We start from the raw sequence: 206,672 nt of genomic DNA on the forward strand, positions 1-206,672 counted from the left end.
CCCACATGGAGAATCTGGAAGAAGCTCCTGACTCCTAGCTTCAGATCAGATCAGCTCTGGCTATTGCAGCCATTTGAACTAGCGGATGGAAGATCTTTGTCTCTCTGCTCCTTAAATCAGAGCTGCCTTCCCAATACAAATAAATCTTTTTTAAAAAAAGATGATTAACTCAAGGATGGCAAAAAGACATACAATCTTGAGTCTAGAAGGGTTGAATATTCTAGGCTTCTAGAGATCTCCATTAGGGACATCTGAATAAGGGTGATGGACTGTATTTGTGCATTTATTACAATGTGAAGATTCTCAGCAGCATACAGCAACATCACTTTGACTCATATTTGACTTGGCAACTGCGGGTCTATTTAAATATTGGCAAAGATGTGGCCTAGAGCCCATACGCTGAGCCATCTGGCAGAAGTTGTGATGAGAGCTGCAGCCAGTGAACTAGTTCCACAGTACTGGGCATATGGATGTTTCATTAATTTTTGGTTAATGAGGTTGATAGACTTCAAGATATAAAAATTCATCATATCCTTTCTTCTCTATATTCTGAGTACAGTGTCCAAGTCCTGGACCTCTAAAGTCAAAGGACCTGCCTAACTGGCCATGTTCACTCTTCTCAACTTGCCAAACTCATGACACTACTTGTAAATCACACTTGTTCTCCAAATTCACTGCTTCCTGGCAGATAAAATATTCCTCCCCCAAGTTGCATTTCTCCATGATGGCCATGGTGGTGACACAGCATCACAGCAGTGACACATAACTCTCCTGCTCTGTTTTTAATTGCATCAGGCTTGAATGGACTTTGGACAGAAGATGACGAATAACCCAGCCTCTCCTCCCTCGGTGTAGCATGAATGAATCAGAAACTAGGAAGCAATAAAAATAGAACCAAACTGTGAATCAGGAGATGTGGGTCTTAGTTAAAATTCTGTATCTAACTAGCGATGGAATCTTATGAAACTCTCTCGAGATGCTTATCTCCTAGTTAAATGTGTCCCCATTAAACTTTAGAATTTTCTAACATTTGACTATCCCCATCCCATTAAAAAACTAGCTGAATTGTTTATTATGAAGTAGGTCTCATTTTTTCACTATCTAAATATTTTTGGAGACTCGTGTCATTGCATCCAATCATTTGGAAACCTGCTGAAAATGAAAGAACCCAGTTTATAAATATATGACTTGTCTCCATGGCAACAATTTAAAACAAAGGTCTTTGTTATCAATTCCTCTAGAACTTTTACAAACTGCTTTACACAAGGACAGCTACTTGGTAGATGGACTTTTTTGGGGGGCTTGTGTATACAACTGAAAAAGGTGGAACCAAAACAGGCTGGGAATAAAATCCATGGCACACATTTGGTCATTTCTCCTCCAAAAGTCAAAGAATTCATTCATCAATATCAGGTTATAAGAATCCAGAATGAAATAAATGCAGTCACTTCCTCCCTGAGAGATATCAAGCTTTTTGATCTTGTAAAGTAGTGCAAATGTTTTTTCCAATGTTATTCATATTTTCTATGCATACCATATAAGAAAAAGGCAAATTCACTACCTTCAGCCAGAAATTCATTTCAATCCCCTTTCCTTGGCACTCACTCTCTTCAGTGGTCTTAGGTCATTTATTGTTCAGTAGGCAAAAAAATATTATCACTCCCTTATGGAGAACTTAATAAAGAGAAAACATAGAATCTAAAAGGAAGATACCTTGGAGCCTCAGAAAATAGAAATAAGTTGGATAACGATAGTATTGAGCAATGGACTTCCCTAGGATTCCTGAAATTACAGTAGTCTTGCAAGCAGGCCAATTTTGTATCTTGTCACACAGAATCTCCTCCAACAAGCTTGATGCCAGGCTTGATGGGTCACAGTGACTTTTAACATGAATGAAGAAATCACTCCTAAGTTCAAATCCTACCAGACTTTTGTATTGTGCAAAATTAAACACTTAAATTAAAAATTATTTTAGAAGCTGCCTAAGGCTATAAGAAATAAGTGTGAGACATGGACCCCTTGCCCAAGTTATCCTTCATCATAAATCAGAAAGCTCAGCAGGCAAAGTTTTTGGTGAACAAAGGGAATTCATGCTTCTCTTTCATCCACCAAGCAGAAGAGCAGAAGGACATGCAGGCTGAGGCTCCAAAATGACAGCCTAAAATCCATTTCCTCATCAGATTTCACTTACAAAATGGAATACAAGGAGAAAATTAGGAAGAACTTCAAAAGGGCAACCAAAGTCCCCAAGTGTCACGCCAGCTTCGCGGCACAAGGACTGTGTAACTGCAGTGATTGTAAACCCATGATGCTGCACTGGAAGTGCTCAGAAAGCCATGGCAGTTAGGTGGAAGTTAGGAGTTAATGTTGGAGCAAGTCACATAGAACTGGCCAGGGGAGATGTAATTTATACAAATACCAAAAGTCATATCTTCGGACACCAAATATAATTGCTATATCCCATCCATCAGCTACTTTGGGGCACTAAACAAAAGCAACCGATGAAAATTGTCTCCCCCCAGAAGTTGACTTCTCAGAAGCACTCTGGAAATGGACTGATCTGAGACCCTAGGGCAGCTTATCAGGCGTTGGATCTACCTTTCCTCTCTGGCCTCATCTTGTTCTCTTCCCATCCTTATTCATCCATTATTCTGTTGCAAGAATGGTTCTGGTTGACACTTTCACTAATAACTGAAGCAGTGGTCAATTCTCTTTTCCAACACAACAGAAACTGCTTCCTATGCAAGCATTCTCTTGTAGAGTTTCAAGATCAACAAGGTCCTGGGCACAGTCGTGTAGAATGAACACAGAGGATCACACACACACACACACACACATATATGTGAAGACCACACTACTGTCAGCTACTCAATGTCAACAAGGCAAAGTTCTACTACCACTCTGGCCTTCCCACCTTCTGTTCACACTAATCTGCCAAGCAAAGATTCCCTGCAAACAGGAGGCTGGGCCTCAGGACTGGCCAAGCAGCATTCCTCAGCCACAGCATTTCAGTGAATGTGAAATTGGATCTTGATCGCCGGGAACTTGCCATCATCATTAAGCAGAAGAAAACAGACAGACATCTGTTCTGTCCCGGAACACAGGCAGCATACTAATCACGAGCCACTGCCTGGCACAGAGCATGGTGACCTTGGTGTCAGCCGACCAGGCCACAGCCTCCCAGGAGCAAGAGAGACCAACATCAAAGTGCCTAACAGCTGGAAGCATGGCCTCTCATCCGCTGAGTGAAGGTACTAAACAAACTCTTGCTTGCTGTCCCAGCTTCCTCCTCCAGGGCCAGCATTCTAGGACCAGGCCCTGGAGCTGAGCCTGCAAGAGGACTCCAGGCCTGTCAAACGTTCTATTCTCTCCTCCTTTTATCCACATCTTACGTACCTATCAAGGCCCATTTCCAGACCCACATCACCCATTTGCTAATTTATTCATTTATCAGCAATGAATACTTGAATACTTTGTACAAAGCAATGAGCTAATCATTGTGCAGAATATAAAGTGAATGGTGGCTAAATCCTTCCGGTGTGATGCCTAAGCTGAACAGAGCAGATTCAATAGATTCAAAATACACCACAAGTGGGGAAAGAAACCTATCGGTGTGAGAGGAATCAGACTGGGTAGTAGGCAGTTAGGAGACTCTGGGTCCCTGAGTCATTTTTTTCTCAAATATAAAGTGGTATTTTCTCCACCATGTCTTGTATTCACCCGAGCACATTTCTCTCAAGAGACAAGTGCGTATTTCACATACCAAGAACACACTTCCCCAAGAGACAGGGGCGACAGTAACATATCAGTTTCCCACCTAATGTACCCACCTAAAGCACCCACCCGGGCCATTGCCAAGGGGGATAGTGTCAAACTGGCCTCTTTATCATTAAAAAAGAGACTGAGGACGTTTTGGGGGTCTTTTGTCTCAAAGCTAGGTACCATGGAAACCAGAAATTTTCCTTTGTTTTTCGAGAAACTCATTTGAAGTGAACTTTTAAAAGACACTAACCTCACCATTAACTTGGGGTTTCTCTCTCTTCCTCCTACCACTGTGGCAGGAGATATGAGCCTCTTCTCTCTTGAAGCCCCCTTCTGTCACTAGGATGGGATCCTCTTTTCTCAGCTTCTCTAACAAATCTTGCTTTAAAACTAAACTGTGTCTGCATGAAAATTCTTTACTGCGAGACAAAAATTGAGGTTACTGCCATATTCTGGGTCGAAAATCCTACAACTACAGGACAAGTACAAATGATGTTATAGAGACTCAAAGAAGAGTGCTCAAGCACATCAAAACACCTGCATTGAAAAGGTTGGAAGAAGAGACAGCACTTGGAAATTCAGCCACAGGGGAAATGCATAGCCAATCACTGAAGTAAATCAAGGAAATGCAAGGAGTGAATGAAGAACACCAAGTATGCCCAGTGTGGTGAGAAATGGACTTGGAAAGTGAATCTTGAGACACTGCAAGAGTAGAAGCGCAGTCTGTAGCCAAACACAGCGTCCCTCCGGAAAACAACCCAGAAAATTATCACCTCCTGCACCTGTCTTCCCTGTGAATTTCCATTATGTTTTTGTTTGTACCTTGCCCTTTGCGCTCTAAATGGCAGACATTCAACAAATGCGTATTGAATAATGAATTAATAAGCTATTCACTGTTAGATGCTCCCATGGAGTATACCGGGGAAAATTGTGTGGTGTGTTCTCAGACAAAACATGGTTGCTCTCAAGTCTTAATCGTTGCTTCTTGTTCCTAATAAGAAGAAAACCAGGATAGTGAGACTGGTTCAGATATTAAGGGCATTTGGAGGTATGTGAACCAAATTCAACCTTGTCTCACTAATTCAGGTTACTTCAGACACAGAGAGAACCAAAAACCAAGACGTTATGACATCTGCCAGGTGTCTATGGCTTCCAGCATCTGTGTAGGCAGATCCACCCAGGACCAAGACTTTGGGAATTTCAGTACAAGTAGAGGTGGCACAAGGTGGTAATGCATCTGGCCAAAGAGAAAAAAAGGCAAACAAATAAAACCACCTAGAAAATTTGAAGGGCTTGAGGCTATCTAAGCTGAAAACAGTCACAGATTCCTCAAGTATTTAGCTAAATAATAGTCAAATAATAGCATGATAAAATAGTTATAACATACTGAGTACTTACAATGGCTAGGCATTGTGGCTAAAGCCTTATCAATACAATTTCATTTAATTTCTATGATTCTACAAAGTAAGTACCATGATAATGATTTTATAGACAAGGAAACTTGGATATAGAGTAGTGAAGGAACTTGATGAGAGTTAAATAACCAAGAAATAGTGGGCCCAAGATTGAAATCATGTCTTCTAAACAGAATAGAACATTATTTAGCCTTGGAAAAAGAATTAGATATTGTCATTTACAGCTGCATGGTTGAGCTGGAGAACACTGGGTTAGGTGAAATGACGTAAGCATGGGAAGGCTAATGGCTACATGTTCTAGTCCACATGTGAAGGCCAGCTGAGTTAACCTCATGCCAGTGGCTGCATGTTCTAGTCCACATGTGAAGGCCAGCTGAGTTAACCTCATGGCAGTGGCTGCATGTTCTAGTCCGTATGTGAAGACCAGCTGAGTTAACCTCATGGAAGCAGAAAGTTGAGTGAGGATTCCTAGAGGCTGGAAAATAAGGCAGCAAAGAGGAACCAGTATATTCAAACATACAAGTAGCCAGGAAGAACTTCCACAGCAGGGTGACTAATTAACAGTTATCTATTGCGCATTTCCGAAAGTCTAGAAAAAAAAATTTTGAATATTTTGAATTTAAAAAGAAAAGCAAAATGTTCAAAATAATGGATAATTGCCCTGACCTGGTCACTACACATTATTGTACACATATTTTGAAATATCATAGTGCAATCCATAAATAAATATATAATTTCTAAATGGTAAAAACAATGTAATAAAAAAGACCCACTCAATTCTTAGTCCTAATTGGAGTACCTACCTAATTAACAGATGCACTAATGTAAGATACAGTTGAGAGTATTTACCACAGGGAGCAACAAGGAAGACCTGAGAAGTCAGTCACAACAGACCCAAAGCCTAAACCTCTGACACAACATCGCCAACACCTCAGACCCCTGGCTCGCTGCCTATGCACCAGTGTTGATGGAATTCCAGGGCTGGCAGAACACCTACCGCCACGAAACGCTTTGAGAATACACCAATGTTGACCAGATCCACCTGCAGACAATATGAGCAAAGCAACATGTCCTAACTCGTCTAAGCTGCATTTCTTAGGCAGACCGGGTGGTGCTGAGGCCGACTGGAGCTTGGTGCGAACGCCAGGAACACAGCGCACAAAGCCATCGTAGCCTCCCTGGCCTAACCAGGACCAAACCACTTCTCCGTATCCGTAGGCATTCCCAAACCCTTTTGGACATTGGGAAACAGGGACAAAATATCCTTGAAATCCAAAACCCTCCTCAGGGGTGCATCTGCCAGATTGTGGTTCACCTCCCATTCCAGGAGTATGTGATCTGAAAGAAGCAGTGGGGAGTCCGCACGGCCAGGGACCCACTCTGTCCCTCACAGTCTTCCTCTGCGACACTGCGATGGAGGGAGCCTACCCCACAGGCAGAGTGAGGAGTAAAAGATTTCCCGAGTACAAAATTAATGTGTATGTCTTGTACTTAAAGCAATGCCCGGCGCCTACTAAGCTCTGTGTTCCGTGCAGCAAGGTCTTGCAAATCTTAACGACTTTCAGTCTTCACGTTCAATGCCACCTGCTAGTAATCTGCAGAAAGTCCGCTAAGGCAGGGGTTACTGTATTGATATACTAACTTGCCCAAACTCACAGAGTTTCAGGTGTGTTCCTGCGTGTGTATAGGTGTGGCTGGTTTGAGTCTCTCATTCGTGCTTTTCTTTCTTGCATCTCACCTTTAGACTTCCTGATCCAGGTCAGCAGGAGGGAGGCAGTGGAGCTACCCGAGGCTGGAAGTCTGAGCTGCTGGTCAGTCAGGCAGCTCTGAGAACAAAGTGTGCGTCGAGCCCCTTCCGGATTCAGAAAGAGGGAAGAGGACGCACGGGTAGCAAGGTGCCCGTCTCCATTCAGCCTAAAAATAAAAGTCTGTGAAGTCAGACTTCTCCTGGGCAGTGGACAAGGCAGACAGATTAAAAAAAAAAAAAAAAAAAAAAGCACCCGCCATGACAGCGGGGAGGGTCCACTAGGCCCCAGAGCCCAGGGGTCAGCCAGCACCCCACGAAAGGAGACAACAGGCCTGGGATGCGTCAGGAATTCCCCCAGGAGCCCAGAGGCCTTGCACACTGAGATGGACAGCGACGGCCCCGGGGTGCAGCGTGGCGAGTCCTCGTTCCCACCAAGAGTCTGAGGCCTGAAGGCGCCAGGCCTGGGGTACCTCAGGATCCGGGAGGAAGGGGCCGGCCGCCGGCGCCGAGCCCCGCCTCCCGGCCTCCCCGCCTCCCGGCCGCCCGCCGGCCCGCGCAGCGCGCCCCAGCGCCCGGCTGCGCGAGCGCGCGGCTGCCCGGCTGCATCACGCGCGGGCCGAGCGCGCGGCAGCGGCGGCGGCGGCGGCGGCGGCGGTGGCGGCGGTGGCGGCGGCGATGGGACCCCGGCGAGAGATCTGCGGCTAGGCTGCTGCACTTGCTCCACGGGTCCGGCCTCGGAGGGCAGGTAAAGCCCAGGCCGCGGGTGCGGCTCCCTTGAGCTCCCGCTCTCCCTCCAGTTTCCAGCATCCCACTCCTCCCTTCCTCTTTTCTCTTCCTCCTCCTTACGCGCAATTATTCGTGTGTGTTTATCTCGCTCTCTTCTCATCCGTAATGCATTCTATGTGAACAAATTCCTACAAAAATCCTCGCGTATTACAATATGTGGAAACATGCAAACCTACAAATAAGGGGTAGCACACTCGATGCTCTGGTGGTCTGTGGTGGGCATTATGTAAGAATTTTTGTGGGTATATAGCAAAAACTTAAGAGTTTTCTTCCAGGGAGACAAGAAAAGTTATGTGTTAGGTAAGAGTAAAATATATGCTTCTGGAGTTGCAAGCCTAGTTTGAACTATTTTCCTGGCGTAACTGAATCCCTACATGCCCTCCGATTCTTTTGCCACATCTGAAGATGTCTGAATGTTTTGACGTGGTCCCCAGACCCAAGGGACATTTTTGTGTTGTGAGAAATGGACTTTGGGGTGGGGGTTTTGGGGAGGATCAGACCAAGGCTGAAGACCTCAAAGAAAACAGAATGGACAGCAGTTTGCTTGATTGGTTCCTGGCTCTATAGCAGAAGTGTTTTCAGGACTGTGGAGAGCGCCTGGCTGCTGCCCAGGCCAGTGTTTGGTGAAGGGCATATGTGCAGTATCTTCAGAGAAGACCGAGAAGTGGACAGATTATAAAGACCAAGAGACAGAGACAGGCAGACAGCAAGAGAGGCAAAAAGGATGACGGGGAATATGGGAGGAGGATTTAAAGACCGAAGGTGAGGGAAGAGAAGGCCAAGAGAATATAGCAAACATTGTGGCTTGTTTTCTTCTGATTATTCGGATCCAAGATACTAATATTACATTTGCTTCTTGCCTCACAATTTGCTCTCAGACCACACGCCAACTTTGGAGCCGACAAGGAAATGAGTCCTGAAGGATGTCAGACTGTGGTCCATGCAGCCTAACCCTGAAAAGCTAAAGACAACTTGTCAGGCCTCCCCCATCCACCACCTGCCTCACCTCGAATCTTGGAGTTCAGAATCCCTATAAGGGAAGGAGGATATGTTCGACAGAAAGATTTCTTAACGATCTCTGGGCAAACACGGTCCCAGTAATCTTATCTCATGTAACTAGAATGATGTAGGAAACCAATAGTTCTATAACTGGCAATGACTCTTTAATTAGATTTTGCAAAGGCACCTGCTTTTCTTAGGCAGATGGAAAGTAAAATGATCATGATAGGACATAAAAATTGACATAGAAATAAAATTCAGCCTAATGAGTACATCCTCCAAGCAGCCTTACTAAGTGTAAGACACAAGCAAACACATCATCAGTGCAATGACTGCAAGGCTCATTTATAATACATTGTGAAAGAAAAGCACCAGGAAAGATCAATTCTGGAGTATTTAGGAAACAAGCAACCTCCTTCTTAGAATTTGTAAAATATAAATGGATGTTTGGTTGATACTATTAACTATATGGAATACGTGTGTATTAAAATAAGAATAGCTCTCCTGTAACATTTTGTAATTCATAAAGTAAGTTGATGAATGTCATCTCATATACTGTATACTTTAACATGGCACCCATTAGGAAGTTATAAAGTATAAGTTAGATTTTTGATTTTTGGAAAAAAAAAAACTCAACCAGAAAGTTTTTGCTCAATGTTGCTGATGTTAAATGCTTCTTTGTAAGGAATGTGGATGGCTTATAAAATTTAGATTTCAATATGGATCACACTCTACAGAATCTGGTTTTCTCAAATAGGACTGAAGAATGCGCTGCTGAAAAAGGTCAAAGAATCAACAAGAGAAAGAGAAGGACTTCCAAGGTAAGACTCAAATTTTCGCACAGGTAGAGTGCTAAACACCTGTGGTGTGCATACAGATTAAGAAGGGATTGAATGAGAACTTGAGTCTTCTTTCTCTTCTCATGTTGGTTTTGGACTTTTTATGCACCTTCCTAACCAAACAGGCCTTGAAGGAATAAAGTAATTGGTAATGAGTAGGATGACCCCACATCATGACTCCTCTCTTAAAATTATAAGATTGAGTTCATATCCACTTACCTAAAGGGAATAAGAAATTCTCATCATATGGAGCCAGAACCTCTATCAGAAAAATAAAATCTCTCTGATATAATCCATTGGTAGAAATACATTCTGAGTTTTAAGGCCATGCTTCTATAGTTCCAGAATGACTGATTTTAACAGCAAGAAGGCTGTTAGCAGGCTTTTATGCTTCCCTGCTTCCACTGTGGGTCTCGCTGAGTCTCCCAAGTGCATTGACCTTTTGTTGTGGTTTGGAATAAGTGGACTGCATCATCTGGTGCCTGCCTACACCTTGTCTCCTGCACTGCTGGTCCTGTGAAAGGGTGGCTATAATAGGAACTTCACTCTCATTATTGCAGAATTATTTTGTAGGAGAAAAAAAGTACTATAAAATCAAATGATATTTCTAAAAGAATAAATAGAATGAGGTCTGTGCCTGGCCTCGTGGCTGACTCACACACATAGCCTTGGGAAAACACTCATGCTTTTTGGTGCCTCAATTTGCTGCCTCTCTTCTCTCAAGGAGACCATGAAGATGAATAATGCAATGTCTGTGGTGTTCTTAGAGTTTCATGAGGCATAAAGACTTATTTCTGTCTCCGTGGCTATGAACATTTTTAAAATAGAATAAAAACTAACTGCATATATTAAACTGAGATTCGAATTTCCAGCAAATTGATACTACTGTGTATCTGTGCACTTAATGATGGCAGTGGCATATGCCTGAGTTTATTTGCCTAATAAAGGAGACGCTCATGGTCTGTACTTCCTCCCACTGTAAAGGACTGTGACACCTGTTTTGTTGCATCTGTTGCTTCATGAATGTGTCTCCAATCCAACAGTTTCTGCCTCATTCATCTTAGTAGCCAATACCTCGCAGGTGCCTGGGACATAGGCAGTGCTTTAAAATCTTTGGAGGAATGGAGGATTGAAAAATGAGGGATTACTCAGATCATATACTCACTGACCCATGTAGAACTCTAGACCAGGAAGGTGCAAAGTGGTAAACAGGATGGAAGTGTCCCTCCTGGAGTGTACAAGCAAATAAACCACACGTTGGATAACAGGCAGTAGAGTACTGTGATGGGAAGTGAGGCTGGACGGTGGGAATAGAGTGACAGTAGGCTGGTGTTTAGATGTGATGATTGCAGAAATCTGCTCAGAAGAATAGAAGCGGAGCTATGGTGTGATATTCTCCTGTCATTGCCCTTCAGGCCCTCATTGGTGTTTTGTGTTGCTAATACTTGACTATTCATGTACTGTATCACTGTGTGTGCCATGGAGATGGTTTCTCTAAACAGACTGAAAAGAGAAAACTATGAACAGATCCTCACATATCAGCACCTGGTCTGTCCTTGTAACCCTTCTCCAGAGTTGACCAAACGGCCACACACCCATGTTGCTTCTTTTCACCTGTGTCAGCCATGCTGGCAGATCAGTTGCAACAGGCTCCACTAGAGTGTTTATAACATGGATGCCGACGTACACTAAACACAATACTGAACGCTGTTTTACTCACAGCTCTGTTCATGTGCCTCCTGGGGTGACAAAGCTTGCTGTAGAGAAAGGAACCCTCCACTTCATGACACTTACAGATTTAATGTTACCATTTTCCGTGATGCTACAGTCATTAAAATTCAAGCATTGGAATTCTCATGAAACCTGGCTCCTTAAGTAAAATGCCTTCAAACAGACCTTCCATTTCTGTCTCAATCCTGATTTATTGTATATAGTTTAATAATTGTCCTGCTTTTGAAATGACTTTATGGCATGACCTCACATTTCCTTTTTATAATAGTAGAGGTATCCACCAAACAAGCAGGTCCCAAATGATTGTAACCAACTGTATCTATAATGAGGTTAAAACATCACTGACTTCCTGCAATACACATGACTGCTGAGATTTTCTAGGTCCAACACTCTCCAGACTAGTGTGTTTCATTTATAACTCAAGTTCTTCTGAGTCATCCTTCTCTTGGAGCTGTGAATCCCAGCTCATCGTATCTCTGGGAGGATGTAAGAAGTCTCTCAGACCCCCCAGGGATTAGTATTTTAGATAAGATATGAGGTGCTAAAGCAACTTGTTAAATAAACATTATATAAGCATTCAGTCTACTTTAATAGCCAGTAACTGGTCTATCTAGTAGTTTAAATGCCTCTTCAAAAGGAAGCTGCAAACACTCCAGAATAAAGTAGAAATCTGCAGACAACAATGAATGAGGACAAAGAAGATGGGAAATCATTAAGCCCAGTCATTTGGCCCACAAAAATTAATTGACTCATTTGTAGCTTCATAGCCCTTCCGTAAAAAAAATCCTGAAAGAAACTACATTGAGAAGGTATGAGAAGCTACTCTGGTCCCACCATCTTAGAGATGAAGAAATCATAGCCCAGACAGGAGCATGAGCCTAGAACCTCACAGCCAGGGTATGGCAGATAACAGCTGCCATTGGAATCCATTCTGTGGCTGCCACAAGAAAGCTCTGTTCCCAGCCACGCTCACTGAGTCTTTTTCTGGAATGTCTCTAACACTGAAAATCCAATTTTAGAGTGCAGCTTTCCATCATCAGGCTTGGGAAGTACTTCCTCTTTTATGATCTCATCTTTTTTGAAAATAAGGTTGTACTACTGAGTCTTCTCTGTACATCGGAAATGTTTAACCTGGTGTGCCAGAAATGAGCCATCCAAGCCTGGTCCTGCCTGGTGTCTTAGGCTCAAATGGGAAAAAATGACTTTAAGTGTCTAAGGAAAGAACTCTCCCAGTTGCCATGAGGGAACTTTTTATTCCTATCATACCTATTTTCTTTCTCCTTTTCCTGTGACGTATATTGTCGATTTGTTGTTAACCTAGAATATACGTATGCAGATGACTTGACTGTGACTATGCAAGTAAGTGATTCAGTTCCTGATGCTGCTTAGTGTCCCAGTTGTCATCTTTGTTCCTGACTCACGGTGCAACCTTAAGTCCTCAATGACAAGTCAGAGTTAGTAACACTAATCCCTTTCTCCTTGGCCAGAATTCTTATTAGGATGACTTAAGAAAGTGCCTTTCAGATAATTCTCTTTCCATGTCACTGGTGATAGGCTCCTCTTAGTCATCTCAGTGGATAAGCATTAAGTAGGTCTTAAAGGGATCATCCTAGCACTTTAGATATGGAAACCAGGTTGACACTTTCCTAATCAGTCGGACTGTGCTACATTAAGCAGGCAGAGTACATTCTAGAATCTTAAGATTTACTAAAACAATAGTCTTCTCAAAGTTTAAAAATAAAAACATGAAAAATAAAAACCATGCTTCTCTGTCCCTTGAGCGCTCCTCTGAGTGATTTCTTGAGGTGGTCACTGTACCTGAAATGAAAGCACGGTCAGTAAGAATGAGGTTGGCCAGCACTTAAATTGTGTACCATCAGCACTACCAGCTCGCATTATTTTTCTCAGATCGGGGCCATTTTTTTCTGAGTTTGACCACATTTTCTTTTTCTTTTTCTTTTTTTTTTAAGATTTATTTATTTATTGCAAAGTCAGATATACAGAGAGGAGGAGAGACAGAGAGGAAGATCTTCTGTACAATCATTTACTCCCCAAGTGAGCACAACGGCAGATGCTATGCCATCCGAAGCCAGGATACAGAAACTTCTTCTGGGTCTCCCACATGGGTGCAGGGTCCCAAAGCTTTGGGCCATCCTCAGCTGCTTTCCCAGACCACAAGCAGGGAGCTGGATGAGAAGTGGGGCTGCCGGGATTAGAATCGGCGCCCGTATGGGATCCTGGCGTGTTCAAGGCGAGGACTTTAGCCTCTAGGCCACACCGCCAGGCCCTGATCACATTTTCTAACCAAAACCTACTTGTGGAGAAGGGCACAAGTTTACAAGATGTTTTTGTTAGTTCACTGAAGCCCATAGGATGGAATGATGATAAGCGAACTTGACTTATCCCTGAATCTGCCCTAATCCAGTCACATGACCACACATGCACACTTGGTATATCTTTAGATTCATGCTTTGCTGTTATACATCTGCATTACTAGTGTGGATTTTTTTGATAAGCAATTGGAAACATGGAATATGCTTTTGTTGGCCTGGCATATAACACAATAGAAAGCTTGCTCAGTTGAAAGATGACCTTGTATGCTGTTTTTCATTTTGTTGTGCATGGACTATGATCATTAAAAAAAAAAAAAACAACAATCCAGAGCATAAGTGAAAAAACCCAAATGGAGTATATTTTATGTCCAGCTACACGTTTAGATACTTATGTGCAGATCAGAAGAGATGAAAATTGAGAATTCTCTTGCTCATCATGCTTACTATTCCCTGTTAATTCCTTTTTTAAAAAAGTGTGAATTAATAACCCAATCTTCTCTCCATGGGTATTAATTAATAAAGATCAAATCCAACGCAAACTTCAATCTTTACAAGGCAGAGCTCCAGTCCATCCAGATCATAGTTTAATTTAGCAACCCAATGAATTTTTATTTATTGCAGACACTTCATAGAGAATAATAAAAGGCTGAGTTTACCCTGCAGACTATATTCTAGCCACCCACATGGACAGATGTATCCACAAATAATGACAAATATATGGATCCAGAGTTAGTGAGGTGTGAATTATTACTTTAGCCATTTGTGATTAATAAAGCATGAAGCTAAGTTGCTCGACAGCTCTTTAATAAAGCTGCTGAACAAGTTGACAATTGGTTAAAATGTTACTGGAAGATTCATGAGATCTGAAGACAACATTCCATTTACTAAGAGGAACACCGTGGGTATTACACAAAGGAATGTGGTTAAAAATTGGAGAAGACAGCCCAAGACAAATTTCATCTGTAACAAATGAGATTGTCTGCCTAATTCTTTAGCATGTAACTATGTAGACTACTAGATTCTGAGAGATGAAAGATTTCTTGTCAAGGCCATGAAAATCTCAGCTTCTCCATTGCCATTTCTCATGTACCTCCTGCTTAAATGTTTGCATAACTAAAGTGACCTGTGCTGTAGTGTCTCATTTCATTTATGGAAAGCCAGTGCTAGTCGTTATGTATTTATGGGATAATTTTACATTCAACAGACAAGAAGGCTAGCTTATTAGGAAGACACATCTGTAGAAGTGTCTTTTCTCATAAGATCGTTGTTCAAATGGTCTGTGTATTCAGCCTGCTTCTCACCTTTCAGTTTGTCTTTTGAGCTTGCGACCGATATGCTAGGGCTGATGCAAGTGGACTTTGTCATTGTAGCTGGGAAGAATGACTTCTTGCAGCAATGTCTGCGGGTCTAAGCAGACACAGGCTGCTCCCGAGGGCGGGTACCAGCGCTACGGAGTCCGGTCCTACCTGCACCAGTTTTATGAGGACTGTACTGCTTCCATCTGGGAGTATGAGGATGATTTCCAGATCCAGAGGTCACCTAACCGATGGAGCTCAGTGTTCTGGAAGGTAAGGAACAAACATGGGCTTAACTCAGGACATGGGAAAAATATAAGCAACTATGCTAAACATTCAACTACAGAGAACTGAAAGCATCACTCTCTCTAAATGCATTTTCCCACCCTCAGAAAAGGACAATCAAAACCTTGGGCCAAAAAAGCCTCTAAATACAGCGTAATTGTTCAAGAGCACTTTAAACATAAGTTGGCACAATTGCCATAGTAATTGTTATTATTGTTCCTGTTATTAATGTGCTGCTACATTCACTATCTGTGAAGTTATGCACAGGCAAAACATTATCCCATTTCAGCCTCCCTGACAGGCTTGGAAAGTGCAATTTGATAAATTCCAACAGCAATTAAAGAGAAATAAGTAGGTATTTAGAGAGAGCTGATGCTGATATTCAGCGCAGCGTTCAGAGTACCAGTTCTATCTCTACGATATACAACATCATGAGGCCCTCCAAGACTCAGCTTCTGCCAATGCAGGAGCCTCATTAGACAATGTACCTAGTCATCCAACAGATAGTTAATGAACACCTATGCTATGCCAAGAGGGTCAAAGCTATGGAGACCAGAGTGGCAAGCAAGAAAAGAAAAATCTTCCTGCCCTCATGGTACTTACAGTCTTGCATGGCAAATGGATCATAAAGAGCTTAAAGTCCATAATGTGAAGTCAGTTGGCAACAAGTGCTGTGAAGTGCAATGAATCAGGGAAGATGACTGGGAGTAATGGTGACTTGGGTTTGCAGATGAAAGAAAGCCTTTGCAAGGAGATAACACTGGATCAAAAACTCACATTCACAGAGGGAGCATACCATGAAATTATGTGCTACCATATCCAAAAGCTCTAAAATGGGGATAATCCTGTTGTTTGAAAAGGAGCAGGAGATCCAGTGGAGTTGGAGTGAAATGTGGAACGTGCAGGCAATGAACTCAGAAAAATAATGGGTTGTAGATGATATATAGAGCTTTGTAAGCAATACTGATGACCTAGGTTCTCATCCTGAGAGTCAGAAGAAGCCATCTGAAGATGTTGAACAAGAGTGACCCAATCCAGCTGACACCTTAACACCTTATGCTCTGACCTCAGGCTATGTGAATTCAAATCCCAGGTCTTACATAATATAGCCCTAAAATTTTGGGTGAGTTAGTTGACCTTAATGAGCCTTTGATACTTCCAATACATGGACCAAAAAAGATTGGCTAGTGGGAAAGAGCATCATGATGCTGTTGTGATAATCTGGGTGGGTTGAGTCCTGGTGTGTACCCTTAGAGTTGCTGTGATGCTGGAGAGGAGAAAAGAGAGGAGGGTTTTTGCTAGTTGTCAAGAGACTGAAGTATCTATTGACTCTGAATCTTTGGAGGGACTATGTGAGGAAGAACACTAGAGGAACCAAAAGAAGCTGGGAAGGAACTTCGAGGTGCCATTTTGAATATTTGAAGACTTTTTCTTTCATAGATTCTCTATTGGTTGTCAGACACATGGTTGACAGATCACAAGAGATATCCAGGCTGGAAATCGGGATTTGAAAACTCTGGCAGCAGTTGGGAGTTGGAAACTGCGACCTCTGATTTAAGCATCCAGGAAGAGCAGATGGGGATCAAAGGTGGCGTGCTAGAAATACTTGTCCCTTGTGATGAAGGTCTGACAAAGCAGGTTGAGTGAGTTCCTCCGAGGTAGAGCCGTAACAGGAGAGTTGTATCACAGGCAACCCTAGGCGAGAGCTTCAAGAAAGCTAAGGGTCTCACATCCACAGTCAAGTGAGATAAGGAAGAAAAAAAAATCACATTGGCTTTGGCATTTAGAAGGCCATTCATGTTTTAAGGAAATTGTGGTGAACTAAGCATGGCTGTCCAGGACAGGAATGATCAGAGCAGCAGGTAGACATGGACGCAGGGATATGGGGTGGCTTTTGAAGGTGAAAGCAGTTGAACGTGGCTGTGAGCTGAGAAGAAAGGGGTCTGAAGTGTGGAGGAGCTAGGAGTAGGCTGTGTGGCAGGACAACAGGAAGGGCTAGACCTGCCATTGGTTCCTTTGTGTCCCCCTGCGGCAAGCACAGATGGCACGAGTCACAGCTCAGGGCAAAGAAGAGTACAGCAGCCCTTAGACAGATGAAGGCAAATCCAGCGTGCACTCCTGACTGAGCACTTCCCCTGAAGCACCTGCAGTCCCCACAGCTTATCTCACCTCTAACTTCACGGAGCAAATCCTCAACTCTTCCCTGCTAAGCTTGTTGTTGCTATCTTCCAACAGCTCTTGCTGCCTCCGCTCTGCCAAAACAGCTGCTGGCGACTGCTAGTAGAATAAATTGCATTGCTGGGACACAAGGACTGGGATGTTTAGTCAACAGAGCAGCCTTCATAGCTTATAGCTCTTACAGCAGGACTTCTGGAATCCAAGAACTGTTTTTATCCATTTTCCTTTGCAAGAGTGGAACCTGGGATTTTCATAGTCCTCCCTGCAGCTCAGAATCACCCACAGTCACCGAACAGAGCCCAGCTGGTTTGCCATGCCTGTTGCAGTCCTTCAGAATCATGGTGTAGCCCCCTCTTCTTGAATGACAGGCCTGTCTGTGATACTCAAATGAAATTAAAAGGCCAGCCATATCCTTGTTCTTAAAGCTAGTAGGAGTTCTTCCATCTGCAAGCATGGTTTGCCTTTTAGTTTCTGCGTACTCTTCCAAGAGTGGATTTCCAGCTAATGCACTGCTCAGTTGAAGAGCAGGCTGCTCTGGGAATCAGTCAGCTGGCCCTGTGTTTAGCAGCTTGGTGCTTAGAGTCAGTCAGCCAAGGAGATCTCTTTGGCATCAGGCTGGAGTAAGAGCAGCAGAAAAGCAAGACAGAACACATCGGCCTTGCCTGCTCTTCAGAATCTCAGAACCAAGATGGATGCATTTTTTGCTGTCATGTTTTTGAGAGTTACTAACAGTTCTTGAGGAAGGAGGTAATTTAATGACATAGGAAGCATGTTACCATGGATATTTACGTTAATTTACTCGGTGCATTCAGAACGTTCGGATGTGAGTCATCATTTAAATTATAAATAATGGTTCATCTTTGAGGGTGAATTTACTCCACCCCTCTTAGAGAAAAATGTGAAAAGAGATTCAAAATGTTGTCATTTTCCTGTAGTTCTTACATATTTTGTTTAATAGATTTTACATTCTTCAGAAAGTGTCTTATTGATTCTATTTATAAAATTACAAAAAGGGTATTTGTTTGTATATGTGTCAAAACTCTTTGAAACCTCAAGTAAAAATAACAGAGGGAAATATGCAAAGTAGCAGTTGATGATGCATTATGGGAAGAAGGAAAGTAGGGGTGGGAAGGGACACACAGACCTGGGTTAGAATCCAGTTATATCACCTAGTAACTGTGGAATCTTCTTTGATCTAAATTTCCATTCTATAAACCTCAGTTTTTCATATAAGAAATGGAAATACAGCATAAGCATTAGATGCTTCTGAGAGTTCAATAATACAACTCCTGTACTGTACTCGGGTCTCGCGAGATCCTCACTAACACCATTCTGCTTTCCTTGTATTTTGCTAGGGTGAAGGATGTATGGAATATGTTTTTTCCTCCATCATCTAATCCTCCTGATTAGTGAGAACTTTAAACTTCCTTCCTAAATTAATTAAATCCACCTTTTCTATTGCAGAGTAAATGTTGCTATGCATTTGGATATTTTTCCAATCTTGTTATTCCAGCTAAAAGCAGTTGGAAACAGGAGGAAGTGAAAAAAGAAAGTAAATAACTCTAATTAGCTGCTGCAGATCCTGACCCCCGTCATAGTTCTGTTGCTCAAGCAGCACAACTGTTTTATCAGAAGTGTATCTCCAAGTAGCAGTAGTAACAACAGTTACTTATTATAGTTTATTACACAGCCAGATACAAGGCTAAGTGCTTTCATGCACAATTTCATTCGATCTTCACATCAACTCTCTGAGCACTGCTATCATTTTTCAGTGGTGAGATTGTCAATAAGGGCATCTACATAACCTGTAACCTTCCTTCTCTGACTCAAGTCCTAGGTGGCAGTGCTCACATCCAAACCTGGATATGTCTGTCCCTTCCAAACCTGTGAGCTCTAACCACTTTCCATTTCTACTGAATTGCATTTTATTAGAATTTGGACTAAAACAATTTAACTTCCATCTGCGGCTCCCACACATCAAATCATCTACAGAGCATAGTTCAAATAGCTGCTGGCTGGAGGTGGAAGGGCACAGGTCTAGAGTCACTTCTGGGCTGGCAACTTGCCTGCTGTGAGGTTACCTGTGTGCTAGCAATTATGGTCTCTTCCCTACTCATTTGTCAAAAGGATGGGAGTTATAAGTCCTATCAATGTCCCTCAGCCAAAGTCACCAGGAACATACTTACATATTGAAGAACACCACGAGGTTCCAAGAAGAATGTGTGAAGGGATACGTTAAGCACCTGGGCTTTGGTTGGGTGCTTTGAGACATCTCTAAGGAAGTGTGACTTTACCCTGGATTGCCAAGGATAATAGACTAGGTGTTTAATAAACCTCATCTGTAAGACAGACAAAACAGGGCTAGTCTGAAGCAATAACGGGCAGAGAAGTGGCCATCACTCATATCAGCCTGAAGAGGTGGCTTATCCGGCATTTTGAGACTTGCAGAATGATCTTGCTTTAGTCTCTGCTCAAATCAAATTATTTTGTATCATTCCATCGTGGTGGCAGGATTATTTTGTCTAATGTTGATGTTCTGTAACAGAGTGTCCAAAAAGGGGACAATATGGCCTCACTGTGACTCCCAACCAGTTCCTGCCATCTGGGTCAGGGCGCAGAGCCAGGCTGGTTCCTGCTGTTCTCTTCCCTGAGACCCAAGGAGATAACCTGCTCCCCTGCAAAGCACTTGACAAACGGAAAATGATCACAGCTTGGCACTGGGTCTCTGGTTGAAGTCACAGTTTTCTTCCTTCCCTTTTCTGTTTTAATGAGAGAATTAAGTAGGTTCTCCATGCAAATCAGGGTAACCAGAATATGTGGTTCTCTCAAGAAACAAGCCCTGCCCTTGAGGGCTCGGAGGGGAAGATGGAGCACCTGCTCACACCTCTTGCTTTCCTTGTTGTCTTTCTGCAGGTGGGACTCATCTCGGGCACAGTCTTCGTGGTTCTTGGATTGACTGTTCTGGCAGTGGGCTTTCTCGTGCCCCCCAAAATCGAAGCTTTCGGCGAAGCCGATTTTGTGGTGGTCGACTCACATGCGGTCCGGTTTAACAGTGCCCTTGACATGTGCAAACTGGCAGGAGCCATTCTCTTCTGCCTTGGGGGCACATCCATGGCAGGGTGCCTGCTGATGTCAGTGTTTGCAAAAGGATACTCCAAAGAAGAAAAATTCCTTCAGCAAAAGTTTAAAGAGCGAATTGCAGACATCAAAGCCCACACCCAGCCCATTACAAAAGCTCCAGGCCCAGGGGAGACAAAGATTCCAGTCACTTTGTCCAAGGTTCAAAATGTGCAGCCCCTCTTAGCAACCTGAAGCTTTTCCCACTCCAGCGCTCCCCTCTCAGAGTTAGGCACAGTGTGAAAAGGAGTAGGCCAGTTTTGGAGGTGACAAGGATTTGTTGTTGAACCTCCCCAGGGCTGTGTTGGAGCTGGCAGCAGGATGCACACATGCTCACAGCATGACAGTGAAGGCCACACACCCACCTGTGTACAAGCATCTAGCTGTTTACCATTGGTGGTCTGTGTGCCCCCCAGGAACCTTGCGGAACTCCTCTTTCAGATATTGTGGCGTTGTGTTATTTGTGTTTGGAAGTGCTAAATGGTTTAGACCAGCCTACCATGGTCCGTTTTATTTTCTGATATTGGTTTTTCTAATCTTTCCTGTGTGGTGTTGTCTTCCATTCCTGTCTCACTGTGTAAGATATCGTCATGTGTATTCACAGAAGCCAGGAACTTTCTGATGTTCGACCCAAACCTTAACCTTTTCATTGTATCTTAAAGTTCCTGAAATCAGATAAAAATTATCGTTGTTCTCCATAAATCTGTTGTCTTCTCCAGCTTCTCTCTTCTTTCGTTCAAAAAGCTAAAATTGCCAATTTTAGAAGGTTGGTTTTTTTAAAAATGTATTTTTGGAGTACAAATATATGCAGAGAATCCAAAAGAACTGAATTAGAAGCCGGTGTGTCTCCTTGGGGATATCACGTGACCATGCACATCTGTGTCCTGGGGTCCAGAGGACCCTCCCCACTGAGTCTGCCCTCATCATGTCCTAGTGGTTCTCACCATGGTGAGATTCATCCAGTCAGCCCCCTGCGACATCAGTGAATCGGTCAACTAATCCCGTCATAAAACCCAGCCACCACCATGGATACAGTGCTGTCCTATTTTTATAAAGACAAAAGCAAGCCATCATAGAAGAAATCCCTGGGTTGTTTTAATCTTTAAAAAAAAAAAAACAACAAAGCTTTCTTCCTCAAATCTGATGTCTTATTCACCAGAAAAAAAAATAAAATGTTGTTCTCTTTCCTTGTACTTTTATGTAATCTGTGGATTTAAATTAGATCCAGAAAAATGGAAGCTGTGATGTTGGTGTACTCTCAGAATTTGTGCCACCTTAGAATTCTGATTTTTTTTCTCTCCTCATCTTTCACTGGATAAATAAAATATGTGAATGAGCCAAACCTGAATTGCATTGTCATTCCTTCAACATGGCTATTTTCATGCCAACATGTGATTTTTTCATTCAGAAGCTGAATAAACGCTAATGTTTTCCTGGCTAAACAGAAGAAAAATGAGGCCATTAGTGCTTTTCATGCGCAGTGTTTATTTTGTCCAGCCTAAAAGCAGAGGGTAGATCCGCTTCCCCAGCCAGGGTGGCCTGCTGGGTTTTGGCGAGATGGTTCCAGATGCCTCATATTGTCTGTATTCCTGTTGAGCTGCCATTTCAATTTTATTCTTTGATGCCAAATACCAGTCCCCAGGTGTCTGTGCAAGGCAACACCATCTGAAGCTTTCTATTCTGGCTCTGTCTTCTGAACTATTGAATCTGCAAGGTTGAGAAACAACTCCAGATTTAAAAGGATGGTTGGGGGTGGGGGGGCTTGGGCTCTGTTAGGGAAAGATGTCTTAAGGACCCTCCTGTCCCTCAGGAATGGGGATTATGGTGTTAGGATATACAGCCTGCTCTTTGGAAAGAAGGCTGGCCGTGGTGGTGAGACGGTGGGAAACAGCGGACTATTGAGCTCCTAAATCTAATTTCTGGCTGCTGATTATACCTTGATAATAGGATACTAGACTATCACCACTGTCTGTAACTACACTGCCGTGATACACTAAATAGCAGAATGTTGGACCTGTGATTGTTGTTGAAGGACTATCCTACGTAACAATATTGGAGAAAACAGTGAGGGGGTGGGAGAGATCCCTGTGCCTATGGAACCATATTATGGAAATAAATAAATAAATAACTCCAGTTTCTGACCTGGATAAGGTAGACCTAGGCAGACTGGCATGGCCCCAGCCTGATTGCTGACACAGGCTCATAGCAGGGGAGGGTGCAATGGAGGGAAGATGGTGCTGAGGTAACACCTGGGGAAACCTAAATACAGGTTCAGGCTCTAGGAGTGCTAGAAAGCCCAGGCAGCAGGAGGCCCAGCCAGATAGAGGTTCTCATGTTGACCGTGTCAACGCTGACCCACGGATGGGTCACCTCCATGTGCATGGGCACTTCTATGCATGAGACAAACTGCTGTAACTCAGGAGTCTGTACATGGATAGAAACCTCATGCTCATGTCTTTCCAGAATCTATTTATCTAAACTTTCTTCACACATCCAAAATCCAAATTACCAAATTACCCCTTAGATTTGGAGATCACACATGCACACACACACTCTGCCCCTTGCTCCAGGTGCTGCAGTGTTTCATTCAAGCACTTTGAAGCCTGCTCCCTCCTTGATCATCTGTCTCAGGAGCACACATGTGCATGTTTCCAGTATACCTTGTCTGCTCATTCAGGAACAGCTCCCTGGGTCTGGTTCCGCTGCTTCCGGTGTCAACCTAGCACAAGCCCCAGAATCCCTATATACATGGAATTTTCAAACTCCTTTCTTTTTCTAAATTTTTTAAATATTATTTTTGATGATGTTTACATAGTGATCAGGGTGGGAATGATCAAGGAAAAGTAGATGAGACTATTGTTTGCACATTTTTTTTCCTTCTACCTGTATCTGGGGGACGATACAATAGGACAGATCCCACTCAGCCTCCCCAGTAGTCAATGCCATCCCAGGGTCCTCATTGTGGAGCAGGTTCTGAGCATTCTGTTCAAGAGGTTTCGATAGTTCTGAGATGCTGTTGATATTGCCACTCCAAGAATGAGGAAATCCTTCCTCAGAGTCTCCATTCGCCCAGAAGTTTCACTGGGGTAGTTGATCAATTTGTTCTGCCCTCCTTCCTCCGTAAACCAATGTGTGCTATGGCTCAGCCCAGCTCTGACCACCACACACTTGGCCCTCACATACACCAAGCGGAGCTGCAGCCCAGTCAGAGCGACCCGCAGTAATTCCCACTGGACCTGCTCCAGCTCTGGTTCCTGCCCCTACCAGCATGTGCAGTGGACTGGTCTGGTCTGTCCCACATCCCATTTAGCTCTCGTACACATCATTGGGCATAGAAGCCTAACTCAACCCAACCATCTCCACACTCCAGCCCGCACTTGTGCAGATGGGTGCCACTGCCTTGTCCAGCCAGGCCCACCCCCCAGTTCCAGTTCTCATACTCGCCAGTTGCAGCCCATCAAGGGTGCCCACAGCCTACCCATTGAAACCACTCCCTGCCCTGGATCTCCAGGGACAGAAACACTTTCCAGGTGGTTCTGCAGTGTAGCTAGACAGAACTTGCCCCCAGGCCTAGAACTTGCCAGCTGATGCTGTGGCAAAGCCCAACCGGCCTTCCTTTACTCCAGCTCATGCCTGTACCAATACACACGACTGGATAGCCCAGATTGGCTCTCCCCCAAACCAGTTCACATATAGACCAACGTGTATTGTAGCCTTGCCCAGCCTGGTCTACTCCCATTCCCAGATCTCATGCTCACCAGCAGGAGCAATGACCCAGCAGGGGAAACTCCACTGCTCCCCTTGGGCTTGCACACCTTGCCCCATCTCACATGTGCTGGTGGATGCTGCAGCTCAGTCTGGCATGGCCCATCTCACCTCAGCACTGGCCTGACCCAGTCTGCCCCCATTTCAGCTTGCACTGGTGGGTGCTGCAGCACAACCCAGCATAGTCAGCCCTAAGTCCCAGTCCTAATGTGAACTGGCTGGTGCTGCAGCCAGACCCAGACTGTCCTGCACCCCATCCTCGTTCTCAGATCTGCCAGTGGACATTATGAACTGGCCCAGCCTGGCCTGCCCCCAGACCTAAGTCACACTTATGCTGACAAGTACTGTAACCCGGTCTGGTCTGAGCTGCTCCTTGCCTTGGATCTTGCACTCACCTGCAGGGACTAAGTCATGATAAAGGAGTTCCCCAAGTTCCTTATTGGGTCTCCTTCCAGTGGCAGATTTCACACACCAGTGGGTCCTTGGTCCAGCCTGATTAGGCCACCTCCTGTCCTGTGAGAAACAGTAGCCTTGCCCAACTGGCCCTTACCCAATCTTGTTCTTACTGTTGTTTGTTACAACCCAGCCACACCTAGTCCACTCTCTGATGCAGCTTTCATGTGGCTCAGTGGGAGCAGAAACCTAGCCCAGCCCATCCTAAACCCACTCTGGCTTTCATGAGCACCAGTGGGTGCTGAAGTCTAGCCCAGTCTGATGCACCCCAGACCCAGGCCACATCTATGCCAAGGGACCCTGCAGCCATGTCCAGCCCAAACCACTACCCCTACTCCAGCTCTCACACTAACCAGTGGGAACAACAACCTAGCCAGGGTGTCCCCTTAGCTCCACAATCAGGCCTTTTCCTAGTCCCAGATTTTGCACATTCCAGTGGTTGTTCTGACCCAGCTCATCATAGCCCATCCTGTCTTGATCTTCACCATTGGATACTGAAGTCTACCTGACCCGGCCTGCTCTGAGTCCCAGCTCTCGCTGGTGAGTGCTACAGCCTGGCCCTGGCCAGTCGACTCCCATCCCTGACTCACGCAAGCTGGTAGGAGTGATACCTTAGCTCTGCATGCCCCACATTACAGCCCAGCTCCTTTCACTTGCAAATAAGCTAAAGTTAACCTGGCCCTGTCTAGTCTACCCACTTCTAAAACCAACTCAGGTCAGACCTGCAGCTACCCTGTCAGGTTTGACCAACACCCAGGCCTGAATTACATGTTCACCAATAAGAGCTATGGCCCACCAGCAGCATTTCCTAAATGCCCCCTCCAGACCTACTTTCAGACCCAGATCTCACAAACGCCAGCAAGTGCTAAGCCCTTACCAGTCACAGACTACCCCCTCCATCCCAGCCTATGTATGAGCAGTGGATGTTGCGGCTTGGCCTTCCCCACACTGTATTCTTGGGTGTGCCTGTGGGTACTGCAGCCTGAGCCAACCCAGCCTGTATGCAATCTCAGTACCCATGAGTGTCAGAGGGCTCCGTGATCATGCCTGGCTCAGCCTGTCACCACCCCAGCTCCTAATCAGACCAACTGAAATTACAGATCACAGGGGTGAGCCTTTTTAAGATTTATTTATTTTTATTGGAAAGGCAGATTTTACAGAGAGAAGAGGAAACAGAGAGAAAAATCCTCCATCTACTAGTTCACTCCCCAAATGACCACAACGGCAGAGGTTGAGCCAATCTGAAGCCAGGAATCAGGAACTTCTTCTGAGGGCAGGGTCCCAAGGCCTTGGGCCATCCTCCACTGCTTTCCCAGGATACAAGCAGGGAATTGGTTAGGAAATGGAGCAGGACCTGACATGGCACTCATATGGGATCTTGGTGCATACAAGGCAATCATTTGGCCATTAGGCCATTATATTGGGCCCCACACTGCTTTCTAAATGTGCCTATACTATGCCAGGGATTCCACTCACTGTGCCACTTTCCCAACAATATCCTCCACTCATTCTCTGCCTATTGAACTCACTGTTCAAGGCTGAGCCAAGTAATAACAGCAATAATAATAGCAGCCAAGATGTATTGAGTGAGAGGTACCTCTGAAAAGTGTTATGCATATTCATTCACTGAAGCCTCACAAAAACTCTTCAAGGCTATTTTGTAGGAAAAAGACAACTCAGCTAAGGCTAACCAGTAAGTGTCAAAGGCAAGACTCGAATCCCAACAGTCTGGCCTCAGTGGCTATACTTCCAGTCAATATGTTCCTCTGGTCTCTGCAGCAAGATGAAGTTAAGTAGCATGCTACTGAATAACCAATGTGTCATTGAAGAAATGAAAAAGAATATTAAGAACCTTCCTGTAGAAAACAATGCTACTATGTGACCCATCAGTCAGTGAGGACATTAATCAAAACAATTTTTTGGAATGAATGAAAATAAAAAGAAAAAAATCAAAACCCTTGAGATAGCATTGAAAGGACTATTGAGCTTGTATTTGTATGGAAGCTTGCCTTATATCAGAGAGAACATATGATATTTGTCCTTTGGGGTTGACTTATTTCCCTGAGCATACTGGTTTCTCATTGGGACCATTTGGTTGCACATGGTAGAATTTCTTGTTTTTTTTTAAGTGGTTAAGTAGTAGTACGTGGAGTAGATGCACCAGTTTCTTAATCCACTCCTCTATCGATGGGCATCTGGGTTGTTTCCATGTCCAAGGCCAAGTGCCAGATTAGGTGTCCGATTCAGCCTCTGGGTCACAAACTTTGCCTTCTAGCTGTGTCCTTGCGAGATGAGAAGGGAGAATGCTGGTTCCCTCAGCCCCTAACAAAGTCACTAACCCCACATGAGAGGATCCCAGCTCCACGCCCTGATCAACTCCCAAGGGCCTCACCTTCTGCAGCCACCACGCAGGGCTTCTGAGGAATATAAACATTCAATTCATAGCAGTAACTCTAAACTTTTTAGCAACAATGCATTCAGTTTTGTAAAGATAATTTGATGAAAGAAGTAAAAATAAAGCAACTAACAAAAGAGGAAATAAAGTGAAATAGAAATTAAAACCCTCATCTTTTAATTATGGGAAACCAATGATTATTATCTCAGTAAATAAAGAAATAACAAGTATGCTATTTCGAGTTACGGAAGAAACTACTAGAGGAATTTCCAACAGGAAGTGTTCAGAGGGGTTGCCTCTGAGAGACTCAGGGGAGCTGGGGTAAACTCTTTTTATTCACATGCTATTGAAAATGAAAAAAAAAAAAATCCTACTTAGAGTCCCTGCCGCTCTAACACAAATAGACATTAAGTTAATCATTGTTCGTTTAGTGCTACAAAAAGAAAACTGAAAATGCTGTGGGATCCTTCAACAGGAAGTTATCATAGCTTATAGCTTAAGGTCCTGAGAGCGCCTCAAAATTAGCAGTGTTTAATCAGTGCCATGAAGCATGATGAAGCATCCACCAGAATGATTCTGCCTGAGGAGGGATATTTTGGGTATGTAGTGTTGTATTTTATCAAAAAGAATGGGTGTGGCCAATGGGAAGAAAAAAGGTTTCTTAACCTTTCAAAACTATTCATTCAAAAGTTAGAGAGAGGAAGAGACAAAGAGATGAGAGAGACACAGAGAGAGAGAGAGAAATCTTTTAAAGATTTATTTTTATTGTTTTTTCATTGGAAAGGCGGATATACAGAGAGGAGAGACAGAGAGGAAGATCTTCCGTCCGATGATTCACTCCCCAAGTGAGCGCAACGGGCCGATACTATGCCGATCCGAAGCCAGGAGCCTCTTCCGGGTCTCCCACGCGGGTGCAGGTTCCCAAAGCTTTGGGCTGTCCTCGACTGCTTTCCCAGGCCACAGGCAGGGAGCTGGAAGGGAAGCGGGGCTGCCGGGATTAGAACCGGCGCCCATATGGGATCCCGGGCGTGCAAGGCGAGGACCTTTAACCACTTGCGCCACCGCGCCGGGCCCGAGAGAGAAATCTTAAATCTGCTAGTTTACATCACAAATAACAACAGCTGGGGCTGGGCCAGGCCAGAGCCAGGAGACAGGAACTTCTTCCAGGTCCAGGTGGGTAGCACGGGCCAGGAACTTGGGCTATGTTCCACTGCTTTCCCAGGCACATGAGCAGAGAGCGGCTGGAACACAAACTAGCATCCTTATGAGATGCCAAGGGGGAAAGCAACTATTTTTGAGATTTATTTAGTTTTATTAAAAGGCAGATTTTACAGAAAAAGAAGGGGAGAGAGAGGTCCCCCATTCACTGGTTCACTCCACAAATAGCCAAGATGGCCAGAGCTGAGCTGCTCCAAAGCTAGGAACTAGGAACCAGGAGCACACTAGAAATGGACAACAAATGCTACATGCTTGTAACAGATGGGAATCAAGTCTCAAACTTGCAGGTAATAAAAGTAACACTTCACTGAAAACTTGAGTGCTGAGAAAATGAACAGTTGATCCAGGCTGCTATTGTGCTTTTCACCAAATTTTACTAAGGCAAATCTGCTTATCTGAGAGTTCTCTGAAAATGGGTAGCAGAGGCCGGCATACCAACATGGTGACAGCATAGCCACCTAATCCACCTGCTAGTACTAGCATCCCATAGGGGCACTGGTTCATGTCCCAGCTGCTCCACTTTCCATCCAATTCCCTGCTGATGTCCTGGAAAAGCAGCAGAGGATGACCCAAGTTCTTGGGATACTGTACCCATGTGAGAGATCAGGAAGAAGCTGTTGGTTCCCAGTTATAGATTAACTCAGCTCAGGCCATTGCTCCTATTCAGGCAGTAAACCAGTGAATTTCTCCTAACAAAACAGCACAGTATCTGATTCTCAATGGAATTTGTCTGCTGAATCAGTGTCTGAATTCAGGAACTGCAGTAACTGTTCTTACCAGCCGGGTCAGCTGGGAAGCTTCCCCAGTTCAAATGATCCTGGTAAGGATCGCATTTCCCAAGCAGCACTCAAGTGCCTTACACAATTCCACCCATCAACAAGTGTGTCCACTAGAATTTCTGGAAGACTTCAGTGTCATAAACCCATGAGAAGATGATGCCATTTTTTAAGTAAGTTAAAAACAACACAGCCATAAGATCCTGGACTCCATGCTTGCAATGAAAGAATCTTAACTGAACTTGAACTGTAATAATACAACAAGGTGGAGGAATCCACCAGGGGGTGAAGGTATGGGGAGGGGTTGGGGGAATCCCAGAGCCTATGAGACAGTGTCACATAATGCAATGTAATCAATAAAAAATAATATAACAACAACAACAACAAAATGCAGCTCCTTTCTAAGGAAGGAAATCAGCATCAGAGTTAAGCTTTGGCTCAGGAGCCACATTTCAAGCAATCACATCTTGCCTCAATTGCCTTACAGACCTGTGGCCAAAGGATTGCAAGTCTCATGCCTCCTTTTCCTTGTTTCACAAGAATGATGACAGCATGTCCTTGCTGTGGTTGCTGGTGAAGATGAAATGAGTGAACACATTGAAGCCCTGGGGACCATGATTCACATGAAGCTAGCACTTAATGTTACCTGGTATTAGCTGGGACAAGACCCATTTGCAATGCACCTGTCTGAGGCTCCATGCTTCCATTTGCTTTCACCCTGAAAGCCACTCCTACTGTCAAACCTGCAGTAATTTGGAACTGGCCAGCCAGGGCACTGACCTTTTCAATATCAAGTTTAATTGAGGCTGGTGAGTAGCTAAAGTGTGATGCTTCATGTCTTTCCATGTGACTTGGATTTATTAACTCATTAAAATGTCTCGGCTATTTTCAGCTACTCAGAATAAGCATGAGTTAAAGCCAGTACTTGGCCAGACAGACCCAGAACACAATCTGATGTCATTGGCTTCACAGCTTGACATTTCGTTCCTGGGCCATCTGGCAGAGATTTGGGGATATAAAGTACAAACACCTGTCTCTGGTGACAGGCAAAGGGCTGTTGATGGCAAAGTGAGGTTATGCCAGACTTGTGACAGATTCTGATTGTTCTTTCTTCATACTGGAGCTTGCTAAGGCCACTGGGAAGTCAGATTCCAGGAGCCAATCTCTATGATGCACCGATTGTCCTGGCTTCCTGCAGTCAGACTGCTGGGGGTCATCAGCCTAAAGGTTAACTGCCTCATTTTCCATGAGGACCACTTCACTGTTTCCATTTATAAACTCTAATTTGAATTGTTTCTCCTTATCCTAAAGCCTTATATTGGCCCACTGTCCTGCATTCTAACTAAGTACCTGAGGCAGGCTACTTATGAGAAGTTTATTTAGCTCATAAATTTGGAGGCTGAAAGTCCTTGATTGAGCTACCTCATTGGTCTGCCCTTGCCTAACAGTGGACAGCATCATGGCAGGAATGTGTACCACAGGGAAAGATCACATCACAAAACAGGAAGCCAGAGGGCGACTCAAGGGTTAGGCGTAACCTTTTGTAACAATTGCTCCTCAACAGAACACACTTCGGGAGGTCAGTCTTTCCTTCTGAAGGATCCAGAAGAGAAGCTGATATCATTGGCTTCCTACATTGACATGTGCATTCCTGGACCACGTGGCAGACATGTTAGGACACAAGGTGCAGACACCTGCCTCCGGTGACATACAAAGGGCTGTCGATGGCATGCTGAGGTCTGACCTCTTAAACATCTCCTCTCTCATTGCTACACTGAGGACCAGGCCTTCAACACATGAACTCTTGGGAGACAAATCACACCCAAACCATAGCACCCTTCACTCAAGGAACAAATATGCAGACTCCACAGAGGTGGTTCACTTTTCAGAAACAGATTAGAAATTTAGTATACACTGCTGAAATTTACTACCCACATCTGACTTGGAAACTGTCCTGAATCCTGGTATATTATAATGAATCTATATTTACACTGCTGGCCTGTAACCACATACTGTTTTCTTCATGGTATTTTGGGGGATAGCATAGAGGCAGTAGAGGCTCATGATGAGAGCTGGAGAGGATTGAATCCAAACTCTGTAATTTACTAGCTGGGTGATTTTAAGCAAATTTCTTGCATACTTTGTCAACAAAATGAAAGTAATAATGCCTCTGAATAAGAATCTGGTGGGAGTGTTTTTTGAAAATCCGTGTAAGCACTTGCAGTACTCTGCAAGATATAGGCATTGGTAAAGACTCATTAGAAAAGTCACCAAAAGTGCAGGCAGTCAAAGCCAAAGTTTAAAAATGGGACTACATCAAACTAAAAAGCAAAGGAAACAACCAACAAAGTGAAGAGGCAACCAACAGAATGGAAGAAATCTTTGCACGTTACACTACAGATAGAGGACTGATATCCAGGATTCACAAAGAGCTTCAAAAACTCAACAACAGCAAAACAAACAACCCGTGAAGGAACGGGTAAAGGAAATGAACAGATATTTTTCAAAAGAACAAATTACAATGGCTAATAGACATATGAAAAATGCACATGCCCCGGCTTTTAGGAAAATACAAATAAAAACCACACTGTGGTTTCACTTAATTCCAGTGAGGTTGGCCTACATTCAGAAATCTACTGCTGGCATGAATGTGGGGTAGAGGTGCCCTGCTCTGTTGTTGGTGGGAGTGTAGGCTAGTATGGAAAGTGTTAAGACAGCTGAAAATTGATGTACTGCATGATTCGGCTCACTCACTCCCAGGAATATATACAAAGGAAGTGAAATTTGTATATGAGAAAGTGACTTGCAACCCTATATTTTTAGCAACACAATGCACAATAGACATAGAAACAACCCATCAAAAGAGGGATGGATACAGAGACTGTGGTACATCTACTCTGTGGAATACTACTCAGCCAGTAAGAAGAGTGAAATTCTACCATTTGCACCAAAAAGGTCCCAACCGGAGACCGTTACACTCAGTGAAATAGATCAATCCCAAAAGGATATTGTATAAGCAGCATTCATACAAAATATAAAACAGATAGGTGAAAAATATGTATGTTTTCATAGAACTGTAAAATAGAGGCTAGCATATCTGGAAATAAAGACACCTTATGGTATTAATTTTACTCCTGTATAATGGGAGGACTCCCAGTGAAACAGTGAAATATACCTCAATAATATGATACTAGATTTTCTGTATTTGTCTATACCTAAATGACAAGGTGGGTAGCAAAATAATTGACTTATAACTGTTGCTGGAGGACTATATTGCTATAATAATATGAGGGGGTGGGAATAAAGAGGGGAAAGTGAGAAGGGGGGCAGAAGGGTGGAAATCCCTGTATGTACAAGACTGTATCATGTAAAATAATTTTTTAAAAAGATTATCTACAAGTAGCTAATGCACGAGAGCTAACACACTGTTGTGTAGATTAGGCTGCTGCTTGGGATGCCTGCATCTGATGTCAGTTATTTCCTCTGCTTCCAATCTAGCTCCCTGCTAATGTGCCTGGGAGGCAGCTGACAATGACGGTGCAAATAGTTGGGCTCCTTGCCACCCACGTGAGAGATCACAAAGGAGTTCCTGGCTCCTGGACTCAGTTCCGGATGTTGTGTTTGGCAAGTGAACCAGCAGTTAGAAGATCTCTTTGTTTTTATGTCTCTTCCTATATCTTTGTAACCCACCTTTCAAATAAATACATCTTTAAAAAATGATCACATCAACACTGTCTTTTTTTGTTGTTCTTGGCAATTATTTGTCATTATTACAGTTAGTTGGTGGTGATATTATTACAGACTTTCAGTAAGTGGGGACCTGGCTCTCAGATTGCCAAATACTGATACATGAAGTTCCTTTCACAATGGCTAATGATGACAATGAGAGTGATGGGAGAAAAACATTGTGAATCTTCTTAATAAATTAATGAGGCAAAGATTATTTCCCCAGGAACCACATTTCCAATCAAATGTGTTCATTAGCAACACATTGCCACCACCATTTTCAAGTTTCTTATTTGTGAGAATTTCCTGCTTTCAAATAAGCAGTCCATTAGTTGGAGGATGGTGGTCTCCCACTAGAGTTGAAGCTGATTCCTTCTGTGGCAGTCACCACTCTTTCTAGGATGAATGATGGAATGAGCATGACCTTGTAGGCTTAGAATTTCCACATCTAGGAAGAAGCTGCGCAGTTGTACTTTGTAATCAGAGTAACTCAACCCCATCCCAACTATGCTTTATTTTGTAACTGGAGGCAGCTTGTCAGAACCATAAAGAAAGTCGGGACAGCACAATAACTCGCAAGCTCTGCCCTTCGGTGTCAGCCACCCATGTGGGCAATGGTAACTGTCCAGGTTGTTCCACTGTGACCCAGATGCATGCCAATAGCAGTGGAGGATGACCCAGGTCCTTGGGACCTTGCACCTGGATAACAGAAGCCACATCCACAGAGTCCAGTAATGTGACTTCAGGAGACTCCCTGGCTGCCCTTCTCTGCTGTAACGCCTCTAATAGCCTTCTAAGGAAGGGTACTCAGGGGTCTTCACTGTGTTTTAGTGGATTAAGCCTCTGCCTGTATTGCTGGCATCCGACATGGGTGCAAATTCAAGTCCTGGCTGCTCTACCTCCAATCCAGCTCCCTGGAAGGCAACAGAAGACTGTTCAGGCCCTTTGGCCTCTGCACCCATTTGGGAGATCCAAAAGAAACTCCTGGCTCCTGGCTTCAGTCAAGCCCAGCTCCAGCTGTTAAGGTCATTTGGGGAATGAACGAGCAGCTGGAAGACGTTTGTATGTGTGTGCCTTTCTTCTCTATCTATAACTCTGCCTTTCAAAAAGAATAAATCTTTTAAAAATGAAACACATAAAAATAAATCCCGTAGGGCACAGCATGATAGCCTAGTGTTAAATCCTGACTTTGCACGTGCTGGGATCCCATATGGGAACTAGTTTGTATCCCAGCTGCTCCACTTCCCATCCAGCTCCCTGTTTGTGGCCTGGGATGCAGTAGAGGACAACCCAGAGCCTTCGGACACTGCAACCACATGAGAGACCTGGAAGAAGCTCCCGGCTCCTGGCTTTGGATCAGCTCAGCTCTGGCTGTTGCAATCAAACCAGCTGATGTCAGATCCTTCTGTTTCTTCCTTCTCTCTGTAATCTGACTTCCCAATAAAAATAAATCTATTAAAATAAATAAATAGAACTCATAAAACAAACTACAAGAAAAATACTGAAGTCAACTGTATTAATATTACAAACTTCTCTAGAGTGATAGCACATCTTTATAAAAAAAAAACCTGAAGAGATATTGTAACATAGAATAGGTTATGAAGACAAGACTGTCCCAGGAGTCTTCAAAGAGTTCAAGGACATATTCATTGTCTTAATTCATTTTCCACAAACTTTTTGAAGCATTTTCATATAAAGCCTTTATAAACAAAAGCCCACAACGCAGTGGAAACTGTGAAACAAGCATAGAAATCAGTGAGGAGGGCTATTCATGGCCAACATACAAAATCAGAAAAATGCCTATTAGTAAACAAGAAACAAATGTTTCTCCAGCGTAAGATCACCAAACAAGTGGAATGAAATGGCTGACTTTAAGTAGAAAGGGGGGAAATGGTAGTAACCAAAGATGACTCCCAGATGTCTAGGTTGGGTGGTGACTGGCATCATTAACTAGAGCGAGCAATGTAGAAACAGAAATGTGTTTGTGTAAGAACAGACGGAACCTCTGGGCTCAAGGCAACAGCAGGAGATGCAGCTGAGAGACCTGGAGCTGCCAGGAAGAAAATCAGCTCTGGGGTTACAAACTTGGGAGTTGCAAATACGTAGCAGTTGTTAAGATCATGACTGTGACTGGGCAGCTCCGGAGACTTCAAGTAGTGGAAGAGAGGCCAACAGATCATCAGAGAGAATCAGGGCAATCCTAGCAGCCATCCTTACCCAAGAGGGTAGAGCCACGCTGTTTCATCCAGTGTCAAAATGAACTGCCTCTTTTTCTTTTTTTTTTCACTTTAAAATCGCTTCTGTTGCTACTAAACCAGTGGATTTGTTAAATCACCAGAAAATAAAACACAGGACATCCCTGAATCATTTGTCTTTTTAATGGAAGACTGAGCTCATCTGTGCGGGCACTTGAGAGACCTGCACAATGATTTAATAGACTGAAGTCCCATTACAGAAAGAAAAATCACTTAGAAATCTGCAGGAAAGCTGTCTGTTTATTTTCACAAATAAGAATTCTCTAGCACACGCATGTTGGCAGTTTGATAGTACCTTGCAGAAATTACACTCGGGACTAGTTGTGGGAGGCTTCTAATGCCAATTAACCATGGGGTGTGAAAAGACTGGACACAGGCAATCCAGGCACCCCCTTGGTTGCGGCGGTTTGCTTTGCAACTCTTCAGGAATAACAAAGATGAACTGGGAGTGTGCACAAAGAGTACATTCATGGACTCTCCCCCCAGGCAGGGAACCTAAATCACACCTATTCTGTTATTTTCAAAAAGTCAAAATGCTTATAGTTAGCTCTTTTTGTTTACTCCAAGAGGGAAAGTAAAACTATTTAAAATCAATAGAACAGAAACAGTAATTGTCCCACAGACTGGAGAATGTTAGCCAAATTCTTTGAAAGGTTATAAATTTATTCCTGTGGAAAAGTATACACAACATGTGCACGATGCGTGAAATCTAGTCCCTGCTTTTACCATAAAAAATTTGGACCTGACTTCCTGTAAGTTCATTTAAAAAGAGAAAAAAAAAGAGTTTTAAAAATATATTCAAAACCTTTTATCAAATAAACAATAGACACATAAACTGCAAAAATTTCTTTACATGAGGAAGTCTAGTATTTATGCCAAACAGAAAAGTCTTTAAATGTGCTGGATTTCTACATGATTAAAGTCAAAATGTTTAAGTTGTATTTGTGAAAAACTCCTTCAAAACTATTAATAAAACAAATACTAGTACTACAATATCACATGCAAATAATAAACCAGCAAACACACTTTAATCGTATAAAACATAGATCTGCTTAAAAGATAACAGATGTTTACATTTTAGAGTGCACAAATACAGAGGGAAAAAAATCTAAAATGCCCCCTAATGATTAAATACAAATAGTGGTCTTTACAGATATATTCTAATCAAACCAATCATAGAAAAGTGATAACCTCAATATAATCTTTTCTAAACATCAATAGTTACTTATTATCATTATACATTAAATATTTAAGAGAAAAACATCAGGCCAAAACAAAGCAAAAAACAACAACCCCCTCTTTACACCATTGCATATATGACAAATGAAATACACATACTGTATGGTCAAAGTAATGAAGCTACAAGAAATTCCTTTGGTCCCAACTGACTAAAATATGTATGGAGCTCAGATGTTTATGGCTATTCAGATTTTTCAATTCTTTCTTAACTCCCTAGAGGATATTATGCCTCATCAAAAATGGTATTATTTCTTCCTCATCAATAATTGGAGACCCTCATTCTTCTTTTGTATCACTTGAACTTCAAGGGAGGAAAGACACAAATTTCATAACAAAAACAAAAGTATGCCCTCATATGTACCAGCACGTTTTAGAAAAGGAAGATCTTATAATTTTCAGATCAATTCTATTTAACAGCAAACAACTAGAGTTTAATCTAACTTTAAAAAATAGTTCCATTCTAGGGTGACCTTTTGTTCATACATCAATGCTAACATCTTTCTGCTCTCAGCATGAACATGGTGTAAACTTCCAGACTGTTATGTCAATCTTTCATTCTGTTTTCCTATACCTAACCGAAGATTCCTCAATACACGTGCTCACTCTCTCCCACTCTCTGCATCCCTCTCTCTCTCTCTCTCTCTCTTTCTCTCTCTGTCACACACACACACACACACACACACAGAGTGATAACTTCTGACAGTGCCTGGTCTGAAATAGTCTGCCCCTAAAGCATGTGGTGCTTAAAACTGATTGAAGAAAAAAAGTACGTACTGTTAGTTCCTTTATGCCAACAGGACATATGCTATATTAGTTTTTTCCTTTTTTTAAATTTGATATAGTTCACAATTAAAAAACAACCCCCACCAAAAAAAAAACAAGGCCCAACACAGTAGCCTAGTGGCTAAACTCCTCTCCATGCACTCACCGGGATCCTATATGGGCACCAGTTCTAATCCCGGTGCCCCTGTTTCCCATCCAGCTTTCCACTTGCAGCCTGGGAAAGCAGTTGGGACAGTCTAAGGACTTGGGACCCTGTACCCACGTGGGAGACCTGGAAGAGGCTCCAGGTTCCTGGCTTTGGATCAGCTCAGCTCCGCTCCAGCTGTTGCAACCGTTTGGGGAATGAATCAATGGAAAGATGATCTTCCTCTCTGCTTCCCCTCTATGTACATCCGACTTTCCAATAATATTAATAATAATAAAATTTCACCAACTGCTCCAATAATACATTAAAACAAAAGCAAAAACAAAAACGGGGCTCAGCACTGTGGCCTAGCAGCTAAAGTTCTTGCCTTGAATGTGCCAGGATCCCTTATGGGCGCCGGTTCTCATTCCGGCAGCCCTGCTTCCCATCCAGCTCCCTGCCTGTGGCCTGGGAAACCACTGGAGAATGGCCCAAAGCCTTAGGACCCAGCACCCAAGCGGGAGACCAGGAAGAAGCTTCTGGCTTTGGATCAACTCAGCTGTGAACACTGCAGTCACTTGGGCAGTGAATCAGCAGATGAGAGACCTCTCTCTCTCCTTTTCTCTGCGTTGAAAACTTCCTTTCCATACTCCTACGCAGACTAGATTTTTTTTTTTCATTAGGATTATGGTAGCTTTATTATTTTAGGGAGAAAAAAGCTTTTAAAGTACCAGAGAACTAATATTTTAAAGAACATGGTACCTATTGCTTCCTATTATTTCCTCTCAATGTTGTCACACGTTGCTTCTCTCAACATCCATCAAAAGAACTTTATTCTGTTAGTAATGCTGTGCCTGAAAAAAAACCTTTTTTAAAGTGTGCGAGTGCTTTGATAAGAGCATTTTATTTATATCTATACATTTCATTTATATACATTTCTGCTCCAACTGGCAACAGTTGGGATGTGATGCTTTCTGTTCAACATTGTCTGTCTTTTAAACTGTTTAAAATGAAAGGGGGGGATCTAATTCTTTATAGGAGTTTGTAAAACAAGATAAAGAAGGTTTCCTAGGGGGAAGAAACTCAAGCCTGTAAAAATCCCGTCAAAGTAGACACCAGCTCGCAGTCCAGTCTAAGACCTCCACCTGGCCCACCAGCTGTGCGAGAGTCTGTCTCGTTTTTCTTTCAATAAAACTTTGCTTGGAGGAAATACACATAAACTTCATCCTCTGTGTGTACCTTGAAAATTTTTTTGTGAAAACTTTGCGTATTTGTGAGCTACAGACTAGAAAAATTAGCATGAATAACTCCTGTTAGTGTGACTTCACCATTGAGAACCTGCGATATTTGACTGAGTCTGGGTCAGGAATCTATTAAATGGTTCTTTCTTTACACACCATGGCAAGAATGAACACTTTCAGAATGAAACCAAAGCATGACACTAACACACTCTTCCCGTAAGTCAGGTGTTCTAATATTATCAAAAAGAAGCAAGATCTTAATAAGAAAAAGATCATCATGTGTTCACAGAGAAAAATAATGAATACAAACTTATTCTACAGGCATAGTATCATTTTATAGCAAGAAGGCATTGGGCACTCAAGAACTATTTCAACAGGAGCTAAGTCTGGTAGGAAGTCCTTAGCCTAAACATGATGTTTAACAAGAAATCTTCTTCATCGGTTCAGCAGAATTCTTAATGTTCCAGTTTCACTAATAAATCAGCTACGTGCAAGGATCTTGAAATACAGCTAAGTTTAAGCAACTAGCTTCCTAAAGTTAAAAGTATGAAATCTGTGCACACAGCATCATAAGGAACTAACATCTCAAAACATTATTCTTGCTATCACATAGAGAAGCAACCTAAGTTTCTCAAAGCACCCTGTCTATACAAAATAGAACACGAAGTCTAACCAAGAGCTCTCCCATTTACTCCCATTAATGGACGCCAAACCTGCAGTAAGCCTCGTTCAATTTGTGGAACTAGTCAGCCATGCAGACCACCACCCCTATAGAAGATATTGCTATACCTGGGAGGTGCAGTTTCATCATTATATTCAAGTTATTTCCAAAGTCATGCCTACAATTTTATTTCTCTGTGAATGATTCCTTTCTTGGTTAGACAACACATTTGTCTTTTTTTTTTCCTCTTAGTAATATGTATTTTTCAGGTGTTTTACTGCAGTAAGTTATCATCCTTCCCCCCGAGGCAGATCACAATTATGTCTTGTCAACAATTATATCTCGTACAACAAATGTGTACACAAGACAATGTCCCCATTAAAACAAACCAAAAAAAAAAAAAACCCTTTTGGTACAAATATTATGCCTTATTAGCTTCTTGAGGTATGCTTAAAATACAAATCTTTATTTTTCATGTAAAATTTCAATCCTGTACATCATTAAAATGATGATGAGGTTTTTCCCTAAACTTTATAACATAATGAAGAAAAAAAAAGGAAGAAAAATACAGAAATATCTTTATTAAAGAAGAAAAGCTCTTTACTGAAAATGAAAAGGAGAGTCACCTTGATGATGTATCTATAAATTATTTAGTTTTGTATTTGTAAAAACTACTTTAAATCATTTATCCCAGACCCAGTAAGAGTTCGAGAATTTAACATGAGGAGAGCAGCAGGTATGCCCCCAGGGCACAGAGGATGGTGGCTTGGAGTCTACTCTGCCCTTCACTGCCCCATTGGGAAGCGTGAGCGCCCGAGGGGAAGAGCACCTGCTGGGATTTACACCAGAAACACAGCACCCCGTTCACAGGTGCTCCTCCCAGACCTGCTTCATTATCCTCTATCATTATCGCTTTCAATACTGTTATAATCTCTGCTTACACCTCCTACTTACAGGAAACACTAAAATAGCTGTTAAGGAAAACACACCTGACTTTTATAGCATTATTAAGTGCTTTATATAACTGCCAAATATCTTTATTCCAAATGGTTGGTCATGAAACATTCAGGGGGGAAATATCTTTTAAACATATGATTAATAAGCAGTTGTATAAAAGTACTAGAAGCTAAACTTCCAATTCACAAGTTCTATGTAATTAAAAATATACTTTTTCATCATAAAATATATTATTTGCATATTTAAAGAACAGCAGCATCATCTGAGAATTCAATTATGCTTTTTCCCACATGCACCTCATGGGGTGACTAAATTAATTTAATCAGCCCACAAAGTAGTAATCAGGCACTGGTTTCATTACAATTTTAAGTTTTTTTTCTATAATTTCCATCTGATGGTTTATAATTATACAGAAAGGTATCTGCCTGTGTCTAAATACAGCCATCCAGGAAAGATAAATATTTGGTGAGATCCTCAGGGGTGAAAATATTATAAGACAGTCCTAATAGAAATAAGGTAGAATCACAAGCAAAAATGAGCAGTCACAAACTTTTCATATAGCTTAGTTTTTTCTTCTTATTATAACTGTCTTCTTTTAATTAAAAAACCAAAAATGTAGAAACAACAACAACAAAAAACTCGGAAAAATCAAAAATCTTTAAAACACCCAGGTTTCCTGACATAATAACACGAGGAACAGAAAGGGATAGCACTGATGAAGACAAATTGGGTCAGTAAAAATTCAGAGGATTTCCAGAATTTGCTGTTCAGCCGGCCAGACTTAGTAACTCAACAGAATATTCCTTATAATTCCTTCCTGAGCATGGGTATTAAGAGCCACAATCCTCAAAACCTGGAAGCATGACCATATTAAACACAAGTGCTCAGAAAAAAATGCTTCTTCCTTCCAAATCGAACACCTTGGACTGTTTAGTCTGATGAAGGCAGAGCTTGGCTGAGGAAGAAAAGAGGAAGCAATGACAATGGGTTGGGGAAATATTTTAATCTATCTGCTATCTCCAAATTACCTCTGAAGCTAAACTGGAATTTGTCCATCTGAGAGTTGACTCAGTACATTCTTTCCTATTCTCAACCCTTTAAGATTCTATGCCTTACATAAGTGCTTCTGAATAACCTACTATCTAATAATTTCATCTATAAACTTATAGTAAAATACATGAAAAATTGATTCTATTTTTTTTATCCTTCTCAAAGACAAGTGGTCGATAATCTTCCAGTACAAACTCTCCTCTGTCCATCCTATTTCATTTTTCTTATTTTTAAAAATGCATGCCATAAAAGTAAGCCATTTCTCCTTTCATAGCCACTAAAGTTTATCTAGTCTTTCAAGTAGGCCTGTAATTTCAAAATGCAGTAGGTAGTATTTAACCATATTGTCACATCACATTTAGCAATAACTATGCACTTATTATTCAAGTATTGCAATCCTTCACTTTTCTTGCAATCCATATATTTTTTAAAAAATCATCTATGCCACGACAGCATAGTCCTTGCTTTGTTCGTTGCTTTCGTTTTCTTGTGGACTTGTGATCTTTACTTCTGGCCTTGGTGGTCTTTGAGGATCTATATTAGCCTAAAAGGAAAGAGATCAAAGCAAAGGCATTTAGTTCTTTAGAAGAAAAATCTACTGAGAAACATATTACTGAATATTTGATTTGACCGTATGAATGTTCAGCTGAAACACTCCTCCGGTTCCCTTGGCTGAGTCCACCATGACCAGGGACATATTCTAGTCTCAACACGGTATTTGACGGAAGCCCCTTCTGAGCCCGTGACCCACCCTGTGCTCTGCAGGCACACTCTATCTCCCATGCCACAGGCGTCACTGCTCTCCCTGGTTGTCTTATTGCTCTTGGGAATTTTTCTTTGAACATTTATCCTTTCCAGCTTAGCAGTTTCAGAGGCAAAGGACAGAATTTGCTGTTGTTCCAACTTTCCTGTCCCATTAATCCAGTCCCAGTCCTGAGGGTTTTGGTGTCTTGGTTTCCCCCTAGTGTCGCAGATTTCACTGCCCCTGTGATATGGAATGCTATCAAGTATTAGGAAAAGAGGAGCAGGACAGAAAAAAAAAGTGCATGGGCAGCTTTCCTCCAACAGCGACCACTGTTCAGGCCGCTTGGCCTTCTCATGCGTTGCTGATGATGCTGTCTGCTTGGCAGCTGGTCTTTAAAACCCTCACTATCTGGAGAAGTAAGGAGGATGCACTGGGCTTCAAACTCTGCTCTGGTAAAATCCTGGAAGCTCCATGGCCCCCACAGTGGCCCCAGTGGGAACAAGGAGAGCAGTTCCAATTCCCACAAACAATCATAATCCATGATGCGTGCATTCAAGGAGAAAAAAAAAATACATCCCTGGGACTATGTCTTACTTCGTAGTGTTACCTTGTGGAACATCTCTAATAGTGTCTTGAACACAGGCTCAATACATGTCAACTGATTACTATTTTCTGTGTTTACAGCTGTTCAACAAACATATCACTTCGTACAAAAACTGCTACATGGGACAAATGCCACATGATAAACTTGTAGCCACACTATAAGAAAAGCATTCTTTTTAAAAGCTTATGAATATATAATAGTTCATTTCATTAAAAATCTGGATCTTCATATATTTGAGAGGCTTAAAGTGCAGGAGTACTTCAAAAAGTTCAAAGGAAATGCAGTTAAAACTCAGGTTTACTTTGGCATACCAAAAGATTTGAAACTCACACACATAGGAAAGTCCTCAAAAAAGATCACAGAAAACACATATCATCAAAAACACTACGCATGACTCTCAGTCATTTTGTACAAACATACACTTATCTTAACCTCACCTTTCCACAGATCACGGAAAGTGGAATAAAATCCATCAGTACAGGAGTCAAATTTCTTTATGAACAACTTGTCTTAAGGCATTTGCATAATCCCTAAAATGTTTAACTAGTCACATATCAGGCATGTTCATTTACATCCCTGCAAATTTGGACTCAATATTTTCCACAGATACTGGCACTTCAGGCTCTTACCCAATTATATAACTTTGATCTTAACTGATGCCAGATTCCATCAAAAATCTATTTTTCTGCCCTATTTTTAATTCATTTTAGTGGACATAAGAATTACATATATTCATGGTATAATCAAAATATACACAGACACACACAAATCATAATGGCTAAATCAGTCTAATTAGCCTAGATATTATTTAGCATATTTCCTATTGAGAGAAAATTAAAAAGTTACTCAGGGATTTCAACATACAAAGCACACTGTCACTACCTGGAATCCCTGGGCTGTACAATAGAGCCCTCACAATGTCACCCCTTACCTAAGTTAAACTGTGTGTCTCTTGGCCAACAGCTCCAAATCCCCATCCACTGCCATTTGTAATTACCTTTTGACTCTCTGCTTCTACACGGTCAACCTTTGTAGATTCCACACATAAGTGAGATTATGCATTATTTATTTTTCTGCACCTGGTTTATTTCACTTAACATGATGTCTTCCAGGTCCACTCATGTTGTTGGAAACTATAGGATTATATTTAAAGTTGTATTTATGGAAAACGGAAGGACAAGCAGTCCATTCATTTGTTAAATCTTATTTAGGTCATACATTGAATTAAGCTAGGCCACCGAACAAAATGCATGCTAGGATATTATATCTGCTCCCAAATAGAACTGTGCTTGTATTTCATGCTACAAACTTTCACCAAAGGCTAGTACAACAAAGGTCTTTTCTTTGATACTTACTGCTGAGTTTGCTAAGTAAATGATACCAGGGACCACACAGATCCATATAAAAGGAAATTCTTATAGAATAAACCAGAGAAAAACTGAAATTAAAGTCACTTTGAGAAAAGATGAAACTGCAGACACCCTGGTTGTGTTCACTGAAATGTTAGGAATATTCTGTATATGTTCTACAGTTGATTACATACATCTTTGCGCTAGGCATGGAGTTCTAGCCATGAGAGTATTTTTTAAAGAATGATTTATTCTATTTGAAAAGGAGATTTCGAGACAGTGGGAAAGAAAGAGGAAGGGAGGAGACAGAGCGTAAGAGGCAAAAGTTGTCCATCTTCCATCCAGTGGCTCTCTCTCCAAATGGCCTCAGCAACTGGTAGGTCCAGGGGTTTCATCTAGGTCTCCCATGTACTCGGGGACTCAGGTACTTGGGTCCCCTTTGGCTGCTTGCAAAGAAATTCAGCAGGGAACTGGATGAGAAATGGAGCAGGCTACTCAGAGCAGCAGCTATATGGTCTGCTGGCATCAGAGACAGTGGTTTTCTCTGTTAAGCCATAATGCCGGCTCTCATGAGACCATCCTGTGCTTTGCCATTGCTCCACTTGTTCTCTTGTATTCAGCCATTGTTAAATACACAAGTGCTTTATGCAGTGAATGCTTAAATCAACTACTCCATTTTAGGTGAACTAAATAAACTAGAAACTAGGTTATCACGCATCTAGAAAGCCAAGAAGTCCCCTGGGCCATTTGGGGAATGGGCTAGCAGATGGAGGACCTCTGTCTCTCCCTCTGTAACTTGCCTTTCAAGTACAATTAAAAAATCTTTTAAAAAAAGAAATCTTGGGCCCGGCGCCATGGCGCAGTGGTTAAGGTCCTCGCCTCGCACGCCCGGGATCCCATATGGGTGCCGGTTCTATCCCAGCAGCCCCGCTTCCCTTCCAGCTCCCTGCCTGTGGCCCGGGAAAGCAGTCGAGGATGGCCCAAAGCCTTGGGACCCTGCACCCACGTGGGAGACCCGGAAGAGGCTCCTGGCTTCAGACCGGCATAGTATCGGCCGTTGTGCTCACTTGGGGAGTGAATCATCAGACGGAAGATCTTCCTCTCTGTCTCTCCTCTCTGTATATCCGCCTTTCCAATAAAAATAAAAATAAATCTTTAAAAAAATTAAAAAAAAAGAAATCTTTAGAAAATTTTTTTGAAACATGAGATAGGAGATAGATGGGTGGACAACAGAAAAATAAACATGGACTGTCAGAGAGGGAACCGGCTTTAAGGGGTCAATGAAACGATTAAATGGTGTTAGAGCTCTCCATTCAAGCCTGAGTGGTTTCAGCACAAGTCATATGTGTTTGAGTAACTCCTGAAGTGCACACACACACACATATTCCTGTGGGCACACAAGTAGGCACAAGAACAGAAATACCTCCTCGTGTCCATTTCCAGCTCCTTGAGCCTTTCCTTCTTCACCAGCTGCCGGCTGAGGCTCGCTGCTGACCGGCTCCAGCTCCTCCCCATTTTCTTCGTCAGTGCCTCCGCTCACCCGCGCAGGAGCTGCCTGCTCCTCACTGGTGTCTGGGATCTCCTCAACCTGCCCAGGGACATCTGTCGCCTGTTTCTCACCATCACCTTCCACATCACCATTCATTCCCGCAAAGTCTTCCTTCTGTCCCTCTTCCTTGGTCATTTTCTCTCCATCTTCTTCCTCATCTACTATTTCTGCTGGCCTCTGACAGATGAAAAGAAATAATGAATACAAAAAGAAAGGGTAACAGAGACTTTCTAGTGTACATTACCAGCAATATAATAATTACCAGAGTCAGGTAAAATTCAAATTTGCATGTTTGGCAATACATACGTGCTTCAGTTGACTGAGTACCCACAGAATGACACACCTCAAAAATATCTCCTCATTTAATCCCCACAACAATCCTGTGACAGGGGTGTTATTCCCACTTTACAGATGAGAAAACTAGGGCACAGACAGCCAAGTGTTGAACTCTGGGTTGCAGAAGAGCCAGAATTTGAACATCAGTCAGTTGGAAACGGACAGGTCGGGATGTTAACATGGACAAATCCTTCCACCCTCATTGTTGTTTTATTGATGGCAGGGAAGAAATATGCTTTGGAGAAGAATGGATCATAACAAATGAGAAAGATATTTCTTTGTTTATTTAAGGATCTATGATATGCCATATGATGGCACTTTTTGCAACTTATTTAGCCCTCCATTGAGGTCTTATTATTATATTTCCATTTTACAAATTAAGGATCTGAATTTCACAAAAGTTAGGGAGCATGCCTGGTCAAGATTGGAACCTAAATTGTTTTTCTCTCCAAGGTATTTATTTTGGAACTCAAACTCATGCTACCTTTAAAAAATAATTTTCTTGTGTCTTTTTTAATGTTTTATTTTAAAGGTATAAATTTTTAAGATATTTATTTTTATTGCAAAGGCAGGTTTCAGGGAGAAGAAGAGACAGTGGGAAAAATCTTCCATCTGCTGTTTCATTTCCCAAATGGATGCAGTGGCTGGAGTTGATCGATCTAAAACCAGAACTCAGGAGCTGCCTCTGGGTCTCCCACATGGGTGCAGAGTCCCAACGAATTGGGCTATCCTCTGCTGCTTTCCCAGGCCATAACAAGAGAGCTGGATGGAAAGTGGAGAAGCTGGGATGTGATCTGGCACCTCTATGGGATCCTGGCACTTGCAAGGGAAGGATTAACTGATCAGTCATGCTAGGCATAAAAGGTAGATTTTACAGAGAGAGAGAGAGATGGAAAGAGAAGTCTTCTATCCATTGGTTTATCCCCACAAATGGCTATAATGGCTGGAGCTGAGCTGATCCACACTTAGCAGCCAGGAGCTTCTCCGGGTCAGCATTACTTCCATATCAATTCGAAAAACACAGCACAAAGGGAAAACTATAGACCCACATCTCTCATGAACACTATAGAAAAAAATTCTCAACAAGATACTAGCAAACTGAATCTGAAATCATATAAAAATATCATATATCACAATAGAGTTGAATCTATCCCAGAAATCTAAGGGTGGACATTCACAAATCAATAAACCTCATAAATCAAACATCAAGAGAATAAAGAAACAAAAGCCACAATCATCTCAACAGATGCAGAGAAAGCATTCAGCAAGACTGAAAGCCTCTTTATGATAAAAAAAATAAAAACCCCATAAATTAGGTATAGAATGAACATTTATCAAAATTATAAAGGCCGATATCATATTGACTGAGGAAAACCTGAAAGTATTTCCCCTCAGATCTGGCACAAGATAAAGATGTCCACTTTTGCCACTCAGTATAGTACTGAAAGTTTTAGCAAGAGAGAGCGCAATTAGAGAGGAGAGAGAACTAAACGGCATCAAAAGTGGAACAGAGGATGGTCCATGTACCCAGATGACATGATGTTATCCACAGGAAAACTTAAGCACTTCACCAAAAAGCTACTAGAATTTGTAAACTAATTCAGTAAAGTTGCAGGTGTCAAAATAGATCCCCAAAAGTAGCATTTTTGCATGCTAGTGATGAACTTACAAAAGAATAAATCAAGAAACAAATCCCATTCACAACAGTCACAAAAAATCAAATATTTATGAATAAATTTACGCAGAGAAGTTCAAGATCTCTACAATGAAAATTATCAAACATTGATGAGAGAAATCATTGAAAGACACAAAAAATGGAGACTTTTCATTGCTCACAGAGTGAGTCAATCAATATCATTAAAGCCTATACTACCTAAACAAATCTACAGATTCTGTGCAATCCCTGTCAAAACACCAATAACAGTTTTTACAGAATTAGAAAAAAAATTCTAAAATGCGTATTGAGTTACAAGACACAGAATATTCCAAATGTCTTGAATAAGAAAAATCAAGCTGAAGGCATCACATACATTATCTTAACAGCACAGCACACTACTGGGCATGTCAGCTGTCTCTTCTCACGACCACAGGGAGCTGTGCTCACTGTGGCTGCCGAGCATAACCACACAAGACCAATGCATGGTTCCACCCAGAAAAAAACACAAGGTCACAATTCTAAGTACAGTTTCTACTGACTGTACATGGATTTACACTATCCTAAAGTTAAAGCTTGTTGATCCTACCAGCACGAGCCATGAAGTGTCCATTAGGGTTGTACCTGGAACAGTACATCACAAACTCTCAGAAACACTATGGCACCAATGGCCAGTGAGACAATAAATTTCTCTAGATGACAGCCATCTTCCCTTTGCTAATTTGTTACCTGGATGGCCACAGCAACCAGGGCTGGACCAGGCTGAAGCCAGGAGCCTGGAGCCCCACAGGGGCTCCCACAGGGTAGCAGGGTCTCAAGCCATGTTTCTTTGCCCTCTTAGGAGGACTTACATGGAGAGATGGGAAATGCAGCAGCCAGGACTTGAGCTGGTATTCCAATATGTCTGGCATTGCAAGCAGTGGCTCAATCCACTGCACAGTTCCTTCACCAGATTTCTTTTTAAATTATCTCTGAAAATTGGACCACTGTTTTGATCGTTACTGCGTCTTAACTTGCTTATTCAGAGCAACTTTTCATTTTATGCAGCATTTCTTAATTAAAGTGAAAGACTCATAACAAAAATGGAAAACCTAACTGTAATTGCTCAAGAATCTAGATATGATTATTACAAGTACTTGCCAAAGGCTATTAAAATGACTATGTCTAAGCAAGAAAAAAAAAGCTTTTCTTTCTTGACATCTGCATTTATGAATTCCTAAGAACCATTAAGGTAATATTGTCGCTTTTTTTTTTAGTTTTATACGTATGTTAATCTTACCTCTCTCTAATTTCCAAACACATATTCTTGTTTATTGTACTTTCAATGCAAAGAGTTGGTATGCAGCCTAATCTCTTTTTAAGAAAAAGGACACCAGGCCCTAAGGCAGAGTTCTGCGATCAGCACCATCACCAACACTACTAACAAGCAGTGCTATGCTTTCATCCCATTACTGCTATTAAGCTTTCCAATACAGTTATTTTAGGATTCATAAAGTGAAGCCACAACTTGCTACCTCAAAGAAATACAAGATTATGGTAATCAAGTATCAATTTGATCAGTTTAAATAAGATAGCAACAGTTAAAAGATTTATGATTCTTTAAAATACCCTGATTTAGAATGAAAATTATTATTACTACAGTACTACAATTCGGGGCAAAACAAACGCTGCTATGACAGATCTGTAATGAATAAATGAAAAGCAATGTGCTTTTTGGTATAATCTCCTTTGAAGTAGGCATTCAATTATTAAAGATGTTTCCAGTGTAGACATCAATCACATCGTCCCCACAAGGATCACTGGATTCTACACCCACACACAGAAATAAAATCCATATCATGGTGAGAATCTGCTAGGGAGGAGGGCCTCCTGCCTCCAGCGGGCAGGTGTCCACACAAGTAAGGAGCTATTCCTTGACAGAAACACGGAGTAGGCTCCACACTTGCTGAACTCCCATATCTGCTCTCACTGCAGACACACCACTCAGAACCAACAGCAGCCCTGGCAGGGGGACTCACACAGGAGAACTGACTAGGTGTCAAGGCTGACTCTGCCTCCCTCCTTGCAGACGCCAATTTTCATACAGTTCTGGAGATGGTTTCATGCCCAGGGATGGTGCTGGGGAGGGCCAGGATAACACTGGAGTCTGCTGGTAGCTGTGATAGTAAAGATTAATCCTCAATGCTAAGTGCACTATGCAGAATGAAGTCAGTCCAGAGGAAAGATGGGCCACTTCAGCCCCAGGACAGTGGACCTGCCTCGCCTTGCTTCAGAGTGCCCCAGAGGATCTGGGGATGCTAAGGACCCAATGAAGTTATGTGTTAAAAACTGAGCTGACTCCACACACATGAGTTATAATCACTATTTCACAGGCCACTGAATGGACAGAGGTGAGAAGGGGTCTGATGGAAACTCTGGCACAGATTTGCACTATTGGACTTATTATCCAGTCAGATACATAGAGCAGTATTCCTTCCTAATCTCATTTATATGGGGCAAAAGAAAAAAGTGATGCCAAGATACACAGTGACTGTTGCCCTGATCAGTTAACACAGCAAAAATGCAGCCTGATGCCCAACTTCTGGTCTACAGTGATGGTTAATCTGATTTACATAAGCTAATCGCATTCAGTCCTAGTTACATTTGCTCTTTGCTTCTAAGATTGCTAGCATACATTTTTCACACTAGATTTATCATACAATCAATAGCTTCAGTTTGTCTGCTTTTGAACTGCTATCTAGTTTTAAGAATGACACAAATATGCTCCCAAGATCCTAAACAAAGATGACTTCTCAAATTAGCACACACACCTGGCTGACACAGGACTCTGCCTTTAGTTGGGATGACAGGTTGGCAGGAACCAGTAAGGGGTCTAATCATGGCAGACATGGAGAGGGCATATTGCACTTCCCAAAGCACTTTCAGATACATCTTCTCATTTCATCTTCTCATCCTGTTGGCAGGTGTAACTATCTCTGTCGCAGAGAATGCGAACGTGTATCAGGAAAACCAATCAGCTGGCCATGATTTATATGGATGGTAAGACACAACGTCTATCTATATCACACAAACATACATACATACATACATAAATGTCCACACTGAAGGTCATTGGTCCTGGAGAGTTGAAAATCTGGTCACCACAGTAACCAGGAACCTGGATAAGGCCAGCTCCTATCCATGACTAATAGGTGAACATGGCAGGAGAACTGGGCTGGGAGGGCCCCGTGCCTACTTCCTCACACAATCTTGTTTGTTTCTTTCTAGCAGACACGGACTCTGAAGGCTCATTCTGTTCCCCGCATAGTGTCCTTCTGATCTGTTCGGATTGATTTACCAGTACTGAATCAACTACAAATCCCACTTTCTCAGTTTAGGGCTCAAATCTAATCCCCTCCCACACCACTGAAGTCTTAGCTCAGTACTTCAGAATGTGACTGTTTGGAAACACGGTCTTTAAAGAGGCAATAAAGTCAAGATGAGATTATTGGGGTGGTCCTCATCAGAAATGGTTGCTTTCATCACTGGGGAAGAGGACATCCAGACACTGACTCACACAGGATGCCTCGGGAGACACTCTGCCAACTGCTGGATCTCAGACTCCCATCCTCGAAGACTGTGAGGACAAGGACCGGCAAACAAAGGCAGTCCCCAAGCACCACCACCCCTGCCCCCATATCACCCCATCTTTATGTTCCCTCGCACTCACTCTACCATCCCCTTCATTTCCAAAAGACAAAGGCAAGTTCATTCCTTAACAGAGAAGAGGACTGGCTGGATGTCGCAGTGATAGGAGACCCAGCCTAGCCTGAGTCCCCCAGCCATGTAACACCCTTATTTATAATATTTGGGCATCTTCACACAGAGTGATTGTGCCCCTACTATCAGAGCCACTCCTATCCACCACCACCACTGTCACTACCATCACATCATGAAACTATCCTGGCTCCCTCAAACCGCTCTCTACCTGTGACTACATTTAACATTTTAATCAGAAATGCAATGGTGGATCTCTTTTTACATAGAATATGAATATGGTGAACATAAGTTTCCGTTTCATAGATGTCTCAAAAAATTCTCGGGGTAACTATGGGAAGGAGCAAACATCAGTGTTGGTTCCATAGAGCATGCAAGATGGCTCTTAAAGCGAAGGAGCAGCAATGTGAGGACACAGCAGGAAGAACCCAGACACATGTGCTTCCTTAAACTGTGCACTTTCTCAAAACCACAGACAAGAGGGTAGGCTCCTGTCACTCAGCACGCTCCAGGCCGCTGGTACTAGGGTCCACACGCCTCAAGTATCTGACTGTATTTACATTAACCTCACCATGATTACTTAGAAAAAAAAAAACCCAAAAACTACTACTAGCATTCCCATTGACAGAAAAGGAAACTGCAGCAGGGATAGTTAGGTGGACTTGTCCCAAACTTCGTAAGATTTGAATTCCTTTTTAACACTTGAACTACATTAAGTATTGCCCCAAATAACGAGTGTGTGGAACAAAGGAATAGCTCAATACTAACCCAGTGACAGTTGTGTTCAGCCTAGTGTCCTCTGCACCAGGACTCGCTCATCACCTGGAGAGAGCATTTAGTGCAGATCCTGGAGATGATAAAGCTTATGAGCTCCAGGTAATATTCAAGTATCACACAGTAGGATCACGATTGTTCGCTTCATAAAAAAAAATAATTTTGGTTAAAAGTTCTCATTGTAATAATGCCATAGGGGAAAATGCCTTTTTAAATGAAGGCTACACTCAATCTTTAAACCTATGAATTTATTAAAAGTTTAGAAGAAAATAAAAGGTCCAACTGTCAACTTGGCCCTCAAGATAGTTTTACAGGATTGACTGCAGTTACATCATCATGCCACTGATTATTAATCAATGTCATAAAAAAAGAAACACACTACTTGAGAAGCAGTAAATGACATTTTTTTTTTTTTTACTATTTGTGCAGTCCTTTCCTGTAACATTGAGGTCAAACTTCAGTTGATCTGTGACTACGATTTTAAGAGAAACAGAGAAGACATGTTTCCTGAAACTTCAGGAGTCCCTACCTAAGAGTTATAATAGTGTAGCACCAGTCTTTACAATGCATATTCAGGTTTATCTGGAGTCAAAAGGGGCTATTCATTCTGCTTGACTTGAAACACCCATTGAATTCATGTGCGTAAGAATATAAGAGGACCAGCGCTTTAGCACAGTGCAATGAGCTGCTTCCTGCAATGTAGCATCCCATATCTGAGGGGCAGTTCAAGTCCCAACTGCTCCATTTCTAATATAACTTCTTGCTTATGTGCCAGGGGCAGCAGCAGAGCATGGCTGAAGTATCTGGTCCTTGCTACCTATACAGCAGACCAGGATGGAGTTCCTGGCTCCTGGTTTCAGCCTTGCCTAGCCCCAGCCACTGCAGTCATTCAAAGAGTGAACCATTAGATGGAAATTAATCAATTGATCTCTTTGTGTCACACACACACACACATGCATACATACACCACTCCCTCTGTTTCTCCCTCTATCATTGTACCTTTCAAACAATAATATTTTTTACAAAAGAAGGAGGAGGAGGAGAAGAGTATAATATGGATTTCACAAGTCAGTTGAACTTCAATGATCCCAGGCTCACAGACTCTCTGGTGTAAGGCCAGGGTGCAGCCATACTAATGGATATATCACACATATGTATTATAACATTTATGTCCTTAAACAGAAAGCTTTTCTAAGACAATTCTGAGTTTGACCTTTTGAGAAAGCACTTTTATCATAGGAAAGTACTTTAAATACTTACTAGGAAACCTATATCATATTTTCTTCCTAACCCAATACCAGTATTGTCATTTTGTATGCATTTTGCCTGAATCTGCCTACATGCATTTCTTGCTACTGATTCTATAGCTGGCAATTTCAGAAAATGGCAGATATCTATGGCAAAATGAAAGAGGTCTGCTAGCTGTTACCCTGGCTTCATCCGAGCAGGAACAACACCAGTATTCAAGTTTTCTAGAGAATATGCATGCCATTACTGAGGTTAACCAGGGATTCTCAAGTGTTAAGGGGAAAGAAGGTGGAATATGGAAATCACATGAAAATAAGCCACAGAATATCAAAAGCATCTATTACTCGGAATGTGTTTCCACAGACAGATGGGACTGCCCAGATGAATTGCCCTTTTAGGCTCATATCATGCCTCTGACAGTAACAGAAACACTGCAATCCAGAAGCAAGGAATAACACGTGCACAGACACAAAAGCTAATGCCCAGCCCGCCCCGGAATCCCAAAAGTAAATGCTGGTATTTCTTATGTTGACATCAGAATTCCTGAAGGATACATTTTTATGTTTAAGACCTTTTCCATCTGAAATAATAACCCAAGTTAAAAAGATTGTATAGTCAAGGGCCTCTAATTAACCTTTCCATCCCTCCTCATTCCCACCTACTCCCCATTCTCTCACCAAAATATAGTGGATGGAGAAACTTGAGATCAGAACCAATAAAAATGAAAAGGTTCTCTGGCATGCCCATTCCTGCACCAGGAGTTTGGGAAAATGTGTGAATCTGTTACAGGTTGGGGGACAGAAGATGTTCCGCGCATTTTGTGTTCAAGAACAGGCTGGGAGGTTGAAAATACAGAAGTTATCACACCCATTTTTATTTCTGTTCCCATGGAAACTAAAATCATCTCCTACCCAAGTTGAATGAGGTGTTTTGAAATAATCAGTTTCAATTTTTTATAATAGCTAAGTACTGCTTTTTGTTTTCAGCTTTCAGAGGCTTATTTTCACAAAGAAAGAAGGGTTTATATGTGCTTTGAAGGCACAAAAACCTACAAAGAGTGATTATATTCAGAGATCTGATCCTATACAAAAAGAAGTGGCATGGAGTTTTAGTCAAACTCTGCTAGAAGCTGGCTCACATGGGCCCTTTTAAGTCCTACACGTTCCCAGGCATGGCATTCACACGGGAACCTGAAAACCTCCGCTTTTGGCATGGGGCTACTGAGCCATCATCCTCCACTGATTTGCTCACTGTGGAAGTCATAGTCAGGGCAGGCATTTGGGGCAGCAGTCAGGATGCCACCTGGGATGCCTAAATTAGAGCATGGTCTAGAGTCCCAGTTCCCCTCCTGACTCTGTCTTCCGAATAATGCGCATCCATGAGACACCAAGTGATGACTCAAATGCGTGGGTTCCTTCTACACACTTGGAAGAAGCTCTTGGTTTTAGCCTAAACCATTTCCAAAGAGTGCAGACATTTGGATAACGAACCGGAGGATTCAAGAGGTGTCTTTCTTTCTCCCCCCTCTCTCTCTTTCTGTTTCCTCTCAGACTCCTCCTTAATCCCTTCCCCCTTCCTTTTCCTCTTATTTTGTCTCCTCCTGCCTCTAAGACAGAAAAAGCATTACTTTTTAAATTTACTTTATTCTTATTGGAAAGGCAGATTGACAGAGAGAAGAAAAGACATAGAAAAAGATCTTTCATCCATTGGTTCAATCCTCAAGTGGCCACAAGGGTCAGAGCTGAGCTGATCCAGAGCCAGGACCAGGAGCTTCCTCCAGGTCTCTCACATGGCTGTTGGGTCCCAAGGCTTTAGACCATCCTCTACTGCTTTCCTGGGCTACAAGCAGGAAGCTGGGTGGGAAGCAAAATAGCCAAATCACAAACTGGTGCCCATATTAGACCCTGGCACAGCGAAGCTGATGAACTTAGCCACTGAGCCACCACGCTGGGACCCCCCCACCCCCAGAAAAACATCATTTTAAAAAGTATCATAGTACACTCAAACCCCATGCCAAGAAAATAGATGTGTTCTGGCCTCTTCAACTGTAAATGAGAATGTGAAAATTCTTTATTGGTCCCACAGGTTTGGAAGCAGCACTAGGTCCATCATCAGCAACATCTCCAACTAATGAAAAGAATGTGTACTTCATGACATAGTCTTCTTTCTCAGCTGGAATTAGTCCATAATGTCCCATCACCCACACATGCAAATATACACACATACACAAACACACATGCTGAATGGTTGAATCGGGGCTATCAAGGATTATGAAGGACCTGAAATTTACCCTACTTGCAAGCAACCCTAACATGTTAGCTTGCCCCAGCTTATTGGATGCTGGCAGAAGACATGAATCATGGGGTCAAAAGCAAAGGACTTCATCACTCATGGTAACAGCAGTGGCCAGAATATCACCATTTACACCTAAGGCCCAATCCCTGTAAGACAAGAACATAAAGACTGCGTAATACACATGTGGTTTGCATTTCCCAGGACTTAGGGAACTCCAATCTCTTTTACAGAAATATCTATATTTTGGTAAAAGATACTTTAAGTCAAGGTGAATCATTTAAACCTGTCTTTGGTGTGCACTTCTTTGGCATCAAATAGTTTACAACGAGTAGTAAGCCAGCCTGAGCTTTGTAGGAGATGGTATAGTTACTATCCTGGAGAGTAAGCACGCCTGGTCTTCACCCCAGAGCGTGGTGTCAGCCTCAGCCCTGTTGATACTTGGGACTGGGTAACTTCACTACAAGGGTAGGCATGTGAATCTCAAGACAGAAGCATCCCCACCAGTCCCACGAGATGCCAATCACCCTCTCCTGTTGCAACAACCAAAGTGTCCCCAGAAATTGCCAACCCTTCCCTTGGAGGCAGACTCACTCCCAGGGAGCAATTGTCTTTTTCAGTGTTAAGGTAGTCAGGGGCTCTGATCCCGAGATGTGCAGAAGCACAGGAGCCAGTCTCCAATGATGGGGGCTCAGACAGGGCAATCTTTGCAAGAAGGATGAACAACCTAGACAAACAAAACATAGCATTTAAACACACACACACACACACACCCTTCATGTCCCTTTGACTAAAACCAAAACAAGGGACATTTATGACAAGAAGTTATGACTCTCAGCCAACAGCCCAGGAGTCAGCCAAACAGTGTATAATGATAACACTTCCTGTCTCATGCGGGGATTTTTCCTTCCCTGGTTCATAACTGGCTTTATTTTCCCACTGGCCACTCTCCCCTGCTTTGAAGTTAGACCTACTTTCAAATCTCATGCAAGGGTTGGGAATGCCCAGCCCACGGGACGTACAATGCCCACAGAATCATCTGGTCCGGTCCTGCCAAGGTAACACAGGCAGGACTTAATATTCAATAAATCTCTAGCATGCTAATTTTTAAGCTGATACTTTTGCATGGTCCACAGATGCGGCTATCCAAATGGCTCATGGAAGAAAAATAAAGGATCCCCACCCCTGAGAGAGGACAGCAATGCAATGCAAATTATCCCACCTACAGGAGCTTACTTCCGCTTGACATTTAAATATAAAATGAGGATGATCAAATCTACCTTATGGGATTATAGATACTTAATAAATGATAGCTATCGGTTGCTACAGGTATTGACTGGGTTGTGATCCAGGGACACCCTTCCTATAATGAACCTAAGATGGACGGGTTTGATTCTGTCTCCTCCCCACAATCACTCAGTTTCTTGCTATGCTTAATGTCACCAGACCATAAGGAGAATGCTCTAAGATGTGACCACTTAAACACCATGGGCCAAACATACCAGGCAGTCCCAATCCCATGAACAAAAGAGTCAAGCAAGGAGGCACCTCTGCTCCTCTCCTGCTTGGCTTTCTTTCTTCTGAGCTGACATCAGCTGGCTGGCATGGGCTAGCTTCTGCCAGTCTATTTCTCAGCCACTCTTGTGGGCTTGTGTTTTGATAAGCTAGCACTCACAAGTCGAACAGGGTACCATGTTCTGCAGACATGAAGCAAAGCTGTTCCAGTATTATCAGTTCTCCCTGCCTTAGCAACATAAAAGCTGATTTAAAAAATACCTGTCACACACCTGTCACAGATGCTACAAGTTGTTAATAAGTGATTAATACAGAAATGTCTCTTTTTGTTAATAATGCTATGATTTTTCTCTTGCTATCTGGCATTTTGACTTTGGAATATAAATTAGTCTTGGTTTTTGCAGCTATTAGATATTGCATATAAGTGATGACTACTCTTTTTGTTTTAAAATGTAATATTTAATTATAGCTTTAACAGAAGACTTAAAATTTCATTTTCCCTCAGGAAAAAATAATAACCATAACTGGAATTTATGAAAAGCTATTAGTTATAGCTAATCCTTGATAACAAATAGGATTTTTTGAAATTGGTGTGATTTTTAGCACCTTGGGTTCATCAGGAAGACAATGCTTGCAGAAAACGCTTGTGGAATGATCAAACAGCAATGGCCCTGCCACATTGTTAAAGGCAAATACAGTCGAGAAGATCATCTGTACAATTCTCTGGATTGTGAAATTTGCTTTTAGAAAAGGAAATATCACATGATGGGCAGAGGACAAGTGGCAATTCCCAGTGCCTCCTTGTGGTTCCCCTGAGTGTGAGATTAGTGTTTCCCTACTCACACAGACTCCAATCCTCCACCAAGAATTGGGAGAATGCCTATTAAATTACATGTCAGAAGTTGACTTCTATCTGTTGCATCACCTAGCCAGAAGTAACATGACTCAATCACTTCTGTAAGTGCACGTGTGTCCACAAGAACAGTGTTCCACAAGGGACAGTGTCCCACTGACCCAAGATAGAACATCAACACTCACATAACAAATATTTAAATTGTACTTAAATAAGCAATCCCATTATGAAAAACAAATGCAAACCACAATAATTTCCAGGACTCTAAAGGAGAAAATGCCATGACACTTAAAAAAAATATAATGTTTTTCTAAATGAAGGCTTTTTTTTTTCTTGACAAAAACCTCAAGCCAATCTCAAACCTCAAATACTCTAGTGTCAGACTTCCTGCTTCCTTGCACCTCATTCTAACTTCACCCCATCTTGCTCTTCTGTGTCACACTGAAGACATGCCATTTCCCATATTGACAAGACTCGGTCCTGATGCTGGTTCCTATGGGGATATTAGGAAGAACTAAAGGATGCTCTACTTTTTGTGTTTGAAAGACCATGATGGGTGGGGGCAGGGAGTTCCAACCACAGGCTCATCATGCCAATGCCTGCAATGGCTGAGGCTGAGTCAGGCAGAAGACAGAATCCAAGAACTCAACATGGGTTCCACATGTCGGTGGCAGGGACCTACCTACGTGAGCTGTCAACTGCTGTCTCCCAGAGTCTGTGCTAGCAGGAAGTTCACATTGAGAGCCAGCACTGGGACTCATACCTAGCTACTCTGATGTTCAATATGGGGCTCAGGCATCTTAACCATAAGGCTAAATGCCTACCCTAGTTTTCTTCTTTATAAGGTGTAGTCACACGGCACCTGAGAGGGTTTCACTAATACAAATACAGAAACAGTTGATAGCACAGAACCTGAAAGAATTCAGTTTACGTTTATGCTTGACGGTAAGATTACCTGGTCAACTGGAACCTCCACCTGAGTATCCTCATCCTCTTGAACTTCTGCTGCCCCCCTCATTTCGGACCGCTCAGCTCCAGCTTTGAAAATGCCTTCATCTATTATTGGGAGACAAAGCACATGGTGAAAATCAAAATCCAATTGCGACATCGTGTGGCTTAAGCTTCACATTACAGTCAAACGACTGGTAAGGTAATTCTGACAGGATTAGGGTAGTCCCACCCTCCATACAGAGGTCTGCAGTTCTTCTTACATTGGCATGGATCAAATCAAGGCTGACCCAGAGGAACAGGTCTTTGTCCCAAACTGCCAATCACCCTATTAGTTCCAACTTAACAGCATTGCCTACTCCAGCACTGAGAGGGGGAATAACTTCACAGCTAACATCTGGGTTCTCCCCTGCTGTCCACGAAACAGCAGTGTCACATGGTGCCTTCCCTGAGAATGACACACAACTGAGGAATTCTAACTGGACTCAGATCAAAGTTAACTTTCTACATCAGAACCTTGAAGCTGACATCCTCATCTCACACACATGCAAAAATCGATGTCACTTATTTTACAGATTTCCACAAGATCTTCACAATCCCTGATGCCGAGTCCTTAACTATAAAATGTGACCCACAGCTCCAAGCAACGAAGCTCTCAGGAAATGCTTTTTTCCACACTTGGAGCAGTTTTAATGTCTCCCCTCAGCTTTCTCTCTGTAGGCCACAGAATCATTTATCATTCTGTCTATCTGCTTGCCTCGAGACAGGTTTTACACTTCAGCCATCCTCACAGACGTTTCCTCTGTCCACATTTTAAGGTTCCCCAGGTCTGGAGACTGTACCTCCTTCCTTGGTAATCTGCTGTAGTGTTTGATTAGCCTTGCAATGTGAAAATTTTTTTTAATTCTTTTGTTTTAAAGTCTTTCTCTAACAGGAGCTTGCTTCTCGGAGTCGTTATTTAATGCATTTCACAGAATACTGCTTCATATTGCCAAAGTTATGAAGGAGCTCTTAATTAAATCAAAATATCTTTGGATGCTTTTGAAGGATCGATCATACATTATAGATGATGGGGACCAACGGGGCAGCCTAAGGCATTAATGCACTGACGGCTGTTCCCTCAAGTTGCTCTCAGTCCAGTGAAGAGACAGATAAATACATCATCAATAAGGTGTGCTCAGGTGATGCCAAAACTGGCAGGATCTACAGCACAATGTAGTGGATGCTGAGAAGGAATAGTAAGGTAAGGAAAGACAGGAAGGACAGAGGGGAAAGCTGGACGTGTCTAACATTCACATTCACTTCTATCTTCTGAAATTGCCTTAAAAGATAACAATCATACTTAGATGCAAGCCTCAATAGAATACAACCTATACACATGACTTTTCAGATGACATTTTGCTCTTGCTTAATACAGACACTACAAAGAGAAATATAGAGATACCCAGGGAATAATACACTCTTCAAACTAACATCCAAATGAAACGTTGAGCAGTATCTGAGCAGAGCTATAAATAACCAGATATGTATTAGAAACATCACAAAATGACTACAGTCAGTCATAGCACATCCAAAAAAAAAAAAAACTGAAAGAGTAGAGGAATGAAAAGTGGCACCCATAAGGACAGAGAGAGCACAGAGACCAATGAGCAGTGCTCAGCCCCAGGAGCACGGACACAGAATACACAAAAACCAGTGTGTGGGCAGATCTGAGGAGCGTGCCGTACGTCAATGAACTGGGCTGTGTGGGACACCTCCTGAGCAGCACAGAGGGAAGGATGCCCTGAAAGGAATTCTTAGGAATGGACAGCACCTTCCAGACAGGCGAGAACAGCTGGAAAGTTGCTGTGTGACAACAAAAAGCCCAGTAGGACTTAAATTACAAATGTCAGATAAAATCAAGGAGTAGGAGATCCCTCCAACTGAACTGCAGAGCTCAGAACCCCAACCATGACGTCTGTCAGCCAGTGGATTCTGAAGAGATTTCATCATGCTTGGAACGTGGAGATTGGCCGCAATTCAGAACTGTTGAACTATCAAAACTGCTTGAGCAGGACCCTCGGAGCATGCCCCACATCGGGGACCTGGGATGGGTGGGAGGCTGGGTGGGGCTTCTCTCTCTGATTCTCCCCTGACCCCACATACAGGAGAAAAATTACAATATTAGTGTGGAAACAATGGTCTTACCCACTTTCCTGTAGCCCTTGACCCTTTGTACCCTAATCAACTATGTAAGCTTATCAAAAATAAATAAATAAAACACTTCTCTTATTATATTTATATAATACATAACAACTGCAAAAAATCTGTGACATGAAGAAAATAAACATTCTGCTAACCTTCAATAATTCAGCAGTAGCCATGGCTAACATGGTGATGATTCTTCATCCTACCCCAACATACACACACATACAAATTCATAAAACTGGGATCTTGTTACATGCATAATTTCTAAATCAAATTTAACTTTAAAATTACATCATGAGCTTTTCCTAAGTCATCAAATGTTACTTAAAAATATAACAAATCGGCCCAGTGCCATAGCCTAGTAGCTAAAGTCCTCACCTTGCACATGCCAGGATCCCATATGGGCACCAGTTTGTATTCCAGCTGCCCCACTTCCCATCCAGCTCCCTGCTTGTAGCCTGGGAAAGCAGCTGGGGACAGCCCAATGCCTTGGGATCCTGCACCCACATAGGAGACCCATAGAGGCTCTGTCTTCTGGCTTCAGATCAGATCAGATCAGCTCCAGCCATTGCGGCCACTTGGGAAGTGAACCAGTGGATGGAAGATCTTTTTCTCTGTCTCTCCTTCTCTCTGTAAATATGACTTTCCAATCTTAAAAATTAAATAAATCTTCAAAAGAAATAACAAATTGATACAGGTGATGATGTTTTCATTGCTGTAATGAAAGGAAAACAATGAATAATGAAAATGGGAGTTTTTAAGTGAAGAGGGTAGATTGTGTTGTTGGGTGGACTGGTAAACACAAGCATGTATTCAGATCTACTGCACTACAGTCACTCTGGGAATTACCATGGCCACTCTTTGGGGGCTGGGCCTCTCGAGGACAGAGACCACAAAGACATGGAATGCTTCTCTCCATGTACAAATGCAGACACAGTGCACTCACTGCACACAAGAGGTCTTCATGAGCCTTCACTGATGGGCAAGACAAAAGACAAATCCCAGGCCGAACCTCTCACATATGTGTGGATGGTCCCATTCTACGGCCTCTCCACTCTCACCCCTCACGCCAGCCACCCAGGTTTAATTCCTTCTTCCTTCACAATCTCTGGGCCTGCTGGCATTCTAGTTTCCATACAATTAACTCATTCTTATCCTCAGCTTCTTCGATTGCTCACTTTAAAGGAAACATCACTAACCCCAGCCTCTGTCCATGCTGTCTTATATCTCAGTAATTTTAACAGCCATGTGTTGAGACATGCAGGCATGAATGTGCTGCCTCTTCAATCCCCTTGACATTCCCTCAGCCACATCTTAATCACACACAAAGCCTCCCCATCACAAGAATGGCTTCAATCACGGTCCATGTGCAATCATGTGACAGAACCACTGTGTTATTTTATGCCCCATTCCTCTGCTCCACACTGCTCCTGTGGACTGCCTGTTGGAGTCTTACTTGTGCTTCAAATCCTAGTCAATTATCAAGGTCTCTCACCCCAACCTCACAATCAACAACACTAACTCCTTTGCACTACTCCTTTATCTCATAAACTTCCTTTATCCTGGAATCAAGCTTATGTTTTATCAACTTCCTTTTACTAGCTCTGCATCCTCCCATGAAATCACAGACTGAGGGACAGCATAAGACAACAACTCCTGTGTTAGCGAATCCTGCTTCTAGCATAACGTCAGCCACACTGAAAACAAGGCAAAGCATTATACAAACACCAAGCTTTGCGCATTGCCTACAAACTATCATTTGTAATAGAATTCACATGTGTATAGCTTTCCATCAGGGAACCTACAGATCAGTGGAACAATGTGAATGTTGAAAAGTACATCAAGCCTTATGTCAGAACATTAAAATCACATGACATAAAAGGATTGACAAAAGAGCCACACTACAATGCGGGAGGATTTGAGTGACACAGCAGGAACGCATTTCCCTTCCATCGGGGCCATAGTAAAAAGGCAACTGAAGATGTGATCCATGCAAGAAAACTTAAAACACCTGCTTGCTAAAGTAGATTCCCAGGATAAACTGGCAAAAAGCAAATTTCATCAAAGGCACTATGATTCAAGAACTTTAAAACCTCACCACTTCCCTTTTCTATTTTTACTGTTCATTTAAATTTGCACAGTGAACTGGTAAGTCTAGAACAAAATAATTATTACATGTAATGATTATGAAACTACTGCTATGCAACATCAAACATCCCAACCACAAATCGCTGAGGAGAGATGCCACCTATAGGCATGACAGGTGCCATTACAGATACACCATATAGGTGTTTAGCCTCCAATAAGAGTCCAATTAGTTTTAATGCCATTTGGGATTATCATAAAAATAAGAATTCTTAATCTTAACCCACTATCATTGTCAACTAAGTGACTTTTTTTCCATAGACTTCACATCTCCAAACTTTTGTTGTGTCACAGTTCTAGCCACTTTTAAGACTTCTTCAAAGTAATATTTTTTAAGATTTATTTATTTTTATTGCAAAGTCAGATATATGAGAGGAGGAGAGACAGAGAAGATCTTCCATCCTATGATTCACTCCTCAAGTGACCACATTGGCTGGAGTTGAGCCAATCTGAAACCAGGAGCCTGGAACCTCCTTCGGGACTCCCAAGAGAGTGCAGGATCCCAAGGCTTCGGGCCGTCCTTGACTGCTTTTCCAGGCCACAAATAGAGAGCTGGATGGGAAGTGGGGCTACAGGGATTAGATCCGGCACCCATATGGGATCCCAGCACATTCAAGGTGAGGACTTTAGCTGCTAGGCCACTGTGCCAGGCCCCAAAGTAACATTTTTAATAAGCACTAGTATAATTTTTGACTGCTCATGAAATTCTTTCTTATTTTAACTCCAGCAATTTCGATTCTTCCAAAATTGTACACAGTAAGTCTAATAACAGAACGATGTAAATAATCAAAATAAAGCTTTCCTCTCCACATAGAAAAGGCGAGTTCCTAGATAGACTGATAATGGTCTGACACATCATCACCTTGGAATGCCAAACTTCACAGACAACTGAGTACTTAGCAGACTCAAGCCCATCTTGTCCCTCATTCGCCATACCTCCCTCCATTTTTTTTTAATTTTATTTTTGATAGTGTTCACATAGTTGAGAACAATACACGCCAAGGGGACCACTAGTTAGGGTGGGAAGGGTTGAGGAATAGGGGAAAGTAGATGAGAGCACTGTTTCTAATTTTATCTTCTTCCTGCATCTGGAGGAAAGAGGGCAGAGAATGGGACATGCCTCACCCAGCATCCTAACCGCATCACTGCCTGGGGATGGGGAACGGCCACCTGATGTCACACCAGAGTCCCTAATAATCCCTGCAGCAACATCCCATAGCAACTGCTATTGTCAAAACTATGGTCACCTTCCTCATTTACTCCGTGTACTAGCAGCTTTCAAGGCAGGCGATGTTTTTCCACCTTCCACATTTCACTTCACTGGCATCAGCAGCAGCTTTTTCTCAGTTCCTTAACAATCATCCATTTTCTTGGATTGTCAAGACATTGAGAAGAAATCAGACCACCCTAGAGCAACACGGTGGGACTACTTCTGTCTCTGCACATTAAGATCATGTTTTGAACACGATGAATATGTCAATGATGGTAAACAGACATACAGATAGAATATTCAGTCCCAACCTCATCACAGATCTCAAAACATACACATCTACCCAACTGCCTCCCATGACATCTCACCTTGGACATTTAATAGTCATCTCAACCTTTACATGGTCTAAACAGAACTTCGGTTCCCCCACCCTGCACTGCTTCTATATCCCCTCATCACTACTACTTGTTGAATGTACCACTCCAATACCCTACAATCAGTCTCCCTCTGTTCTTGTTACGCCTAATATGTCCTCTACACAACAGCCAAACCATCTCAGTTAATAAAAATTATTTTATTTATTCCACAGCCTCAAAACACTCTAATGTCAATCACACAAGGAATCCAAGTTCCCTGCCACGTGGCAAAATTAACCACATTTTGTATCACTTTCTCTTCATCCACTGATATAAAGTTGTACTGATTTCCACTCTGCTTCCCAACAAAAACTCATTTCTATCTTGTCACTTTGGACTACTTACACCTTTTGCCTGGAATGTTCTTTCCCCTTTTTCATACATGGTTGGCCACTCCGTGTCACATCTCAAGAACATTTCCTCATCTCAACTCCAGAAGCCACCCAGTCATTTTTACTATTCTGTTTCAGTTCTCACCTAGCACTCATCATTAATTGATTCGGTGGTGATGTTCATTTGGTGATATGTTATTTGTCATTCACCACCCAATAATAATCTCTAGGAGAAGATGCAGCTGGTCCACACTGCTTACTTTGCTCCATGCCCAGAACTTGCCAGAGCCAATACCTAGAAGGCATTCAATAAAGAATGGGAACTCAAAAACATTTGCTGGATGTATATGGAATGTAAGGTACCAATAATTTAAAAGTCATTAGCCCAGTACATTAATTCCTTCGTGTTTTTACAGGGATTTTGCCTCAATCTGGTCACTTTGGGCAATATAGCATTTGGATAGAGGTTGGAGTGGGACAAGGGGATTCGAAGAAAAAGACTGGAATACAACCGACATAGGGATCAACAAATTTTGTTTCGTGTGGTAAGCCAAACAATGGATCTTCCATGAAGTCCACAATCTGATCCTTAGAAACCCTGACTGTGTCACAATATATTGAAGAGCATATTTGACACTACAGGTGGAATCAGGATTGCTAATCATCTAACCTTGAGATAGAGACATAAACCTGTGTGATTCCTACGGATCCACTCTAACCAACAAGGTCTTCTGTAAGTGGAAGAGAAAGGTGGGGGAAACAAAGAGTAACACAGCCAAAGGAGGATTACTGCCTCTGGAGATATAAGGGGCCACTAGCAGCTGCCTCCAGAAGCTAGAAAATGCAATGGCACAAATTCTGCAGCACTGCAGCCTTCAGAAGGAACGTTGCCCTGCTGGCAGCTTGATTTGGTGGCAGCTCAAGAGTTCATTTGGAATCCTGGACTCCAGAACTGTCGGACACTACATTTATACTGTCTGAAGGAATAAAGTTTGCTGCAAGTTGTTACAGGCATCAGAATAAAACAGCGTACCATGGCCACATACTTGGTGCCATGTGGTTTCAAGAGCATACAGTGGCAGCAGCCACAGCAAATCCCTTTTCAACTCCTTCAAACGCTTGCTTGGTGGACATATACCTCAGATCCCCTCCGCCCTTCCCATCAGGGCAGATTTAGAAATCATGAGAGCCCTCTGCCCTTGCTTCTTCTTCTCAACCAATTATTTTCTGTCTTACTCCCCTACTACCCTCAGCCCCCAAACACCCACACATCTGCCAGAATAAAGGAGATTAGATTTCTCAGTTTTGCCCTGCCCTAGAATCTTTTTAAGAAAAAAGCTATTTGCTAACAAACTAAAGAGCAAGGATAAATTTGATACACAGCACTGCTCTCATTCAATTACTATGCGAAGGATAAAATTCAATGCTTGGCTGCACACTACACCCAAATTCAGCTCTAATCTTTTTCTCTTGAGTCATGAATAGACATTTTAGTGTATATTACACAGTAAAGCAATAACAAACACTCTAGTAAAAATAAACATGCTCCTCAATTATTTTCCACTTATCCTTTATGAATTTTATTGCCTAGAAAATGAAAGCAGAGCTGCAGCGCTGGAGAGTCGTATCTTCACCATGCTGTCCCTAATAAGCAAAAATCTTTCCTCTCCCAATATGGGAACAAACTGGTGCTCTTCGCCTTTCTAGAATCACACAAACTGGAATGAAACATCCCCTGGTTCCTGTACATCAGGATTTCAGTTTAGTGACATTATAATTCTTAATGCTCTCAAATTACAAAATAATTCACAAAGGTCACGACTCATGTAATTAACAATCATCAGTAAGTAGTTAAGGCAAAAAATTTTGCTTTCTCACCAGAATTATTAAAAGCTATTCTTAAAGAATATTGTACAATATTATTTTAGTTCAAGGGTACTTCAAAAAGTTTGTGAGGAAATGTAATTTAAAAGTGGTTTATGGGCCTGGCACGGTGGCGCACTGGTTAAGGTCCTCGCCTTGCATGCCCAGGATCCCATTTGGGCGCCGGTTCTATCCCGGCAGCCCCGCTTCCCTTCCAGCTCCCTGCCTGTGGCCCAGGAAGGCAGTCGAGGACGGCCCAAAGCTTTGGGACCCTGCACCCGCATGGGAGACCCGGAAGAGGCTCCTGGCTTCGGGCTGACATAGCATCGACCGTTGTGCTCACTTGGGGAGTGAATCATCAGACAGAAGATCTTCCTCTCTGTTTCTCCTCTCTGTATATCCGCCTTTCCAATAAGAAAATAATAAAAATAAATCTTTTTTTTAAAAAAGTGGTTTACTTCAGCACCAAAAATCTTTGAAAAAAATTCAAAAAGTTCATTTTAAAATGTGCTATAAGAAATTACACATTGATTTCAAAAACTTTTGCACCAAAATAAACATCTTTTAATTTTATCTCCACAAACTTTATGGAGTACTCTCTTATGTATGTATTATTAAACATTTTCCTATGATTCATTTCTGAGATTACCAAATAAAACCGTCAGATCAGGGGTTGGCATCGCAGTGCAGCGGGTTAAACCACAAGCTGCATCGCTGACATCTCATAGCAGATTGCAGGATCAGGTCTTAGCTGTTCCATTTCTGATCCAGTATCCTGCTAATGCACCTGCGTAAGTACAGACGTGGCCTAAACACTTGCTTCTGACACACAGGAGACCCACATGGGAGACCCACATGGGAGACCCCATGGGAGACCCACATGGGAGACCCACATGGGAGACCCCATGGGAGACCCCATGGGAGACCCACATGGGAGACCCCATGGGAGACACACGTAGGAGACCCCATGGGAGACCCACATGGGAGACACACATGGGAGACCCCATGGGAGACACACATAGGAGACCCCATGGGGGACCCACATGGGAGACACACATGGAGACCCACATGGAGACCCACATGGGAGACCCACATGGAGACCCCATGGGAGACACACATGGAGTTCCCAGGTCCCAGTTCCTGGCTTCTGCCTGGCCCTGGCTCATGCAACCAACCCTCTGGAGAATGAGCCAGTGAATGGAAGTTCATTTTCTCTCCTCTCTTCTTGCCCCTCTCTCACACTCCTCCCTTCCATTTCTTTCTTTCTATCTCTTTCAAATAAATCTTTTTATTAAAAAAAAGAAAACATTAAATCAAATCTAACATGAAATGTTAGTCTTCAAAGCACATCAGGGCATCACGGCACATTTCAAACCACCACTTGAGATACCCATATTCCACTCAGAAATGCTTAGTTTATCATCCCTGCTTCCAATCCAACTTCCTGCTAATGTGCAGCCTGGGAAGGAGCAAGTGACGGACTTCTCTGTTCCACATGTGGGAGAACTGGATGGAGGCTTTGGCTTCCCCATTCAGTCTGGACCCAACTCTGGTTATTGCTAGCATTTGAAAATGAACCAGTGCGGCCCAGCGCAATAGTGTAGTGGATAAAGTCCTCACCTTGCATGTGCCAGGTTCCCATATGGTCACCGATTCTAGTCCTGGTGGCCCTGCTTCCCATCCAGCTCCCTGCTTGTAGCCTGGGAAAGTAGGAAATCCTTGAGACCCTGCACCCGCATGGGAGATGCAGAAGAAGCTCCTGGCTCCTGGCTTTGGATTGGCTCAGCTCCAACCACTGTGACCATTTGGGGAGTGCACCATCAGATGGAAGATTTCTTCTCTGTCTCTCCTTCTCTCTGTATATCTGACTTTCCAATAAAAATAATAAATCTTAAAAAAAAAAAAAAGAAAATGAACCAGTGGAAGAATTCTGCTCACTCGCACACTCCTTTGCTATTATTCTGCTTTTCAAATAAATTAAAAGTAATAAACGGTCTTGAAAGCAGATCATTAAGTCCAACAGATTGTTGGGTAAAATGTGTATAATAAGGAGGTTGTGATTTTTAAAAAAAAATTTTTTTAAACACTCAAAGTGGACCAATTTACAAGAAAACATACTGACACATTATTCACTAGTGGCACAATTAAAGCTAATACAATACTTTTTACTATCTTAATGTCAATATGAGCCACATTAATCTCTGATAACATACTGACATTTTTAATACTTTTTCCTATTTTAATTTTATTTAAAATCAGTATGACAGAGAAAACACAGTAGAGAGAGACGTTCCACCTGCTAGTTTACACCCCAAATGCCCACAACAGCTGGAGCTGGGCCAGGCTGAAATGAGGCACCTGGGATTCAATGTAGGTCTCTCAAGCAGCAAGGACCCGAGTACTTGAGCCGACACCTGCTGCCTTCCAGGGTGTGTGTCAGCAGGAAGCTGGAGCTGGAAACAGACCCAGGACTCAAGTCCAGGCAGTCTGATACAAGATGCAAGAGGTATCTTGATTACTGCACATGCCCACTCTTGAATTGTTTCATAACTCTTCACAGACATAGATTATTCTCATCACATCATTTTACTGGAATGAAAAGAAAGCACTTCCCAAAGGTGACCCAGAAGGAAGCAGTGTGAGTGAACTTTAACAAACTGCCTTATGAAAGGGAAATGGCTGACCCTCCCTGGATCCTTATTATAACATGTGCAATATCCCTCCTCTCCTGGACCCTCTGGGTGAGACTGGATCATCATAAGGAAAACTGAAAACCAATAAATGGAGCTAATGTTCTGAGTGCACCTAATTTACTACAGCAATAGAACCTGAATATGTTTCAAATACTAATCTTCCCCATCCGTTTCATCCTGTCCTATAGGCTCAAGTGGAAACTCTTCACAGAAACGAGAATATCTTGAGTCACATTTTCCTTTGAATTTTATATTACCAGAGAATAAACTTATGCACACTTCCAGGACCCATTTTCACAACTGAGGTTTAACTATCATCTGGTAAAAAAAAAAAATACATACAAAAATAAAAATAAAATGATTATCATCTGGTTTATTTCTATTTCCCAACTCCTACTATAGGGTATTAATATACTCTGTTAAATGATTGGAATACAAATTTGATAATCATGCACATAGCAGATATTTTGCCTTAACTCTAAATAGTGTAACAAAATAAAGAGTATAAACAGAAACCAAAAGTATGGTTAAAATCATTCATTTCTCCAGATCTTAAGTAGTCTTGTTCTTATGCCCACATTTCCAACCTATTCTTTTTAGATAGCTTTTCTTACATTTTAACAAAGTCAGATATGTTCAGAGTGTAAATATTAAAGCACATATTTATAACATGTATAACTCATGACCCTTATTTTATAATTACATAAATGTTGACATAATTTCTATAGTTGACATCAGATTATGGAACTGAGAAAAATACAATGCCCATGAGTAGGTTTACCTAAACCAACAAGTATATACAGCTTCATTTTTTTTATGTCATAGTTTTATAAAAATTATGCTGCAAATTAGTTTTAATTCATCAAAATAATTGAATTGTTCCTCTTTCCACCCCAGTGACTTGAAATCACTTAAGAAATGCCCTAAAATTCTCTCTGTTCTTGCTCTTGTGTGTTGTTAGACCAAGCACCTCCAAATCACTGTGTACGAAAGTACAAGATGCCTTCACACCACTTCTGTACTGCAGGGAACTTGTCATGTAGAAATATAGAAACACAGAGCAGTCTTTTTAACTTCCCTAGATAGTGGGGCATCCATTTATTATGCAAACATTCTATGAGCCTCTCCATCCCCAGACATGTCCAGCAACATCCCCAGCAACAGAAAGAGGAGCAAGACATGGGCTCCAAGATGCCTATTCTCTACTGAAGGAGTTAAATTGACAAACTCCACAGCACAGAAAGATGGGTATAGAGAGTGCTGCATGAGCTGTTCAGACACAGCAGAAGTCCAAGATAAGAATGAGGTGAGGGGAGACAGAAAAGGTTATGAAAAGAAGTTGCAAATGGAGAGCCAAGTAGCATTTACAACACCTAGGGCTCACCAAGGCTGGAGGCACTGTAGGTTCTCTTCCAGGAACTGTAGGCAGGTCACATGGCTGGCTATAGCAGGAACATGATATAAGGCCAGCAAGTGAGAATGGGGAAAGACCTGAAAAATGTGTCAGACACGATAAGAAGTCTGAAGTCAACCCTTACACTGATGAAGACCAGGATGAGTGGGACACTCCCAGTGCTCCAGCATGCCTTTTGGGTCCCAGCACCGAGCTGGACACTTTGAATGAAGGCAAGGGCAGGAGGACTTACAGAGGGGCCTACTGCGAAGACTCTGTGTTCTAAGTTAAACATCTGGCAGAAGTCAACATTTTCATGGACATGTGGGGGCTGAGGGAAAGAGGGGTCAAAGGCTGACTCTGAGATGCGAGGCTGGGGTGTGTGAATGCATGGTTGGTAATGCTGTTCATCAAGATGATGCAGAGAAAGGAAACGAATGAGGCGAGATCTGCATATAATACATAGACACTCCTCTGCTTATTATGGGTCATGTCCCAAGAATCCTCTCAATCACTGAAAATACACTGAGTACTTCTGACCTCATGCATAAACCCAGTGGCACAAACCACCACAGAGCAGCAGAAATCCACCCTGCCCCCAGGACTGCAGGGTGGATCTGGAGCCATACTTGATGCATGAGAAAAACATCTGGCAGAATTCAAGAATTTCATTGACAAGCTGCCACCTGAGACACCAGCATCCCATATCAGCATGGGGAGCAAGTCATGGCTGTTTCACTTCCAATCAAGCTCCCTACGTAATGACCTGGAAAAAGCAAAGGAAGAGGGCCCACATGTTTGGGCCCTCTGGTGTCACCCATCTGTAAGATCCAGAAGAAACTCCTGGATCCTGACTTCACCCTGACCAATACCACCATCACAGGAGAGGACCAAACTCCCAGGAACAGTCCAGGAAAGCCTCAAATTCCCAATTGTGGGCACAGTTTTTATTGGATATAGATGGCTTTCACTCTATGTTAAAGCCAAAGAATCCATTCATCTTAAATCAGCAACTTTACATGTCCAGCTTATCATCCTGGTGGAGATGTCTAGTAAGTGGCTGGAAACTGGAGTCTATCAATTAGATTAAAGTTCTAAGATAAAGATACAGATTTGGGAACTGTCAAAATACAATCATGGGTCTAGCTCAGAAGTTGGGATGAGAATAGCATGTAGTTGGGACCAATTCCTTAAACAACATTTAAGGAATTGACAGAAGAGAAATTCACAGAGGTTGAAAAGAAACAGCAGAGAAAAGAGGGGGAGACAGATGGGCTGTGAAGGAAGCCATGGAAAGAGTAAAGACCAGTGACAAAGGAGTGACCAGCATTGAAATATCCCCCATGCTCTGGTCACCCAGGTGAGGGTGATGTTAGGATTACCTTCGGGATGTAATATTTTTAAAATAAAAGAGAGAAAGGGAAGTCAGGACAGGCCATAGAAACTATGCTCTGGATGAGGGAAAGAAAGGCTACCGCCCTATGAATCTTAACTCAAAGCCTGGAGGCCTTGGGGATATCAGGTACAAATGGGGATTTCACCCCACCTCTTCCCACTCCTACCTTCTAATGAATTTATCTCAGATGTCAGTAACATAAACCTGTTGCTAAACTGATGTCCCTAATGCACAAGCCCTTCACCTCAAATCCCAGCACTCCTGCAGAGAACCAAAATTCTCGTTCATTCATGGCCAAATTAAACCAAAAAAAGATGGTCATCCTTTTGGAAACACTCATGTAACTTAGGAACTGTCTTTCATGAATACACTGGTCATTTTGCTAGTCAAACATCTATTGAAATGCCACCCTGAGCTGAAGTGCCCCAGGGAATTACAAATCTGCCAAGTGGGGAAGTGAGGTACAGCAAGGAGAGAAAGTTTTCAGGGCCCCGAGGTAACGTCTACCTCACACCTGAGGGAAAGCATTCTAACTTGTATTATCACTAACAATCAATCTGCACAGAGAAATGCAAAACCTCCTTAGATGAAGCATTCATACAAGGAATCAAAAGGGGAAAAAAGATCATTAATATCATTAATTTTTAAAATCTATCTGCAGTTAGTCAACTGAATATGAAAAAGAAACAATTTTCTAAGTATATTCCCAAATTACATATACAGTATATGCTTAAGGGTTTAAATACCTAGCTCAAATACAAAAATTAAAACACTAAATATATGTTTTTAAAGTTATTAGAGACCAATTATTATTGCATTACAGCATTAATAGTCACCTAAGGCTCCAACATGCCCTTTCAACAACCAACAATCGCATGGTTTAAAACAGTTTTTTGGGACCAGTATTCACAGTACCACTGGTTAAACCAATCCTGCAATGCACAGCATATCATTTCAAGTCCCAGCTGATCCACTTTCTTTTTTTTTTTTTTTGAAAAATTTATTTATTTTTATTGCAAAGTCAGATACATATATATATATATATAGAGAGAGAGAGAGAGAGAGAGAGGGAGGGAGGAAGGGAGAGAGGGAGGGAGAGAGAGAGAAAGATTGAAGAGAGACAGAGAGGAAGAGTTTCTGTCCAGTGATTCACTCCCCAAGTAATCACAATGGCTGGTGCTATGCCAATCCGAAGCCAGGGCCAGGAACTTCCTTCAGATCCTCCATGCAGGTGCAGGGTCCCATGGCTTTGGGCTTTCCTCGACCGCTTTCCCAGGCCATAAGCAGGGAGCTGGGTGGGAAGTGGAGCTGCCAGAATTAGAACTGGTGCCCATATGGGATCCCAGTGCATTCAAGGAGAGGACGTTAGCTGCTAGGTCACAGTACCAGGCCTGCTGGTCCACTTTCAATCCAGTTTCCTGCTTTCCCAGAAAAGGAACAGAACATGGCCCAGGTGCTTGAGTCCCTGCTACCAACATAAGAGGCAAGGATAGAACTGTAGGCTGTTGCCTTTGACCTAGCCCAGTCCCAGGCTGTTGCAGCCTTTTGGAGAATATTGCACCATGATGCAAGACCTCTTCTCTCTCTATTTCTCTGTCACTCCATCTTTTAAATAAATAAAATCTTTTAAAATAAAATAGTATGTTGAATGCCAATGCTACTGTAGGTATAAAGCAAGCATCAGCTAAAGTTAATCTAACTTGGAGACGACTGATAGTAATTCTAGGAACTGCAGCCCTCACTCAAGATAATACAAAAGTTCAAATCAGTGCAAATTGGCCATCCCAATGAGAGTACTTGATAACGTGATCTCACCTAATTGACACGAGTAACACGCCTGAGTTGCTCATTAAATCTAAGTGAGGGACTTTTCAGCATAACTGTTTCATCTCCACAGATTAACACACTTGCACTTACATTAAAGCATCAAAGTGAAGTCTCTTGAATCTTAGCATTTCAGGTGCTTATATCGGCTCCAAAGTAATTTGAAGAGGATGCTACATTTTCATCAGAGTCAATGCCTTCTAAAGCTACAACCTGACTTTGGTGGTGAATCTTCCCTCTCAATGTAAAATGAGTGACAAAGTACCCAGCTTAGGCTATTTTGCTTGGTAATGCATAAGTTGTGCAAGTCAAGGAACTTTATGGACTGCAAGTCTAATAAATGGCAGATAAAACCAAATTAGCCCAGAAGATGTCTTTCCCTGCATTATCTACCATATTCCAAATTTTACTTAAAGGAGTCTATGATAAGTCCATGTAAACAATTCTACTGAATTTCATTTTAAGATGATTACCTAACCACCTAAATGTACCCATGTCAGCAGGTAATACTTTCAAAAATAGTTACTACATATTAAGTTAGTACCAGACTTTTAGAGAAACAATTAAACAAAAATGTTTATGGAAAAAGAGAACTCAACAGTCTCGATTAGTGATCAGCATATGCAACAGAAATACAACATAATGCTACTTACAAAACCATGAAAGAGAAAAAAAAAATTGTCTTGAGTTGGCCAGTGTCTCTATCACTTTCATCTAATTTTGCTCCAGCCACAGGTATTGATTTTGCGTCCACCAGATTCTCTGCCCATGTCCTGCCTGGCTCTGACTTGGAGGTCTGTATCCACAACACAAACGGACATGTGTTGTATTTTAGAAAAGACAAGAAACATTCTGCTCCAGCATTTAAACCTGCGATTGGAGCTCATCGTGTAATAATTCCATCCCAAAACAAAATATCCTGGATTCTTCGGTCCAAGCAGATAAATCTCTTTCAGATATTTAACAAATGATTGAGAAAGACTACTGACCTATTTGCTTTCATCTTTTTTTTTTTTTTTTTTTTTTTGCTGAGAAGTTTTATTTGCGAAGTGACCAGGTGAGCAGGGAAGGAAGAGGAGAGGAAACAGCACATCCCAGGAGAGAGCGGGGAGGTGGGGAGCCTCTCGAAAGTGGGAGGGAAAGACAGCATCTGCTTTCATCTTGAAGCAAAAGAAATAAGAGAACTTTTCACTGGATTTTTTTTTCATATAAGATCTATTTATTCTTATTTGCAAGAAGAAGGAGAGACACTAGAGAGATCTTCCATCCACTGATTCATTCCCCAAATGGCCGCAACAGCCAGAGCTAGACCAATCTGAAGCCAGGAACCAGGAGCTTCTTCCAGGTCTACAGGGTGCCAAGGACTTCAGGCCATTCTCCAGACCTTTCCCAGGCCAAAAGCAGGGAACTGTTCCAGAAGAGGAGCAGTAGGACATGAACTGGTGATTGTATGGGATGCCAGCACTTTCAGGTGGAGGATTAGCCTATTGAGCCATAGTGCCAGCCCACCCATTTTGATTTATTAAACTATATATTTTAAAGTATTTCCATTGCATTAAGTATGATATAAATTAATTTTTATTTTGTTAGTACAATATTTCACATACTTCTGGTATCCTAAGAAATATCTGAGGATAAGTGGATGTTCTGATATAAATAAGGCACATTTTTCTTCAACAATGAACTTCAGAAAAATGTAAACTAATTATATTACAGTGATGTGTATATGATAAACACAATTCTAAGTATATTATGTGTACATACTTAGCTTCGATAACAAGTTTATGAAGCAACTTTTATGACTACCTGAATTTTATGTATAAAATACAGATACACTCTCAAGGTCACAGACACAAGAGATGGAGAGAGGGTTCATATACAACAATCTGACAAGAAAGGCCACATTTTTAATGGCTTCAACAGTGTTTTATAGCCTTCCAACTGTGATCCACTAATGGATTATGACATCATCCTAATGGGTTGCAACTAACAAGGTTTTTGGGTTTTGTTGTTGTTGTTGTTATTTTTAGGTAGAAAGATAAAAAAAAAAGATTATATCAGCAAGGTTGACTTTGTGTCATAAAACCTGCACAGTCACACAGAATCCCCATCTAGGAAGAGTCCACCAAATGGTTTAGTGCTTTGCTGTCACCATCTTGAAGGTCTTAATCCTTGAACTTAAGTTTTGAAAGTTAATTCCAACGGAAAGGTGACACTTACCCCCTGGAAGAGGACAGATAGATGCATGACAGACACACTTGCAGTTCTTCAGTTTGTGAGGTCTGCAGCTGAGTGAGGGGAGACAGGTTGCAGAGGGCACTGACAATCCCCCAAAACCACACTTGGCACTAAAACAAGAACTCCAATCCAAGGAAGAAATGAGGCAACAGCACTCTAGAAAACAAGAGCAGCCCAGGATAATCCTATCCTATTCACTGTATTAGCGAACCACTCACGTGCAGAATGACACAAGAAGAAAGAGAAATGTATGCGAGCCATGGTTCTTTTTCTTCAGTCCTCCCTCGTTCACCAATGAGCCGCAGGCAGAGAATGTCTGCACTGTTGAGCGCATATCCAAAGTGAAATAGATGTAGTTCAATAAGTTTTTCTAACAAAAACAGAGTGTGTATGCAAGTACAAAACAAGAGATAGAAGTAATGGCTAGGTGTATGAGTAAATGCTTTCACATTCTGCACTTAAGATTGCCACTGCCCAATATGAAGACAAAGTATAAAATTCATGTTAATAACTTGAGTTTTTAATTTTTCTTAGGATAAGTATAAAAATGAATTAAAATAGCTCAAAAAAGAAAAAAAGAAAATATTTCAGTACTTTTACAGCATTTTTTCCTCTGCTGTCTGAGCGTCTTCATTCTGCCCCACATCCTGCCGATTGCGTGGTGAACCCCACACATGAGACATGTAAGCATTGTCTCACAAGACTTATTTCTTGAAACAGCTTCCCCCAGATCCATGGAGTGTATACTAGGTCAGGTTGTAAAATTTTGGCATTCTATGGGTCACAGTCATAAAACTTCAAACCAATTTCACTAACCTGCAGGAAATGAATAGGGAAGCGCACTACCTTGGCAAGACCACAGGAAAGAGGGTAACACAACTACCTGACCTTTAGTCCTCACAAAATTTCAGTTCTTCGGAGCAGTTAAACTCCTCCCCCAACTTCTGAAACCACTGTTGTCTAGCCTCATGTGAGCCCAGCCTTTCCAGCTGCCCCCTCCCTGTGCTATTTCTCCAGAATCTTCTACCTCTTCTCTCTGGGATGTTTTGCTTGACCTTCACAGTACACAGACTGCTCCAGGAAGGCGGTGGGTACCTTTCATGTTTCTGTTCTCTTGATACAGAACAGGTCAGGCTAGACACAGCACTCAACATGAAACGGGAATGGTAAAGGATCTTGCAGTTTTATTTTGGTTTGCTATTTGGGAATGCCCACTATGTGCTAAGCACTCTCAATAGCTCAGTGAAGATGGTGTTTTTATTCCATTTGAACTTGCTTGAGGCTCCACAAACAGAAGGAGGCAGAGTCAATACGATGGCACAAGCTTCTCTCATCACGAAGCTACGTGTCATGCCCACCATCACCTGAGAAACTTGCAAGAAAAACACCTGCTATTAAGGGAACCAACAACACAGTATGCCAGTTGGACCAAATCTAAACCAATGTCTTTTATCACAGGGAAAAACTGCTTCACTATTGTGGGAAGAATGATCAAACTTGGACTTGGCAAGGCTGAATGGGGTGCTGCAGGCCATGCAGGAGCCAGGTGGACAGTGAGCAGTTTGGGGTTTGTGTTGGGAAAACAAATGAGAAAGAGCAAGAGAGAAAAAAAAATATCCTTGAAAAAAAGTCACATTGTAGGGCAAAGCAGCTAATTAAACCTTGGAGGAACAAGCGAGAACAGCTATCAATTAAAACATTTTGGCAACTCAGACATTGAGTGCTAGCCTGGTGTGAGCCTTGGAGGAAGATGGAGAAAGACAAGTTTCATCTGTTTTTTGCTTAAGGGACAGAAAATTGAAAACTCTGCCTGTGAGTTTTACTTTAAAAATATTAACCTGTCGCTGAATCTCCTAATCATCTTTTAGGATAATTATTCTTCCAGAAGAAGGAAAACCGTATTTTTTTCTTAACTGAAGGTTTAACTATTTGGCCTAGTTGCCAAAATAACCACAGGTTTAATACCTGATTATATCAGAAATCCCAGAGGAAATAAAAATGTTAATGTGGGATGTGAGTGTAACATGCACTAATACACAGTGTGAGAACATTCATCATAATTTTATTCTTAGCTCAAAAGTGAAAAGTAAGAGGTTTAATTTCAGGGTAAAGTAATTCTGCAAGACCATCTGTTTTCCTAAGATGTTCCTAGCTTAGGAATTTTCCTTTTCATCGAAAGAAGAGTTAAAAGTGCAGAGAGAATAACAAGGAGAGCTATAAGTTTAATAACAGTGCATTTATAAGGCAGTGGAACCAAATAGAGGGCAAAATGTAAAAATCAACAATCGAGTAACTGTCACATGGTTCTAACATAACGACAGCCATTTTTATTTTAAGTTCTATTTGCTTCGCTTGTTTGGATACATCTTCCTTTTTAGAGCAAAAGCTGAACTTGCATGGAAAAACACGGTTCAAAGTACACGTGTATTTTCATATATGAGTACGTGTGCACTAAAAAATCTATTTTGTCCTTTTCAGAAAATCAGCAGTCAAATGAGTTTAGCACACATTAATGAGTTCCACAGCTGGGTTTAAATGGACTCTGCCAAACCTGTCTCAGAAAACTTTTGGAAAAAGCTTTTAAGCAAGAAAGAGCTCATAATATCATTGAAACCATGTCTAAACTAATCAACCTCATTCTGAATGCAATTCTAAGACTATTAGCACAGTTCAAATTTCTATTTAAAGGTGCCATGCATTATTCTTAAGTACACATTAAGCTGTATATTTTGAAACCAGATGATGGGCCCGAAGCGATAGTCTAGTGAATGAAGTCTTTGCCTTTCATGCACCAGAATCCCATATGTGTGCTGGTTCCTATCCTGGCTGCTCTACTTCCCATCCAGCTCCCTGCTTGTGGCCTGGGAAAACAGTAGAGGATGGCCCAAAGTCTTGGGACCCTGGGCCCACATGGGAGATCTCAGGGGCGTTCCTCACTCCTGGCTTTGTATCAGCTCTGGCCATTGTAGCCACTTGGGGAGTGAATCAACAAATAGAAGATCTTCCTCTCTGTATCTCCTTCTCTCTGTATATCTGCCTTTCCAATGGAAAAAAAATAAACTTAAAAAAAAAACTTGATATAGCTACATGTAATGACCTGTCCCATGCGGTCACAGGGGAAATGCAACAGAGGCTGGCCTCGGGCTTACTGCACAGACACAGAAGACTCTGGGTAACAGAGCATCCTCTCTCACTTTCCCAAGTCATCTACTTTGTGAGACTCATGTGTGTTGCATTAGTTTTGCCTTAACTTTGGAATGGTCTAAGAATGATCAGAGGTGGTGCAAAACTGGCAAACAGGGAACTGAATAAATGCATGAGTGACAGATAATCCCCAAAAGAAAAAGTCTATGTGAAATAAACAATCCATGCAAATGTTTTGCACATCTGACTGACTTCCCTGAATTTATTAGCTTGCAAACATAAGCCATAAATTGCACTGCAAAGGGATTGTGCAAACCAGGCCATTTATAAATGATCATGTGCCTAAGGATTTCCAGCAAGTATTAGTTGCCACACTTGCCTACGCATCACCAAAATGACCCTTAAAAAAGAAAAAGGAAAAAGAAAACACAGCAGAACTGACTGATTTAAAAAAAAAAAAAAGGCTATGACATCTATTCATTTGAAAAGGTTTAGGAGTAAAAACTGCTCTAAAGCTTCACTGCTCTGGACTCCGCAGTTTCTTTTTTAATTTACCAAGTGACCTCGGCCTCACTCGTGATCTTCCTATCACAGAACTGCAACAATCAGATCATGTGCAGATTCCACTGGACAGATTCATACCAATTCTCTCCGGAAGGAAAACCAGGAAGAACTGAGGAATGCTGCCTCCCTGTGGGCCCCTGGCAGCAGGTGTACACAAAGCTCATGGTGGTCCAAGGACAGAGCAGTCCTTTCCGACTGAGGGATGATGAAACTCTCATAGAGACACTGGATTCAGAGCACAGCCTTGAGAAGGAGGCAGAAGTGCACTGATGAGGCCACCTGTGTTCAGTGCGAGCAACAGAGACCACAGAAAACCATGGCACGCAGCAGAAACAGGCTCTACTCTTAGGAATGAGAAAGATGGATCGGGGGCAATTTATTTGGTTTAAGTTGTCACTCTGTTTCTAATCACCTTTCTGCTAACCAGCATTCTGGTAGATAGCAGAAGATGGTTCAAGTATTTGAGTCCCTGTGACCCACATACAACACTCGGGTCAACTTCCAGGCTCCCGGATTCAACCTAACTCAGCCCTGGCTTTGCAGGCATTTGGGGAGTGAACCAACTGAAAGATCTCTGACACTATGATTTCAAACAAAAAGAAGGAAAACAAGAAGAAATGAATACATTTTTTAAATAAAGATTCTAAAAGCAACAGCAACAAATAATTAGGAGATGGGATCATGTTTGTGCTTCACAACAATAATTTATGACAATCTTAGGAATAGTGAAGGGGAACGAGGCTGGAGACCAGGAAGTGTACACAATCTAGGCAACAGCAGGGGGGTCCCTAGAGGAGACTAATTCAGAGATACATTAGAAACAGTCCTAACAACATGGTATGAGGAAACACGAGCTGTGAGATGACGCTTATGTTCCCCTCTTAGGCATATGGGTAGAAGGTACACGAACACATCACCCGAAAGGATCCACAGAGAATGAGTTTGATTTAGAATCTCTTTGAGAATCGGAGACATCAGGTCGCTTCTACGGGAGGCAGCAGGAGCGTCAGACTGGTACTCCGCAGAGGTGTGGAGGCCGGAGGTACTGAAGGAGAGAGCGAGCACTTGGGATGGAGCTCCACGGAACACTCCAAGTTCAGAAATGACAGAAAGGGGACTGTTCTTTCTTGAGAGAGGAAGAGAATAGCAGCAGACAGAAGTATCACAAAAACACAGGAGAAGAAGAGCCTTTCAGAATATTCCAGGTACCCAGGAAAGATCAGTCCATTGCACTGATCAAAGAAGATACTAAGTTGTATGGACGCCTTTGGTAGAACAAAGCTGTATACTACCTAAGCACAAGTGAAAGGTTGAGATTAGTAAGGTGAACATTGTTAAAGTCTTCTCAAGGTCATCTATAATCCCTCCAGGCCATCAGAGTGATAGTGGGAGTGAGCAAGGAAGATTAAACAGAAGGGCAAGGGTCACCAATGGATGGAGCTAAAAAGACCACTCTGGGACCAATGTAGAGGATAGAGACAGAGCCGGACCAGTTTGAGGGCTGCACTGTGGAGTGCCTAGAAAGTTAAACATGGGCCATTCCAGGTCACAGCCATACCCACAGTGCAGTGTGCTGGGAGTTCCTTGCCTCTTATTAGAAAACCACAACAGCTCCAGATTATTGTTGGCAACTCATTCTGTGCCAGGCTAAGGAAGCAGGAATGACAGAATCAACCTGCTGATTTTGCTATCAGCACTGGCCACAAACGTCACCCACCTAGCCTCCATGCATCTGACAAACTTGAAGAGGCTTCTTTTGGTTTCCAAGACATCTGGGACTGTCCTCTCAGAAGTTCTGAAAAACCTGACCAATACGACGGGAAGAAAAATAGTAAAGATTCAAATTTACTGACAGGTGGCAATCTGCATACCGGCAGATTCTCTCGTAAAGGGGTCTGCCATCCTCTCTTTCCCTTCTGTGCTTTGTGAAAAATCACCCTTGCAACTCATAGGTGGAATGCTGGTAAGCTTCGATAACCTTCCTTCACAATTTCTGCTAAACACACGTAACTGATTATATTTGAACTATCAGGATTTTAAATAACTGAATCTAATGAACAGAAAGGGGTTTAGCACTTAAATAATTAGATAGGAATTGGTTCTGGCTCCCTTTTGGAATCCGCAAGGCTCTTCCTGTGGCAGATAGGAGCAAAAGGTTACAGTAACTTCAAAGAAATGTCTGCACCCAGGGTGGAGAAATTTACACATTGGCTTTTTAAATGGAGGCTTTTTTTTTTTTTACAATGTTAATTGGAGATTTTTAAGCAGCAGGTGGTAGGATTTCATTTTATTTTGTAAGGAAAAGTCTAACCATTGTCAAATGGCCTGGGTGGAAGTGAATTATTTTCCATTTTTTTCTTATCACGCCATCTGAAATGAAGCTTTTACTGCCTGCCGCTTAATGGCCTTCTTTTGCCATGTAAATGTGGGATCAATCTAGTTTTAAACAGAAAGATTTTTCTAATGCGTTTTTGGTATTTTTCAAGCTGTGATACAGCTGATCCGAGTTCTTATAAAAATGTGAATTATGAGAAATTCATATTTATAAGCTTCTGCAAGTAATTTTTGAGCGCTGGTTTTTAAACATCTGCTAATGAAGAATTCCAAGAGCAGAAAAGTGCACTCACTTTCACCATCCCCACTGCCCCTATTCTCATGCCGGGCTATGCGTGGAGCCCTGGCACCACATCAGCCCACTTGTGAATCTGGGTCACTGTCCCGAGTGGAGACACAGTGGACACGGGAAGCGAGCCCTGCTCACAACTTCTTGAGAGAAGTCAGCTTCCTTTACAGTCCTGTTACAGCCACCAGCCACGGCCTAGTCGGACAGCGATGGGCTTTTCCCTCAGAGAACACTGGAAATCACAGCATTATGAAGTAAATGCATGGTGAAAACACGTAGACACGTTTTCCTTTGCAGCTGGTGTAACAGATCACCAACACCATCATGGTTTAAAACGCCACGGGTCCCTTACCTTGCCATAGATCCAGAGGCCAGTGTGTGAAATGCATCTCACTGGATGACATGGAGGTGTCACAGGGCTGTGCTCCTGGCAGATCTGGAAGTCACCTATGTCCTGTGGCTGGGCCACTCCCACCCTCCAGGCCAGCAATGGGCCGTGGTTATGATGTAATCTCCCTGGTTCTGACTCTTCCTCTCCCTCTTTCACATGTAAAGTCCCTCCTCCCTCATCATAATGTTGGACCCACTGAAGTCATTTAGGATCATCTGCCTGCTTTAAGGCCAGCTGTTAATCCCAAATTCCCCTTGCCATACAACATTTCAGGTCCTGATTTGGAGATGGTCTTTGAGGTTACTGTGACATATACCACATCCCCATTAAATCTTTCAGAAAAAAAAAGGAGACTGCACTAAAGATCTTCACAGCACAGGAGGCATTTTTAAAGCAATCAGCCAAACACAAAAGTTGGTTGGTCCGTGGGCTGTGTGCTTTCAAAATGCCCAAATTCTATTAACATTTTAAAAATCCCAAATGCCTATGACCAAGTCTTCATATAGCCTGTAAATGGAGGTAACTGTACATGTTTCCTGCTTGTATCAGTCTACAGTAGTGTTCAGAGGGACAGGATTGATTCCATAGCTGAGTGACTCCAAGACTGCAGGAGTCAGTGAAGCTGTTAAACCAAGCCTATGCTGGCCAGTCCCAGTCACAAGGTTCTTTTTCCAAGCAGACTACCGGCTTTGCTCCCTACCACACTCGCCCTCTTTCCTGCAGCAGAGCAGGGAGTGTTAGCACTTCTCACTGGAACCCCTGTACCTAAAAGCAAACAGTGCTCCTGAGAGGCTTCCATGGAATTTTACTATTAGGAACATTTGAGATTAAAATAAAATCTTTCATTAATCCAGCAATATCATTGAATATCTATTACACGTCAGGCACTAGTGAAAGTACTGGTAATCAGAAATCACCAGCCTCTAAGAGCTCACCCAGAGGACCCTGACCAACGCAGGCCCTGGGTTCTATCCTGTAAGGCTGTTCTTTCAGAACTCCAGGCCAGAGCTCTGAATGTACAAGCAGACCCATAAAGAAGGGGAAAGACGTGAGGCCAGAAGTTGATTCTCTGTCTGGAAAATGTACTGAAATTTCTACTCACAGGAAGTTGACCTTTAAAAGAACATGCACCTGTTTCTTGACAGCCAGTTCACAACTGGGTGGTGTTGGGACACAGGCACAGCTCATTGTCTCCACCACTTTACCAAGGGTCTGAGTGTGTGGGTGCTTGGGGAAACCTTTATCCAAGGCACATGTTGTTCTCTTCATTCCAACAGAGGGTAGTGGAGGGGTGGAGGAAAGTGATGGCAGGAGACATAAAAAAAATACAGAACTATAATTATTTATGTAATAAAAAGATAGTTCTCTGGATGCTGTACAGGGACACAATGTGATGGAACTATTCCCAACCCATTAATAATAATAATAAAAAGGCTTTCACCTCCCATGACAAGAAACTGCAAATCTAAATAATTTTATCTTCTCCTCTGAATATTTCCCAAGACACAACAACAGCTCTCAGGCAGAGAGAAATTATTCACTGAGCACATTAAAATACTCCCTTTCAAAAATGACTTCAAGATAATATTTGTTACATGCCTTCTGTAATTTTATATATACATATATACACACACACATACACACGTATGGCTCAATTTTGTTGATGGAGCAGTTTAAACTTCATACAGCAATTTAATCCACTGTAACAGATATAAAAAGATATATGGATATGCCATGTCTGAAACATCAGTAATATCCATGCATTCAAGCAGGAATTAAAAGATTTATTCAGATAAAATGCCATAAAATCAAAGCAGCACATCTCAATTAACCAGGCACAGAAATATTTAAGCTGTTCTCCCATTGCATAATAAATATTAGTTCACCAAGCTTTCAAACTTGTAGGGAATCCAAGTATATGCACCCTGTACCAAGAGAAGCACACTGTGTTGTTTCAGCAAGTACACTGCTGCCACTGTCCTCCAGAACCTTGTCTTATCCATGTCCTCATTAAGTCAATCCATCGGCATGTTCAGGCACTGAGCAAACTGAAAAGTACCAAGTTGTAAGCCAAAGGGCTGACAAATGTAATTAACTAGATCATTATATTTTAGGGCCTTAACAGAAGCTAGAAAGTAAATGGTTAATCCTATCATTTTATAGTTGAAAACAAAATTGTAGAATAGTTTGCCTAAACCCATGACCAAACCCATATCCCTCACTTACAAGGGCAGTGCTCTTTAATTTACAGTAGGATTACACTAGGTTATATCTGGTGGATATGTGTAATATTATTTTATGGGAGAATCTGAGCAAGAAAAATCAAATTCATAATGTTACTCTAGCAATTATAAGCTTCCTTTATCACTTAACACAGTGCTTTCCAGAGAATCTGTGTCCAGCAAACAGTTGAAAAACATGAATAAATGAGGTTCTCAAAAAAAATTTTGCATTAAATTATATTCTGTACTAGCCAAGGAAAAACCTACCCAAATTTCCCCACTTTCCTGGCAACTTGAAAGAACAAGAGCAACAACAAAACATAGAACATTCGCATTTCAACATAATAGCATGTGCATAATTGTGCATAAGATGGTAAAATGTGGGCTGAGAATTGCAATGACTATTCACTCATCCATTACCTTACTTAATGTGTATTTACCACCTACTAAGCACCAGACATAAAGTAAATTATAGCAAAATCAGCATGTCTGTCAACCCTGCTTTTAATTGGCTCATCATGTAGTAAGGAATAAAGCTAAAATGTGGGTACACTAACACACAAATAAATACAGATAAAGACCACCAGACTTGGATAAAAGCAGGAGACAGGTTAGAGAGAAAGCTTGAAGGGATAGCCCAACAGGTCACACAAACAAGCAATATTTTACCAAAAAAAAAAAATGGGTCTGCAATACAAATGGGGAGAATTTCAGATGAGACCGTGCCCCCCCCCCAAAATTCATGTAGGGCATACAAGAAATTAGAGACCAATTAATGTGAAACATCATGCAGTTCAGGAACACCGAAAGATGGTAGAAGAGGGTGAGATCATAAATTTGAGGGCCATTTTTAAGACCTGGGTGGGGCCCTGTTACATGGGTGACAGGAATTATTGAAGGGCACGAGGCATGGGACCCTCATAGTTAGATTTTGTTGTAGACATATGAGGCCACAAGTAAAAGCAGAATACAACTCTGGGAAAAGTCCTTAAGAAAGGACACCTATCGGGAGGTTCTGTAGCAATAGAGAGGAAGGGAACATCCCAGGAAGGGCTGACAGAGAGAAACAATAAGTCGGAATCTTTCCTTATGGTCCACAAATAAAACTACCAGGACTTGGCAAAGAATCAGGACCACATATTAAGGGGAGGACAAAATCAAGATTGTGTCTACATTCCAAGTAGCATGGAACAGTGATGATGCCAAGGAAAGTTCTGAGGCAGAAAGTGGTTAGCTGAGTCTAAGGAATGTTGGGTGCAAGGTCTGTAACCCTCTAACAATGTGCATCAATACCCAGGGGTGAGTTTGAGGAAGGCACTCTCTCTCTCTCTCTATCTCTCTCTCTCTCTCTCTCTCTCACACACACACACTGATCCCCTATTTATTTCAATAAACATATGGATAGAACACCTACCAAACATCCAGATCATAGCAGACAAAAAGGATAACAAATAAAAACATAACATAATAAGACCCACAGGGATCCTGACAGGCTGCAGAATGGATCAACAAGATTAAAGTCAATAAGAGTACATGAAAAACTCTGCATTATGGAATTAGAAGATATGACTTGACAACAGTTCATGAGGAAATAAATGAGAGACTCAGTAGCACTTAAATCTAACACAAACCAAGCCTGAAAACTTCAACTTCATAAGACCCATTCTTTAACAAGAAGTTTCACCCTTTTTTTTTCAGATTGAGGTAAACCACACAAATCCTTAGAGTTCCCTCAAAATGCTTCCATGGCTAGTAAAGTAGGTGGGTACACAAAACACAGTTGAGCCTCCTTGCCTCACCACCAAACCTTCCAGTCAAGGAAGATGCTGTGTTTATTATACAAACTGGAATTTGCATAAAATATCCTTTAAGCAAATGGTTGGATTTTCAGAATCACTGACAAGGTACTGAAGGTCAATCCAACTAGACTGTCATTCTGTCCCTTAAATCTGGGATGGAAAGCTACACTCTGATCATTCAAGAAGTGTTGAGCATTTGCTCCACAGCATGAATATTTGCAAACACAAATGAGGCATAATCTCAGTCTTCAAGTAGCTCATATTTGGGTGGGGGGGGCAGTTTTGTGAACAAACTTACATCACATGTGATGAGTACAGTGGAGGTGAGCACAAACGCCACCTTATCAACCCAGGGGAGGGATAACAGGGATGATATTTCCTATGTACCCAAGGAAGAGGGGCAGGACACATTGGAACACTAGCCCTCTGTTGCTAGACCCAAATCCTAACAGAAATCCTGTTTTTCTAAGCACCATTACCTTAGTTTTAACCTCATTCTACTGTATTATGTCTAACTGCTCTCACTGTGATAGCTGTGACATTCCAATTCACAGACATCCCAAATTACTGCAAAGGCCCTGTTACCAACACAGCCCGCCTTGTAAGTCACTACCCCTAAACCATGGGAAAGTAGCTCATGCCATTAAGCTGGGCCAATCAGGACCTTTCCCTGTGATTTTTTTTTTTCTTATCAAAAGTTTAAACAAAATTCTCCCAAGTCTCCTGTTCTTGGATAAAATACACATATGTAAGTCATATAAACGAATACACAGAGAAGACTAGAATCTGCATATAGAATTCCCATCATGGGAGGGAAGTATGTAGAAAGATGCAAATAGAATGTGGTAGCTGCCTGTGGGCCTTCCTTACAGCTCCTGAGATCTCTGGTTATTTGTTTGTTTGTTTGTTTGTTTGTTTTTAAGTTTGCAGAGTTCAAAGTTATTCTGAACAAAAATCAAAATATAACAATCACTCTACAAACCAAAAATTAACAAAACAATATGCCAATCCAACCTGGTGTGAGACGTACAGTAGCCAGAAAGAAACCTGATCATGTGGTTCCACTTGTCCAATGAAGAACAATCGTAGATCAATGTGGTAGGTAGTACAATCCAGTTAAAATATCTGGGAAATTACAGATGCATTTTCAGAGTAAAAAAAAGGCAGATTAGTTTACAAGCAAGGAACACTGAGACTCTGACTGTTGGACATTTTGTGAGGTTCTACCTGAAACTCAGACTTGATTAGGTGCAAGACTACTTGAGTTATTCTTAAAAAAGAACCGTTTTGATTCTTCAGTGATTTTAAAGAGATAAATCAGAAAGCAGAATGAGCTTAGAGGTAACAACTGGACATCAAGTTGATGTCAGATCTTCTGATTACAATAATTGTGCTATTTATCTCCCAATAATTGAACTTTACAGGGTTTTTTTTTTCCTACAAAGGGATAGGGCTAAATTTTAAACTGAAGAACTTTCATGAAATTTAGTCAGCAAGGTAAAGAGGGTACCTATTCATTCACACTGCTACTCAAGGCTATGAGTATTTCTACCAGTTAATTCAACATGGGTCCAAGTAGTGGGATATCTTAAATGCTATTATTTTGATTAGTAGGCATGTTGGAATAAATGATTCACAATCTAAATGACTGGTAGACTTCAAAATCAAAGTAATCTCAAAGGGATAATCAGGCTTTATTCTCACCTTCTGGATTCATAGGAGACATATAATAGCACCATGCTGTGGGGTAACAGCCACAGGAGAAGCAGCATAACCAGGAAGAAGCAGATAAAGCCAGCTATAACAGGGGACCCATTGCGGTATAACAGACTAAGCTTCTACCTGTGTGGCCAGCATCCCATGTGGGAATCAATTTGTTTCCTGGATGATCCACTTTTTTTTTTTCAAGATTTATTTCTTTTTATTGGAAAGGCAGATTCACAAAGAGAAGGAGAGACAGAGCAAAGTCTTGTGTCTGCTGGTTCACTCCCCAAATGGCCATAAGGCTGGAGCTCAGCTGATCCAAGGCCAGGAGCAAGATGCTTCTTCCAGGTCTCCCACATGGCTGCAGGGTCCCAAGACTTTGGGCCATCCTCTACTGCTTTCCCAGGCCACAAGCTGGGAGCTAGATGGGAAGTGGAACAGACAGAACACAAACCAGCAAAACATGGGATTCCAGTGCACACAAGACAAAGATTTCGCTACTAGACTACCTCAGCAGGCCCTAGCTGATCCACTTCTGACCCAGTTCTTTATAGCCTGGGAAAGCAGTGGAGGATGGCTCAAATCCTCAGCACCCACGTAGGACACCCAGAGGAAACTCCTGGCCTCAGATCAACTCCACTGAGGCCATGACAGCTACTTGGAGCGTGAACCCGTTGATAGGTCTCGCTCTGTCTCCTCTCCTCTCTGTAACTCTACCTTTCAAATAAAAATGAACAATCAATCTTACCTAAAAACAAAGCAAAACAAAATACCTAGCTATGACAAAGAGTCAATCTTAATATCAATTAGGGAAGTATTATAACAAGATAACATGCTTCTGGCTGTGCACAACTACTATGCAAAGTCATAATGTGTGTTCACAAAGGCCTTGATAACCAAAACCAAAACAGTCAGATACAAGTGACAAGTAATTTGTGCATGCCTCCTCTAGTGAAAACATTGGGTGTTGGTTGGAAGATCCAAGAACTTGTCACTCCCAGACAGCCGGCTGAAATTTTCTGATTGGTTTATAAAACCCATGACCTTCAGCCAGCTGGGGTTGAAAATGGAGCTGGTAAGTTATTATAGCTTTGCATGATATATTAATAACTGAGATAAATGTACAGTAAACAGGGGAGAAATGACTCTTACATTTTCCTCTCGAGTGTTCCAAGACCATGGCCATAAAAGGCAGAAAGAACTAAGTTTTACACTTTTACAATACAAGCATTTTCCACACAGTGCCTCTGGGAACACAGGACATTTTACTTAAATATATTTCATATAATCAGGCACAACTAAATGTTGGCTATATTTCAAGACCAAGACTCATTTATGTGTCACAATAAAAGGTCTAATCTCTAGCATTCTTGGCATTTTTATGGGACAGCTTCAATGAAATGAAGGACTAAAAATATTTGGAGAAAACTAAGCAGTGAATCACATTTTAATACATAAGACAATATATACATACATCTCCCCTGAAATTATTAAAGCATTTCTAAAATATTCCCTATCTACCAAAACAGTAAAGCAGCGGGGAAAAAAAAACATCTCTTTTTCTATATTCATGAAATGTTCACCAGGGAAAATATTTAAGTGTCTTCTGGCAGTGTTTATACTCACAAAGCACGGAGTAATCTCAAAAGAACTTATTTAAATGGGCCATCCTCCCCAAAGTTATTCAAAACTATGATGGTTTGCTTTACATCTTCCTACTTTTTAAAAAATGTTTTCTTCTTTTTAACTTTTATTATTTATTTTTACTTTATTTGAAAGGCAGAGACAAAAACAGCCAGAGAACAATCTTCTGTAATGCTGGTTCAATCCCAAGATGCCTGTAACAGCCAAGGTTGAACCAAGCCAAAGCTGGGAGCTGGCTCCTCAAGGCAAGGAGGCAGGGTCCAACTGTTCAAGCCATCACCTCCTGCCTCCCACAGTGAGCATTAGCAGGAAACCAGAAGAAGCAGAGCCAAGACTCACCCCCAGGCACTCCAGCAAGAGATGCAGGTGCTTGAACCAGCATTTTATCCACTCCACCAAACATCTGTCCCTTGTTCTGTAGTTTAGCCTTTTATGTCCAAAAGACAGAATATCAAAGTGTATCTCGTATTCGACTGGCTTTTCAACAAAAAAAAAAAAAAGATTTTTTTCAAAAATAAAAAATCCAGAGCTGGCATTGAGGAAAACAGGGTTAAGTTGCCAGCTACAACAAAGGCATCCCATACGAATGCCAGTTCAAAATCTACTTGCTCTGCTTCCGGATACAGCTCTCTCCTAGTACACCTGGGAAAAGCAGTAGACTATGGCCCTAGTCCTGGTGCTGCCACTGTTCCATAGGAGACCTGAATGAAGCTCCTGGCTTAGGTGTGGCCCAGCCCTGACCCTTGCTTGCAGCCATTTAGGGAATGAATTAGCAGATGGAAATGCACTCTGTAATGTTGCCATTCAAATTTTAAAAAAAAAAAGGATAAATTACTCAAGTAGAAAATTAATAATTTGTCCTTTGCAAAATAAAACCCAGACTGCTCAGCAAAGTCCTCAGGTTCCTTTGGGTTCCATGTGTGGCCTCCTTTGCCAGCTTTCTACTATCCTGTAAGGCAGCAAGACGGATGAGCCCATGTGAGAGGGAGAGGAAGAAGGAGGAGGAGGAAAAAGGAAGCAGAAAATGGAAAGTTTGTTCCACTAAATGAAAGTAAGGACCTGGATGTTATCAAAGCTGTCTGCCATTTTTCAAATCAAAAAGTCTCGACTCAGTAACACTGTGGAGGACATCTTTGATAATACTGTAGGGGAAATCCCATGCCCGGGAAGTTATCCATCTAGTAACACTGCAGTGACAGGGAGAAGAGAAAAACCAGTGGGAGGAAGGTTATCTCCTACCGGTAAGAACCCCAATCACCTGTGCTGTCAGATGCACTTCATTAAATTCTGCTGGGTTGCTTTCCTCTCATCTCCGTTGTCAGTCCGAATCCTCTCTTCACCAGCAGACAAGGATTAAGGATTACTAACCAGCAAAGCTTTTAGCAACTGGTCTACCTCCCCAGGAGTGATTACCTATCCCAGGAGGTTCCTATTTGCCTCAGGAAAACTCCTTCTTGGCCTCTCTGGAGCAGGAGCTTTGACCTGGCCTCCTTGGAGAAGGAGGCGTGGCCTTCTTCCTGCATGTAAGGAAGACAAACAGATTTGAGAACCACCAAGCTTCTACTCCAGCTCCAGCCATCCTGTGCACCTGACTGACCAGAGACTCCAACCCTCATCCCCATCATACCTGCCATGACTCAGAGCGTGGGCCCCAGCTGACTCCCTGCCTCAAAGTTCTACTTGGGGAAACGCCTACTTGGAGGAGGTTTATTTCAGCCTTTGCTTCAGAGTTCCCTTCGCTGTGAAGTCTTCTCCAACGCCCCCTGTCTGCCCATCCCACATACCCTGAGGCACAGTGGGGCACCCAAGATAGATAGCGTTCACCATAACAGTAGAACCCCTAGCTAACCTCCCCCAGGAGAACAGGGGGCCTGTGGATAAACAGCACCCAGTGCACCTGACTGATGTGCAGGCTGTGACTGCAGCCTACAAATAGCAGAGGAGGAAGGGCTGAGCTGGTGAGTAGGTGAGTGGATGAATGGATATACTCCACCAAGAGAGCTCTGGGAGTCCTCCAGGCAAGGCCGCCTAGGAATCTATCCTTTTGAGTAGCGCCTCTGTTCAAACACACAGCAACAACAGATAAAGCAGAAACTTGGAAACAAGTAATGGAAAGCAGAATGGGGAAGCAATGCAGCAACAGGATGGAGAACTTGGGCTTACAAGCTCCTTCTCTGAAAAAGGCAGTGAACTAGGAAACTCCACACAGGCAGAAAACTAAGTGTACCAACGGGGGACAGACAAGCCTTCTCTGGACAGCCAGCCAGCAGGAATTTGCTTCAGCTCTTGCTTCATTTGTGAGCCACGTGACTCTGAACATACCTGCACCTCAGTTTCCTCATCTATGAAACAAGACTTATGGTAAGAGTCCTGCCACATGCAATCATCAGAACAAAATATGCTCAGAATACCACCTGGCATTTTATGAGTATTAACTATCATCATTATCATTATAATGGTTAAAGGATAGCATGGTCCCTCTTAGTGACTGCTTCCAGAGTGGCAGCTTATACAGAATTAAGGAGCTGGTTTAGGAAAAAGACTAGACATAACATGTGGCCACAAACTGAATCAAGCTGTCACTGGACCCATGACTGTGCCAAATTTTGGGAATTCAATGAGGCAGACACCCCCCCCACTTGTGAGTAAAGTATGGCTTTGCCCTTCAAGATCAGAAAAGCGCACGCACACACACACACACACACACACACACAGGATGGAAATGAAGGGTGACTGGGTAGGAAAGACAGAACAGGGGCAGAAGAGAGGGATGGACAAACACATCTGGAGACAAAACTGAGAATGTCCTCGCCACCTACTTCAGGTCTAGGTTAAAATCTCTTTCTGGTCTCAGTTCCTATTTTTGCATTTCAGAACATTAATGACAACCAGAACTCTAAATACACAGCTGATGATTAGAACTCACCTTCGAACTCGCCCCCAAGGACATCCAAGCAGACAACCCAACATCTCTGTTAGAAGCAAATAGTTGGCATAAATGGAAAGTGTTCCCACTAGAAAGTAAAATCCAGCAAATTCCAAAACGAACAGACTAAGCTCCTGCTAACAATTAAAAATCTATTTCTGCTCCAAACCTCTCGAACAGAAAATTAGGACAAAGGAAACCTTCTGCGTTTGCTTCTAACAGTCCAAATGAAAATGCAAGTACGTATAAAATCATTTGGATCCAAGCAGCCTAATCAGAGGATTTCTTCCCTTTCAAGAAAGTACATGAGACTATTTTAAAATTAACGTAACCGTGGTGGAAAAGACAGAAAACTTTCCCACTGAAAATTTAAACGAGAGGAGCAGAAGTCACCGTGACCTTTCAATGACAGTCACACAGCCTCTGCATGTGATCTGGCTGGGTAAATGTCATCATGTTCAGTGGGGCAGGGGAGGGAGGGAGAGAGCTGTATCTGCAGGGTAAGGACAGAGTCACCCCAAGGCAGGGGCACAGGGTTGGTCTCCCTCCGAGCTTGCCTCTCTGCCCATTCTCCTCCAACCCCCACCCTCAGGACCACCGCCCCGTGGCCGCCTCCCTAGCTCGCTGGGCAGTCCTCTGTATTCCACATCTTTTTTTCCTCGAAGCACAAACTCCCAGAAAACCCCTCAATGCAAATTGGAGGCAGCTGAGGTTTAAAGGAACATGATGAACTGAGGCAACACAGGCTCTCCTCTGTTACAAACCCACAGAAAAGCAGATAAAATGTGAATTCAAGGATTTAAAGCTCAAATGAGAGGAGAGCCAATGTTTTGAGGGGAAAGTGGATAGAGAACTAGGCTAAAGGGTCTAGGCACTGGGATTGTAATGTCGACAGGGCAGAGTGCTGGAATCAAAACTCAGCATAAAAACAGGACCTTCCCAGGAGTTCCAAGTACCTGAAAAGTGAACTTGGAAGTGTTCCACTAGACCAGAAAGCAGCAAGCTCAGAATCTTCTCTGGGGACCTTGAGAAATCAAAACTTCAATTATGTACCTTGGGAAAAAAAAATCTGAGAGCTACATTTAGATTACTCAAGCAGAGAAGAACTCCAGCCAAATCAATAGCCATAAAACTGATCCAAAACCAGGAAAACTCCCACGGCCTCAGAAGAAACAAGCACTCCAAAAGAATGTTCCCTCAATATCCTAGACACACAGAACTCTCTTAGCAAAATACACAAATGGTGTAGAAGCCAATCACCATGGCCAGGTGAGAGGTGTGGTCAAGAGACAATAAACAAGAGGATTAGCAGTCAGAAGGCAGTTGATGATGTGTAACTTTTAAAGGGGCTTTTTCTAAATGTTTTAGAGAGATAAGGCAGTAGAAACAATGCAGGAAGAAAAGCAAGAACAAAAATTGACAGACTTGGAAAAGGGTCAAACTGAGCCACTAGAAATAAAAAACTATTATCGCTGAAATTGAAAATGGAATTGTTACATTAAAAACTGAATGCACAGATTAAACAGACAATCCCATCAGAAGAGAATATTTTCTCATGATCTGAAAGGCAGATCTAATTACTAAAATACAGCAACATGAGATCATTCAAAAGAGTAAGAAAACAAGCCAAATAACTCCCCGATATGATAGGTATGAATCATGAAGTGATATGCTCAATCCCAATTAATTATTTACATTTTTAAAACAATCATTTCAAATGACTAGACTTTTAGAGGTAAAGCTTTTCAGAAAATGCATTAGCCCATTTAAGCTGTATTCCATTTTAGATATATTCACTTAATAAACTTCACTGTAGGATCTTAGATAATGATGGCAAATCACAATTTGGTAAATAAGGGATAGACAAGTTTGTTATTGCTGTTGCTGCTGCTGCTGTTTTAATGAACTCATCTCTTTCCCATATATCCATACGCATGTTTGTTCCTTTTGCATCAAGGAGCATAGAAGAGTACTTCCAAAAGTTGCTGGAAAATGGAGTTGAAATCCGAGTTTAGAAGTGGTCTTTGGCATTTCAGTTGAGTCCTGCTTTGGACATCACATCCCATACAGGAGTGCATGGGTTTTATTCCCAACTCCACTACTGATCCTGGGATCTTGTTAATATGGACCTTGGGAAGCAGCAAGTGACTGGGCCAAGTGGTTTGGGTCCCTGCCTCCTCCTTGGGAGACACAGATTGAATTCCTGCCTATGTACTTCAACCAGACCTTGTAGGCACTTGGGAAGGAAACCAGCAGATGGGAGAACTCTTTCTCAAATAGACAAGTAAATAAAAATGGGTTTATTTTTTGTGCAGCAATATTTGAATTTCTTACACAATTCCTTCCATAATATGCATTTCTCTTAAGCTTTATAAAGATTAGATACAATCAAGAGAGAGAAATACAAAATAATTCTCATTTTCTCACTAATTTTTATTATAAAACCAAATCAGTATGATAACACTTGTAGAAGAGTATGCTGAGGCTCAGGTTGGTGATAATGCATGTAAAGACACTTAACTGCTGCTGAGTCTTGAAAGAGCCCCAGAAGATACCTCTCTCTCTCTCTCTCACACACACACACACACACACACACACACACACACACACACTTCAGTTAGTTCCTACCACTTGCAATTTCTAATAAAATTATCCCAACAAGTAACCACAATACTTGAACATAAAAGACATTACTGGCAATTCAGTGCAAATGCGCTTGTTGTTTTTGCAACTATAATTTTATTGGGAGGGGAAGGAACAAGAAAAAGCCTTAAAAGCCCCAGTCCTGTAACAATGGAGTGCATTGATGATAATGTATGCTAACAAACGGAATAAGACACCCAAAGAAGGGAAGGAGAGTGTCTCAAATGAGCTTTCCAAATAAAACCTAGTAAGATACTCACAAATATATTCTGGGTTCTCCTCAATTCAAGAAAGAACGGAATGGATGATTGCTATTGTTTGGATGTGTCCTTACTCAGTGCATACATTAGAAACCCATACCCTAATGTAAGAGTTTTGAGAAGTAAGACCTTTAAGAAGTGATTAAGTTGGGCCTGATGCGACAGCCTAATGACTAAATCCTAACCTTGCATGCACCAAGATCCTTTATGGGCACCGGTTTATATCCTAGCTGCTCCATTTCCATCCAGCTCCCTGCTTGTGGCCTGGGAAAGCACCAGAGGATGGCTCAAAGCCTTCGGACCCTGCACCCATGTGGGAGACCCAGAAGAAGTTCCTGGCTCCTGACTTCAGATTGGCTTAGCTGCAGCCATTGCAGCCACTTTGGGGAGGGAATCACTGGACAAAAGATCTTCCTGTCTGTCCCTCTCTCTGTAAATCTGATCTTCCAATAAAAATAAACCTTAAAAAAATTAAAACGAACTAGGTCCTGAGGACTGCATCTTTGTAGATGGGCAATGGTGTCACCATGACAATAAATTTGTTATGTCTGTAGTGAAATCCTAGAAAGCATGAATTGTGTCCCCTTTCTTCCCTCTTCTGATGCTCTCCTGACACGCGATGTCTTCCAGCATGAATGACGCATCAAGATGCCAGTGCTGTGCTCTTGCACGTTCCAGCCTCCAAAATCACCAGCCGAATAAATGTATGCTCATCATAAATTACCTAGGCTGTTCTCTTACAGCAGCAGCAGCTACACAGCCTCGGTGCAAGCAAAAAGAAGTGCTTAATCAAGGGTAGTTTGGAATGCAGATACAGCTGTGGATTTTGAAACACAGCTATGTCCTTAATAACTGTGCAATTTTATAAATGTTCTTTCACCTCTCTTCAGTTCAGTTTCTTCCTCTTTGGACTGGAAATAAAATACCTCCAGTTGTTGTGGGTACTGAAAGAACATACACTGTGAAGTGCTTAGTAGCACTACACTAAGGAGCTGTTCAAAAAATGTGGTCCTCATTGTTACCACATGACACTGGATGGTGTAGAAGTGGAGACAGGACTCTGGATTAAAATGCCAATCTCTTTTTCCTACCAGATATGGGACTTCACATGCAAGTCACATGACCTGAGGCTCTGCAAATCTCAGCTCCTGTGCTCATCAAGCCAAAAGAGAAGCAGCTGTCTCTTGACATGCATGTGAAAACTAAATTACGCAACACAAGAACCTAGCACATATCTGGCACCACAAAAGTCTTTGATCACTGGTACATAGTATTATTTTCAGGCTGAAATTATTTTCTGCTGAAACAACTTTTATTCATAGAGGATATATGATTAAAACAAAGGTTACTGTATGACTTTTTGGAATATTAAGACACTAAAAGGCGAATTTTAATCTGCAAACCCCTCAAGGTTAAAGGCATCTGTTGACTGCATGCCAGGCACTCCACATGTTGATGACTTGCTGAACCACCATGTGCTGAACCACCTCACTGAACAGGCACAACAAATAAAAATGAGTATAAACATTTTCAAACATAGGACACTGTTAAATGAAAAATGGAAACACAAAAGAGAATCACTAATAAATGTTTGAAAACATAAAGCACCTACCTTCACACTATGCCAATTAACCTAATGCCCTCACTCCTTTAAAACCATAACTACCAATTACAAACGTGCCATCTAGGGAGCAGCTTCAGCTTCTTTTATTCTGCACTTAATCACTTAGGTATTTGTTTTAGAAATGAGTTAGAAAAATGAGGTGACCACATTATCTAAGGTTCCTTTTTGTTATTCAAGAGATTAAAACTCCATCCCACAAAAAGACGTTCACTCTTGAGAGACTCACTCAAGAATGCCTGGTGACACCCTACACAAAGAGTGTGGCAGTGAATGACTGAGTTATGGTTCTATCTAAAGGAAAGTCAACTAGAGCTGAATCTTTCACAATTAAAAACAGACTTCAATCTTCACTCTGTGGATATGGCTTTGATTAGCTGAAACCTATTTACCTTGTTTAAAGTGCTGAAACTCGGGGATCTGGACAAGTCTCTGTTCACTGAGATTTTTTTTTTTTTAATTCATTTGAGAATCTCAATAGTCTCTTTCCCTAATTTTAAAATAGCCCACTCCTAGCTTTGCTAACAGCTGCACTGTTATTACACTGTAAGGCAGGCTTTTCTGTGGGAGTGATTTCATAAGTTTCAAGATAAGGTGGGGAGGCACAATTACTAAAGTCTTAAATTTTAGGTTTATTTCTCCTCATACTCATGGGTTATGTTATCCTAACTAAACAACGTTGCAAGATTAGGAATGAAGACAGACCCTATGGTTTTGAAAACCTTGTGTCTTAATCCCATGGTCTAGAAAGTGGCACACCCTCAGCTCTTGCTTGGGAAGGGTAGATGGTCTGCAGAATTGTTGAGAGAAGAATGTGGCCCTGATCCCACTTCTGTTTACGACAACTTCAGTTCAGTGGCAGCGTTCTCCTAATTCAAGCATCAGGAGTCAATGTTCTCCTCTGTTTCCGGAAGAGATCCTCAACTACAGTCCAACAGGATGAACAAGATGAAACACCCTTCAGGAAGGGCTGTCCTGTCGCAATGACTGGACCATTAAAATGGGTGGGCTGATGACAGCCCTGAGTCATGCTATAAGCATAACTGCAATTTGAGAGGCTGAATTAGTTGAATCTAGTGTCACGTGATTTGTGAAGTCTGTACCCAGTTCCTGGCAGTCTCCCTCCTGCACCCTCTGACAGAACACATGTTGGGCAGGGTGGGGTGAATATTCATAGACACTCAGGAAGAGTCTCCAGGCAGGTTGGAGTCCGATAAGCAGAGATGAGTCTAAACAGGAAACTCAAACACAAGAGGTCAAAATCAAAAGGCTGCATCTGTGTTACTGGCTAAATCAGAGAAGAACAAGGCCAGGGACAGGCAGAAGGTGACCTGGGACCGCAGACCTTCCTTTGCAGCCAGGAACCACGGCTGGCTAAGGTGCAGCGAAAGAGATCCCATTCCACTCAAAAGGCAAGTACCCTACAGAGATTACAACTTTGCAACTATTGTACACGTCTTCCTCAAGCAAGTAAAACATGTGTTTTAAACAAAACATATTCTGTGCATTCAATTTCTAAAAGTACGCTGTCCCTTCTAGTGCTACATAAAGCAAAAATTTATTGATGGCAAGATCATAACATGCAATCTGGATGCACAAACATGTAAAATATGTGAACAATTCTAAAAGTCTTCTCTAGAAGGATAGGAGTAATACCAATTATTCTGCAAAATGTCATTTCCCAGCTTATATCCCAATCTGTACAGCCATCCTATTAATTCAGTACTTTAAAAAAAAACAGAAAATATAAATCATATCCCTAAAGCACTACCACACTGGTCACCCAAAATTACACAGCATGATGATGCATAATTATGGCACTTTCAAACAGCCTTGGAGAGCGTGTCACAGGCGATGAAAAATGTAATTTATTTCTACTGACAGATATTAATTGCTCTGTGTTGGAAAATTTTTGAACCATTACTGATAAGCAAAACTGGTAACATAAACGCCTGGAAAACAACTGCAAGAAAGAGGTATAGTCTAATCATAAAAGCTTCCATAGCGTAAGGAAAGGCAATTTCTCAAACAGGACATCTATTATTAAAATTTGTAAATTGTTGCCATGACACAGTAGGAAGAAGCTTGGCTATGAAGTTGCTTCCAGCTGGTCTAAAGTGTTATTAATCTCTGGTAGCACTGGCTAATTGGAGTTTAGCATTCTGTCCTGCTTCCTCAGCAAACTGCCTTTGTTAAAGGCAAAATTGAGCAGTGTTGGGGAACCTTCAAAGCAGAATGATCATTCCTTTAAAACGGAGCACCAGCACATCACAACTTTGCTTATGAACCTGTGACTTGGGAAGGTTGTGTGTTTCAGCTATGACTATCGGTACTACTATCATCGTTTATTGATTTGGACCTGTTAATTCGGAGCTTATGAGATGCGGACCGCAACATCACCTTGGCTTTGTAGCTAGTGGTGCTCATTACACTCCTCATGAAGATCACCTGTCTTTTCTGAGAGTTCTAGGTTTGCCTTTCCAAAATCCACTGTCTTCAACACATCCCAACATCTGTCTCGAAACCCATGCTCTCTTTTATTCACGGTGCACGCCTGACCTAACAGTCATCTCCGCACCGCAGGTTCGCTCTGGTTTGAGGCACATTCTGACTCTGTTAGGCTCTGCTCTGTCTTTAGCAATAGCACTGCTCATCTCTTAAAAACTTGGAGGACTCTGAGTTTAAATCTACCCTCTCCCTTCTCTCAAATTTATTACTGTTACCACTTTTTATGTCCAATATCAACTCAACATCTTCTGGGACTCCTAAAACCATTCTGTACACTGGTATCAGATCATGATTCCCACCCCCCGCCTCAAAAAAAACAAACAAACCACTTTCACTATGTCAAATCTACACACATACTCTTCATCCCCAGTTCCTGACTTCCGTAACTGCAAACACTATTAGCTTGACATAGAGGGCTCTTCTGAGATGACCCAGACTACCTCTCTGGACTAGACCACTTCACTTTGCCAACTAATATTCTCCTTCATACCAGGGTGATCTTGCAAGTACAAAGGTCCTGCCTATGGATTTTACTCAGGCATATTCACTAAAATTCATACCCTGTTTTCCCACCTTTTTATTTCAGACCAATTTGCAGATTCATTACAGAGCTCTGTCAGTTCTCAAGGACTGTGCCTTCTTCTCCCTTGTAACACTCATGCCATTAATAGCACATACTTGCTGGCCTTGTTAAGCCTGTATCTGTTGGGGTCCTATCTCTAGCCAGGTCTCCAATGCATGGACCATGTCAAGCAGTTGTAAAAGCCTATCACTTTGTGCAGTAGATGTCCACAGAGATGTCCAACTAGCTCCTTTATGAAACAAGGTTTAAAGAGAGAGGGAAGGCCAAGCTGACCTGCTGAGCAAAAGCCAAAGAACCAAAGGGATGAGGGACAAACACTGAAAGAATTTTGGACCCAGTGCAGTAGCCTAGTGGCTAAAACCCTCATTTTGCATGTGGCAAGATCCCATACAGGTGCTAGTTCATATCCTGGATGATCTACTTCCCTTCCAGCTCCCTGTCTGTGGCATGGCAAGGCAGTTGAGGATGGCCCAAAGCCTTAAGTGTTAAGCATAACTGAAGAAAATTTAAAAATACATAAACTGAAGGATTTATACTACTCGGCTTCAAGACTTACACTTAATCCACAAAACTGTCCATTTGCTCAACAAAAAGGCCAATCCCAAAAGGATCAATAAGGACAAATGTCATATGTTCTCTTTGACATGACAATCTTCATGTAAAATACAGAATAATAAATACAGAAGTAACCAGGTATATACATATAGTCTCATAAATGAACTGTATCATGGAGGCTAGTATACCAGCAAGTAAAGATAGGTGGCAGTATGTACCTCTTCTCCCAAATAAGAGAACTCCTGATGAAAACAGTTAACTACACCTTGACAGTATGAAGCTAGATTTCCTGCCTTTGTCTGTGCCTACAATGCTACAATACACTTAAATCGTAGAATGTTAAACTTGTTAACTGTGACTAAAGTACTATATTACTATAACAATATGGGGGAAATTGCAGTAAAGGGAAATGGGGAGAGATGGCGAGGAATTCCTATACCTGCAAAACTGTATCATGAAAAATAAGTTTAATTTTGGGGTTTTTTTTTAAATTTATAAAGTAATCACATGTTAAAAGTACAGTAATACTTAACCACTGGTTTGATAAAGACATAAAACAAAGTTTTTCAAAACAGTATTTGTACACACAGGCTTTTCTTTCCTTCCTTTTTTCTTGCTTTTGGGTTGTTTCTTAAATTTTAATTTCCACATATAAGGGAAGAATAGGCAGTATTTCCTGCCATATGACCAGTCATCCTACCACTAGATATGTACTCAAAAGACCTGGACAGAATCATTTCTGTGAAGTGTCACTTATTCCACTTGTATTTATGCTATTTGGAAACTGCCAATATGTTTTACGAATTTACAATATGTTTTATAAATGACAAATTTACTAAAATTAGGAGAGCAAATATGAAAAATATCAGTCCTGCTAGGAAGTTACTTGAACCAGGCAGCATAACAAAACATGCTTAAATGACTGTTTTACATAGAGAAGTGTTTTGGGCACTGGCCATGCAGTTGGATTCATCTGACCCCAGAGCCTAGGTTTCCGTGAAAGAGAATGGAAATACTGCAGGGTGATTCCTTTTATAGTCCCCAGAACTAATATTCTCAGGTGCTTACAGTAAGAATGTGCATGTGGCTTAATAGATGGATGGAAGTATTTTAAAGAAACATTGAAAATGAATCATTTCAGATAATTGGAAAAAAAATCAAGAGTGAAGTCTATTTTTGGTTCTAATAGGAGTAAAGTGTAGGGTGTTTACCTAGACAGGCACAGAATGCAATTGGAAGGAACAGCTACAGTGCACAAGGAATTTTTTGAAAACTGCTATGGCAGCAATCAGATGTCTACATCATTAAATATACAAAATGTAATAAATATTTTATATATTTACATTTATTTTAAAAATATTTTAAATATTTATGTTTTTTTAAAGATTTATTTTTATTATTTTTTATTGGAAAGGCGGATATACAGAGAGCAGAGACAGAGAGGAAGATCCTCCATCCAATGATTCACTCCCCAAGTGAGCACAACGGCCGATGCTATGCCAGTCCGAAGCCAGGAGCCTCTTACGGGTCTCCCACGCGGGTGCAGGGTCCCAAAGCTTTGGGCCGTCCTCAACTGCTTTCCCGGGCCACAGGCAGGGAGCTGGAAGGGAAGTGGGGCTGCCGGGATAGAACCAGCACCCATATGGGATCCCGGGCGTGCAAAGCAAGGACCTTAACCACTGCGCCACCGCACCAAGCCCTAAATATTTATGTTTTATGTATTATATTACATATATATGCAATCCCAAAGAAAAAAAATGTAAAAATTAGAAAAAATAGGATTAAGGATTTCTTCTCTACAAAAGAATTTAAAAAGTGACAAGCCACTGGGATAATAAGATCACATAACCTTTGATATATTTATTTAGCAAGGGAATTGCAAAAAAAAAAAAAAAACACCAGAATTCCTCAGGGTCAATATGAAATAAAAAATGGAAGAATGGACCCAAGACTTGAGTATGAACTTTAGTAAAAAGCACTTTTCAAAATGGCCAAAGGTATCCAACTTCATGATTCTTCAGGACTCAGCACGAACATGCAGATTAAAACTATACTGAGATACCACTACTATGACAGCTAAAAATCTTTTGGTTGAAAATAAGAGTGTTGGTGAGATCAAACAGTCCCTTTGAAACATTGCTCAGGAATATCTATTAAATCAATCAAGTGGCCCAAGAATTTAAGAGAAATACCTAATTTCAACAAATAAAAACATTTAAATGTTTATAGTGTCACTGCTTATAGAAATCTCCAATTCCACCCACCAACCTAAACATGCATACACAGGGTTTCAACTCATAGTTACTGCAACGGACTGAAAGTCTCTCACAGCACCATGAGGAGTGCAAAAAGCTAAAGTTAAAAATGTTGCAACACCTCTATTCATGGATTCGCTTGTTTTGGTAATTATTCTATTTTGATAATCTTTACATAGTTGATTAGGGCACAAAAGGTCAAGGGCTACAGAAAAGTGAGTAAAGACCATTGTTTCCACATTATTATTATTAGTAGTAGTAGTATTTTCTGTTTCTGAGATAAGGGGAGGGACAAAGGGAGAAGCCCCACCCAGCTTTCCACCCATTCCAGGTCCCAGGGGTCTAGATTCAGTTGAAAACGTTTAAACCCAAGAAAAACGAATCCATGACTACTCAAGTCAGGTTACTGCATCTCTTCTGAGGGTGATATCTTTGGAGAGGGAGGGACTCAGCTGCTGGACAGGACTTGGCTGCTGGTTGTAGGTGTCCATCATTGTTTCTGCAGAATCACCCAGACTGAAGCACCCTTCTCTAGACATGATGTGCTAGCAAAACTTCCATTAAAAAACAGAATGCATGAGCATATTAGCTGTGTGCCCGTATAACCGGTGCTCGGGTAATGAGAAGAACCTCCAAATGCCTCAGTATTTCTGCTAGTCGAGGAATGACATTGAAGAACATGAGGAAATATAAACAGGGAGGGAGAACTGGAGACAGGGTGCAAACAGGACAGGGAATCACCAGGGTGCTGATGACTGTGCACATGCAGACCTCTGGTGGGGAGCCCACTCTTCCAAGTTACACCCCATTGTTTTAAGGTGAGAAATTATAAATGTAAATAACGTTTAGTCCAAGGCACCTTTTAAATCCTCTAATAATGGAAAATCCAATATCACATAGACAGCATTACCACAAAGCATAATTTTACATTTTAAATAGAGGAAAATTCATCAACTCAGTGTAGTTCTAATAGCTTCATTTTTTACTGATAGCTTCCTAAGGCTGTTATCTTGGCAGCACAGCTCACCAATTCAGGGACCATTTGACCATGTTGACTTTTTTTATAAAATTATAACAAGATTAACATTTCAGTTTCCCTACACAGAGGCCATATATTGCATATAAGCTCTAATATTGATTTCTTAAGTCAAATAAACAGTCTTTTCTCTAATCTATTACTTCTCCTGGGATGTGAATAAAATGTTTTATTTATACTGATACAAATCTACTTTCCTTTAACACTGCAGCACAGACTTTGTCAATTTCTACCCCACTACAGGATGTTAAGAATTGAAGACCTGATTTAATCATGCAGGCTGTGATTAAGAAATATCATTATTAATTGTTGCAATGCCTAACTTCAAATAATAACATGACAAGAATTACACCATGTTCAGGCCTGGCATGATGACTCAATGGCTAAATCCTCACCTTGCAAGCACCAAGATTGCATATGGGTACCGGTTCATTTCCCAGATGTCTCACTTCCCATCCTGTTCCCTGCTCATGGCCTGGGAAAGCAGCTGAGGATGGCCCAACGCCTTGGGACCCTGTACCCACGAGGGAGACCCAGAAGAAGCTCCTGGCTCCTGACTTTGGATCAGCCCAACTCCTGTCATTGCAGCCCTTTAGGGAGTAAACTAGCAGATAGAAGATCTTTCTGTCTGGAAGACCTTTCTCTCTGTCTCAGTTTCTCTCCATAAAATCTGATCTGCCTTTCCAATAAGAATAAATAAAACCTTTTTAAAAATTATACCATGTTCACAAAAAAATCTTCATTTTTTTCATTAAACTTTATAGAGAGCTAAGTATGTGTTTTGAACTCATGTTAGACTCATAGGAAGCATGAGATCAATCATAATAAAGAGGAGTGCTGTCGCTTGGCATATCCGTGGCCAGGCGAGCAAAGGCAGGACCAACAGGTAGCTCTCTCGGCATTCAATGCACACCACTGCAACATCACCCCCCAATACACCCCAGGAGCTGAGAAGGGAGTGAGCTCCATGTGGGGAGTCTCAGGACAGATCTTACAGAAGAGATTTCCTGCCACTGTGAGTCTTAGAGGACAAAGTGATGGGAACAAGGAAGATATTCCAGTGTATGCAAAGATACACGGGAAAAATTTGCCAACTAAAACATTCTGCATACCCGGTGTGGAAGATTAGTGAGAAGAGACATTGAGATTTCAAGAGCACCACTCCTGGGGGCAGTGTTGTAGTGCAGCTGGTTGATGCCAGGGCCAGCATCTCATCTAAGCACTGGTTTGAGTACTGGCACCCATACTGGGAATCTAACTCCCTGCTAATGTGTCTGTGAAAGCAGCAGAAGATGGCCCAAGTATTCCGGAACCTGCCAGCCAAGTGAAAAACCCAGATGGAGTTTCTGGCTTCTGGTTTCAGCCTGGCCCGCCCCGCTTGCAGCAGCTATTTGGATAGTGAACCAACAGATGGAAGAGCAGTCGCTTGCTTCATCTCTGTCTCCATTTCTGTCTCTCCCTCTATTTGTAAATCTGCCTAATAAACAAGTCAATCTTAGATAGATAAGACGGACAGACAGACAGATAGACAGACAGACAGGAAGGGGTTACAAAGCCATCTGAAAGGCAGGCTTCCAGGGTCTGCATAAGAAAGAACTGGCTTTTATCACAGCACAGCAAACAGGGCCAGAATCAACAGACTCTGAGAAAGTAAAAAAATCAATGAAAAGGAGTTTCAGCAGAGTATGGAGAACAAGGGTCATGAAAAAAATCTAGAATGTCTCCAATGTTACCAGGCTTGAAATGCTGGAACAGGTTATGTGGAACGGACTGGAAACGAAGAGGGGCAAGGACTGAGAACATCCTGAATTATCACAAGATGAAAACCGGGAAAGCCTCTCTCCTCTGCCCTCTTCCAACCGAAACAGATCACAGATAAGGAAAGCTCAACACACAGAGAACAGTCTGGGACTTGGAGAACATTATTTTAAAATGTGGATGTGGTGTGTATTAGATTATCCACTCGCCAAAAGGTTAGATTCTCCACTCACCAGCGAAAGATTAACTCGGCCAAATATATGAAAAGAATTTAGATGGCCTTTATTTCAGGGAGCCACGGTCACGGGCTTCCCTTCCCCATGCAGCAGAAAGACAGACATGAAGTTGAAGGCTACAGAAGAAGAATACGGAAGAAGCGGGGAAGGGCCTTTTTAGAGGAGGAGGTTAGGTGAAGGAAAAACAGCCTCAGAGCGGATGTACCTGTGGGTAATTCCATCTGTTTTGGGTTTGGTTGGAAGCAAACTCCGCCCTCCTCTGGTTACCATGGTAGCCATCATGTATTAAAAAAAAAAAAAGAAAGGAAGAAAAGATAGGAAAGAAAGAAAAAGGAAACACAACTTCAATTAGCTAGAACCAGGGGCTATAATCTAAGAACAGAGCTGAGCCACCACCAGACAGAGCTGCATGCCAGGTCCAGGAAGAAGGCAGGTAGTGAGGGCGGTGTAACCGGGCAAAGCTACAATCTCTTAAAGACTTAAAGGGAAAGTCACAGCGGTCAGCGGTCATTACGAGGGATACGCTTTGGCCTCGGCATTCTACAAGGGTACCCAAGAGCTTCGGAGCTAATTTGAGAAAGGACGTGAAAGTAACATGGTGAGAATAAACCACCAAGGAAAACACTACCCCATGCCCCCCCAAAAGACAGCAATTCCCTATTACCCAATAAGAAAATATATGAACAATCTCCCTTCTTCAGTTCTTAAATTAAGTTAACATTCTAATGTGGAGGGTTAAACATCTGAATGGTGAAACTGGTCCTAGTTTCATATCCTTTCCGTTTTCGCTTGGTTTCATTTGGTCTAGTTTTCAAATCCAAAGCCCAGAGCTTTTTCTCTCTGAAAAACATTGACTCCCAAACTCAGCAGTCAGGTTTAACCTCTCTCCCAGTAACCTCCAGGCCTTTGACAGGTTCTGTACTGGCCTTGTGCCACAGCCCACTTGAACCAGAAGCACTTTTGAGATTCCAACTCATTTTTAAACTTCAAGATAAGAAAACCACAAGTTTACCCTTCCCATTTTTATGCCTCTCCTCTGGGAGAATAACAGCCTTGCTGATTAAAGAAAGTTTAGGAGCACAGAGATTAAACCAGGCTAACTGGCAAGAAAAATAATCAACGCCTAAGATCATTTTTAGTTTTGAATATTTGTATTAGAACAAGAAATAATTCTGTCCATTCTGCTAGTCTTTCCCCCCGCCCCCTTACTCCTTCCTATTCTCTTCTAATCCTACTGAGCTTCTTTAATGTCTTAGCATTCCTTCAAGAGACTTTTTGGCTTCGGACGAGAGGAACGATGGAGTCACAGAAGAGGGAAACAGGAGCAGCGAGGAGGCAGCGACGAAGGGAAACCTGAATGAGCAGTGGGAAGACCCCTGACATGCCCAGACTCTCGCTTCAAGTACTCAAGTCACACTGACTTAAATACCAGTCCAAACGCATCCCTCTCCCCTTCGTACATAGCTCTTCTCACTACTTTCCCAAAGTGTTTTCTCGTTTGTTTTTATTAGTGTTCCATTATCATAAAAATGCTAAATAACCACAATCACGCTTCCAAATTATAACCTCAGGGTGAACCTAGGAATGAAGTCTAAAGAGAATCTGACTATTCTCCCAACTAGTTTCTATGAATAAAACAGGCAACTTTCTCGCGATGGAGCAGCTGCCTTCTATCTGCCCATCCACTGAAGAAACTTCATTTCTTCATCTCTTCCCTCTGAGGCTTGCTGAGAAAAGAAGAACTCCTAAGGGGTGTGTACCCATCCATCGAACAGTGACAGTGTGTGGGACTACTTAGATCTGCAACTCTGCTCTAATTAGCAAATCTCACCAAGTTGAAAATATAATAAACCTCAAACCTTCCAGGCTGCAAACACATGGGAACCACTTGTCACCAATGGTGCTCCTCGAGTTTTTGTCCTGGGAAGCCACACTTTTTGTCTACCACAATGGCACCCAACACCACTCACTCCAGGATTGGGCTGAATAATCAAGAACTTTGCTTTCTCTGAGGGGTAAGTGATAGAATCCATTCATTTAAGAAAAACAGCCATTGTTCTTTTTTTCCTACTAATACATTCTGAATCTAGCCTGCCACGATAACTGTCTTTTCTTTTAATTGGATCCTTTTGGTAGTGTAATGGTTATAGAGGAATAGCTATTCATTTGAAGACTGCAAAACTTTTACCTCATGTGAAATGAACAATTTTAGACTCCTCAGCTATAATCTCCATTTCCCTCATTAAATATATTTTAAATCAATTTTCCAGCTATTATTTCTTGGTTTCCGCTCCCAGCCAGAACAACTCGACCTCTGCTGTTGGTCTGAGGTGCTGGTGCTCTTTTCTTTCCGTGAAGGCTGTGCACACAGGCTCCTATCCCCACACACAGGGCGCAACGTGCAGGGCACCACTGCACGTCCATAACACAAGGGGCTGTGCCTGGTGTGCTGACACTGTACAGGGAATAGACAGAGCTGCCCCAGCACATTTCGGCTGAGGACAATGGCAAAGCCTGATCTGGGCTACTGTGAACTTGGGAAAGCTAAATTCACGGGGCAAAAGGCCTTGGTTTGCTTGCTGCAACACACTGGAAGCTGAAGAGCTGCCCAGGATGATGTGCCTTCCAGCCTGCGGCAGGCTTCACAATACTAAACCCCTCTGCACTTGCATCTGCAGATCTGTACGACTGAAATGACAGCGCACTACACTTTTTGTACATCTAGATCCAAAACGGATTTGTTTGAGATTCAGGATAAATTACTTTGAATATTGATAAACCGGGCTTTCAAAAAATCCTATCTATCCATCTATCTATACTTTATAGTGAAATTGTGCATTTGTCGAGTATTTTGTAGGAATAAAAAATTAAAGGACAAAAAAAAAAAAAAAAGAAAGCACAGCGACTACCACCTCACAGGGTCTGTTCTGTAAACGGGTCATTACAGGCTACTCCAAGGCTTGGTTTTGGCCGAGGTGTCTTCTCCTTTGCTTTACCCTTGGACTCTCATTATTGGCTGGGGACCCCCACCATCTATATTTTGCAGGGGAGACTTTCTCCAGACTGTTATTTCCAGAAGATGCTATCTGGTGGGCCCCTTTAACTCAACACGCACAGTCCTTCTCCATTCATGTGCACATTCCCTGGACTTAAAGGCCCTAATTCCTTGTTATCTAGGCTAAAACATGTACCGCCCCTACTTACTCACTCAATACCTTTCCATAGGACCCCATGTCAGATCTATCCTGTTGGCTACACACAAGGATTTCTTACACCTGTCCCATTCTCTTTCCCACTAACAGAGCCCTTTGCTTTATTTAATCCACTTCCACCTAACTCATACCTCCAGGAAATTCCTTTTCAAAACACAACTGGGCTTTCTTTCCCTTCTAAAAGTTCCCTCTGGAGTAAACATGGCTGGTTAGAACTTTCCTAAGAACAAATAATGAGACCATTAAACTTTGCGGCCCTAAGCAAATAAGATCTCTAAGATTCTGTTACTTGATCTATAAAATCAGGACAATGATTATCTACCTGGCAGACTTCTTCAAGCACAAGTATACACGTTCGATGCCCTGCTTCCAAGAACTGAATACTGGTCTAACACTCTGTAAATGCTAAAGGCACAAAGTGGTTCTAAGAAATTAAAAACACAATCGTGAAAAAACATTATAGACAGGTTAGAAGATAAAGCTGAAAACATCTCTAGAAAATACAACCTCCCCGAAAAAGATGGAGAACTTTAGGAAAATGAAAACATTAGTTCAAAAGATCCTTCTTCTGCCAGAAATTTTGAAGAAAGAGAATATATGTAACAGGAGGAAATTATCAGTAATCTAAATGTGAGAAATAATATAAGAAAAATTCTCAGATTTGAAGGGTATCAAGTACCCAGAACAAGGAACAGTGAATGAATGCATTAAGGCATGTGATAGTAATATTTTAAGACACCAACCTATTTTATCTTGAAAATAAAAACATTTTTTCTTTTTATCATTTTTTTCTTTTAAACATTTTATTTTATTTATGATATAGTTCCATAGGCTCTGGGGTTTCCTGTGCCATTCCCCAGGGTCCGTCCCCACTATTATTGATTTCCGCTCTAGTTTTACAATGGATGTCCTTCATGAACAGTCACAAGTCCATCCTGCTGTTATTGAAGTGTTTCCTGACAATGTAGGCATAGAAATTGTCAGAGAGTCCATCATCTTACTGTTAGGTCAATCAATTCTTTCACTGAGAGTCCATCTTTGGTCTGTACGCATAGAAATATATAGCACTTTGTCTCCATATCTGAACATCTCATACCTCACTACATTTCCATTATATATCCTCTAAAATACATAACCAAGGCTGAAAAAGAACTAACCAGTATGGTACCCTTCAAAATAACAGAGAAGATACTGAAATACTCAGGAATAAATCTAAAGATGTGGAAGATCTCTATGGGAAAATGATTAAACATTAAAAAAAAGAAATAGAAGAAGACCTCAAAAAGTGGAGAAACATACCATGTTCTTGGATGGATAGTCAATATCACCAAAATGGTCATATTACCAAAAGCAATATACAAATTCAATGTGATTCCAATCAAAATAATTAGATCATTCTTCATAGAGCTGGAAAAATGCTACAAAAGTTCATCTCGAAACACAAAAGACCACGAACAGCCAGGACTACCCTGAAGAATAAGAACTTAACTGGAGAAATTACAATCCCACACCTTAGGACATATTATAGGGAGGGAGTAATCAAGACCGCCTGGTACTGGTACAGAAACAGAGAGGGAGATGACTGTACCAGCATAGAAACATCTGAAGGGAGCCCACACATGTACAGCCATCTAATCATCAACAACAACAACAAAAAACCCTGGAAAATAAAAACATGTTTACAGGAAAAAGATGATGGCTTACACACAGGTAATTCACACGGCAGGCACTGAGGGTGCTCCGCCCAGATCCTCCAGAGTTTGACGCCACCCAGAGTCCTCTGGAACTGCTGGGATGAGTTCCCGCCTACCGGAAGTCTTCCTATTTCACGGTCCTGAGCCTCTTTGCCTGAGGTCTTTCTCTGGAGTCAGCTGAATAAAGAGCAGGCCAGCACACCATGAGCTAAGGCTTCACTTGGAGTCCTTACCCTCCAAGAACAACGGACACGGGCAGGCAGCACCTGGTTTCCTCCCATCTGCACCGAAGGTTTCCGAGGCTTGTGTCTCAGGCTCTCGGACAGTGCCAGCAGGTCTGAACAGGTTCCCACAGGAGTAGGCAATTCAGTCAATACCCCCGAGGCTTGCCCCCCTCCACGGCTCCCCTGTCTACACACCTGTAGGACACATCCGAAATGAACTCCTCGCACCTGAGTTCTCTTTGAAGCTCCCCACCCATGACGCAGAGTTCCCAGGGAAACACAAAGGCACACACAGAGCATGAGAATGGCGCCAGATCACTTCAGAACAGCAAAGTAGAAAAGCAGTGAAGTGACACATCCAATATTGTGAATGAAGAGCTCTCCCACCAGTCTGTCTATCCGAACTGAAACTTACATGTGAGAGTATGATGAAGACATTTTCACACGCACTGCATTTCAAAACATATACCATCTTTCTGCTTACTTTCTAGACTCTACCATAACATGTGTTCTGCCAAAATGCAGTCAACTAAGAAACAGATATGCAAGGGGCTGGCACGGTGGTGCAGTGCATTAAGCTGCTGCTTGCAAAATTGGCATCCCATATCTGAGTGCTAGTTTGAGTCCCAGGCTGCTCCACTTCGGATTATGCTTCCTGCTAATGTGTCTGAAAAGTCAGTAGATGATCCAAGTGTTCGGGCTCCTTGCATCCTCTGTTGTGGACTAAGACGGAGTTCTCAGCTTCTGGTTTCAGCCTGGCCCAAGTCTGGCTGTTTTGGCGATATGAGAAATAAACCAATGAAGAAAAGATATTTTTCTCTAAAGTTCTGCCTTTTAAGTAAATAAACAATTTTTTTAAAAAAATTAATAGGTAGGCAAAAACTTGCTGGAAAAAGATCTGTACAGAAGAGAAGCAAAAGCAACCCCCAGAATGACGATGACAGGAAATCTAAGAATGAAGGCATCAGATGCTAGAACGCAACCTCACAGAGGGGAGTCAGACTGACACTGCTGAGCTGCCCCGGCACGCTGCCTGGTGAGTTCACTACCACAGAAGTATCAAAAGATGCTTTCTCCAGTCCCCGAGGGCCCAGACGGCCTCCAGACAGCACAGCCTCGTCCACTTTCACAAACAGCTTGATTGTCCCGTCCGCCAGGTGTGAGAGCACTCAGAACCCTGTCTGGGAACTCAGAATTTAAAATATCACCATTCAAATTGCACATGTGCCTAACTGCCAATGGTCATGTAATATCACAGAAAAAAAAATAATGCAATTTAGGGCCCAGAGCAATAGCCTAGTGGCTTTGCATCCACCAGCATCACATGTGGGTGCCATTTCATATCCTGGATGCTCCATTTCCCATCCAGCTCCCTGCTTGTGGCCTGGGAAAACAATTGTTGATCCCTGTGTATTTGCTGTTTATTAATCAGTGAGACTGTCGCCCCCCCCCCAAAACATAAGGTCTAGAGTTGTGCTCTGAGTTCAGACAACAGCCTCTGAACAGGCTGGCATGCGTTTCCACTCATCACAGCCTGCCTGGTCACAGGCACATTTTCTCACCATTCAGGGCTCTGTTTTCTTCATGGGGGAAGTGGGGATAATGAAGGTAACATCGATGCCCAGCTCACAGGGCTGCTGCACAGATGACTGACCTGTATACCTCAAGTGTTCCGTTCCTGACACTGCAGACACCCAGGCAGTGTCAGCCCCTGATCCGATCAGAAGGAGCCTCCTAGGCCTGACCATCGCTGGGTAATGGTGGAACCTGTGTTTCTCACGTGGTGCTCCAAGGGATAACAAAGCATACCTGCCGCCCTGAGGAACAGGACCCCAAAGACAGACAAGACACAGACTATCTCTACCTTAGCGGTGTGGAGGAGTCCTACAGAAAGACAGCAGCTTAGCTGTACAACCTACGTTTCCCAAATGTATATGGGAACCTGGGGGTTCTTATTAGTAGACCATCAATTCAAAGCTGATGGAACTCACTTTAGAGAATGACACGGGGTCCCCCGGGGACAGACGCTTCACCTTTAGATCCCTCTGCAAACTCCAGGCTACCCCAGGGACTGTGAAGCTGCAATGGCAGTGAGCCTGCCCAGCCAAGCTCTCAAGACTCGGCCTCAGTGGTTCCTGACTGTGGCACTAGCTCCTTCACAAAACTACTTCCCCCCAGGAGAAAGCCAGCTGCAGTTGGTCCATAGGTGACACGTGCGTCTGCTGAACTTGCGAAGGGGACACTAGGGGGGCCAAGCTCCCAGTGAAAAGTGGCTTTTATGATGCCATTTTAAATGGAATGAAGTCTTGCCCAATTTCACAGAAACAATTTGGTATTATCACTATGTATGAAATAAGAATAAACGGGCAGCTTTAAACCTATGAAGCTCAAAAGTACCTTACTGATATTTTATCTTTATCCCCATTGTGATGGCACACTGCAGGGCAATTTGCAATAAAGCTTATATCTTCTTCTCAAAACAACTAGGGCAATGGAGAAGAATAAAAATTTACTTTATATATAAAACAGACCACAGTCTATACAGGAAACCCAACATGTTGTTTAAGTAGGAAAATCCCCTTTCCTCGTTTTGTAGTATCAAGTCATTTTTTTTTTAATTTTCACAGATACCAAATTACATACATTTAAGTAGAAATGGTCTTGTCTTCCCACAGAGTATTGCTAATTTGAGTTCCTAACTCCTGGCATTGACCTAGGGCTTAGTCCTAGCTGTTGTAGGTATGTGTGTGTGTTTGTGTGTGTGTGTGTTTTGAGTGGGTGGGTGGGTGAGGATGTGTATGTGTGTGTGTGCATGTGTGTTTTTGTCTGCAGAGACTTCAACTCCGAATATCCACATAAGACTATACTTCTTGGGGCTCTTTCTGTGACACAGAGGGCCAAGCCACCGTCTGCCATGCTCATAGCCCATATCATAGTGCTGGCTTAAGTTCTAGCTGACTCACTTCTGATTCAGCTTCCTGCTAATGTGCCTGGGAAAGCAGCACCTTGGGTCCTTGTCACCCACATAGGAAACCCAGATGGAGTTTCAGGCTCCTGGCTTCAGCCTGGCACAGCCCAGGCCATTGTGCCCACTTGGGGAGCGAACCAATGGATGTAATATCTTTCTTTAATTTTCTACCTCTCCTCTTTTCTGTCACTCTGCATTTGAAATACATAAAAATGATCTTTCAAAAAACGCTTCTCTTCTAGTACTTCTCCATACAATGTACAAATATAAAAAGCAGGAAATGAAATACATCCTTACAAAAGGCCAGTATTTCACTCCAAACTCAGATACTTCACTGGATTTCAGCCAGCCTTCAATCTTCCAATCTCAGCACTAAAACGGATAGCAAATATATTCTGAAACTGTCACTAATGGCACTTGAATTGAATTTCACAATAAGCACTGAGGAACTTACTAAAAACCTCTTGCAGGACTAGAATTTTGTTAACAGCATGTCACTCCATTAAGTGGGTAGGCAGGGTATGAAAAAAAATTTCATAAACTTTTATCATACTTGTATTACAAACAACAGAATTTGACCCATATCCCACAGGCATCCACGTCAATGGAGACACAGAAGACCTCACCACCTTCTCCCAGGTAAGGTGTGCTGGCAAGAGACAGCAATCCCCAGCCCTACTCAGCTCGTGACAGAACCAGTGTCCTACTTTGTGAAGTCGCTGTGGTCCCCTTTCACTTGTGTTCTTCCAGCGCATGATGCCTCTCCCACAGTGAGGCTTGGGAGGGTGCACTGTCCTCAGACCTTGCAACTGCCTGGACGGATTCATGACTGAAGAAAAGCAGTTCAAGTTTTAATGCCCTGTGACTCTGAGCAAGGATCACGGTAACACTTCATGCTTGGGGCGATGCAGGAAACCATGTGCAGGTTGAGCGATTAGGAAATTCAAGAGCCTGGCTGCTCAAGGGCAGTCATGCAACAAAGTCGTAATATTCAGACATCCTTCCTTTGGCACTGCACCTGCTTGCGACCATCCATCACAAGTCTAAATACCACGAGTTTCTTGAAACAATCACAGAATGATACTGGAAATAAGCCAGTATCAAAATCATCAAGACATGTGTGTGTGTGTGTGTGTGTGTGTGTGTGTGTGTGTGTGTGTACAAGCATGGGTGCAGACCCATACAATGTTCAAAAGGAGAGAGGCCTTGCTACTGCTTACATGTCAATTACTTTGCCCAATAACCATCAATACGACCTGAGTGGTGGTAGCAATACAAACACACATGAGGCTATTTTCTACACAGTCATTTTAACATTTCTAACTAAGCTATGTTCCCAGGGTTCTACAAACACTAATGTTTTTTCATGTACCAAATAGTAAAAATAACAATTAATATAAACAAACACCCAAATTGCTACATCAAGCAATCATCATCCCATTTTATTCCTGGTGGAGAGTGCAGCCAGTTAATCACCTCTGAAACAGGCCTGCAGACGCTGCAATGCAAGTGGGAAGCATAACAAAACCAGGCGCTGGCCACTCACGCTAGTATTTAGATGTGGCACTAAAAATGCATTTCACACCCAGCTTCATCAATCACCAACCAATCTCACTTTGCATCTTGGCTACCTAAAGAAAATGGGATTTGTTTCCCTGAAGAAATATGTCATAGCTCTGCTTGAATTATTAAGCTTTACTATTACAGAAAGAAACAAGGAAATAAAATTGGGCCCAGGTTGCCATCTACAGACTGATAGTAGCATTGCTCATTCCGACAACTTTTGACAAACGAATATCAGCAAACACCAGCAGTGAAAACAGAAAAGTATGTGAATATAACCTTAATTATTAAAAAGGAATCAAGACACCCTAGAAAGTCTCTTGTGTTTTAATTATGATGAGACTAGTACAGACGTTAGGGAACACTGAATCAAATGCACAATTCTAAACGTAGGCTAGAAAAAAAAGCATAAAAGCATTTTCCTTAAACATAAAATGTAACACTTTGAGATAAAAACTGAAGAGGTTAATGTCAAACTTTAATTATAATCACGTGGACTTCATCTCTGCAACCAAATGGCTGGGTTTGTCTCGCTCATTAGCTTGACTCAGCACAGCCTTCACTTTGATTCTGCTTCAAATGTTTATCACGCCTACCTTTCCGAAAGGCAAAGGGCCCTCTTGAGAGCTGAGCAGCCAAGAGCACACGCTTGCTTCTAATTACTAAAATAGAAGCCGTTAAAGTAATAAGTAACTTCAATGGCAAATGCATATGAAAGCTGAATTAGAGAGATAGAGAAATTTTTTTTATATTATACTCTGGAAAAATTCTGTAGCCAAAGTGTCTGGGTGGAGAGCTACTAAGGAGAAATAGCTCAATTTCCAAGAGTACAGATTTCAACTAAAATGCTGAAACTTATCAACGGATAGTCTCATCCAGTGAACTTTTTTTCATTTCTTGGGGGCGGGGAACTGCTTTGGAAGCTAAGATTCATTTTTCCAGGTGGTATGTGCTTTGTATCAGGATGAAAAGATACGAAATACTTCTAACCGCTTAAATACACTTTCAGGTGCAAGGCAAAGCCTCTTATCAGGAGGTAAAAAAAAAAAAAAATCAGTCCCTAAACTCCTTCATTTGGAAGGCACCAGTGATTGTTTAATGTAACAATGAGATTCAGCAGTTTAAAAACCTATACTCTGCACATTATTAAACTGCATGGTGAAAACACACTGCTAAGATGGCCAATTACTGAAACAGCTGCAGGACTCTCTAGCGACAGGCACACTGGTAGAGGGTGTCTACATTTTCCAGCACCTGTAAGGCGGGACTGGCTGCAGCTTGAAACCCCTTTCTGTTGATTTCATGCCCAGATACTGTTACAAAAGCTGTTAAAAATGCCAAGAGCAAATATGCCGCTAATTTTTCTTCAACTAAAGTTTATTTTCCAATAAGCTAAAGAAAAGTGAACGCAGCCTCTTGTGACCCTAGGTTACTACTAATGAGAAATCTGAAAAGATGAGTGGGCACCTTCTTGGGGACCACTAACTCAAAAAGTTTTTTAAAAACTATGCCGCAAGTAGGAATTGGGATTTCCAAAGGCTAATAAGAGGCTCTTGATAAAATATAATTCCTAAAAAGATTGAAACGAGCTCTAGTTCTTAGTGGGCTCTTTAATATTGTGGATTTAGCTAATCTTTAATTCTTATCATTCATTCAACATTAAATGTCTCATAACACCGATATTGAGGGTGTAGGTAAAAAGTAAACTTAGCAAGACACACAGTCCACACTTTGGAGCCTTTACACTCTAATCTTCACATATACTGATTAAAATAATAAAGCCTCTACTAGTTTTTATGCTCTGTGTATGACATGTTCTTCTGTGATAACTGCTTCACTTTAGTTTGTATCCCATAATAGGCACTCAGTGAGAGTTTACTGACTGCATATCACACTCACCCCCTTGTTTCCTATTCACTAAAAAGCATTTATAAATCTAAAGATGACTGAAACTTAAAAGACAAATCTCTGTATGAACCCACATTCTGCAGGTAGATAATGGGCCCAAGAAACTTGAAATTGTCCAAGTTCAACAGCAGACTGGGAGAATCTAGGAGCCCTGCTTTGTGGCTAGTCTCCATCACTCCCATCCTTGACGATCTAACTCCCTTCTACATTCTTGTCAATGGAGTTGTTTCATTCATTATGTTCTTTCAACCTGGGCTCACAGATCTTTGTGTCTGACTCTTGAATCCCAGAGTCGGTGCTGACTCCTCAGCTGCGGAGCCCACATGAGCTTGGTGTCCTTAAGCGCTGCCCAGCTGGGGACTTAAGACTGAAGCTGTATCTCACCCATCCTCATCCCAGGCACCCACATCCAACTCGTGAGGTGAGTGAATGGAGTCCAGTGCTGAGCAGGTCACTGGGGAGACACAGTGCAGTGGTCAGCTTCCCAGGCAGCCCTTCAGCCTCAGCATCACCACACTCTACCGAGAACTTCCTCTTGCAGACATCGTGAGTTCATCATCCTTTTCCCCACACTAATGAAATCTCGGACTTACGCACATTTTGATGGGGCAAAATAAAATACTTAATTGGAGTCAGAAATCAAACCTGAAAAACAGCAGCATCTCTTGAGACACAAATCCTCAGGACACCAAAGAGTGTCCTCTGTGGGTCCAGGGAAACAGATTTAAGAGTCAAATCGTATCACAGTCTGAAGTCATCAAAAAGAATGATAGGATAATAACAGCTAACTTACCACTGTTTGGAACTGTTGATGGTGAGCTCTGAGACTTGATGTCTTGTTTCACTTTCGTTGGTTTTCCTGAACTCACTCCCTCTTTTTTCCCTTTCCTCTTCAGGGGCTGAGGAGAGGAGTTATCGCTGGATCCAATGGTTGACTTGGACTGGCGGTCATTTCCCTAAAGAGCAGAATTATAATAATATTGGCCAGTGAGCCCTAGTCCCTAGGGAGCTCCCCCAGTGAACACATGCCATCAGCCAGCAGTCAGTAGAGGGAATGCACTATCCTGAATCTGAGACTGCCCACCCTAACACCCACAATAACATCTCAATTATTTTCTGGAGGCCAAAGGAAGATCCACCAAAAGAAGGGGACAGGGAAGTAACAATTAACCATCATTGAGCAGCTAACACATGCCCCACCCAAGCTGTGAAGTGATCTCCCTGGGCCCTCACGCTAGCCCTGTGAGAGCATCATTGCTGTCACTGAGTTATAACGATGAGAAAGCGGGAAGGAGAGGCACAGCCCTGCCTTGGCCCCCCAGCCTGCCTCAGCGCCCCTGGAGTCCTGCCTCTATAATTCTCTCTTGAGCCTCTGCAGACTCAGCGTTGGCCACGTTGACCAGTTAGTCCACAAACACTGTCTTAGTGTCCACTAGGAATAGATATCATCCCACAAACAGGCATGCAACACGCTTAAACAAATCCTTAAATGTTATCCCTTGATAACTTCCACAGTCTCTAAGAATCACAGATACAGAGCAGACAGACTGCGGCTGCTCAGGATCACGTGTCCATGGTCCTTCCTGAGTGTGCTACGCTGCTGTCCTATTCCTTTAATGCAGCCACGGGCAACTGCATGGTCAGGGGTTGCCTCTGGCTTCCCTGTGCCCCTCCCTATGAAGACTGGGCACTCACCAACAGGGGAGCGGAGTACTGAGTGTAAAGCTGGCAGTGAGTTTCAATGTTTCTGTCACTGTCCCTGAAAAGCCCCTAATCACCTCTTCTACCACCACTATTACAAGGAACATCCTCCTAAGAATGCAGCGTTGGCCCTCAGGGGTTCAGGTGCTAAAGCAACCTGCCTGTGTAAGCTGTGGGGCTGCAGGTGGTGAAAACAGTGCAAGTTTCAGGATGCCCATACCTGCCTCAGAGCTGCTGTTCAGCCACGGCCTGTGTGATTACAGGCTAAGCTACTCCTAAACCAGGAGAGTTTATAAAGTGATTAGTACCATGGCCAGATAACAAGTATCAAAATGCTTTCTCCAAAAGCAGAGTTAATATCTATTTCTAAAAATCATTTCAAATTCATACCAATCGTAATGCAACAGCCATACCGAGCTAGTATCTGAAAAATAAATGTAGTAATACTAAATAAACAAATCTGCCTAGAAACCCATTATAATTGCTCATTTTAAACATTTATATAGTCAGCCATCCTGAAGCACTTAAATGGTTTTAGCCATCACCCAATTAAGAACAGAAAAATCTGCAGCCTTACAAATGAAGCTATTTATGCTATTTTGTCATAGCCTACAAGAAAATGAATTATGCATAGATTTATTAACAGTATGAAAACCTGTCCAAGACTCTCACACTTTTCTGTGTAATTTAATTTCCTATTCCAACTGCAATCTTAAACATACAGCTCCCATTTAATTATTGCATTAACAGCTGCCCAGAGTTTTCCTGTTCTGGGTGATGTCTTGCAAGGCCATAAACTATCTGCCAGAAGGAACGGATAATATGATTATAGTGGAAATTCCAAAGACATCAGCTGCATCTTGAAGACCAGCCTGTTTTGAATGGCGCCTCTTCGTCTCAAGATTTGAATCAGGAAGTGAGCCCGCCAGAATTTCGGAAGATACTGTGAAGTCACGAGGCTGGTGAGGAGCTCTGGCATTCAGTAAGCCCTCCAGGAAAAGGAAAGGGAAAAGAACAGGATGGAGAGGTAGCAGAAACCCCACCCTGAGATCCTTGGGGACTAGCTTCATCCCAAACACCACCTTTCCACTTATACAGAAGGCAGAGTCCTGAGGTATCACATCTCTGAGATGGGTACTCGCCAGGTTGATTCTGCAGCATGAAGAAAGGTTGATGAAATAACTGCAAAAGTCAATTTTTAGGTCACTGACATTCCTTCATACGTTCAATGACTAACAGCTAATAGCAAGACACTGGAGATGCAGGGTGGGGAGTGACAGCAAACTGAGAGAAGAGGATGAATTACTGTGTCATTAGAATGTTGGAAATAATTTAAATGCTTTTTCAAAATGTATTTATTTTGGAAAGGCAGATTTACAGAGAGAAGGAGATACAGAGGGAAAAATCCTCCATCAAACTGGTGCACTCCATATAGGCACTGGTTTGGGCACGGGTTCATGTCCCAGATGTCCCACTTCCCATCCTGCTCGCTGCTTGTGGCCTGGGAAAGCAGTCAACCATAACCAAAAGCCCTGGGACCCTGCACCCATATGGAAGACCTAGACAAGGCTCCTGGTTTCTGATCAGCCCAGCTCTGGCTGTTTGGGGCCACTTGGGGAGTAACCAGGAGACAGAAGATCTTCCTCTCTGTCTCTCCTTTTCTCTCTCTCTCTGTAAATTTGCCTTCCCAATAAAAAATAGAGAGCAAGAGCGAGAGAAAGAGAAAGAAAGAGGCGAGAGGGAGAAGGGGAGAGGAAGGAGGGGAGGAAGAGAGGAAGGGAAGAAAGATGGCAGGGAGGAAGGAAGGTGGAAGGAAGAAAGAGAGGAAATAAAAACAGGGTTCAGTGAGATAGCCTAGAAGTTAAACCCTTGCCTTACAGGTTCCAGGATCCCATATGGGTGCTGGTTTGTGGCTCAGCCACTCCACTTCCCTTCCAGCTCCCTGCCTGTGGCCTGGGAAAGCAGTCGAGGATGACCCAAAGCCTTGGGACCCTGCACCTGCATGGGAGACCCGAAAGAAGCTCCTGGTTTCAGATCAGCTCTGGCTGTTGTGGCCACTTGGGGAAGTGAACCAGGGGATGGAAAACCTTTCTGTCTCTCCTTCTCCCTGTAAATCTGCCTCTCCAATAAAAAAAAATAAGTAGATCTTTGATGGGAAAAAAAAAAATGTTGGAACTGGCATAATAGTAGTTATAGCATGTTGAGGCAATTCTAGCCCCAGCTGCTCCACTTCCTACCCAGCATTCAGGTGGGAGACCCAGGTGAAGCTCCAGGCTCCTGGTTTCAGACTGACTGTGAGCATTTGGGGTGTAAAACACTGGTTGAAGGAGCTTGTATTTTCTCTCTCATTCTGATTGTGGCTTTCAAATAAATAAATAATCCTTTTTAAAATGCTGACTTATCTAAAGTATTACATATGTGACATATAAACAACATATATTTGCATATTAACTATGTAGGTTATAAAATATGCAAACAACTTGCATTAAAGGAGGCAGGGTGTTCTGCTTCTTCAGACTTACTTAAACATGTATTTGGTCATCGTTCTCGGGCGGCTTAACACGTTCTCTAACCTAACTGTCAAGAGAATACATCCGCACAAATATCTACTCCATCTACAGGCAATAAAAGGAGTCTTCAAAAGCTTACGGAAAATATGCACTATAAAAAGGGGGGGTGCATAAATTTAATTTTGCACCAAAAATTAACTTCATTCCCACGAACTTTTTGAGGCCTCCTGATATTATCACTACTTCATAGATTAAGCAATTAACTTTCCCTTGGGGACTGATTTCTGCGAGTCCTTGCACCTGTCAGCGCAGTTCCCAAACACGCCAGCGGGAACTGGGGGTCCTAAGCCTCGCCCACCTGCCGGGCAGCGGTCCGGGAGGAAGCGCGGGGCGCCCTGGGCTCCTTCACTCCCTCCAAACAGGGATTCTCTGGGCAGCCCCAGGTGCCTTCCACGCACATCCACCCCGCATTCCGGCCCCCTCGGAAGGAAGCCCAGGCAGCACCGAGCAGCAAGGGCAGGCGCCGCGCGGGGCTGAAGGACACCACGGCGTGTGGGTGTGGGGAGGAAACGGCTTCCTCGGGTGTGCGGCCTGCTTCCCGGCGACCGGGAGAGTCACGGACAACCATGCAACTCTACACGGTCCAGGCGCCCGACACGGACCTGAGACGCGCGGCGCCGGGAGCAGCAGCGAGCGCTGCGCAGGCGCCGTGGGCGGCGCGCAGGCGCAGTTCGGCGTCCCCGTCCGGCGCTGGACAAAGCTGGCGCGCGCCGCCAGGGGGAGCATCTCGGCTAGCGTCCAAAGTCGGGATACCCGAGGTCGCTCTCCCTGTCCCTGTGCTTTTTAAGGCTAGCGCCCTGACTGGACCAGCTGAGGCCTGGGACGGGGTCTGAAACCCGGCCCTGCTCCGCACGGGCCTCGTCCTCGAGCCTGTCCCCACAACCCTCCGCACTTCGGGGGCCGCTGGGCACCTCACCCAGCATTTGGGGATCGGGCCTCCAGGGGAAAGTAATTGCTGTCCAGTTCAGCTGCCTTCCGCCCTGGGGCTGGACCTTTCACCATCCACTTCACACTAGCCTTCTCCGGGGAAGCAATTACTTAAAGAAATGACTGGTTGTCTTGTGAGACCCTGGGGTTTGCGGTGTGGAATGTTCTCTCACCAGACTACCGAGAGCCTCGCCAGGCACCAGCACTGGGCTGCAACTGTGGTCCCCTTCTCTGCCCCATCTCTCACCCTTTCTTCCCTCTCTTCCTGTGTTCTGCAGGCTCATCTCGGACACACATCACACACATTGTGGGTTTGTCTAGCTCCTCTACAAAGTGACTACTTTCCTCCCGGACCCCTTAAGCACTAGAGAACCAGGATATAAAATGTACTCAATAAATAGCTGCTGGATAAACAAATCAATCTATGAGCATGTACTCAAGGCAGAGCTATCAGCCGTCGTGTGTCCAATCACCAGCAGCGTATACCTGGATTCCGGAAGGTCCCTCTGCCTCTTGTATTTATTCACACCCCAAATTCCCTGTAGAGGCCACAACCAGGAAGTTTTACATGGGTAAACGTGTGCTATCATTCCTTCCTTGTAACTCTCAAATGTCACCCTACTACAGAATACAATCCCAGACCACCTGAGTGGCCCCTGGTTTGATCCTGGTCTGCTTCCATCAACCTCAGCTGAGACAGACCTGACTTCCTCTCCGTGTGCCCCACAGGCCATGCTTTTTCACAGGCCCTAGCATCTTGGTTGCTTCTGTTTTGGATGCTCTTCGCACTACCTCGTTCCTGCCTCCTGGCTCCTCTGCAAGAGTCTGCTCTCGATTTCAGAAGATACTATATAAATCAATGCCATACCTCATTTTATCTTTCTCATCGTGCTTATCATCATCGGGAATTATTTGTTCGTCTGTTGAGGAGTTGAGAAGCCTGTCTACTTCCATGCTTTCTGAAACCATGTCCAGGCAAGCCGAGGTCCTGGCCACACCTTCAGGTGGGCGGCACCAGCATTGCCTACCCATTTCCTAAGTAATTAAGACACCACCAATGGGGAACATCTGACCTGTGAGGTCCCGCCCAACAAGGAGGGCCAAGGCCCTTCCTCAAAGCTTTGGTGTCTCTTCTCCCTTTTCCAGAGGCACCCCACCTCCCGGCTTCCTGTCAGGAGGTGCTTCCCTTTCTTCTCCCTTCCCTGCTCACCTTGTCCCTTCACAAATAAACTTTTCTGTCTGCAACAGATTCCTGGCTTTTTATGTCTATACTAAACTGAGGAAAGAACCCACCGGGCTTCTCTGGTAACACTTTCCACCCACTTTCCCCTATAAATGTATGCACCAGGATGAACATGTCCTGAGGGCCAAGTCCTTGTGTCTTCTTGGTGCTGAGAATGGATCTTGGGTTTCTTAAGTGCTCCATGAGCATCTGTCAGTGGGTGACTGACCAAGGAGTGGGACTGGTGGATATACAGAGTGCTGTGGGCATTTAGTGGGATGGGGGCAAAGTCAATCATTCTTTTTTCTAAGACATAACAAGCAAGTAGGGTTGTGATTGTGAGACTTTGCCCCCAGTCAGTGGAAAATACACCATAGAACACTGAATCTCTGCTTAAAGGCCCTGCCTCAGGAAGGCTTCCTTCCGTGATACACCTACCGAAATATGTTCTCCTTTCCTTGTCTCTCATACTTGTCTATACTTTTCTGTCTCTTATCTCCTGCCTTGTAATTATGCGTTTACGTGTGGGGTTATGTGTTTGACCGTTGTCTCCAATGGAGACATATCTCAGATGGTATCATGTCTTATGTGCCCAACACTGGTTCCCAGGGACTAAGTACCAGGCCAGACACACAGAGAACTCAATCATCATCAACTGAACCAGTCTTCATGGCTGACCAAAAAAATAAATAAATAAAATAAAAACCTTCCAAAACCAGTGAGCAAGAAAGCAAATGGCAAGTGTGTGTACCTGCACATGCATCCTAAAGCAGGAAACACACAATACATTTTAATAAAAAAAAAAAATTTTTTTTTTCTGAAGTTCAGTAATTGTGACATCAAAGAACTGAGTCACCATCTTGGTCCTGACACAGCTTTCTCTGTCTCCTTGGGTCAGTTGCTCAATTCCACTAGGCCTCTATCTACCATAACCCTGCCTACTGCACCCTAAGAGTTAACAAGAGAATAAAATATAGCTCTAAGCCCCAAACATGTGGCTTTCGTTCAGGTTAGTAGTGGCTAAAATACAATTCTCAGCTACTGGAGCATTTTTGTAACCCTTTTTCCTTCCTATACAGCCTGATCCTATATGATTCCTCCTCCCTTCTGCTCAGGCATCCAAGAACCTGCTCCAGGATAGGCAGTGCTGGGTGCTAGGAGTACCACAGGACACCATCCCTGCTCTATAGCCAGGACCCTAACTGGTTTGGAACACAGTCTCCAGTCCTAATATTGCCATCAAGTCTCACCGTGACAATGGTTTGCCAAACAATTTCAATGAGCTTTTGTGACACTTTCAACTCAACACATCTGGAAATAAGCAGGATGTATTGCCTTTGACTTCCCTCTCCAGGTCATGACACTACCAATACTCACACATCCACGCTCAGAAACCCATAGTTGGCTTTGGCTCCAAACTCTCCACTGACCCTGCATCCTTAGTCACCAAGCAAGTTCTTTGTTTATGGACTATAATCACTTCCCAAGAACTTTGCTACCTCCCTGGTCTGGCCAAGGCCACAGCCACAGCCTCTCAGCTGATGGTGGCGCAGGTATGGATTCCTACCACACGGTCTTTCCTCCACACGAAAAGACTGGTTTTCTGGAATGGACTTGGATGCTGACATACCACCCTCGACTCGAGGATGAAAATTAGACTCTTCACTCTAGGAATCAAGGTCATCTGAAGACTGCCATTACCCAGCACATGTCAGGCACAGCTCCTTCCACACCTGGCTAAACCCATGATTGTTCGCCAACGCCAACCACAAATTTGCTTCGCCTTCCTTTCTGTCTGAAGTCCCTTCCCTCTCATCTATTTTCACCTGCATCTTCAAGAATCCACAAAGGGGAGCCTCCCTGACCATCTGCCAACACACATGGGTTCTCGCTCTCCCTCCCTCACCCACAGACATATTTGATGTTTAGCCCTCCAACATAGTTGCTCATTCATTGCCTTTGCAAGCAATCTTCCCTGTTTCAAGGAGACCCTAAGTATTCTGAGGGCAACGTCTTTGCCACGCACGATCTGAGAGTCTTAGCAGATGTTGGGCTTTGCTCAGCACTATTTAGTCATATGCGTACCAAAACAACATTTTCTCAGGAATTTCACATGAGTTAACAAGTGGAGGTGAGGAAAGAGATCACCGGGGAACAGGATCACTGCCCCAGAAATCATGTCTTTTACAAAATGCCAAAACAAGAATGTTGCTTATTTTGACACAGAGGGGTGTCAAGTCAGTTCTGATCTCCGCTGAGCAGGCATTCAATCCCAAAGGGACACAGAAGAAGCCTCAGCCACAAACAGCTGCCGAAGCAAGGCTCCAGCACAACAAGAAACACATCCCCAGGGGGAGGAGAGGGCAAAGACACACAGACTCTAAGGAACTGTCCCCGCGTGATGGATGTTTATTCAGTAAATACTGGCTGAATTCATTAATAATGAGTGAATGATAGATGGAAAACTAAATATTTGTGATGGTTCTCAATGTTTCATAGGAACGTAATTGAGGATTATCATTTTATGTCCAAAACTCCCTCTCAATTATTTTATTTCTCTGAATTTAATTGAAGCCCAAAGGACTGTGCCTCTCTATTGTACAGAAATAGAGAACATTAATGAGCAAAGCATCTGATACTTACACTCCCTTTAGACTTTCTGGATCCTACAATAGGAGGTAGTGAAGAAGCTTTCTGACTGTGGAAACAAATGGCAATTTAGAAATCTGAATGTTATTTACAAATTACACTCAGTGCAATGTTACAGTCATTCTAACTTGGCGCTCCAACCTGGAAGTCAACTAGATTTCACAAGAAATGCCACACACTTTCCCAGTATCACAGAAACTACAATAAAATTCCCAATTCAATTCCAAAAGTTGTTAAATATTTTCATTCAATTTCATTCATACTATTATAATTGATAACACTCAAATGAACTTTAAGTACCACCTTGAATGTTTCACAGCACTTTTATTCAAATCCTAAAACTTTCCATTTGCATTTCAAAACATCATTTTCCAACCTGAGCAATGATTTTTCCAAATTGAATGAAAAACAAAACATTTCCATTGTTTTTATTATGGCTGTTAAACCAGTTACTCTCATTAGAAAGTAAAAGATTTTTGTTTTAGACTGTAGAAATCAATCTTTTGTATTTTCAGGAACAGACCTGTCTTGAAAACAAACTGAACATCTTCTAAAACAGGATGTCATGAACATAAAGGTAAATCTAACTTATTTATTTGCATGAAAATAGCCAAACTTGAGTTAATTTTCCCATTACCATCGAGTATACACTGTCGCTCACGGCAGGTTAACCCATGATGCCTAGGAGAGGCTGTTCCAGGATTTCATTTCATGCATGAGTAGGCATGGTTAGCAGTTAAGTATGCCGGTAAATAATTATAAAGGGCCAGGAAGCCATGTGCAGTTGCACAGTTCAAACCACCACTGAAATACCATCCTATTATTTATTTAAAAAATCCTCAGCTACCTTCCCATCAAGCTGCATCAGTTGTAAATTGGTGACATTGTGAACAAGATGGCCACATAAAGTCAGTTGTCAAGGGCAAAGTGGCAACAGAATCTCTGAAAGGCAGCAGGGGTGAATCCTGGCACCCAGGGAAGGCAGGCCACAAGGGCCTGGACCAGGGGCCAGAGCTTGCGCACGAGGCTCTGTGGTGTATCTGCTCAGTCAAAACAAAGCAGCCTTCACAAATGTGTGATTTCTCATCTGGGAAAACATTCACAGTGCACTGAAATTTATGCTATGTTAATTACACCCAGTGTCTGTTTATTTGCATATATAACATCACGCTGTTTTTATGTTTTCCAATTATTAAAAAGGGTATAAAATATCAGGGTTTTTTGTTAACACCTTTGGGTGTTAAACTACAGAATCTTGTTAAACCATTAAGACACTGAAACTTCACATACTAATTGCTGTAGAGAAACTCATTGCACTATATCTTCCTCACAAGACTAATTCTTTACACTTACTGGGGATTCAGTGAAAAGTAAGAAGAAATACTATGTGGCCTTTCACACATTAAAATGGTTCTATTTTGATGCAATAGCTTTCTATTTCCTATGATGATGATAAAAACAAAAATGTAAACACACTAAACTTGCTTCCTACTTTAACTCATATGCAAGATTATCATGTCACGTACACTGGTGGTGCTATTTCAGTCAGGAGAAAGGAGTAAGCAAGGAATAAGACTTACCCATAAGGCCTTCTCATTGCGGACTTGTCAAAAAGTAGTTCACTGTAAGGCAGTTTCTTAAACCTATCTCTGCCGACAGCCACGTAAAATTGCCCATTCTCCAGCTCCGCCCCGCTCTCAATGAGTTTTCCTTCTAAAGTGTAAAGTCTGTCGAAACATTAATGCCAAGAGTTAGAAGTTTAACAAGCCTTTAAAGGCTTGCTTAATTCACAAATAAAAACATGGTGTTCTTACCTTGACTCACTTATGCCATTTCTAATAATTGAGTTACAGATGCCTTTAAGAGATTCAGTTCCACTAAACACCAATGTTACAATACAGACACAATTACTAACTAACTGTGCAGGATCTTATCCCAATGAGCCTGATGACTCTGATGTCACACCGACACCTCAGAGAGTGTGTACGGAATGTGATGCTCTCCACAAGGCAAAGCTCAGCTTCCACGGAAAACTGCTTCTCTATTTATATTTTTCAAGTGCTTTCAGAATTTATTTTCTTTTTTTAAAAAAGATTTATTTATTTATTACAAAGTCAGATACACAGAGAGGAGGAGAGACAGAGAGGAAGATCTTCCATCCAATGATTCACTCCCCAAGTGAGCGCAACGGCCGGTGCTGCGCCAATCCCAAGCCAGGGGTCAGGAACTTCTTCCGGGTATCCCACATAGGTACAGGGTCCCAAGGCTTTGGGCCGTCCTTGACTGCTTTCCCAGGCCTCAGGCAGGGAGCTGGATGGGAAGTGGAGCTGCCGGGATTAGAACCAGCGCCCATATGGGATCCTGGGTGTTCAAGACTAGGACTTTAGCTGCTAGGCCACGCCGCCAGGCCCCAGAATTTATTTTCTTTGTGTGTTTGTCACACTGACAAGCCTCTGACCACATTCTGTATTAGGGACACCACCTCCCGTAACCACCCCCATCTCCCACCATCCCACCTCTCCACCACCCCACCCAGTGCAAAGTATTACATCCAAACCCACACAGAACTGGGTCAGAAGGGAAAAAAAAGTGAGTGGGCAGGAGGTAAACCAGTGCCAGAATTAATGATGCAAAGTATTACATCCAAACCCATACAGAACTGGGTCAGAAGGGAAAAAAAAGTGAGTGGGCAGGAGGTAAACCCAGTGCCAGAATTAATGATGCAGAACTGCATAGCATTCATGCCTCTTTTTTTTTTTTCCATCCAACCTCAGCAAGAGAATGAACATTTTATCTTCCCAGAATCAAGGAATTTCACAAGATCCTTCCCTTACTGTAAAAGCATACAAACTAGTTAATGTGTTACTTGTTGAAAGAACAGTGATCATGTCACCAGATGACTTAAAGAACAGGAAAAAAAACAGTAATAAAAAAAGAACAGGAAATAAACTAATAAAAAACAAGAACAGGAAAGGCAATGCATATTTGTATAGGTTCTAAACAAGAGTTAATAACCGGAAGGGGTTTCAAGATAACCTTTTTGTTTGTTTATTTGTTTGTTTGTAATGCTTATTCTTCTTACATAATTAAGGTTAGCACTATCCATAAAGGCAAAAATTAATAATAATAGTAATAATCCCCTGACCTGTCAGTTTGTGTACTGATCGCATAAATGGCCATCTCACCGAAGCCATGACATACGGTGAGAACAGTGCTTCTGACTTTGGTTGGCATACAGCTGGAAAGTCTTTTGCATTGTAGCACTGCACTTCTATCTATTCCCGACAAGTCTAAGTACCAACACTTAACTCAGCGATCCCTGCTTGACCTACAGTGAAGCTTCTGAAGAGAGGCACTGTGAACAATTTTCGACCAGATGACAACTTGCAGAAATCACTACAAGATGTTAAACAGCAACTTTGCCTTGTGCTTGCCAGACAAGCATAGCCAGTCCCACCCCAAGTTGGGACAACAAAAATGGCTCCAGACACTACCAAGTGTCCCCCAGGGGCAAAAAAAAGCATGCCTGGCTGAGAACCACTGGCCTGGAGCCAGGCTTCCCTCTTTCATTTTCCTTCAAATCATTAGATCTGAATCAGTAGCTAACTTTTATGAGTAGACATTAAAAGGAACCTAAGTGCGCACTCTGGAAACAGCCAAAATTCAACAACAGGTTTTCTCTGAAATACGTAGAAGGTGTGGAACAAATTCCAGCTAAGTATTTTAGCTTTTTAAAAATACTTATCTCTTGTTGGCCTGCTTTCTTTTCTTGTTATAAGGCTAAAGAAGAGCAAGCAGGAAGTCTAATCTGATGGCGTGCTGGTGAAACCCACAGGTGCACACAGGGGACCCAGCCATGAGCGGCAGTGGGACATGTCCCAAGTGAGCAGCACCAAGCTCTCTCACTGAGTCACATTAGGACTGAATTTACCTACGTCCTGGTGCATTTGGGGGACACATACTATATTTAATCCCCATATTGGTATTTTGTATATCTTATTACCCTGTATGGATTTGTTCATATTAGTAACAGGTATATCTAGAAACATAATTGTGTCTTTGTGTGCTTTATATCATTTGTTGGGTGGGTTTATATCATTGTGTATGTCAAAAGATAAGACTATATATTCAGAAAAGGCAAGATATAATTAGTGAGATCTGTCTTCATTCCTGACTCACAAAAAATAAAATCCAGAAAGATCAACCAAGGGTTTAATTAAAATTTCAAACTATAAAATATTAGAATTTTTTAAATTTTCAAATGAGGAAGTTCTGAACTAGTTATAATACACTGCTCATAAAAAGAATGAAAATATGACTGCATCAAACTTTCAGATACCAGCAGGCAAATATACATCTAGATGAAGAGATATTAATGGACATAAAGAGAGTGCAAACTGGAGACAATTTAAAATTCACATGAGAAGGGTACAAATTTCCTCATTTGTAAAGAGTGTCTTTAAGTCAATGACATAAATGTGCAAATTCCAAGACAGTTAGGAGAAGAAATACAAATACATGGCATTTGTTTCGCCAGGTAGCTTAGAGGTTAATAGCCTCTGCAGCAGAGGGATTACTCCACTGGAATCCCAAACCTTGCTACTTTTATCTGTACAATCTTGTGCAGTTCACCATCTGCTTCTGTGTCTCCCATTTCGAGTCCAATGAAAAAGAATAACACTGGGCTTGGCATAGTGGCCTAGTGGCTAAATGTGAATGTAAATTCAAGTGGTAAACCTTGAATGTGCCAGGATCTCATATGGGCACCGGTTCTAATCCCAACGGCCTCACTTCACATCCAGCTCCCTGCCTGTGGCCTGGGAAAGCAGTGGAGGACGGGCCAAAGCCTTGGGACCCTGCACCCGTGTGGGAGAACCGGAAAAAGGTTCCTGGCTCCTGGCTCCGGATCGGCACAGCATTGGCCGTCGCGCTCACTTGGGGAGTGAATCATCGGATGGAAGAATTTCCTCTCTGTCTCTCCTCCTCTCTCTATATATGACTTTCCAATAAAAATAAATAAATATTTTTTAAAAAGCAAAAAAGAATAACACTACTTGCCTCGTAGTCTCACTGAGCTAATTATGTCAAAAGAAGCATAAGGCACATAGGCTAAAATCTAACCCATGAGAAATCATTGATAGACACTATTGCATGCTAAACAAAAAACATACACAGATAGTAGCAAATAAATAATAGCAAAAGATAGAAAATTACGTAATTCCCATCAGAGACCTCCATTAGAACATTCTCATGAGATGGAATATATTTTAAACATAAAAATGTTGAAATGTTACTAGTTACACAAAGGGCAATCTTTAAGATTTGCAGTCACAGGAATAAACAAGGTATGCAGGAATACAGATGTATGCGCACAGGCTGGTCAAAAGAGTAAGTTGATCCGCACGAGGAGCTTAAAATCGATCTTGGCACATGGTAGCACACCGAGCGCTGTTAACTATATTTGTTCTTTCGGTTTAGAGTAAACAGGCAAGCACCCACAGGGGGACTGCATCACACACCTGTGGACAGCCCCGCTCCGCAGCGTGATCTTCTCGGTGACCATCTGCAGGACGTGATCCCACTGACCCAAGGCTTTTCTCGGGATGAGGAGGCGAGAAGCCGGACTTATGAGGTCTCCATTTGCGATCAAGCTAAGGAAACAGGGGTTGTTGGAAACTATGATGCCTTCAACCACACAACAGACTCCCAAATCAAAAGGAAACTGCCAGGTCCGTCTCACCGGGAAATGGAGAGGGCTTCCACTTACAAGATTGTGCAGGGTTCCTGGAGAGGTTTTCTGAAGCGCGCTGACACGTTGATCCTGCTGTGGATTACTGGTTTTACCTTTGAAAGCAAGGCAAAAAAAAAAAAAAAGCAACAACATAAACCATTAAGCTCATATCAGCTTTTTCTAACCTAAGAGGAAAACTGCAGGTTCCCAAGGAAATGGCTGAGCCCTGTTATGTCTTTGTTAAACCGTGTACCTTTTACCCCTCACTTACATGAACACTCTGGGCTCACCCTGGATCAATAGTATACGCCTTTATCAGAGTTCTCAAGAAAAGGAAAAGCTGCCGTAAGCCATGGTCACACACTCTTCATGCTCTGTGGTCTCGCAAGAGAATTTTTTTTAAAAAAGATTTATTCATTTTTATCGGAAAGATTTACAGAGAGAAGGAGAAACCAACTTTCCATCCACTGGTTCACTCCCCAAGTGGCCGTAACAGCTGGAGCTGAGCTGAGCCAAAGAAAGGGGTCCCCCACATGGGTACAGGGTCCCAAGCCTTTGAGCTGCATCCTACTACTTTTCCAGGCCACAAGCAGGGAGCCGTACATGATCCTAGCACATATAGGGTGAGGATTTTAGCCATTAGGCTACCACACCAGGCCCTATTCAGAGACTTTTTTTTTTAATTTTTAATTTTTTTTTTAAATTTTGTTTTATGACACAGCTTCATAGGCTCTGGGATTCTGGGATTCCCCCATGCCCTCACCCCATGTTGGATTCCTCCACATTTGTTGCAGTAGCACAGTTGATATCCAGTCATGATTCCTTCATTGCGAGCATGTACCATACATGGAGTCCAGTCTCTTATTATCCAGATAAATTCAACAGTTTCCTTGGGAGACCATCCTGCCAACCCCAATAAAAAATTTTTTAAAGTAGGAAGATAACCCCCCCAAGCATTTATTTTGGACCCGGCAGAGTTTATATTCCTGACACTGTCAGTCAGTGAAGGAAATCACTCCCTAGGAACAGGGGAAAGGCCAGTGACAGCCCTGCCTTGGTTCTGCTCTGAGCGCAGTGTTGTTTTGGAGAAGACAGCTTATTCACACACTGAAGCATGGATAGTGAACAGAGAAAGAAAAGAGACTACCTGGAGACAGGATGAAGAGCTGCCGAGGCCTTCCCTTTAACCCCATGAATTAAGTAGACAGACAGATGATGATGAGAGAGAGAAAAGGAGAGACTGCTTAAATCTTTCTTAAAGCACGTCAAAATTCAAACGTGACAGCAGCGACTTGACCACACTCACGCTGCTGGAACAGGGTGAGCCAGCACATTAATGCTGATCTTTGGATACCATTCACACACTCTTTCCAAGCTACTGCTCTGCCTGTGGTCTCTCATTGAAATGAGTGTATGTCACAGATGGCCATACTAAACAAAATTCCTCATATGGACCTGATACATTTAAATAAACTCACATGACACTTAGTAGGACAATATCACAGCTAGCTCAACACTCAGATTCATGATCTTGCTCTGACATGAAAACTTAATAAAACTAAAAAGCATTTTTTAAGTTTCTGGGGTAACAAAATCAAGGTTGAAAAGCTGAGTAACTAACAAGCTGAAATTTTAAATTCAGGAGCCAATTGCCAAAACTTTTTCGTGAGCTGAATCAGTTCCTCACATCTCACTTTCTTCAGGGGTACCAATAAAGTAGCCCAAAGGGGTATTCCATGAACTAAACAAGTGGCAATTTCACTCCCTGGGGCAGCTAACTGTAGACCTCGGAGGCTGCGTCTGCTTCAGATCCCAGCACACTCTAAACTTGGACCCCTGAGCCACCAAAGCTCACCTCCAGGACCTGGGCGAGGGATGCCCATAGACACCATCCCAGAAACCGCCAATGTCGCGTAAAAACTGACTAATCAATTTTTTTTTTTTTAAATTTTCACATCTTTTATTTGTGAAAATGTCCTTAATTTGTTGATGTAGCTAACAAATTTCAATTCGGATTGCTATGCAAAATAACAGAACATAATCTGCTTTGCATTGAACTTCATAGTTCAACTGCATACAGGCAACATGCTATATCTGAAAAAATTACTAACCAAACTACAGGTATTAAATACTGAAAAAGTTAACAGTTTATTATAATTTATTTTATTTAACAATCTAGGAAGTTCGCAGCCATCAGGAGTTCCAAAGCAATTTCAGGTGCAATTGGGAATTCAGGAATCTCAGTGGAGCTGTTAGTGTAGCGAACCTTGTAGGTAAAATACATGCATACTTTTGATAGCACATGGGATGGGATCTCTCTGAAATTGACCTCATTGGTTTCGTTTTCAGCAAACTGACCTGGGCCACTCAACATGGCTTTAATTGTTCCTGATGTTAGTGCATGTTCTCTTTTTACAATAAATTCATGACCATCAGAAGATATTAATTTGACATACATGGCATCAGGGCCTTCACAGCCACCATAAGTTTTCTCTTCTCCATCCATTATGTTCTTATGAAATTCTACTTTGCTTCCACAGGAACTTCAGTAGTTTCTCCGCAGCCCCGCAGCGAGCGCAGCCACCGCAGCCGGGTCCCCGCGAACCGCCACAGCCCCTGTTCAGGGCCGCCCCCCGCCCCTAGCCCGGCGGCTTCCGGGGACTAATCAATTTTAAAGCGCAATTTGCAATCATTTTATTTTTAAAATGTAGATCTCAGCATTTAGAAAAACAAGGGCGGGCCCAGCGCCGTGGCGCAAGTGGTTAAGTCCTCGCCTTGCACGCCCGGGATCCCATATGGGCGCCAGTTCTATCCAGGCAGCCCCACTTCCTTTCCTGTGGCCCGGGAAAGCAGTCGAGGACGGCCCAAAGCTTTGGGACCCTGTACCCGCGTGTGAGACCCGGAAGAGGCTCCTGGCTTCGGACTGGCATAGTATCGGCCATCCTCGACTGCTTTCCCGGGCCACAGGCAGGGAGCTGGAAGGGAAGTGGGGCTGTCGGGATTAGAACCGGCGCCCATATGGGATCCCGGGCGTGCAAGGCGAGGACCTTAACCACTTGCGCCACGGCGCCAGGCCCAAAGCAGCAATCTTTAAGGAAACTTGGTGCTGCTCTCCAAACATAGTATAGAGCATCAAAGAAAACAGGGCTCCTTTCAAAATATTTCACCAACCTTACACTTTCTGATAAATAAGAAATGCGTTAAAATTTTTTAAGAGATGCCAGAGTTGAAAATAAATTATCTAGGCATCAATATAATAGGCAAATCCAAAAGAAATTGTTCTTAGAGATTTTATACATAAACATCCTTTCTCACACACCACAGGTATTACTAATTTTTTAAACGGAAGAATGAGTGGTTAAGATGCTGAACACACAGCAGTAGTGTGACCCACTGCTAGACTGAGTGTGCCCTGCTGTTTATGCACGCCTCATAATTGATGTTGGACAGTGCCTCTTTCAGAGCATAGTTCACGCTGAGAATGCCTCCTAACCTGCACAGAAGGAAGTCATTTATCATGGAACTGTTCCAGACATGCGGCCTGAAAGAGATCCTGGAAAAGAAAACGCCATAGCAAAGAGGTCAGGACAATAGGCATCTTTGCGGAAGACTGTTTCTTTAAGAGACACCTTAAGAAATGCTTTTCACTTCTGGATTGGGAAGGAGATTGTGGGAGACTACTGCTGCCACAATAACAATAGGAACTGGAAGAAAAACTAAACTTACTACACTTATGAAAGCCTCACTCAGGGGCACAAGATGCAAAGAAGTCCAGAGAGAGGCCCTCTCTCCAAGAGGGGAGGAATCTGCAGGTGCATTCGTCCCCAGGGGCACAGAGGGCACAAGGGCAAACCTGGGTGTGAGTCAGCACAACAGAGAAGAACAGATGCGGAGCAAGTCCACACCATCCATGAACTCTCTCCCATGGGGCCTGCCTTAGGTGCACCCAAGTGTAACAGAAGGCAAGACCCGATGGAAGGGTGGGGGAAGACAGCCCTTGGTGGAAAGTGAGGGGCTGAAGTGGAGAGCGGCGAATCTGCCGATATATAAACAGTGAGAGATCTTACCATCATCCCAGGATTGCTCCCTGCCCTGGTGTCCCCGATGTGATCCTCTAAAGGGTTACCATCTCTGTTAAACTGAAACCGAACAAAGCCACAGCCTAACCTGTACCATGTTTAACCATGGATGTCCCAGCAGTCAGCCTTTTCCTCCAGCATCCAAAAGAGAGAGAAAATATATCTACTTTCAGTTTCTCCACGTTTTATACAAAATGATCAGTGTACAACAAAAATACACAAATGTAGGCAGAGGGAGAAATGGGCTCCCCTATCAAAGGAGAAAGCCCAAATCAAAGTCAGAGATAAACGTGATGTGAAAATAAACCACAACCAAAAAAATGTTAGTAGCCGTTACACATGTGCTAAACAATGCAATGGGGGAAGCTAGAGAAGTGAAAGAGGAGGAAAGTGAGCTCAGAAAATGAAACTTCAAAACAGAACCAGGTGAAAATCCTGGAACTAAAAAACAAAATATCGGAAACAAAGAATGACAGGGATAAAACAGATTATACACATGGCCTAATACTCTGAGAAAGTATCCTCCAAGTGCCTGGCACAGTGGCCTAGCAGCTAAAGTCCTCGCCTTGAACACACCGAAATCCCATATGGGCGCCAGTTCTAATCGCGGCATCCCGGCTTCCCATGCAGCTCCCTGCTTGTGGCCTGGGAAAGCAGTCAAGGACGGCCCGGAGCCTTCAGTCATTTGGGGAGTGAATCATTGGATGAAAGATCTTTTTTTCTGTCTCTCCTCCTCTCTGTATATCTGCCTTTCCAATAAAAATAAAATAAATCTTTCAAAAAAGAGAGAGAGCCCAAATTTCCTTCTTACAAAAAGAAAAAGAGAAAAAGTATCCTCCGAACAGGAGATGAAAATAAGGACATTTTTAGACAACAAAGGCCAAGTGAATTGACTGTTCAGACCCACACAACTAAAATCTAATGAAAGAAATTCTTCAGACTAAGCGACATAAGACAAAAATGGAACTCTAAAAGAATAAAAGAAGGAGTAATGGGAGGAAATGTAAGAGTAAGTTTAGGGCCCGGCGTGATAGTGTAGTGGCTAAGTTCCTGCCTTGCACGCACCGGAATCCCATATGGACGCCGGTTCTAATCCTGGCAGTCCCGCTCCCTGCCTTTGGCACGGGAACGCAGTCAAGGGGACGGCCCAAGGCCTTGAGACCCTGCACCTGCACGGGAGACCCGGAAGAGCTCCTGGCTCCCAGCTTTGGATTGGTGCAGCACCAGCCGTTGCGGTCACTTGGAGAGTGAATCATCAGACAGAAGATCTTCCTCTCTGTGTCTCCTCTTCTTTGTATATCCGCATTTCCAATAAATAATAAATGTCTTTAAAAAAAGAGTAAGTTTAAAGGCTTTTACATTGGTTTTCAACTTTTTAAAAATATTTTATACTTCTTATTTCATTATTTTTATTTGAAAGGGAGATTTACAGAGAGATAAGAGAAACAGAGAAAGAGAGATCTTTGGATCCGCTGGTTCACTCCCCAAATGGCTTCAACAGCTAAGAGTTGACCTGATCCAAAGCTAGAGGCCAAGAGTTTCATCCAGGTCTCCCACCTGGGCCATCTTCTGCCGTTTTCCCAGGTATGTTAACAGGGAGCTGGATGGGAAAAGGAGCAACTGGGACTAAAAAAAAAAAAAAAAAAAAAAAGCATCTATGTGGGATGCTACCACTTTAGGTAGAGGCTTAGCCTACTATTGCAGAGCACTGGCCACAAAATGGTTTTAATCTTAAAGAAAAAAAGTAAGAATTTAGAAGAATTAATACAGAAGAAAAATACTCAATGAAAGCAATAAAGAGGATCCAGCATGGTAGCCTAGTGGCCAAAGTCCTCACCTTCCAGGTGCCAGTATCCCATAATGATGCTAGTTTGTATCCCCGCAGCTCCACTTTCCTTCCATCTCCCTGCTTATGGCCTGGGAAAGCAGCTGAGGACAACCTGGAGTCTGGAGACTCTGCACCCACATGCGAGACCCAGAAGTTGGTGGTTCCTGCCTCCTAGCTCTGATCACTCAGCTCTGACCATTGTGGCCACTTGGGGAGTGAACCAGCCGAGGAAGATCTTTCTGTCTCTCACTCTCTCTATAAAATCTGACTTTCCAATAAAATAAATAAATTTTTAAAAAGCAATAAAGATATGAGTGGGGACAAATAAAATTGTGATACTATAAATTTCTAAAGAATTGATATGGCAATGGGTACAAACAAAAATAACTTTAAAATGTATATTGTAAACCCTAGATCAACAATTAAAAAAAAACCTCCAAAAGGTATCATTAACAAGCAAAAAGAAGTAAATAAAATGAAACAGTATTTCAAATGCTTGGTCAGCTGAAAGAAGTTAGGAAAGGCATAAAAAAAGTTAAAAGAAGCAAGCATAAATAGTTAATAATATAGATCAAATCCAATCAGACTTGTAATTCATGAAATGTAAATGAAAGGGTAGAAGAGATGGTCAGATGGTATATAGAAATAACACCTAACTGTGCTTACAAAAATACACTTTAAGAACACAGTAGGTTGGAAGTAAAAGGATAGAGAAAAAACACCAGGTAAACCTCAATAGTTCAAGAGGGGGTTTTTTGATCAAAATAAAATTATAAAAACTACATGATGCCCACATTTAAAATTAGTTTTCAAGTAGATGCTTATCAAAGGGATTTAAAATATGCACAAACAAGAACACTTTTTCCTGTGTGTTTGTTTCAAAACCTTATATCCTACAGAGAGTATCAGATATAATCAAAAAACATTTTTTTTAACATGATGCTCTTTTGGGCTTAAGAAAAATTAAGCTCCAGAAAATTAGGTACTGTTAAACCTCTACGATTCACCTCTACCTTCTCTTTTTAAAAAGACAGGAAAAAAAAAAAAAAAACAAAATACTGGCCACTAGCAGAAGCAATAAACAGACACTTGCATGCACTTAAGACCTTTCTCGTATTAATTATAATGGAATCTATGGCGTAAATTAGAGCACCCTTACTCAACAATTCCTGAATCTTTTCAAGTCCTTTTAAGTTTCTTTCCTGACAGGTATTCCCTAATATTTTTATGTGACTTTCTCGGTGTGATTGACAGACAATCTAACAGAATGAAAATGAACTCTATTAACTCCAAATTCCACATTCCAGGCATGGTGACAAAAATCAGGGCAGCCACTGAAATATTCTGGAAAGAATATTTTCATCAGTGTTATATAATGAGTACTTTTTTTTTTTTTAAATTCCAACTTGAGTGAGAACCAAGTTCTAGAAGACGGCTCTACTTATAATGAACAAGCTGTTTAGAACATTCCCAGAAGGGTCCAATTAGCCTCAGAGAGCTGATGAAACCTCTTGATTCTCTACCCGGCTCCTGCACAGGTGCCCACACCATCGCAACCAGTCCAGGGGCTGATGCCCAGGGGAGAGGCTAGGGATTGTCTGCCCAGCGCCAGAGGGCATTTTTTCAGAAAATCAGGGATGACACAGCATCAGTTTGCACATCTGTTATTTAAGAGGAATGTCTCCCTTCACTGAAGTAGGAAGCCACTTCAGAACTATAAACCAATGGTTTACATATATAAAACGAGACAAATGCAGTGGCTCTTCAAAACTCAGCAAGGTAGAGGATTTCTTTTTAGTTAAAAAGTGACTCAAAAGATAAGACATTCATCTTAAGTACTGCCATGCTTGAAAACTCTTAAGTGCAAGCATATACTAAATTTAAAAAATTATGTTGCTAAGTCTGCTAACCTCATTTTGATCTGGCAATTAATTTTCCAATGTATTATACAACTTAAGTTATTGATATTCTGGGCTTGGTTTTCTCATTATTGACTTCTACAGAATATTTTTTTTAAAGCCTGATAAGCTTTAGCATTTTGAGGAATGTATTGTTAAATTTCAAGTGTATTAACTTCATCTCAACAGTAATTTGTAATGAGCACTTAATCTTATAGAAAAACTCAAAAAACAGCCAAGGCAATCATAAGTGAGTCTGCATGAGCTTTCCTAAGAGAAAGACATGACCCCTATAAAGTTAAAAAATAACTGATTAACCCAAGAAAATGCTGGGAAGTTACTGGAACTGCCATAAATCAAGCTTTTCTTTTTTTCTTTTTTTCAGGGGAGGGGAACATGAATTTCTGGATTGTTTGCCTTTTCTTTTGTTTTCTCTCTTACTACATCATGCTGCTAATTCCATTGCTGTCATTTTTTTGTTTTGCTTTCCCAAATGGGATTTTGGTTACTAAACCCATCCAGGCAGTGAATGTAAAATTTCCACCAGGAATGCAGAGCAGTGGAGAGTGTGTCCCCAATAACACATGATGAAAGTGAGCAATGCTGAACACGCAGGGACACCTGCATGGCAATAAGTCACTTAGGATCCCCACTGAACAATGTGTTAACTGTATATGATCTACAATCAATGTTTCGTTAATGCTGAGAGAGAGATTAACTCACTGACAGACCCAGAGGAAGGGGGCGCTACTATTTTTAGCAAAGATTAGTTTTTCATCAACGGTCAGTATTCTCAGCACGGAGGATGGCAGACAGGGGTCTCTACTCTTACTGAGCTTATTTGGGGGTGCACGGCAGAGCGCTGGAGGAGCAAAGGATGAAGGAGCTCCGCACTGCGAGGCGACATCAAGTCCTGGAGTTTGAGTCTTTACTGAACCCTGCGGACTTCAAGTCCTCAAATGCTCCAGAAACATTCAAGAATAATTATCATGCAGGTTACCATGAACGTACACACATAGAAGCCCTTAGGGACTGTTGAAATTATGACCTTACTGCCCTAAAATGTCCAGCAGTTACTAAGGCTATCCCTACAAACTGGAATTGAATACCCAAGGGAATTCAGTTCAGGTGCCCTCTCATAACTAGTAGAACAGCAACAGACTTTGATAACGAAATGGCAAGAGTAATCACTGACCCAGTCCAATCACTGAGGTTTTTCACAAATCCGTTTATAAATTTTCCTTTCAACTGCTTGCTGAGTGCCCCATCTGTAACCATGCATCTGAGAAGGCAAACAGGATAGTAACTGAATTAAAATTGATAAACATCAGTGTTAGGGAAGGAAACTCCCGAAGAGCAGGATCACTCCCTAACACAGTTACTATCCACAACCAGACGTAAGATGCTATGAACTGCCACTCTTCTACGTGGGTGCAGGGTAGGGTAACAAGCCCCTTCCTTAACCAAAGCTGTTTGGTGGATTGGTGCTAAGTGCTTGGGACTTTTTCAAAAAAGCATATTTTTCTTAGACTAAGAGCTAAATTTAAGAATGGAAGCATGTTTCCCACTAACATCCAGCCTCACAGCCTCCTTCTCATTTTTGGATAATAACTCTTCTGATAGAAATATTGATGAAATATGCTTTAGTTTCTGGGAAAATTGGGTTATTTCAAAGGCTTCAGGGAAATATAGTTAAAAGATAAGTTTATTTTGGTACAGGACAATTTTGAAATCAAATGTATGACACACATTTTTCATGAACTTTTAGAAGATCCCCTCATATGCATGAGTACCAGAAAACAAGAAATAAACTTTTAATTTCATTTTTCACAAACTTTTTGAGTTACCCTCATATACTTTCAGGACATAAAATACCATATATTTACCTAAATTTTTTTTTTTTCAAATAAGGTCATGCCTATTTCTGCAGCTCTGGAATGAAGCATTTGTACCTGAAGTTCTCTCCCACTCAGCAAGTTAGCCATACAACCCAATGTATCAAGGCCTTCTAACAGAAGGAGCAGACTTTAAAAGACACCTTACATTCTGACATCTGGAGCTTTCTCCAGCAATATCCTCTCCAACTCTCACAGTGCATTTTCTATTGTGCGCCTGACACACATACCTTATGTCATAAAGATGCTGTCATTAAAAATGATTAACCAAAAGGAGCAGGTGATTAGCACAGGCATTAACATGCAACGGAAAGGGTGGGGGGCAGGTGCAATGATGGCTTAACTGGCTCATCTTCCACCTGTAGGCACCACTATCCTATATAGGCACTGGTTTGTGTTCCAGCTGCTCCACTTCCCATCCAGCTTCCTGCTTATGGCCTGAGAAAGCAGTAGAGGATGGCCCAAAGCCTTGGGACTCTGCTCCCAGGCGGGGCCTGGCTTTGGATTGGCACAGCTTCAGCTGTTGAGGTATTTCAGGAGTGAACCAGTGAATGGAAGATTTTTCTGTCTCTCCATTTCTCAATTCCAGTTTCCTGCAAATGCATACCCTGAAAGGCAGTGACAGCTTAAGCATTTATTCCTGCTACCTAAGTGGGAAAGTGAGATGGAGGCTTCTTGTTCCTGGTTTTCACAGGGAGTGAATCAGAAGACTTGGAGAGTGAACTAGCAAATGTGAGATCTTTCTACCTAACTAACTACACATCCACCTTTTTTCAAATAAAATGAGAATAACTTTTAAAATTGTTAAAATAAGGTTTAACTCCGCCTTTTGAATGAATGTACAAAATTTCAAAAAAAGGAAGGAAGGAAGGAAGGAAGGAAGGAAGGAAGGAAGGAAGGAAGGAAGGAAGGAAGGAAGGAAGGAAGGAAGGAAGGAAGGAAGGAAGGGAAGGGAAGAAGGAAGGAAGGAAGGAAGGAATATATTATGGCACAATGGGTTAAGCTATTGCCTGGGACACCAGGATCCCAAGTGAGCAGTGGTCCCAGCTGCTTCACTTTTGATCTAGCTCCCTGCTAATGTGCTGTGACAAGCAGTGGAAGATGTCCCAGGTGCTTGCACTTCCATGGAAAATCTGAATGAGGTTTCTGGCTCCTGCTTTCAACCTGGCCTGGCCTTAGCTGTTGCACCCATTTGGGAAATGAACCAATGGTTAGAAGATCTCTCTCCCCATCTCTCCTTGTCTGTTATTCTACCTTTCAGACAAATAAATAAATAAATCGTTAATAACAAATACATAAATTTACCTTTATCAGTGTGTTAACTCCACTTTCAACAGACTTTTTTTAACCCCCCCCATACATATTTATTTTCAACTCTGTCTACTGAGAGCACCTCAAAGCCGTGAGACCACTACAGCAAGGAGCACCCTGCACACCCACAGGCTGCTTTCCAAGGAATATTCTATGGTAAAAGGAACCCATACTCCCTTTAGAGAGATGATGGAGTCCAGGACACAGGAGCCAAAATACCAATGACCCCGGAACCTCTTCTGGTGCTGGAAACTAACACAGGCCCAGGCAACAGCAGGACCGACCCAAGAGGGACACAGACACCAGCCTGAGAAGGTCCCTGGGGATCAGCACCAAGACAGAGAATAATATGAATAAGGAGCACATTGCTTTGGGGCCCCTAAGGTAAGTATCTATGAACTTACTGATTAAATAAATATGAGAGAAGAGAACTCTTCTAGACAGTAGCATTCCAGGAGGTGCCGTTATATGTAAAAGTCACTGTTGGGCAAACACAATTGAGATGAGAACAGCTAAGGGTTCTAAAATATGTTAGAGAAACCTCAAACGATGAGAAAACAGTACATGTGCATGGTCTCCAACTGTTTCCTAGAGAGCTGTTTGTTCATCACAAAGAAGAAAATGAAAACTCTATGATAGAGAACTCAGCAGCTGAGCCTTAACCAAGTGATCCAAGTTAACACCACCAGGAATACGACCTGTCAGCATCCCGTGTTGTGCAGGTAATAAGTTAAAAATAAGAGGCTTAATTTTTGCTTGTTTATAATAAGAGATTGCCTGCCTTCCTTCTCTCAAGAGTACTTACTTTAGGAACTGCAAGCATTTCCTTCTCTTTTGGAAATGGACACAATCTTTCCCAATGCTAGAAAGGTGTTTTGTCATCTTGGGGACCCAGGGTTATCTTTCTAAGGATGGGGGAGCCACCTTATATCCTTGGGATATAAACCCGAGGAAATAGTTTCTCTCCTTCCCTCCCATTTGCAGGAGGCTGGGAACCTAACTTTGGGAGGTCGAAATCTACCTTCAAGGACACCACGCTCCAAGGTGCAAAACTACCTCCTGCCATAAAGTTATGGAAGTTTGTTCTGCCTCCATTAGCTAATACAGACTGTCACCCCAGTAACCAACTGTGTCAGGGTGAGCCAGCTGTGACAAATGGTGATGCCACTTCCTCTTGCTTGAGAACTAACCATTCTCCCGGCAACATACAAGGTATGGGTCACATCTGCTTGTCTCTAGGGAAAGGTGAGATATTTATTAATTTATTTGTCTTTATGATCTCTTAGCAGCAGATGTTCTGTGACAGGCACCATATTCCGGATTTATCTCTATTCAGCAATGAAAAATATTGGGGCAGGAGTCTGGAGCAGGGTAAGCAGCTGCTTGAGATGCTCCCATCTTAGAGTGTCTGGTTCGAATCCTGGCTCGTCCCCCTTCTAATCCAGCTTGCTGCTAAGGTGCACCTTGGTGGCAGCCTGTGATGGCTCATATTTTGGGGTTCCTGCCACCACTGTAGGAGAACTGGGTAGAATCCCAACCTCTTGCTTTTGACCCTGACGCTTGAGCTCATCTGAGGAGTGAATCAACGGATGGAAGATCTCTCTCTCTCTCTCTCTCTGCCTCTTCCTCTTTCCCTCCTTTCAAATGAAATAAAATTTTAAATTTAAGAAATAATAAAAGCATTTAATTTCCCTACTATCATTGTGGAGAGGGTTACTGAATTGGTAAAAGATTTTTCTTTTTAATTATATTTCTCCAGCAGTATCCTGTGATACAATGTGCTGTGTGTACAGGCTCTACCTGGCACTCTTACACAAAATAACCTCAAACCACAAGGTGACAAACTGAAGAGTGTTACACAAAATAACTGACGTCGGGACTGGTGTTGTGGCATAAGAGACTCAAGCCGTCTGCAATGTCTATATCTCAAATTGCCACCGGTTCATGTCCATCGGCTGCACCACTTCTGACCCTTGCTAAGGTGCCTGGGAAAGCAGCAGAGGACGGACTAAGTCCTCAGGCCCCTGCATCCACATGAGGGTCCAAGGGAAAAACTCCTGGACTCTGGGATAAACCTGCCCAACTCTGGCAGTTGCAGCCATCTCAGGAGTGAGGCAGAGGGCAGAAATATTTCCTCCCTGTAAACCCTGCCTTTCAAACAAATAAAGAAATTTTTAAAAAAATAAGAAGATTCTAACAAAGCCTGATGATTAGGTAATGGTATCAGTTTAGTTTGCCTAGTTTTAGTTAACTAGACTGCAGCTATGTATGATGCTAACAGAGGAAGCCAGGTAAAATAAGATACACCAGCTATTCTCTGCACTATTGGATGCATTTTTCTAAAATTATTTTTAAAAAAGCAAGGACAGATATCTGGCATCATGTTAAGATTGCATCAGGGATGCCTGCATCCGACATAGGAGGACCTGGCTCTGCTCCTTATTCCAGCTTCCTGCTAACGTGCGCCTCAGACGGTAGCACAAGATGGCTCAAGGAGTTGAGCTCCTGCCACCCTTGTGGAAGACTCACGCTGAGTACAGCTTTCAGCATTGCCTTGGCCCAACCTGGCTGTTGCACTCATCTAAGGAGTGATCAGCAGATGGAAAATCAATGTTTTTTTTCTCTCAAATAAAATTAACTAAGTAACTAAAAAAAAGATGAAAGCACATGAAAAAATATCAACAAATGTAACATTCAATTTTCCCTGATGTAAGAGGCCTCCTACCCTTGTCTTCCTCCAGTAACTGAGAACTCTGCACCTAGAGTGTAGTCAAAACCATGTGTCTGAGACAGCATGAGGTAGTCCCCTAGATGGAACGTAAACGCTTGCATCATGTGATGTAGTTGGGCTTTGGAGACAAGGTGAAAAGATCAGCAGCAATTCCTGAAGCTGAGATTGACAACAGATGAATTATTTCTGAGCCTCTGAAACAGAGCAGGAAGCAGTGTTATCTCCAGAAGGTCAACCACTGGTTTGCCACTAATGTGCACAGTGCTCCTTTATTATTTTTTTTTCACATACCAAGCCTATTAGCTCAGAACAACAAGAAACAAGGGCTTGTTGTTAACCACAGAACCTGGCTTAATTGGGAAACTAGCTGCTCTCTCCAAGGGTAGAACCCAGTCAAAAGGACCTCAACTCTACATCAAAGCTGCAGCATCCAAGAGCTCAAAGCACAGAACGCAGCTGAAGAAGAACACTAAAGGTTCATGAAGACTTTTCTTCTCAAGTAAGAGTGTAGCAATCCATGAAAACATAAGGTCAAAACTCTCAGTGGCCCAGGGACCTGCCCTTTCAGTAATTTACCTGCAGTCTGCCACACTGACCTGAGATCAGAAAAAAATGAATGAAATTTTAAGAAAAACACACAAAGAAATAAAATGTACTCAATCCTTTAAGATCCAAGGAAAAGGAAAGGGGAGGGGAGGGAGAAAATCTTGTAATAGTCTGTGTTTGCCTTGTCAGAATTTCTCTGCAAGGCATCAAAGCCTTTGCCCCACTTTTTCTTATTTCACTTCCCTCTCTACCTGCATTATTTGGGTGAGAGGATCTCCTTAGGGTACAATGGCACTGTGGTGTCTAACACACGATTATTTCAATTCAGCAAAGACAACACATAAGTAGAAGAAAGAATTTCACAGCAAACGTAATGAGGTGAGGCCACATCCACCTTACTTCCAATCTGCACATTACAGGAGAAGCCGTGGGACCAGGGGATCCCTGCAAGGAAACTCATTTGCATCTTGGAATAAACCAACTGGACCTGCCCAAGTCATATGCTCCAGACTCAATGACACTCTGTCTAGGAAGAGGGAGGGAAAACTCCATGACACTCTATCTAGGACGGGGAGGGAGCTGTCTACTTGCCCAGGTTTGACTCTGGTTCTCCTCAATCAGAGATATCCATAGACTATCACCTCTACTTCACAAACCTTGCGTTCCAGTGGATGAACAGGTTGTAAATCCTCCCAGGGACTGCGAAGCTGGCCCGGAATGCAGGGCCATGTAGTTAGACCATGGCTCTAACTACAACAAGCAGAGGTTCCATCTTCTACTTGGAAAGCCTAGAGGTCCCCTAGACCCTGAAAACCTCACAAGGGAGCCCAAGGAGCCCCGTTTCATTGAGCATTTCACAAAGAACAAATCAGATTTCCATCCTGTTAGTGCTACATTCTCGTACAACAGGTTTCAACAAGTATGCTCAACATTTTCTTTAAGTCCAAGATACTTCGGCGGGTAGGGCAGAATTTCAACATTTAAAAAAATCATCTCTCTTCATGATCACAATTCTATTTTAACCTATAGCAGATTTGATTGCTTCATACAATATTTAAGCTTGCTTTCAAAAACAAACATTATACAGATGGACAGGAAATAGGTCGCATGTATCTTTCCATGTGTCTTTTTTTTTTTTAAGATTCATTTGTTTTTATTGGAAAGGAAGATATAGAGAGGAGGAGAGACAGAGAGGAAGATCTTCCATCTGATGATTCACTCCTCAAGTGGCTGCAATGGCCAGTGCTGTGCCAATCCGAAACCAGAAGCCAGGAGCTTCTTCCAGGTCTCCCACACGGCTGCAGGAATCCAAGGTCCTGGGTCGTCCTCGACTGCTTTTCCAGACCACAAGCATGGAGCTGGATGGGAAGTAGGACTGCTGGGGTTAGAATCGGCACCCATAAGGGATCCCAGTGTGCTCAAGGTGAGGATTTTAGCTGCCAGGCCTCCGTGCCATACCCTCCATATGTTTTGTTTTAAATAAATTTAAAAAGAAGTAAAAAATTTTTTCAGCCCCATAATTTCTCTGCTTCCTCTTACTAATATGACATTTACTTGCCATTATTTTAGGCCTTCCTTCCACAGGCCCATGCTGGACCCCAGACCACAGGTTAGCCCAATTATGGAACTAGAATTGCCAATCAAGTTTCACACGAAGTCCAAACCAGAAAGAAAGAGGGACACAGAAAGACAAGAAGGAATGGAAAAAATAATGAAGACAGAAAGGAAAAAGAGAGGCAGTGAGAAGGGAAAGGAGGAGGAAAAGAAAATGAAAGAAGGGAGGGAGAGAAGGAAAGATGGATGGAGAAAACGCAGAAGAAAGAGAGGAAGGAAAATTTCTGATTTGGTCACTGAGAGATCTGAGGAAACGCATAAATTTTCTAAGCAGCACACCAGTTCAAAACTTCAAATTCTTTGTTGATGAAGAAAGGATGTGAATAACAAAGCCTAGACTAGTCCAAAAGTCACTTTAAATTAAAAGTCATTAAATCAACCTTTCCACATTGCCAGGATATTTACTCTCTTCTTGATCAAGTCTATATTAAAATGAAGCTTCACTGTCATGGCACGGTATCCTAGTGGCTAAAGTCTTGCACTGGGATACCAAATGGATGCCAGTTCATATCCCAGCTGCTCCACTTCCCATCCAGCTCCCTGCTTGTGGCCTGGGAGGACGGCCCAAAGTCTTCAGACCCTGCACCCATGTGGGAGACTCAGAAGACGTTCCTGGCTTCAGATTGGCTCAGCTCCGGCCACTGCAATCACTTAGGGAGTGAACCAGCTGTTAGATCTTTCTCTGTCTCTCCTCTCTGTAGATCTGACTTTCCAATAAAAATAAATTAAAAAGATGCTTCATTTTTCTAACATATCAATCAACAAAATGAACCCTATGCAATAACGCTCAGGATAGTATCAAAGCAGTCTACATTTAAAGGTTTTCTGGCAGTGATCCGTAAGACAAACCAAAAAAGACAAAGTTTGTTGAGAAGTGGCTGGCATGTATCTTAGCTATAACCAGAAGAGATTTATACAAGAATCCAAAATTTATCCAACAGAGAGAAGAACCCCATCATTCAGTTCAAGGAAAATTAAAAATGTATGAAGAGGGCCCGGTACGGTGGCGCAAGTGGTTAAGGTCCTCGCCTTGCATGCCCGGGATCCCATATGGGCGCCGGTTCTATCCCAGCAGCCCCACTTCCCTTCCAGCTCCCTGCCTGTGGCCCGGGAAAGCAGTCGAGGACAGCCCAAAGCTTTGGGACCCTGCACCCACGTGGGAGACCCGGAAGAGGCTCCTGGCTTCAGATCGGCATAGGATCGGCCGTTGTGGTCACTTGGGGAGTGAATCATCGGACGGAGGATCTTCCTCTCTGTCTCTCCTCTCTGTATATCCGCCTTTCCAATAAAAAAAATAATAAAAATAAATCTTTAAAAAAAAAAGAATGTATGAAGAATGTTGAATGTTCACCTCTGTTCTCACTGAACCCACAGGGTGCTGTGTTCCGGTAACAGTATGTGTTGACCACCCTAGGGAAATGCCACACTCTGGGAGCCCCAGGGGCTTTGTAGCATGTCTCATCTTTTTCCTCACAGCCCTGTGCCTGGAAAACAGACAACAGCAGCAACCATGCACAGAGTCCTCCACATAGTTACACACAAGCCAGCCAGGACTTCAGGCTGCCAGAGCTGCCTGAGTTAACAGGATGACACATGTTTGATGAGTTGAGCTGAATTGTGCTATAAGGAGACTAACATGAGGCCAGCTGCTTTGGCTTCCCCACCTCACCCTTGAAGAAAGTGAGGCTGTAATCTGCCCAGGGCTTGTGACTCTAAATTCTGAGATCTCCTTCTTCGTACTAGTATTTTACTTTAATTCGGACTGAGACTTTCTTTGTGAACTCATGATCTTCAAGCTCTTTGGTGATTAGCAGCATATGATGTGTCTGGATTTCACATACACAATTAGTTTTCACTGCGGCAGTCTACTTGGCAGCAAACTGTTCTTTATCCTTATCTCTGTACCTTTCAAATAAATAGAAAACAAGTGAAATAAAATGTATAAATTTATAACAAAGACACCAGTAAAAAAAAAAAAGTTTCCTACAGCCAACACCATAGGCAAACCTATGCCTATAATGCAGCATCCCATAAGGGCACCAGTTCATGTGCAGCTATTCCACTTCAAATCCAGTTCCCTAACTTTGTCCTGAAAAAGCAGCAGAGGATGGGCAGTCTTTGGGCCCTTGCATCCAAGTAGGAAACCTGGAATAAGCTCCTGGCTCCTGGTTCAGACCAGCTCAGTTCCAGTCATTATAGCCATTTGAGCAGTGACCCACAGGATGGAAGATCTTTCTCTACTCTCTCTCTCCCCTTCTATCTGCTACTCTGCTCTCCATATAAAAGTAAAATAAATCTTTAAAACATAAGGTCTTCTAAAAACTCATGAATATGTATATATCTTTCCCCTTGTGTCTATTGGTCTCTACTGAATGCACACTGAGTTTGAAGGTCCACTTTCATTCCCAAAATGTTACTCTGTAACTGATGGCAAATACTAGCAAGTTCTAAACTAATACTCTCCCATATTCAAGAAAGAAACTATAAATGACTTTCTGAGTGTAGTATAAATCCTGTGACAATTATCAATGATACTTAGTATGCCAATATAAGTCCAATAAATGTTATTTACTTAAGAACCAAAGAGGAGTGCTTTCTCTAAAAACATCCTTTTCCATTTGTCCAGAAACTTTGCAAACTCTCCTGTTCAGGTCCCACAGGTCCCCTGCCTTCTGCCACTGAGCTGTGATACCTTAGGACTCTAAAGTTGGCTCCCCTGGGGACATTCCTCATGATTAGGTCTCCAGGCAATAATGAGCTTATATTCTGGTAAAGGATATCAATCTGGCTGTGCGCTGGACACCTGAGCATGCAATGCATATTATGAACTCAACTGAGGCCTTGACTTGAATCTGAGTATCTGAGGCAGAGGAGTTTGAATAATTTCAATATCCCAAGAGTTGGGAATCATCGTTTTAGTGAATTTCTTCACATAAAGAAAATACATTTCAATCAAATTTGGGGATCAAAACCAGGTCCATGGCCAATCATAACTCAGGGGTACCCTCCAGACTTGTAGCCAGCACAGCTATGAAATATAGTGCTTCTCTGGTCTTGCTGCTGGTCGTCTTCACCCACCCTCAACGTCTACTCAACTACTGACTTTCCTAAAACCTAACTCCTCACTGAAACATCCTGCCTCTAATTCCCCTATGACACAATATTAGTGGTATTCCTCTTGGCTCACTCATCACTGCTGGGTCTAGACACCACGACACACTCATCAACATCACGTTACTGCTATTCTTTGTCAGATAACCATCATCTGTGCTGGACAAGAAGGTCTTCAGTGAAGGATAAGGGCCATAGACAGTTTGTCTCAGTCATGTAGTTCAGCATCTCCTAAATGGTATTCTTTTAATGCTTCTTGACAATTATAATGCTTTGATACTATCTTTTTCCATTTCCAATGAGAAATTGTACTTTAGGTTCCAAAATCAGGCCTCTAATCCAAGCCTATTTGCTTCTGAGATTCATGTCCTTTCTACTATGCCAAGCTGCTTCTCAACGCTAGCAAAATGCATGAAACTGGAGACCACTGTGCTAAACAAAAGAAGCCACACACTGCAGGACAAATTCTGTGGGCTCTCTTTCATATGTAGAAATTAATACAAATTTTAATTAGTGATTATTAGACTTAGGAAAGGAGAAATAAGAGAGTTTGGATAACGGGTCCCAAAACACAGTAGAGTAAGTATAGTAGGTTCTAGCATTTTCTAGCACAGTGAGGGATTTGCAGCGCTGATGGCGTATGATACCTTGCATAAATAACTGGAAGACAAGGGCTGGCAGGTTCCAAATAACAAAGAAAAAATGGGCTTTCCTGGTACAGTTGGTTGAAGCTAACATGTGTGTTAAAAAGTTTCATTCACTATACTCCTTAAAATGTGCAAGTATCACATGTTAATGTAACACTTGAATTTAAAAATATTATTTTAAATGATAAACAATGCTAAATTGTAGCACTCAGGAAAAAAAAGAAATTAAACCTTATTGAAATAACTCAGGCTACATACATTCAGTCACCCAAAATGCACATAGATATGCAGTAAGTAGGGAGGCAAATACAAAGCAGTAAACAGCATAATTAAAGAACACTGACACTTAATCCCTTTGCACATAAGATAAACCTCTTGGAAAGCTCTTTTTATTTGAGTGCATTTTGCTTGTGTCTTGATCATAAAGTATCAAAAGAAGAAAAATGAGTTTAATTAAATATTTTCCAACTTAGGTTTATTGAAAGAACTGTCGCCTTTCTGCTTCATTTCAATTCTTCATTTTCACTCTGTCATCCAAAAAAAGACAAAAGTAAGGAAACAGAGCAATAACTTGCAATCAAGGATTTGGTGCAAACCAGGTGGGGCCAGAGCACTACATTAGCAGCCAATGTCCCAGAGAGCAGAACTGGAGAGGGACTCTTACTGCCACCTGAACTGAACCTATTTGCATGGTTAATGTAAATTTAATAGCAATAGGTATTGTTTACTGTGTGTATTAACCACATTCAATGCAAATAATCTGAAACCATAGGACTGCACAAACAGTTCTCCATAAAGCAGTGTCTTTCCTGAACTCTCCTCCATCAGCATTTAGTTTATTATACCAAAATGAAGTCATGAATGAATAAAGGAGGAATGCAGGAGACAGGGAGAAATATGTTTGTGTTCAAATTTCCATTCCACAACTTATTTCTTACTCCATTGTGGTGTTTATATACTATAAATACTTGGAGAGGGAAGTATTTATTTAAGAAAGAACATCTCTTATACTTTCTTGCATATTAGAGGAGGGGTCAAAAATAGACACGTAACCCTTAAAATGACAAAAATGACACTTTATCCAGGTTTGGACAGGAATTAGTAGTCCTGATTGAGGACTGAGGAACCTTTCGCTTGCCTTGGTTAATTTCACTGACCTTGCTTCAGATTATAGATATGCCAATTAGTAACAGCCAAGAACCAGAAACCACTTTGTTTGCCAGTCTGTCTCTTCAACTCCTGGCTGGCCCCTCCCAGTATCACTTTCATTAGGAACACTCAGAAGAATAATTGTGTTTGGACGGCTTATTGCTGGGATTTGGTTTCCAGGCTACCAGCTACCAAACAACTCAGACCTGAATGTAACTCCTAGACACGCTGTTTCCAGCCTCTAGACCTTAAGCATCTTGAGATAAACTGCAATCTTCACACCCGGGGGGAGAGTAGAATAATAAATCAAGGCAAAGGGTCACATTGTACAAAGAGTATTGGTTGGGCAACCTTGCCCTAAAAAGTCATTCTAACTTCAAAAGGAAGAGGACTCAGGTTTCTGAAACGATCGGAAAACTTGGCCCCGGATAATGGACCACCGCGAAGAACTGGAGAAGTTTTATCTTGTGAATGTGTTTTGCTCCCCTGGGAGGCAGCTGTCCTCCCATTCGACGCTCTCCTGCCTCTGCTGGCTGCACAGAGGTCTGGTAGCTCATGAGGGTCACAGAGAATAGGGAAAGGAAAGAGCAGAGAAACACGGAAATTGAGGAACAGAAAAATAGAACCACAAGGCTTGATGTTGCAGGTTCGTGTTATTCATTCTGAACAACACAGGGAGGCTATGTTATAATGAATCATCTTATTCAACTCTGTGATGAAGTCGGCCCCAGAACATCAACAGTCCAGCTGTGGCCCGAAGGAGCTTAAACTGCACCTTTAGAAACCAGGTTGTGTTCATGATTAAAATGAATTACAACAAAAAAGCAACTGGTGGTGGGGTGGGAGAGGGCGGCATGGTACCCTAGTGGTTAAAGTCCTGGCCTTGCATGTGCTGCGATCCCATACAGGTGCAGGTTGGTTTCCCACTGCTCCACTTCCATTCCCACTTCCAGCTCCCTGCTTGTGGTCCTCTGGGAAAGCAGAGAAGGAAGGCCCAAAGCCCTGGGTACAGAAAAAAAAAAAAAGCACCTGGGGCATTACCTAAATAAAACACTAGTGGGGGAGAAAAGGGAATATTTTTTCAGTAAAACTGGATGCCGTTTGTCTGTTTCTATATGACCAAGACGCATAATGGCACTTGTGGCTTGCTTCCTTCTATTGCAAGCACTTTCCTGTTTTACTCAACACAGCCTCTCAGAACCTCTGAGATCTTTTGTCTCTAACTGGAAGATTGTAGAAGTCCCTCCAGGAACATCTAATCCCCACAGCGCTCCCTTCACTCAGACTTTAATAGGCACCAAGCCACATGCTGATTCCACAAAAATAACTTAAGTCTTTGTTTAATGTGTTTTGAGTTGTCCATAAACCTTCATCACCGCTACTTCTTGTTTTATACGCTAAGATCCTACATAATCTCTTTTACTTGATATGCAAGAAACGAGCAGACCTGGCTTCATGAGGGGCCAGTGATCTGATACAGCTGTGTTTTACTAAGTCTGTGTGGTCATTATTCATTTATTTAAAGAAGAGTTGATGAGGGTGGGGAAGCAATCCACTTCCACAAAAAGATCAACTAAAAAATATCTATAAACAAATTACAGATATCTCTAGATATAAACATCTTCCACAAAACTGGGAGTAGGTATTTAACTTGGTAAACCATATCGGAGTGTCTGAACCCAACTAGGCCCATAGCACCTGCTGAGCCCAACTTGAAGCCTGTGCAGCCCCCGGGAAGAAGTGGGGATAGCTAAAGTAGCTGGGTTCCTGCCAGGTGGGAAACCAGAACTGAGTTTCTGGCTCTTGATGTTTGCCCAAGTCCAGCCCCCATCATTGCTGACATTTGGGGAGTAAACCAGCACATGGAGTTTTTCTCGATTTCTTTGGTCTCTTTTTCTGTCTCCCTGACATTCTTTTTCTGGCTCTCAGATAAATAAATAAATAAATAAATAATGCTAGGAAAAAAGATGCAAGACACAATTAGAGGCTGGAGAAGCCAGGTGCTGAAAGCTTTCTGAAGTTGTGTTTAACATATGCAACACAGGCTTCAAGAGGAACACACAAGGAGTCAGAGATTAGTAAGGAAGCCAAGAAGACAAAAAGAAACACAGACAGATGGGGAGCAACTATGAAACATGGGGTGGGGACATCAAAATTGCTTAAAGACATGAATGAAGAAGAGAAAAAAAGTGCAAAAACATGGAAATAACTATAATTTTAAAGTGAAGCATAACAGTTATCAAACAATTTCATTTACAACTTCTATGTCTTACATGTAGAAATAGACTTTAGAAATATTGTTATATATTCAGAAATACCTGCTTTAGGGCCCGGCGTGAGAGCTTAGTGGCTAAAGTCTTCGCCTTGCACACAACAGGATTCCATATGAGCACTGGTTTGTATCCTGGCTACTCTACTTCCTTTTCAGCTCCCTGATTGTGGCCTGGGAAAGCAGTGGAGGACAGCCCAATGCCTTGAGACCATGCACCCAAGTAGGAGACACAAAGGAATATAAACTGTATCTCTAGTGTTGTATTTCCTCAGCTGGTGGGATACACAGATGCCAACTATTTTCCATTTTTACATAATGCATAATTGGTAGATAAATAATTAAAATTAATAAACAATACCACCACGAGCTCAGGAACCTAGTAAAAGCTGTGCAAGAGAAAGATAGTGTGTCTGTGACTAACATCCTTTTCTCTCCTTCTCCACTCCCTTCACTGATTAATATGGGGTAAAAAGAATTGTACCTACTGTTTAGCCTCTAGAGGTTGACAAACAATTGAGGTGGGATGACAGCAAAACCAGAAAGAAGAGACAGCACTTGATCCTGTTCCTGTGTTGGAACAGGATCAATCACAGGCGAAAACTTTAGTTGCCTGGTTCCAAAGAAGACAATAATGAACATTATTGGGGAGGTAAGAAAAATGATAGCATTAATTTTGGCAGAAGCAAAGATATATCTTGTTATTGAACTATCAAAGGAAACACAGGAAAGATTCGTCATCCTTTGGCTTCCCAACACGAAGAATACATTTTCTATTTCAATAGAATTCCCACCATTTGAATTTTGGAGTGAAGCAGATTCCATCAGCACCCACAGAAAGCAAAAATGGTGGACTGTTCACTTTATCAGCCCTTCTGCAACCATCAGCTCCTGCCCTTTGACCTAACAATCCAACTCAGGAATTGTAGCAGTTCTGATGGTGCAATGAAGAAGAGGAAGTAAAAGTGGCTCCATCAAAAGCAATAAAGTCCACCTGCGAAGTCCGTCAAAATTGGGACTAAGTATTTCCTCTATCCAAGGGTGATGACAGGCACATCCCCAGTGGTCTGATTCTTGACACAATGTAATCTGGGTCTGGCTGCCTCAACTCTTTATGACCACTCACTTGAGGAGCTTTATTCTCCAGCCCTGTCAGAGTCTTTGAAGGATATCCAATATATTTTCAAAAAGTCCTTCCCCGCCTTTTCACTACCGCAACAGTACTGGCTAATACGTGCTTTCTACTCTCCCAGCCTTTAAGAGGTGATGTCTGTCCCCAGTACTTGAAGAACAACTCAAGATCCGCTCACACAAAAAAGTTATTTGTGCTCTATCTTCTTTGGTATTATGCTTCCCTTTCTAACTACTTAAATAATAATTGTCTCCACTATTTATCAACTATCTACTCTATGATCACCGCAGTCAGAAACAATGGTAAGTTTCATGAGAAATCTGTAGAGAGTTTTGCAGCTAATTAAATACTTATATTAACATTTTTTCTTTCAATTTGTCAACAATTCTTATTTAAATATGAACTACTTAATGTGCATAAGTTACTATTAGCACCAACCTAGCATAACTTTCATTTACTGAGTTCTAAATATACATTAGGCACAATGCTACAAGTTTAGAACATGAAGGGATTCTTCAAAAACTTCATGGAAAAGTGATATGAATGGAAAAATAAGACATGAATATAAAAAGACTAAAATAGACCTATATTTCATTTAATTTCCCAATACCTTTTAAAGCACTCTCATATATCTGCATGTTTCTAGTCCTCACAACAGTACCTTTTTAAAAAGAAAATTATTTATTTAAAAGGCAAAATGATAAAGAGAGAAACAGAGGGTGGAGGGGAACAATCTCCCATCCACTGGCCACTCTCCATAAATCAGGCTAAAATAGCCAGGTCTGAACCGGGTTGAAGTCAGGAATTCCATCTGGGTCTCCCACATGGATGGCAGGGGACCAAGCACTTGGTCCATCTTCCAGACACATCAGTAAAGGACCTGTACTGAAAACAGAGCAGCTACAATACAAACCAGCACTCCCATTTTTGCCCTCCTGGTAAACATAGTACATGTTACTTAAAACTTATAATCAGAACAGCTAATAAAACCAATTGGCCCATCAACAGTAGTGTGATGAAAACAGAAAAACCCATTCAGTAATTCTTGGCTCAGTATCTCTATCTCTAATCTCTTTGCGGTCTGCAGTAAATTTCCATGTAAAAATATTTCCGGTTTCCTATGAGAGCCTTTTTTTTTTTCACAGACATGCCAAAGCCACTTTCAGCACCGTGTTAGAAACATGCAACATAAATATCTGTCCTGCAGGGAATATTAGCAAAGCCAAAGAAAATGTCAATTGAGAATACAATCAAAATAACTCCGGGTCAGATTTGGTGAGTGATGATGACTTGTTAAAGAAAGCTGTTGAGGAAATGAAAAGTGTACCCCTCTTCTATATCTGCCTCCTAATTTTTCATTTCATCATACATCTTTTCCTTTCAACATCATCAAACCAAGGTGTGATAAATAAGAATATTCTTCAAGTTCCCAACATCCCTTCAAGAAGAAAGAAGAGCTTGCTGCTAAATCTGTAGGAGATGCTGCACTAACCCACTGGACTCAGCCAGGACCTCCGCATCACCTTGCTTTTGCCATCAGTCTCCTAGCCTGAAGAATGGAAACAGTATCAATGTCTACATCAGAGGGTTCTTGTGAGAACTCAATGATATTAGAGAACCTTTACAGAGTGTTCACAATATTGTCTGATTCGGTAAAGACACACACTCACACAGACACAAACGGTAGGCTCTAGTCTTGTGTGTCTTTCACCATTTGAATCAGTTCCACATTCCAATCGTTAAAGCTTTGGAACTGGAGGGGATTTAGCTGGTAAAACTGCGTCGTGTGTGACGCCAGCATCCCACAGGAACGCGGGGTCCTAGGGTTCGTGTTCTGGCTACTCCAACGCAAATGTGCCTGGGAAAGCAGTGGAGGATGACTCAAGCGGTTGGACCCTTACACCCATGTTGGAGACCCAGGGGAAGCTTCAGGCTCCTGGCTTCAGCCTGGCCAGCCCTAGCTGTTGCAACATTTGGAGAGTGAACTAACAGATGAAAGCACTATCTCTCCTTCTCTATCTCTGAAACTCTACCTTTCAAATAAATAAATTTTTTTTAAAGATTCATTTATTTATTGCAAAGGCAGATATACAGAGAGGGGGAGAAACAGAGAGGAAGATCTTCCGTCCAACGATTCACTCTCCAAGCAGCCGATGCAACGGCTGGAGCTGAGCCAATCTGAAGCCAGGAGCCAGGAGCCAGGAGCCAGGAGCCAGGAGCTTCTTCCAGTCTCCCATGTGGGTGCAGGGCCCCAAAGCTTAGCCATCCTCAACTGGTTTCCCAAGCCACAGACAGGGAGCTGGATGGGAAGTGGAGCTGCCGGGATTAGAATCAGCACCCATATGGGATCCCAGCACGCTTAAGGTCAGGACTTTAACCACTATACTACCGCACTGGGCACAAATAAATAAATCTTTACAAAAATAAAATTGTTAATGTCACCTTTTAAAAACACATCAGCTGTACACTCCCTCTCCAAGAAGGAAAATGCCATCTATCCAGCGACCACAGCCGTAAACTCAATAATCATCCAATAACTCTCATTACCTCTACATCCAACAGTCCCTAAATTCTGTCCCTGAAATCCTGTCCTGCTATTAAGAACCACTATTACCTGTGCCATCATGAACACCACATTCATTGCCATCAAGTGGTCTCCTACAGCAGGAGAGAAATTGTCAGCTCCTTGCTGAAACCCTTCATAGCTTCCAGTGGGTCTTAGGAAAAAGTCAAAACTCTTTAATTTTGTTTTATTAGGTAGTACTTTCTTCTCAAGTCTCACCCCTCACATGTCTCTATCCCCTCTTTTCTCCCACACCTCCCTTGCTTCAGCCAAGCAGAGCACATGTAAAGGCATGTCACTGGTTACAGCTTAGACACTATGTGGAGTATCCATATCCCATATCTAAGCACCTGTGTTCAAGTCCTGCTTCCTCTGCTTCCGGTTCAGCTTCCTGCTGCTGCTCACCCTGGGCGGCAGCAGGAAATGGCTGAAGCACCAGGATACTTGCATTCATCTGGTAGGGCTGGATTGAGTCTTGGGCTCTGGGCTTTGGCTTGGCCCAGTCCCTGGCTTTAGCGGCATGTGAAAAATAAATTAACAAGGAAAATCAACCTCCCTCTCTCTTCCTGACCCTATCTGTCTGTGTGTGTCTCTCTGTTTCTCTTCTTCCTCTCTCTCTGTCTTATTGCCTTCCAAATAAATAAATAGGCAAATTGACAATAAAAAAAAAACACTTTAAAAACACATAAACTCTCCTTATTCTGGCAATGTCATCTGCAGACATGTACTGATGTTATCCCTTTGCTTTGAACATGTCCTCACCCTGTGTGCCAGGCTAGTACATACTCCTTCATTCTGTTTACTGTCATTTCCTGCAGGAAGCAACTCAGGATCCTTTGTTCTATGATAGCACACCTGTAGCCTCCCACTCACTACCAAAGAAATAGCAGCAAATTGCAGAAGTTTGTCACAGCACTTCAAACATTGCTTGGCATACCCACACCCCACCTAAAAGGGCATGAGTTTGAGTTCTGGTTTTGCTTTTAGTTTAGCTTGTTGCTAATACGCTGGGAAGCACTGAGTGACAGCTCATGACTGGGGTCCCGTGCCACCCATTAGCAAGCCTTGAATTGAGTTCCAGGCTTCTGATTTCACCATGAGCCAAGCCTTGGCTGTTGCAGCCGTCTGAGGAGTAGACTGGCCAATGGAAGATTTTCTGTCTGTGTGGGTGGGTGGGTGAGTGGGTGTATGAATGTATGCTTTCCCATCAAAAAAAAAAAAAAAAAAGAAAAACACAACATGGCAGAGCTGCTTCAAGTGTCAGCTCCTTCACTCTGATCCAGTTCCCTGCTAATGTACCTGGGAAAGCAGTGGCCCACGTGCTTGAGACACTGTCACTCACACACAAGACCCTTTTGTAGTTAGAGACTCCTGGTTCTCGCCTTGCCCGGCCTGGCTGTTGCAGCCATTTGTGGAAGTAACATGGGAGAGCACTGATTTGTGTGCGTGTGGGTGTGTGTCTGTCTGTCTGTCTCTGTAACTCTGCCTTTCAGATAAACAAATAAATCTTTTTATGAAAAAAAAATATAGGATCCAATACTTTGTGAGAGGTGTCATTCCCTTAAATTCTGTACCCTCCCACACAAAAGGAAGCTTAAAATTGCCTCTGAAACATAGTGAAATTCAGCATCTGCTTCTCTAGATGCTGCCAGCAGAGCCACCTTAGCAGTTCTCGGAGACATCAGATGGAGAACCATGATTATGCCATAATGATTTTTTAAATTGTATGTGCTTGTAATAACTACGTGGTGCCTGAGTTGTACAAGCTGAACTCCTACTCCTGCAGATGAAAATGCATACACCCAGTCATGATTGTCTTTCTGTGAATGCATCCATTGACCACAAATGCTGCACAGCTCCACTTGATGCCAAATTGGAGGCACACAATTCCACCAACTTGATAGGTTAAGAGTAAAGGAACTTCCCAAACAGATGGAAGACTGAATATGAAGATTTGAATATGATTGTACATAAATAAGTGAATTGGGCAAGTGGAGGAGGGAGTGCAGTTTGGGAATAAATAAATGAGTCACTAAGTAAAAAATGATGAAAACTCCCAGCAGGCAAAGCATTTTGCTTGTGCTGCTGTGTTACACAGACACCCGGACATGAGCTTCTATGGGTAAGAGCTGGGGAGAGTCAGACATAGTTAGTCAAGAGAATTGATAAAATACTTAAAATAGAAACAGCACAAGGGAATAGCAATCTGACTAGGAAAAGTACAGGCCAGAAGAAAGACAATCTAATCCAATCTTCACTTATTATATGACTAAATTAAATATCAGCCAAATGAACACTTATGAGAGACTGGCTATACATTTGGAACTTTGCAAAAGCCATACTAGTTGTGCCTCTTTTCTGTAATATTGATATATATACCTGTATATATGGATACATGAGCAGTATCTGAAGAGTCCATAAAAAATGATAATTCCAGTTCCAAAGCATTCGCATAAAAACAAACCTCTCTTTAAACTTCATTTTCTATGAAACGTTTGAAGGACTCTTGTACAGCTTTTAAAACTGGTATTTCAAATTGGTTTTATTTTAATGTAGCTTTTTACAATCAGCTGAGGAAGATCCTATAGTAACTAATGAAAAAGGTATATGGAAATGGAGCTTTAGTCTCACTTCTAGGAAAAAGTTGTCAATATGAAGTTTAGTCCTCCAGAATACAACCTACAAAATGCTCCTGGAGTAATATTCGATGGCATGCTTTACAATGTTTTACAAAAATTGGCAGCCTGCTTACCTTAGGTCCTATAATTTCGAACTAGCAAAGATGGTCACAGAGATTCATAAATATTTCAAACTCAAAAAGATTATCAACAGGGCAAACACACACACACACACATACACACACACACACACACACACACACACACACAGTGGCATAGACTGACATTAGGAATTGCCTAGACAGAAATGTTACAGGTTAAATATTAGACATTGCCAATATACCAGATCAGCTTAATGGTTTCTCTCCCACAGCCCCTCACCCCTTAAAATTCTTTCTGCTGCTAACAGGTGGGCTGCCATCAACCTTATTTCAACAAACCAAACATCCAAACTATGTAATCATGGAATGACATCTGAGCTTGATCTGGCTGATTGCTCAGAAAGGACTCTTTCACAGTAATCGATGGGAATTGTCACAGCAGACCAAGCCAGACACCAGGGCACACCACCTGCATATTTCAAGCTGCAATCAACCAAATGCAAATAATAGCCCTTCTTTAAAATGTTCTTCTGTCCATCTGCTTTGAGGTACACACGAACTTCTTTTACTTTGTACAGAGGAGACTACTGGCCATTTTTTTTCATCATAGAGAGATCTTTTCAGTCGTTTTTTTTTTTTCAGGGTAATGATTGATATAAGCTGAATTGCATATATGCTCCGGCAGGAGGCTCAACCAGTACCACCCTGGGCAGGGCAGTCTGGGCCCAAGGGTGAGTAAATGCAGTAGGTCCATGGGATCCCAGCTCAAGTCACCGGGCTGCTAGCAGATATTCCCCCTACACTACCCCGTTAGGAAAAGCCCGGGAGCTTACTGCGGTGATGTATTACTCTGGATTTTTGCAACAAAATTTCCCACAACCCAAAAATACCCAACAAGTTAAGCATTTCACATTATATACTCACAGAGAATTTCTTCAAATTAATGAGAAATGAGAAATGAGAAATAAACAGTTTAGCCTAGCGAGTGTCCAGATCCGAAAAAAGGGGATGAATGTATTTTCACAGCTGATTTTACATGCACACAATCATTGTTGATTGCCTGGATTTCAATTTTGTTTTTCCTTTAGCACATCAAACTCTGGCTTGAGTTGCTTTTTGGGGGAGACATAATGATGTGGGAGGGGAAAAAACACCTCTTTGGGTGATTGCCATGTCTGCTCAGAGTGCCACGCCACCTCTAATTCTAAATTCCCCCAAACACCATTGTCACGACTGCTTCAGATGTTGTGGCTTGGCATACACTGAAATGCACAAGTTGGAAGAATGCATTTACACTTAAAAATAGATGGAGATGCCACAGGTTATTTCAATAAACACTTAGCATATTCTTCTATGATTAAAATTTGACTTAGGGCCTGGTACGGTGGCCTAGTGGCTAAAGTCCTCACTTTGTACATGCTAAGATCCTATAGCAGTGGCTGGTTCATGTTCTCACTGCTCCACTTCCCATCCAGCTCTCTACTTGTGGCCTGGGAAAGCAGCAGAGGATGACTCAAAGGTTTGGGTCCCTGTACCCATGAGGAAGACCCAAAACAAGCTCCTGGCTCCTGACTTCAGATCAGCTCGGCTCTGGCCATTGCAGCCATTTGGGGAGTGAACCAATGGACAGAGGTCTTTCTCTCTGTATCTCCTTCTCTCTATATGTCTCCTTTTCCTATGAAAATAAATAAAATCTCAAAAAATAAAACCTGAATAAGTACACTTTAATAATTTTCGTAAGACATGAATTTAAATATTAATTTTTCAGCAAGTACTCTCTCTCTCTGCAATTCTACCTTTCAAATAAAAATAAAATAACATCTTAATGTGTGTATAAATAAATTAATTCATATATCTATGGGATACGAGATAATATTTTGATATACGTGCACACACATTTCAGAATGGCTGGCATCTACCCCCTCAAATACTGATTTCTCACGATGAGAACCTTCACAATCCATTCTTACTGCGATTTTGAAACACACGGTACATTATTATTAACTACAGTCACCGTACTGTGCAATAGACCTGGAGCACTTATTCCTCCTGGTTGAGATTTCATGCCCTTGAATCAACATTTCTCCATCTCCCACCCCACACCCAGTCCAAGTCCTCTATAACTATCATCCTACTCTGTGTTTTCAGAATCCACATGTAAGTAATCTCATAGTATTCAGTCTTTCAAAAAGGGGGAAGCTCATCATTTGAGAAAACATGGATGAACTGGAAGGGTGCTATACTAAATGAAATAAGCCAGGCATAGTCAGGTAAACAAATGGTATTTTTGAACATAAATATTTAGTTGGTTATTTAACCATTGTATTAGATATTTTTCTCAAAAAAGTGATAATTATTTTATAGATACTTACTAAATTAATTTTTGCTTAGAACAGTTAACTGTTATAAAGAAAAATAATATGTGCTCTGCTTTGCACCTCTTCCACTTTTACAGGTATCCAATTTCTAAAATCATGTTTAGGTGCCAAAGAGAGGATACAAGATATTTGCACAAATGCCATGCATGTTTCATGCTAAAAGCTAGAATGAAATTACCAATCTTTTTGGGGGGGTATTATTCTCTAAGACTAGTATTTTTCCAAATTGACATAAACTCTTCTTTCTCCCTCTTGCTCTAACACACATACACACTGGCAAAAATGTACATACGTATACATTTACCCAGCTCAATGGTGAACAAAACATAAACCCAAAAGAAAGTGTGAAAGAAAGTTAAGTTTTCAGCAGGAAACTCACACAGAGCCTTGGCAGAGTCATACACATCCTGAAATCACCGAATCTCATGTGAACTGGCTTCCCTAAAAATGATGTTTCTAGGGGCAGGTATATAATGTAGTGAATAAGGCTCCTGCGTCTCACATTATATTCCTCACATTACCTAAAGAAAATATTCAGGATTTTCTCTCTTTAGTAGTTCCCCCTTTAGGCCCCCTGGAAACCCAGCATTATCAAGCTAAAGATTAGTGAGTTAAACTGAACAATCCCCATGCCTTCCCACAGTGGAGTTAATTATTACATTTCAAATCAATGTCTAGAATCCCATTCCCAACCAGAAAACTTTAAGTAGCAATTCTCATGATGTGTTTCATTAGAGAGTGTCCCTAAGGATTAAACCAAAAGGGGAAGTTTCAACAATAATGTTCAAAACTTGAAGAACCTTCCTCTGAGCAACCAATCCCAGCACAGCTCAATTTCCACAAACTTTTCAGATTAAAGTTCTGAGGTTTCAAACACTTATTTCTCTCATTTCTGTCATAGCCCTGAAGTTCCCCCCACTCCACTTAGATAAAACAAAGTTTGTCCAAAACCTTCACAAACTAAATCAAAATGAAGGAAGTATATTTAAGAAGGCTCAGTAGGATGGTTTATGTACCAAGGAGTCCATCACTCATTGGAAAGACTTTCATTGGGTCTTACTTCAAATGCTTTTACAAATATTTATTTATTTAAGTAGAAACTTTTTTTTTTAAAGATTTGTTTATTTGAAAGGCAGAGACAGACAGGAAGATTTGGTTCACTCTCAACGGCTAGGACTGGGCCAGACTGAAGCATGGAGCTGGGAACTCCATCCAGGTCTCCCACATGGTGGCAGGGCCCTTGGGCCATCCTCCACTGCTTTTCCCAGACCATCAGTACGAAGCTACATTGGAAGTAGAGACATAAACTAACCCCCATGTAAGATGCTGGTATCACAAGCAGAAGCTTTGCCCACTATACCATGATGCCAGCCCTCAGATATGTGTTTGTTTATTGTTTGTTTGTTTGAAAGGCAGCATGACACACAGAAATGGAAAGATGAAGAGATATATTTCTTCTCTCCTCTGGTTCACATCCCCAAAACCACAACAGCCAGGGCTGAGCCAGGCTGGTGTCAGGATTTAGGAAATCCACTTGTGTCTCCCACATAGGTGGCAGGCACCGAGGCACTTGGACCATCTTCCTCTGCTTTCCTGGGTGAGTTAAAGTTGGATGAGAAGCAGCACAACCAGGACTTGAGCCAGTACTCCAACTGCGGATGTTAGCATAGCAAACAGCAGCCTAATCCATCACATCAGCTTTAATTTCACATTTCTTTTTTTTTTTTTTTTTGCTAATTATTTTTATTTTCAAGAAAGAGAAGAAGAGACAGAGACCGAAAAAGATCTTTCATTCACTGCTTCACTCCACAAATAGCCACAACAGCCAGAGCTGGGCCAGTGGAAGCCAGGAGGAGCCTCTCCTGGGTCTTCCATGTGGCTGCAGTGGCCCAAAGACTTGGGCCAGTCTCTGCTGCTTTCCCAAGCCTTAAGCACAAAGCTGAACTGGAAGTCGAGCAGCTGGGACTCCAACCAGTGCCCATACTGTATGCCATTGCTGCAGACAGAGGCTTAGCACACCATTCTGCCGTGCGGCCCCTCAGATTTCTTTACAAAGAAGCACTTCCCTCTACTGTCACCCAGCATCACAAAAAAGGACCAGATCACACACGACTAGCCCAGGAAAATGTCCAAATTCAAAACTGCAAGTATAGCTTATACTGAATGCAAATCTCTTTCACACCACTTTAAAGGAAAAAAAAAACAAAAACTTAAATTGACCTATCAAGAAATCAAACATGTTTACATTAAACTTTGAGTTGCTAGCGTTTATATATGACCTCTTGTTTGCATGGGCCATTTGTGTGAACATCAACAGGATTTCACTTCCAGGTTAGCAGGGTCTTCAACAGACACAAACTGTAAAGGGACAAAAGAATCCATAAATTCAATCAATTCTTGGGGGAGCAGAAGCTCAGAAGAAAAGGTGAACACAAAAGCATAATTCCTGCAGGAACTCAGCAATGTTGGGAAGAACACTGGCCATTCCAAAGACCAACTGATGAGCATCCAAGTCATTTATTCTGGTCATAAGCATACAGCACACTGCAGTTGTTTCCACATGACAATTAATAGCTGGGAGATCGGAACTTGTTTTCCAGGAATTTAATGTGTATTACCTTTCAAAACTTAGCCCCATTATTCCCTGATATTTCATCAATCATATTGGTTAAAAATTATGTATCTAATCAAAATAAATAACAAGGTTAAATAAATAATAGTGAAGTTTAAAAAGCACAGGCCTAAAATAAAGCTTCTGACTCAAAGAAACAGCCTTACGCAAAGTCCACATTGGTAAAATTAAAGAAGACAAAATATAGTAGACTTTGTGGACAGGAACTACGTTGGCTTGTTTCATAGCTGACAACCTCAATGCCTAGCACAGGCCAGGGACACAATGCATACTTCTTCAGTGAACAGCATTTATTCAGCACAACTATAAATTATCCTACAGAGACAACAAATGTATCACACAAGTATTTAAACACAAGACTAATCTAAATAGGGGAGGTGGCCTTAAGACCTAAATTATTTTAGACATTGTACTTGCATGTGAACTATAGAATCATTAGGCATATATAAGGTAAATGAATGTCTACATGAATGGGCCAATTAGATTATCAAAACTACAGAGAATTAAGACCATTACCAGCCTCAGTAATAGATGGAATTAGAGGCTCTTGGAGATGCAGATAATCCTGATATATAGAGTAAAGGCCAATCAGATGAAGATGACTAAAGAACCAGCCTACAGTCTGGCAAACCATACGTATGGACTTGATACAGCAAGAGAAGAAAGTCTGAGACTCCTCAGAAGGACACTGAGAAAGAGAAGAGGATTTTTCGCACTGAAGGATTCCGAAGAGGATATAAGAGGGGCAATGATCAGTTTCTGATTCATTGCTGTTTAAGAAGAGATTTACTTGACACCTATCAAAAGGTTAGGAGAAGCAAGGATGAACTGGGGATTAGCTGGGCATTGCAGGGAGGTGAGGATATGTAGCAGGTGGAGAACCCCCTGAAAAGATGAAAAACAACAGTGAAGGTTAGATAGCACAGCAGCAGGGAGGCAGGCTCACACTCACTCAGAGAGGGGGCTCCCCCCAGCACTTCCCTGCAGGCAGAGCTCACTGCCAGCTGTGCAGCTGGCTTTGTGCGAGCCTGTCCTCCAGGCCTGACTCACAGCAGGCTGTCTCTGTTTTCCATCTGAACTGATTTCCCTATCTCTGCGTGAGACCGATTTTGATAGGTGTTAAATAAATCTCTTCTTAAACAAATTGCCGATTTGCAAAACCTTAGTCTGAAAATTAATTGCAACTTTCAAAACTTTCCTCTAAAAGATTAATGAATTTAAAACCATTTCAAACTGGTTAACCTTAATCCTAGTCCCAAATGTGTTTTCTCAGACTTTGAGATGCGTCTGGCACAGCATACATGCCACTAGGCAGCCATGTTTGGTCACTTCTGTCTAGTCACCTAGAGTTTACTCCTAATAAACAAGAGACACGAGAGGTCCATTTCATGTCTAATGCCCAATGCAGCTCCCAGCACATGGTGAATGCTCTAGAGTCAGCCTGCCTTCTCTTCCCTCCTACATATAAAGTAAAAGAATAAATCTGATTGCATGATTTGGAAGACTCGTGACGCATGATAAAACATGGGATGTGGGATGAAAAGCACAATCGGTAGATTACCTACAAGTGTACCTCTATGTCAGAGCAGAAGGAAGCTTCCATTTGAAGGGCCCAACGTGCCAAGCCAGAAGTACTTGAAATAAACAGCTCTCCATTGAGCCACATGAGAGCTGTGTCCAGATGCGGACCAGGTGTGGCTGGGCTGTAGCTCCCAAAAGCAAGAACTGGAATGAGTGTGAGCCAGTTGGGCAAGGCCACTATTCCTGCCACAACAGCAGGTGAACTCAGTCAGCCTGGGCCAAGATCCATCACTGGGAGGAGATCTAACAGAGGAGCTTGTGAAACTCCTTTGTCAGGACACACTCCCTGCAGGTGAACTCAAGAACCAAGGCAAAGAACAGCTCAGACCAGGCCAGGTTATAGCACCCACTAATATACATATGTCTCAGGTCTGGGAGTAGACCAGGCTGGACCAGCTCATAACACCCACTGGCAAATCTGAGAACTAGGACAGGGTTAGGACAGGCCAGCCAGTAAACATTAGGGCCAGACTGGGGGGCTGGCTGGGCCGGGTTGGGCGGCAGCACCCCCCAGTGCAAGCTGGAACTAGGGGTAGACTGGGCTGGGTCAGGCTACAGCAAGCACCAGCTGACAAATGCCAAAGGGAGATGGGCCGTGCCAGCCTTGACTGCGGTACCCACCAGCATATGTGAGACCTGATAGGGGTATGGGGAGTGCAAGCCCAGTAGAGGAGCTGTGCGAATTCTCCTGCTGGGCCACTGCCCCTGCTAGTGAGCATGAGGGTTGTAACTGGGGGCAGACCAGGTTAGGCAGGCCTACAACACCCATTGGCCTGCAGGTGAACCGGGTTGAGGGAGAGCTAACCTGGGATAACAGATTGTATCCACTGGTGTAGGCATGAGCCAGAATAAGGGTAGGCTGTTTGGGCTTTGCCGCAGCATCAGCTAGCAAGCGCTGGGACAGGGGGCAAATCCTGTCAAGCCAGACTGCAGAACCTACCTGGAGAGTGCAAGATCCAGGTCTGGGAGTTGACCCAGTAGGGAAACTGTGGGCACACCTTTGATGGGCTGTAACTCCCACTGGTGAGTTTTTAGAACCAGGACTGGCAGTGGGCCTGGCTAGCTAAGTGGTTGCACCCACTGGCATGAGTGTAAGCTGAAGGTGTTGAAGTTAGGCCTCAACACCCAATTATGTATATGAGAACTGAATGGGAAGTGGGACAGGCCATGCCAGTCCACTGTACATCCTGGCAGACACAGAAACTAAGGCAGGGGGCCAGCCCAGTGGGGGTTATTAGGGGTCACTCTGACTGGGCTGCAGCTCCCAGTGGCGTATGTGAGGGCCACCTGTGTGGAGGGCAGATTTGGGCTGGGCCACAGCACCCATTGGTTGGCATAAGAAATGGGACTATAGGGCCTGGCGCCGTGGCACAAGTGGTTAAAGGTCCTCGCCTTGCACGCCCGGGATCCCATATGGGCGCCGGTTCTAATCCCGGCAGCCCCGCTTCCCTTCCAGCTCCCTGCCTGTGGCCTGGGAAAGCAGTCGAGGACGGCCCAAAGCCTTGGGACCCTGCACCCGCGTGGGAGACCCAGAAGAGGCTCCTGGCTTCGGATCGGCATAGTATCGGCCCGTTGTGCTCACTTGGGGAGTGAATCATCGGACAGAAGATCTTCCTCTCTGTCTCTCCTCTCTGTATATCCGCCTTTCCAATAAAAAAATAATAAAAATAAATCTTTAAAAAAAAAAAAAGAAATGGGACTATAGATCTGACCTAGCAATTGCAATTACCAGTGTGCACATAGGCTGATGTGGGTGACAGAATCAACTGGACCCCATATATGTGGGTGCACACACAAGAGGTAAGTCTGAGGTCACCTCAGAGGAGATTACTTTAAGGGTCCCCTCAACTAAACCACTGGACTCATAATTCCAACCATGGGGAGAGTGGCAGGAACCGTGATCTGACAATGGAGTGTATCTGTCAAAATTGGACCTCCTCAGTGGCTCTGACAGAGCAGTGGATGGCATACCCAGAGGCACATGGAGGATATGTCAGACCATTGGAGCCTGCAAAAGACACCTGGTACCACAGCAGAGAAAAGAGGGCAGAACAAATTGATCAAGTACCCCAGTGAAGCATGATGGGAAACATCTGAGCAAACAGAGACTCAGAGGCGGACTGTATCAACCTGTGGACCTTGTACGGATATCCTCATCCTTGCATCTGCAAGATCAACAGCATTTCAGAATTAATGAAACCACTTGAGCAGAACCCTTGAGGCATGCTCCACGTCAGGGACTTTGGAATGACATCAGGCGGCTATTTCCCCACCCCCAGGTGCTAAAGCAGTTGGGGGGGGGGCTGGGTATGACTTCTCCCCTCACCTCTCCTTTTCCCCCAGATACAGGAAGAAGGAAAAGAAAATGTGGAAATAAAGATCTCACCCATTTTTCCCTGATCCTTGACCCTTCCCACCCTAATCAACTATGTAATCATCAAAAATAAAATTATTTTTAAAATGAAAAAAACACTCAAAAAATAATTAAAATAAATAAACAGTTCAAGGCATACCACATCTGCTATATGGAATTATTCTATAGTAGTAGAGACATTCACTCACCTGTCTATTCATCACGACTATACATTCCTGGAGGTTAAGGGATTGCGCATGTCTTACTCATGTGGCTCACCCTGACTACTCCACAGCACACATACAGGACTCAGTCACATAGAAGCAAAGCAAACAGGCAGAAAAAGCAAGACAAAAGGAACTAGAACTCACATTCAGCTAAGACAAAAGGGTAAGAGTTGCAGTGGGTGGTGAAAATATCACACATGCAGGTTCAGAAGTTTCCACTGCCTGAAGACAGGTGCCCAAGGTAAAAAGTGAGGGCAGGGGACATGAAGTCAATTTGCCACAAGGCACGGAAGATGAGATCAGAAACTGGGACAGACAAGACAATGGGAGGACTGGGAGACCATAGATAAAATGATGGGTTTGGGTAAGGACATCTGTAACAAGGGTGGGAGTGCAAACTCCCCACATTCCTTGTAGGCTTTCATGACCACAGCAGCTTGAACCTAATTATAGACCTCTACAGGGGTCCCCAGCAAAAACTTGAGGTCTCTGTATTGTAAAAATGTATTAGGAATAATTAGAATGAAAGTTTTAAGTAAACGAAAAATTTTAATCATGGGGGCCTAGTGATATGGCTCACTGGCTAAATCTTCATCTTGTGTCAGCCTAGGACCCCACATGGGTCTCAATTCATATTCCAGCTGCCCTGCTTCCTCAGCCAGCTCCCTGCTTGAGGCCAGGGAAAGCAGCAGCAGATGAACCAAAGCTTTGGGACCTTGCATCCACATGGGAGACCTGGAAGAAGCTCCTTTTTTCAGATTAGCTCAGCTCTGCCCAATGTGGCCACTTAGGGAGTGAACCAGTGGACAGAAGATCTTTCTCTCTGTATCTCCTTCTCTCTGTATATCTACTCTTTCAATTAAAAATTAATAAATGAAAATCTTTTTTAAAATTGAATAATGTACAATGGTGTGGTGGCTATCATTATGCAAACCATTCTTGAAAACTTAAACCTATGGAGTTGCCTCAGATTTGAGGGAAATTCTCCCAGCTTTGGTGAATAAGTAATTGGACTTCATAATTATACATCTAAGAATAACTATTTTTGTACTACTGCACTTGAAACAACTTTAAGCACTCTGATCCTATATGTTCATGTTCTGAATGCACTTCAAAATCAACTCTCTGAGGCTCTCCCCTGTATATCAGCAGATTCCAAACATTCCTGTCACCAACACAACTTCCCAGGACATGCAGGGCCCCCAGGAGGCACCAAAACAGGAAGCAAACCGCAACTGGGGTCCACAGAACAGACTCTGCCATTCCTGGGCCTCCCAACTTAATTTACAGACATTGAGTACAGTGGAGACTGACTTGCCAGATTCCAGAAGTTTTACTGCAAGTCCCTGTGGAAGAGATGGGTAGTTCCCCAAGGTCAGACTCACACACAGCAGCTGGCTTCAATTATTTATCTGAAAGGCTATAGCCTGCTTCAGCCTTAACTATTGCAACCACTTGAGTAGTGAACCTGTGGATGGGATGTAAGATCTGCCTCTCTCCCTTTCTTCCAACTTTCCCATCTCTGTTTCTCTCTCTTTCAGATATATAATTGAATATGTTTCCAAAAAAATGAGAGAGAGGGAGAAAGGATGATGGTCACTAATCCTAAAGTAGAACAAGTGGCTAATTAAGTTAACATAATTAGTAGGACTTTTCTTTTTCTTTTTTCTTTTCTCTCTCTCTCTCTCAAGTTGAGCAGCTGGATCTCAAAGCAGTGTCTGTATGGAATGCTGGGAGTGCCGCATAGAGGCTTACTATGCTGTACCACAACACCAATTCTGAGGTCATTTTTTTTTTTTAGTTCCCTCCCCCCATTGGAAACACAGATTTATGCAGAGGAGAGACAGATTTTCCATCTACTGGTTCACGCCCCAAATGGCTGCAACAGAACCAATCCGAAACCAGGAGCCAGGAGCTTCTTCTAGGTCTCCCATATGCGTGCAGGGTCCCAAGGCTTTGGGTCATCCTCTGCTGCTTTCCCAGCACATAAGCAGGGAGCTGGATGGGAAGTGGGTCAGCCAGGACACCAACCCATTCCTAAATGGGATGTCAATGCTTGCAGGTAGAAGATTAGTCCATAGAGAGATTGTGCAGGATCATGCTAGAACTTTTCAAGAGAAAAGGAATTGCAGCAAGTTTACTACACAGCAAATATATTCTCCCAGGTACAATGCCTTTATCAAATGTGCTGGAAGCCAGAGTAGTATATTGTGATTTTTTTAAAAAACTCACACATCTGAATTCTTGTTTCAGAATCTGGGTTCTGACACCCATTTCAAGCCAATTAGCCTACTTCCAACAGGTGTGTATTCTTCGAACAGAATGAATTCCCTGATTTGCTTTTTATTGGCTTGCTTCAGATAGTAACTAGTGGTCATTGTACGGCTATAACATAAGCACAACCTGAATTACTTCATACTTTTATTCACTTCCAGCTATAAAGCCAATGGCTCTCATGCATCCACAGTTTGACACATTTTGAAAAGCAAATATATCAGCAAAAATATTAATTATTTTATACTGTGTCTTAGCACCTCTTTCCCTAAATTCTTTGGATGACAAATTTAACCTCACCTACTTTTTAATACTGAAGAAATAAAATGTTTTCTTACACAACTTTTTTTTCTAGAAAGATCTATTTGGCCCTGTTGCATACAACATGGAATGAAAAGAAATGGAAAGGGAAGGGAGTCCCTCTGGGGCTCTGGGTCATCAGGGAGCAAAGCCCCTCTCCCACCAGCATGCAGGACGCATTCCCCTGCTACTAGACACTTGTACTCAGGCTCAGTGGTTATCTGGACAGGTAGACAGAATCCAAGTCTGATGTTCAACACCATCTTCTTTGTGTCTCTGGGACACAGTCTTTAATCCACTTTCTCAACCATAAACCAAAGGACTATGTTCATCAGAAACATCTAGAAATACCACCAGGGTTCTAGAGCCCACGTGGGATGCACAGGTCTGAACATTCACCATCTCAGGCTACCCCGGTCCTAGACTGTGCCTGAGAGGGACTTGAATACAAGTCAAAATCCAGGTGTCCTGATGCCACAGCAAGTTCACCATGACACCTGTTCTCCTCTCAAGGCCTTGGGCGCTTTCTCCAAAACCGAGTGTCAGCAGCAAGGGAGGACTGGGAAGAGGGTTTCAGGAAAGATTTACCCAGTGGTGCTCAGAATCTTCACGAATGACAGAAGGAATTCCAGGGGATTTCAGCCAGAGAACAGGTAGCCACAAAACAGGAAAATAAGAACATGTGGCATCTGGCTCTGCGTCTTTGGGGGATGCCTACTCAACCTATTTCTGACAATCTTCTGAGAAAGTAGTCATTGTTGCCTTAAGTACATAATCTCCCATTCGTATACATGAGGCATCTCATCTCTTATAATTAGGGTGACATGCAAAATTGCTGACACACGCTAAGAAACAAAAAGAAGGCACTGTTACATGTTTGCCTTTCCAATGTCGTGTATCTATTACCTCTGTGTTAGCAGCTTCCATTGGCCTTTTCTTGATATCTCCTATGTCCAAGTAACTGGGGGAAAAACAAACAACAAGCATTATTTTTACAGGTGTTAAGTCAACTGTATAAACCTACCATAAAAATAAAGCAAGCCATAAGAAATACTTAAGCCTAAAGCAAAACTCAATCATGACTAATTAAAATCATTATAATAGTGGTCTTCTCTTTCCATCTTTCAAACAAATAAATAAATCTTCTTTAAAAATATAGTGGGAACCACTTCAGTATCATCCATCAGATCTGACAGTTGTCTATACTACATTACAGAAAGCTAAAATCTTAGGAATATCTATGTCTATTGCAGAACATTTTTCCCTAGTAGTTGGCTATTCATTACATGCATTATATTTCCAATTATGATAAGAATTTGATAAAACATAACTTGTAATGAAGGTACGTAAAGTCCTGTTTTAATTATAGACATTACATCAAAGAAAATATTAACACATGCCTTACAGTAACCATGAAGCAAGGCTGCAAAATCATTTTCTCAGTGAGACACATCAGTGGCAAGGACATGCTTAGCCACAGCAAGGTTTAGATACTGGTCCAGGCAGATGAGTGGCCTGGTTAACCTCCACAGACCCCTATTATTCCATTACTATTTGCTACAGATATTAACTAGTGACTGTTCTTTAGCTGCTGCATAAGCACAAACTGTTGTCAACCTGAAGCTGTTCTTCCATTACTGTGCTTCATGCATAGAGCATCCAACAAGTTACACTACAAAAGTAAACACCTAGCATTTAATCTGTAACTATAGAGAGGTCAGTGCTCAACTACTATGGTTGCTGGGTTGACAAAAAAAAGCTTATTTTAGAATTAATTTGGGCTACTGAATATTTTTCTTGTTGCTGCTGTTGCTTGCTTTTTTTAGATTACAGTTCTTCTAAGTTAATTGACACCTCTGGAAATCATCACATACTTATCCCACAGAAACAGCAGTTACATAAGACAATGCAAACATTCCTTCTGGCTTAGCATTAAAATGGGTCTTCTGTAAGTGCAGAGACTTTGGGGTGGGTGGGAAACCGGGTGGGGCTTCTCCCTCAATATCCCCTTTTACCTCAGATACATGAAGGAAACAATATGAAAATAATAGTCTTACCCACTTCCCTGTAGCCCTTGAATCTTTTTACCCTAATTAACTATGTAAAGGTTATCAAAAATAAAATAATGGAAAAAAGAAAAATAATAAAAATAAAATAAATCTTTAAAAGTAAAAAAAAAAAAAAGTGCAGAGACGGTTCCTAATGGAATACCAAAATGTTCTGTCATGTGCAGGACAATAATGAAAGACCCATGAAATTGATGGAGTAGTTATTTCCAAAAATACATAGGGGGTGAGTAAGTGTTGGAGAAATTTCTAGACTTTTCTGCCATAAAACAAAAATGTAGCTTGTGTTTAGTTATGGTTTCAAAATTCTTAGAAAAATATAAGTGAAAGAATTTCAAGCATGCATTTGAATATTTCTGTTTGAAAAAATATTTGATAGCTTTCTGCAACATCCTTTAGGATCTCAACGTAAGTTCTTGAGTTACTCTTAATACCTCCTGTGCTCTTTTGTTCTTCATTTGTTGAACAAACTTACGATGCTAAACTTCTATTCAGCATTTAAGTCGTCTTGATTTTTAGCATTACCGCCATAGATAATGCTACTTTAACCAAATAAAACAGTCATCCATTAGCATACAAAGCTAACCCTGGACATTGATTGTTTGAAAAAAAAATTCAGTTTTGTGTATGTGCAAATTAAAAGCAAAAGCAACCACACAAAGCTTTCATATACATATAAAAATGTACTTGTATTCGGTTTAGAAACATATCTTTTCTATATTGTGAGTTAGTCATCACTAACATAAACAAAACAGAATGTGAATTACACAAGGGAATCTGCAATTTTAAGCTAATCGTGGATTGTGAATTGGTTTTCAAACCAATAAATTGGTGTATATAGAAAATATTTAATGAATTGTATAATGACAGTGACTGGTCTTAGAGATGCCTTACTTGCATATGACACTTGGTCCCCATCAGCAGCACTTACTTATTACAAGACCCTGTGAAGAAGGAAGGATTACACTCCCTTTCCATAGCAGCAACCTGTCTAACTGAGCCAAGCAACTTGCCCAGGAACACAAAGCTAACAAACAGCTGTCTCAAGTCTCCTGGTTTTAAGCTCTGTGTTTCTATGAAGCAAAAAATATTGTTTAACTCTTTCCATAAGTTAAATGAAGAGAAAAAGAGGAAAAATGAATCCAACATATCCTTCACCTGCTATAAAAAGAAGGTGTGGCACAGCAAAAAAAACAAAACAACTAGAATTGAAGTTAAACAATTGTAGGAAAAGAAGACTGGCATGAGAGAACTTAAGTGATACTGGAAAAAGTATTTTGATCCAGTTGGAAATAGAATGTATCCACACAGATTTTTTGGGTAAAGATTTCTTTTTTTCTGTCACAGGATACGAGATGAATTCCAACTACAATCTTCAAGTAGAAATCACAGAATATAGAATTACCATCTGATCCAGCAATTTTACCTTTGGGTATAAACTCCAGAGGAATTAACTCTTAAACAGAACTGTCCACACAAGCATTAGTCATGATGACCACAAATTGATAGAACCCAAATATTCATCAGCTGATCAATGGATGAGCAGACGTGGTATATCCAGATCATGGGATACTATTCAACAATAACAATGAAGTACTGATACATACTACAGGATGAACGAACCTTGACGATAAGACAACACAGCAAGTGAGAAAACAAAATGCCCCACTTGTCTGATTTTTGCTCCTGTGCAAGAAAGAGAGGCCGAGGGTAACAGATTTCTTTTTGAGAATTATGGACATGTTTTAAAATTAGTTTGTGGTGATGACTATGAACAACAATGCAAATATAATTTAAACTACCGAAATGGGTAACCATTGTGTTATATGAAATATATTTCAAAAATACTGTTAAAAAAAATCCACCATAGAATATGCTCACTCTGCCAACTCCACACCTCTACACAACATCAACAATTTTTTTCTGATGATGCTTATTCGTTTGTATTTTTGCATTAAAATTGCTAGGGGAAAGTGGCTTGACTTCTATTAGACCAGAAGCTGCTTACTGAAAGCAAGAAGTCACATCTTTTTCATCTTTACTCCTTTTGCAAACCTTAGCCCACAAAACTGGCTAACTCACTGAGCATCTCCTGAGGGAGCCCTCAATTGGGAACTAGGAATGAGAGACACCTGTTGCTAAAGAGCCAACCCTAAGACAGCCGTGCAAATACAATGTAGCTGTAAGTTTTACCAAGCATCGTGCCAATAGCATATACACGCAGGCTAGTGAGAGGAGGGCCACCAAAGTAGGTCTGTCAATGGAAAGAAACTTGGAATAAAAAGGTTCAAAACACTTAAGTAGTGACAGCAGCATGCAGTTTTCTCCTCTGGTAATTTAGTATCCAAGACCTGTGATTTTTGTAGAAATCTGTATTTAAACTAAAAGGAAAGGTTTCAGGAGAAAAAGAAAGGAGGTGGGGGAACCTAATAGAAAATACAAAGGTATCTGTTCACTATAACCTAGCAAGGACACTGTTTACAAAGGGTCCTGCTGTTTGTACATAAATGCTGTGCCCATCACTACCACGTGAGAGTCCTTCCCGAAGTGGCACGTGTTATGCCAGCTAAAGCGTCTCCGAGAAACGCACAGCCCCTCAACCCACGGAGGAGTGGTGGGGCAGGGGTCACAGTTTCCCCCACCGCAGCCTAAGAGACTTACTTGAGTTTCTTGAAGGCCTCCTGGCCGCCGGCGACGTAGTTGCCCCCGCTCTGGATCTGGTCTAGCTTCCGGATGCGGTGGCCTGTGCGTGGGGTGTAGATATTCCTGACAGCGCCAAAGGGTGCCTGAACGCCGCCTGTCACTTCTTTCAGGAACACGTCGAAGCTGGACACCTTCTTCTCGTGGATGACCACGCGACGGCCCGCGAAGAAAGGGTCCCCGTTGCGGTACACCAGCACGCTCTTCACCACTGGCTGGGACAGGTGGCTGGGCCTGGCGCCCGAGCCGCTCATCCTCCCCGCGGGACGCCGCCCCAGCGGCCTCCTGACACAGCGCGCAGCGCAGGCCGCCTCCTGAAAGCGACCGGAGGGCGGCAACGCCACAGGTGAACCACAAGTATCGGCCGTGCGCCCGGCCCACCCCGCCGAGACACTCGGCGCTACGGGACCCGGCACACGCTCAAGTCCCTCACCGTGGCCCGCACGGCCAATCAGCGCTCTCAGTGCGCGCACCACACCTGTGCCACCTGTCCAAGGCGCACCACCTCCACACCCGAGCGCCAGGGGTCCCCGGGTCCTCCAGCGATGCGGGGGAGGAGGCGGAAAATGCCCGCAAATTATAAATACGGGGAACCCCTACGGAGTGGGTTGCGTGTTCCAAGCGGGTCAGGTGTCCTTCCTTTGTACCCTCGCCTCTCAATCTCTTCTGCTTACCCTCAAGCAACTGAGACCCTGGCTGGGGTTCCCCGGATTCTTTTTTTCTTTTTTTGCCCTGAAGAATAAATTCCTGAAGTTCATCCAGAGAGAGCAAAGACCCGCGGGGCCAGCCCCCGGCCCCTCCCCGGTGACCAGCGCCGCCGGGTGGCGAAGCTCGGTGGCCGCTGCAGAGCAGGGCAGGCAGCCGCGCGCGCTGTGACCCGGGCAAGTGGGGGCAGCACGGGCTGCCGGGGTCCCAGGAGCCCCAGGGGGCGTCCCACGGGGTTACCTACCGGCCCTGGGACGCTCATGCTGGCCCCGGTGAGGCACTTGGTGGGCAGGGTCGACAGTCGAGCTAGGCTCGCGCCTTCCTCGACTGCCGTTAGTACCTCGGGCCTCGTTAGCCCTGGGACCTAGAGGCTTGTGGTGTCCCGCCGTTTCCATAGGAACCGGGGCCTTGCAGCTGCGCGCCCGCGACCCTGGCCCGGCGCGCGCCGGATGCCTGGTGGCCGACGTGGCCGGGTTCTACGGCGCAAAAGAAACCAGGAGTCGGGCCGTGAAGTCAACAGTATCGCTTTGCCGCCTACCACGTACACACGCGCCTACTTCTGCACCAGAAACTATGCTAGAGACGGGGCACCACGGCTTTGGGAATGACCCAGGGTGTTTCTAGGACCTTCCATGGCACTAGCAATAATCCTGGGAAAGGGTACTGCACGGGAGAACGAAATGGCTAAAGAGCCGGGCGGCTGCTGCGCCCAGGAGCAGCGTCCATGGTGTAAATGGCCACCGCAGTCCACGCGAAGGAACAGGGGAGGAGAGACTGAGGCGGTTAATGGATCTCCGGAAAGAGCTTCTACATCCAGTCCAGTGGGGAGACACACAGGTCACGGGACCCAGATTCCCAAACATGCTGCCATGTCACAGCTCATCTCAGCCACGGTTCCCTCAGTTCCTCCTGGAATCTGGTACATACCCCAGATTCATTATCAAGTGGTCCTAATTCTACATTCATGAGTGAAATAGAACACAAAATCACACAGAGGAAGTGGTGTGGTTATTTGTTAATGTTCACAGACACCTTCAAAGGTAAACATTCTTCTAAATCCCTCATTTAAAGAAACTGGTTGTAGAGAAACCTCCAAAATGACCCCAGCCACCGTGGCACACCAAAGTGAGAGGTTGAATGGATCTCAGACCGAAACATTTTCCTGAAAGCCGTGCAGCACCTGAGTTCCCGCGAGGTTAACAGTTTCCAGAAGAAGTTCAGAGAGCAGAGAGCCAAACCGAGAGGAAAGACTGAGATGAGTGCTATAAACTGGTTATGGGGAGATACACAGATTGAAGGAAAGGTGACAAATGCTCCCACAGGTGAAGTAAACTTAGCTCGCCTCAATCCGCTGTAACATACAACAGATGAGTACAAAATGAGAAGGATCACTTGTTCAAAACTCAAGTATGTACTTCAACCATGTGCAAGATCCTTCTAAGTGTGGAGTGGGCTCGCTAGACCCTGAAGCCACCTGTGTCTGCTCTAAAGGTCCCCCTGTGTTATCTTGGGCCCGGGGTTTGTCTTCTGAGCTTGCACTCACTTCTTACCCAGTTACCTCTTAGACGTGATGCCGCGATAGGTGCTCCACTAGTGGCACTTTGGAGGGTGTAGCCGGAGAGTCATAGCACTTGCTAATTTTCCTGATTTACTCACAACAGGTGCCAATCTGACATCCGTGGAGGCATCAGTAGAGCTGTGTCAGCCCACCGTTGGACGGGTTGTCCACTGTGCAGTCACCACAGACAGAGCACAGAGAAGGGTCAAAGGTAGGCACTGTTCAGTTTGAGTGCTTAGTGTTGCTTCCAGTGTCATTTATTTGGCTGTACCTTTTTATCATTTACTTTTAATAACAGCCACACCATTATCGTTCCTGAAAATTTAACAGTTAATGCTCTTGATCTTGTATGAGAAAGTTACCTGCACACTTGCTCCCACACCCCTTCAATGAACCATCTAGAAGTCAGCCTCAGATTTCCTCAAAACCTTTTTTCCTGTTTCACTTTCTCTTTCTCTTAAAAAAAAATTTTTTTTTTCATTTATTTTTATTGAAAGGAGAGACAAAGATTTTCCGCTGGCTCACTCCCCAAGTAGCCACAATGGCCAGAGCTAAGCTGATCCAAAGCCTGAAGCCAAGAGCTTCTTTCTGGTTTCCCATGTGGGTGCAGGGTTCCAAGGCTTTGGGTCGTCTTCCACTGCTTTGACAGGCCACAAGCAGGCAGCTGGATGGGAAGTGGAGCTGCTGGGTATGAACCAGCATCCATATGAGATCCCGGGCGGTATCCTAGTGGCTAAAGTCCTCACCTTGCATGCCTACTCCCTTTCTCTTATAATTGGCCCCTCACTCACACATTTACTCAGAGCTGAAGTACACACATTTTTTTTTTCTTTTCCTCACAGAACACATCTAAGTATGGGAAACAAATCACAAATAGTCACGTGCGTTTCACCATCCTCTTCTCATCCTCATTGCCCAGTGATGACTGAGAGCGTCTTCTCTAAGTTGCCAAATATTGAAGGAGTTAAGAATAACTAAAAGTAATCGCATACCATTTCTTTCCACTTAGAATATGAGATGAGTAATCACAAGCTCTTAACTCTGGAAACTTAAATAGGCAGATACATCTTCCTATTATAAAGTGAATGTCAAAGAAATCTGGATCAATTGAAACTCTTCATGAAAGAAACACACTTCCTTAAGTTGCTATTTTCTTTCTCTAAGAACCATAACACAATTTCGTTTTACGACTCACTATTAGAAAACTCTACCATTCACTGGAAGCGAATGGGGCGAGTCGAGGGGCAGAAAAAAGAAAAGCTGAGAGACTTCACATGGAGACCTCCTATGGCTGCTAAGAAAATGGTTGTTGCCCTTGTTTCCCTGCAATTAGCATAGTGGCAAATGTGTTGAAGATTTATGATGCGAATTGATCTACGAATGCAAGGTGGTGCTGGCATGCAAGGAGAAGTAGGAAGGGAGGGACCTTGAGGAGAAATGAACAACTACTGTGAGATGCCCTCGTCTGGTGTAAAAAAAAAATATAAGAAAACGTCTTCATGACATTGAACTAGACAAAAATTTTTTTCAGGCGAAGGATATTACCCCTCACCTGCAGAGCAAGGCAATCAAAGCAAAAACTGACAAATGAGATATCAAACTAAGAAGTTTCTATGCAAAATAGAAAATAGTCAATACAGTAAGAGGACAACTTAGACAATGGGAGAAAACATTTGTAAGCTGTTCATCTGAAGGGATTGATACTGATATCCAGAAAAATAAGGAACTCAACGCAATGCCTTAAATTTCCAATTTTAAAAAAATGGGCAAATGATCTGAATAGACATGTCTCAAAAGAAGATACAAAATAGTCCATGAGTACATGAAACAATGCCCAAAAAAACTAATCATCATAGAAAGGGAAATCAAGACCACAGTAAGCTATTGTCTCACCTCAATTAGAATGGCTACTAACAACAACAAAAACCAACTGCTGGTGAGGAAGCTCTCACACACTGGTGACAGCAATGCCAATTAGTACATCTCATATGAAAAGCAGCATGGGATTACCTAAAAAAAAAAAAAAAACACTAGAAATAGAATTAACATGATCCAGTATCCCAACCATGGATATATGTATCCAGAACAAAGGAGAGGAGGTACTTCCATTCATATTTATTGGAGGTACAGAGATACTTCCATTCATATTTATTGAAACATTATTCACAATGGCCATGATATGAGATCAACCAAGGTGTCCTCTGAATGGATGACTGGAGGAAGAGAAAGTGGTTGCGCATAAGCAATGGAATAATATCCAGTTATAAGAGGGAAAACAGACAGTCCTGTCATTGGCAGCAACACAGATGAGCCCGGAGGACCTTGTGTTACATGAAAGACTGCATATCCCCGCTTAGATGTGAAAGCTTAAAAAGTTGACATTCTAGAAGTAGAGAGTAGAATAGCTTTATTACTAGAGTTTCGAGATGGTAGGAGGGAGAAAGGCAGGGAGGAAGGATGGTTAATGAGTACAGGAGGTGCAACTGGACAGAAGGAATAACTTCTAAGGTGTCATGACACAGTAGGATCAGTGACTGAAAAATCATTATATGTATCAAAATAATAGAATTTTGAATGTTCCCAACACAAAGAATTTTGAGGTAGCATACATTCTAATTGATCTGACCATTACACACAGTATACATGCACTGAAGTGTCACACTGCATTCCATAAACAAGCATAATTATCATGTATCGATCGAGAATAAAAATACATGCCTGCGAAGTACTGCTTTTGCTGCCTCCTAAAAATAAAGATTAATAAACCTCCTTCCACAACAGCGTAAGTTACGCATCCTAAATAACCCTCCACTTAAAACAATAAAAAAACACTAGGTTTTTGTAAATACCTAAATCTGTTTGACATGCATGGTCAATTTGGCAACAATTGAAAGAATTCTGAAAACTCAAAAAAACAAATGAAAACAGACACCCCAGGAGGTAAGCAAGCTCTGCAAACAGCTTTAACCCTAAGTAGCCCACACCCTGGTGCCTCGACTTGTCCTTCTAACACCCGCCAAAGAAAGAGGTGTAAGTTGTAGGTCTGGGGTCTCCAAAAACACAAAGTTGAGGGAGTCCCCATGTGAATGTGAAACCTCAAAGAAATAACCGTAAATTTGAGAGTGAAGAAGAAACTATGTCTCTTCACTGAGCAAGCAGAGCAAGGAGAAAGGCTTGTTTTCACATAAGTGCTAAGGGCAGAGGAGGAGGGACAGTGTCGCAGAATTTCTCCTGCGTGATTCCTAGTCACAACAGGTGGTCCCCAGTCACCAGGAAATGTCATCAACCCTATCTATGCAGCCTAAAAAAAAAAATGTGAGGCAAAAAAAAAAAAAAAACAAAAAACCTAAAATTTAAAGTAGTTCTGCGTTGGAAATGCTCCCAGGTGACCTGCAGAAGGCAACCTGTCCGGAAGAAGACAAGATCAATTCAGTAGACAAATGATTGCCACAGTGAATGCGCCACAAAAAAAAGTAAAGAGTACATTTTTAAAGCACTAACTGAAGAAACAATAGTCTAAGAACTGCAAAAACTCCTTAAGACACCACACTTTTATTTATTTTTAAATACTTGTTTTATTTCAGTTACACAGAGAGGGAGAGAAAGAGATCTTCGATCTGCTGGTTCACTCCCCCAAATAGCCGTAATAGCCAGAACTTGAGCTGGTCCAAAGTTAGGTGCAAGTAGCCTCTTGTGGGTCTCGCATGTGGGTACAGGGACCCCATCCTAGGTCATCGTCCACTGCTTTCCCAGGTCACTAGAAGGGAGCTAGATTGGAAGTGGAGCAGCTGGGATATGAAGTGGGGTCCGTACAGGATGCCAGTGCCATAAGCAAGAGCCTCATGTGTTACACTACAGCACCAGCTCCAAAAGTTTTATTTTTAGTGCTTGTTAGATCTTTTCATGTTTGCAATTTATTTTCACTTTATTTTTGAAACGTAGAGATTTTCTACCTTCTGATGATGGAGAGCTATTTAAAACCTAAGGGGTAGGGACCAAACAACTCAGTGTTTTTAATGGGTAAAATATTAGAACAGATGTTTAGCAAAAGAAGAAATTACTGTGACCAGCATGGCGGGAAAGGGAGGCAACATGCAACTGACAAAAATTGACAAAGCAGGTGGACAAAGGGAAGCCCCATTCTCTAAGGAAGGAGGTTGACCTGAAAGGCTTACTGCTGCAGTATTTTATTAAACTTCTCCAGGAATCAAAATGCAGAACTTGATGTGGCAATCACTGTGAAAGCCTTGTTCCATTTTGATGTTAACGAGCCAAAGCTGGATGATCAGGGAGCAATAGCCTGGCCCACGTGCAGAAGTCAGTAGATGACTGTCCTAGGAATATCCTAAAGCATACAGTCTGTGGTCTTGGCTATCCAGCTTCTTTCAGGTCATAAGGAGGCTTGTTGAAAGAAGAGGAGTGAGTGTGGGAGATTCCAGAAGACAAATAGTCATCTCTGACCCAGAGGTCAACTGGGAATCTGCAGCAGCCGTTCTGCCTGCAGGCTGAGTGTTTCCCTGAGGTTGCCCTCCCAGTGGAGGGCCCACTCACCTGGGGGCCCATTAGCATGTGCCCTAACCACAGGACTGGGTGTGCTGGGCCCCCAGGGACTGGGAGGCTCCCTGTGGCTGAGGGCTTTGAAAAAGGGGCCCCTCACTCAGGTCTTCTCCTGGTAGGGCCTCCAATGCTGCTGCGTCTTCAGTGCTGGTTGCTTGCAGAACTGGATTATGGCATAGGTGCTGTTATTTTCTCCACATGGAAGATTCAGGGGCCAAGCTTTCATGTAGCTGGATGCTACTTGTCATTCAGATACCAGCTGAATGCTCACCACATTGCCTTCCCTCATTTCCCCATACAATTTAGCCCTGGCCACTGTCATAGTGTCTTGTTGTGTGCCCTGGCACTTGTCATTGTCTAAGAAAGGAGACAACCCTCCCCCCCCCAAAAAAAATGAAAGAAAGTTGTTTTTTTGCAAGGCAGAATGACAAAGAGACAGAAGTCTTTCATGCAGTAAATCAGTCCCTAAATGGCTGATGATTAAGAGCTGGGAAGGCATCAGAAGCAGGAATTTCTTACAAGTTTCCAATGTGGGTACAGGGACCCAAGTACTTGGGCCATCCTGTGTTGTTTCCCAAGGTGCATTAGCAGGGAACTGAATAGAAAGTGGAGCAGGGCCCGGCGCCGTGGCGCAAGTGGTTAAGGTCCTCGCCTTGCACGCCCGGGATCCCATATGGGCGCCAGTTCTAATCCCAGCAGCCCCGCTCCCCTTCCAGCTCCCTGCCTGTGGCCTGGGAAAGCAGTTGAGGATGGCCCAAAGCTTTGGGACCCTGCACCCGTGTGGAAGACCCGTAAGAGGCTCCTGGCTTACGGATCGGCATAGTATCAGCCGTTGAGCTCACTTGGGGAGTGAACCATCGGAAGATCTTCCTCTCTGTCTCTCCTCTCTGTATATCCGCCTTTCCAATAAAAAATAATAATAATAAAAATAAAATCTTTTAAAAAAAGAAAGTGGAGCAGCCAGGACTTGAACCATCACCCTCATGGGATGTCAGCACTGCAGATGGCAGGTTAACTTGCTACAGCACAGCACCAGCCTTGACACTGTCTATATTATCAATGCTCTATCTGAAGTGCTTGGAACAGCATGGGGCATGTGGTTTGTGCATGTCAGCTGTGTGTGTGTGTGTGTGTGTGTGTGTGTGTGTGTGTGTGTGTATGAAAGAGGACAGAGCTAAGGAAGGAATGTAGGAGGGAAATATAGGAGGGAAGAAGGAAGAAGATAGCCTAATGTGAGTCCCAACTCTGCCTACTGCAGGGACTCACACATGTCTGAGCATGTCTGACTCACAAGGAATGTGTGTTTATTAAAAAAAAAGGGGGGGGGGGCATTGCCTGGAAAAACAAAACAACTCACCCTAATGTGAATGGGGAACAAGGGAAGTGAACTTGTGTGTTGAGTCAGCCCACCAGGGAGAGAGGCAAGCTAAGCTGTCAGCTTCCAATCCCTACAAACTCATGAGGAACTAGACATGGCTTAAGCAGAACCCAAAACAAAGGTCTCTGTATGAATTCCTTAAAGCCCCATGTAACTGTGTACAGTGCAGTGCCGCACCACGTCAGAGTGGCAGCAGGAGGCGGGTGCCAGTCTTCCAGTGCAGGGGACAGAGCTGCCTGCACAGCAGCCCCTAGGTTGGAGGTTGGCACCATGGCCGCTGTGCAGGTGGCATCACCCTACAGAGGTGATAGTGCTCAGCTGACGACACCTGGCTTCCCAGGAGGCCAGGGCAGGAAATAGCACCAAAAGGAACAGCGCAAGGGGGCAAGGGGCTTGTTCCTGGAGGCAGGAACTCATGGGAGGGAGGAGAGCCATGAGGCAGGTGCATTCATGCTTTTCAGGAACCTGGTAAACTGTGCTTCATGTCGATCTGTGTTACTCCAGATCTAACAATATAAGCATTGAAAGCAGAAGAGAGGAGGAGGGAGACATACCCAAAAAATGAACAGATCTTAATCCTGGTGCTCACAACAAGGCAGAAGCCCTGTTCCCTTCACCCAGGGGAGCAGACAGGCAGCAGCACATGGGTTTCAGGAATCCCTTCACAGAATTACCACCGTGGAGGCCCTAGTCTGATGATTCCAATTAGAGAGATTGCCAGACCAACAAGGCCACCTGGAAACTACAGGAATCCTCTGAGAGACGTGCTGATGGGCTTCTGGGGGGCATTTAACTAGCCGCCTGGAGCATTCTCCTGTCCCCCAGACAGTTATTTCACAGCAAGGAAGAAAAATTTGCCCGAGGTTTCCAGCACTATGAGATTCCCTGGAGTCAATAATCACGCCACACTGGCTGTGTGGCTGTTGCAGAGGTACAAATGGAACAAAACTTGACCTTGAAGGACCATGCTTTGTCTACACCTCCTAACATCGAGACGAGACCTGTGGGTACTTCACAGGAATGGAACTTGCTTTACTTTGCAGGAAACAGATCGGTTTTACTCAGACGTGATACTCAAACCTAGTGTTGAATCTTGGTTCTATCACTTAATAAGTATCATTACAGTCTTTTATGTTCTTTATGTTTTTAAGCCTTAGGTTGTTCCCCCATCTATTAAATGGATAATCATTTCAGAGGTTTTTTTTTTTTTAAGATTTATTTATTTACCTGAAAAACACAGTAGGGGTGGTGGAAGGCAGATCTTCCATCTGCTAGTTCATTCATTTCTCAAATGCCTGAAACACCCAGGGATGGACCAGACTGAGAACTGGAGTCAGAAACTCCATCCCTTGTGATATCCCACATGGTTTAAGTACTTTGAGCCATCTTTTGCTGCTTTCGCAGGCAAATTAGCAAGGAGCTGGATTCGAAACAGAGCAGCTGGGACTCCAGCTGGTTTGCCAGTAGGGGATACTGTTGGCTTCCCAGGTGGCAGCCTGGCTCGCTGCACTGCAACAGGGCCCTGGATTTCAGATTTGCAAAGGAGGGACGCCCCATCTGCAGGACACACACTGAAATCACTCAAAGAGCATAGCACAGCAGGCAGCAAACAGCCCTGATCTTGAAGGGGGATCACCTCTCTACACATGCCCAGCCTAAGTGCCTCTGACATTGTGTGTCCCCGGCTTCTGAGTGTTGCAGAAATGGCTCCACCATCTAAATTGCAGGGGTGCCAATTAGAGCCCAACACCACGTTATTCTATGTATTGTTCTTTTTTGTTTCTTGTTAAACATTTAATTTATGTCTTATTTGAAAAGTAAAGCTCCCAAGAATGAGAGAAAAGAGAGAGTTCATCTGCTGGTTGTTTCCTCAAGAGACTGCAACGGCCTGAGCTTAGCTAGTCCAAAGCTGGGAGCCAAGAGCTTCTTCCAGGTCTCCCATATGGGTGCAGGGTCCCAAGGGCGTGAGCCATCCTCTATGGCTTTCTCAGGCTATAAGCAGGAATCTGGATTGGAAAGTACAGCATTTGGGATGTGAGCCAGCTGGCATTTGAGGCGGAAGCTTAGCCTGCCATGCCAACCCTTATGCAGCACTCTAAAGAGCATTTACTTTTTATTAATTAGTTACTTCCTCTCTGAGAAACCAAATAGACCTACAGGGCTTAGGGTGGACTGAAAATGAGCTTAAAGCTGATGAGGAATGAAGAAACTCTTTCATCCAATGTTTCAAGGGTCTTTAAATGAGAGCTATGCTGCATGAGCCAGCGGAGGCAGACACAGCTGGTGTCCAGGCTCATAGGCGCCGATTCATTCTCTCTTGGATTTGACCTGCTGCAATATACACAATCGGCATGATGTTCTGCAATTTACTTTATGAAGGCTGAGAACCAAAATCCCCATGAGAACTGATCAATTATATGGTACTGAGGCCCAGAACAGACTGGCTGTGGATTATTCTACCACCCCTCCCTGCAATGACCCTGATCCATTTTATTAAGGTATAATACAGACAGGTAAAAATCACATATACTTAACATGATAATTTGATAGACATATACATTGTGAAATCATTAACACAACTCAAGTTAATTAACATGTCTGTTACCTCACTCGGTTACCATTTTGTATGTATGTAGTAAGAGGACCACATCTATTCTGCAGCCGATTTTAAATACCAAGTGTCCTTACCAGAAATCACTGTCACACATCAGGTTCCCAGAGTGTATTCACAGCATGAAAGATGCCAACAGATAAATGCTGCACAATCTCACTTATAAGTGAACGCTGAAAGAGACTGGTTTCTTGTACATCACCAAGAGGTCCGAGGAGCTGGGCTGACTCCACCTGCCTGCAGAACAACCAATATACACATCGTGGAAACTCCACTTCAAATAATTCTATTTGTGGCACAATTGACTCTCCCTCAAAAGCTATTGTGATACTTTGATGCTTTAAACAGAAAATTTATTTAAATAATGCAGTTTCTCTTCCATAGCGATTGAAAAGTTCCACTAGGAAGAGGAAAATAACTTTCATGAGACTAAGTTTGAAATCTTTACAACACTTAAGCAATTCTCCATTCCTTTCATTTAATAAATGAGTGTTGTCATTCTCAACAGGAGCAAAATTCTTAGGAATTAATAAAACTGTTACTCATTTTCTTCTGCTTCACTCTGCAAATCCCAGCAAACACGTCAGGAATGGGTTCTCACTGCAGCCACAGTGGATTTTGTTTTTCTGTCTCAGTTTCTAATCACTGATTTGCACAATCATTAAAGAAAAAGGTATAAGCACTTCATTTGCGTAAATCGGAAGCAGTATTTAAACAAACAAATCCAGCCTCGATGAATTAAGCAGTCAAGGCCTTTTCTGTCCCTAAGGAGTTCAAAGTGTTCTGGGTCTATGCTTTGGCTTGCCGCCTCTCCAAATTGTTTTTAGATTTCATGAAAGTGAAAATTAGGGTAATGCAAATCTAAGCTTGATAATTTTTTAGAACTGTGCTAATCCGTTTGTAATTGATGTTGTGAGCTTTAAAATAATGAAATGAAACTGAATTTGCCCTTTTCCAATATTCCAGTTATTTTTTATATTTTGTCACTACTGACAGATGAAATTTCTCCAGATCTTAATTCTACACAACTTCATAACAAAGCTTTCTTATATTTTCTTTTTCTTTCTTCCTTCCTTTCTCTACCTCTTTTCTCTCTTCCCTCTTTTTTTCCCTCCTTTCCTTCCTTCCTTTCAAAAGGCTCTCCTTATTCCAGTTAGGATGTTTGGATGGTTCCATTTCTGGTTTCATCATCATCATCAAAATGTTACAGCTGGGAAAATTTTAGATGCCCACTTTGGACTATTTTGACAGATACATCAGCTCATAGGTAGTTGGGGGTCACGTCGCTGTCAGAATGAGAAAAGGAAAAGGCTCTTTAAAAAGTGTACAAAATGCCTACTAATGCCCAGAAGGTGCTCTTAGCAACACAGAAGTGCCGTCCACCCTTCTGAGTTTTAAGTTTATCATGAGAATGGAAAGCTACCAGTCAGACCCTTCTGATGGTTTTTCGATCTATTCTGAACAAGCTAGACAGGATTACGGTTGCGGCCTTCTAAGGACTTTGCCCCTGCCCTCTTGTTGCTTGTTCGCCATCATTTTGCTCACCTAAATTGTGTGTTTGGGACCTTACTTCCACCATTTTCTTGGGTCTTTGCTCCCTGTGAGTCCCTCTCTTGATACTGTGGGCAGGGGGTTTCTATCTTTAATAAATCTTACTTTCCTCCCTGAAATTGTCCACGTGAAAACGCACCTTTTCTGTAAGAATCAGGGTTGCCTCCATCTTTCGCGTCAGTTTCTCCAGAACATTGTCGGTTTTGTAGTTAATAGTTTTCAATGATTTTTCTTGGTTCCTTGACAATTATCAAAGCAAAACAGTACTAACTCTCAAAACCTGGAAATGTTCTGTTTTGTTTTATTTTAGGGTAAAATGTCTTAAGTCACAGTGAATTAGGATTTAATAGAAAACAGAGGCAAAAATAAAAAAGCTGCCCCCTGCTGAGAACAGCTAAGAAAGAAGTTAACCATTACAAAAGAAGGGTTTTACAGGAAATTAGGTCACTGATACAGAGGTTATTAGTTAACTGGAGTCCAGTGTCTGGAATTAATAGGAAGAGTTGCTTTAGTGAACTATGATACTCTATTTTCACACAAAGTTTGGAAATTCTAACTAATTTTAAACATTTATATCAATCAGTAAAACAATAATTAGCATAGGAACATATTATTAGAAAAGCTGGATTACTTAATATTTTCTGCTCACATATATTGATTTCAAATTTAATTATAAACCACAGAAGTTTCAGTGATTGCACAATATGGCATGTTTCAACCTTTCAGTTTTACAAACTCTTTGATCATTTCTCAATGACATGTTCAGAGTGCAGTAAAATGATACTGGATGTAAATTTGAAAAGCATATTTTATGGGGTCAATGCCATGCCATGGCAGGCTGGGCTTCCACCTGTGGCACTGGCATCCCATATGGTCTGCATCCCATGTGGTTTGTGTTCCAGCTGATCCACTTCCATTCTAGCTCATTATTTATGGCCTGGGAAAACAGCAGAGAATAGCCTGTCCTTGGGACCCTGCACCCATGTAGAGGACCAGGAGGAAGGTCTGGGAAGGGTCTTGGATTTTAAAATGTTGCCTGCCCATCCTTGCCTGGACAGGAACTTGCAAGGAAGATATTCCCCAATGGTGGTGTTTTGACCAAATAGGAAATGGCTGGGCAATTCCTGTGTCGCTCACTTCAAGGTGTGGCCAAGATTTTGGTTGGTTTGAGCTCCTCCCCACACCCTGCCTCGGAATCCCACCACTGACTTCTGTAGGAGTAAAAGGCAAAGATCTTCTAACTACTTTCTGCTGAAGTGGGGCATCACGCAGGTAAAGGAGCCCTTCGAGGCGTGGGATCCACAGAGTGATGATTTGGGTCATCCAAGTTGCTGTAACAGAAGTTGGCTATCATACAATGTTTCGCATTAGGATCATATGTAGTTTGAAGACCCATGATTCCTGGGAAACAAAGGATACAAGATGATTAATACAAAGTCCTGGGCTGACATTTTGATTGCTAGATTTATGGCAAAGATCTAAAGCCACAGTGATGATATGACAGTGATACGGGGTGACAAGAGAAGTGGCCCACATAGAAAACACTTACCTGGATCCAGTGTGGTAGCCTAGTGGCTTAACTCCTTACCTTGCATGTGCCAGGATCTTGTGTGGGTGTCAGTTCATGTTCCGGCTGCTCTACTTCCCATCCAGCTCACTGCTTGTGGCCTGGGAAAACAGTCAAGCACAACTCAAAACCTTGCGACCGGGCACCCGCATGGAAGACATACAAGAAGCTCCTGGTTTCAGATCAGCTCAGCTCCAGCTGCTGCAGTCACTCTGGGGAGTAAGTCAGTGGACAGAAGCTATTTCTCTCTGTCTCGTTCTCTCTGTAAATCTGCCTTTCAAAAAAAAAAATAATGAAGATTTAAAAAAAGAAAGAAAACACTTGTCTGTCAGGTGCCTTTTGGAAAAGCAGCTTCACACCCTTGGGTGGTTCACCAGCATGCACTGGAGAATTGGGTTGACTGAGAGTGTCGTTAGCAGCTATCTCGACTTCAGCATGTGTCTCAACTGTTGGTGAATCTGATGGATTGGCAGCCGTCCACCTCTTCCCTCTGCCATGATGTATCCAGGCATCTATTTCTGGTACTTTTGATGGCAGTGGGTGTAGAGAAAATGACAGAAAAGGGTTCCTCCCAGAGGGGTTTGCTTGTTTCTCTAAAGATTTTACAAGTCTCCTAGATTGAATAAGGGTTTCTCTCTGGCTGAGGGAGGTTCTTTAGATATCTCACTCAGGACTTGCTGAAAGGCTGATAGTTGAGTTGAAAGGCTAATAGCCGAGTAACCTGCTCAGCCATTCTTTGGGTTTCTTTGTCTAAAATTATATCCAGGTTTCTCATGTGACTGCAGAGCCCCAAGAACTTGAGCCATCCTCCACTGCTTTTCCAGACTGCAAGCAGGGAACTGCCTCAGACATGGAGCAGCCGGACACAAACCAGCACCCATATTAGATGCCAATGCTTGCAGATGGAGGATTAGCCTATGGAGCCATCTCACCTGCCTGCCCTTCAAACACTTAACGGAAGCTAAATCTTTGTAACAAGAAAAATGTGCTGCCTGGTACTCCACACCTTCCCGATATACTTGACAATGCTGTAAATGTAGCGATTGCACCAATTATCAGCTGTTATGAGATGCCATGTGTTTTCCTCAAAACAGAGGATGCTAGATTTAACACTTGTATTCTGACATATTCTTCAAATGATGTGGCATGTTTTGTCCACAGCTGCTATTTGACACCACTGGTTTCAAAAATTATAACTGGAAAAAAAATGCAGCATTCACTAACATGAGCTTAGAGTACAGGAATGGACAGGTGGTTAGGATGTCACTGTATAACCGAGTTGTGTTTCTGATTTCTAAATTAGGAATTCCCTGTGTCATTTAACCCTGGCAAGCATGAAGCCGCCAGTTAACAATAAACCAAGGGATGTAAGCCTGGGGTTGGTGCGCCCTCCTGTGGCCAGACTCCTTGAAAATCTTCACACAGAAGCAAATCTGTCTTGGTCATTCTCAGCTAGACCCTGGACTCAAACCCCAGAGAAACCCATGGACACTGGAGGTAGCTGTGTTTAAGCAGGCAATGGTCCAAAATTCTGGACTTTCCTTTTAGAATAATGGACACCGACAACTAGTGTAAAAACATGGGAAAAATTAAACTCAGTGCTAGAGTCTTAATAATACTAGTTTGGCAGCTTTAATGTTTGTCATTCACAGAGAAACTGTCTAACAATATTGAAAGGGATGCATCTTCTGAAAGGAGAAAAAAGCTGGTTATGGTTTGCAGATGCTTCTCCTAAGAGCAATGGCTCTCAATTGGGACTGCTTGTGCTCCTCCAGGAGACAGTGGCAATGCCTGCAGACAACTCGGGGTGCGAGCAGAATCCTTGAGTGAAGGTCACAGGGCCTGTTACATTTTTTAAGGATTTATTTAATTATTTAAAAGAGTGACAGAGAAACGGGGAGAGAAGAGAGAATCTTCCAGCTGGTATTTGACTCTGCAGATAGAAACACTTGGGCCATTTTCTGCAGCTTTGCCAGGCCATTAGCTTGGGCTGGAAATGGAGCAGATGGGACCAGAACTGGTGCTATATGTGCTGCTAGGATGACAGGTGTCAGCTTCATGTGTTAGACCATGCTGCTGGCCTCCCAGAGGCATTTTTGAAGATTATACTACACAGGGTATGGACAGGCCCTGGCACAATAGATAGCCTAGCGGCTCAAGTCCTCGCCTTGTACACGTCAGGATCCCATATGGGCACCAGTTCTAATCCCAACAGCCCTGCTTCCCATCCAGCTCTCTGCTTGTGACCTGGGAAAGCAGTTGAGGACAGTCCAAAGCCTTGGGACCCTGCACCCACGTGGGAGAACTAGAAGTTCCTGACTCCTGGCCTCGGATCGGCTCAATTCCGGCCATTGTAGTCACCTGGAGAGTCAACCAACAGACAGAAGATCTTCCTCTCTGTCTCCCCTCCTCTGTATATCTGATTTTGCAATAAAAATGAATGTCTTTTTTTTTAAGGTGATAATGCACAGAACCAGTTTTAAACACCTTAACGATGTTCCATGATCCCCTGTTATTTGGACCAAAGTATCAAGAGAGTTGAGATTTTTTTAAAAAGCCCTCAGAAAATGCTCCACAGTGGGGACCCTGGGATGACATTGGGTGGCAGTTTCCGATCCCCCCTGGATATGTTATGGTTAGGATGCTGGGCATGATTTCTCCTCCTATATCTGCCTCTCCCCCATATACAGGAAGAAGACAGGGAAAATGTGTAAATAATGGCCTCAACCCTTATCCCCCGATCCTCAACCCTTCCCACCCTGGTCAACCATATGAATATCATCAGAAATAATTTTTTTTTAAAAAGCCCTGACAATAAGAACATCCTGCACTAATGTCAATATAACCCTAAGTATTATAAATAGTTTTTACTAAATGCAAACTCAAATATATTATCACTAGAATCCCAACAATACAGTCAGAAATTTAGCAAGTGCTATTCTGAATTCAATCTCTTGAAATAATTTTATTGTTTTGGTTTTATATTCCATGTTATATCATGATGTACTTATCACCTTTACTCATTGTTTATCAAAATAAAAGTGTGTTTGGTTGTTGTGCTGACAGCCACCATTAGATAAACATTATTTCTTGGAGAAATGCTAAAAGACTGGGAGTGTTTCTGTTAACTCCAGGTAATCTGAATATTTTCATCAGTGACATCATATCTCCTCCCAACTCAAGAAAAGTGATCATTTAGGACCAAGATCCCTAGCCTGCAATCGCTAAAATCCAAGGTTCTATGGAAACATTATGTGTCAGAAAGCTATTTTTCACGTTTTTTTTTTAAAGGGCCCCCAAACAATGGGACTGTTATTTACCCTGGAATATATTAGGCTCACTAAAACAAATAACCCTGGAGACACTTATTACCTGATTTCATCTGATACGGCACATAGAAATTCCTACATCCTTTAGGGTCTTTTATGTTCAACAGAAAGTTGAAAGCTATTGCCCTGAAGAAATAGAGCAATTAAGAGGGTAAGTGTGGAAAATAAAACCATGAAACAACGCTGTTCTTCAGCGTTTCTTTGTTTCTTCAGTTTGTTACTTGTAGTCTGTGTACAATGTTTGCTGTATGATTGCAAGCTCAATACATAGTCTAGTTTAATCCAGAAGTTTACAAAGGAGAACCTCTGTAAGTGCAGATTAGTGGTTACAGCATCAAGGAATCCCCAAGGGGAACACCAGAGGGACCCTAAAACCAGCCTTGGAAGCTCACCTTAGACATGCCAGCCCCAAGGATCTGCACTGGTTTTGTGTGCATTTTCTGACAGCACTCAAATTCAAATCAGGTATCTGACCATTTCAATCTTTTCTAACATTAATCATCATTGTGCCCTGGGAACATTCAGACTTCTCTAGTTATTTTGAAACATTTGACAGCAGGATGGAGTCCACAGTTTGCCGGAGTCCAGCTCCAGCTGAGTTCAGAAGGGTGTATGGATGAGGCGCAAAGAAAGAGAGAGACGGACCACTAGGATTCCATGATCATTGTGGATAATGCAAGAAAGCTGTCCGCTTTATTTATAAAGAAGCAGTCAAACTCTGGCTCAGACTTTTTACATCATGTTCAAGTGGGTGTTTCTAAGGATAATTCAGTCATTTGTTTCACCTTGAAGCAGGATGTTATCCATCCTGGCGCCACGGTTAGGAAGCTCTCAATAGATGGTGCATATCAATCAGTAACACATTCCTGCTACAATCCTCATTCTACAGCTTAGTCTTGAATCAGTTAAGGGAGGAAAGGCATCACAGAAGGAAGGACCTAAAGATCAAAGAAAGAGGGAAAGAATAGATTCCCACTACACCTGGGGACTTTACACCCTTGATTAGTACATGGTCAATGGGGGCAGTAAAGACAGCAATAATGAAACACCTTTGGCTAAAATGATATCAGCAACATCAACTTCCAAGCTCACACTGGTACTAAACATTAATTCCGCAGAAGCAGACAATGCCTAAATAAATTATAGAAACCTCAGCGGGGTTGTCCGGTTTACTAAATGCAAAGGGAGGCAGAGCTGCATTCAGTTGGTCGTAGAGACATCCACCGGGCCCTGCCATACAGCAGAAAGTTCCTTGTGGCCCTGCCTGCAATGGAACAATACTCTTCACACCTTCCTGTCTTCCACACCCATCACATGGACCCCAGCAACAGTTATCCTTCAAACTCAAAGCACAGACAACAAAAGGAAAAATAGACAAACAGGATTGTTTCCAACTAAGAAGCTTCTGCACAGTGAAAGAAGCAAATCAACAGGGTAAAGAGAAGAAAATCAGAAGAATTTGAAAATTATACATCCAACATAGGATTAATAAATAACCTACACATCCAACATAGGATTAATAAATTACCTATACATCTAACATAGGATTAATAAATAACCAGAATGTGTAAGGAACTAAAAAAAATCTCAGTAGTAAAACAAAAAGCGAATAATCCAATTTCAAAATAGGAAAATGTTCTAAACTAGACATTTATCAGAAGATATGCCAATGGCCAACAATTATACACAGTAGTTTTTATTAAGAAAAGCTATGTGTTTCCTGCTTATTGAAGCTTTCAACAAAGTGAAGCAGTAGTAACTTGCAGCACCTAATACAACCAACCTAATCACCACTATTTCCCAACATGTTGAAGACAGAATGACTCCAGGATAACTCCACTATTTGGTTCCTTGATGCTGAGAACAAAGGACCCACCCTCCCTATATCGCCATCTCCACCACTGGTCCCTACTCCATCCCAGTGGTGCTAGTAGGTAGGTCTTGGAGCCTGTGACCTAGACTCATTCTCTCTCCCCTGTCCCTCCTTCCCTCCCTCCCTTCTGTCTTCCTCAGCAATTTCCCATAACCATATCATCTATATGCCAAACCACAGTAGAATTCCTCAAACCCACTCATAGCAGTAAAATACACTGTCTTGCTTTGATTGGAATCCTGGGTTTCATCCTTCCTCCTGTAAGGGACCAAATAAAGCTTCCTTAACATTCCTGTTGAGGCCCTCAGCCCAGTCTCTTAGAACACTACTTTTGAAGAGAGCCTTTAGAGAGGCAATTAGGTTAACATGTGGCCATGAGGGTGGACTCTAATCATATTCTAATCATAAAAGAAGTGATTGGGACACAGAACCACCAGGGATAAAGATACAGAGAAAAGACCAGGTGAGCACATAGCCACCTACAAACAAAGGAGCGAGGTCTAGGGAGAAATCAAACCTGCAAACATCTGGAACCTGGACTGTCACCTTCCAGGCTGTGAGATGATGTATTCCAGTTATTAATACGTTACCCAGTCTGTGATACTGTGTTAGAGCAGCCTGCAGTGGTTCAAACACTCATGCATTAGAAACTTAACCCCCAGTCCAGCAGTGTTGAAAGGTGGAACTTTCAGAGGTGATTGAGTCATAAGGGCTCAACCCTAGCTGATTAAAATCAGCCCTAGCTGATTAAAATTTTTATTGCAGGAAAGGGTTTGTTGTTATGAGAGTACAATCCTGATAAAAGATGGGTTCGATCCCTCCCTAGCTCTCATACTTACGTATAATCTTCTACCGTGTTACCACGCAGCAGCAAGACCCTTGTCAGATGCTGACCCCAGACCTTGGACTCTCCAATTTCCAAAACTGTGAGATATAAATTGCTTTTCATTATAACTTACCCAGTCTCTGGTAGTGTATGATAGCACCATGAAACAGGGTAAGATGCAATCCTGGAAAATGAATAATACGCCTTCTCTCTCCCATAAGTCAACAAGTCCCACCTTCCATACCTCTTAGCATTCAGTCTGTCCCCTCCAAATCTGTTTCAACTGCCCCAGCCCAAGGTCCCATAGAGTTTTCTACAGATGCCCACTGCAGCTCTCCCATGGTCATTCTGTTTGCCCTCTTTCTCCTGGCAAACTCTTCTCCTAAAGGAGGCCACAGAGATCATTTAAAATAGAAACTATGAATGGGCATTTGATCTAGCAGTTATGATGATGCCTGCCCCTGATGCCCTGTAACCAACATGGGAGGCCTGAATTGAGTTCCTGACCATCAGTTGCAGCCCCTGTCAGGGTAGAGATTTCTCTTCTCTCTCTCTCTCTCTCTCTCTCTCTCTCTCTCTCTCTCTCTATTTATTTTTATTGCAAAGGTAGATATATATAGAGAAGGAGACACAGAGAGAAAGACCTTCCATTTGCTGCTTCACTCCCCAAGTGGCCTCAGTGGCCACAGCTGAGTTGATCTGAAGCCGGGAGCTTCTTCCAGGTCTTCCATGTGGGTGAAGTGTCCCAAGGCTTTGGGCCATTCTCAACTGCTTCCCTAGGCCACAAGCATGGGGCTGGATGGGAAGCAGAGCAGCCAGGACACAAACCAGCATGCATATGGGATCTCACTGCATGTAAGACAAGGATTTAACCACTGCACCATCACACCAGGCCCTGTTCCCCTATTTTAAAAACCCTTCAAGAGGTCCAAATTTGGAGTTAGTATTGTTGGGCAAGAGGATAATTTTAAGCTTGTGACATGAGTATACTGTAGCAGAGGACCCATGCATGTCCCAGCTGTTCCACTTCCAATCTGGTTTTCCATTAATGCTCTCAGAAAGGAAACAGATAGTCCAAGTAGATGAGCCAAAGCCACTCATGTGGGATACCAAGATAGGATTCCTGGTTCCCAGCATTGGCTTCACCCAGTCCTAGAATCCTGGCTGCTGTGGCTATTTGGACAGTGAACCAGCAGGTATAGAAAAGTTTCTCTCTCTCTCTCTTTCTCTCTCTCTCCTTCCTCAGTTGGTTTGCCTTTTAAATACATAATTTTTACAAAGATAACTGTGGGGGAGAAAAGACCGTTCCTATTTCTCAAATAATTAAACCATACTCCTTAGCCTGGCTAGCCAAGCCTAGCATGTCCAATTGCTGCTGTTCTCTAGCCACTTGCCAAATCACTCCAGCCCCACACGTATCCTGCTCAGTAGCTCAGAACAATGGCACTCTATTCTCTCACAGTGCCAGAAGCCAGAAACACAAATGCAGGTGCTGGCAGGAAGTCTCTTCTCCCAGCCTCTGATAATTCATGATGTTCCTTGGCTTACGGGAGTGTCAGTTCCATCTCTGCCACCATCCTCACATGGTAGGTATCTCTGAGTCCACATCTCCCTCTCTTTCCTCTGTGAAGAACACTGATGATCAGACTCAGGGGCTAACCTTAATCCAGAATGATTTCATCTTGATATCCTTAACAACATCTGCAAAGACTCCACTTTCTGACAAGGTCCCAGGCGGAGATTCCAGGAGACACGACTTGGGGGTGGCTCTCTTCACCTTACTGCAGACAGGGACTCTGTTTCATTCACTTCTCTGCCCCCGAGGCTGGAAGAATATGGGCTGTATGTTTTATTTTCATTAATCACTTGTGAAATCAGTGGCTGTGTGAACCAGCAAATTAGCCAAAGAAGGGCGAGCGCTGAAGAATGTAGTGACTTATCAGACAGATCAAGTCCAAAGGGTGAGGGGCTGAGCCAAGCTGAGACAGAGCAACCATTGGCATGCGCACGATCTATGGCTGGGAACAGGTCCGGTGGCGGAGCTAAGGGAACAGCCTAGCTGGGGTGAGATTCTCATTAAGGAGCACAGGGGCTGGATTGGGTGCTGCGTTCTGATCTGGATATCTGTATCTCCTTTGCACAAGTGTGGACTGGGACTGGATGCACTAGTCCCAGGCTAGACTCCAACACCGTCTGGTGCTCTGGAGGACCAGGGTAAATGTGGGACAGACTAGGCTAGGTCTTAGCCCCTACCAAGCCATGTGTGAGTTGTATGTGGGTATGGACGAGCCATGGCTGGGCTGAAACATCCAACAGTAAGAAACAGATTGGGTTGAAGGCCAGTCAGGAAAAGCTACTGCTCCTGCTAAGACAGGAAGTGGACTGAGTAGGACTGGCTTATGGACCCACTGACATGCATGAAAACCGGCATTGAGAGAGGTTCTGATGGAGGGGCCTGGGCAACTCCTCTGACAGGTCATAGACCCTACAGGTAAGCGCAAGAAGCACAACAGGAAACAGCCCAGAACAGGCCATGGACAGTTTCCCACTGGCATACAGTTGGCATGGGTTGGAGGCAGACCAGGCTCAATCAATTCACACTACCCACTGGTGAATCCGAGCACCAGAACAGAGTGTAGGTCAGGCCAGGTTTGGTTGCAACAAAAACTAGTGCACATTACAGAATGCCAAGGTGAGATGACCCATACCAGATATGACCACAGTACCCAAACAGCACATGTGAGAACCAGGGAGGGAGGGGGGCGGACCCGGCAGAGGAATGTGGGGGGACCCCCACTGCTAGACAGCTGCTCCCACTGGAGAGCATGGGTTGGTATGGGGGCAGATCAGACTAGGCAGGGCTACAACACCTGTGTGCCTCATGTGGACTAGATCAGGGAAAAGCCAGGCTGGGCTGATTGTTCCTTCTGGTGCAAGCATAAATTAGAATGGGTAAGGACTGGTTGAGCTTTGCCGCAGCATCAGCTTTCAGAAGCTGGCACTGGGGGCTAAATCTGTCAAGTTACACTGCAGAACCACCTGGAAAGTGCATAATCCGGGAGTGGGAGTGGCCTAGAAGGGAAATAGTGGACTCCTTCCTCTTGGGTTACCACTCCCACTGGAGGGCATGAAAACCAGGACAGGAGAGGGGAAGGGGTGGCTAGGCAAAAAAGGCACCCAACAGCATGTGTGTGGGCTGGATAGTGGAACTGGTATGGTTGAACTAGGCTTCAATGTCCATTGACATGTATGAGAGCTGAATGGGATGTGGGACAGACTGGACTAGTCTGCTGCACATACTGGCAAACCAGGGTAAGGGGTGGGCCTGGTGGGGGTTATTGTAGGTTTCTCCGACTAGGCTGCAACTCCCACTGGATTATGTGAGAGCCGAGTGTGTGCTGGGAAGAATCAGGCTGGACTGCAACACCCATTGGTTCTAGTGGAATTTGGGGCTGGAAACAGAACCGACCCAGGAATTGCATCCACCAGCTGACTGGGGCAATGGACTGTACTTGCAAGAATACACAAGAATCTGGTCTGGGATCACCTCAAGGTTTCTTTTGAGATCTCCCCACTCAATTCCGGACTCAGAACCCTAACTATGAAAAGACAGAGAACAAAACAAGTCAATCAACTACCCCAGCCATATGTTGGCAGTGAAAAACTGGGCAAATGGACAGTCTCAGATGGACTATGTCAATCAGTGGATTCTGTAGCGATCTCATCATGCTTGGAATGGCAAGATTGGCAGTAGTTCATAAGTGTTGAACTATCAAAACCACTTGAGCTGCCGCACATCATGGACCTGGGATGGGTGGGAGACTGGGTGGAGCTTCTCCTTTTATCTCCCCGTTCACCCCAGAAATGGGAAAAAAAACAATGTGGAGATGATGGTCTTAACCACTTTGCTATAGCCCTTGAACCTTTGTTCCCTAATTAACTATGTAAAGATTGTAAAAAAAAAAAAAAATCTGCTCCACCCAGGCAGTATCAGCACCACCTTCTAATAAAAACTTCAGTTCAGAGTGAGGTTATGATTAGGTAACCAATGTGTCATGGCACTAAAGGAAAGGAACACAGGGATATTGAGGCTAAATTGCCACTTGGGTACCTAGTCTTCTGGGATCTTGTCATGGCTTAGAGTGAAAAAGCAGATGTCAGTACAGGTCCCATTCTCTACACCTGCTACCACTGCTTCTACCAAGATCACTGGGAAGCTACACAGTGCCCCATCCCAAAGGGGCATTTCTCATCTTACCTGTCTGTAGCATTGGGCATAATTGGTTGCTTCCTCATATTTTAATTTATAGCTATTTGAGAGATAAGCAGAAAGAGAGCTTACACCCAACCAGTTTATTTCCCCAAGTATCCACAATGGCCAGAAGCGGTCCACGCTTAAATCAGGGAGCTGGGACCTGAATCCAAGTCTCCCACACGGAGGGGAAGAGGGACTCATGAGCTGAGCAGTCTCCCTGTTTCCTCGGGTGTGCATTTGCAGGAAACTGCCTCACTTTTTGTTTTTAAAAGCACTTTCTCCACTTGACCCATAGGATTCTAAGCTTCCTCATCCTTCCTGGCTACTCTTCCTCTTCAGCCAGCTCCATCTATCATCACAATTAAATGCTGGACGGCAACCACAGGACTTCTTCCCTTCACTGCCTAACTCCTGTCCAAGAGACCTAGCCAACCTGTGGCTTTACATTTGGTAGTTCTACACATTCCTGGATGTATATAGCTACTTCTATCATCTCTCCCACACTCCGGACTGCTTTCCTGATGCTCACACTTAGATGTATGTTCAGCAGATGTTTCAAACTTAACAAGCCCACAGACAAATGCCATGCCATAACCCGTTTTTGCAATCCAAAACTGCTACCTCCCAAATCCCCTGTGTATTTAGCACAACTGGTTGGGATGACAACTTTGCAATAACTTGTCTTTCTATCTTTCTCCTCTTATAGCATCTACTAGTCAGTTCAAGATGCCAATATGAAGTAAATCCATCTCTTCTTTCCCTACCACCTGCATCCTAGTACATACCTTCATCACGATGTTGCTTCTCTAGCCTCTCTTTCCCACAGTTATCCACTTAAACGTAAGTCGGGTTTTACCTCTCTGCCAAATACCCCCAGTGGTTCCCACTCTTCAGATTAAGTTCCAAATCCTCTCCATAATTACAATGTCCTGTGTCTGGATAGGTTCCAGAGTTTTCCTAAGGTTTTATGAGGATCATTTTAAACAGTTATCTTTTTTGCTAGGCAAAAGGTTTTTTCTTAAGAAATGATTTACCACATACTTTCTCAAAAGAAGTCTATCAGGGTATGTAATGTTTCTGAGTTATCACTGAAGTTCCTCTCTTTAAAAAATTTTTTAATGTTGTTTACATAATTGATAACAATGCAGTCCCATGAGTAAATAGGGGGAGAGGGCCCAGGCATGGGGGAAGGTGAGTGGGACAAATGCTTTCAATTTTCATTTTCTTCCATAGCTGGTGATTTTACAGGGAATTCAACGCGAAAAGAAAACAGCAGCCTCATTTCTTGTCTCACACAAAAGAATGATTTTCATGCACACAACCTTAGTGTGCAAGGCAAGATTTATTTAAGAGCAAGAGCAAGATGTCTAGTCATAGTGACGGCAGGGGGCCCCAAGGAAGCAAAGACCTGAGGAAATGGTGTCTTTTATGCACCATCTCAGGGAGGGGATTCACATGAGTCACCCGAAGGGCAGAAAGGAAAAAAAAAATCATCCTCAATGGGCAGCAATGTAGCCCCCATCATGAACCAAAGGGTATCAGAAGGGTTGGACTGGTGGCTTCCTCCTCCCGTTCTGATGACAAGCTGAAAACTCAGGTGCCTTCTCTTAACCTGGAGACGGGATTAGATCGGTACCCAGGGATGGGGGATGTCCACTGATGTCATCTGAGAGACCCCAATGGAGAAGAATGTTCTGAGGGTATTGCTTGATGGTTTGATAGTTCTGAGACCCTGTTGGTTTCATTGCTCCAGGACTGAGAAAATCCTTTCAAGGTCCATTGGCTGATAGTCTATCCCAGTGCCTGCACTCACCCAGACATTCACTGAAGTTCTTAATTAAATAGGATAAGCAGCCATGCTTTTCTCTACCCACTTCTTTCCAAACACTGGAAGGAGTAGTCAAACATTCTCCAGCCTGAAGCCTTCTCTTTGTCTATTGCCCTTCTACTCTTGTTCAGTCCCCAAACCTGTAGAATAAATGGTTCTCGGACCAGGCACAACAGCGTAGTGGTAAAAGTCCTTGTCTTGAACGTGCCGGGATCCCATACGGGCACCGGTTCTAATCCCGGCAGCCCCATGTCCTATCCAGCTCCCTGCTTGTGGCCTGGGAAAGCAGTCGAGGACGACCCAAAGCCTTGGGACCCTGCACCCACATGGGAGACCCAAAAAGAAGTTCCTGGCTCCTGGCTTCGGATTGGCTCAGCTCCAGCCGTTGCAGCCGCTTGGGGAGTGAATCATTGGACGAAGATGTTCCTCTCTGTCTATCCTTCTCTCTGTATATCCGCCTTTCCAATAATATTGATAATAATAATAAAAGAATAAATAGTTTGCCCTGTATTATCTTCAACTCTCAGTGCAGACTGAAAATTTGTGAATGCTGTGTCTGCACTGCTGTATTACTGAAGGATAACCTGTTAGCTCACATTCAAAACTATGCATATGCTATAGTCTAAGACTCACATGTTTCATATTAGTGATTGAAATTGGGATAGGTCTTCCAAAATTGATGTATTAAGAAAGTATAGTTTTTTTTTTTAAATCACCAGTTTTTCTTTCTTGGTGTTGGATACAATGGTATCTGAAATAGATAGTGTCTTGCATTTTACTAAACACACAACACAAGGTCCAGTATTGTAGCATAGCAGGTAAAGGTAAAGCATAGCCAGCAATCCCCACATCCCATATGGTGATGGTTACCATGGTTACAGGAAGTGGGTGGACACCACAGTGACCTCAGCCAGAGATCTGGCACGCCTCAAAGGCAGCCAAGGCTACATACGGGCCAATGGTGGACAAAGGCCAACACTCCTTGCCCTATCAGGGCCCAAGCAAGGCTGATGCCAGCACCCATGTCAGAAGGGGTCTCCGCTACCTAGCTTGTCTTTCCCACTTGCGGTCCTCTTCTTTCGTGTTCATTCCTCCACCGCGTGGGAAAGGCCCAGGGACGGACTTCTGATTGCTTAATAACGGCCTGTTTGTACTTGGCTGGTATTTTCTTTATTAGGTGGTCAGCAAAGCTGACATGTGGATCCTTCTGATCCTAATGATCGGGGGAAAGCAGCAGCAGATGACCCAAGGGCCTCTGCCAGCCATGTATGAGACTGAACAAAAGTTCCTCGTCCTGGCTTCAGTCTGGGCTAGCCTGAGCCATGGCAACCACCTGAGGA

General features: G+C 42.6%; 3 protein-coding genes across 3 annotated transcripts; 1 reads left to right on the forward strand and 2 right to left on the reverse strand.

Annotated features, from left to right (window-relative positions):
- Positions 1 to 14,991: 14,991 nt before the first annotated feature.
- NRSN1 (neurensin 1) lies at positions 14,992 to 21,823 on the forward strand. Its single transcript, XM_040967638.1, has 2 exons — positions 14,992 to 15,180; positions 20,284 to 21,823. Exons 1-2 carry the CDS (start codon positions 14,992 to 14,994, stop codon positions 20,680 to 20,682), a joined length of 588 nt encoding a protein of 195 aa, XP_040823572.1. The 3' UTR covers positions 20,683 to 21,823.
- Positions 21,824 to 41,560: 19,737 nt separating this feature from the next.
- On the reverse strand, positions 41,561 to 179,548 carry DCDC2 (doublecortin domain containing 2). Its single transcript, XM_040967587.1, has 10 exons — positions 179,256 to 179,548; positions 175,435 to 175,489; positions 133,328 to 133,404; positions 133,080 to 133,211; positions 129,141 to 129,287; positions 127,555 to 127,609; positions 119,285 to 119,447; positions 58,761 to 58,861; positions 45,252 to 45,554; positions 41,561 to 41,674 (listed from the first exon to the last, which is right to left on the reverse strand). Exons 1-10 carry the CDS (start codon positions 179,546 to 179,548, stop codon positions 41,570 to 41,572), a joined length of 1,431 nt encoding a protein of 476 aa, XP_040823521.1. The 3' UTR covers positions 41,561 to 41,569.
- On the reverse strand, positions 135,439 to 135,945 carry LOC121147696 (elongin-C). The gene has a single exon (XM_040967588.1). It carries the CDS (start codon positions 135,795 to 135,797, stop codon positions 135,459 to 135,461), a length of 339 nt encoding a protein of 112 aa, XP_040823522.1. The 5' UTR covers positions 135,798 to 135,945; the 3' UTR covers positions 135,439 to 135,458.
- Positions 179,549 to 206,672: the final 27,124 nt, after the last annotated feature.

This window comes from Ochotona curzoniae, unplaced genomic scaffold (genome assembly GCF_017591425.1).
Source record: "Ochotona curzoniae isolate NIBS_2020 unplaced genomic scaffold, NIBS_Ocur_1.0 scaffold_461, whole genome shotgun sequence".
Classification (NCBI taxonomy): Eukaryota; Metazoa; Chordata; class Mammalia; order Lagomorpha; family Ochotonidae; genus Ochotona; species Ochotona curzoniae.

Bases quoted from the DNA above. Each gene is read 5' to 3' on its own strand.
- LOC121147696 (XM_040967588.1), bottom strand. From the start codon at position 135,797: ATGGATGGAGAAGAGAAAACTTATGGTGGCTGTGAAGGCCCTGATGCC.
- NRSN1 (XM_040967638.1), top strand. From the start codon at position 14,992: ATGACTTCTTGCAGCAATGTCTGCGGGTCTAAGCAGACACAGGCTGCT. The intron at 15,181-20,283 runs GTAAGGAACAAA...GTCTTTCTGCAG, and splicing joins GGAGCTCAGTGTTCTGGAAG to GTGGGACTCATCTCGGGCAC.
- DCDC2 (XM_040967587.1), bottom strand. From the start codon at position 179,548: ATGAGCGGCTCGGGCGCCAGGCCCAGCCACCTGTCCCAGCCAGTGGTG. The intron at 133,212-133,327 runs GTAAGTGGAAGC...CTGTTTCCTTAG, and splicing joins CAGGAACCCTGCACAATCTT to CTTGATCGCAAATGGAGACC. The intron at 58,862-119,284 runs GTAAGTTAGCTG...TCCCAATAATAG, and splicing joins ATCAACAGTTCCAAACAGTG to ATGAAGGCATTTTCAAAGCT.